The 288358-nt window shown below is 43.1% G+C and overlaps 2 protein-coding genes across 4 annotated transcripts; both read left to right on the top strand.

Moving 5' to 3' along the window:
* The first annotated feature begins 55991 nt into the window (after positions 1–55991).
* CCDC82 (coiled-coil domain containing 82) lies at positions 55992–72752 on the top strand. 3 transcript variants are annotated; one of them, XM_039563657.1, is made up of 8 exons: positions 55992–56290; positions 56494–57052; positions 57514–57748; positions 58915–59007; positions 60818–60942; positions 61540–61710; positions 67924–68109; positions 68659–72752. In XM_039563657.1, exons 1-8 carry the CDS (start codon positions 55995–55997, stop codon positions 68722–68724), a joined length of 1731 nt encoding a protein of 576 aa, XP_039419591.1. In that variant the 5' UTR covers positions 55992–55994; the 3' UTR covers positions 68725–72752. The 3 variants fall into 3 exon arrangements, with proteins under 3 accessions (XP_039419591.1, XP_020440295.1, XP_010398923.2); XM_020584706.2 differs by having other exon boundaries at positions 56198–56313; XM_010400621.4 differs by having other exon boundaries at positions 56198–56363.
* A 4469-nt stretch (positions 72753–77221) lies between these two features.
* Positions 77222–285764, top strand: MAML2 (mastermind like transcriptional coactivator 2). Its single transcript, XM_039563645.1, is given in 6 exon segments — positions 77222–77324; positions 77326–77674; positions 219952–221400; positions 273594–273797; positions 275833–275944; positions 280999–285764. Coding segments are annotated over 6 exon segments (3141 nt in total). The 5' UTR covers positions 77222–77280; the 3' UTR covers positions 281982–285764.
* Positions 285765–288358: the final 2594 nt, after the last annotated feature.

The following is a 288358-nucleotide window of genomic DNA, read 5'->3' as shown; positions in this document are numbered from 1 at the left end:
CAGTTATGCATGAAGTTTCAGCATGTTGTTTATAGACTAATCTGCTGGTATTAAAAAACGCCTTTCTTCTTGTAAGGAAATGAATTCATTATGAGTTGCAGACACAGCCCTTTAGCAAGCTCCAATTGAAGATTCCCAGTTTGATTTATTTAGGTATTAAAGCTTCAGTTTTCCATATATGGAAACTAAAAAGGAAAATCCCGCAAGCCATCACTCATATGAATATCACTTATTTTTTCTCTTTTCATTATTTGAATGACTCACAGGCAATTAGTAATCTGTGCCAGAGCAAGGATTCTATATAGCCAGATTGTGCATTATTAATTTATGCAGAGTACCATTTACTCACGTAACTAGTCATGCTGATTTCAGGAGGACTACTCACAGGAATAAAAGTTATTTTGCTTATGGAGTTCTAAATTTCTATCCCAGGAGTATCACGTTTCTGGAAGAAACTGTTAATCTTCATTTTTTTCCTTGCTTTAGGCAGAAAACTGAACTGAGAGTGTAAGCTATCTTAATTAAATCTGATCTGAAGCTTTGCTTTTCTAGTTAGCTCATGCATTCTGATGTGTAAGCTATACCCTAATCACTCCTCAACATAGTCTTCTGGGAGATGATATCTAAATATAACAATTAGTGCAGAAAGGAAAAAAAAAATTAGTTCAGACTAGACAATATAAGAGAAAGATAAACTCCAGGTGGCACAGTTATTTTTTGAAAGACAAAAAATGCATTCCTCGCTGGGAGTCAGTGCTCATAAATTAGAATTCTATTTAAAATGTGTCAGTGGCATTTTCATATCTATTTATTTTAATGTCTATCAGCATTTAAAAATTAGTTGAGGTTGTATTGCTATTACGAAGGTTAAATGAAGAGATTATGAGTTGCACAGATGTTTATGGTTTGGGTTGATAGCTCTGGGACATCCCATTCTGGAGGCATTGTGTTCCAGTTCATTTTAACAGTAATTAGAAATACCCCCGTAACGAGGTGCTTGCTGCTGAAAACAACTTCATTAGTTTGGGTGATTTTATTGGTTTCTTTTAGGGTGAGGAATGAGTGTTAATAGTTGTAATTTAATAAGAAAATTACCGAAGCAAGGAAGATTCCACTGAATCTTAAATGAGGCATTAGACAGACTTTTTTTTCTCAAATAATGAAATATAAAGGAAGAGCAGCAACCTTAAGAATTATCATATGAATGGATTCACCCTAGACCAGATGAGCAATTTTGTTTAAATATTCTAGATAACATTTGAAGTTGTTAGGAGTCTATACAGAAAACATCTATTAGCTTAACAAATTCTGAGGACATTTGGCTGCCTGCTAGAGCATTTGTACACATTTTGACTCTGAACCGAAAGCCTGCCTGTCAGAAAGGCTGTGTTCTCTTTCAGAGAGCGAGAAGGATTTTCTTCCCCTGGCAACGTGATATTACTCAGCAGGAGAATCTTCTTTAAGGTATCACCAGTTCCCACCAGGCAAAGCTGCCCTAGTCGTGCTGGATCCCATCCTCTTAGGGGGGTGATGGATTGATGGTAAACTTGCTAGGCTGCCTGAACTGAGCTGTGTAAAGTCACATCCTTGCTAGAGATTTCCTTTCTCTGGAATAGGAGGTATTGCCTACTCTCAGTCCGTGGAACATTTTCTTTCCTGGGTGGGCATGTATTACTGAACTGCGTCCGTCTGAGATGGAGTTCATTTTCCCCACAGCAGCCCCCACCGTGCTGTGCTTTGCACTGGTACCTGAAAGGAGCTGATAACACCCCACTGTTCTGGCTCCTGCTGAGCAGTGCTGGCAAAGCTTCAGGGCTGTGTCTCCAACATTCCCTCACCAGCAGGCTGGGTGTGGGCAAAATCTTAGGAGGGGACACATCCAGGACAGCTGACCCAAATGGACGAAAGGGACATTCCATTCCGTATGATGTCTGCTCAGCAATAGAGTTAAGAGAAAGGGGGAGGGTGTGGCATTCATTACTATGATGTTTGTCTCCTGGAGCAATCACTACATGTACCAAAGGCCTGCTCCCTGGGCAGGGCATCATCTGCTGATGGGAAGTAGAGAAAAAATACTCTGTTTATCTATTTGCTTCGGCATACAGTCTTTGCTTTTGCTTTATTAAACAGCTTTTATCTTGACCTGTAAGGTTTTTTTTAACATCTTATTTTCTCCCCGCCCCTGCCCTGCTAAGGAGGGGGGTGATAGAGCGGTTTGGTGGGTCCCCATAGCCCAGCCAGGTCAACCCACCACAGTCCTAAATCACACCTAACCTAATCTCTGTCCTCCAGCTCCTACTGAAAATCAGTATGATCTCCAACAGCTTGTCTGGAGGCCTTCTCTGACTCTCCTTTCTGCCTTCCCTCCCTCCTCTCTAGTCTCCGTCCTTCTGCAGCTCCTCAAAGATCTCTAAGGCCTCTCTGATGGAATGCTGGTCTCATTAAGAAGAGCTAGATAGAATGAGGGTGCTCTGTGAAGATGCTGTCTGTGACCTGCTGAGTAGTTAATTCAGGATTCTAGCCAGAGAAAAACGTTTTCCTTGATAAGGTAATCCAAAGTCACAAAAGCAAACACTCCCTCTGAAGAGATTATCCACTATATCAAAGCCAAGGTCAGGGCAGAGGATAAGCACATGCCCAGTAGGAAGCTGGCTACCAGAGGGCAATGGAAGCAACAGACTCTTGGCAACACAAGAGAGAGCAACTGCTCAGGTTTTACAACAGCTTTGCCTCTCTTTCTGCCTTCCTGCACTAAGTCCCTGGCAGAGCAGCTCCCTTGCCCAAAGCAAAGTTGTATTACCTTTACTAGAAATGGCAGCCCCTTATCTACTAAATTAAGCCACCTGTGTCTGCATTTCCGACCTTGAGAAATTAAAAAAGGTGTGGTCTGGAAGGAGGATGGGAAACATCATTGGAAGAAAGGTGTTATTAATATCTCCATCAGAGTTTAGAAGACTTTGAAGACCACTTACTTTCTGCATCTGAACACAAACTGTATCAAGGGAGGAGAAGGCAGGGCAGGGCAGGGCAGGGCAGGAGACGGGAGGAGAGGGAGGGGAGGAGAGGAGAGGAGACGAGTTTTATTTCTGACAAAAAAGGCATCTGTTGCAGCACTTGATGTTTTCAAGAGCTTTCCAATGATAGAAGATGTGACTGAAATTGTGTTAAAGGAGTGTACTTTGTATAAGATGACATATAAAAAAAAATATTTTTAAAAGAGAGGGTATAAAATGGTATAAATAGAAAAGGAAATCAGGTGGAAAACAGTCCCTGAGTAGAGATTATGAACACAAATTCAGATAAAACATTTACAGATACCAGAAAGAACTACCATGTGATGCAGTAAGAATTTGAGAAGGGACACATGAGGGGTCAAGAGGATCCTGACACTCAGAAAGACACCTGAGTCAGAAAGTCATAGAGCTCAACTCAGAGCTTTCCCTGCTATAAACAGCCAAAGACCAGCCCTGGAAAAGGGGGAAGTAGCATAGTGCTTAGAACAATTTTCAAGAGTTAATGAGTGAAAGATGTCCACAGAATGAACAAAGAGGATGATAACCAGTAAAAATGTATTGATAATGCCTTTTTGGTCTTTCTGATAGTTAAATTGGTTAAAAGCATGAAAGAAAAGACAAAGCCAAGAACTGTTACATCTTTGTCACAAACTAGATAACGGGAGAAAAAGCAGTTATCTTGATGGATATGATTCAAGGACTCATTGAGAAGATGGCTAAAACATATTGGCAAAATTTTCTCACACTACCTTTGCTAATATTTCCTTTCTGTAATAGATAAAAAGCAAGTAGCATAAAACTAGAAAATAAGTGAACAATAAAATATTTCTGTTGCTAATATTTAACCTTCTTCAAAGATCATAACGGAGCCACATTCAACTGTACTCATCGAATATTCTGTTTATTGCAAAGAAAATCTATCTAGTAAATACTTTCCTGACCGAGGAGTGATCCAGCCATATGTAATCATGTTTAAAATTAAGGTCTCTTGTTGTGATGATTGTAGTCTAATGGTGCTGCTTGTTCTGACAATATTATTAAATACTGGTAGAGTTCATACCTCTGGACTCCTGTTCATTAAACAGACTTTGAGAGCCTTTTTTCTGTGAAAGCAGGGAGGAAAGAATTAACTCAGTTTTCAACACTGAGAAATTACTTAAAGAAAGAAATCCAAGAAGTGGTCTCAAATTAAGCTTAATTAAAGTTTCCATAAAGGAGCTTTTTGCCACCTATAAATAACACAGCTAGGGAGGACAAAATATATGGATATTATCTTTGATCTTTGCTGAAATCAAGAAAGTAAAAGCAGACGTGTGCATTACTCTCCTCAGAAAATCCTTCCAGCTTAGACAAAGTAAATTCAGTAACTCATATCCAGCATCAAGAAAGGGAGAAAAGAAATTAGTCTTCTAATATTGAAATGCATACCAGCCTGATAAGCAGAGAACAAGAATTTACTGGACAGGTGCTTATTCTCCCAGCACAAGTGACCTCTGGAAGTCCTAGAGGGCCTGAAGAGACCAGAAAAGGAGACAGCATTCAGCTGAAGGTAAAGCTCTAAGAACAAAATACCTGGCAAAGCTTCCAGGTATGTAAAAATAAGAGCTTTCTCTGTTAGGTGGCTCTTAAGTGGGAAAGAAAAATACCTCTCACTTTCTTTGCTTTCCTCCTTCCCTGACTGAAGTACCTGGGCTTGGCAGCAGAACCTTTGGAGTTACACAGAAACAACTCAAACAGGGCCCAGAAAAAGGGCAGGGTGTCTCATATGGTACCCTCAGCACTGAGTAATCCCAATTTCTCTCGAGCCCACCATGTTCCATGTATGCTTTGCACCCAGGGATCAAGTTTCTGATCTCTGTTTTGAGGATTTATGGAAATATAAGGCAAAATATAAGGTCCCATCAAATCTCCAGCACAGATGAGAAAAAACTTTCTGACTGCATGTTCAACCAGCCACTTCAAAGTCCTCTCCACACCAAAAGCTACAGAAATAATCCTCTTCACAGCTCCTGATTTCTGAAGCAATGTGTCTGGGGATTTTCCCATCTTCAACAGTTTACAGAGATTTCCAGAAGCTACCTAAAAAACTGCTTTCCGCAAATTCTTTGAGTCTACAACATAAAGTGAAGAGATTTCAGATAGATGACTTTTAAATTACAAAGTACAGAGTTTACTAGCACTAGCAAGTTTACTTGACTTCTTCCTTATAGTCTCCTAGGTGGGTAAAAAAGAATGGTTCCCCAGAAATTGGTTTGCAGTCTCCATCCTTGGAGGCTATGAAGATACAATCAAATAAAGACCTGAGAAACCTGGTCTGACCTCACGGCTGACCCAGCTTGGAAAAGGAGGTCCTACTAGAGACTTCCTAGTCTCTTAAAAAGTAAATTAAGCTGTGTTTGCATTCTGGTGTATTACATAGGTCTAAAAACTGACAAAGCCTAGAAAGAAAAACAAATATATATTAGAGACCTTTGAATTAAATATTTTACTCCTCAAGTTCCAAAATGATGAAGGGTTGAGTTTATAGCAGAATAGATAAATTCTTGGCCTGTTTTAGCAGTTTTCCCTAGTCATTTGTCATTTTCCATGGTTAAAAACAAGACACTGGACAGACAGACCATTGGTCTGACATAGCAGGGCTTTCGAGATGGCTGACATAAGGGAAAATGAGGCACTGTTTATCTGTCAGACCAGGCAGTAATATGTTGTCAGAGGTTTCCATGGAAGCAGCACAGCATAGCTCAGTGTCAAGCGTGCTGTATAAATAATGCTTTTAGAATACTCAAGCTGCAGATTATTAGAAAGACAGAAGAAAGTTCACATCACAAATCATACTATACAGCAGAGGGGTAATCAAAAGACAAACTGCTGCCTCAATGCCAGCAAACTCACAAGGATTTCAAAATGTTAAATGTGAGTTTACAGCTGCAACTAAATTCATCTCCTCAGTGCACGAGCACAAGAACAGAAAATACTCTCAAAAATGCTTAAGAGCATTCCAATTTAACAGTTTCAAAGGTCACATATATTTAGTGTTTTAGTCTGGATGAAAATTCATGTTTGAAGCAATCACCTTCACCTCCAGGCTTCAGCAGGCATGGCAGAGTAGCTGGATTCCTTGCCAATGAAGCCGAGGAGGAGCTGCACCTCCTGTACGCTCACCATAGGTGACCACTGGGCTTCAGGGGTGGTCCAGTGTAAAACTTCCAAAATGCACATGGTGTGGACATCAGCACCTCTGCATCAACTCCACAGGTTGACCCCTGTTGCTTCGTGCTACTGCTCCACACTGTGGCTGATGCAAACACAGCCAGAGATGCTTGTTATAAATAAAGTATGTAATTCGTGCTATTATGTATGAAACTGGAATGTAATCAGACCATGTAGAGACAGTTTCAAAATCCCTCCACCAGCCCGGCTGAGAGAAAAATTTCACAACACTAAAAGAATTTGTCTCACAATAAGTGAGGATTCCACCTAGGTGGGGTTGGATCTTATCACCAGGACATTTACACCATGACGACTTGATTACCACCTTCTGGTATCTACATCTCATCTGATAAGGAATTGGACATTCTGGGAACTAAAAATAACTGTTCCAGGAACCAGAGATGGCCCATCCATCATCAGAGATGGCCCTTCCATCACTAGAAATGGCCCACTCATCACCCAGGATGGACAATTCATCGGACCCAGGAAAGGCTTTGTGCAGCCCAACTCCGGGACAAGAAAACTTCATGAATACGAGAAGAATAGAATTAATTCGGACTCTACCCAAAAACTGTATAAGAAGGGACCAGCCAAAGCAGCACTCGTGAACTTGGGAGGTCTGGCGCGATAGAGATCAGATCTCTGCCTGTTCACCCAGCTCCGACCCCCCGGGCTCAGGGCTGCTTTTCTCGATCGTGGCTCTCTGTGTGACCGATCTTTCGGCCGCGGAATAAAATCTATTTCTTTATTAAATTTAATTTGGATGAATTTCTTTACTTCATGTTGAACACTTAAAATCAAAGCTCAGAAGGAAACAGGGTCCCCAAAATGAGATTCAGGGATTAGTCTTTCTGGATCCTCAAAAATCTGGGGGACTTGGAGGACTCCCCTTTGGGCTGCTTGCTGATTATGAATAGTCTGGGAACTACTCCTCTGATGCCCATGCTCCTCACCCTGCTGCAAGTCTCTGTGTGGTGACCAGTGACAGCAAAGCCCCAAGCAGGAGCCCTCTCTGCGGGTAGCTTGCTGCCAACTCCTCTTTGCAAGGAAGGTGCTCATGATTCAGGGCACATCCCTGAAGCCACCCTATAATTGTCCTTTGTTGGCTTCCTCATACATACATATAAATGCAGTACTTGAGGGAACAAAGTGAAGTAAGAGAAGAGCTGTGATTAATATTAATACAATCACTATGAGTTTCATTCAAATCAGTAAATTGCAGATGCTGAATGTTTGGGAAATTCCTCACCTTTCAATCTCCAATCACTTCATCAGCTGATTGTATTTATCAAACTCCACAAAACGAAGTACAACAGATCCGATAAACTGACAGCACTGGGGAGCTGAAGGAGGAAAGCAGGAAGGGAGGAGGACAGTCAGGGAAGTAAGACCCATTTGCACATTCCTGGGAGCACTCAGATGTGGTGGTGTGGGGGCACCCTAGAGCAATCAGAAAAAGCCCAAAGCAAAGCCTGGGCCAGCTGATCCAGCCGACCCACAAAAAATCCTTTCTACCTCTACCCAAACTGCCAGTAAAAATGGAACAAGACTAATCAAGACAGGATTACACAAACTGTTTAAGTCAACTGAATTTATCATTTACCATCAACTCAAAGGTCCTCTTTCAATGTTCATTAACTCAGCAGTGGCTGGGGATGTTTACCACATCTGACAATACAGCAACCTTCATCATAAGTGAAGGTTTAAAGTGTGAAATGGTAATCTACAAATGTTCCAAACAAATACTCAGAGATCAGTCATTTCATTTCATCTTGATTTTACCATTCAGATTATTTTCACTTGTAATAACACCATGTGAAAAGTTACTCTGAGTAGTGTGGAGAAAAATCGTAGCCAAAACATACAGTTTCACATATAATTTTTAATTTTTGAAGGCGGTAAAGCTAAACAAAAAAAACATCAATTTCAGGAGACTATAATTATTTTCTTTTTCTAGGGCTATGACCATAAGCCTCATATACACCAAAATAGCAAAATATCCCTTAAAAATACTAGCTCAAGCTGCATCTAGGCTGCTTTATACTTACAGAAGCAATATAAAGTACTATACTATTTTACTGCAAGTACCAATATGAATGGTGACATTTTTTGTCACAGACCTCAGTATCTTTGAACAAAAGATAGTTGAAAAACCAAATATCATGTTAGAATGATAATTATTGACAAAAATATAATGGCTTTTGTTTCAGATCAAGAACACATGATCACATCAGAAATGTAAATCCCTGAACCAAGTTACAACAGGGACTTGAGCCTGAATCTGTTAGTCCATGCTTGAATTCTCAAATGATGAGTCTAGCAAGTACCCTCAGCTGATCTTCTTTAATGTGCTTGAGTTTTCAAGGATACTTGCAGAGCATCTTCATTTCATTCTGCAATGGAAGGATTGTTCTAAAATCCTTATTATTTCTAAAGAACTGGAAATGCTGTCTAACAGTCAGTTTCTTTTTTTCCCAAATAAATATCAGTGAGAGCTTGCTTTTAAGACAGCTCTGCAGTGTTAGGGATTCAGCCAGAAGTTTAAAAGAAATATCATTGGTAGTGAAGAACTTTTTTTATGCTGTCATAAAGCCAGGAGAAGTCAATTAGGTCTAGTACTTCATTAATGATGTTCACAAATCACGTTTATGGCAAGTCTCATATCTATTGCTCTGTTAGAGTGTGCCATTTGGAAAGACTGGTTTTGACACCCTTATATGATGGCACTGCAGCTACTGCTGGGGCAATTAATTTTTACTTGTGCTCTGGAGAAACCAAGCAAAACTTTCTAAGGCATTTGGCCAATTACACACTCTTTAGGGCAATGAAGCCTTTGCAGGAAGCTTGGCTTTATATTACCACTACGATCAAAGCTTTAATGAAATTTCTTCATGACAGAAGCCACTGGACTATTGAGAAAAAGCTACAAAAATAAATTAATGCACAATTGTGAATCTGCAAAAAGACATATCTTTCAGGTTTCTGACTTTTTATTAATGTGCTCCACCAAGCAGCCTCCCCCGTGTACAGTTCTAGCAGATATTACAAGAACACCTTTTCTTTTTGATAAATGATAAAGGCCATCCATGGGATCTTCATAATGGTAGTGTTGTATTCCCTTTGTTTTATTACAGTATTTCCAGAGGAAAGGTGTTACTCTGTTCTCATGGGGAAAACTTGGAAGATCTGGAGTTCCTTTATGGATGCACCAGCATAAAAATCTACAGAGGAACCTGGGGAATTGCAGGCTGTTCTGCAGCTCTGATACAGCACATCCCCACTAATATATGTTTCAGAGCATTGTAAAAAAAAATAGCAGTGAAGTTTAAACAGAGCAATAAAAACTGTAGTTCAGGAAGAGGCAAAACTTTGAGGATTCTTCCTGACTACGGCTCTGCTGTACACACAGCCCCGCACCAACGTGATCCCCTCATACACGTGCACAGCACACGAAGTAGGGTGCTGAGCTTGCACAATTTCTTGGCTGCAGCCTCATCTATGAAGTGTTTCTGAGTCACAGAGGTTGTTAATGAGTTTCTTTGAAATGCAAGTAGAGGGAGTAAGGCACCTGCAGCAGACAAACACACTGCAGCATCCTCCCCCAGAGGCTGGTGAGCCTCATGTGCCTCTCAGGGTAAAGGCTACCCCAGCACACTGTGAGGCTACCAATTCTCTTACAGTACCTTGCATGACCCTGATCAAGCCAAGACATGAGCCCAGCCACTGAGATACCTTGAGCTACCCACCACAGGTCAGGCGCCTCCCTAGGCAGGGGACTGTAGTAACCTTTCAAAGAGGGAGAACAGGGGGATAGACAAAGTCTGCGGGGACAAAACCCACAGGGAGGAGAAGGAAATTCTCTCAACAGAAAGCACATTTTCACTGTCGTTTTTAACCCTGTTTTTTTCTGAATTCACCCTTAATTTCTTTTTTTCCCTCAAAGACAGAATACAAGAGTAAAATCTTTGTGAAAATATTTCCTCAACAGCACAGAGAAGAACCAGGCTCCAGTGCAAAGCCTTCATCTGGATTAAGTCTCCTGTACTATGTACTGAGCAACATAGTTGTCTATGAAGGCACCCAGGTGTGGTATAACTCAGAAAACACCCCAGTGTCTACACAAGGAGCCCAGAGGCACCTTACCCCTTGTCTGACTTTCCTGAGGTCCTGATGGGAATACTGGAGAGGCAAGTTGCTGGTCTGGATCTTGATATGAATCTGCACTTTGGTGATAGCAAAAGCCACCTTGTCTGACTGTCAGCACAGATAACAAGTGGAGGAATTAATCATCTTAGAGACTGTAACCCCATGATAATTACATACAAATGCAAAAAAAAAATCACAGCTTGAGTCAATCTACACAGGCAGGTGACTGAGGGCAACCAAAAAACCACGGCTGAAATGCAAAGAGTAAATTCATCCCATTACTTCGCTGGCTGGAGGATCCCAATACGTTGGGCTGCAGAGATACACAACACAAGGACACAGGGGTACCATCAGGTTTCCACACTGCTTTTCTCCAGGTCCCGGCATTCCTAGCTGCAAGGTCACCCAAGCAATCTACCATCTAACCCTTTCCTCCCAAAATATCTCATGGTCAGTACCCTCCAACAGAGATTAGAAACTTCACTTTTTTTTTTTTTTTTTTGATGTTTCATACAGGATCCAAAATATCCATTTTCTCTTTCATAGTTTGTTTTTTTTTTTTTTTTTTTGTATTTGATTGCTTTGCCTTTACCAAGCAGGCTACAGAAAGGTGTATGCGAAGATTTTGAAATATTCTTTCTTTTGAAATATCATTTTATGGTAGTTTATTTAAAGAATGACTTATACATAAGTTCATATTTACTTGTTCCTGTTATGCTTTTCATTTGCAGGCCAGGAGAGGAGTGCAAGGAAGAAAGGGCAAGGTGGGATGGTGCAGAAATGGTCACCAGTGGCAGCTCCTGGGAACCTAGCATCTCATCAGGGTACCAAGGCTTGTTATAGAGTAGAAACAAGGAATCAGAAGTGCAGTCCTCATGATGGATTGTGTTAAAAGATAAAAAGGCTGATTCCTGTACAGCTGAGAGACACAGCAGCCCAGGGATCAGGGAAGAGCTTTTGAAGTCTAGACAGGAGCTCTTATCCCTGCTCTGCCACTCTTGGGTGACCCCAGTGAAGTGTTGATTTGCTAATCTTCAGCTGGGCAAGCTTGCTGCAGTATTTAAATGTTAAATATCTGCAGACAAGAAGAGCACAACAACTGTAGAGCACAACATGGCAATAATGGCCAAATTAAACCCTGAAGGGTTCACAGGGGTTCATCCGTCAGTTTTTCACTGATTTCCAGAGATGAGTCTGTCCCACACTAGAAAAGAGGTAGAATATGGAGCAAGACTCAGCAACATGTATAGCACAGCCTGAGGAATGCTCATCCTATTAGCTATGAGCTTTAGCCAAATGAGCCCCATTTGCACCAGGCACATTTGCTGGAAAAGCACAAGCCACTGCAGTAGCCAAGCAAGGTCACACATTGTGTTTCAGGGCAGCTACTGCAGTGTCTGGGCTTCCTGGAAGACTCATAAAAAACCACCATCCAGATACAGAAAATGATACTGTTTAACAGAGCAAAAGGTTATCAGTGGTCCTCAGTGTGCAGTTGATAGGGAGCATGGCTTGTTGCAGGCCAGGGAGACGCCCCTGAGAGTGGACCGCTGAGGCTTGGTGCAGGAGAGCTGCTGAAGTGACCACAGAGGTCACTTCAAGCTCACCAGCTCCATGGTACCCACCACCACTGGGAAAGTAAGAAATCCCTCCCCTTTTTGCAGCTGAATCCTCTCCTGATGGCAATGAGACACTCAGAAAGACAGCATTTACTTAGACAAACATCATCATCTGTCTAAGCCATGGCAATAATAAAACTTCTGTTGCCAGAATTCACTTACATTGAGTGATGACTCTTAACTAAATGCATTTTTCCCATGAATTCCCCTGGTACATTAATGTTACAGAGAGCAAATAGCTGTCCCATCTCTGAGGAAATCCATATTAATCCTACAAATCTGCAGGACAGAAGAGAGGCAACTTCTGCTGCCTCAGACACACACCATGGCCGCATTTCTGCAGACCTTTGCAGCTCCTGTAGACACTGCCACAAAACGCCCCCAGGGCAGGCAGCCACCCGCTTTGTGTTGGTGTATGTGCTCATCTAGACAAAGCCCCCGAGGCTGGCAGGCAGGCAAGCCAAGGCACTGACTCCAGGATGTGTGAAGCAGGCTGTCGATTCAACATGCTGTTGCCACCAGCTTAGTGATGGCAGTTTAAATGACAGGCTCTTCAATTATTTTCAATGAGGAATGTAAAATAAAAAAATTAAAAGGAAAATCCAGCCAGTGCATTTAATGTTCTTTTCAGGAGACCAAGACTGATGCAAGGCATGGGGAAACAAGCCACAGTGTGCCTTCTAGCTGGTCAGGCTGTCTGGGATGGCTGAGCTCACCAAGTGGTTAAAGGAGGAGCAACTTCTGGGGTCACAGACTGTGTGGTAGCTGCAGGTCTGCAAAGAAGAAACCTGGTCACCTGCTCCACTTCAGTGTGCCTGAACTAATCGGTAGGCACTGAGGAGCTACATAATTGTCCTCCTAACCCCAATACCCACTCAGGACAGGTCTGTGAGGAACCATCACGAGGGAAGGAAGCCCTGGTGACAAAAGCTAAAAAAGACCCTCTAGGAGGTGAAGTGCTTTACCTTTACTTGGAAATTCATATTTTACCACATTTCTAAGACATTTCCTGGGGATAAGAAATGTTATTATTTTGCAGCCAGCTCTACAGAATTAATGAAAACCTTCAACTTCCCAGGACCCTGGGGTCCCTTGGGTGCAATCGTCCCAATTAACATGTTCTTGATTGCTTGTCATTAGGCTTTTAGAGTGTGAAAAAGTGTTGCAGAGAAATCACAGTTCAGCCACCTAGCTAATCCAGTGGAACATTTTTATTGTTGCATCTGAGTGAAGAAGCCATAAAACTGAGAGAGAGAAACTGTGCTGAATCTTTCCAGCTCTTTGAGCAAGTACCCCCCAAAGATTTTGCACGATTTCACCTCTCCCAGCTGTAATTTAAATAGCCCAAAACCTATGGCTTGTGTAGGAGTTTGTTATATGCTTTATTCTCTCATAACTTACACTTGAGGTCGGGTGGTGCAGAAAGTGTTGGCGAATTAAAGGCTCAAGGCACACCAGGGAGGCTCTTCCAATAATTCCAGGGTGAATCACGAGCTGAACACAATTATTAACGGAGATAATAATTGTGAAGATGAGGCACAATCTCACTGCCTTTATCCCCTCCGCCTGTGGAGTCTGCACACACAAATCTTTGTCTGCCCAAGGGCTGCCTTAAGCATTCCTTAGCATGGATGTGATCATCAAACAGGCTCACAGGAATCTGCAGCACAACCTTCCCATTAAAAATCACAAGGTGTTTTGAACCTTCTGTTATGTGGGCATTGGCCCAGCCTCAGCTGTGACCAGCTCTCTCAGTTGAGGCAGACCAGGTGTACAGGCCAAAATAGCAGTTACCTGATGAATAAATGGGTACGTTCCCGGTTACTGGGAAGCCCAAAACCAGACACAGTGCTCCAGGCGCCACTCATAAATCCCAAATAGAAAAAAAGAATAACGGTCCTTAACCTGCTGCCTGTGTTTTCACCGAGGCAGCCCAGGATGCAGTTCTGAATTGTTCTTCACCACAAGGGCATGTTGCTGGCTCTTGTTCAACTTGTCCATCAGGACTCTCTGACTGTTGTACAAACACAGCTGTACACACCTCCCAGTCCACACGGTCTGCTTTGTTTTGTTGAAGTATGATGGCAGCTGCAGGACTTAATCCTGCCTGTTACTGTGTTAGATAACCCTCCAAATGCAGCACTTTTTGATATTGTATCCACATCTGGGGTCACCAACATAAGAAGGATGTGGACCTCTTAAGTGGGTCTAGAGGAGGGCCATCAATATGATAAAAGGACTGGCACACGTCTCCTATGAAGAGAGGCTGAGAGAGTTTGGGTAGTTCAGCACAGAGAAGGAAAGGCTCCAGGGACACCTTCTAGCACCTTCCAATACCTGAAGGGGTTACAAGAGAGCTGGTGACTTTTTACAAGGCATGTGGTAACAGGACAAGGGGGAATGGCTTTAATCAGAAAGAGGGCAAGTTTAGATAAGATGTTACTGTGGGGATGGTCAGACTGGCACAGATTGCTCAGAGAAGTGGTGGATGCACCATCCCTGGGAGTGTTCAAGGCCAGGGTGGATGGGGCTTTGAGCAGCCTGGTCTACTGGAATATGTCCGTACCCACTGCAAGGGGGTTGGAACTAGATGAACTTCGAGGTTCTTTCCAACCCGAAGCTCTCTGTGATTGTATGATTCTATTATAGATGCTGCTATCCACTGAAACAGTAAGGGCAGGGTGGAAAGTGTGCTCCAAGAGCAAGGTTAACCAGGCTGCTTGAGGATATACACTGGAGAGAACTCGTGTGACTGCATGGACAGGGAACTGCTACCATGCTGTTCCAGCTGCAGGACCCTCCTGCCATTCCCAATGATCAGAACTTATAAGGACCACTCTATAGACTGGATGAAAGCCAGAAAAGGAGCCAGAGGATTAATTATTTCTATTCCTCTCTCAGTAATTACAGAACATCCATATTGCATAATGTCAGTCCCTAATATTTCTAAAAATAAATAACTTGCAGTAAGGCTTATAAGGCAAAATTAAAAACCTGACATAAAGTATCCTGACTCTATCATGTGGATGCCTCAGCAGGGAAATAGACTCCAGATAATAATATATTTAATTTCCGGTCACTTGGATTAACAGGGATGAAAAAGAAGCAACCAACAACGCCAGACATGCTCCATGTTACACCTACCACACTGAGTGCAGCCAAGATTGCTATGTCTGGCACCTGCCCACAGTGAACAAAATGTCCAAACGGCAGTAGCCCCAGCTGTCCAATGACCCACCAATCCCATGCAGAAAGATGACTTCTCTGTGCAGCATGGAGCCAGGAAAAGCATGCTCTTGTTTCTTTCTTCAGCTCTTCAGCCCCAGCAGATGAAGGGCAACAAAGGCAATGACTTCTGATCCTTGCCTATTTTCAACTAAGTTTATCTAGACTGGGTAAAAACCATGGTTGAAATGATCCTAAACTATCCCAAACAGAATTAAGCATTTATGAACTGTTTCTTTGAGCTTTGCTTTTTTACACATTATTTACTAAGCAGGACACCCTCCAACTCCCAGGGAGTCATATTTACTCATTTGGACACTATGTGCAGACTTTTTCCCACAATTAAACCTCAGAAAGTATGGAGACATTCATTTGTATATTTAGATATGTTCCTAATATCAAACACTGAGGAATGTTCAATTACAAAGTGACCATTAACATTCAGCTAGAGCACAACAAGGTTTCAATGTTTAGGCCTCTCGCAAGGTTACATTTACTTTTACTAGTGTAAACATAGCCTCAGAGCTCCTTGACATGGCATTTCAAATCTAGCATCTGCCTTTAAAATTGCACCTGGGCCACAACAATCCTGTATAACAGAGCAGGCATAGTGAGGACTGGCTGGAAAGTAGTTTTGCAGAAAATTATTTGCAGAAAATTATTTGAAGGTCCTAGTGGACAACAGCATGAATCAGCAATAAAACATTGCAGCAACAAAGGTGAAAAATCTCCTGGTCAGATTGAAAAGGGTGATCCTTCTCCTCTATCAACACTTGTGAGATCATATCTAGAGTATTATGACCAGATTTGTACCAGAAATAATAAACTGGAGGATGTCTAATGAAGGGACGCAGCTCATTAGGTTCATTCAGTCTGGAGAAGAGAAGGCTCAGAGGAGATCTTGGTCTTGCCTTTAAAAGAAATATCTAATAGGAGGATGTGGAGAAGCCAGAGGCAGGCACTTCTCAGAGGCTGAGCCTGGCAGCAAAAGGGCTATGGGTAACAGTCATGAGACACAACCCAAGGAATTCCAATTAGACATCGGGGAAACATTTTTAACATGAAAGTAGTAAATCATCAGCACAGGCTGTACAGAGAGGTTGTAGAATCTCTGTGTTTGGAGATATTCACAACTTGACAAGATCCTGGACTTGCTATGAGGAGGGACTTGGACTAGAGCAGGTACCTCCCAGCCTGTATCATTCCGTTACTCTATGATTCTGTGACAAACCGTCCTAAAACTACCATAAACAAAACTGCTTTTTATCTAAATACAGATGCTTTAACTCTAAATACAACTAAATCATCTTTCATTAAGTATTTAGTGATTTAGAGATATAATCAGATTTTTTTCATCCTGTCAGATTCCTTACAGTATTTCATCTAGGAAGTTATTTCAATTACATGCTCCTTTTCCTTTCTGTGCATCTGAAAAAAATCTTGACTATACAGCTGGCTTCCACACAGCACATTTCAGAACAAAGCCCCCAGTTGAGACTGTGCAAGTTTTTTTATTTATTTTGGATATCTTTGCCTTGATTCACAGAGAGTGTGCAGTTACTTTTAGGAAAATAAAAGATGTTACCCAGCAATGGTGCATGACCCTTTCTTGTCACTTCTACTGGGATGCACAGCACTGTAGTAAAGAGCCCATTAACAGGTAGAAAGTCACATGGATGAAACATCAGTGCTTCCCTGCATTTTAATTTCTACAAAGGTAGCAAGAAGAGACTCAACTTGATGTAACAAAACTATATGTAGTGAGCTTTTCAGATTCAGACTTTCCAAACTCCTAGGATTGCTGCATGAATCTTTCCCCACCCTGTGAAGGCCCCACGTGTAAGGTTTTTCACAGGCTCTTCTGAACATAGGGACTAATAACATTTAAACCCATCAACTGTTATGGAGGAGTTTACTCATTCTATATTACATTATCTATATAATATACATGACAGTCCTATGGGAAAGGGGGGAGTTGTAAGTGGTCATCAGCTCCTCCAGCTTTCAGACAAGCTTAGCCAGCCTAAGACCATCTCTGAGAAACTAGATGTTTCTTAAAAACTGGCAGTGCCTGGGACCACACAGACTCCCGAGGCAATCTGTTCCAGTGCTTAACTATCTTTATAGTTAGAAAGTTTCTCCTAATATCTAACCTAATCTCCCTTGCTACAAATTAGGCTGATTACTTATCATCCTTCTCTCCACGGACATGGAGAACCATTGATCACCAGCCTCCTTAAACCTTCATTATGGTTAAAAACTCCAGTCCTGTTCTCCACTTTTCCTTCTCTTTTATAGAAGAGATGATTCCTCCAGCTTTTTTTCATAGGTCACATTTCTCCCTGTTGAGCCTCTTTTAAGTTATTCTGCATTTTCTTAAAATATAACATCCAAAACATTACTCAAACACAGATTTTGTAAATGTGAGGTAAACTAAATTAGCCAGTGTAATGTTTCACCTAGGATGTGGCTGTCAATGGATCCAGGAGAGATATAAGTACTGTCTAAGCCAACATTACATTGTTGACCCCTCTTCAGTTTATGATCTGGCACCACCGCCAAATTTTTTTGCACAGCATTGTGGAGTTACTACTTTCCCCTACACTTTACTGGAGCTTTATTTCCTAAAACATATTCTTCAGATTGGTCTTCATTAAATTCCCTTTTTGTGATTTTAAACTATATTTATTGTCTGAAGCGGTTTCATTCCGGTTTTAAGCCCTTCTTCCAAAATGCTTGAGGCCCCTGTCAGATTGTTGTTCTAATAGCTATATAGATTTTTTTCTTATATTCCTTGCTATCTGCACTGTATTTCACACTGTTCTCTTATTTTGACCATAATAATGGCAATATTTATCATCAGAAATATTTGTTGCAAATTTTTGTGCAGTTCTTTGCTCTTGGATCTTTAGGAAGTTCTAATACAGCCACAAGTTTCTTGTTATATATCTGCATGACAAAATGATTAGTGAGCTGCTTCTTTATCTTCTTTCCCTCAGGATTAGGAATTACAGGTTTTTGGGATAGCTTTCCCCAGATACTTTCTGACTTTGATTCAAGCTGTATTAATAATCCTGCCCATTTCAATCAAAAAAAAAAAAAAAAAAAAAGCATGAAAATTTGTTCCAGCAGATTTCCAAACCCACAACTGGGTTTTGTGTGTCCAGCTAGGCTGCTTTATCCAGAGGACTTTCATTCCCTGGCTGTCACCATTACCAGTCTTGCCCTTGGAGTGCTTCTCATGTGGTTAACACACTTCTCATACTTCACGACCTAATCAAGTCATTTCTAGTAAAGCTCTTCATGTGTTTATGCTTCCATTATGATTCCCTTCACCCAGATGTTCTCAAAACTCCTATCATGACTGCCTGGACATTCAAGTAAGTGTGGACAGGCCTCCTTTCTGTTCTATTGGTATAACTATGATGTAAAGCACAGATTTTACAGACTGCATCTCATGGTTGTATTTATGTAAGTAAACACACATATACCGAAAGGTGTGTGATTCTACCTCACTCAGAAGAATGAGCTATGAAAATCACCAGCAGATGATGACCCAGTTCTTAAAATAGTTTCCAGCAAACTACACCTCTCTTCCACTGCTAGCCTCCATCTCCTTCTCCACCCTGTCTAGCCATTATCCTCACGGAGAGAAATTAATTATTCTGGCTGAAAAACTACAGCCCAGCAATAGTCATCTTACAGTCTATATGTGGTTTGCAGTTTAAAGTGGAACAGCAGCCTTCATATACAGCAGCCTTCATATACAGACATGGACTATAGTTTCAATAAACTTTACTTTTACTATATTTCAACTATACAGTAACACACAAACAAAATGATTGTGATTTTTCTTCACTGCCATGGTGCTAAATATGTACTAATCACTGGTAACATAGAAGAAGGGAGGGCTGGCTCATGTTTAGTGCATGTCACTGCTGCTGAAGGAAGTTCTATGAGCTCAGCTGGGCTTTCCTGGGAAGTTACTGCTGCATGTGACAAAGGTACTACAGCCTTTCCTGAACAGCAAGAGTAAGCAGCTTGTACAGAGCTTTTATCCAAAGAATACCAAATTGGTTACCCAATGTTAATTAACTCTCAGGGTGTTCCTGTGTGATACATTGCTGTTGTTCACAAACAAAATAAACTTTACTAGTTTAAAACAAGCTGACTGAAGTAATTAACATCACCCATACATAAAACGCATGAATACACTCAAAGACTCAGCTTTCAAAAAAATCCAAGATAGTCACATATTTATGGATTTCTTTTTAGTGTTTGCTGATGACCCTGCCCCTCCATCCCAAGGTGTAAGACCACAGCCAGAGCTGTGACTTCTTGCGTTCAAAGAGTATTTTTCCCATCCTGCAGAGCAGATGCACATGATCCTTGCAGAGAAAGAGGGCTGTGCACTCCAGCTCTGCTGGGGCTGCAGCCACCACATACACACTCACAATGCCATAGGGACTAGCATGTCTCCCATGCTCCCAGCCTGCCGAGGCACTGGGAACAACCCAAGATCAGCAGACATAGGAACTTGGGGGTGTCCTGGCTCCCCATGGTTCACAGACGCCAGTTACTCCAGCAGGGTAATGGCAAAATGTGTGGCCATTTGAAACTCAACTAGTCCAGCAGAGGCCACACAGATATGCTGAAACAGAAGCCCTAAATAACGTTTTTTGTTTGAAGTATAAATTATGAGCCCCCAAGGAAGCTTGTCTCTACAACCGAAGATATGTAATAACTGCTGACAGTCTCACATGATGTATAGCTTTATTTTGACATCTAAAGGACTATTTTCAATTATTTCTTCCTGGACAATTATGCTTATTCTAGCCCCATAATGCATTGTGTCAGTCATCTCTGGACATAAAACACTTTAAATAGTGTACAGGAAGCATTTTCCTTCCACACAAAATATCTTTGGACCTATAATTACATTTCATAAAACTTCAGTACCATAATTTAGCAGTCCCTTTCCTAACGTTAGGTTTGCATTTGTACAAAATAAAAAAAGGCCGTATATATGTTTTATCTCTAAAGCTTTAATTTATTCCTTGTCTATACAAAGTGTCAAAAAACTGGTCAAAAAGGTGTGTTACAAGGCAAGAATTAAGCTAATATAATACCTTGACAAGGCCATTCCACAACTGGCAGCAGAGCAGGATTAGCTTGGGTTTGAAATTTCACCACATAACTTTCCTCATAGTAGGTCAATAATCTTGCCCTGTATTATCCCCCATTATCCAGGGCCAAACTATTTCACAGCATTTTAGAAGAGGAAAACCTGATGATTATGGCTATGCCAGGATTGTCTATTCTGATGCAGATGCCTTTTATAAAGCCCAGAAAATGACCAGGTGTCTCCAGGACTGGGATAACATGGGGTTAGTAAAGGCAGCTATAGCAAGGACTGGAGCAGGCTCAGATACCTCAGCAGGGTTCCTACACAGCAGTCAAAGAAGCAAAACTCAAGGCAAGGCCATACAGATAGGGAAGCAGACTTTTATTTTTGAAGAAACATATTTGCCTCACCCACCCCAATTCTCTCAAAATTCTCTCATTCCACTATGGTTATAAGAACTGAGACACGTGTGTGTTCACATACCTTGTCCTGGATGCCTTACGGTGGCATAGAGGGTGAGGGACACCAGCTAGAAAGTTCTTATCCAGTCTTCTGGATTCATCATGAGTGGTACTGAAATGCGTGAACCTCGGAGCCTTTGCAGCCTCTCTTGATGAAAAAGGCTCATATCCAGTGTGAGCTCTTTTGCACCAGCTTTGTATCTGTGATGAGGTCTGTGGTCATGGAGCAATCATCACTGCTTCCAACACTTGGAATTTTATTTACATCATTCCTCTACTTTATCTTTCTTTCCTCAGTCTTTTGACCTACCATCATTACTTTAAATACTACTTTGCCATTAATTCCAAAGCCTTACACATGCACACTCTCATTCACACTCTAGATATGATTTAAAAATTTATACACCTCAGAACGTCCTAGTGGCAGTAAGGGTCTCACCTTAACACGTAAGGCAAGAGCCCAATCTCACCCAAATGCCATCTTTCATAGCTTTTAGGTACAGGAACCGGAGACCCAGGATATGGAAACCATTCATTGTTAGAACAAGCAAAGCCATACAGGTACTGTGGAATGAGTTTGAGATATATTGCTCTATCCATCACCTCAAAGGAAAAATTTTCATTCAGCCGTGGCTCACACTGCTGAATAGGGGTTAAATCAGAGATATGAGCCTGGATTTTCTACCAACAGACAATTTCATAGGAAGACAAGTCACACTGGAATTATTGGTTGCACAGGTACATTGGATGTTGAAAAGGAACTTTCAGGATGTATGGCTGGGGACTTAAAATAAGCGTGGCTCAGTTGATCTTGGTTCTGTTCATTTATTCACCCCAGATTATACTTTGGGGTACTTGGAAAACAATATTTCTTCTCATACTCAGGAAATCAAGAGTACAATTATGATATGAGGTTTGTACAATCACTTTAGAACATTTCAAAGGCAAGCAATTTATAAGAAAAATGCTTCTTACTGTTTTAACAAGTGTTACTAAGCAGTTCAGTCCCCTCTGCTCCACAATTCTCAATTATTCCCATGCACATTGCTAATAAGATTTGAGATCATTAACCTGTAAATCATTGGTTCAAATCTTGAAGAGTTCATTAGTGACTAGAAGGCATTAGTATCTAATGACTGGTCTCATTCCAGTGGACAAATAGTTGCTGCCACAGCTGGCATTAGTCAATTATTGCAGTACAGACCTAGGAAAGGTACCAGGTCCAGATTTAACTTCACCAATCTGACATCCCTGCCAGTTCAAATCACTAAGGTTTGAAATAAATTATTTTCCTGTGTTTTCAAGAGAAGCTCTTGGAACATTGCTGGGAAATAACAGAACAGTCTAAAAAAATCCAAAAAACCCAAAATGAAACACAAAGGATCTTTTAATGTTTGAATATACTTTTCTAGAGACTTCTGTCCTATAACTCAAACACTGTGAAAAAAGTCACTGTCTGAAAAAATACAAAAGAACAAGAAATGCATTTTCCACCACTGGGATCTTTTACAATGTCTCTCTCTCCCCTGTGTGTATTTCTCTGCTTCATCAAAATTTGGAAATCACAGTGGTTCTGCTAATACCCAGAACCATTCTGCAGAGTGTTTACAGCAAGCCTCATCCATCCTGCAGCAAGCCTCTGATGATGGGGCCCAAGGGCTGCAAGGACTCCCGTATGCCACAGAGGTCTGCAATCCAGACTTGTCCAACACAAGTATTGCCAGACACTTAACACTTCCAACAGCATCCAAAAAACTTGCTTTGGAAGTTTAGACAGATTTCTGAGAAAAAATGCACCACTATTGCTCAGTTTCTTCTAATTCAAGCATTCACAACTGGGAACACAGCACTGTTTTAGAAGACCTTTGCTCATTTTCTTTAGCAAGACCAGAAAAACAAAGACCAAAAATAACGAAAGGTGCAATATGTCATACAAGCAAAGCAAGAGAAATCAAGTTTGTGATGAATGACCAAAGCACTACTAAGAGGGGGGTTTTCTACATGAAAACAGGCAGCAGACCCCAGGTGCCAGACCTTTATAGGCTGCCATCTGACTGCACATGTACAGCCACTCTCATGTATTTACAATAAATTATTGCATGAGTCGTAAGCCACATACTGACCTTTGCAGTCCATTAATTTTATTCTTTCCTCCTGTTCAATTAGTGCAAGACCTTGAGTCATTGTGAGTAACCCCAGAAGAATTGTAACTAAAAGTTAATATAAAGCCAACGTGTGGTGTGCAAAGCTCTGAACTACTTTTGTCACCACGTGTTTATGATAATGAAACTGTGATGAAGATTTTATCGCTGAGTAAAGTACTTTTGCATATACAGTCACTGACCTGCAAACTGTTCATCTGGTGAATGTATTAGGACATTTGCCTAAAGATCTCTCTCACAGCTGAGAAATAAGCCAGGCCAGTTTTGAATAGGATTTAACAGACTAATCACCACCTACAAGTTTTGCAAATTGCAATTCCTCACACCTCCTGCTGCAAACAAGGCTTAGATATTCAGCATGTAAAATCCAATTAATAAATACTTTTAGGACTCGTGTTTTAAGCTACTACATGGCAAAAGCATTCAATCAGGTCCTCATTCCTTCTGTTCTTGTAATATTGGTCTGGCTTAGCAGACATTGAAAGTACCACTCCAGCAAGGACTAGCTGTAGAAGTAACCAAATGAACTAAAGCAGCATTTGCATTTACTCCTCTTACCTGTCAGCCCATCAACCACATCAACCACATCAACCCTGTGCTGGTAAGAAGCATGTCATGCAGCAATGCAGCCAGAGAGAGGAAATATTTTAGTGTGGGCTCCATCCTGAAAATCCTCAGCACACTCAGTTACGAGAATGCATAATCAAGTCTCCCTTAACTTCTGTGCAAAGGTTAAAAACATCCAATAGAACAAAAATTTTGGAAATAATTTAGTTATTTATTATTTACCATATGGCTGCTCTGGCTCACCTGACAAAACAGCAGCAGACAAGAAGAGAGCCAGGGTAGAGTCAGAATGTGTTCCTCTCCTCCTCACCAGGTATCACCCCCAAGTGTGAATTTTACGCTGCTTGTGGGATTTATCAGCTGTCCTGGCAACCCTCCTGCCTGTGTGGTGGGCAAGAACAGGTTCGAGAAGGCCACATGCCCACTGCACAATGTTCCCTGAACCTACAGACAAGCCAAAGCTCTTTTCTGGACCTACTCCTATACCTGGCTTTGCTCCCTGACATCCTGGGCTCCACTGGTACCAGGCTCAGGCTTTGTGGGCTATATTGCTCTGAACATGACAGAATTAGGTCCTGAAGGACATAAAAGGCAAAAGCAGTTCCTGTCCATATTTTACCTCACCTGCACAAAAATAGATCACTCCGCTTTCCAAAGCAAGCAGTCTTCATAAGCATAACCTATATTTTCTGAAGGAGGAAGAAAGAATGCACTCTGCAAGTTTGTTATCTCTGGCATATTTTTCCTAAGCTGACTGATTGCATTAATAAGGCATAAGAAGACACATATATTAAAAATCCTGCATTTGAATCTTGCTTTGTTTGATCTACCACAAACTGACAAATCCAAAAATTTCAAAGTTATAGATGACTCTATTTCAGGAAAGGAATAGGAATCTAAGACAGAGACTGAGGGTAGCAGAACTGTCTCTAGATGAAATTCTTAACTTGCATTAAATCAGACAATTAATATTACAATCTGGAGGCATGAAGGCCAATACTCTTTGTTTTTTCTGAATTTGTTTCCTTGGGGCTTGACAGTGACACTCAGACACAGCTCTCAACAGAGGGTAACATTTAGCTATGCCACATTAGGAAGGAGCCTTGAGAGGCATTCACAGGTTCCTATTTTGTCTTGCTCAGAGAGGAAAGCATTTCACTGCATGACTGAAAAACACTCTTGCTTATTCCTTTCTTCTCCACTTCCATTTCTCCACTCCAGTTGTGTCTAATGTCAGACAGTTAAGCACTTGAGAAGAATGTTCATTCCCCCAGCACAACGAGGATGAATTTCCGGGAGGGACTTCTTATAGTTAGAAAATTATTTCCAGACTTTCTATTTCTGCTATGAAAATAAAACCAAAAAATGCATTCCCATATGCCCATCCTAGAGCAGGTACCACAGCCTCTACCTGAGCCACTAAAATAATCAGAGAAACAATAGGTCTAACAAATAAAAACACCAAACTGCTTTTAAAAAGCTACATAGCAATCTTCTGCGGGGTAAAGATGTGCCTGATCGCACGGAAAATAAAAATGGTACCTGATGCCAGTAGTGGCTTATCTGCAAAAGATGTTATCAAAGCAAACCAGACAGACTGTACAGAACAGCCAGTTCTTGCCTCTCTGACTTCAGACTCCCTGTGCAAGCTTATGAACCCTGTATAATGGGACCAGATTAGCTCCAATTCCCGTGCTTTCTCTGGCCATAAACCTTACAAGACACTACAAGAGAGGGAGAATTTGGGCATAACATATATCAAATTTAACAAGGCATTTTCCCATGCAGCTACCCAATTCTGTAATCTTTTAATATCATATATTACCTTACATTTCTTTTTTTGGTTAAAGCAAGAGCTTTAACCTTTACAGTGGTATTTATAAAGGAGAACAAAGGAACACTCCCCTCCCCAAATTTTTATTCAAGCACACATAGTCATACTGATGAAACTGCTTCCCCTGAAGTCACCAAGAACACTCACAGGTAAGAATTTGCAGAATGAGGTCAGAAGAGATGCTAAGTGATATAAAAATTGAGTGTATACACACCAAAAATGCCAATCTTGAAAGGGCACTCCATAAAGATCAAGAGAACAGAATTCTTTAGCATGTGCTGTGTCCAGGATCCCAACATGAACAACACAAATCATGCATACCAAGAAAAACCAACCATTCAACATCCCCTTTTCCAAAGAGGGTAAATGGCCCACTTGAACTCCTAGCAAACTTTACTGGGGGAAGAAAGGAATTAGTTTTTTTAAGAAAGCTATGAAATCATAAAATTTATGACCTGGAGGCCACAGTTCTTGAGTCAGGAGTCCAAAACAGATCTGTTGCTTTAACATTACATGTCCCAATCATATGGAAAACGCTCACTAAGAATATAAGGGGTCTCCATGCTAGCTCTTGCTATGTAATGAAGCCTCTCTAGTGAAGTGTTCACAGCCAGTAAAAGTAATAGCTGAATTTCACTTATTTCCCCTATGCATCAGCAGACTTCTATATTTTTATCTCTCTGGAATGTATGCATTATTGGATCCTTCTATGTACCCGTCACTGTGGTGTTCAAGTGCTGTTCATTTTGAACCAATGCACACTACCCAAAACTCCCAATATTCAGCTCTAATTTTGCAGTTTCAGTCCATTATTAATTGTTCCATATGCTTCAAAATTAGCCAGTGAAGCTTTCTTGGCTTTGCTCCCACTCCTCCCTATACTTGGACAAGTAGTTTAATTATTTTAAATACAATTCAAAAGTTTTTCTCAAGGTGGTGGGAAACCTTCTGTTCTTAAGACAGTAAAATTCATAGTAATAGGTCTTTCTCATCTCCTTTAGTTATTGGACTATGAATAACTTTGTAACCATTTAAAATTCATTTACACATCTCCCAACAAGGACACACAGCCAGCAACACTGCATGGATCTGTCTTGATACAGGCAATAAGGTGTGCTACCTGCACTGTGAATTGGGTACATTTTAAGATCTGACTGATTATTCTAAACTCATCCTCAAAGTCAATAGAAACTACACAGGATGTATGGAAGAGATTTGCCACAGGGATGGAACATTCACAGACCAGAAGCAGGTACAGAAGTTTGCCCAAAGTGTTTACAAGACTCAGTTTATCAGCCCCGTGCACTCAGCTGACAGCTGCTGCCCCTGTTTATATTCTCCAGCTTGTGCTTCTTCCTCTCCTCCTGAAACAGCTGTTTACTCCACAGATTGCACCAACCATTCATCCCTGCAGAGGCAGAAGCTTTTCAAATCTGCCCATGAGTCTGGCTTTGACCAGTTTCCCCCAAGGGGTCATTTCAAAACACAGCCCTGATTCTGTCTGGTGATTTTTTCTCCTAGGTTGTTAAAGAATTTTGTGCAAGCTCTCATCTGCTTTACCCTGAGTATTCTTCTTTTCCACACTGTGTGCCTATGGCAAGGCACCACAGCAGTGAAGTCCCTTTTCTGCAGAAAAGATGATTCAGGGAAACAGCAGGGAAAGCTTCCTCCTATTGCCTGAATTTTAATCCTGCCCTGGAGAGTTTGCTGCTGTTGTTGCACTCTTGTTAAAAACAGTGGTCAGCAGCTGACCACTTTCTAGCACAGGTGGACCCCAGGAATCTGTAGCCAAAAGTTGTTGCTGAAAGCATTCATTGGTATGTCTTCAGTTTGCAATTCATGCTCAAACTCTGCATTCCAGCAGCTTTTGCTCCATATCACTTACATCAGCTAGTACCAACATCTGGCCCAAAGTTCAAAGCTCAGATCCAGATGAATCAGTGCAGACTACAGCAATTTCTCTCCTACACACTGGAGTCTTGAACACTGTACTGAAATGAAACAGTTCATCAATTTGCTTCCAGCATGTAACAATGTGCATTTGGACATTATACCAAATTTCTTGCGTCCTTGCAGCAGCACTGCAGCCTGACAGGGAGCCTCTGTGGAAAGTGCATGGTCAGGGATAGACTGGGAAGGACCCTCACAAGTGAGCTGAATGCATGGAGAGAAGGTGGGTTTTCAGTTCCCTGGGGGTGGCAGGCAGCACAAGCTTTCTCCAAAACAGTGCTGGTGAACATGCTTAACTGCTGCTAGTACAGGAAAGAAACAGTCATCCATCCAAATGCTTTCTCACTTAAGATATTATTGTAAATTACTATGGAACAGTTTCTGCTCTGACAAAACAAGTCAGACATCCAACATCTCCTTCCACATTAGCTGTACCAACAAGTGAGCAGTAAGGAAGATGGTTCCTTGTTGGACTCGGGGTAGCCATTAGTGCTCCAGTGACTGATCAGAGTAGAAGGTCCTTTTGTTTATTCTACTTGGTTTACACAAGAAAAAAGGCAGGAAAGTCTGCTATGTTTCTTAAAGAACAGGTTTATCTGGATTTGTTTTACTTACACTGCTGTGCATCAGAAATAGTGCCATTTAGCTCTGTGGTGCTATCCCAGGGTAAAACTGCCATGAAATAAAAACCCCAGATATGTATCTAGAATAAAGGTATCAAAGATCCCTTCCTTCACAGGAAGCACTGCTGAAAGTGAGGTTTAGCACAATGTTATACCTGGAGTTCTATTCAAATTTCAACAGAAGTCTTAGGAGTATTTTTTTTTCTTTTTTTTCTTCTTGCATATTATGCATGTCATTCATCTATAACATCCCAAAATAATCTAAAAGTCTAAATACAGGACTAACTAGAATTCTGAATGAGAAGCAGTAATTAAAACCCAACAAAACCAGTACTTAGACTAAACTCTGAATCCCAGAAATTAGGATGCTCAGTTTAAGTTCCCTTGACAACCCCTTCACGCCTTCATTCATAATGTGTGCATGGAAAAGGTGGATATGGAGTTAAAGTTGTCATGACAACTTTGCTTCTAAATTATCTGTCTTTTGTAAATTGGCCACTTTGGGTTACATGTTGTTCAGCACAGATCTTGACAGAGAATTAGTTTTTAGAAGCAGCTTGACAGATCAATAACTTGGTTTTAATTTTAACAAGAATGCATTTAGGCATATATATAGCCAGAGAGAATAAAGACTAAACATATGATGAATCCAAGCATCAGCTAAAACAGAATATTTTGTGTCTTCAATCAATACAGTAATGCTAGCAAGATTTTTTATTTTACTTTTAGCATCGCTCAACCTTCTTATAGAAATAACATTCAGGTAATGCCTGTACCATCAAAAATTACATATTCATAATTTCCTATCTACAGTCACCAACATAGTCATTTGTTTTGTTAGGAGCATACTAAGAAACTGCCTCCTCCTGGAGGAAACAGGTTCTCAAACTCTACATGGAGACTTTGCTGCAGTGGGAACTGCATGTCAAATCTCCTTGCATAGTGTTAAACATTATTTCCTCAAATGTGTTTAGCCTCTGGACTTCGCAGCAGAAAGAGAGGCTTTCACAGATCACTCTGCTTGCCTCTTATCCTTACTGAGAGCACAGCATTCACTGCCACCATGATCTTTGTAAAGTTACAGAAACCAAAACACGACACAAAAAAGCCTTCGCTTTTTGTCCTGTGTTCTTGAAAGTTCCCACTGAAAAAGGAGTGTTCATTTGATCTTGTAAAAGATTTCTCCTGCAAATTATGATTTCAAGTGGTAAAGTGGTCTTTAAAAAAGGTATTTCCTGAAAAATACTTTCGCTATCATAACTCTGAGTCAGACAAGAGCTTAAATCCAGTATCTGTGCAGAGTGGAAAGCTCAAATTGCTTTCTAATTTGACTTTTCCTATCTGCTCCTGAAAATGTCACCAAGACCCGATGATAAAAGAAACTCAGAGGAGAGCTGCAAACCTACTACTCTTTTTCCCTCTCTTTCACTTCAAAAACACAATCTTCATCCAGGAGAGCCTTTCCCAGAATAGGAGCTCAGCTTTAAGGCCAGTATGTGTATCAAGTATAAGTCATAGCCCATGACAGTTATGTCTGGGCACTGCAGTAATGTACTTAACAGGGAAATAACAACCACAACAGCACAATAGTCACAAATATCAGCTAACTCTGCATCTAGTCCACATTTTCTCCTTTCATGGAGAGAGTTTATTCTTTTTAAGTAGATCCACAACTCAAGGTCTCCACCTGCTCCGCGTTAGACCTACCAAAGTCCCTTTTTTAACAGCTCCTTTTTGTTACTAAGCATATGCCGATTTCCATGGAATCAGAGTAAAGGAGATTTCCCAAGTGCTGCTAAAAGGCTGAATCGTTTCCCCCAGGGGGTCCCTGTCACTTGATTAATATGTGTAGTTGTTAAAAGCTGCTCAAATGACAGTGCTAAAAAACTGAACAAGTACCACAGAGAAAAGGCTGGCTAAAATAACCGAACCATGAAAATAAAATTAATAAAAGAATGGCAAAAAGAAAACCAAATAAAAGCAGGGGAAATATAAAGGGCAAGGATATAGGCAGAGCTGACAGTCATCTGAAATCAGCTTTCTCTGCGCTCCTTTCTTTCTCTTCCTCCTTCCCCCTCCCCATTTCCTAACTCCTCCACTCCATTTATGCAATTCTTTGGCCTCTACTGACAGTTTAGCATTACAAATCCTCATGCTGAATCTCATGAAGTCAAGCAGGCTCAGTGAAGATCACTGGGCTCAGTTTACTCCTGGTATAATGTCATCCAAATCCATGGAGTTACATGAGGGATGAGATGGAACCAGTGACGTTTTCTGAGTTTTCTGACATCCAGCTTTGCAGCTCTGTAACTCCAGACTGATGATACACAGTGAAGGGTTCTCTGAACACAGCAGAGGAGAAAGAAAAAATATGAGTTCCTTGAATGGTTTTCATCATAGTAGTTGCACTACATCTGTCATATATCAGAACCATTCCCATGTTTCCTGCACAAGATTCATAACAGCTCTAAAACCCTAACATACTTCACCAAGTTGGAAAACAAATTTCCCCATAGATGGAGAAATATATTTTTGAGGTAAAATGGCAAGGAACAGAGTGTCCTTTAGAGCAACTTAACAAAAGAAATTGTACTATTGCTGGAAAGCCTTTTGCAATCTCTGCTTTTTTATCTGAAATGTCCCCTACAGTTGTTTATTCATGAAGCGATAATCCTCTCTCTTTGTCTCAGTGAAAACTTCTTCCTGGGAGATAAAAAATAGTTTGTACGAACCCGCTGTATTGCTTTTGAATAGTAATAACCAACTCACACCAAGGCTGTATTTTTTTATTATTTGTACTGTAATAATGCTGGGAGCTCCTTGCTGGCACTGGATGTCACTGTGTTGAAATGGAGTCTACACGGGATAAGACACACCCATTGCTATGACCAATCAGATGCACTGCATTTTAAATGGAAGAAGCAGGGAAAAAGAAATCAGAAAATAAGACTGCTAAAGACCTCAAGAGGTCATCTGATCCTTATGGAGTGCATGGCAGACCCACTTACGGCTCAGCAGCCATTGCTCTTGGTGGCTTCATCCATTTTACAAATGGAAAATTAAAAGATTGTGTCGTGCCCATGAAGCCAATTGCCCGGTTGCAGCATTTAAGTCAAAGTTTAACCCAAAGCTCACAAGTCCTGGTCAATAGAGACAATGAAAATATTTTATCTTGCCTGAATTATGTCTAAGAAAAACAATCATAAACCTGTTATCTGTATCTGCTACTACGAAACAGTGAGTTAAAATAATGAAAATCTACCTACCAGCTACAATTTTTTATTTGCTCTTCTGCACTCAGGAATACCTAAATAAAAGCACAAAACCCACAAATAGCTGTATATCCACATATCCACAGCATTTTGCACACTGCATTAGATATTTACTTTTCCTTCACTATCAGTAAAACACACTATTCCATGCCATACATATGAAAGCCACACTATATAAAAATTCACACAAGATAAAATACCAAGATCAAAAGCACTCTATATCTGACAAAGACTCTTTACATACTGCAATGCGTCTCTCCCCATGTACTCTATGAAGCAGGATACACACATAACATCAGACAAGCTCATCCTTTCAGTCAGTTATTGAAGATACTGAGTTTTCTGTTTCAATGCAGAAGAGAAAAATAGTTCCAAGTTACAGACAGTTCCTTTTCTATCTCCATGTTATCATCGCTTCTCTAGGCTGAAGTGTAATCACCCTCTTTTGCAGGTTACTGTTTCTACCTTCTATTTCAAATAAGTTTCATACATTGGTGCAACCAAGGCAAGATTAATATGACTTTCCTTTTTAATAATAATCTTTTGATTTGTTGCTGAATGGACTGTTCTCAATATTGCTATCTAACTGCAAGGGACAATGTTGTTTATCATTTCCCCTCAAAAGCAGCCATCCAGATCTAGATATTACAGTACTTTGAATTTAGAAAACATGAAATATAAATATCTTCCTACCATAGGAATTAAATGAATGTTTATTTTACATCTGAAGCACCTGTTACATTTACTTCCCAGCTATGACACCTAGATAAAAATCCCCACTAAAATAGGCAGCTAAGGCTGAAGATTTCCTCTGAGTAAGATACATAGGAGCTCAAAATTAATTAAATGCAGATCATAAGAAATAAAAACATAAGTAATTACACCTAGTTACAAAACTAATGGAGCATTTCACCCCTTTGGAAATGCTGGGGCTTTTTAAGCACATCTTGGGACAACTCCCTGACAAAGTCTAAATCTTGCTTGGAAGAAAAAAAAAAAAAGGGGGAAGATTCTTTAAAATAATTTGAAGTATTGTTTGAAATTATTGCTTAAAAACATTTTTACAACACATAAAACGTAGTCTAAACTGTAAATCTGAAATGAACAAGCCAATGTGATAGCTTTACTCACATTAAATTTCAGTTTTCGACCATGTTTCTTTCCAGTTTGGAAATGAAAGGACATCCCATAACTTCTCAATTTTCTATCAGATAAGGAAAACTGGTGCCAGTTTTCAGAGAATACTTGGTTTTTTTCAGCTAAATGGTTCCTTCCACTAGCCATACTCTCCTCTAGGGACACACTCCTGCAGCAAAGCTGACTATTAAAACACTCAGTGTACTTAAACACAGCAGAAGTTAATGAAGGAATGTCCTTTGTTGCTGACAGCACACTGGGGCTGTGAAGAACATAAAATCTTCCCCACGCCACAGAATTGAATTATCCCATACTTTCTGCAGAGAGTGGTATCACCCTAATGACTAAACAGGCCAAGCCTATTTACATCAGCTGAGATGTTGATGCTGTGCACATACCTACTTTAGCTTGAACCAAGCTATACTGCAATGGTGCTCTACGATGGACTTTCCTCTGCCTTTTCCTTAAAGAGAGGAGACCCACAAGACTTGTAAGTATTCAAATCAGATTACATTAGAGCATGCCTCAGAATCCTAGAATTACTAAAGTGGAAGACAACATCCAGATTCACTGGGCAACAAAATAAATTAGTGACGAGACCTCCTCCTTATTGCTCAGGGAAATCCTTTCTTCAGTAGGTGTCCTTACGCTCTACCAGAGGTTCTCAAATGTCAGTCAAAGATGCGCCACCTTTGCTAAAGGACAGGACACATAAAAACTTCTATCTACAATCTAGAATCATCCTTACTATAGATCAGTGCCAAGTGCGTCCTGGGCTGCATCCCCAGCAGCCTGGCCAGCAGGTCAAGGGAGGGGGTGATTCTCCCCTTCTACTCAGCTCTGCTGAGAACCCATTTGTAGATCAAATGTTAGGAAAGGTTCAGCAAGGGACAGGAGGGAGAGGTTTAGCAAACGGATGAGGAAGGAAGGTTGGGATGGGATAAAAGTTATGGTTTGGGTGTCCTGGAGAAGACAGCCTGGGTCACACAAAAGATGTATGAAGCTGAGGCCTGTGCAGGTCAAAGAGAGGGAAGGACATGCTGGGCCAAGGGAGAAAAGGGGAGGTTGGGGTACACAGCACCTCAGCTCCGCCCTTGGTCCACCCCACTGAACAGCTGCTGCCCAGTGGTGGCCCCAGAGCTTGGGGCCACAGTGCTCCCCTTTCCAGGATGGCTACAAGACAATGCTGAGACTGTTGCTTATCTCAGCACCCAGGGCTCTTCACTCCATGGAGAGGAGTCTTCCACATGAATCCCTCCCTACCGTTAGACCAAATTATCCTCCATGCCACATCCTCCCTCAGCCTCTGATTATCACTACTGTGCAGTTCTAACTGAAATTACCTCTTCAGGGGTCTCATGTCCTCCCAAGCCCACCAATGAAACTACCAGCACCCTGAACTGCTACCACTGCTCCAGAGTGCCTAGCACCTCTGTCCCTGCTGGCCCAGGGCAGCGGGGTCCCACTTTCTCTTTGGGATGTGCTTGGACAGGAGCCCTGCATGGCCCCAGCCGGGGAAGGGAAAGCCATTCTGCACCACCACACAGCTCACCTCCATTGTCCCGGGCACCCCTGCACCCTGGCACTGCGCATCACTGGCAACAGCCGGGCTCGTCCCCTTGGCAGGCTCCCTGCAGGTGTTCCTCCCGCCCACCCAGGTCCCCGGGAGCCAGCACACCCGCCGGGACACCAGAGGCTCCCACACCCCACTTCTGGGGGTGCCAGTGGTGCCTGGTGCCAGCCCGTCCCCACTGTCAGGGGACACAGAGGCGAGGGGCTCAGGAGGGGCTGGAACATCACCGCGGAAATCAGGGCTGGCAGCTGATGGAGGCCCGCGGTGTGCGCGGGACGGGGAGACACTGAGGGTGCTACAGACTCGAGGGAAGAGAAAGAGGAGGAGGTGGAGGAGGAGGAAGAGGAGGAGGAGGCGGAGGAGGACCTTCATAAGCAGCCCCCAGCCAGCGGCAGCACTGCCGCGCATCAGAACCAGCGGGGCCGGCAGGACTAGCGGTGGGTCCCCATCTCGTCTGCATGGCGGCATCCTCTCAGCCACCCCCGTCTGTGCAGGCACCGGGATGCCCTGCAGGAGGCCGGGAGCCAGGCAGAGCCCCGTCCCGGTGGATGCCCGCCGCTGGGAGCAGCGCCCGCCGCTCTCTGCCCGTGGCGCCTGAGGCGGCACCGGCCCCGCGCCGCCGCCTCGCGCGCGCTTCTCCTCCTTCCTGACGGCGCCACCCAGCGGCTGCGGCACGCGCGGCCCCTCCGGCGGCGGCATCGCGGGGCGGGAGCCCTCGGTCCTCTTTTTAACTTCTTCCTCATTATTAAACTGCATTTAGCTCCAAGGGAATTGGTACGGCCTGACTGGCTTCCGAATCCTGAAGGTTTCAACAGGGTTGCTCGGGATGCCGGTCCTCGAAGCCTCTCAGCCTCCAGGAGTTCCCTCGCGCGGTGTCTCGACCCAAGGGGAGAGCCTCCGATCGATCCAAGAGGAGAGCCCTTGCCCCAAGGGGAGGGCCTTTGACCCAAGGGAAGAGCCCCCGACCCAAGGAAAGTGCCCTCGATCCAAGGGGAGAGCCACTGACCTAAGGGGAGAGCCCCCAGTCCAAGGAGAGCGCCCCAGACCCAAAAGGAGAGCCCCCAGCTGCCAACCCGCCACTCCAAGGAGGACCAACCTCACTGAGACACACAGACAAACAGGCACACAGACAAACAGGCACACAGACAAACACACAGACACACAAACAGGCACACAGACAAACACACAGACACACGCACCGTCCCCGGTGGGGCTCCACTTACTCCCTGGTCACACCCGGTTCACAAACATGATCACATTAGCCCTCACTGACTGAGAGGTTTTGCCTTTTGCCCAAGACTCAAGTATCTTGACTGGTTACTGATTTTTTTTTTTTTTTTTCAAGGTTTAGAATCACTATTTGGAAGTCTCATGGCTCTTGGAAAAGCTGGTACATAGGTGGACAGTACAGAGTTAAAAGTGACACTTTCGCTGTGGTAAAGGTCTTTTTTAAAAAGGGCCATTCAACGGCACTTTCAAAAAACACTGGTCTTGACAGCTGTCTAATTTTCCCAAGAAATTTGACCACCACCACCCCTCTCATCCCAACCAAATCAACTTAGCAAGTTTTTCATATTTAAAACATGAACTGTTCTGAGTAGACACGCTAGTCACATGAAAGCTGATTCTCCCAGATGAGAAGGATTGCACTGTTGTGCAACCATAGAACTACGAATAAGAATTGTACTTTTCAAAAGTTGTTTGCTATTTGATTTAAGTATTGTTTTGTCTCACACCACTTACTAGCTATGCATTTTTTGTTAGAGTACTGGAAGAAAGGTGTGATCAAAATCAAAGTGAACTTGCTAAGAATTTCTACTCTGTTGACTGAAAATATTTCTGCTGTCCTCACCAAAGCATTGTTTGACATATCTCCTTCTAGCAAAACAAATTATGTCTGTCAGCAAGAACATTGGGTGTGCTGGCCCAATTTTATATTCTTTATTTTCTTTTTAAGTGTGATGTCTTATTACTCAGTCTGAACGCGAATCTTCCAGTTGATTTAAAAATGTGTATAACTCTGGGAAATCTGTTCCAGCATTGATGAGAAATGGCACAATCTATTTATACGATGTTCAGTGTTGACATGGATACCTTCGTGAGTGCAAGGGAAAATGAAAAAGAAAGGGAAAATATCTTCTGATAGTCTTCCCTGCATCAATTATCCTAAGTTATTAGACATAAGTATTTTTCTTTTGGTTTGTGTATTAAGTGAGAAATTCATGTTGCAAAACCACCAGCAGCTAACAGAGGCCCGGTTTGATTAGCAAGAGAATTATGGTTTTGATCCCAGATGCTGTAGCTTATGCACATTACTGGCTCAAGTGTCAGCAGCTTTTGACCTCAAAGCCATATCCAGCAAGCCATCTGGATCAAACTCACAGCCCATTTAACATGAGCTAGGAACATTTATCAGGTCAATAAAGCTTTCAAAGTAGCAGCCATCTCAGAGTATGAAACTTATTATGGAACCAGCATCAGCACTGGAAAATGCCAGAACATGTTAGCCGCATTCTTCACGTATCATGTGAAAGGAGCTCTCCTTGGGGTGAAAGACATGTCAGACAGCACAAATAAGAGTTAAGCAGGTGACTAGGATCAATGAACAGAAATATGTCTGTGCCTGATAAGGTTTATTCCCTGTTCAAAATGGGGTCTGCCAGCACAGATCAGCACAGGAGACAAGCCAGATGGCAGATGTCATTGCTCAGGAATAAAAGCCCTTACAGAACAACCTTGGTTCCACCTTCATTGATACCATGCATTACCAAGCAGTAAAAATTTGATCTGGGTCAGACAAGAGCATATGACTGTATTTATGTCATGCTAGAAAAAAAAATGTAAGGTATTTACATCAACTCCTTGCCACTTGGAAAAGATAGTCAATACCCAGTCCACTGTAAAAGGAGAATGACATGAGAGTTTCTGCTCTGGAACAGAGTCCACTGGCACAAAGTCATCCCTTCAAAAGGGAAAAGCATTCCATTTGAATTGGCAGGATGAGCTTGCATAAGTTATGTACTTGTCCCATGTGTCTGTGTTGTTTTCATCTGATTTAGCCTCTTAAAATGAAGCTGCATGCCACAAATTCAGTGTCATGTGTGTCCAGCATTTTACAAAAGTCCATATTCACCACTGGAAACTCTAGCTAGGAGGCATTGCCTTTAGGATGCATATAGAATTTATCACATCTAGCTTCAGATGTCAATAAAGTGGGCATCTACATCAAAGCTAGCCATCAGAGCCTAACATGATAGCAAAGAGAAAAAAAAGGAACATGTGGAACATGACTCGCCAGGTTTAATTTAGAAGCCCTTTTCACAACATGATGACTCTAACCCTGGGAGCCACCATTCTTTACATTCACCTGAAAGAGAACCAGCTGAAAGGTAGTCATCTTTACGATATTTATATAGTCAAGTGAATCCCACAAAAGTAAATTAGAACAAAACTACCAATCCCTTTAACGTGTCTCTGGCTGTTTACTGTCAGGTGGCTGCTACTTTTCCATGGTTGTTGAGCTTGGCTGTATTTTATCCCTTAAATGAAAGTCAACCCTTCTTCCCAGAAGCTTATAATTCACCTTAAAGGATTACCAGAAATATTTTATCACCTGCTTTGGTGTTTAAACACTTCCTAAAACAAACTGCTAGACAGGAAGAAATAAGGGGGGGCGATCATTCAGGGAACTCTATCAGGAGACTAAGTGGACTGTGAAATGCTCAAATATATGGTAATTGTCAACTTAATAGAGTATGTATTCTGTTCTGATTCGTAGTGGGGAGCCATTTCAACAATTAGAAAGATTCCAGTTTGTCAGTACAGTAATCCCACAATTGCATTTAAAAAATACCATGCCAGGACGTTGGAATTATAATTACCAAAGAAGATGCCTAATTTTTGAATGGATCCTTGACTTTTGCTATTGAATAACTAGAAGCACAAATAAACTTTTTTAGGGGACTAGTGATCTGTGTTTCACCAGTTTGCCAATGCCTGCTGAAACCACTTTCAAGGTGGTCAGTGAGCGGGACGTTGGATGTTCCAAATGTGTTCCAAAAAGGTGTTCCAAAAACCCAGGCATTTAGAATTACTCAGATGGCTTTCCTAAACACTAAGCCATCACTACAGGAAACACTTCCAGAATCTTTGTTCTCTTACTTGCTTGCATTTTTACAAGAGGCAGACAGACTGTGGACATACCTCTAAAGACGGCTGGAGACAGATGGAAGCTCTCTCTGTCCATGTGCTGAGCTGGGCATACGCATGCTAAATGCTGCTCAGCGGTGGTGTAGCTGTATTAGCACAGCAGTGTCAACACAGCTACATGACTTCTGGAGCACAACAGATGAGGCACAGCACTGTGCAAACACAGCCAAACAGCTTCTGGATGGTGTTTGGTGTAGCCCAGTAAATACTCCTTCTTTTGCCATTCCTACTAAAAGGCCACATGTTTTTTATTGACCTGACAGGAAAGGGTGTCAGCGTATGTTTGGGCTTGTCCTGGCCTAAGCTGATAATGAGCTTGCTTTATTTAACTGGGGGAGGAAATGTCCAGTCTTAGGGTTTGCTTTGAGTTAGCTCTAGTTTATAGTGATAACAAGTAGATTTTCTGTGTAGATTAAACTAGCTGTGATCCTAGAATGAAATCTGGCTTGCAGAAATGCAAACACAGGGTGTACTGGAGGTCCTAGGCAGTAAACACAAATCCCAGTGGTCAGTCAGTGGTCACTGCAGGCAGGCAACTGTTTAAACCACTTTAGATATAACAAAGGGACTGCAAAATTGAATAACTGAGGACTAAGGAAAATAAAGTCCTTGTAATTCAGGCTGTATTAAGAAAATAGTGAAACATAAGCCCAAACTGACCCCAGAATAGATGAAGAAGGGATCTCCAATCATCAAACCCTGCTGGATAAGAACTGAGGACACTAGTGGCTGCTGACATTCCCTCCAGCCCCGCTGCTGTCAGCCCCAGGACTAAGAAGGACATGGTGCAAGGACTAAGAAGGACAAGGATGGTGCAACACCAGAGAAAAGAGGAAAGTACTCTAATTTTGCAGTTAATAAGATTAACATGGGGCTTCTTTGCAACTGCCCTACAACCTGAGAAGAAAGACAATGGCTTTTTTCCTCAAAACATATTCACCCTGAGATTCATTTAACTTCATTTTAGATATTTACAGTGGAAACGTCTACATTTGATCTAGCCATTCTGGGCTCATTTCATAGTCACTTGAGTAAACCCGGTACTTTTAGGGCATGAATTATCTAATCGGTTTTAGGCTGACAGGAATTGCACCCTAGAATAATTCATCTTTCTAAATTGACTATAAAAGGGTTGAAGGCAACTATTTCAGAGAGGGAGAGTTACCAGGACTTCTACTTGTAAGAATGTGATTCCTACCTTCTGTATTCATGCCAGTCTATTCATCCCTGTCTTCTTTATTTACAGATTATTTCAATGAGCAATTACTCATTGGACTGAAATCCCTTAGAAAGCATGGCCCCATTTAACTATAAAACAACACCGTTGGAAGTACGGATCACTCGTGGAAGAAACTTGCATTGTACCAATAATAACAACTACAGAACTAATAAACAAAGGCCATAATTTCAAAGGTATTGCTGGAAGAAATAGATGGGAACTATAGAAAAATCAGTGCCTTTCCAGGAGGCAATTCAGCATCTTCCTGAATAACGGTATTATTAGGAAAACAATATTTAAGTTAGGAGATGAGGAAGCTCAGCTACAAGCAAATGTTAAGGCACAGCTACGTAAGTAGAGGGAGAATTTTGGCAGCAAGTCCCATAGGAAATAAGGAGGATTTCACTAATCTCATTCCCATTTTATACTAACCAGCACATTATTAGGGCATCATAAAGGACAGGCCCACCCTGAGCTTGGGGCTTCCCAGCAGAGAGCTCTTTCCTGATCCCACAGCAGTGTGGCTGCCTCCACCCTGAGAGGAACCAACCATGTGAGGCACATGTTACCACGCCGGTCTCTGGAGGAGACAGCTCAGCTCTGTGCACTTTTATAGCCCCATAAACGACAATACTAACAATTTACTAACTTCTGATAAAAACCAGCTTCTTGGGAATTGCTGATACCTCTATTTCTATGGGAAATGAATCTCTCTGGAAGCTCTGCTCTGCTGCTTTCTGAGCAAATGAAAGTGCTGCTGAAATTCCTAATTGCAAATTAGACTTTTGACAGGGGAAGGCAGAGCAGACGGGTTGAAATAGCCTTAAAGTGCTTTTCTCTTCCTGATGGCAGAAGAGTTCATAATCCAGACAAATTAACTGATTGGAACAAACAGCATTAAGGCAACACTGTGCAGTGTTGTGGCTGGCAGCTGGTGGCCAGACACTAGAACATACTTAACCAATTAGCGCTGTCCCCTGCACCAGCCAAAATGAGCATTTAGAACAACTGAGATGTGATCTGGGACATTTTGTGGTCCACATACAGAAGCTTTACCAGGTGGGCCAGAAAAGTGAGATTCTTAGTGGATGAGTTAGCAGGGGCTGTAATAAACCTAAATCTGCTGGAAGTCAGTCTTTGCATATCTTATTGGCAGAACCACTCCAGATTTAGCTGAGCTGTCTTTTTTGGCTTTTTAACACTTCAAGGAGATTTTAGAGGCATTTTGTGATTACTGATGCCTTTCCATACTTAAAAAAAAGTAAAAAATAGGCTGAGGATCTTTCAGAATATTCTTTTTCTGACACTGTAACAGTTATACTTATAGAATAATTATTCTTGGTACTCATACAGTACCTTCCATCAGCTTTCATAACAAGTTCAAAGAATTAACAAGCTAGGGGTTTATTTTCAAACTCTGCTTCAGTGACCCAGCAGTCCTAAAGAAACACAGTCATTTGTCTGTGTTTTCTGCCTACAGCTTTAGGTACTTAAGTCACTCATATCCAAAAAAGTAAGCTGTAGAGACTTGAGAGAGAACTGGGAAGAGATCACAGATCTCATGACACTTAGTCATGTATCTTTGCCAAAAGAGTGTGTTTCATCTTAAGCCTCAATGATATGAGTGAAACTTTTTTTTTTTCTAATATAACATGGGAATTCTGTCTTGCTAACACCCTGGCAACACAGTGTGCACTACAGAGAATCCAGGGATCTGAGAGCAGCTTTTTCTCTCCCTAATGGCCCATGGCCTGGCAAAATGATTTGCCTTGGGTTTCTACCTGTCCTTAAGGAAGGAACACGGAGTGGCAATGACATTGTTAAAATTAATCTGTCTAATCACTGAGTACATTAGTTTAATTTCAGTTCTGAGATTAATGAACCTCATTTTTGATGCACAGACTCATGACTCATTCTGAATGTTTCTGCTGCCTAGATATCCCTATACTTACCTACCCAGTGCGACCCTACTATCCAAACACTTCAGGATTGTTAATGAATTATGCTTTCAACATAGAGCCATAAGGAAGCCATGCTCAAATATATTCCCTTTGTAGAAAGAAATCAAACTAGAATGCTGAAATCCTAATTTCACTGATTCTTAACACCTTGACGCTGGAACATTTCACGTTTCCTCTTAAACCAAAAGCACTCTACCTGGTTTGAGTTGTGTACATTACAGTAAGGTGACTTATGCCCTAGAAATGCCTTTCTCTTGTTTCCATTGACTAAGAAAGCCTGGACAGCTCATCGGAGGAAAAAAAATTATCTCTGCAGGGTAGGTGCTTGAAGTTAGGTTAAAAAAATACCAGTCAGGGAGTGGGAGAGAGGCTGTGGCACTGTGCTGCACATGCACTTGCAGACAGGAGGGAATCAAAAGTGTGAGACATCACAGGTTTCAGGAGAACTCCCAAAACAAACTCTCCAGGGTATTCTGGCCAATTTACATATTGTATGACCCGAAAAATTAAGGGGAAAAAAAAGGCGCTGGTAACTTCACACATTTTCACAAGGGTGAAATGAACACCCTTAGGAGTTTGGCTTGGCTTTTCAGCAGTGTGAAATCTTTTTTCACTTTCTAAACAAAATATTATAACAAAAATAGAAGTAAGGGAAGAAAAAGGTGAGGTTTGTGAGTTCTGAGCTATCCATCTAAATCAGAAGACTGTACTCAATAGGTTTGCTAAAAATATATTCATTAAATCTATTTAGCATTTTTGTTATTTTTGAAGTGTTTATCTACAAAGCAAAATATTTCAAGACTGTTTCTAATTTACCTTTTGAGCTAACTTTAAAGCAGTAGAAAACAATATGCAATAAATTGCTTTCCAATAATAAAATGAGTTTACTGAGGTTTACCAGGTGCCTGTCTCTGACTAAATTCAAGAGAATCCAATATAATCATAGAGTCTACTACTTGTGCTCCAAAGTCCCTTATCAGCACTACTAGGGTTATGTAACCCTTCTTGATACTCCTCAGACTGCTCCTGACTCTACCACATGAAACAACAGCAGTGGATAATAGTCAGTGTCCTGCACAAGACTTGGTGGTCTCTCAGTGACCTCCCTGATATGAGCCACCAGAAAGCAGCACACCTCTCTAAAGAGTGTGTCAGGTCTCCAGATGGGTGTTTCCACACCTCTTGTCTTTCTTGTATGAGCAGCCCAGAACTGAACACGGGATTTGAGGTGTGGTCTCACCGGTGCCAAGTACAGGGGGACAATCACTGCCCTGGTCCTGCTGGCCACACTACTGCTGATACAGGCCAGGATGCCTGGATCATGAACCAAGTATTGGCCTTTTTGGCCACCTGGGCACACGCTGGATCGTGTTCAGCTGCTGTCACCAGCACCCCCAGGGCCTTTTCTGCCAGATAGATTTCCAGCCCCTGCCCCCTGCCTGTAGCACTGCCTGGGGTTGTTGTGACCCAAGTGCAGGACTCAGCACTTGGCCTTGTTGGGCCTCATAAAAACGGCCTCAGTCCATCAATCCAGCCTGTCCAGATCCTTCTGCAGAACCTTTCTGTCCTCCAGCAGATCAACACTCCTGCCCAACTTGGTGTTATCTGTAAACTGACTGAGGTTATACTTGATCCCCTCCTCCAGATCCTTGGTACACATATTAAATAGGACAGGCTCCAGTACTGAGCCAAATAATGGGTAAATTCTATTTCATTTAGCCTCCATTTGACAGACTAGCCATTTGACTGGATTGAGTTAGATTGAGATGGGCATTACCTTACATATATAATGAAAATATTTTCAGTTATTACTGAAACTGCTAAGGTCCAAATAATAACTTAAAGTGACTGAGAAGGAACTTTAGCCTACCATGACTCACTGCTCCAACTGTCTAGCTGAGGACCTTCACATCTTGTCCACCTCTAAATGAAGGGGAAGCAGACACTACTTGCTCTTTCCCAGCCATCTGCCTTCCCACTGTATTCATTACTCTTATGTTTAAAACCATATGTAAAATTTACTGTTATCCCCTGCATATTGTGTGGCCTTATCAATGATTCCTTTCCTTTCATCTCCTTTCCTTTCCTCCTTCCCCCAAGTTTTGCTAATCCTGACATCTCATCAGGATTTGAGCATATGAACACCATACTTCAGGCTACTGCTTTGCAGAGCTGATGATGCAGCCTTCATGTAGGCAGTGGTTGTTTATCCAGAGTGGGCTCAGTGCACAGCTGGGTTTAGGTTTAGGCAAGACAAAGCCTGTGAGTGCCTCAGGAGTTAGTTTCACAGTGTGTTCCCTGCTGGTTTTTTTAGTTCTTTCATATGCAGAGGTCAATACTTTTGTAGAGATTATCCTTTTAAATCAATGTCAGCTGACTTAGATCAGCTTACACAAAGTCTGATGGTATTTGAAGCTGCAGGAGGAATGTGTGTAAGCAGGGAATTTCATGCTGAAAGTTGGCCATTAGTGTAGATCCAGGCTCTGTTAAAGCATTTTGTAGCTTCTTTAGTGTCTACATACGACATGACAGTGGATTTACAACATGCTGTGACAGCCCCTCCAGCAGGACAGTGCCATTAATCTTCAGGCAGACTACTGAGATCAGCACTGATTTTGTGTTTGGATCCCCACATCCAGGATCCTGTGCCCAGCAGGACCATGATGGAATAAGCTTGTTCCAGAGCCATGGGCCTTGATCTCAGCCTGGACTCCCCTAACTCATATTTAATCATAATACTTTTCACAGCTCCTCTGCAGGTTGTGGTGTGGTGACGGAAGACATAGTCAAGCATTTAAGCACATGATTAACCTAAAGTTCTTGAAGGGAATTGTTGACCTCAGGAGAGCTGCTTGTATAGCTGGAGTTAAAATGCACTCAAGTGCTTCACAGTTCAGTTAATTATCATTAAATACCTGCAACACAGAAACGTGGAGATGACACAGCCACAGATGTACTGCAGAATACATCTCCTGGAGCAGTAATAGCAAATCTTGGTTTCAGGTGCACCTCTAAAGTACATATTTCAACATTGAGCCGAGAGGCTATTTGACTGTTATAGAAGACCACGATAGACTCAACATGCAAAACAGGAATACCCTTAACCTGCTTCCAAGATGTGTCTGCTCCCCACAGAATAACTGTAAAATAAATAATCTAATTGAAATTAAACAGATGTTGGTAGTTGATTACAGAATATTGAAAACTTTGTAAGGGAAAGGGCCAGTCATGTGCAAACAACATAAAATAAAATAAAATAAAATAAAATAAAATAAAATAAAATAAAATAAAATAAAATAAAATAGTGTGCTGGGTTTGTTGGGTTTCTTTTTCCTGTGAAGTATGGGCAGGACCCATGCTGAGGTGCTACTCGCGGTGCTGAGGACACTCTCGCAGGCCCCCCTGCCGTTCGCGGGGAGGGGGATGCGGAGGATGCGCGGGGCAGCAGCGGCCCCTGCCGGCCTCGAGCCTCAGCGCGCCGACGGCCGCGGCTCCCGCCCCCGTCCCCGGGTCACAAACATTTTTTTTTGTCAGTAGAGGTCCCCAGATTGGCCGGGACTGTGCCAGGGTCCGGCCCTTCCTTCCCCCCGGTAATGCCGCGCGTGATGGCAGCGGTGCTTTTCTGTGCATTTGCCTCACTTATTCCCCTTTAAAAGTACCAAGAAAAAGCAAGTTTGGCTGATGGTTCCCTCACCAGCGCACTGACAACCGTGATTTCCAGGATGGGTTAAATTATGCAGGGAAAGGCAGGAAGGAAGGCTGAGAGATGTGAAATGCAAGACACTTGCGTGATTTGCATTTTAGTTTCTTGTATTGATTTCTGCGAGATCCAGGGGGTGAAAAAAAAGGAGAAAGCAAAAAGCAGTTGGCATGTTTCCGACTCCAAATATTTCCGAAATGATTATACGTTTTATTAATCGAGGTTAAAGTAACCTCATTTAGCCAGTATTAATGAAAACGTAAGGTGTATGTTAACTAAAAATCACTTCAGCATAGCAAATTGAGATGCTTTGGAATTCGGGGCAAGCAGGTGTCAGTGCGCGGGTTCCAGGTGCCATCTAGTGGGCACATCCCGTGCTGGAAAGGGACAGAGCTGCCCACCACAGTGTGTTGAAGGTTTAATGCGAAAATACACACACAAAGTTCTCTGTAGACACAAAAGAGAGAAAGGTGCTTTGGCACGTGAGTAAAGCTCACAGCACAAGCATGATTCGTGTCAGGAGCAACACTCCCAAGCACCTAAAAAACAAAGGTCACCTTGACAAAGGATGTACTGTGCAGAAATCCAAATAATTACTTGGGACTAGAAAAAAGATACAAACAAAAAACATCAACAGCCCCTGCCCCCCAAAAGTACAAACCAAAAGAAGCCTAAAGGAAACACGAATGCATCACAATTTTGGCTCACAGCATGAGCCATGCAATACAAGTGCACTGCAATCAGCAGAGTTTTCTATCTACTTCAGGTTTTGGGCTGGAGTCAGCCTGGCAATCCTACCTGGCTTTTCTGAGTAAGTATCCTTCACGATTGATGACTTGGAGTCTCTTTTTCAATGACTTTGTTTCAGCACTGCACCAGAACCAGAAGGGATCAACCCCTTAAATAAAGTGAGAGTCCCTACCTGGGGAGCTCACAGCACACAGCCTGAATTAGAGGAAGCAGATCCTTTTAGGACAGTGTTAGTAGAACTGGCTTTTTGGGTTTGGACTAATGAAACCCCAGATTATTCTGCAAATTAAGCAGTCTCTTGTGAGCTACAGTTCTGGTTTTCAGGCCCCTTCTAAGTTTCTTTGATCTGCTACAAAGCAAAGCTACCATGCAGTTTAAATTAATTTATCTTCCGTTGCATCAGATCAAGAGTACACATGTGGTAATTTCCTCTATTCTTCCCCTTCTCCATCTCTCTCTCTCTCTCTCCCCTCCACTCACATCTCCTAAGGCTGTAGATATATAGACAACCAGACTTTTTTGTTAGTTTCTTTTCAGTGTTGTTTCATTTTAATAGGACCAGTGGGAATTGGCCTACTTAATGAGAGAAGCTTTGAAACTTTTTGTTTAAATAAATCTTATTCTAAACTGTGAGGAATAGGCAGAACTGGGGAAAAAAATTACAAACTCCCTTAAATCTGAACAAAAAGGTTAACCAAAATGGCACACTGATGCAAGGTACTAATCATTTTATTTGGGTAAATTTGAATGTGTGGTTTCTAATATGAATATATGTATAATTTTAAAAAAGTTTTCAGTAATTTATAGTTTAAAACAAAATTATTTTGAAATATGAGACAGGGATTTCTCAATTTTGAAAATATTAATATATTCACAATTTTGAAAAATGCTCTGAGCAATTTTTAACTTCAGAGGGTAATTTCAACTAACCCATTTATATATTTTGTACAAAAAAAATTTCACTTTTTTGATAAACCAGTTTCTCAAATAGTTAACAAACCACTATAGCTTTTTAGCAACTACTGATTTTTCATCAGATCAGAATAAAAGCAAACCCAGCAAGAAAGCAGTTTCCTGAGATTTCTGGATAAATCCAGAAATCCATCTCTGTACCAAAATATAATCAGTGTTATATAATCTACAATCACCAAAAAATGATAAATCAGCACCTGTCAACTAATGAGGAAGGGTTATCATTACATTATCACATAGTAACAGCTCTTTCTCCTTTCCTCAAAAATCACTTTTAAAACACCTGCTTTAAATGCCTATTTGAAAAGACTGCTGCTATAAAATATAAATTCCCATGCTAAAAAATCTCTTAAGATTCTTTCTCTAGAACCACATTCTAACAAGAAAGCAATAAAATGGCATACATTATGAAAGTTAAAAAATACTTTATGTTGGCAGTTAAGAAAAGGGCTTGTTCTGGGTCATCTGTTTCTGTTGACACAGCAGAGGCAGCATAAGCAAAGATCTGCCAGATGCTTCTGAACCACTGTCACAGGAGAGGAGGACACTTTCCCAGATTTTGAAGTTCACAAGAGGTCTGGCCTCAGTCCATGGGTCAGGTGTTTACTAGAAGGGGACTTACCCTTACTCTTTTGCAACCTTGCTTCCAAGTCAGGCAGCATCGTCCTCTACCCTTGACCACACAGCCCTAATCTTAGATAAACATACAAGGGAACCACTGTATATTCTTCCTTACCATTCTCCATGATTTCTCCTCTGTTTCCTCCTCCACTGCTTCCCTTTGCACCCTGGTTTAGGTGTGAGCAAGTCAGCCCTGTGAGCCTTGCACCCAGAGCAGGCCAGAAGACCTGCAGCCCACAGCAATCTTACTATGCTGTATTGCTACAAAATATCCATCATTCCTGCTCCCACCACCACCATTGCTCACCATGATCCTTCTGGAGGGTGCTCCACAGAATTTTGCTGTTTGCTTAAATATAGCTTTGAGGTGCTATATATTTGACAACAGTGCTGTCAATTTTTACTAAGTAAAATACCCTAGGGGTCTAAATTAGGGCAGAAACTACAGCCAGTTTAGAGTGCAAATCTCTCCAGCTGCAAAAAAACTTCTCAGCACTAATCATTAATCATGCTCAAGTGGAGAAAGTGGTCACCCTGAGCTTGCCTGAATGTGTATGTGAACCAAGCTGGTTTTGCCTGAAATTTTCTTTATAAGAACAGTAGTGGTGTCCTGTCTGTATTAAGTTTTTAGGAGCTTCTCTCGACTTCTTTTACTTTCTTCATCTTCCCAGCTAAAATGCTGAGATAACTGCCCATGTTCCTACTTGCCTGGCACTGTCAGAGGAGGAACGGAATGATTTAATAACTTAAGGCTACAGAAATGTTTTCAGCCAAAACAATCAAATTCCAAAGTTCTCTGAGATTTGATTCATGGTGTTTACAAAATTGTGGTTCTGTGGCCTCCACTTGTCATTGAAATCATAAATAACTGGCTGTCTCCCTCTGTTCTTTTTTGTTTCTCATTATCCACCCTCTGTCTCTTACTTCATCCTTAAATCATACGTTCTAAGGAACAGAGACCGTCTTTTCACAATAATCAACAGTGCAGGACTATGTGTGAGCTGGTAGGTGCCTCTCTAATACAAGTAATGACTACTCAGAGCAGCAACAGTGAGTGGAAACTGAAGTAGCCCTTCTGTGCCTCCCCTGTGAGCAGCTGACATCAGGTCACTGCAGTCTGAGCTGCACAAGGTACGTGGGCAAAACAGAGATCCAGCAATCGTACAATTGCATTCTAGTGTTCTGCTCTACACTCTTCTGTCCACAAACAATATTAAGCAGTTTTCAAATGTGATGCTTGGAACTTAACATGTCATTTTAACCATCATTTTACCAACTTCAAGTGTGAGGCACTAAAGTTTAATGGAACAAAAAAAAATGAATACTGCAAGAAAAGCATCATCTCAAAATATGTTATGCTCTAGTATTGAAGGAGGCACCTTATGTGAAGGCAAAAATCCCTGTCATTGCATATCATTACATACAAATGGAAGAAATTCCAAAGTGTTTGGTATAACCAATCATAGAAAGCTCAAGTAAATTTTTCATTGTGACCAGTTTTGCTCACAATTAGTTATATAACCAATATATTGGTGGGACAGAGGGAGAGATTTCAGATAGAATTTGTTTAAATCTTTTATGGGGATATATAAAGAGTAATAATCAGATTTTTTTTTTAATAAGCCAAATTACACAAAAATCAAAAGGGAGAGGGGAATGCAAAAGCCTTTTAACAAATGAAAATTACAGTCAGCACTAGTTTTAAAGTTGAGCTACTGGCAAATGTCCACATCTAATAAAAGCAATTTTACCAACACTCCCCACCAAGAACTTTCCTTCCCTCCCCCAATATCCCCATGTGCTTAAAAAGTAGCCATGACAATTCTTAAGCATGTGGTATAGCTAAAATATAAGACACCAGAATGGGAAAGTATGTCACATATGCTTAGATAACATCAGAAATAGAAAAGTCATGGGAAAGGAACTGAGAAACTACATTAGCCTAAAAAATCTAAGATAAAAATCTAGCCCAGACCTCTAAGGGCATAGGTCTTTGAGGTCTTTCACATGACCAAATTATTTCATCATTCACAGCGTTCAGGGGCAATTCAGTCTGAGACTGCTTAGGTAGTAAACGGCTTTCTTTTTTTCAGGCCCATTTCACCTTGCTGAAAATGCTGCTATTCTGCACTAAATATTGTTTGGAGATGTGGTGAAAGGTGGCAGAGGTTTGAATATTTCTGATCTATATAATCTCAAAGGAAGTGGATGACCTCAGCAGCTGAGATCCTGTGCTGGCCTCTATCTACTTGTCTGTGGTTTTGATAATTTCTAGGCAGAATTTCAAGACAGGAGGTTTGTGTAACACTCTTTCATTTGGCTTTTCCTTGTGGCTTACCAGAGACCACATCCCAACCTCAATACCATGTAAGCTGGGCTCATATGAAGTCAAAGGCTATTTCTGGAGGAATGGAAGAAGCCTAGAGAAGAGGGGATGGTAAACTTTAAATACAGAGTTAGAGTGAGGAAAAACACCACTGCACCATTTGGTGTCTGCAAAGACCATACCTATGCTAAGGTATTGGATGAACATATACTGTTATTTTGTATATATATCCCTGAAGTAAAGAAATTCAGCCAAATTAAATTTAATAAAGAAATAGATTTTATTCCGCGGCTGAAAGATCGGTCACACAGAAAGCCAGGATCAGAAAAAGGTCAGCCCGAGCCCAGGATCAGTGCTGGGTGAACACGGATCTGACCTCTATCGCGTCAGATCCTCAAGTTCACGAATGTCACTTCAGCTGCTTCCTTCTTATACAGTTCTTGGGCAGAGTCCGAATTAATTCTATTCTATTCTTCTCGCAATTTAGCATATTCATGATGTTTTCTTGTCCCGAAGTTGGATTGCACAAAGCCTTCCCTGGGTCTGATGAATTGTCCGTCTTGGATGATGAATGGTCCATCTCTGATTCCTGGAACAATTATTCTTAGTTCCCGGAATGGGATACTCCTTTAACAACTCCGAGATGTTAATCGGTTTCATCATCATCGCCCAGGTGTGGTGTTAATAGCTCCAGATAAGGTCTACCTCCACCTGGAGATAGACTTTTTCGTATGCTGATTAGTTCCTGCCCTATTGTCTTCTCTGCTGCTGCCAAGGCTTGCGAAATTTTCTCCGTCCCCAGCCTGGGGTTTGGGCTTAGGCGTTTTTATTTGTACAATTAATATATACATTTATGTACACAAGCACGAATTACCAATTTCATTTATAACATCCCCAATTATGCTGAAAAAGTTACAGATTTTAACGATGAAAAATAAGCCCTCTAAATTCAGTATTGCCATGCAACAGGCCAGTGGTAAGAAGACACAAAAGAGTATATGGGGAGGCTGGGAGAATACTGAACCAGAGCGGATGTGGAAAAATTAAGGAATTTCAGAGATGAATATGTAAAGTGAAAATCCATCTTCTATTTTAATTATTTTAACAATGAAAGGACTCGCCATGTGATCTACTTTTTTCATATGGTTGAAACATGTAAATCTAGAATTAAAATTACATTTTAAAATATACTGTGTATCTCTTTCAAAGAACACCCAGGCAAACCTGCCTTCTCTTTTTCTCTCGTGCACCTTTTTACACATCTTTTTCCCGTGTTGATCTTCCAGGGTCTGAATCCGTGTTGCTGAAGTCAGTTGAACTTTTGCTGTTGGCTCCTCCGGAGCAGGTTAAGACTCAAAACTCCATCTGCCTGCAACTGTCCTGATACTTGTATCTCTTCTTTTTGCCAAGGAGCTGCATACAAGCAATTCCTTCACATGAAAGGTGCTTTACTCAAATAGTAAATCTTGGAGAACCACCATCAGCCCTGAGATGAAACAATCCTTTATTCTGACTTTGCTATTATGCAAATAATTTAATAGATTTCAAACCTTTACAGATAGAATATGTAAATTGTACCTCCTTACAAACAGGGTTACCTCACCTTCATTCTCTCAACTAAATAAGAAATAAATGGCACAATAAGAAATGTAGGGATGTCAGTTTGTTTACATATATTTTGGTATCCTCTTTGTAGTACATGCAGGTTAGGTTAACCGGTCAGGTGTTCTCTTTGTTATAGTTTAAATACTTATTTTATATATCTATAATGCAAGGAAAACATGAAAGAAGGCTTTTAATAGCCATTAATCAAGCCAGGACAAAAATGAAGGATAAGTTAAAGTTGAAAAGCTTTTGCAGGTACAGAGACTCTAGTATATAGCATGGTAAGAAGTTAGTGTAGATGCACTAACAAGCAGATAAATGCTTTTGCCACTACAGTTCATTCTAAGAGTCCCTTGTTTCTGCTGTCACAGATCGAATATATTCAAGTACCTAAGCACAGTTTTGTGGGTGGAACTCCATCTACTTTCGGCAATTTTAACAGCACAGCTATTCCGGTCACACATTATGACTCATCACGTTCCTCCTGGCAAAAGGCTGTACTCCAGCTAGAGAAATGCTGCCAAGAGGTTTTGTTTGATTTGCGACAAAGAGAAAAGAAACCACACAAAATTTAAAGCAAATTCTTCAGGAAATATTAAAATGAAGGTGAAAAACTCTGATAGTAGGAAGAAATACCCCTCCCCTCAATGCACGAAACTGCTGACCTTCATTACGCAGTTCTTGTGGATGCTAGTAAGTTATGCCTTGCTTTGCTCTTGCTCAACATTCAGCACATCGACATGGTCGAGTTATGGCCAGCATTATCTAAACCTCAACATCATTCAAAGAGAACCTCTCCAGGATTCTGTAGGAAAGCCTCACCCTTATACCAGCACCAGATAAATATCAAATCCTATTATCCTATTTATTCCCCAGTCTTTTACTTCAACACAGAATGATGTAATTCATACTCTATGTGACTTTGAAAGACCAAAGTATTTCTAAAATCTTAAGGCAGTGAAAATAGAATAAACTGAGTTTTACTAGAGTGGAACTGGATCAAAGGAGAGGTGATCTTCAAATATGATACTGTACCTTACTACATTCAGCCTTCTACCCTCCTACTATTAGACTGTATATACTTCAAGCACTGAAGATAAAAGATTTTAACTTACATACACAAATGGAAAGGTAAATTACACATTTTATCAACTATTAGGACTTTTAAATAGCAGGGATAAGAGCACCCAAAGGCACTGCTGACAACATCATGCAAGTCATCTAGTAATCGTGATCCAGCCTACAAGACACACAAAGAAAACTTTTGTATATGAAACATCATTTCAGAATCTCACAAGACCAGAAAGCTCTCAGTGTTTCAAAAAGAGATTAAATGCTAACTCCATTGGTCTATTTTGTCTGAAATTCACTCTTTCTATGAAATTCAACACCACACAAAGAGCCAGAATCAGGATTAAGGATCTCATAAACCCCATTTAATTCCTTAAAAAGGCTTCTGTGCAGAAATGAATTCCAGTCTCTGAGAAAAGTTGTACTATTCACAAAAGGGGGGGGGGGGGGGGGGGAAGCAGGGGGGGCTTTAGAATTACTATGAAAACCCTGTGCTCCAGGAAACTTTTTAAACTTTTTTTAGAAATATACTTCTTCTAAATGGAGATGTTAAGTTTTTTAAAATAGCCATTGAATGGAATCTTAAAATGTTTTCTCTTTAAAAATTGGAACAATTAAAGTCAATTTTTGTGTTGCTACTGACTACAGAGTGATAGCAACAAAATGACAAGAATCAGGTCAAAGTCAGCCAGCAGCTACAAGGGCTTTTGGGCAGGCTTACCATTTGCAGGGATTCTCCCTAAAATTAGGGAAATGGTCTTCCATTGACAAGAAATAGAAGGCATAGAAATGTAAGACAGTGAGTCCTCTGTAATATGCTCTTCATGTACCCTGCAGGAGGTTGAGTTCAAGGAAGACAGACAGAAAGACATAAAAAAACAAAAAAATGAAAAGAAGATGACCTTATATTCAATTTCTACACTTCAGGTATAGTCTTACTTGGGGACCTCCCTATTTCTGGTTTCTTTTTATCTTTCCTGATAAAACTGTTGTTGGGTAGTTAATTTGTGTCTCTATTTAATGCATGACATAAAAGGACTGAGGGGTGCGTTTGGTGAAGAGACAGGGAGTCCCTGGTGACGTAAGCTGGTCACCTTCTAAGTCCCTTCTAAGAAACTGCAATGCTGAAAAATTATTTCAAAAGCATTAAAGCTCATTGTCGTGGGTGCCACTGCCTAAACCTCTTGTCAAATTCACAGATGACTTGCCAGTTCTGCTCTGACACACAGTTGAGCTATTGCAATCTGCCAGAGAGCAAGAGCAACTTTGGTGGCTGTGCCAGTTCCAGCCAGGCTGAACCTCTCCATAAGTTTAAAAATTAAAAAGAGCTTTTAAAGTTGTTTTATTTGTTTTGTGTTTTTTTTTTTTCTTTTTTCTGGTAAATTCCAGCACTACTATTTGGGCATGAGCCAGCCTAATGCTCAGTATGCCTGGGAGTCATGGGGCATTTGCAACTGCTGCACTGCTGCAGGAAACAGTCCCTGGGAACTGCGGGCTCTGAGCTTCCCATTGCTTACCTTAGGGAAAGGAGAATACCCCAAGCAGGAAGGGTCTGTTTTGTGGAAGGAATGTTCATATAAACCTGTACACCACTGAACCCCAGAAGAGCTAAAGCTCCAGAGAAACTGCAGTGTGAACACAGCAGCAGCCAGACAACTAACAGACCAGTTGGAAAGCAGCAGAGCAACTACTCAGGGGCTAAAGCAGCCAGCAATAGAAGGGGCTACAACTTAAAATAAAGGTTTCAAAATAATAATTTCTCTGTTATCTAAAACCATATGGGACTGGAATACCCCAGTAAAATATAAAACTCTGTACTGGGGAGATGCTGTCGCCATCACACGGCATAGTAACTGCACAAGCTCAGGAAGAATGCTATGGTACACAAGGAAATCAACTGCATTTATTTTTTATGAGACAAATGAGTTTGCTTAGTGTGTACAGAACATATTAAGATATTTAGAGACGAGTTTTGAGGAAAATTGGTCTGTTTGGGAAACTTCTGTCTCTTGACTGAAATCTGCTACTAAAATCTAAGGACGGACATGACCACATGCTGTAGATTTCCCTGGGACTGGGGCTCACCTGAAAAAATCATCAGAAGAATCAGGATATAAGCACTGTGAATAGTAAAAATTTTTTGCTGTCCTTCAGAAGCCAGTGTTCATAACTGAAACTCTTCATGTCATTAAAGTAGGGGGAAAAAAGTATTTACTATATATTTACTTCAGTTACGTGCAATATTTTCATTGTAATTACGTTATTTCCGTCTGCCGTACTACAGGAGTAAAACTACCAGGATTCCTTCATGCCTTTTGTCACAAGGTGGCGACGTTGGAAGCAAGAAATGCCATGGCGACCAGGGACAGAGCAGCACTCTGAAATGTTAAGTTCCACCACACTTTGGAGGAAATGATAAATCATGAACAAACTCTGATCCGTTTATTTATGTGAAAATTCACGTACTGACTTTAAACTTAAAGTAATTAAAAGAAATGTCAGCCCAGGACTATAAATCACTTAATGCAACATAATCCTTTAATTATAACCATTATAATCCTTTCAATATAAACATTTTGGTGGGAATTCAACCCACCTGTGCACACTTCTTCACCATATCAAATTCATTATGTAAATAAGAGGAGAAATAACTGTCTTTCCTTTCCAGGATTTCCTCTCCTTGTGGTTTTGTTAGCAGCTATTTTTAAAGAAATATATGCAAGCAATTACAAGATCTTGTTAAAGCAGTACAAAAATATGTCAGCAGAATGAGTTCCAAGGTAACAGCAGCTTTCTGCCACAGACCAAGCAAAGCAGAGAAAATTTAAGACATGAATCTTGTTACTAAAATGCATCTATCTGTAAGTTTATTAGCTCTGAACAGAATCCAGCATCCTATTCAAAGACGCTTTATGCAGAAAACCAGCAGAAGCTCATTATTCACAGAGCCATAGAATCGTTAAGGCTGGAAAGACCTCTGAGATCATCAAGCCCCACCCCCGGCCCAGCACCAACACTGTGTTCACCGCTAAAACCTATCCTCAGGTGCTATATCCACACCGCTTCTGAATGTTTCCAGGGACGATAACTCCAGGACTTCCCTGAGCAGCCTGTTCCAGTGCTTGACTATCCTTTCTGGGAAGAAATTTTTTCCTGATGTACGACCTAAACCTCCCCTGCCGCAACTCGAGGCCATTTCCTCTCGTCCTGTCCTTGCTGCGCCCTCCTTTCAGGCAGTTGTCGAGAACGATAAGGCCCCCCCGAGCCTCCTTTTCTCCAGGTTAAACACCCCCAGCTCCCCCAGCCACGCCTCACAAGCCCGGGGTTTGCTCCCAGGGCTGCTGTGGAAGCTGCTGCGGCGGGGGCGCCTCAGACCAGCGGTGAGCCCTGCCAGCCCTCTGAGGAGGTGCCGTACCCCACAAGCCCACGCAGACTTTTTTCGGGAATGCACCTAGGACGGGCACAAAGAACTAAACTACCACACGACTGCGCTGCCCGAAACCTCCGAGTGAGGCGCCGGAGAGCGCCGAGGCGGGACTCGAACCTGCCACCATTCGCCACCCACTGCGCGCCAACTCAAACATAACCCTCCTCCCGACCCCTACCGCGCCGTGACAGCACTTCCGTAAACATCGCGGCGGGATGAGTGACAGGCACGGCGACCAATCGGAACGCGCGGGGCCGTGGCGGGGCGGGAGGCCGCGCTCGGCGGCTGAGGCGGCGCGGCGGGAAGCGGCGGGCGGTGACGGTGACAGTGGGGCGGGAAGCGGCGTGTCCCGGCACGGAACGGAACGGAACGGAACGGAACGGAACCGAACGGGCCCACAACGGCCCTGGAGCCGCGCGGTGCCGGGAGGCGGCGGTGGGAGCGGTAGCGGTGCCTCATTCCTTGAGTTCAGCCACGCTGGGCGCGGGCGCTTCTGCGTGTCTGGAGTAAGGTGTAGCCTCTCGAGAAGTTACTGTGCGTGCTGAGTTTTGTTTGGTGCTGGTTTCCGCCTCTGTCTCTTAACGGTACTGCTAAATCATAAGCTTGTGGAGCAAAATACGTATGCTCATGTATTCTTTTTTTTTCTCCCCTTTGAATGGCACGGTGTAATAAGTGCTTTGTTCTACCGGTTTATATTTTGGTGTGTTGCTGCAGCCTTCCGATGGGGATGAAACCAGCTGTCAAAAGATACGAAACAAGAAGTAAGACAGCAGAGACAGAGCTGCCGTCATCCAAATCCCGAGTCGATTGGAGACGCACTAGAAGGGAGCTCATACTGCTGGACAGCAATGACGAATCCTCAGCCACCTCTGAGGAGGTGGAAGAGTCTACCACATCAGAAAGTGAAACAGATGAAAAAGACCAAACGGCTGTGCAGATCAGCCTTTCAGACCAGGAGGAGAAAGGCCACAGTGGGGAAGTAACAGAAGATGGTGACGATGAGTGCGTTGTGCCTGGGAAGCGTAAGAGGTCGAGCACCTCTGTCATGTATGACAGCGATGAAAGTGAGGACAGTGACATACTTGTTAGAAAGGTTTCTGCCAAACGCCGCTGTATAATAGATGACGATGAGAGTTCTGAAAAACAGCAGCCTGATAAAACATGCCCTACAGAGAATGTTTCTACTAATAGGAAACAGCAAGTGCTTGCAAAATTGAAAGAACTTGCAAGACAAAGCGCAGCTCGGAGATCCTGCAGCAGTGCAAATTGTGAGGTCTGGGTTTTATCTTTAAAATTTAATTGGAGAAAATATTTAATGTGAGGAAGAGTTAAGCGATGCAAATCAGTGGGGGTTTTTGGGTTGGAATGCATGACATGAGTAGTTCTGTAATATTTTAATAGTCACATTAACTAGATAACAAGATTGACTTCTGAAAATCTATCAAATTATTTTTATCAGGAAGCACAATACCTGCTGAAGTATCTTGGAGATTTCATGTTAGCTTAATTCTTAGAAGTTGACTGAAGAGAGGTACATGGAAATAGCTAATTTAAAGCTGAAAGTAATTGTCATCCAGTACAGAATGATGTATTTTTTTGGAAATGCATGCTTTCTTGTTAATTGAACAAATGGTGTTATTAGATGGTCAAAAATCTTAGCTGGTGTGTGAGTATTTTGTCTGTGCAAATGCTGAAAATTCTTGTGTTTGAAGTACTTTTAAAAAATTTAATTAGGATTCTAATAGTGAAGCAGAAATGGAAGAGGAACCGCTCTGTCAGTTGCCCCCCACACCATCAGAAGGTAGTGAAACTGACAGTGGCAGCATGAAAGATTTTATAGTAGAGGAAGACGAAGACGACGATGACGATGATAATGACAACACAGAGCATGTGAAGAGTGAAAATCAGCCACATCAAAAGCAGCCAAATCCATCAAACAGTGAGCTGCTGGCACAGTACATCCCACAGTGTAAGATCAGAATTAGTGATGATTCTTTATGTATAACTTGTTCATAGTACTGTAATAAAAATTCACAGGCTGAATACAAATGCTAAGGAATAGGATATGATAGTTAAAAGCATATACCTAAAAGGCTTCAATTTATTGTGAAAGCTTTCTGATTTCCACAGTAAACTTTTACAGTCTTTTGGTATCTAACTAAAGAGAGGGTGTAAGCTGGGGGCGAGGAAGGGCAACCTTATTGCACAAATTTTTTTAAAGTTGGTCTGATTTAGGATGAAGTAGGCTGCCTATGATGCATTCATTCCTGTGGAGACCTGAAAGCATCATCCTCCATCCTACGATCTTGTGGTTTATGCTAAAAGCAGCTATGTTAATCTGTCCAAATTCTGTTCTTACCATGAGTTTGCGGCTTGGGATTTTGTTTTTTGGATTTTTTATTCGGTTGGTTTTTTGGGGGTTTTTTAATGTATTTTTGTTCTGTGGTGGTAAGACTTGGGACCAGAAGTCTGGAGGGGTTTCTGACTTCATTGGCCAATCTCGGCGAAATTACATAGAGCAAGAAAACTCTTCAAGTTGTTCTTTTACAAAAACCAGTTTCTGGATTGAGCAGAGAGACTTGAAACAGAACTTTATGCGAGTTATTCCATATTTTGTTGTTCAGAAGCAGGTATGTATGACTGCACAGTCAGTGCTAGTGTAGGTAGTCACAAGTATTTGTGGTATTTTTTCCCCAGTGAAGACCTCAGCAGAACTGTATTAGAAAGAAAGAAAAAAAATGAACAAAACAAACAAAATGCAAGCAAAAAACCCATGACCACAACATAAGCCTGGCCTTCTCTGATTTACCTTATTTTCTGCTGTTCATAGAACAAATTATTCACTTCTCTTAGTGTTTGTAGCTCTTACTGTGGACTCTTCTTGCTTTAAGCACGTGTCTTTAGGGTGCTAAAATTCTGTAGGATCATTGGGATGAGAAGCACAATTTAAAGGCAAAATCCTATGAGTGTGGATGTTGTACATTGAAATTATTTCTAATTCTATATTTAAATAACTTTAAAATTTTAAATTTACAATACTGGAGAAAAAGAATTCTTACAGGACTTCTAAAATGGCTTGCTTTTTTTTTCCCCCCCTTCTTTTGGTAAATTTTGGTTGTATTGCTTTCTTCCCAGTATCTCGCTGTGATCATTATGTACACTTCAAAAGAATAGTAAAGGCTTTCCTCATAAATGCAATTGATGACACTTTTCTGAGCTCATTATATGGTAAGTAAATTGCATGAAATAATGTAGTAATTCATTCAAAGTTGTACAAAGTCATTTATTCTAGGGAAAGGTGTTTCTCCTGATTAGGGTCCTGAAATCTGTGGTTTTCCTGCTATCTAACTTTGATGGGGGAGTGCAGAGGGGACTCTTATCTGAAAATGATACAGTAATCTTGGAAAAATGTGTAGACTTAAATCTTAAGCACAGAAGGCTTAAAATGCCTTCTTGAGATGTAGGAATGTGTTTCTGTGTTACTAATCAGTAGTAACCTTTCCAGCATGAAAACCAAATTCGTTTCGAAGCAGGTATCTCAATGAAAACATTGCAAGGTCAGCTGGTTTGTTAAAGTCTCTTGTGCTTCACAGCTTTTTTTCTCAGGAATTAAGGAGAGGACTCAGTGTCAGATTGTGGAAGGAGTCAGTAAAGTGCCAAAGAGTGGAGGTTTTGGTGTCATCTAACTGAGAGGGAATGGAGAAGCTGAAGTATCCCACAGACCTCAGAATAAAGGCTGTATACACTTAGAGCTGAAAATGTCTTTCTTCTACCACTGCTAGTTCTTTCAGGTGTTTGGTTTGGTTTGTTTCAACAAGTAAAAACAAGCTTATGGAAAGTAATAAGTAAACACTGTCAGATTGATGTTGTAATAGCTTCCTTCTATTTCAAACGGCATCTGCTCTATAAGATGTAACAACTTACCGCCAAGTTGCTGGAAGTAAATGAGCTCTGCGGGTGAGCTGGAGGTTGTACGTGAACCTTGTATGAACATAGCCTAGCATTACAAAATTGTATTTTTATAACGTAGAACGGATTGTTCCGAGTTAATGGAAGTGAATCTCTTCATTAGTTTTGATTCAAGAGCAGCTACTATAGTATTGGAGTTCACACTTGCTTTTTATTGGGAGGGATTTTGTTTTGTGGTCTAGCACAGCCTCTTCAATCTCATACTGCAGATGTGTGTGTAAAGTGAATATGGACAAACAGTTAATTGCAATTATGGTGGCTATAATGACAACTACTTTGATGTAGAAAGGTAGATAGCCAGTGGTCCTTCTCAGCTCTGCTTTTTTTTTGGATAACAGCTTTGCTAGAAGACATGGGAAGGTAGCTGAACTAAGTTTTATATCTGTACAGACTGAAGTTCCAGGACAGTGTGCATTTCCCTGCATCTAGGGAAGACCTGTTTAATTCCTGGAGTCCAGTATGTATTTGGGAAACAGTAGTGAAATAGTGGTAGTTTTACACATGCTTGTGCTTTTTTATTTATTTTGCTTGAGTAAGTATTTGGAAGTACTTATGCTGTCTAACTCAACGCATCTGACCGGTGCTGCTGAAGTAAAGGTCAGTTTCTCTGTGCTCTTTTATAAGTAACAAAGAGAGTTGTCAAAATTTCTGCTCTGAAGTAGCTCAGAGGAGTTTGTTTTCATGGATTCCAACCACTTCCGTTTTACATTATGAACAAATTAAACAGATTGGTCAAAAAGCAAGACATTCCCCCACATGCTTCCTCCTTTTCCATTATTTTAAATGTAACTGAATGAATGGATCTCGATTTGGGATGAGAGCTTTTGACTTGATTGTAGAGTTTATTTATGTACCGCTTTTAAAATGATAAAATAGATGCCTTTATCAAGATGCATGGATTGCATGGATCACTTTTATGGATAACAGTAACAAATGTATTGAATAATAGTTTAGTAAAATCATTCATAGTTCTTAGTATGAAGAAGCATAATGTTCTTGAAATTTTTTTCTAAAGAAACTTGTACAACATAGGGTGCTCAGCAAATTAGTAATGATTCTCACTGAACAGATGGAACAAGACAGAAGAAATATGCACAGGATATGCTGCTCTCACTTCATTATTTGGACGACCGCTTCATTCAGCCACGTCTTGAGAACTTAATCTGTAGAAGTCGCTGGAAAGATCGATACAAGGTATGTAGATTCCACTTGAAATGCTGAAATGGCCTCCAAATAATTTTAATGCTGTAAGTCTCTGTAAAGGTGCAACGATCACTATAATTATATATACTTTTTAATAGAAACTATTGTTCTTTAACTTACATAATTTGTTTTGATGCTTATATAAATATCAGAAATATTTTATGTGTTTATAACCAGAGAAGCATTCACCTAGCAGAACAGAATCTGTTCTCAGCTACCTGAATGTGTCTCCTGCTAACTTCAGCAGATGACTTTTGAGGATTTTTTTGTCACTTGCTAAATGTTGTAACAAAAATTTTCCCTCCTCCCACAAAACGGTAAACAGTACGTTCATTGTGAACCTTCTACTACTATTACTACTACAAAAAATTAAGTCAGTATAGAGTAATTAGTCACTGTATGTATATTACTAGAAGGGTATTAGTGTGATAGGTGTGATGATCTAATAATCACTGTAATAATGGAGATTTGAATCTCTCTCATTTCTCTTGGACTAATTGTGTGTGAGTACAGAGTACTCAGCAGCCTGTTGGAGGCACTGTTCAGTTGACAGAGATTCTTTAATGTTATTTGGAATCTGTTTTTCAGGAGCGTGTGGATTGTTACCCAGATGTTCGCATAAGCTTAAAAGATACAAAAAATATGTCTTGTCAGGCCTGTGAAATGAAGCGGTGTTGTAAGTTCAATGTGTTGCTCTCTGGAAGGCTTTATAATAGTAAAACTTTGGAAGTGGATGACTTCATGTCAGATGATAAACAGGTAATTTCAAACCAGCACTCTGATTTTTAAGCTTTATGTAGTATTACAGAAAATCACTTATCAACACATCTAGTCTATAATTCTAGATGCAAGTGTTAGGCTATTGTTTTTCCATGTCTAAGCCCTATTAATTTTTAAATACGAGGAATGATTTGGAGGAGTATAGACTTGGATTTAGCTTCATAATTATGAAGGAAGTTCCTATAAAACTTGAAAACATGAATGGAGGCATTCCCCTCTGCCTGCCTCTCCCCTTCCCACTTTCTTATATGTTGGGAAACAGGTAATGAAAATTATCCTCAAATAAATCCAACTTTTATCAAGAAAAGAAGTCAAATGTTTTTCTATGACCTTTGGTTTTGCTTGCATCACAATGACCCGTGTGCTGTTACCCCTTAGTGAAAAAGCCCTTTACCTTTGCGTGCCTATAGCGCCCTTAAGACTTTCCCAGCAGGAATCTTGCTTTGATTAGCTCTCAGAAACTTTGTAAAAGTAACTTCTGTATGATGGACAATCATCACCATTGAATGATTGTGTTTTCTATTTTGTTGCAAGTAAAGTTTGTTCTGCATTGGGTCGCTAGGTTTACTAATTCTGTGCCTGCTCTGCCTGTAGCACTTGGAGGGTCCACGTGCACTCCAACAGCTCTTGTTTGCTTTAGGTTCAAACACTGAGTGAAACAGTGCAATGGTCATCCTAACAGTCCAAGTGCAACCTAGTCAGAATTTACTGCTTCATTCTTCAGGTTTTTTCCCACGTCTGCTATTTGCCACGTAGCTATTCACTCAGGACAAAGTATCTTGGCACCTCAGATGCATTGACACTTGAAGTTGCTGATCTCCTTTCAAGAAGACTTGTTCCTACCTACATCAATGCATTTTGTTACAGCCTTTTCCCCATTACTGCATTATCAGAACTACTTGTCCAAACTAGAGAACACTTCCATTTAAGTAGTCTTGCATCTGTTTCTCCCTCAGTTGTCCCTTCTAGAACATTTTGGATTAAATTATTTTTTTTTTGAGTAAAAGGCATCTTTCATGTTGTTACATAACATTCCATTAGGCAGTCATTTTAGGTGACTTGAGCAGTCACCTAAAATAATTAATAATAGCCTAATATAATTTTATTTCACAGCTGAGCCTTTTGAAAACCTTGAGTCTTAAGAACCTGGGTGTTTCTAATATTTACAGATCTTCCCTTCAAATTTACAGCTACACATAATTGTTATGATTAGGTATGCATATGACCTTCAGTAATGCAATTCATGACTTCTTATGATAAATTCAAAGCACATGATTTGTCAAGACTAAAATATTGCTGCAGTTATTTACCAAGCTGAGATCCAAGTTCTGCCTTTCTTCCCTTTCAGGAGACACAGATGGTACTTTATTTGTGAGTGTAAAAGAATTTTTGAATACAGCTGAAGTGCCTCACAGTATTTGTTGAAAATAAAAAAAAGTTTCAGAACAAGGAGTTTTTTCAGTATATTTGGTAATGAGGTGTAATAGGATTTCTTAAGTAAAAATAAAGCGAAGCCCTTGTCAAACAGGGCGTATACCTTACTGAACCTCAAGCCTGTATTGCTTGGAGGTTTGCAAATTCTTTAGCTTACAGATTTGAGAAGTGTCGCTATGATTATCATTTTGTTATCATACATACATGTAATATACATACATCCATGTAATGCAGGAGCTTAAAAATCCGTGCCAGAGTTTTTCTTATGTTACAGACCCTTCTAAGCAGCAGTTGCTGATACTCTGTTTTGAAAAGTATGTATGTGCATGATAGTCAAGAAAGCTAGGCTTTTCCAGCAATGCTTTTCCCCTTTTAATCCTGTTTATTACAGGAAAACAGTTAAGTCCTCTGCAATCATCCCAGCACTGATGCTGCAGTCTGTCGTACAGTCATTCTTCCTTACGTACAGATCACCGATTTAAAAATACTCCATTTTTCATGGGAAGTGTGTGCCTTACCCAACCAGAAATAATTAGTGAACTAGCAGAGTTTAATCTTTACTTAACTTCCAACTTAACTGCGGAAATAACAGTAGCAATTCCCTCACTGCTGACCAAATGTTGTCCTGCATAAAGTATTGTTTATTTTTCACTTTGGAAAAAACTTGAAGTATTCTATAGAATATCGAACTCACTTGCTAGTTCAATTTTGTCCCCTTCAGTTTAGCAGTACAGAATGGGAGCTTTTTTTACCCTGTGTACACCAGCATCTGGGGACATGTCTGCTATGTGCCTGCTCAGTATAGCTCAGTGGCTGTTAAACAGACTTGGGAGAGAGAGTAATAGAGCACTTTCCAGTCATTTTTGATAGTGTCTTGTAATGCAACGTTTGTGTTCTTGTAGTGACCTGCAGTTTAGACTGCTAAAAGTACTATTCTCAAGTTGTCTTTAAAGCTCTGCTGGCAATGCATTGATCAACTTGTCCTGCCAATTTAGAAAAAAATATATAAAAGAAAAAGAGGCTCACAGAGCTACATAAAACTTCAATTTCACAAACTTAATTGACTGATAGAGAAGGCAGTTCAGCACTGACAGACCAAATTGAACGGAAAGACATAGTTGGACTACTTTCTATAGATTTGTTTGAAAATACATGAGAAAAGTAGATGTGAAGAGAACAAAACCAGACCTCCAACCTCCTTCTTCTGCATAAAACTTTCCTTTTCTCTCATCTCTGAAGTATTCTGCTTTGCCAGTAGAAAGAGAGGAGAAACAGCTGTTCCAGTTTTGCTTAGGCTTGCAGTGATTGTTCACTGTGTAGGTGCCAATTCTCATTTCCCCACGGTCAGGGAGAATTGCAAGGTTTAGAGATAGGTGTCCCCCACACTTCCTTGCTCCTTATGTAACCTGGATTATAAACTGTTTCCTACTCTCAGTCATGGTGTTCTGTTTATAAACATGCTTAGAGGACATGGATTCAGTCACTACGTGTTGTGCTATTGTCCAACCATGCTGCTACATTCCATACAAAGTGATTTAACACAACTTTGGCTGATAGGGCCAGTTTGAGTAGATAAGTTAAGCATTAACACAGAGGGACTGAGAACTGTGAGGGGAAAAAATTAGAGTAAGTACAGTACTGAGATTCTTTCCAAAGCTGCATTCTGAAATAGCATTGTATTTTTAGACTATCTTTCTTGCTTAAAAACACAATACATAGTTACATTTATACGGTATTTAGCTATTTGCCTTTGGCATTTCTCTACCTTGCACATAAATAAGCTATGAAACTCGCTGCCACAGGATATTTTGGAAGGGAAAAATAGTATTGGGTCCCAAAATGGATTAGACAGGTTCTTAGGGAAGGTTCTTTCACACTGTGGAACATGATAGTTGGGATGAGACAGACAAACTCTTGACCGCCAGAAAATGTGTGGTAATCTTCTGATCATTCTAATGTTTGTGCTGGATCTTATACTAACTTCCTAAACGTCTCCTGCTAGCTGTTGTCACAGGGGGAAAAAATGGGCCATCAGTTTGATGCAAGATGGTATCTCTTATTTTATATCACATAATGTTCCAAATGCCACACCTCATTGCTTGGGATTGCTTGGGATACTTGAAAAGTTGTGCAATGCTCTATGAAACATTGGAGCTCAGTTCTTCATTGCTGCAGTATTTGAAATGGTGCTTTTGGAAATGTGAATTAATCAAGGCTCAGCATTGGTTGGTAGGTCTTGCACTTCAGAAGCACCTGCACCACCAAACGCAAGCCTTAGTTTTTCAGTTTTGGGGATACTAGAAAATGGAGCTGTGTATAGGTACAACATGTACATGATCAGTAGAGAATTAAAATATAGGCATTTTTTATCTCAAAATGTTTTAACATTTCAGTTAATAACCATTTACTGTCGGTCAGATCAAAAGTTCTTTTAAGTTAAGTGTGTCTCTTTTGATTTAACTGATATTATGCCTGGTGATATCCACTGAGCTGCTGGTTAATATATTTAAGGAATTGAGATATATTCATATAGTTAAGAAAATACATAACTAATATGTATAAATTTTGTTTAATCTTTATAAGTACATTTTTCTGTTATTGTCAGCAGATAAGAGCTAGTGCTAGATTGCACAAGTAGGTCAGGTGTTTTGGGGAACTGTGGGGTATGCCCAGCCCCTGCCCTGGATGGAGGCCTGCTGATACGGAGATTGCACAACCTCCCAGCAGAATCCCCTTGGAGAAGGCAGCTCTCTTCAGTGAGGGTGAGAGAAAACAAGAACCATGATCCTCTGGGAGACCCTATGTAGATTCCTTGTAACCCATTGGCTTCTACCCTCTCACACCCACCCTTGTACCCCTATAAGATCTACCCTTCTCCCCTTGAGTTCTGAGAGCTCATCCCTGGCTTCCCCTTTGCAGGGTGGCAGGCTAATAAAGCTGCCTCATGTGGAACTGCTCTACGAGCCTCCCGTCTCTCCTCCGGTCCAGCCTGGGGTTTGCCTCGCAGAACAAGAGCTGAAATCACTCTTGCTGAATCACTAAAGGGCTGACAGCCTGCTGAGACAGGCAGCCTTTCTGCAGAGGCATCCCCGGCAGCTGAGGGAACAGCACAGACCTCTGGAAGACTGTCCCTTGTGGGGCGCTCTCTCTGGATCCGTCACAGCTTCCTGGGTCTGAGCCACAGACACCAACCCGGCCGCTATAGGGAACTGCTCACAGATGCAAACATTTGGTCATGCATTCAGAAAAGCTCCCTGAAAATGTGGGTTATAAGCATTAATTAAAACTTAACTTTATTGTAATTTGAGAGTATTCAGATTATTAGAAATAAAAGGTAGCACTGTTGTGGCTCAGAAGAAATAATTTTGCAACTTAAAATTTGGTTGATTCTTATACATATATATGTGTGTGTGTGTGTGTAATCTAAAACAGCAATACAGTTGCAGCTTGCATTACCAATGCAGAGAACTTCAGCCATTTACATACTTGATATGCAAAGGTGTGACAAGTCATCAGTCCAAAACAATGCTGTTCTTGGAGGATAAGTTGATGAGGGTTTTTTTTCAGAAAAACTAAATCAGTTACTTTACATGTGTATTAATTATGTTGCTTTTTAGAAAACCTGACTTCCAAAAGCCAGCCAGGTAGATTTCTTACCTGATAGGCTTTGTCTCCATGGGTTGGAGTAGCAATCAGTGCGCCTGTGGGTCATTTACAGAGGATAGAATCTTCTGACTTGCCATTGTATCTATTGGAAGTACTGTTCTGGTAGACGTGGAGCAAAATATACCCTTGTGAAATGCAGGATGTGCTTAAACACAGGTGAAAGTTGAGTCTTGCTCCCTCCTTGCACCTCCAATGTCACATACTCTTAGTGAACACTTAGGATAGCCAAAGGTTCTTCTAACCAATATATTACTCAGTATTTTCATGGTAGTGCTGATAGATTATAACAGATCTATTCTAATCCATGCTCTGATCATGTAGTAACAGGCACATTTACCATTTGTTTGTCTATAAATACTGTTGTAAAGAAAACTGTGAAGTAAGACAGTTCCATCTTTTCTGCCTGGAAATCGTGGAAGTAAAACTGGTAATAACTGGGAGATGCAGAGGCTTTATTTTCTGCAGCATTATGGTTTAGCTATTCCTTCCAGACAGTTGCAGATTAACATTTGTATTGTGTGAAACTTCAAGTTCAGACTTTATTTTTTTGAAATTCAACCTCTCCATTTATTAAGTAGATGCTTTGAAGCATATGTCTATATGTGTTTATATATCTTTCTTGAAGAAATATTGAATATTTTTCAGTCTACAAAATGTTAAAATTGGTATTTTATCTACCTAGGAAGTACTTAGATAGTAAGCAAAAATAAACAAATGATTCCTCTTCCTCTGCTTTCACAATATGATGGTTGTCTAAAGTGTTAGTGATTTTGTAGCAAAGTTCCACAATGAGATAGGAAAGGTACAATCAATTACAAACAAGACTGTGTTTGCAAGAAGACTGCACTGATAAGCTGCCATTGCTTGGACTTGCTGCCTGCCTGCTTGCTCAAAAATCCTTGTGCTGTAGCTGTGAAAACTACATGGGTGTGTGCTAATTTTATGCACGTAGTGTCATTCTGTTTATTTCATTATTCAAAAAAATTTCCTGGACTGACTGGTTAAATCTTACTAGATTAGCTCACCAATTCTGTGTATTGTAAAGATAACCATAGTTCTGTCAGAGAGAATGATTTGTTCGTTCTGGCCTAGGTTTTGAAGGTTGGCGTGGTGTGTGCAAATCGTACAAGAGTTTATCACAACTTGAAGCACTTCAAGTACAAATTGTACATGGGTTGCAGCTCTGTTGCTGAACTGGATGGTGTTGAGGATGAACCAGTCAAAGACACAGTAGAGCGGCTTTTCAGCCACTTAGAAGAGAGTGGGTGGATTCAGAAGGTATGACTTGGTTATTTCCTGTATCCTTTTCCAAGCAGATAAAAGTTCAGATAAAATGTCTGATTTAATGGATCAGTTCTGAATTACCAGCTATCAATAACACAGCTCAACCATTCCCCCATTTCTGCTGACCCAGCATTTCAAACAGTGCTGTGCTGCTGTGCTCACACAGAGTTTGCATCAGCTTTTGACATGAAGCTTTTTGACAGCTGCATGATCTCTGGGCTGTGGTGGGCAGGCCCCTGTTCCATTTGAAAGCAGCAACACAACAAACTTGAGCTGTAACTTAGAAAGATGGGAAAGATGTACATGAGGCACAGCAAGAATATTTTAGGATTCTGTTTACACTGAAGTACTTTGAATTATTCAGAACCACTTCATGAACTATTTTAAGACAGTTTGTAGTACAATTGCATGTAGTATGCTTTTAGATAGAGCTTCTAAATTGTTATTGACATGCTTGGTCATGTGTTGAACAAGAAAAAGCAGTCTGTACATAATACAGTTATTGAATATTGATAAATTATACAAATTTTGTTTCATTCACAGAGATACAATGATCTTGAAGATTACATGGAAGATGCAGACAATTTTCAAGAAGAGAAAATTGATTAAGAGGTCATATAGCTCTTTGTAAGACATCTTAAAAATGTGAATGGCCTACTTCATCTGCATGCACTTTATCTCTGCCTGGACTTTGAGATTTCTATGTAGGCTGTTGCATCTAAATTCATATGCCTTTAAACTACTGTTTGATAATGTGCTGTATCTTTTTTTTCTCATCTGTATCAATATAAACCCAAAGTTTTACCAAATCAGTCCTTCCAGTTTTACTGCATTAATCACTTTAGTTTCCTACTGTTGGAAGTATCAGTTCATTATCTATTTACTTGTGAAATAAAACTTCCACCTATTTATATTGAGCTGCATTGTAGGGAACGTAGGAGATGCTGAGATCTTTTGAAGTGGGTATATTTGGAAAGGTAAGGCTTTGTTACACAACAACTTAGGACTTGCATCTTACCTTCCTTATTGCTCATTATGTGCAAGTAAGTCCAGTCAGTTAGAATGATAGTTACAACAAACAGGACCCAAATGCAAAGATCTATTTCTCCTTTGAGGAATCAGTATAGACAGTTGCAAGGCAACAGAGGAAATATTCTGCAGTCCTGACTACATTTGCAGCACAGTAGTCATTCCTCTCTTGAGAAAGTAGGTGATGAGTCACAGTATAGGCGTCATACAGACTGAGTCTGGCTTAGCCATCTAAATGAGCACATGGGCCCACATTGCTGTCTCTGATAAGCAGCTGGGGCAATTTACTGAGATTTTAAACATCAAGTTACATTGTGCAAACATAATGGCAGCAACTTGGAGTAACTGCAGTCCTAAGAGAATGGATTAATATGCCCATGCAAGATAAGCAAGAATTCTTCCAGTGTAACTTAACAGAAAGTAGGAGTTAGTCAGAAACGGGATGCGTAGCTTACAAGAATTTCATGAAACCCAAATCAAGAGTAGATTTTCATGGATTTAAGAAGGGTTAAGTATGGTACTGTCCATTCTGGAAAATTGGACATGAACTGTAAATGTGCACTTGCAGCCCAGAAAGCCAACAGTGTCCTGGGCTGCATCCAAAGCAGTGTGGCCAGCAAGTTGAAGGAGGTGATTCTGCCCCTCTGCTCTTATGAAACCGTACCTGGAATGCTGCATCCAGCTCTAGGGTCCTGGGACAGGAAAGACTGGATCTGCTGGAGCAAGTCCAGAGGAGGGTCACTAAATTGATCAGAGGGCTGGCTGTAGATAGGCTGAGAGAGTTGGAGTTGTTCAGTCTGGAGAAGGGAAGGCTCTGGAGACCTTATTTCAGCCTTTAAGTAATTAAAGGGGACCTACAAGGAAGATGGAGAGGGACTTTCTACCAAGGCCTGTGGTGACAGGCCAACAAGTTTTAAACTCAAATAAGGTAGGTATAGATTGACATAGGGAAGAAATTCTTTACTGTGAGGTTGGTGAGGCACTAGCACAGGTTGCCCAGAGAAGGTGAAGATGCCCCATCCCTGGAAGGGTGTTAAGGTTAGGTCAGGCTGGGGCTCTGAGAAACTCTGGTCTACTGGAAGATATCCCTGGCCATTATGATCCTGTCCCTTCCAACCCAATTTTTTCAGTGTTTCTGTCCCTGTATTTTGGGCTGCATATAAAAAGAATCAGATATAGCCTAAGATAAAAGTGCAGGGCACAGGGTTTTGAATCCCATTAGGAACTGTTCCTACATCTTGCTGTATGCACATACTCTTATTAGTCTTTTGTGGCTGATCAACTTAGTAAAAGATACTGTTAACACTCTGAACCCTTTTAACAGGTTACTCTGTCAGCAGCAAAACTAATGAAACTTGATTTCTCAAAGATTTGTCCATAAGAAATCCCCACATTCATTTTGCCACTTTACTGGGAACAGATATGCTCATTGGGTAGGCAGCTGCTGCCAGGTGTATTGCTTAACAATGAACATCTGCTGGCTTTTTTACATAGAGACTGTACCTTAGATTTATCATTCACTACCCCTTTTCCCACATTCATTGCAAGAAATGAACTGCTTTTACTTTTTTAAGGACTTGAAATCCAGCAATGTTTCAAATGCTATTAGGGTGAGTTAGTAGCATCAGTACTCCTTTGTACCACATACAGATACAAGGTATACAAAACCAAGATGAAACTTCCCGGTAAACATATTGAGACTTTTCTGTCAAGAAAACTTATATTGAAGATTTGGACACATAAAATTCTGAGGTTTATATGTCTGGTATCTATCTCCCTGGTTACCAAAGCTGAAGGTTTTCTTCTCTATTTCTTTTCCTCCCTCATCTCTGTTATGAGAATATTGGTGGGAACACACCCATCAACTTAAAAGTACTCAGGAATCCATCTTGAATTTATCCCTTTTAGTTAAAATAATCCTCCTTGATACCTCACTTCTTTCTGTTAACAAAATCTCTATGGGTTGGTTTGCTTCTCTAGAACATAACATACATTTGGTGTAACTTTATTCTCACAAAGGAAAACGATTCTGAAATTAGTTCTGTACTATGTAATGGAGTATGGCCCCTTAGAGCCTTCCTGACTGGTCCTAGTTTTTGCTACCATACAAATTTTCTGAAAAGTCTCAAGACTATGATTGTTGCTTAAAAATTTTGTTGTCAAAATGAATGGTTGATCTCTCATTTTGCTGCATTTAAACTGTTCACTACCAAAGTAAAGAATAAGTTTGTGAAATTCTGGCTTGCTGATTACAAGTAATATTTCAATAATGCATGCAGTTTGATTGAAAATTGAAACGGTCACATTGTTGAATGATTAGTTTTACTCATTTTTTGATATCACAGACCTTGTTTCTCACCTCCTCTTCATAGACCTAAAAAGCGTGTGCTATCTACTTCTTGTTCCTGCAGGCATTATTTTTCCAGATCATTGTTTTTTCTGTTGCTAACAGGGATACAAAAGTATCCTGATGGAATTTCCTGGTAGAAGGTGCTTCCGTAGGTTTACTAATCTTGTCTGTGGTATTACCAGTGGGACTAAGAAAATGCCTTAAATTGACATCACTGATTTCTGTTTCAGTAAGAAGCAGCTATTTGATTTGGCAGCTGATGTGATGTTTTTGTGTGTATTGTGTCTCTTAAACTCTGATATTCCCCTCACTGAGATGGGAGGAAGTGATAATATTTTTTGTGGCTGTTGTTCTACCTGATGTGTTTCTACAAGACAGCAAATGTGAAGTGTCATTATATCACATTTACATTTGTCTTCACCACAGGAAGTTAAAAAATGGTTTAGAAGAGTAAATATGTAAAAATTTAGATCAAATTTTCCAGGTCTGTCTGCAAATGCTAGTACAGTATGAAGCACAAAGAAGACTTACCCCTGAGACTTTCTATATATAGAAATAATCAGTAAAAGTACTTATAGAAGAAAAAAAAGTGCAAAAATCTAACGATGGGAGTCGTTAGAAATCTGACCAGTCTTTCATGCTTTTTTTTCCAGATCAAAGAAGTTGAGTGAAGTTAGGAGGTGAGAGAATAAAATGTTTGTTCCAGTAGGATATTTTAAATTGGTTTTAGTGTTAATTTTTGAAGCAGTAGCTCTAATTAAGATAAAGTACCTGTCTTAATGGAACAATGAAGAGAGCTCGGTATGCGATTAGACTTTGCACGGGTGATTAATGATCATACTTGGGAATTACTTTAGTTCCTGTAATGTTTTGATAATCTGCTCTAGTTTAAGTTCTGTAACTGGAGACGGTGATAATGATGAAGTTCACACAAGGTATTTATGCACAGGATCAGGCTTACTAACACAATGTACTTGTGGGACAGGAGGTACTTTTTGCTCTATATTCTGTTCACATCTTGCAGTGAAGTATGAAAAGAAACGATTTTTCTCCCCGTGTCCTTCAGTTTTTGGAAAGAAAGTTGTTTGCTAATAGTAGATAGCTGTTACTGTCACTTTTTCAACAGTGAAGGCTTCTCCTGTTTCCAAAAAGCTATTTTTAGCACTTCAGCAGGCAATTACAGGCAATTCCCATGCTTAACTCCTCTAGTGTACATTTATTTGGATAAATAAAGACTTCTAGTTTTATCCTTTTTTAAGTCTGTCTGGATAAACAGAGTGGGCTAGTGTGCATGTGTGCTACACAAACACTTGTAAATACAATACCATTCCAAGAGAAATATCCAGCACGCACAAAGTAGACTTTAAAAAGTTGCCTCTCTGATTCTGCTTTGAGAACAATTTCTCAAATCTATTTCTAATCTGAATTTAGAGATTAGGCAAAAGAATGTAATAAAGTATGATCTACCAGCCAAGGAATAATATGAGAAATATGTGAAATTATGTTAAAAGAACCGGATTATACCAGTGGCTCCACTTCCCTGAATAGTTGATGTGAATTTTGGTAATTGTCTAGGCAGTAAGTGATGACATGGGGTTGTTCGGGGTTTCTTCCCCTATTGTTTATTAAATAAGATGTAAACACAGTTTCCTTGTATTAATTAGTCTTAGTTTAAAAAAATCCAGAAATGCTCTGTTCAAGATTGCTTACTTTACAGTTTAAACAGAGCAGCAATTACATGCACCTTGTGGCCAAAATTTAAGGATGAGAAAACTGACTCAGGTGCAGTCAGACTCTACTTCAAAGTTAAACAATTTGCCAGGTGAGCAGCATCATACGTGAGCCTGCCTAGCTGGGAGTACCCCAGGAAATAAAAACGGCAAAGAACCCTTACTGAAAAGCAAATAATGGAAATAGCTGAAAATTCAAAGCTCCGAGTTTGGAAAGTCCTCCGCAGGATTGATATTAAGCATATGCCATTCCAGTGGAGTTAATATAACTTAGAAGCAATTTGATACGTGATTTCTAAACACAGATGAACAAGGCATGTGCCGAGATTGAAGCGTGCACTCAAGATTTTAGGCGGCACAGGTTCAGCACAGTCTTTTTGTTCCATTTTTGGAAAGTTATTAGCACGATGGGATGTCTATGGTGAGAATTCCTGGCTGTGAACCCAGCACAAGTAAGTGCTTTGCTGATCTGGAGGGGGCTGCTGGTTTGGGAAACCCAGAGCTTCGACAGCGGTAGAGAATTCACACAGAAAAAATGTTCAAGCATGACAGTTCATGTGAGATTACAACGTCAGGTAAAAAGGTCACAAATCAGTGCCAACAGAAGGAAAAAAGTAATTAATTGTTCAGGATGTGTTATGTTAGTTGCTTTATCCTGAGTGTATTTACTAGAATGCCACTAATCACAAGGGATGTTACAACGTGTTAAGAACCATTTGCTTTTAAGAAAATTGACAACCAACCAGTCCAAAACTGATGGCAGTATCCAGGGGTTGGTGACATTCGCCAGGATCTTCTGAACAAAACTTGGAAAGCCGAGGTATGGCTGTGGGGTATTTTGTACTCGGCAACACCAGGGGCAGCATTTGCTGCGGATTGAGCGAGCGGGGCTCGCACCGCAGCTCCGCAGCCGGCTGCCTCTCGCCTCGAAAGGGAGAGATCAAACCACAAACCGAACTCTCGAGATGCTGCTTGGCAAAAAGCGAATCTTAAACGTCTCAAGTTAAAATTAAAAAAAATCTTTGTTTGAAAGGATCACTCAGTTCTACAAAATCTTGTAAGACGGCGAGAGAGAGAGAGAATTCCTCCAGCTGTCTCGGTAGCTTCCGGAGCAGCACCATGGATTTCATATTCCCACAGCCACTTTGAAAACCCCAGCCAAGCCGTCATTTAAAACTCTCTTGCTTACTCTCCATGAGATTTGTGTGTTACTGTTGCACGTGTGTTCTGTGACTGACCCCCTTAAACAGCAATGACATCTGAGCTGTAAAGAACAAATAAAAGCCTAAGGCCTGAAGCAAAGGTAACATTGTCTACTATTCTACAAACATTATAATTTCATTTTATTTTCCAGCTGTGCCAACCTATTGTTCTCAACAGATGCAAGCTACTGTTACGTATCAAATAATAACCCACTCTTCCTCAGTTGTTCAAGGTTAAACAACAACAACAACAAAAAAATCTCTTTTTCCTGCTAGCAATAATGCCTTCCTCTGAAAGCAGCACAACCCCAAACCCTCTCCCCGAGCCCTTATCCCTCAGCAAAGTTTCAAAGCATTTGCTGAGACAAACATGGGTCTGAACGTGCTCGAGGTTCTGGCTGGTGCTCACCAAGCCAGAACCTGGAAATGCATATGTTGCAACAAACCCTCATGTTTGTTGCCGCATGAAGGAGATGGGGGTCATGAAAGTGGGGGCTTTTATATTTCCCATATGTCTAATGCTCCATATCTTTTATATTCTGGGGGATTTCCCAGGAATGTGTCACTTCATCACTGGCATTCGAAGTATTTATTTGTGTGATCTTGGAAGAGGATAAAACCACCTGAGAGGGTTAATTATCAGCTCCTCCTCATCCTCAGCTTAATGCTCTCAGTATGCTGTGATGAAATTTGTGTATTTTTCTGACTGGCCCCATTGCAGAACAGAAAGAGATAATGCATCCATATACTCAGGGCTGTACAGTCCCCAAAGGCCTTAGAGGTTTTCCATCAGGGATGTGTCTCTGCGTACTTGGGGGCCATTTTTATTCCCAGAGGTATTTGGGAATTTGGCTAATGCAGCCACAGTAGTACAACAGCATATTGCTTTAATAAAGCCGGCGAGCTCCCAGCTATTTCTGCATCCTCCTTTACAGCTCACCTACAACAACACGCAGAACCTGACGGCTGCCAGTTGCAGCAAGGCCAGTTCCAGAGGCCAGATCTCGCAGTCTCTAATTGCCCTGCTCTAAATAGAGGAGCCGGGCGAGAGAAGCACTAAGCCTGCGGCTTTCCCGGGGAGGAACCACAGTGCAGGCGCTACGTGACTTGCCCGTGACACCCAAGACGCTCCTGTCAGCGCGCGGAGCTCCCACATCCCGAGCCTGACCTCGTGTCCTGCACTCGTCCCGTGCATGTGAGCGCCCTAGAACGCACTGCTTGTTTTTATGCCGTCTGTTCCAGAGAAATCCAGCTGGTAGAGGAGCGCAGCGCCGTGATTTATTTGAGAACTCCCTCGTACTCGCCTGAAGGTCTCGCCGCCGGGGGAGGAGGGAGAGCGCGGGAGGCTGCGCTCCTCGGCAGCTGCTCCGCGCCCGGCCCGGCACCCAGGTACAGGGCGAGGAGGGGAGCGGGGATTTCCTTGGCTTCCTCCCATGCACATACCTCCCGGGGAGCGGCAGCGGCCTGACTCCCCTCGGCGGCCGCTGGGAGGCTCCGCGCCTCGCCCCGGCCTCCCGGGCGCCGCGTCCCCGGCCGCGCTCTCTGTCGGTGACACCCGCCTCCCGCCCCCGCTCCGCTCCGCGCCGCGCCGCGCCGCACGGAGGGGCCGCGGGCAGCTCCGGCACCGGCAGCGCCGACAGCCCACCGGCAAACACCCGCCCGCCGGCGCGGGCATGGAATATGCAAAAACACAAAGAAAAAGTGGCTGCTGGACTGTTCTGGGGGCAAAATGCTGGAAGTTTGTAAGTGCAACTCTCCGTTTGTAATTACTGTCTGAAGAGGGGCTGGGTTGCTTGGGGGTTTTTTTCCCTCTTCCCCTTCTCCCCCCTCCTCCGTGCTATTCTTGAAACTGTACTTGAAACTGTTCAGTATCTGGGAGTAAAAGGGAAAGTACGCGAGAGGAGTTCTTTGCCTGGGTCCGTAGCTTGCTGCTTAATACTAAGGGGGGAGATGAGCACTGAAAGCAATACGGATTTATCCAGTGGCTGAATTAAGTGAAGGCGAAGCGTGGTCTGGAAGTCCACTGACTGACATTGTTCCGGACCGGGGGATCTGTCTCTCTGATTTTTAGAGGAACTACAGTTTAGCGGCAGCCAGCAGGACACAGTCGCACGCCGAAGAGTGGCCAGCAACGAGCGGGCGAGAGAAACGAGAAAGCACAAAGACTGAACTAACCCGACCCTCCTCCTCTTTCTCCTCCTTCCCCGGCTCTTTATTTGCACATTTACTAAAGACTTAAAGGAAAAAAAAAAAAAAAAAGAGAGAGAGAGAGAGAGAAACCCCAACAAACCCACTCCAGCTACCCTACAAGATTTTCGGTCCGCCGGGGGTTTCTCCGCGCCGCCGACCACGGCAATGCCTTAAATTTCCACTTCAAGGAATAACACCCCCCGCTCCCCCGAAATAAAATAAACCCAATAAACCTGCCAAGTCTCACTCATTCCCGAGGGAGAGCTCCTTCGCCCAGGGATTCATTTTGAAGGCAGCGGCTCGCTTTATTTCATTTTTTTTTTCCCATTCTCCTCCTTCGGCTGAGCCCCCCCGTCCCCCCTCACCGGGCGCCCCTCGGCCGGGGCTGCCCGGCCCCGACCCCCATCCCTCCCGCCGGCCGATGCTGGCGCAGCCCTAGCGACCCCCTCCCGCCCCCCGATCTGTCAACCCCCCGCGGGGCCGTCACCGCCCGGGGGCCGGGCGGGGGTGGGCTGGGGGCGCGGGGCTGACCGCCCTCCGCCCCGCCGCCAGCCCCCGGGCTCGGGCTCCCGCCGCTGCCCCCGCCTCCCCCCCCAACCCCCCGCCCTCCTCCATGCGGCAGTGAGGACCGACCCATCCGGAGGGCCAGGACCGGCAGCCAGCGATGGGCGACACGGCTCCCCCCAGGCCGCGGGGCTGGGGGCCGGGCTGCTGGGGGGGGCCCGGCGGCGCCCCGGGTGCACAGCGCCATCGTGGAGCGGCTGCGGGCCCGCATCGCCGTCTGCCGCCAGCACCACCTCAGCTGCGAGGGGCGCTACGAGCGGGGCCGCGCCGAGAGCTCCGACCGCGAGCGGGAGAGCACCTTGCAGCTCCTCCACCTCGTGCAGCAGGGGCAGGGCGCCCGCAAGGCCGGCAAGCACCCCAAGGCGGCCGCCGCCCCCACCGCCGCCGCCGCCGCCGGCGCGGCGCCCCCGGACTACCACCAGCACCTCCTCGGCAACGGCGGCATCAACGGGGAGCAGCCGGCGGGGGAGCAGCGCGCCTCGGCGCTCCTGGCGGTGAGTCACAGCGCCCGCTGCCGGCGGGGAGGCGCCGCGCCGACCCCCGGTCGCTCCTCGGGGTGCCCGCCCTGCCCGCGCCGTCCCGCGGGCCCGGGGGTGTCCGTGGGCTCGGCCCGCTGCGCCTCGCAGTGGTTCCTGCCAGGCGCTGGACCCCGCGGTGGCATCGAGTGTGTGAGGAGCGGTGGGCAGGCGCCGAGTTGGGGGGCTGAGGGTCGCGTGTGTGTTCCTCGAAGGGATTTTGGGACTGCTCGGGGTGTTGTTTTGGGTTTGGTTTGGCTTTTTTACATCACGCTGTGGACCTAAAAACGAGTCGCGCGCCTCTGCCATCGCCCTGCCAAGGCGGTGACAGCGGCATCCCTGAGGAGGGCACCGGCAGCCGACGCTGTCAGCGCAACCCCGAGCAGGGGTGAAAAGTAGCGCTAGAGTATCGCCTGCGTTCAGAATTGTCTCCCCTGCCCCACTCCATCCCGTTCGCCAGGGCTTCAGGCACGTATTCTCGCTCAGTTCTTGCCGTGCCCCTGGAACTCGGGCAGTGCCTACGCCCGGGTCAGCGGTCACTGCCCGGAGCGGAGCGCCCGTGCCTGCGGGGCAGCTCCGAGCGCCGGCCTCGCCAGCGATGCTCAGGTTGTTATTGTCACCCAGAGCGTTTCGCGGAGCAGAGTTACGAGAGTTTTCCAGGCACTGCCTCTCTGTAAATGATACGTTGACCTTTTTTCAACTGGAAATTGCTCTGAACATGTCAAGGAGGTGAAGCCTTTTCTCCTCTTTCTTTATTACGAGCAGTCAGTTCACCACGCTTTTGAAGGCGTATGCTGCGCTGTGCTGCCTCCCAACTCTTAATTCTCGGCACACATGCGAAACATAGAGAGGAGTGACTGCGTCCTGATAGGCCCGCGGCTGCTATTCGAACAGCTGAAAATAGATCGCTCCCTCTGCTCCAGACATCCAACTTATCTTTCTTAGTGCCTGACGAATGCTAAAACGGGACCTTTGTGGTCGTTTCTCCCTTCTTACCCGTGCGGTGCGTGGATCGACGTTTGGGGCCGCGTTACTCAGCATCAATCGTGAGGGTGATGATGTAAGCGTTAAACGCGATAACATTGTGTCCGAGGGGAGTATAGGCGCTTCCACCTGACTCAGTGTTCAGATTAAATCTCCCCACATTCCTCGTCACAATCAAGAAAGCCATTATCTTATTTTTCCAGTGTGTATTAATGTAATGCTTTGCACTTGCCTTATGGGAAAAAAAAAAAAAAAAAAAGGCTTTTGCCTAATAGTGTACGTCCCAGAAAAATTCACTTTCTGAAATCAGGCAACAGGCCCATGAGGAGTTTTTTGTTTTGTTTTGTTTGTTTGTTTTCAATTTTTTTTTTTTTTTTTTGCTAGTTGTTACTATTATTATGAAATAGCTGGAGACAGCTGTTTGGAAATGCTAAATGAAACAACTCCCAAGAAAATACTGAAAGATTTTCATTTTTTAAGTGCTGAGAGGTTGTCCTTGTTTCTGAAATACCACTAATGCTTATTAGCCTGCTGCTTGCTGGAGATACTGTGCACGGCCCTCGCTCTACGTTGCATGTTGCATTACATCCCAGAAAACTCCACACACATCTGTCCTTGAGAAGCAAAGAAGTCTGACAGAGTCCCCACCACTTTTGCATGCTAGCCTTCGGCAATCCTGCTGACAAGGTGTGTGACTTCAGTGAGCATGATGTTTGGGGCCCTGAACTGTGTTTTGACACTGAGGAAATGCTGGCTCATGAAGCAGAATTGTTGTAATGGTATCACTGCACATCCTCCCACTCTATGCTCGACACAGACATTCCTCATTTGCTACTCTGGTAGGGCTGCCTAATTAAGAAACAGAGAAAGGCATCGGTTCAAAGTCATGTCTCTGTGTCATGGAGACACACCTTCTCATTACCAAGAGCTCCTTAGAACGTTGTTACAAAAATTAGCAAGGAAAAGCAAAACACACAGTGTCTGAGTGGGATGAATTCAAGTGGCTGAGGGTCATACACCAGGTAGTACATCTTTGTGTTGCTGTTCTTGAAAATTCAGAGGGCAGGGATGAACCAGGAAAGAAGAGTCTTGCTTTTCCTCCAGCCATAGCTGGAAAAGGAATTTGCTTTGCCAGTAATTCCAAGGGTACTTGAAGAGGAAGGACAAAGTAGACTAAGCCTGTTGTCCTGTGCATTATAAATGCACAGGGAAGGGAACAATATCTGAGCAGAATTCATCCTCTGTGGGGTGATTCCCAAGAGGAAATCCAGTGGAAGCCTCATATGCACTATTCCTCTAATTCCAGAATTATTCCTAACAGCAGGTGTGAGGTGCACAGGGCCCTGGAACAAGGGGCAGCTCTGCGTTTCAGTTGTGGCAGGTACAGCTCTGGCACAGGGAAGCACAAGACAAGAGCATGGGTGCAAGTCTCACACTGAGCATGTGAGACTGGACGCATATCTGAGTCCAAGGGGAATGTAAAGCTCCACCTGTCTTGCTGTAGCTCCACCAGTTTAAAAAACTCCACAGCTCCACACAGATAAGTGCAAAGGCAGTCATAACTCTCGCTGGGGAGTTCTGGCTATCAGGAGGCTCTTTGTCTGCAAAACCCAGCTGGGTTGTTTCCTCTGCTTTGCAGGTCCCACTGCTCTTGTTACACGCGTGCCTGCCGTGTTTAGTGGCTTTGGATGGGTCATTTACACAGTTGGACTCAAGAGTAAATATTTGACACTTGGTAACATTTGAAACAATGTTTCCTTGAACATATCAAAGAGCTTGAAGTGATTATCTGTCATTGTTGATACTATTATTTGATAATTATCTTTTCCCAGTGGACAGTTTAAAACTGGCAGAAGAGAGAGTTTTTAGAGGAGTTTGGTTTGGCCTTAATTTAACAGTGTTACTTTGATTTTTGAGAAAGTATCTTTGGCAACAGCATTTTCTAATTGGAGACTGGGGATCAGATTTTTTTAGCTGGACCAATGGATGTGGGTGTGTGTGAATGAGAAATTTATTCTTCAGGACACAGCTAGGGAAGCTTTTGTACTTTCTGCCTTCCTGCATTTCCCAAGAGCTGACATTTGTTTATTTATATGGTGTTGTTACTCTTCATGGTGCAGAGAGGAACAGATAAAATATTCTGTCTTTCCTTTATACATACATCTATATGTATGTATATGCCCTCCAGCACTTAGCTGTTTATACTATTTGTGTTATATATAAACAGTTAGTTCTGGAGGGCATTCCTCAGTGGCTTAAGCACTGAACTGGTAATACCAAAGTTCTTGCACTTCAGTTTCAGGTCTCTGGCAGCCAATTCATTCCATTGTCCTTCCGACACAGGCTGAGCACTGCTCATTTTGGTCTGTGCAAGCTGGGAACTCTGTCTCATGGGCATTAGTGCATCATTCTAGTCAGGTTCTTTCATCGCAGCCATCACCCCGGTGGCTCTTGAGTGTGTTGTTCGTCACCAGTCACAGGTGACTTGTTCTACTTTCGCCCATCTCACGGTTGTGTTGAATTTATCATTATAAGAATTCATTTAGAATGACAATTAAGTGCATTAATATCTTCTGTACTTGGAAAAGTGACTGTGAAAGTGGTCCACTCCCCAGATGTAGCCTGCAAGCAGGTGAAAAAAGAAAAGGGAAAACAATCCCATGAAAGTGATGTATCCAAGGAACAGGGGAATGTATTAATTCCTCCTGCTCCCCTAAATTCTCATCAACAGCTGTACAAATCTAGAAGAGTCAATGGGTTGTCCCAGTTCCCAGAGGACCTCAGTGCAAAACAGGGTTGCTTGACTGGTACCAAGAGCCAAGATTGACTTGTAAAACCTCAATCTAGGCACTTATTTTATGTGGAGATCCTGAATTAATTTCCTTAGGACTTTTTTTTATGATCCACGCTGTGTTTGCTGAGGTTTGGCTTCCTCTGTGCTAGTGTTAAAGATCCTTGAGTATTTTAAAAGGAACGATTGTGCTCTGGTATCTTTGCCCAAGTTGACACTTACCCTATCTCCCAAGCTCTTTGTTTTGTTTGCTGGTTGGCTGCCAGGGTACCCTGCAGAAATACCTGCATTTTTTGGTTGTGGACATACATAACATTCGGAAGCACTCTCAAGCAAGCAGGATAAGGTGACCAGCTATGGGGTGAAGTGATGTTATGGTGTGGTGAGGACAGGTGGATTAAAGAACAAACCATTCTGCAAAGCTAGAGTGCAATCTTTTGACTGATACAAAGTTTGGTGCGAAAGCAATGGCAATGTTCTGTTTGTGAGGTGAAGGACTGCTGTCTGCTCCTTGGGCTTCTGCAGGAGCCAAGCTGCGTTCTGATAATGAAAATTTATGTATCTGAGTCAGGTAAAATAAGTCATACTGCCCATGTGGGTGGAAAACACTGATCTGCTGTTATGGGCCCTCTGGTCTGCTGCAAGCCATTTGGTTAGGATGGGCATGGGTGCTATTTTAAAATCTTTGTTCCCCTTAACCGTGAGAACATTTTCCAGACCAAAATCAAGAAACTCCCTGGAAGCTGAATAGAACCTGTATGTAATGAACATTTCAACAAGTGAATTTGTTAAATTTATGCTAGTATGTAGGAGCCTTTTCAGGCCTAGCTCTCCCATCAAATCACTTGCCCCCTTTAAAACTTTTTAAGCTTTGAATAAATTTAATGAAAGTCTTCTCCATTTTGCAACTGTTTAACAGACTGTTTCCACCACCAAAGTTTCTGTAGGCAGTGAGCAGAGGATCAATGCCTCTGCCTGGACTTGATGCGCTCTCCAAGGCCAACCCATGGGCTTATTAACGTCCGTGGCTGTTTTGTCATGTCCTCTGAGACAGTGCTTGCATCCCCTGCAGAACTCAAACTGAGTCTCTTGTCTATAGCACCACAACAAAGGAAAGTGATATTCAGCTTCTGTTGGTTCTGCTTTGAAAAGTGTGACTCCAGCAAAAATGTGAGCTGTTCTGTGGGGAAATCTGAACCTTAGAAATGTATGTCTGAGTCAGAGAAGCTGTTTTGCCGAAACTTTGATTCGCATCACTATTAGTACTTCTCCCCTTGCAAAGAACACTCCCTGCAGAAGGAGTATGTGGGGTTCAGTTAGGTTGCAGTGACCAAAAAAGCCTCAGCAGCTAGATTAGTCAGTTAGCAGGTTAAGAAAGCCCTCAGTGCCTCTCTTCCTCTTCCTAACTGCTGTCAACAGTCCCTTCTACCAAGATACTGCCTTCAGACGCCAGTTGTAGTTTACCTTTCTTATTAAGTCTGCTGCCTTATGAAACTGAAACTTCACCCATCTCATTACTGGAAAATAATTGCTCCATCCAGGTCCCTTTGACAACTTTGGGAAGGGTGGTATCTCCCCTGCTTCATTTATATTGCACTTTCTCTGTGGTGTAGGAGGAGCTGGAAGCTGGCAAGCTGCTCCAGCTAACACAGCACTGGCACAGAGGTGCCGGGTCTGCCAGAAAGTGTCTCTGTGGTCTTGCGAATGTCTCCTGCTGTGCCACTATTTCCCTTCTCTGCTTTAGCTTTTCTGGTGGCACAGTCTCACAAGCACATGGGACCTTGGGTTCTGCTGAAGGCTCAGCTCTCCATGACAATGACCTGACACCATCATGTCATGGAATTCAAGCGGGTGATTAAAGCAACCACTGTGTTACACCTTATAGAGCACACAATCAGCTACATGGTGCCTAGAAGAGCTTTGGCCACTTGGCTGCTCTGAAGAGAAGAAGAGGAAGGTCTTTGCTCTTTGACCTCTCTCCAGTGTCTGCATGTCAGCATTGCCCTGTATGAATTCCCAGTGGTGGTACTCCCAGCAGCAGTAGGATGAGACTGATGGGATTCTTGACAGGTCCATGGTTTCCACAAATCTTAATCAGCATCTGTCAACCCGAAAAGGGTCTTACCTATATCATGCTACTCCATTTTGGAACAGCTTTGAGCAGTGAAAGAGGCAGTGGTCTTGGCTGCAGAAAAGAAGGAGTTTGTGCTGAGTGCGATTTGGATCAAATTTTCAACTTAACAGTAGTAAGATACAGATCTTTTTCTGTGCTTTTTTTTTTTCTTTTAAATAAAAGCATAAACTATTTATGCCCTAGATTCCCATTGGAAAGCTTCTTATAACCACTTAAGACCCAACTTGTGAATTTGTTATGCCTTGTCAGGTTCTCCAAAGTATTTTTAGATATAGATACAGTCCCTAATTGTACTGTAGTGCCAACACCGATACCTCAACCAAAGTACCTGCAACTCTCAAGCAACAGTTTTTAGGTGAGCATGCTGTAAACTAAAATCTAAGTGTTTCTACTCTGACTCTAGGATCTATTCAACAGATTACTCCTGTTATTTCACTTCCATAAACCTCAGTTTCCTCTATGAAAGATACTATTTATCATTTCTGTAAAGTGAATTGAGATGCGATGGTGAGATTTATGGCTCAGAAGCCAAATTCATTACTGATGGAGCCTAAGACAGGAGTTTTGAATGTTTGCTTTGACAAAACCTTTGAGGTGCATTCAAATCACCTTTTCAGCCTTTGACCCAAAGATCTGAGTACTGGAGATACAAACCCGAATGAGTCTTTTACGTAATCACATGACTTCCAGACCTAGGCTTTCATGGCACCATGTTGCCAATATTCACAATAAAAGTGCAGGATGTGGCAGTGACCCTTCTTTTTAGGAGAGAAGAGCATTTTTAAACTTTCTGTTCATAATCATAAATGTGTATGCTTTATATTTTCTTGCTTTACTTGCTCTTGATTCTGCATCCGTTTGTGCTCAAATTAATCTCCCAATTAAGTCATCTGTGTCCAGGTTTCATGTGCTTGATGCTTCAGCAAACTGGGAGCAAAGTGGGACTGGAACTGAGAGTGGTTACACAAGTCATCAGCTCTCTGTGAGGCTGCAGCTGCTCCCCAGTGAAAGCAGGTGGAAGCTACCTTGCCCTGCATGTGTTGCCTCCCATCTGGTAGTAATGGAGGATGGTTCACATTTATGGCTCAGGGTGAGAAAAACACTGAGGAAATATTGCTTAATTGAATAATTTACACAAAATTCCAACACACTTACTGAAAAATTGTAATTTATTTTATTTTTAATTTGAAAACACCTCACACCTGTAGTTTCACCTACAGCTGTTGGCATTTCCCTGAAGAAATTCCTTTTGTTCAGAAATGGCTCCTGTAGCTATTTTTATCTGTGTCACTCAGTTATAATTCTGATGTGCTTGCAAACCCAGCTGAGTTAAGGTGGAGAGAAATTAGTAGCAATTAGGAATCGGTGTGAAAGTGCTTCTGACAAGTGAGGATGTAGATCTTGCAAACCCATTTACCTGCTTCCTGAGCCTGAAGCTGGCTGAAAGACTTGGTAAGATCCTGGACTAGCAGATGGAACCCCAAGAGGGTTCATCGTGGCCATTCTGTTTCAAAACAAAACATGCAATTGTGCAAGAGTCATCCCGGTGGTACCCTGGCTTTATTGTAGGTCTCTGCAGCCACCTCCCTAGAGGAGATGTTATACAAACACCCAGTGAGAACCATGCCCTTCCCTGCGTAGCTCAGGGCCTCAAGAGACAAGATAGACAAAGAATGGAAGGAGGAACAGAAGCACAGAAAGGTCAAGTGTCTTGCCCGAGGCCAAACAGCAGGTCAGTGGCAGAGCTGGGAATGGAGCCCAGATTTCCTGACTCCTAGTCCAGCACTCTATTAATCATCTCTTTGCTTTGTGTTCCATGGCCTGTTACTGATCATAGGAAATGTGAGGATGACTTTCCGACAGCTTCAGAATTGCTTCTTAGTTTTGGAAACTATTGATCATCAGCGCATTATTGAGATAAAGAGGTCACGTACTGGACTCTTGTATATGTATATGCACTAGAGGATTCAGAACTAAGTGTTCTAGGTATCGATTTCAATCCAGGAAACTGAAAAGCCATATTTCATAATCCCAAATATTTCTTCTAAGTCAAATTTTTAAAGTCTTTTTTCCCCCCTTACATTATGTACAAAGGAGTTTGTTTTTATAACATTACCCATCACAGTTGAACTCCTATATTGGTGCTTGCCCTGTAAATTATTTCTTCCTTGAAAATTAGTTACAACAGTCATTTAGCTAGCAGGGATTTTCTTCCCAATGGAATTTACCCATGAAACAGTCAGAAAACCAGTAAGTCAACAGTCCTGAGACACTAGTGATCCTTACTTATTTTCATTCCTCACTGTAGGATGTATTCAGTTTCCAAAGTCTTTCAATGGATTATCTTGATCACAAAGTTAATTATACCTGTGAGATTTTTTTTTCTTCCCAAAAATTTTGGCTTGAGGCAAAACTCTGGCTACTGTGGTAATGACTTACTGAGAGTCTCTTGTAAACAATAGTATAATCACTTTCTTATAGTCATGGCAACAGTGTTTAAGCAATGAGCTTACTGAACATAAAATGTGCACTGTCTCCACTGAATAGTTATTGCAGCACTGAAGTGTATGCTGCTCATTTTCAGAAGACTCCGAGACATAAATTATTCAGCAAAACAACACTGCTCCAGAGAGCATCTTTGAAATCATTGCATTCTGTACTAGCCAAAGAAGGACATTCATTGGTGCTGACAGGGCTGTGTTTAGTTACTGCACAACAGTGTAGTCTTTGGTCCAGGTTTGTTCCCACAGAGTTTAAGGGTGTCTGTCTCAAACCACCTGAGGACTGTGCTACCTGTTGGCAGGGTCATGCTTCCACTGGTAATGTTTGCTGCTGTGGAGGGCAGAATGGCTCAGGAGAATGCATCCTGCACGTATCATGGTGTGAGAGGTGGTGACTAGGTGCAGAAGGAAGAATTTGGTTTAACAAACAGGGGGTTTACTCCAGCAGAGACAATCTCTTCCTTGGGCCAGAGGATCACATGGATCCCTACTCAGTAGGTTGGGGAGGCACCTTGGAGAGTGGGCGACTTCACAGGAAGCTTCAGAGCTGAACTCCAAGACAAGAAGCTGTCCCTGATTCTTCTGTTTATTTTGGTTTAGTACCTCCTTATTTAAATATCTAGACCTGAAGGAAGGACCTTGTTGGCAACAGTTGTTGTTCTGGGATGAGTCATTCCACCAGATTTTAGAAATACCACCTCAGTGACAGCTGGGAAAAATGCTGCATTGGGCTGTTCAGTTTATGTTTTTCACTTTGGAAAATCAGACCATTTATTTAGGGTTCTGTTGCTTTAGAAACCATCTCCAGACACTCCAGGTTCCTTTCCTTTCCTTTCCTTTCCTTTCCTTTCCTTTCCTTTCCTTTCCTTTCCTTGCCTTGCCTTGCCTTGCCTTGCCTTGCCTTGCCTTGCCTTGCCTTGCCTTCCCTTCCCTTCCCTTCCCTTCCCTTCCCTTCCCTTCCCTTCCCTTTCCTTTTTCTCTCCCCTTTTCCTCACTGTTATGGTATCTCAACATCTGAGCTTTTCAGTCTTGATTATGATCTAATTTGCCCCTCCTGAAGCCACCTATGGGAAATACTGTGGACGTGGCACTGTGGAACATCGGCCTAATGTAGGATCAGGCTTTTTATTTCTGATCATTATGCTAGTTTGTAGTCAATTATTTTGTTTTCCAAAGAAATGCATTCTCTCTGCTTCTCTGAGAGCTTTTGGTTCAACATCCTTCCAAGCTAGATAGACTTGGTGATCAACATGCGGCCGCTTACCTCCATGGCCCAGTTCCCGGAAACACTTATGCGTGTGCTTAATTGTGCACACATGGGTAATCGCACTGAAATCAAGATGTGTCGAATTAAGCAAGTCAAGAAATATTTGCAGGGTTTGGTCTTTGTTCAACAAACAGGCCTCAGCCTGGCTGAAGTCCACAACATGCTACAAAAAGAATCCTAATTCAGAAGTAGTGTATTAATTATCAATTGACTTATTTCCTTAAACCAGTTAATTCTGTACTTCTAGAAACTACTTTCCATTTTTCCTGCAAATCCAATTGCCCTTCCTTTCACTCTCATTTTTCCTCCTCACTGCTCAACTCCCAGCAGACCTGAGCTGCCAGCCACATGATCCCCTTTTATAATGGTTTGAGTTCTGACATTTCGTTTTTCCTACCAACTTTGTGTATTACCATAATGGTTCCTAGGACATATTTTGGCCAGCTTTTAGGGAGAGAGAGAGTGTCACAGTGTTTCAGACATTCATTTCCAAGTGCAGTATTAAATATAATCCTTATAATTATAGCACTGCCACTTGGACCACTGTAGTTCGGGCTATGTCAATATGTCGTCAAAAGCTCTCTTTTTCAGGAGCTGGAACTCAGTCATGTTGATTGAATTGAAATTTGATGTCCAGCAGCTGCAAATACAGTCTTCCCTGCCCCCCTCCCACTCCCCCCCCCCCCCCCATCTCCCTGCTTTTTTTTCCCCCTTTACCACAAAATCTTCTTGCTTTCTGTCAAAGTCATAGTTTAGAGAACAGCTAATGGCTGATTCTAGGCTCAGTTATTCTGAGCCATCCCTTTGGGTAAGTCTAGACTGTCCTTCAAGGGCTGTCCTGAGGGAACCTGAAGGCACAATCTGCTGTCTGTATGTGGATGGTGAATCTGAGAACACAGCCCCAGGTGCAGTGTGACGGCCATCCTCAGACTAGGCATGACCACCCTTCATGTAGGAGCTCCAAGGATGCCATCAGTGTCACTCTCAGCAGCTAAGGAAGCTGTAGATGTGCCTGGTCTGAAGTCTGTGAAGCTCCTGTGTAAGCACGCTTGGGAGCACCACAGTCCTCTCTCCTCTTGTCCCCTTGGTCAATCCCATACAGACCTCACTATTCATCTAAGCAAGGGCATTGGGATGAGGGCAATTGCCAGCAGCAGTTTATACTGCAAGTTTAACTCACAACTGGTTTAGCCCTAGGGGACTTGGGGGGGAAAAAGCCAGCTTCGAACTGGGGAAAAAAAAATTGTATCCAGTAGTTGTATAGCAGGATCCTGTCATTTTTGGTACTTAGAAACCAAAACAAACCCCCAACATTCATAACACAAGATATCCAGGTTTTAAAAGGCGCCGTAAAAGGTGCCACTTGGAAATACACAGTAACTACTTTTCATAAGGCCCTTTAGTCCATGTGTTTACAGGTGGACCAGAATAGCTCTGCAGAAGTTAATCCAGTCTCTTGAGTAAACAGCATGTACTTCTAAAACTTTCTATATAAACTTTCTGTGTATGTAACGCCTTTGACATACATTTGTACCGCTCACAATACATCAGAGGGACCCTGCTAGAGCCAGGATGGCTAGTGAGGTTGGTAACCCCCTTGCTAGTGTACTGGATGTGTGTTCATTCTGTCATGCCTCTGAAGGGTAGCAGCCTTTGGATGACCAGTGTGCCAAAAGGGCTTTTTACTGCAACACTTTGTTATGTGGTTCTTGCAGCCCTCTCCCAGGAGGTACTGCCTGTGCTTGGGTCTCCCAGGCTGCCATCAAAGCACAGGCTCTTTGACACACGTAAGAAGGACTCCTCACGCCAGCTTTGCATTGCCACTTTTGGTCACTGAAGTCACACTCACCCCCTTCCCCAGTAAAGTTCTTGTCTGTCATCCCCCTCCTCCACTTCCTAAAGCTATAAGCTGTTTCTCCTCCTCCATATTCACCTCCTCTCACCTGGGTTATTGCCCTCCCATCTCTCCTTTCATGCTTCTGACGCTGCTGCTTCGTAATGTTGTTTTTCTAGTTTGGAAAGGCCAGAGGGCCAGGCTAAGAGCGACATGCTGAACACGTGTTTTCCACATGTTCTCCTCATCTTCCCTCATACTGCTTCTCTAGCTGTCTCTAGCTTTTTGCTTAAACGGGAAATCTAATGACCGTGAGATTATTCTCTTCTCTTGTTAGTTTTGTAAAGGATTAGCTCAAAGGTCCTGTGTCATTGTCATAAGAAACTTTGAGCAAAAACTTCTGTGAGTTATCAAGGCACTTGTAGGTTCTTTGGCCCCTCACCACAGGCCATGAGCACTCACAGACTGGGCATACAGTTGTGAATGCTTAGGCTCCAGTTCAGAAAAATACTAAAAGAATATGTGTGACATTAAACATATGATTAAACCTCTTTTTGTTTGAGTGCTGCTTCCTTGAAGTGGACCCCATTCTGGAGGAGGCATCTTTATTGGTCTGATTCAGAAAATACTTAAGAGTATACCAAAGTTTTAAGAATAGTAGTACATCCACTATCTTGTATTTTTAATGACTCTTAAATAGGGCTGGGTGATGCAGGCAAGGCAGAAAATGTGGAGGTTCTCCTGGTCACCTTTTACATTTTCACTCACTCTAGAATCTGAGTGTCTCTGAACTCTAAACACATTTTGGTAGTGCTGCTGCCTGCTTGCCACTTGAATGTTTGATAACGGAAGTGTGTTTCCTACCCAGGTGCAGATTATTTAAAGCAACTGCCATTAAATGAAGAGCAATTACATCTTAGAAAGGAAATCTTCGTACACAGTTAGCATTATTTCTATGACTCTGTTTGACAGGGAGTTGGACCCTTGGACTCTTGGATTCCTCTTCTGCATCCACAACCAATCTGGGAACAGCTAGGAGTCCAAATCTTTTTGACTTGAAATATGTAGGCATCAAATCTTCTCTGTACTGAACAGAAACCAAGGGGATCTGGACATCTAATTGTATTTTTGAATCTCAGCCTAAAATCTCTGGAGGCTTTTGGAACATTTATCCCTAGGAGATTTTGCTTGAGTCAAAAATACAGACTGGAGCCATGACTGAAAAAAACATGCCTACATGTGACATCAGTGCATCAGTCAATGAGTCATCCACCAGTGCCAGAGGACAAAGTATTCTTTGTATTTACCTAAGAAGTAGTTACCTATTTACTTTCTGAAATTATGCTTGTAGTACTAACTTGACATTTTGGTTTGCTGTACAGTGAAAACACTATTTTAAATGCCTTGTATAAAGACAGGCCTTCTTGTTTCTTGAACAGTTAGAAATACTAGAGAACAAATGTAAAAGGCCCATTTCCTTCCTTGCTAGTACGTGTGGTCTAGGAAAAATCCTGAATTGTGCTAGTAAGAGACAGTCCAGTCTCTTTTCTTGCCAGTGATGTAAATGTTGGGCTTTCAGAGAAGGCTGAGTTATTATCATTGCCTTCTGGTCTGTCACTCTTTCTGCTTTCCCTCTGTTTTGGCTTTTCATTCTATAGATATATTACTGAAAATGTATTTTTAAAAATTAAAGGCAATAATTTATTGAAAAGGGCTTTCCCTGTAAAGGACTCTGGGCATACCACACACAGGCAGGTCCCAGCTGGGAAATCCAGAGTTAAGGCTGGAACTCTGAGGCTCACCGTTTCTCACGGTCCTTGCAGGGTGGTGGGATGCCTGGACTTCCCAGCACACGTGGTAACCATCGATTCAGTGTGGTGTTAGAGGCCAGTGCTAGGAGCTGAAGGCAGAAGAAGAGCTGAAGGGCAAAGGAATAGAGTGAAATTTTGCTGTCAGGGCTCAAGTGTTTAGCTTTATATGACCCTGTGACATGTAAGCAAAGGCAGCTTTAAAAAATTACCCTGGGACTAGGAAAGCAAATTGATGCAGAGCAGGGTAGCCATTCTTTCAAGGAGTAGTAAAATTATTTTTTGTCATTTTCCGAGGAAAAAACCCCACTGATCCAATTTGACCAACTCCACTCCAGCAGTGCAACAGAAGCCAATGGCCAGATCTCCTGTTTTACGAGGCCTAGTACAAAACATTTGCACATCTAAAATTTGTGCTTTTCTGTCTCTTGATACGCTTTGTCTCCTCAGAACAGGTTTTCTCTGCCAGCACTTAATCCCTCTTTAGCTATCACCTTTTCCTACCTTACAAACCTCTGCATGTGTGTACTTTGAAGGTTGTGTGGGCACCAACTTAATGTGAGTGCTTTGTAGGGGAGGTGAGAGCCATGGCTTCTCATAGGGGTGATGAGCTGCCTGTCAGGACCTGACTTCTTCTGAAATGGTCTGTAAAGGTACAATATTACAGGAGCAATGGAATTGAAAGCAAAACAAAGGTGCTTACAGCCAGAGACATTTAAGTTCTGCAGTAATAACTCTGCTGGTCTCTTGTAACCATCTCTTACCTAATCCAATCTAATCTGATCTAATCTAATCTAACACATTAGTATCTTTTCTGCATTTATTACCCTGCTATCAAGGAATGACAGGAAGGAGATTGGGGCCTTGGTAAAAGCATGAGGCAGAGAGGCATGACACATAGTGCTGAGCAAAGGTTAAAAAAGCTGTACAAGCTCTTTTGTTAGGCAATGAGCATTGCAAGCAGCAGACCTTCTTGTCCTTCTCCCATGCCACTGACTTTGAGGTGGTGAGGACCTGGTGGCAGAGACTTGGTGTGGCTGACTGAGACACTGTAGCAGAGAAACGGATTGTTCAAAGGTTTCCTGTGACTTAAGAGAGTTTCTCCAGCAAAATTCAAATGTAAGGTGATGGATATCTCTGATCACCACTCAGAAACATTATTATATATTCAGACCATTTTTCTGAAGAAGTAGTTTCTACATCATGAGATTTCATTTGGTTTCCTTGATGGGAAGGAGCTACAGCTACTGTCAGTGTTTATTTTCAGTTAGTTTTACTGGTGGCACTGCTCAGTAATGCATGGTTAGAATGGTCCAGTTAATCAACCCTCCTCCTCACTGCCTCCCCCTTTCATTTTTTCTGTCTGCTCTTGCATCACAGAAACATTTTCAGCAGTTCCCTTTACATAACAGTTACTGAGGCAAAGGGCTGTCTAGTTATGCTCCAGCAGAAACTCAGAATCCCAAAATGGGTAAGGTTAAAAGGGACCACATTGGGTCATCTGATCCAACCTCCCTGCTCAAGCAGGATTGTCCTAGACACAGGATTGTGTGTCCTATGGCACAGGATTGCATCCAGATGGTTCTTGAATATCTCCAGTGGGAGAGACTCCCACAACCTCTCTGGGCAACCTGTTCCAGTGAGGAACTCAGGTGATAAGAAAGACGCACCCTTCACGCAAGTAATTCCCAAACCAAGCAGGGCAGGGAGGCACCCAGAGGTGCTTATGAGGGGCCACTAAGACCCTTAGGCTCTTTCAGATAGAGGACTGTATTTCTAGGACTCAGCATGAGAAATAAAGAATGACCCTACGTGAACCAGTATGCAAAGCTTCCTCCCTCTCAGACAGCTTAGGGATGTGGTGGTGCCAAGTCTTTCTGCAGTAGCCAGGATGGGCTGCTTAGCAGGAGACACAGTGAGTGCCCTTCCCACTCACAGCAGACAGAAGAAGGTCTGCTTATTCATGAAAACAGTCCTGAAAAAGATAAAGCAAAATTAAGCTGCAGCATTTGGTTCCTACTGGAACACTTGCAGCTTGCACTGGTGATGGTGCCCACTGGTGTGTCTAAAGGCTGTCAGCCAGCAGAAGAGAGCACACAGATGTGGTGGGGCGTGCAGGCATGCAAACCAGAGCAACTGGTACCTGGGGCTGCTGTGGCTAATGGCAACTTCTGACTGGGCAGGGATGAACCATAGTGTAGGATGATGATATGAAGGGCTTCACATTTTCTTTCCCAGTGTGGGCTAAGTGATTCCTTGGCTTGCAAGGAACACTAGGCAGATGGCTGAGAGCTTTCACCCCATCTGTCTATGAGGGGAATGAGTACCTGGTGTTGCAGATAGAAAAGGTCTGATCTACTGACAGAGAATGGCTTTGCATGCAGAAAGGCACTTGAGCGGCTGGGTACAAAGCAAAAAGTGAACATGCAGACCCTTGGCTAGGGCAGGACCCTTCAGTTTTATATCCAATCTCATTACTTTCTTCTGATTAACACCAGTGAGAGAAAGAAGAGAATCAGTACCGATAGCAACAAGGCTGTAATTTTACCTCTGGTTAATAAGCCATTTGATCTTTGCTTTCCTGGTCTCGCTGGAAACCAGTCTGACCTCCTCCCATGGGGCTCACATCCTGACACACATCTGCAGCCATCACCAGTGGCACATGAGGGAGTGACAGAGGGAATGTCATATTCATCCTAAGGCTCCACAGCCTATTGAAGGGAATCTTATCACAGCTGAGGTAGACTAATGCAAAGCTCTAGATTGCTTTTCTGGGTCTGTAGGTTTTGAGACTGCTGTAGCAGTGCATCACAGAGTCCCAGGAGGAAGATTTGTTGCTGTGTCTCAGTAGGAGGCATTAGGCTAGTGAGCCTGTTCATACAGAAGACAAGTCTTCATGTTGCCACTGAAGAGAAAAGGACTGGGCCCAACCTTAAAGTGGAATGCTGTGTCCTTAAGATAAGGAAAAATCAAATTAAAAATCATTTTCATGTAAGAACTCAGTTTGGGTTGACTGACTTTATTCACGTCATCAGTACATAATCATAGGGTAACCTCTGTTTTTGTGTCCTAGTTCATGTTAACACACAGAGACTTGCATGCTAACCACTGTTTTCACCACCACCACATTCTAGAGGTCAGGGACCTCTAGAATTAAACTTACGAGCTATCATAGTGTGGGCTGATGAACCAGCTCTTTTAGGGTAGTAGCTGAGAGACTCATTTCCTCTGTGGATGAGCCACAGAACTGGATGCATAACACACACTGACCAGTGGGTTACATTTTGGCCTGTATTGTGCAGATGTAACCCAGCAGCCTGGGTGAAGCAATCTTAAAATGACATGGAACATACCATCATTAGGACCTCATCACACTGTGGGTATCAAGTGAAGTGCTTCTCTTGCCAATGAGAGTATCTTGATACTTAGGGTATCAAGATTTGTGTTAGTTGCACCAAATCCTGCCTGAGCTATGTGTATGTCTATCATGTAGAAATATCACCCCCTTTCTTAAGCTATGCACACCAAAATCTCTCTAATGTAAATTTGAACAAATTATTCTGGCTGGGGGTATGGTTCAGAGCAGTTCTGCACTAGCTTGGACTGAAACACATGTAACTGAGGTGCTGTTAGTCCACCAGCATCCTTGTTTCTACCATCCACCCCAAAGGAAGGATGAAGTCTCCCACAGATTCTACTGGAACAAGACAAACTGCAGAGCTCTGTACAAGGGACTGTGGCTCCGCAGTCCCTCAGTCACATGTGTGTCAGTGGAGAAAGACTAATGGTGGCAGGATTTTGCAGTGGGGACTCACACCCTCAGGTCACTTGTCCTGCAGCAGAGGTTCACACCTTCACACAGGCTTATTCCAACGCCAGGCACACTGAAAGCACAGGGCTACCTCAGCCTGCATTTAAGCTTGAATACTGGGAGTATTATTTCTATTTTGAATTTTGTCCAAATAAATAATTTTTCAAATGTTATAAAAATAATTAAATAATTTTGTAAAGCCTGAAGAACATTCTTTTGTATCAGGATTTGAATTGGAAATGGCTGTTTTGGGGCCAATTTACTTTAAAAATTACTTTGTCCACAAGGAGCTAGTCAGCCTATGGTATTTCCAGCCTACAAAGCTTTTTTTACTTTAATGAGGGTCTTAAAGCTAAACAAGAAAAATCTTAGTCCAAAGAAATTACAATATTGCTTATGCCAGGAAAACTACATCCATTCTTGAGTTTACACTGCTGAGGTTTAGTGGCAGAGAGCTGCCCATATGCTTACCCATGCTGTCACACATACCCTCAAATTATCCAAAAACAGGGTAGCTTTTCTTGCACAGGTTAGGTTCTTACCATGTCTAGAGGGGAGTATAAAGTCTGTGGACATACCTGTCAATCTTTTATAAACTACAGATCCTCTAAAAGTATACCAATACATATGAAGGTTCATTTACAACTAATTTAAGCCTCGTGACAACTGACTTGCTTTTCTTACTTAGCTTTCACAGACCCTTCAGAAGTAGTCCTCAGACCCTCATGGGTCTGCAGACCACAGCTTGAAAACCACTAGCTCTTAGTTTAAATAAGATACTTTGGGGTCTTTTGGGCCTAATTTTCTATGGCCTTGCAGCTTGTGAGGTCTTATATACCTATGTGAAGTGTGAGTAAAATGCTACCAGATGAGGATGGTGGTGTTCAGTCCTGGTGCTGGCTTTTATTTGGACAGGTGTGAAGGATGCCAGTGCAAAGCAGTGAGAGATCAGGGCCCCAGCACTGTAATTGCTCCCTGCTCCGTGGAGATCTTGAGCAGCACTACTCACAGCAGAGCTGGGGAACAATCCTATTTGCAGAACCATCATTCTTCTGTTATTCCCTGAAAGCCAGGCACCAGCCTGACACATCAATAACCATGGCAAGGATCAGGCCATTAGACACCTTGGAGTGACAGGTGGTTCTCTCAGGCTAAGGGGCTCTACTCAAGGTTAGACTCTTGCTTTGTAGTGCTGTTTGCACCCCTGTTCAGTCTCAGTGTGATTACTCTTTTTGGTGTTTCATGTCTTGAACATGGAGCAACAATCTTTTCATTTAAGCAAAGTACAGTGAGAAGTGTTAAGTGTTTCAGTGCCTTTTCTTTCCTTTGATCTCACATAAAGCTCCATGCAGAGGGTTACATGATCTCCATCACTGTCTCCTTTCATGCCCGATAATTAGCACAGGTCCATGGGCTGGGTGCAATGCTATCCTTCCCTGTGCTAAGAGGGGAGAAGTAGAAGGGGTTGGAGCAATTGTTTGCTGTGTTGATGACTGTGGTGTTGCCATGGAAAAGCTGGAGACTTCAGGGGAGTTTGTGTTTTGTTGGGCAGGGAGCCAGCCTGCTCTGACTTATTACAACTGTGAGAGTGAGTGAGCCATGCAGAACTTTATCCCTCTGTAGCAATTCCAAGGCAGGGAGAAAAAGAAAAGGACAGGACTGCTTTAACAAGGAGGTGCGCAGTGCACTTTGCTAAGGCTGATTGCATTAAATACAGGGATGCAGAAAAAATCCTTCGGTATTTTCCACTTTTTTTTCTTTTTTTTCTTTTTTTTGGCAGAATGTGTCCACTCTCTTCTGAGGACTGAATTCAGATCAGCACGAATAATAAAATCACAAGTAATCCTCCTGGAAGCGAACAGAGCCATTTAATTGGCTGTATCTGTACAGAAAGGAGCATTTGGAGTTCTGCTGAGTCTGAGTCCATTAAAGTCTTTGATCTGTTCCAGAAACAAAAGTGGAAGCAGACTATACTGTTTTCATTATCTATTCTGAATGAAGTGCAAAAAGTAAATACGTAGTGTAAACAGGGAAAAAAATTAATCAAGGCCTAGGTCCAGCAAAAAGCTATCTTCATACTGAGCTTCCCGTACACTGAGTAGTGCCATTATTCCCTGGAGGTGGAATTAAAAGCTATTCATGCTTTCTACAAATCACTTTCTATGGGCAGATCTCAAAGCAATTTACAAAAGCAGCCAGTTCCATTACTCCCATGTTAGAGAATTAATAACTAGGGCCACAGGGCTCATCCAGGAAACTAGACCCTGCCTGAATCCCTGGTTAGCCACTGCCTTCTCACCATGCTCCCTCTGAGTGTACAGAAACTAGGTGTGGGATGTCAGGGTTATTCCAAAACATTAAAACACTGCTGCATAGCATAGTTTGTTGAAACTGCCTCTTCCCTACAACCCTGGCTGCCATGTCATGTTCTCCTGTTGTATTTAACTGAGATAGAGGCAACTGCCTCTTCCTGAAATGTATTTGAGAAGGTGGGAAGTAACATGATTTTGTTTTGGCCTCTTCTTGCTTTCAGGACTTCTGGATGTTTAAAAAAAACATTTTCTATAAGAAAGAACTGTTGCAGGGGTAATGTTCTGATTTTCTTTTTTGAATTAGAATTTCCTGCCTGACTGTTCAATGTTACAATAGATGCATCTAGGAGTCCTATTTTAAAATAAACTTCTCAGGGAAAGGTGTTCTAAATGTTCATCCCAATTTTTCATCTAGCAAAGCTCTGATTTCTAGAAGAACAGAAGAAAGCAAAATTACTTCCTATAGGAGTTGGCCAAGGGTGACACAGGGAAATCTTGACTCTGCATGAGTCAGTGACAAATTTCTGGAGCTTGCAGTCATCCTGTGATCATACTCAGGAGGTGAATCCTGTGAAACCTCTCACCATGTGAGACTCCCATGAACTGCAGCCAACAGCATCACCACCTGTTTGCTTCCAAAGGTAAAAAACTGCCTAGGTACCATCACACTCTCTGATGTTACGCTGGCTTGCCTGTGATTGAGCTGGGAGCTCCAGCTGAGAAGCTGGGGACAGATCTTGCCAACATGGGAGGTGACAGAAAGTTCTTTTGGTTTCACTGTGATCTAGGTAAGCTCTAAAGGTTAGGTATTACCACAGGATCCACCCACAGTTTGTCAGTGAAGCCATTGCCTCTTTTCTGTATCTCATTGCATTTAACAGGATTTGTCTTGGGAGATGATTCTCCAGTTACTTGGTGGCTGTGATATCTCAAGAAGTTACAACACAAAGTAGACTAACTTTGTGTTCCAAATAAAGCAGGACAAATCAACTAGTGTAAATAATATGGCTTGATGAAGCTGTGGCAGCTTACACCAGCAGAGGACTTACCCAGGGAGACGAAGGGTTGCTGCTTTAAAGCTAAATGTCTGCTCAAAAGAATTGCTTTTATCCTGCCATTTCTTACTTATTTCTGTGACATTACTGATTCAGTACAGAAATTTCTGTCCTCCCTACAGAGTTGTAGTAGTACACGTTCAGGGACACTCCAGATTAATGAGATCTGCAATATCTTTAATCTTTCCTCACAGCATGCTGTGCTTGGGATTGCAGTGTGTGAGAAAGACCAAAAGTGAGGGATGCGAGAAAAGCAGTCACACAGGAAACTGAAACTGCGCTGTCATTCATTCCTGTAGTACAAAAAACCCTTTCTGTAACCTCAGTTTCCTGATTCTCGTGTGGCTGGGGCCAGATTTGCCATTGGTGCAAACTGGTGCAGCACTACTGACATCAGCTGACAACACACGAGTTTACTCCAGGAGATAATTTGTTCCAAGTCTTTTCGGCAACAAAACCAAGAGGACAACAGATGCAGATGAATACAAAAGCAGCAAGGTCTTATGAAATGAAGGGATTGTTTTTAATGGTTGATGAGCACACAGGCTGAGCTTCTCAATGACACTTGGACCCAGTTCTGCCACTGTTTTTCCAAAGGAAAAGCTACTGCTGAGTGCACAGCGAATGTATCCACAAAGTTGTTTATCATTCAGGGAGTCATCCTTAACCTGAACCATATCTGGAAAATGCATGTTATTTTGTATGCTGCTCCATCTGAGGAACTACTGAAGTTTCCTTCTCTAAGGATCCTAATGTTTCTCAGCTTTTTCTCCACTAGAGAGAGAGGAGCTGGCTGGTGTAAACTGCAGCAACAATTTTCTGGGGTCATGCATGCTGTGGTGTCAGAGAAATCTGGGAAGTCAGCTTCCAGAGTTCCTGTTTTATTTTCCTCCCCTGAGGCAAAAATGGTCTTAATGGTATTGAGTGAGACCCAGCTAAGGATATGTCCTACAGCAGGTTTTGCTATGTTAGTTTATAACATTTTCAGGCCCCCAGATATGGGTGTCTATGGTGCTTATGTTCTTCTACAAGTATCAGGGAAGTTAAACTGGCAGAACTGGGGTGAGGTGGGAAGAAAAGGGAAGGAAACCTCTGCACACTCCTTCCTCTGGCCCCAGGGGATTCTTACTGTTTGCATTGGCCTTGTCTGAGCTTCAGGGAGAAGTGGGCAGAGAGTAAGCTGGAGTGAAGCTGTAAACTCACCTCAAATCTAACTGCATCCTCCTCCTGATGCCTTTTTATATTAGGCAGTGGTGCACAAAGCCTCCCTGCACACAGTGAAGTACCCCCACTTGGCTTAGTGGGGTCTTCTCACTAAAGTCATAACTTTTACCAGCTAGCAGCATTTCAGGCTAGCCAAATGAGAAGGAAACACCATGGTTAGGCAGAGATTAATTAGAGGGACTAATCAAGGGCGCTGGCAATAGTGTGGACAGAATGTGGACAACGTGTGGAAAAGAAGGATGAGGAGACAACCATGTTCCCCAGCCTCCCACTAACAGAGCCTTGCTGCTTCACATGGCTACTACAAATTTATGCACGGGCTGTGAATTCCTATGGTGTTTCTTTACCTCTGTCTCAGCCGGGTACAAGCTCTGTGGATGTAGAATAGCTCATGCTACACATCAACACAGCTGCAAGAGGGCACCTTCCTTCTACACATCTCATCAAGCTGACCAAGGCAGATTTTTGGCCTACTTGATAACACCTAAATCACTCTAATGAGGAGGAGATAGTAAAGATAAGCTTGTGAAGTGGATGTTATGAAGTTTGTGGATGCCTGGGAACTTCCTTGTGCTATTTGGAAGTGCTTCTTCTTAGAGCTTGACCCCTATGTAAACCGAAGCTCTTTGGATCCTGCCAAATTCTTCACTCAGGGTATTGCAGAGACTGCTGAATTCAGGGACAGCAAGAGCAGTCCTGCATTTCTTCATGTCATTTTAAAATAGGCCATCAACCCAAAAGCATAATCTTAAATTTAAACCAGAAAGGATTTTGAGCTGTGCTGAAAGCTCAGCTCAGTTAGGATAGCTCAGGGCCATGCTCGTTTACCCCAAATGGGTAACTTTTTGTTAAGGGCTGGGTGCAGCAGCTGGCTGAGGGGGAAGGGGCAAGAGATGCTGTGTAGGACTGCAGCCACATGACACACAGTGTGAGTGTGCATGGCACACACAGATACATGTGAGTGGGAGGGGAGAGGGGAAGGAAAAAAGATCAGACTACTACAGCGCCCTGGGCTTCCTTGGCAAAATTGTAGAGGACTTAAAAGGAGTGATAGACTAGGTGGAAGCAGCATTAAAAATAATTGCAGTCTGCTGCTTTGGTTATAACGTGACCCTTGTTCATAACTCCATCCGTGACTCAAGTGCCCTGCAGAAGTCTGGACATGTGACAGCTAATAAATTCATTTATTGCGAGGGCTGTTTGTTTCAAATTCAGAACTGAAAGTTCATCTGCAGGTGCAGCAGGGCTGTGCAGGGAAGCAAGCGCAGATTTACAGCTGTTGTGACTTACTCCACTCTGCTACAACAAATCATTTTGTTCAGGAAAGAGGCTCTGCTGTTGGCCAACCAAGACGTGGTCAGAAATTTGAAACGCTGCTTTGTTAGTTTAAATGAAAACATGGCTGGACATGTTAGGGTGGGCTTTTTTTTTTTTTTTTTTTTTTTTAACATTTAGTGAAATCTGTCATAAATCAAAGTGATTGAAACTGGTCAGAATTTGCCTTGCTTTCCATTGTCATTTGCTATCTTCCTCCTTTGCCATTGTGAGGGTGAATCAAGATCAGGATTTTAAAGTGTGCAGCTCCAAAGGCCAGTTATTACTTTCTCCTGTGACCCTGTTTGATTTTCTGAAAATGAGTCAATCATTTTCTGCTAGAACTTGGTGCAGGCTGAGCCTTTTCTCTGAGCTCCACTCTGCAAGACAAAAAAACATATTGCTTCACAGGCAAAGCAAGTCTGCACAATAGAAGACTTCCTTACAACCGGGCTCTGCCAAGTCTGCTCTTAGCCTGCAAGGAGTCATGTTACTCCTCAGCAAGGTCATACAGGCCTAAAATAATCACTGATGTTTATCTTTCCCAGAGGATATTAAGCACCCCCAAACACCACCACAAGAACATCTATTTAAAAAAAAGAGAAAAGGATTAAAAATAGTTTGCACCTCAGCTATCAGTAGAAAAGCATTATGGCTTTGCCTTTTCCCATTAATATTTTGCAATCTCACATCTGAAGTGCTGAATTACGCCAACAGTGGGGGAGGAACAGCTTTGCTGTTTTTCATTGATGTTATATCTCCCTATTTACTTAGAAGCAGGCTGTGTACTTTTCTCATCGTTTTATTGCTGTACCTTGGCTGTGTGCTGTTTTTACACTACTTTTGCCATAGGGAGAACTGGAGGGTGGCTTAGTTAGGGCAGTGCTGAGGCTATGTTACAGCCTAGATGCTTGCCTGGAGGTGCACTAGCTGAATGCTTCATGGATCTAGATCTTTGCAACGCCCTTACAAAGAAGAAAAGTCATGTCAGCCTGTTTCCGCAGACACAGCAGGAGGAGGCTTGGGAGGAGTGTGAACTGGCAGCTGAACTCTGATCTCTGCCCAGTGCCGGCAGCTGTTACACCACAGCTCCATCGCCTTGCCACAGCCTTGTGTGCTCCCAAGCGGTCTGGAGCAGCTCCAGAGGAGCAGAAAGGCTGCAGGACGAGCTGGTGATGAAGAAGGGAAGGGTGAGCAGGCCATGCCTTGGACACAGGCTCTAAGCCTGTATCACTGAGGCCCCCAGTGATATCCCAGTCAAGGGTGATATCCCAGTCAAGGGTGTCCAGCACTGCTGTTAATGATTTGCAGTGCAGGAAAGAAAATATACAAATGCTTTGCAGGCCATATTCCCCTGCTTTTCATGTCTGCACCTCTGAACACCCATTTACTTCAGTCTTCCCTTCAACACTGTGTATTTGGCACATCCTCTTATGCCTACATCTCCAAATTCACAAGCCTCCTCTGGCTGGCTGGAGCGAGAGACATTTCCTCGCCGCAGTGGTGTTCGTGGGAAGATGTGTGCTCAGGGGGTATGCAAAAATCTTCAAGCAAGTTCTTTGTGTTTTGACAGACTTTGCTGAAGGATTTTGCTCTGACTTGAGCCAGACATGGTACTGGCAGATGCTGTGCAAGCTTCCCACGCAGCTCTGGCAGTGCCTCTTGGATCTGACCCGCGACCACCGCCCCTCCCTGAGCCCCCTTCCCTCCCCCCTCTCAGCCCAGGCCAGCGTTTATCTTGAGCAGAGAGAGCTCTCCCTGCCAGATTGCGTGGTGGTTCTCTGATGTGAACAGATGGGACTAGGGGGGCAGGCTACATCTGTTCCCTGAATTCTTCCACCTTCGCAATTGTTTGCAAATGGGTGAGAGCTCTGGGAGGCTGGGAAACTATGGGTTTGGGTTCAAAATGTTCTTTTCCTGTAACATGCTCAAAAGTGAACCTGTGCAATTAAGTTTGACGCTGACGAGGAAAACACCTGCTGGTGCAGGCAGCTTGCCTCTTTATCCACAGAAGCACGGACTCTTTGCAGGACTAGTGCTAATGCTTTCTTCAGTCCAGTTTGGAAAGGCCCAAGTGAAGAAACATGCCTCGTGATACCATTCCACAGCTTCACAGCACCAGGGTGTCTTTTTTTGAGATTCAGCATGGATGTTTCAATTTCTCATTTTGTTTATGTAACTGATTTTCAGGAGGCCTCAGCTCTCATTTCTTTGCAAGTACTAGTCACAGACAGATGTAAATAGCAAAAGAAGGCTGAATCCTTTATGGAAAATGGGCCATAAACTCTTACCTTTCAGATTTTTACATCCTTTATGCATTTTCAGGTTGTTATCATCCATGTTTGCTTCTCTTATTTCTTGCCAGATTCTCCATACAGTGCATGAGTTTTCCTCATAAACCATACTATCTTGCCTCCTGGACACAACCGCCTCTGTCCATACTGTTCATGCCAGGGAATGAACTGCCCCCATCTCCCTCACTCTGTCTTCTGTCCAACACAGCATCACCTTATGGGCCACCCAAAGCCCTAAGGGCTGGAGCCAAACATGCTGAACCCTAGCAAACCTACCGACACCAGCTCTGGGCAGGGCAGCCCTGTTGGCTCGCTGTCAGCTGAGAATGCCCTCCCAGACACCTGACATGGGGGAGACTCGACCACTTGAGACCATACTGTGTGTCCATGCTCAGTCCCCTTATGGCTGTCTCCTCCCAGCACAGCAATGCCAGGATGTGGAAGCCTGTTTTCCGTGTGTTGGGCTCACACACCTGCGGGCTCCTGCCCTCTGCTCAGTGATGCTGTGCTGTAGGACTGATTTCTCAGGAGGGCAGCAGTACCTCCTTCCTGTACAAAGAAGCGTGAAATGAGAGCTTGGGTACCGCTGAGGCTCAGGTTGCGCGTGTTTATGGCACTCATCTGCTCTTCCTCTGTACTCTCATCTGCACTTGGACTCCACCTTGCTGCATGTGTGTGAGCCAAGTAAGTATTTTCCACAGGCAACAAGTTGCCATTTTTTGCCTGAATTAAACATCAGCTTCTTACACTTTTAAACTGCAGGTTTCTTTCCATTTGCGATATTCTGCTGTTTTCATTGTTTCTTGATGTTTCTCCAGTTCTGTTAGCAGTTGGTGATTTCATTCCTGAACTGTTTATTTCTTCTTTCAGATTATTTGTAAGTACTAAAAAAAAATTCCACTTTAATACACTGATTCATGCATTGCCTCACAGGGCAGAACTCATTACATTTACATGAGAATTAGCCTTTGGTTATGAACCTTCAGCCAGTTTTCAAACCACATCACAGGGGCGCTATTCTGGCATACTGAATTATTTCTCTTTTAAGATTTTATCCATTGGTAATAGTGTGTGTTTTAAAATAAAAGGAAACACTAATTTTAAATCTATGGTGCCTATTATTTGGGTTTCCTTTTCCCTCTGGATGTTTAGCAAATTATTACATCTTGATATAGTTTTCATTATTTTACTGTGAAGAGCGGCTGGATATAAAAGACTACAATTACTATAATCACTCCAGGATCAAAAAGCACTACTATGCTTGCTTTTCTTTGGTCTTTCACTTCCTTCCCACTGAGCAGGGCTGTTGGCACTGCGGTAGAGCCCAGTGTTAGGGGATTCAGAACAACTGCCTTTCATTCAAAGGCTTAATGTTCCTGGCTTAACGTTCTCCATGAGTATTGTGTTAGCTCCCTCTCTCAGGAAAACAGGAGTATCCGTATTTTGATCTTCCTGGTGATACAGATTCCAGTTTTGGGCCCATGAGAATAATTACTTATTCTTCACATCAGAGTTAACCATTATATTTGTTCCTAGACCTGAAGGGGACTGAGGTGCAAAGGAAGGCAAGATATTCTTGAGTGAAATGGGTTCACTAACTTCCAAGTGTATCTTCAAAAACATTATTCCTAGTGAGTATCCACAACCTTTCACTGAGCTCAGTGCTGTTACATGTGACCAGATTGGACAGGAGTCACTTTTGGGAAGTGTAGTCAGAAATGTCCTCCCAGGTATGACACACATTGTTGATTTCTGTAGAGAACTCCTATAAACCTTTACAAAATGCCAAGAACAGCAAGAAGCAGATGCTATGATCAAGCACGTTTTTGTCGTTTCATTAGGAAACAAAATATGGGCCCATAATTCACACAGCTGTGGCCAAATTCTCACTGGTTTTAGTCAAATCTGACTAAAAACTGGCTGGTGACAGTGGTTTTCATGTTGTCCAAAGAGTCCAGTAAGAAACATACAATGCTATAAATGACACTTTAGGCATAGTGTTGGTTTTTTGAGCACAGAAACAGTCTATATCTGAGCTGGATGCAAAACATGCTTTGTTGGTGGTTACAGGCTTGGTTTTCCCTGTGGTTAGGGAGGGACTGTGGGGTTTGAATGGCAATGTGGGAAATGCTCATCCCTTCTCGTTTCTTAATAAGGCAGATGCCTGTCCTGTCATAAAACCGTGCAGGAGCTGTGGCTTTAATAAAGAAATCTTACTTTGCATGTGTCTATTGAGTTCTCCAGTGCCCTCCTCCAAAACAAATCTTAGACATCTATAGATCAGTGCCGATCTTCCTGGATCCTGTTGTGTCCGTGGAGTGAAATAAGAACACCTTGGGTAGTATTTGATCTATGAACATCCAAAATAGGTCAGAAAAATAATACCTTAAAAATACTCTTTTCCAATGAATAAAACCAAAAACATTTAGCGTGAATGACTCCTTCTTAGAGCTCTACAGACTGGTGAAATATGCCTTGCCTGTTAGTGTGTGCTGCAGGAGGAGAAAGATAAACATGACCATTTAAGATAGAGGTGAGAGCTTTCAGAGTAGTTCTATAATATAAGTCAAACAGGCCCTGGAGGCAGCCCTTGAGGGCTCACGTGTAAGGCCTACTATCAAAGCTTCTGAGCTGTCCCCTGCCTGTGCTTGCCCTGTGGCTCAGCAAGCCACCATGCGTGGCCAGACAAGCTCTGTGCCAGCCGAAGGGTCAGAAGGCGGTCGTGGGGCACGGCACAGAGCTCTTGGCTCTACAAAGAGTGGTGCCAAAATCCGAGACTGCGTTGGAAGCACAGCCTGGAGCTACTGGTCTGAGCTGCTGTTGGCCATCGGGAGAGGAGGCCTCTGTAGGGACTGATTTGCCTGGTGCAAGGATACATATCTGCCTTTTTCTTTGGCGACGTGGCATGTCTTGCACTGGGGATTTATCCCAGTGCCTTGGTCTCGGGTCTTGAATGCCCTCATGTCCCAGTGACACCTCTATAAGGACACTGAAGATTTCACAAACAGAGGTCTCCAGTGCAGCTCTTGCTGTAGATGACTATGCTAGTCAGGAGTGATGGCTTGATAAAAAGAATTTGATCCCTATCAAATTTAATGCACCGAGCAGAAATTGAAGAAAATGTACTTTTTGATATGCAAAAGCAGAGTTTGTTTAGAACCTCTCTCTGTTTTTCCCTTCCTTGCCAGGCTTTTAATGGTAGGAGAAAAGTATCACACTAGCAGCACTGCCAGCTTTATGATTTTGTCATGAGACAGTGTTTTCTATTTTGCTTAAAACCCCAGCTCTTAGAAACAATAGATTATGTGAGAATCTCTCAGCTCTGCTTTGAAAAGCAAAGAAAATTTCTAGTGCTTTTTTTGTCAGAAAAATTATTGAAACATGACCCCAATTATATACTAAGAAATCCAAAACCATGTTTGGAATTGATTACACTTTTTATGTGCATGGTTTGAAGTCAATCGTGTGATTTTGATTTTGGAGGGAGACATCTGACTCATGATTTCTGAATGCTTGGGGAGTGGTGCTATTACATTGGGGATACCACTGATGTTTCCAAATCTGTTGAATGATTTCTGACACAAAATGCTAAAGCTCATTAGAGCAAAGAAATGTTTTTATTTGGTAAGATGCTTAGGACAGATCCTGCTTTAAAAATATATGGAACACACTTTTGTTTTGTTTTTGCTGAGCAGCAGAAACATTGAGCAGATCCCATGCAAATCCCTAAAGATGAATTGTAATGCTTTTTGGTATGCACAGAGAGTATCCGAGTTCGCCACAAGATAGACTTGACCAAAAGGTCCAATCCTGTTTGTATTCAGTTCCTTTAGGGATACAGAGCTCGTGGGACTTTGGTACTTCCTAAAAAGCCCCCTCTGCCCCTTTCAGAGTTAGAGCACCTCATAAAGACTGTGTAAATGCTCCTTTTGGGCAGCATAATTCACTGTAATGGTTAGGCAGCAGTGCTGCCTGGGAAAGCAGCTACAGTGTGAATTGCCACGATAGGATGCGCTGGCTCGCATGTCTGTAGCTTAGTTCTAACCGAGGCTGTGAGCCAAGCCTTTCCCCTTGGACCCCTGTCTCTAAAAGTCTGTGGCCAGCCCAGAGGAGGCTCCGTGAGCACACAGTTTGTGTGGGACCTGGGCAGGGCTGAGCATGTTGTGGGGGGTCGGGTGTTAGAAAGCAAAGGCTGGTGCCTTTGAGGGCAGTAGTAACTATTCTTTGTTCGGGAATCATTTTTCAGTTTCTGGGTTTAAACAAAGGCAGACGATAGCAATAGAAGACATGGCTAATGAACCTGCTCCCTCTGGGAGCCCTGTTACACCCAGTGTCAGCACCTGGTAGATGATGCCATTCACTGCGATGCCAGTGTTTGTCCAGAACACATGGTAGGTCTGGCATTGCTACCATGCATGCAAGAACTACTAAAATACCTTCTGGCTTTTATTTATTGTTAGCATATTTTTACTTGAGCAAACCTCCTTCAGAATTATGTGTAAAATGGGATTAAGGAGCATTTTTTCTTGCTGGGGGCTCCACAAGCCTTTCAGATCTTTTTGATGAACCGTGCATTTGCAAAAACACATCCTGCCTGCTTGCCAGTAATAAGGTGAAAAATGACACACAGGCTTTAGCCGTTCCAAAGGCCTAATGTTCTTTCCCCAGTGCGATTGAAAGACACTGCCTGAGTCCATGAGCCAAACTATGACCCTGATTACTTAATTTGATGGGGTTGTGTATAGGGTCCCATAATCAAATGAAACTGCCAAGACTGGTGCTTGGTATAAAATTCTTTGCACTGTTGGAACGATTATATCTAGGGGGAGTTTGAACTATGTTTTCCAGTCTCACTCCCTTCTTCATGTTACTCCTTTTTAGCTTCGTTGTTTTGGATCAAAATTATCAGAAGTTAATAAGAGCCACAAATTAGGAGCAAGATTGCATAATCCAAGATTGTGAGATTTGGGATGTTTAAATTTTGTCGTGTTGCTAACAGTTGAGGTGCTAGTTGCTTAGCACACAGCAAAAGCAGATCTGCTGAGATCTGCAGGAAATGAGTGCCTGAAGATAGTAAGAGATGGATGAGGGTCCCAGCATGGTGTGAGGTACCTCCTCCTCCTCTACAGGAGGATCAGGAGAGAGGTGTGAGAGGGACTGAGGCAAGAAGCCCCTGCCCTCAGCTGATGTAGTAGGCTCACATGTGTCACCTTTTAGGGCCAGATTAACACTGAAACAATAGATTCAGGGGAAGCATCCCCTTGGAACATATCTAGTTTTTCTGTGGACTGTGAGTCCTGGCTACCTTGAGTGGATTCACTGATGTCTACTGAGGAGTAAATCATCTCACACCTTTGCTTCAGTGAGATCATGAATACACTCCTGTTTTCTCTGTCTATTGTCAACAGTCATGCAGTTACCTAAAATGTTTTCATATTCTTTTACATGTTCTTTTATATCTCAATGTTTGATTAAAATTGGCCAGCAAATATAAGAATTAGTGGTTAAAGCCAGGCAAATGCAAGTATTCTTGACTAACCTGATCTCCTTTCATGACAAGGAGACTCACTTAGTTGATGAGGGAAAGGCTGTGGATGTTATCTACCTGGACTTAGTAAAGCTTTTGACACCATTTCTCACAATATTCTCTTGGAGAAACTGGCTGCTCATACTTGGATGGGTGCTGGGTGGAAAACTGGATGAATAGGTGGGTCCAGAGAGTGGTGCTGAATGGAGTGGTGAACTGGAGTGAACTCCAGCTGATGGCTGGTCACAAATGGTGTTCCCCAAGGCTTAGTGTTGGGACCAGTTTTGTTTAGTATCTCTATCCATAATCTGGGAGAGGGGATCGAGTGCAGCCTCGGTCAGTTTGCAGACAATACCAATTTGGGCAGGAGTGTCAATCTGCTAGAGGGTAGAAAGGCTCTGCAGAGGGATGGACAGGCTGGATCAGAGAGCCAAGGCCAATTGTATGAGGTTCAGTGATTCCAAGTGCTAGGTCCTGCACTCCTGGGAAACACCCCCAGGCAGTGCTGCAGGCTGGGGTCAGGGTCTAGAAAACTGCCTGGTGGAAAAGGCCCTGGGGGTGCTGGTCTATAGCAGCTGACCATGATTCAGCATGTGCCCAAGGGGCCAAGGCGGCCAATGGCATCCTGGCCTGGATCAGCAATAGTGTGGCCAGCAGGACCAGGGCAGTGACTGTCCCCCTGTACTTGGCACTCTCGAATCCTGTGTTCAGTTTGGGCCCCTCACTACAAGAAAGACAATGAGGGACTGGAGTGTGTCCAGAGAAGGGCAACAGAGCTGGGGAAGGGTCTGGAGCACAAGTCTGATGAGGAGCATCTTAGAGAGCTGGAGTTGTTTAGCCACAGAAAAAGAGGCTTGCGGGGACCTTATCACTCTCTACAACTGCCTGAAAGGAGGGTGTAACCAGGTGGGTTTCGGTCTCTTCACCCAAAGAACAAGGATGAAGGACAAGAAGAAACTGCCTCAAATTGCACCAGGGGAGGCTTAGACCATACAATAGGAAAAATTTCTTCCATGAAAGGATCATCAGGCATTGGAACAGACTGCCCAGGGAAGTGGTGGAGTCATCGTCCCTGGAGGCATTTAAAAGACATGTAGATGTGGCACTCAATGACATGGTTTAAGTGGTAAACTTGGCAGTGTAGGTTAATGGTAGGCTTGATGATCTTAGAGGCTTTTTCCAACCTAAACAATTCTATGATTCTGTGATTCTGTGATTCACATATGAGTACACATAGGACCACATGTACTTCTTTTCCTTAGAAAAACCAAGCAAAAAAAAAGAACACCACCCTAGTAAGAGAGGAGGCTACAATGTTAAGGAGAGCTTTGTGGTAGGTCTTTCTAGTTCCAGGGTACATGAGGGCCTCATCCTGACTTCCTCCACACAATGTAATCCCACAGAGGACTAGCAGTGACTCAGCTCCTTTACTGCTCACTGTGGGTACTACCTGTGGTAAATCCTCCCCACCCTTGGGCTTTTTAAAATTATGTTTTTCTTCCTTAGTATTTGGTATAATGGAGTACAGCAGGCACTTTGGTATAGTGTCCATTTTGAAACATGCCCAAGACCTCTTGAACACCACAATTACTCAGTGGGAACCACTAATACAGTTTTCATTCATTTAATAACCCAAAATCACATTTTTACCTGATATATCTTGAATAGTTCTTTAGCAAGCATGCTGCTTCCACATTATTGCTGATGGCTGATATTGGTAGTATAACTTCTTTCGTTTCAGCACCCGAGAAGGAAATTGTACACGTGTTTAGGAATGCAGTTAGCCTTTTTGGAGGTAGCAATGCAAAGCGGTTTTTTCAATTGCTAAATCTGAGCCAATATTTAAGAAGACAAGCTATTGTAAAGGACTTAGTGCAGCAAAAGTTATGGTCCTCAGTTTGCAAGTGAGTGCCAGCACTAATGAAAAGACCATGTTGTTTGTCTTCACTGATTTCTGTCTTGAGAAAGACAAAAAATATTGAATAGTGATCCTGCAATAAGATCAGGTAGGTAGAGTAGATTGGCATCCCATCTAAAGCAGAACATCCCTTCTGGTTAACAAAGTTTTAAGTATATATTTAAGTCAGTGTTAAAGATTTTTCTGCTTAAGAGTGTTTTTTTTGAATCAGAGACTGGATCCTTTTAGACTGCTGTCTTTTGTGTGAGGGGCATATTCAAAACTGTAAATGAGAAAACTCTTTCTCTTGCTACTGGTTTTTGTCCTGCTCTGACAATTTTTTCTAATTAACTGACAATTAGCAGCCCTAGAGTTTATTGTTTATTATTTTGCCTTATTTCCCCCTTTGTTAAATAAATGACCCAAAGTTAAGCTTTATGGATCACACCTCTTTGTTTGCCATTGTTGACGGATCGTTTTCCACTCAGAATGGAAATGATTAAACCATATAAGAAAGGATCATGCTTGCCGCTTATTCTCTGGCATCATATATGGAAAAATATTGCAGCTGGTTGAATTGTCTAGTTGAAATTAGCCTTTAAAGGAAAACAAAACAGAAGGGAATTGTGCAAGTGGGCTCATTAGGGCTTTATCATAACAAGGAGTGAGTGTTGAAGAGGGAAAAAAGATGACAGAGTTCATGTTCCTGCAGATTAATTTATCAGTCTTTATGGGCACATGAAAAGAAAATTATGGCTACCTATAAAGGTCTAATTAGAGCATCTAGTGTAAATTCTCTGCAGCTAATCTGGTACAGTTCATAAAAAGCTAACAATAAAAACATAATGATGTGTTGCATTAAATGGGCAATCTTCAACAAATGGGGCTAAATTTAAAAAGGTCTATTGGAAAAGTAGGCTCTTTATAGGCCTTAAATTGAGGATAACTCATTAAATACACAGCGTGTTTTGCTGTTTAGTCCAATAGTGACTAATGTACCCTGGACGTGTACTCCCAGGAATGATTCTGGTCTTGGGAGCAAGTCAGAACTTCTGGTAAAATCCTTGTAAATCTCACCTTGAGCACTTGGGGAATACTTGCATTTTTTAATGCTTCTTCATAGTTCTGACCTTCATTATATATAGCCCAGTCCTGCTGGTGAGCATTTCTTGGTGTAAGCAATCAAAATTGGGACAACTTCCCTGACCCAGCCTTCATAGCCACGCCTGAAATGTGGACGTTTGAGAACTTGGCAAAGGCACAAGTTAAAAATCTCATGTAAAACCTCAGTTCTGTCTGAAAGGAGTAATTCATAATTACTGTAATTTGAGAGTGCTCAGAGTGCACTCTGAAAACTCATCTGTAGAAAGCCACCAAATGGAAAGACAGTGAGAACAGAAAGGCAAATGAACTTATTCAAAATTGTGTCAAAAAGAGGATTTTCCTCAAGCATTGCTTTGACTACACCATTGTCTTTCTGCCTCATGACTGATTTCCCCTTCTCACCCACTCCAGACACAAGCTACTTGTGTTGCTTTGTGGACTCTCTGGTCAGTTCCTATGTGCTCTGCTTCTGCTGCCACTAACTGATTTTTGTAGTGGCCCCTTGGCCACTAATTGAATTTTTGAGAAAGTCTTTCTGCACATTTGAGGAGGAATTTTTCAAATGAACCAAACGTCAAGGAAATTTTCTCTTTGTCTTCAAGCTCTCTGGAAAACTGTCATGGATAGATCCTTAAACACAGTCCAGCATCCACAAAGGAGCCAAGACAGCTTTCCATTTTTCTGGCCATGTTGGTCTCCTTGTCTGATGACTTCCTCTGCTGTCCTTTGTAGACAGTTCACTTTCAAGAGAGAGGAACAATTTTTGGGAGGCTGCTGCTTTCCCATCATCTTTCTTATATGGTACCAGAACATAAAAAATTATTAAAAAAACCATAAAGAAAGGCAGGAGTTATGAGGGTTGGCCATCTTTGCAGGATGAGTAGGAACTGTGAATTCTGGGGTCTTATCAAAATACTCTGCAGAAAGTGGAGCTCCAGTGACCACTTCCTAGAAGTGCCTTTGAGACAAGCAGCTCTGTTCCTACGTGCCTGAGCAACAGAGAAAGAAAATAAAAAACTGCAGGGGCCAAGCAGACCATATAGGTGGTAGTTTCCTCCCCAAACCTTTCACTGCATACACAAATACAGCAATCAGATGGCTGTGTGGTATAAAAATCGATGTGAGAATACTTAAGGGGGGAAAAAGAGAAAGTAACAGAGTTTTGTGCATAAATCATCTTTTTTTATGTAAAAGAAACAGACTTAGCAATTATGTTTACCTCCACATCATTGGAGGCCATTTTAGCAGAGGTCTCTGCTTCCCTGGTGGGACCGCCAACTTTGAGAATTTTTAGGTTGTGGATGATTGGACTAATTGGTTGTAAAATAAACTGTTTCAAAGAACTGGCACTTCTCACATCTGCCACTCTTGGCCTAGTGTGTTTGTGATGTATTTGCTGGTAGAGAAAGATGTTGCTGGATGTGTGTGCACTGGAAAGCTGCAAATTGTTTTGCCTTCTTTTGTTTCTGTTTATCTTCGTTTGCAAATATTAAGCAGACATAGTTCTCAATATGGACAAATGTGCTGCAAAATGCCACTCAGCTGAGGAGATCATAGCTGGTTTTCAATTATTAAAAGCACATGCAGAAGAATAAACTCACAGCTAATTTCAGAATGAAGGTTTGCAGGAGATGTGTAACCCTAGTGAGGAAAGTTTAGGTAACAGAAACACTGATGTGTTTTAATTTATGTAGCAAAATCCCCAGAGACAAGGAGGGTTGTACTTTGGCACAATCACCACATACAGGTTATGCCTGCATGTCTGAGAGAGTGCCTGTTGAATGCCACATGACCCAGTTCTTCCAGTTGCACTGGTGACAAGTGGTACATCCACCAAAACAAAGTTCTGGAAGAGGGGAAGAGATAAGGGAGTAAGGAAGGATGAGGAAAGATGTGCCTGCATTACCGCCTTCCATCCCTACAATTTCTATTTAACAGCCTTCCTGTGAGAAGGGACTGGGATAAACCTTGATAAACCATCTGACTCAAACCCTGCATATCCAGGAGGCCTTACCAAGGGGTTGTATCTTAGGACAAAATTTTAGCTATCAGTTGGGATTATGTTCAGAGCAGCCTTAGGGGGTAGAGTGATATACCCTGCTCCTTCTGCTCCATGTGAAAATCCTGGCCTCAAGCCCAGAAGAGTCTCACAGGTTCCATTGTGTAATGAGAGCCCGTGCGACACTTACCCATCCTACTCCCAGATCCTGAACAGTAGAAGATGGCCAGGCTGTTCTTCCCACCGCAAGGAACAGCTGGACCACACACTTGGATGGAAAACCTGCCCCATCTGTGTACATGCAGGCACTCCACGGTTTGCTCATCAGCAGGCACTGGGAGTCTGAGGGCAGGGAATTTGGGATGTTTTGTTGTTTTGGGAATCAAAGTATGCAAGTGACCCTTCAGCTGCGTGTCACAGAGGACATGTTTGGGTTGGCTTTATGGTGCAGCAATATCTATAAATTTTCTTTCTTTTGTCAGTTTGTGTCGCAACCTTCATGTTGTTTGAACATGCAGGAGAAACCACTGGTGTCTACCAGGGACATTTGTAAGCATTTTTTTTTCCTCTGTCCTATCAAAAGTAAAGCAGTTTAAGTATGGCCAGATATCCAAAACCCCTGACACCATGCATTCTGAATCGTCTTCACCAAAGACCTTTCTTTCACAGACCAAAGTTATTCCAGTAAAGCTGAGTTTTATTGTCTCACTTGCAGATTTTGTGGACAATTATTCACAGGGAAAATATTTATCTTGTTTTTCCCAATCTCATTTCTACACCTGCCAAATCGCCTCACCCTTTCCAACTCCTTCTAATGCCCGTGAAGATCCCATTGTATCATTTTGGTCCATTTCATAAGCTAAAGAATGTATTGGATTGGGCAGGTCTGGATTTACTGCCAACTATGACAGCTAATTTGAATGTCTGCTAGTATCTCTGGGACAATATAATATTCTAATCTTAACCAAAATGGCATCAGACTTCTGGCATGGCTCTGTCATAGTTAGTGTCATTATTGGGAAAAAGATTTACTCCATAATGACCAACTTAATTTGTTTTTCGCAGTGAATTCATACATTTATGACGGCAAGTTCTAATAATACTATTTCTCTGTTAAACCAGCAGCCCTGAAAATGAGAGAGTAGAAATCTCAAGTTTGTTCAAAAATATTTGACTCCATCATGTCTGAAGGGAAAAAATATTGTGAACATTTAGTCCATGTGTAGTATGGCTTCAGAAACGTGGTAGTGAATGAATGTTGAATTCTTTTCTTTATTTTCTTTCTTAAATCTCCTAGATTGTTTGGGATTTTTTAAGCCAGTCTTATGATTTTTCTGGTCAAACACTTGCATTTTAAACTCTGGATATTTACAGTAATATATGTAACAAATTTTATGGCTTATTTTAAAACAAGTTTTATAAACTATGGATCTTAGGCCAGCTGCCAGATCCTAGGAATATATGGTTCTTCTTGATAAAATCTTGCTGTCACTGAAAAAGATATATGGTTGCAACAAGATATGAACTGATAGGGGTTTAAGTCCAGCCTCTGCAATAACAGAATTTATGTGCAGTTTCCTCCTCTTTAATCAGTGATTACAGTAGGAATGTGATGTGTTTGAGCCAGTTGGTGCAAACTGTGCTTGTGGGAGTTATGTATTTGACATGACTAGGACTAGTTATGACCTTCACCTAAAGATTTCAGCTGATTCCCCTGTGAATTGAATGAGGCCCTATGGTCTAATCTGTCCCCCCGGTTGGGGTGCTGCTGTTTCCCACATGCCTGGCTGTAATACCTAGGGATGCTGAACTTCTTGTTACCCACTGACTTTGACATGAGTTTCTAGCATTCTGAGAAGTCAGGCCACCCAGAGATGAAAGCACCTAAGCTAGGGCATACTTTGGTTGTCCTAAGGGCACAAAGCAGTTTGGGTCATTGCCTGTGGTGCTCTGAAATAGCTGCTCTTCCCAGAACAGCTGGTAGGCTGGGAGGGAAAGGAGCTGAGCCAACACGAGTGGAAAAGCCAAGAGAGCTCTAGAGGGAAGGGTCCAGTTTCCAAGCCCCTGCACTGGGACAGTGGTATGAAAAGTCTGGGGCTTCTGCCCAGGGAGGCTGGTCTGAAGGAAAGACTGGCATAAATGAAACATGATCCAGCATTATAATACATGGGGTGAATTCACAGGAGAAGCTCACAAAGCAAAAACGGTGAATGGATAGAAGTGAAGCCTTGCCTTATTTACAGAAAACAGAGTTGATGAGTATGTTGAAAACACATGAAGGTGAGATTAAAATCAGCCAAAAAAGGGGGAGAAGTGCTGGCCCAGCAGCCTGTCCCTGAGTCTAGTTGTGCCTTGTGGTTTGAGCAAAGCAAGGCAGCCAGGGAGAGAGGAAAAGAAAGTTGCAAGAAGGACATCTCTGGAGGAACGTACATGAGCGAAAGGATGTAGTGACCTTTCTTCTCAGCTGACTCCCAAACTGTGTTGGTGAGAAGGCAGGGATTGCCATCATTACTCCATATTCTAGATTACAGTTTGGTGTACAGCTATACACCAACTGTGCAAACTAGAGACTTACCAGGCAGTGTTCTGAAAGCCAAATTATCCTTTTGCTATCTTTAGTTTTTTCCCTTCTCTTACACTTGCCTATTTCTTTGTATCCTGTTACTGATTCTGCAAGAAGGAAAGACTGAGTGCATTATTCCCAGCTGGGTAAATCTGGTGGCTCCCTGCTCCTATTGTCCCGTCCAGGCAAGCAAGAAGGATTTCGATGGCAAGGAGAGCAAGTGGAAGGGAGGGGCAGAACAGAAAACTGCATCTGGACGGTGGGAAAGGTCCAGGAAAGCACAGTCATGTAAAGAGAATATTTTGTCTTTAGCACAGTATGCATTTGCTCAGAGTATAATGGAAAGGAAATCTCTGAGCAACATTATAAACATATCTTCCAGTCCTGGTTATGCACACACACATAAATGGCTCAAGTTTCACTCCTGTGGATTATTATTGTATCAGCACAACCTTGAACTATATTTATAGTCTTGTAAGCTGCCGAGTTGCAACCTGCTTCTTGTTTTTTTTCCTGGTGGCAGGCAGCATGGCCTAAAGGGGCAATTGCAGCTGAGAGTGTCAGTGGAAAAGATTGAAGTCTGGCCACTCACTCTCTGTGTGGCCATGAGCAATTCCCTGCTTCTCCATACCTCAGTTTCCCCACTGACAAAAGCAGGAAGTGTTGTTATCCCCAAGGTAATTGTAAGCACTTTGTTAGAGCTTCTTCTACCTTTGCTGTTGAACACCTGGTTGAAACCTGGTGGTTACAGTAGCTGACTATGTGTGATAGCAACAGCTTCTTGGGAGAACCCCTTTTCAGCCCCTGGTGACTGTGAGATAGAGCTGCAGAGAACTCTGGTGTAGGTGCTCCATGTGCCTGTGTCTCCATGAAGCCACCAGGGCCCTGTGTCCACTGGGATTTTTGCAGGGCACACACATTGGCTTTAAAGGCTCCACCATTTACAGAATGGCAGATAGGATGCCGTATCTGCATACTTGAGGAAAACTTTCTTTCAGAGACAGGCACTAGGGAAGACTAATTACATTAACCTTCTCTTTTCTAACACAGGTGTTTATGTATCATTAGGAAAGGCAAGTAGGTACTCAAGAGGAGTGCAAAGGTCTCTCAGTGCTTGCCAGAGCTGTGGGTACTGACAAACCGGAGAGCAGGTCTGAGGAGGTGGTGGAAGATGCCAGAGCTCACCCTGTGGTGGGAAGCTGTGCTGATGAGGCCAGCTGCAGAGTGCACTGAATTTATTTGTCCTATACAGAGTTTTCTCACATCTCATGTGACATGACCCTGTTGCCATTGTGCCTGGCCCTCTGGACAGAGTCTTGTTTTGCCAGGGTTCACTTGAAGTCTAAGGCCTGAAAGGTCACAACATCGCGTAGTTATAACTTCCAGCTCCCAGACTGTCTTTTCTATTGCTAACTCCTCACTCTCGTTTCTAGATTTCCTCCCTCCAAATGTGAAGCCTACAGAAACTCACTCTTCCTATTTCCTGTAACAATTTTTATCAGGCTTGTGATGTGCAGTAGTGTCCACTTTGCAACTTCTATCTGAATGCAACAGAAAAGTGTTCACAAAATTAGTTGATTATATGTGGGTCTATTAATTTTCTTTTCTTCTTTTTTTTTTTCTTTGAAACAAATAGCCAGCTCTTTTTTGATTTTCATTCCCATTAAAGCTTCTGTCATATCCCTAACCTTAGGGACTACTCAGACATAGAGAAGGCTTTCCTTTTTCAGCACATTCCTATCCTCCACTGTTTAAGTCCACTAGCCAAAAGATGATGTGATCCTGGCAGCCCAGTTTTTGTGTTGAAAGTGTGCTTTGTGCTAAGACTCTTCCCCCTGGAGTCTTCTTTGTGCACTCCTCAAAACTATGAAATCAGGGATCATAACTCAGCAGCTAATTAGAATGATGATAACACCTTATTCTTGGCAGCTTGCCAGCTTGCCTGACTGCAGCAGTGGTCTTGCCTTGGAGTTTGGTCTCACTTCAATCTCCAGACCCTTGAGTGCTGTGATTACTCCAACAGTGTAGGTCTCCCGTCATGGTCCATTCCGACCCCACAGCTGGGTCCTGTGGCCTCCCTCCCTCTCTGAGATCCCAACATCAAGTTCAGGTCATCTCTGCTCCATGGCACACTGAGGGATCACAGACAAGGAGGGAAGCTGTGAAGTTGCATTGCTGTAAGAGGGAGTGCTTTAGGAGTCCAATAAAATACTTCCCTTCTCCATTACTCCTTGTTAAAAAAAAAAAAAACAAGGCACTATTTGAGCCAGTTCCGATTGTAGTTTTTTTGGGGTGGGACAGGAGAGAGGAAAGGCTGAGTCACAATTACTGAGCACTCAGCTCTTCCATAATGCTTCATCACCAAGGATCTTAAAGTGGTTTTGACATATGAATGAGTTAAATTTCACCACTTCCTAATCAGGCCAGGAAAACCTTTGCTGAGTTCATTCACAGATGAAATGGAGAAAATCTTTAGGTCAGAGTTTTCCAGCCTGGATACTTCGTGTTAGATACCAAAGCTAGAAATAACTTAAAAATATAGTGGGTTTAAAGTGCATTTATCCATGCTTCTACTGTCACAGTAACAAAGAAGTACCTGGATTTATTTTGGATTTAATCAGACTGTGGAATTCAGTAGCCTACTTTTGATCTGGTAGCACCAGATACCTCCTCCAGAATTATCTGTGAAAGGCTGAAGAGGAGGCAGATTTGCTATTTTCTGCTGAAGGGAGGGTTTCTCACTCTACAAAGTAGTAGCATCCTCCCTTCTTCCCTCTCTCCTTCCCTCCCTCTGGTTTTCTGTGTCCAGGACCTTGGTAGAAGCATTAGAGATATTGGCGCCTTCAGCACCTTCAGCTCCAGAGACTCCTCCCATCAGGTTTTCACTCCTTCTGCTTCTCTGAGCTCTTGCATTGAAGAAGCTGGCCCCCTCCAGTCACCATCTGCAGACAGACGATAAGAAAATTGCCATGAACCTGCTCAACAAAACAATGGCTTGGACACAGCTGAACTGAACTGTTGAGGCTGCTCACCTGGACTGGAGTTCTCCAGAGAGCTGCCCCCTTTTATCCACCTCCAGCTTCCTTGCCTGGACCTGTCCCAGCTTGTCCTGGCACAAGCTAAGGTACCCCCATCAAAATCTGTACTCAGTAGCTTCCGAGGAGTCACTGTGGGGTATACAGGACCTGGCACAAACCTTTGGCAGAGTACAAGACCTCCTGAGTGTCTGTGTTCTCTTCTTCTAGAGCGTGTCTTGCAGGCAGTGCTGCATTAAGGGGACTTTTGTGACGGTAGCATATTACAAGGCACTATGAGTATCCTCAAGGCTCTGGGCTAAAGTTTGTTTTGCCTCTGTATCCTGACTGTCTGAGCAGAAAGGCTGGCTTAGCTTGTAAATGTGACTTCACAGAAACATGGCAAAAGACAGAGATACCTTAAGCCAGTAAATGCTTCCAGATGGGGGCATTTCTGGTGAACTTTTTACTTCTGCCTCTAAATGAGGCACTGTTAGCTTTTTACAAAGATTGAAAAGATTTGAGCCTTAGGTAGGGTTAAGTGTGGTGGGACTTTATTTCTTTCTTTTGTTCTTTCGTTCTTTCGTTCTTTCTTTCTCTGTTTCTCTATTTCTCTAGTTTTCTTTCCTTTTTTTGCTTTCTGAGTACTTTAATTTTTTCTCCTTTCTCTTTTTTTTTTTTTTGGTGCAAAATAAAGCAGCTAAGAAGAAGGAAACACTGCTGTTTTAAAAAATTCAGCTTAATATATTCCTAGAAGCCTGTAAATAGAGAAAAAACAGGCAAAAGAGGGAAAGCAAGCAAGTTTTGACAGCAATAGCAGTGAGCCAGTGGAACATCTTGAAAGGAACTAGCCTTGTCTTAGGAAATTAAAAAGACATGTGTGTAGCTGTTAAAAAGCCTGAGAAAAGTGTCTGTGATTCTCAAGCAAGGCAGTCCTGCAGGAGGAAGTTTACAAGAGCTAGGAGTAGTAGTATCCGTGACTTTAATCTGGTCTTGGAAATTATTAGTTCTAAGCATGCTGGAAGGAATTAAGACCAAACAAGGGGTTTCAGAATCTGAGTCTTTGATGCTTTAGGAAAGTAATTTGATTGCATCAAATGGGTCCCAGGGATAGGAACCTTAGTCCATAAATATCACAGATCTACATCATTAAAAAAAACTCAATCTGCACTTTTTTTTTCCTTCTTCTTTTTGCAGTGCTAATATTCTTTGGACATAAGAGGCCCACAGCTGAATCAGCAGGGAGATTGATTTCTCTCTCTCCCTTTAAAAGAGGGAAAGAAGGTCCCTTTGGGTCAGGGTTAAGGGCTTGGAAGGGGCCTAATGGGAAAGTTCATCTCACAGCTGCCAGCAGTATATAGTACCAGGCCCATGGATAACAACAGGATGTGGGTTTTGAGCACTGTCAGCTCCTTCATGATATATTTCTTTTTAATTTTCTTCTTTTAAAATAATACACCAGCAAAGAACATTCTTTATTATCATAACAAAATCTCTGCTCCAGTGACTCTGAGACGTTCCTAATTGTTTTCAATCTGTCAGGAGTGCTTTCTGTTTGCATTTCTGCAACCACTCAAGAGATTGCTGTAAAGAAAACAAACAAAAAAAATGGCCTGGGCTGACTGAGGCGTTGAGTAATGGGTTACAGCACTTTCACCTCGCTCAGCGCCTCTGAGCAGGAACCAAAAGCTGAATTGGTCGGTAATAACTTGAGCTTCAGCTTTGCAACAGCCAATTTCGAGCTGTTGTTAGCACTTCAAGTCACCAAACAGGCACAGTGACAGTCAGTGAGTTAAAAATAAACTTTGGTTATGGTGGAAGGCACAGGGAAAACACCCCATTCACCCAAGTGGAGATGGAAAGTGAAGGGGAAGAGCGCATGCAGCTCTTCGCACTGTCATCCTGTGAATGACAAATAGCAGTGCATTTCCCACGGTGAAAAACACATCTGATCGAACTTTTCACGCTGCTTTGTAAAAAGTGATCTCATTAACGTGAGAGCAGAGTGATTTCTGGGAACAGCCATATTCTGAGTAGTTGCTGCTGATCCTACAAGAGCCAGTGGTGCGGGGCAGCCTTATACCACCGTACATGCATCCTCACCAGCAGGCGGTACTGGTCTTGCTGTGTGATGGAGGGAGGGGTGAGAGCACAGGGGCTGCAGGGAGGGTGGTGCACAGGCAGCCCAGGGCCCCCTGCAGATATCTGCTGGCAGAGCTGGGACACATGGGCCGTGGGAGGAGCACCGAGGAATTTTCCCAGCGTCGTTCCCTGCGTGTGTGGGTGTTGCCTCCCACCACGGAGCCAGCGTCCTGTTTGAGTCTCAGTATCACAGCACAAATAAGGGGCCCCCAGCCCAGAGAGAGTTTCTGCTGTACCACAGGCTGTAGGAGAGAGGTGCTACCTTGAAGAGCTGCAGAACTAAGATGGAAGAAAGCTGCCCCATTGAGCAAGCGAGCTGAGAACGGAAGGCAGCATTCATGTTGCCTTCTAGAAATGCTCGTGAGTTGTCAAGCCTGTCCCTCTTCATCAGTGGTATAGGGACCAGTGGACTATCTGCAGACAGTTTGGATCTCTTCTTGGGCTTGGTGATAGGATGTTATGGTCATGATGACAGTAGCCCATAGCCTTAGAGAAAACCTGAATTCACACCTGGTAGACTTTGAAGGCAACCAAAGAAAACAGAGGAGCTGTCTATCAAGTCCATTGAGGTTTATTCAGGATAACCCACAAAGATGAAGACAGAGTTCTTCGATCTGTGAGCTCCTCGATCACAGCTCGGTGTTGTAACCACACATTCCACGAGAACTGTCCTCCTGTGGCTCTTCCTGGCCATCAGGGTTCCATATGTCTCTCAGTGCAGAAGTAGCTGAAGAAGAGTCAGGGCTGGTTTTGCATGCATAAACAAAAATGCAGAACCACAGGAACTGTCAGTCGGTACGCTTGGAAGGAACTCACCACCCTGGCATCTGGTGTGCCCTGAGCTGCTCTCAACTACCAGCACTGAGAAGTGCACACCAAAACCTAGGAGCTTCGACCACCCCTGGAGAAAGGTCTGGATGAAGAGTGGGTCAGTGCAGAGCCATGGGCCAGAGTCAGGCTTTTGTTAAGAAGGATGGGAAGAAGGGCCTATGTCAGAAAGGACTTTTCCTGCTGGTTTGGAAGTCATGACTCCTTTTGCTCTGCCACAGACTTCCCACATGTGCTCTAAGCACACCCTTCAGCTCTCTTTGGCTGCCTGTGTAAAATGGAAGGTGTTGCCTTACTCTGTCTGACCAGAGAGCTGTAAAACATGGTCTATTCCAATTTTCAGGGGCTCTAATAATCACTTATCCAAGTAACTTAAAAAACTTCAGCTTAAAGCAAACCGTCTTTGGGACCCCTACTTGGTCTCAGTACTTGGGAGGAGCCCACAGTAAGAAAAAGGCATGAGGTTCCTGTTCCCCACTGCTACACAGATGTGGCTGAGAAGTGTTTTAGTGGGATATGGTTTCCCACCTGTTTTGCAGCAGCATAAAGAGTCCTGCTAAATGCAAGGCAGCAGTTGGGTTCATGCTTTTCCACAGGAAATGCTGGACACAGAGATAAGCTCGTCCAAGTTAACACTGGGATAACAGCAAGTCTTTAGCAAGTAGGAATGTGAAGCATGGCAGCCACAGTAGCCATGGGGCATGTAAGGGCTCTGTCATATTTTTTATGGAGAAGCAAAATTGCTTTTCCTCTCACCTTCCTGGGAAAGAGGACACAAATCCGTGGTTAGCTGGACTTGTCAGGAGTGTTGTTGCTACTGCTTCTTGTCCCCCCTGTGCCCTTTGGCTGCCTTTGCTCTCTGCAGCAGCGTACAGAGATACACAGAATGGCTGTGGGCAGGCAAGGAGAAAACAAGCTCTAGAACAAAACATGAAGTATGTTCTCATGCAAACCTCATTAATAATGGAGAGCAAGTGAAAAGATAAAAAATAAAGATATTTCTTGCTGGAAAGAAAGGGAATGTACTGCACCACTGCAAAGAGGGAATGTGAAAGGTGAAGCCTTTCAGAGTTTACATCACTCTCCATGAAAAAAAATTCAGGCTATTTCACAGTTACTGTAAGATTTAGCCAGGCGGTGGAATGACAAACATCACTTAAAAATAAACAAAGAAATCATTTTATGTCGAGATTTTTACTATCTCATATTCTTTCTTTTTTTTTTTCCTATTTCAGTTCAACATCTCAAATTTTCTTTATTACTCCTGGCTCACCAGAGAATTCAAATTCATGCTGAAATGATAAGCCCTTTTCTCAGGTAAAGCAAGTAAGGCTCTGCTTAGCAAATGCATGTCTCTTGGAGACGTACTGCCAGCAGGGACTGTGGCTTAGCAAGTCATTCATTATTCAGGGCCATCAGGCTACTTTCTGGCCCGGTGGTCCAGGTAGATGTTTTAAAGATGCAGTACCTGTGGCTCTGCTCAAAAGTCTCTGCTACAGTATGACATAAAGTCCTCCTAAGATTGTGGCCCTTGACTTCTTTCTCTTTTATGCTGGTCATTAATTTCAGAAATGCATATGAAATTGATTTCCTTTTCATGACATTGTTTTCAAATGACTCTTCTGTTTTCTTCTGCTTGGTTTTTGGCAATCTCAGTGGCATGGGAGCTACATGAAATAAAATTCAGAGTGTCTCCAAATGTTTCACTGATGAAGTTGTCAGTGCTTGCTCCCCCCTGTGTTTTACTGGTTGTGGGTGTAGCAAGGAAGCTACAAAGAATGGGGGCATCAGGCTGGTAAATTTCAAATGGAAGAATATAGTAATCAGAAGAAATTAGATCCTTTTGAGCTTACAGAAGTAGAACCAAGAGTAGAACCTGGATGCTAAATCTGGTAGTCATCTGGTATGTTGGTTTTTTTTTACTTCAAAGTCCAGAAAGAGAACACAGAAGAGTCATTTGCTTTAATATGCATTACACTCCTGAACAGCAAAGTTCCCAAATAATAAAACTCTCCCAATAGCTCTGCCCTTGCCTGCAAACAGTGAGCTGACATGCAGGGAGGGGGAAAAATGCAGTCACATTCCTTTCGCACTCCCACTCGCCTCTGAGGTTCTTCCACTTCCTTCCTATGGCTTTTTTTAGAACTGTAGTGTTTTTCTCACGTCCGGCAACAAAGGATGTTTTGTGCTGCTCCTGAGGTTGTTGGTTTCTTTTTTTCTTATTTTTTTTCTTTTTTACTTTAGATACATGTTTGAAAATATTACTCTTGTTTGTGTGGAAGCAAATTTTTTTTTTCTCTGGTACTTTACAGATTTGGTCAATTGCTGGGGATTTGTTTAGTAGGTTAAATTCTCCCACCAGAGTCAACATTTGTGTTTTCCTGCAACCTTCTTATTTAATTGTGAAAACCATCATGCTGCAACCCTAAAGGTAGAACAATATTGGGGAGTCAGTGATATTGCAGTGATTTCTCTGCCCTGTTAATGAATGAGAAATGGAATAACTCCAGAATTACCATGGTACAGATGAGAGAAGAGCATGGTACACCAATTGGTTCAGAAAATGCATAGCTTACAAAATCCACAAAAGTCTTGTGTTGTTCCCGGTAAAAAATCCAGTGAGGAGACAAGGAGGAGCAGATCAGTAATGGAATCACAGTCGCCAGCCTGTAGAGCCAGCTCTCCCATTTTACAGTAGTGTAACATCATGAAATAAGAGTGGAGATATGCCTCCAGGATTAAATCTTTGGGGTTTGTTATATTCTTATCCCCAGTCACTATAGCTGGGTCTTGGTCCTGGTGATAAACTGACTGTGGTCACACACATTGACATTATTCACTTTGAGAAGTAAAACTCCAAACATCAGACAGGGACCCTGGATATTGGATATTCAGGCATTCAGTGTTTCCACTTTATTATAATTTGTAGGCAACTAGACGAGGTGGGGGGAAAGCCCTTAGACAGCCTGGAATTATATCATAAATCTCAAAAAGCCCTAACATAATCTTTAAGACTACCTTCAGTTCCTCAGACAGGGAGCATGAGTGATGCAGTGAACCTGATTTTGACCTTTTGCTCAGCAGTGCTGCACAGGTATTACACTGTTGGCTTTGGCTTCTGTGGGACTCAGTGCATAAGTGTCTCGGAAAGGAAGTATTCAGCGAAAAGCCTAAGGACTGCTATCTCAGTGCCTGCTTCATCTCTATAGTCAGGGTGAAGAAAAGAGAAAATGAGAGGCTGTGAGCCTGCACTGCCTGGTGTGGGAATTGCTCCTGGGTTGTGCAGATGGGGCTAGAGAGAGGTACCACACTGTCACTGCAGACATCCTTTGTACTGCACATAAATTAGGAAATACCCATACCCCTGTTACTTGCTGGATGTTTTCTCCAGATTCCCGAGAAATAACAATACCAGCTCCCCAAAACAGTCAGAAAAATGCAGGAACCTGCTGGAGCTCTTACAAAGTGAGCCCTGATTAAGAAAACTATTTGATTGCTGCTTTTGTGGCATGTCTGGCTTCCTATGCCTGCTGCCAAGTTTTCCAGAGCGGAAGGAGGAATTTTCCTCCATTATATTGCCAAAGCCTTGCAATAGCCTTGGAGCCTGCTTTGGTTGGTGTGAGCCATTGGGCGTGTGCTGGGGAATCAGAATGCCACACACACAAAGTGGGGAACCCGTGCAGACCATGGATGTCCCTGTGACTTCCTGATAGCTCAGCTGGCTCTGTTCCCTGTCTTCTCCCCTAACACTAGGCTGAATGGAGGGAGAAATGTCAGATCTGAGTGACTTGAGTTGCCCCTCGAGTACCACCCTCACTCTGAAAGTCTGGCTCCAGGAATTTGTGCTGTAGTGCCATCAATCCCCACTTTTCTGCTAGATTATTTCTCCCCAGCCTTCCAGAAAGCAACACATACCTGAGCCACAGGCACCCCAGCAGCCCAGGGCTGAGACAGACACGTGAAGGCTGCTTCACACTAAGATGCCAGGCAGTGAACTAGGATGCCTGAGGCATGTTTGCTTGTTTTATCCCCTGGTTTGGATAAGGGCTGTGATTCCGACAGTCAAACACCCAGGGTGGTAATATCTCGAACAAACACATCTGTTTACCAAAAGTGAGTCTGTCTTCCATTTGGTTTGGCTAACATGAGCTAGCAAACCTGATATAACCTCAGCCTTTTCCTTGGGGTAGGCACAGCAATTTGCCACTGCTTCTGGAGAGGAATTTTCTCTTAATGGTTGGGCGAGGATATCTCTGGTGAAAGGTGGTGTTGTATGGCTGTCCATGGAAAGACCTGGCTGGCACTATGAAACCTTGCCAGGAGAAGCTAGTTTTGTCACTGCAGTGGGACATGCCCTATGAAAAGTCCCAGCTGGCTTTTCTGTGACCCAAACAGATCGCCAAGCCATCAGCTGACGGTTTCTAACCCAGCAAGCACCATGGCTCATGGCAGCCCCACGCCTCAGCAGGAGCAGGTGGTACCCTGTGGCCGTAGCCAGTGTGCTGCAGTGCAGCAGTGCAGCAAGATCAGTGCTTCTCCAGACAGAGAAAGAGCATTGTCAATGTAGCCTGGGTAAACAGCCTGCTAGTCTATGGCAAACTCACTTTATAAGTCAAGATTAATAAAAAAAAATTAATAAAGTTCCCTATTTTTTTGTTTATACAGCAGGAATGCCCTTAACTACTTGCCCAAGCAACACTTTCAATAAACAGCAACAGGGAGGGAGATGCTGTAAAGGCTTTATCTTGCTCCTACACTGTCCTACTCATCCCTGTTGCAACCTCTAGTCAGCCCAGGTCACACTGCCAGCCTGCTCTTGTTGTTCCTGTTACTTTAATGTTGCTGGCTTGTGTTTGTTTGGATCCCATTAGAAAAAAATATAAAGCTACAGTTTAAACCTCCGTTCCTAGAGGCAACTGCAATCCTGCTTCAGTAAAGACAAGCAGGTGTTGCTGTGACACCAGCTGACACCTGTGCTGCTTCTCCACCACTGGGACATTTTCCAGATCAGGATGGTGATGCTTTCATGGCCCTCAAGTGTAGTCTGGCACAAAGAGATGAAATACACCTCCTTTGCCTTTTCCAGAAAATGAGATTTATGGCCAGGAAGGATCCACCTTTCAAGGTGGGCAAGAGCTGCAGGACAGAGCTCCAGTAAGCTCAGCCAAGACAGCACCCAGGGCTGTGGTGCTCCATCCCAGCCCTAATGCTGCAGGGGAAGAGAGGGTGAAACTGTGTGAGACTTGGCAAATCTTTAAGAAGCCATGGAGGAACTGTACTGGGGAGAGAAATGCAGCCCCTAGATCTGCTCTACAAATCCCAACCAACCTCTGGATAAATTTCAGCTGAAAACTGGCTCTTTCATTCCTGTGATAACTGCACTTGACAGCCAAACAGAGACCCTTTCATATTTAAAAATAGAAAAAGCAATTAATTATTGGAGTCAGTATAAGTCGGGAGCTGGCACAGTAGCGGAGCAGTGTCTGCAGTGATCTGGCTGCAGCAGAGGCCTAGTGGCTTTAGAGCTCATGAGCCCATCACCCCAGGGGGACATGCTGGCATTCGGGATGCAAAGCTGCCCAAACACACACACGAAACAGAGTCATGCCCTACAGCACAAGGGTTGGTAGGCAGCAAAAAGGGAAGGCAGCCTCTGAACCCCCCAAAGAGCACTGGAGTCAGTGCTGCTTTGTCAAACCCAAAGCCTGGCTCAGATTTGGGCAACTTGAGCTGAAATGCTTGCCTGTCTGGTTTACTGTTCTCCAGTGGCTTTGTGCAGTGAGTGCCAGTGTGTCAGCAGCAAGCCTTGGAGGTTAGTGGGCAAGCCCTGAGAGCCAGAGCCACTGATTTCTCTTTCTCGTAGCTGGATAGTCTGGTTCAGTGAGGAATGAAGAACTATGCACCAAAGCCAGGCTCAGTTTTTTTCTGTCTTGGTGTTTACCTGGGATAGACCATGATGTGAGGTGGTGATGGAACTTAGGGACTGCTGGCTTTGTTGCCGGGGACTTGATAGCATTTGACCTTCCATTGACTCTGAGTCCTTTGGACATTGGTGAATTCCCCAGGAAGGAGCTTTCCTTATCCTCCAGGAAAATTCTACTGGTTTTTTTTTTTTACTATGAAGCCCAGTTCTTGACACTTGCTAGCTACAACCCCTCCTCGTGGATTAGCAACCCAGTGAGGTAATGAAATTCAGCTGCCTTAGACACTTCATTTTCTGCTGCAAGACACTTACACATGACTGAGGTGACTGATGTTTGGTTACCCCAAACTGTGTGGGGAATTTCAAGGAGAAGCAGGTCCCAAGCTGGAGGAGACTCTGGCTAGGAAACCGATGCGAGTCAGGGAGAGGCCTTTGAAGTGCAGTCTTTGGGCAGCTGCCTGGGCCAAAAGCAAACACTGCACAGGACTTCCACTTTGCTAACAATAATGAAATCAGTTCCTGGTATGATTTGCTTGTCCTGACAGCAGCACAGTTGGTTGAAATATGTACAAATTAAAATTAAAAAAAGAAGAATAAAAGAGGAATTTGTAAGAGAGGCCCTTCCCTCGGCTGGTTGTTCTCACAGCCTCCTTTCCCTGTTCAAATTGGTAACTCCCAGCAAAGCCACGGTTCAAGTGCATGGTGACTGCTCTTTTAACATGATCAAAGGAATAATTATATGCAGTGGAATTCTCCAAACACAAAAATTGCGTGTGATCCTCCCGGCATGAGGAACCGGCTGCCTGTCTGCAGAAAGCTCCCGTTTGCTCTGCAGACAGGCAGCCCCAGGTTGCAGCCAGGGACCGTCCCTGCCTGCCCCCACGGAGCTCTTCCTCAGCTGCCTTCCACTGTGTAAGCTCACTCCCTGCTTTTGGGCTGCCTGAGTGGCAGGGGGATGTGGAGGTCCTTTGTTTCTCTGTGTATTCAGGGGATGAAGGGGATATTTTCCTAAAAATTGACTACTGCTTACTTAGTTTATCCTGGAATGGAAACTTTATTTATAGAAGCAACAGCACCCTGGGCCCTAGCAACAGCAAAGTGAGCTCTACAGGTCCTGATGGGAAATACTGCAAGGTGCTTGTGCTTCAGCAGCAGATTTTGCTCATGGTTTCCCATTTTGCACCTGTACCATCTCTTCTAGGAGCTGCAAGTCAGAAATCAGCCTTTTCTTCATCCACTGAAGATGGAGAATGGATTTTTTCCTCCCCCTCCACAGTCAGCATAGTGTGGTGTGTCCAGGGAAGGGGGGGCTCATGGGGACCCATGGAAGTGGGACCTCTCCTGGGGTGGAAAAGGTTTCCCTGGTGGCCTGAAGTGGGTCAGCACCAGACCACCAGCGCATTTGAGCAATATGGGTTGAGCTGAAAGTCATTGAGCCCCTTGACTCCAACACTCTTCTGCCACATCCCTGGCTGTTTTTCAAGCCCAAAGCTTCCACTTTGCAGGATTATTGCTGGGGCATCTAGCCACTGCATTGCAGTCTACCTGCATCTGCTTTACCCAGCCCACATAAGCTCTGTAGAAAATCCCTGGAGCTGCTCACGCTCGCCCCATTGATAAAGCTCACCTGAAATGCCTGCTGGAGTGCATGCCTGGGAGGCAACAGTGCAGATGCTGGTCCAGTCTGCATTTCATAGTGTGTGTGTGTGTCCTGTCTCATCCAAACTATTCCTGGCATGGTCTTGTCTCTTTTTATTGAGGCACTTAAGATGAGCTTCTGAAGCCAAGATCGCCCATGTAATTGATGCCTGGACATGGAGTTTTGGAGTGGTCTTAAACAAATCACCCTCTACACCTTGCTGAATGGAGTCTCACTTTGTCAATGTACAGAGATGGCCTCATCTAGTCATTTAATCGCCTCTTCATTCAATTATTCCTTAAACTAGCCACCAGATTAGATGGGTACCGTTAAGATGCTGTTGAATGCATGGTGGTCTACACTGTATCACCTTCATCAGTTTTTCATATCTCTTTCCACATGAGACTGTAGATTATCTAGGTTGTTTTTGTTAATAGGAGACAGATGGGAATTGGGTGTCAAGTTGCGATTCTGAAGCGTAGGAGCTTCATAGCCTTTTTAAAAATGCATGGTATTAAAGATAATTTAAAACAAAATTAGTTTCTGGCATTTAACAATTAGTGAGGCAAAATAGATGCTTAATAGAGAGGCCAAAAGAGGGTAATTCTTTAGTCTGAATAGTCACCTCTGAACTCTAGGCTGACATACTCACATCTGGTACAAAAAGCCAGACTCTTAGATGCTCTAAATCTCCTATGTTTGCCCTGGCACTGCACAGCTCTCATTCCAGTGGATTGAATTGCCTCTCTCGCTCAGGTGATACACAGCACAAGAACAATGTGGGAGGAGAAATACTGGCATCACTGATATATCTAGGACCTTGTGCATTAGACAAATCCGATTTTGGAGGGCTTACTTTGCCTGGGTCTGTTAGTCGAACCTTTAAAATTAAAAGCAAGAGGCATTTTTTAGAGCACACACAATTGTAAAATGAGGACTTTTACACATGGCTGAAGAATAACTATACTGGGTCTGAAACGGGTATGCCCATCTCCGGGATCCTGTCCTAGTTCTAGCCAGGAGTGGATGCTGAAGGAAAAATGTATGAAAACAGGCAAACGTGGCGCAGTCCTTTTCCTGATGCAGTTGAAGGGCTGGGAGTTCCTCAGCTGTAGGGAGTATCTTTCTGTTTAGTAATTCCAATGGACTTTCTTTCCCTCCACAAGTTTGTTTTAATGTCTGGCCTCAGCAACAGCTGATGACAATGAGTTCCACAGCTTAACTTGCACTGGATGGAATCCTGCTTACTTTGGTTTGCTTGAAACCTCATGCCTGCTAATTGCATTTAATGTCCTCTTTAAAAAAAAAAAAAAAAGAAGAGGAGGGATGGGAGGCTCCAAACGCACCAGGTGACAGGTGCCTGGTACGAGGCATCCTCAAACTGGCTCATGCTTCACCTCATGCAGTCACTGTGTGGCTCAGCCTCACTGTCTGGTGAGCTGTGACCTTCTCACCAGCAGCTTCCAGCAGGCAAAGCCCCTGTGCAAGCCTGCTTGTTGCAGTTCAGCTGGTGAATGGGCAGTGACCTGGGCTCCCCTCTTGCTCCATTATGTCTTTTATCATTTCTAGCTTAAAGTCAAGTTGATATTGTCTGGGATTTCTTCATATGCAAGCTTTGAATTCAGTCAGCTATCCCACACCCCTTGGATGCCAAATAGTGCAGAGGGCAGGAAAATGGGATGCTCAAGAAGTGCCCCACTTGGGTCAGCTGGAACAAAAAGATACTGCAGATCTGAAGTAGCCAGTTTTCAGATGCCATCCAAGTACCATCACAGAAAACTAGTGTGGCCATGTGGGGATGTGCAGCAGAAGCTCTGACAGCAACTTATTTACTTACAGAAAATAATTCGTGCTCCAAAGTTTTCTGTCAGCTTCATTTTTTTCTTTCTTAATTTATACCCCTGGAGGAGCTCTTTTCCCACTGACTAGTAGAAACTGCCCTGATTTAAACCCCAAGCCACGGTTAAATATCACAAGTTATGCAGTACCTTGATATCTCCCTATTTTAACTGCTCTCCTCCTTTGGGAGGGATGCACTTCAGCCCCAGGTTTCATACTGTGTCTGACAGATGCTTGTAAACCATAAGAGAGGATTTTTTTTTCTTTTTATTGGTACAAAAATATCGTCAGCTTTATCTGGCAAAGTATTCCCAGTGGACACATCTGGCAAAGCTGTACTGGTAGTGGAAAACCTCTTTCCACAAGCAAAACAAGTTCTACCAGTACAAGTGTGGGTTTGTCACTGTAACTGGGATGAGGGGAGAAATGGCTCAGGGCAGGATTGAAGATCTTATCTCCCATGATCTGGAAAAGTGGGTAGATAGTGAGGTGGCAATGTTTGCTAGTGATAGTAAGTTATTAAGGGTAATAAAAATGAAAGTTGACTGTAAAGACTTGCAGAAGGCACTCACTGTAGTGAGGCAATAAAAAAGCAGATAATTTAGATAAGCACGGGGTGTTGTGCTTGGGAAAAACTCCTAACTGTAGATGCCAGTTGTGATAGACTGAGTTAGCTGTGTCTGTTCAGGAATGAGATCCCCAGAGTTGTCGTAGGTCTGTGAAAACAGCCTCTTGTTCCTTGACAGCAGTGCAAAACAAATCAAACATCAGGAGTTATTAGGGAAAAAGAGAAAAACCAGAGCTATACAAATTTGCTAGTTCTTCCCTTCCGTCTCAGAAAGGGTATATTAGAAATAAAAAGGCACCAAAGCTGCGAGGATAACCCAAAATATAGGACAATTTCTACATGTTTGGGACTCCCTTGTCGGAAAAGGGAGTGAAAGAACAGTATAGAGGTGCTGACAACCACGAATGCCCTCCAGCGAGTCTGCTGGAAATTATTATGCTGTTTCTTTTCATACCAGATCTATGGGACATCCAGTATGATGATGGTGGTGCTGGGCTTTAGACAAACAGAAGGAACAGTTGCAGTTAAACTGTAGAACTCACTCCCACATGATTCTGTGTTGCTAAAAATTTGCAAGGTAAAAAGCACTTAAATGCATCTCAGGAAGAAAAAAAAAATGACAGCCATGAAGTGTAAACACCCCAGCTCTGTCTCAGGAGATCCCTAAACTAGAAACATCTGGCAATGGACAAAAATACAAAGGATTTATTCCTATGTGTTTACCTCCTTCCATTTCCTCTTCCCCATGTACCTTCTGTCAGTCCGAGATGGAGATAGGACATTGAGACAGATTGACCTTTGGGCTGACTCATGACTGAAATTCTTAAGTTTGGCATAACACTAATTTATACCACTTTTATTCAGATATAATGCTGGGATCATGAGATGAATAGTAAAGAATCAGAGTGAAAGTGAGGTTCTCCTGCAAGAAAAGTAATCTATGCTTCAAAAATGATTACATTAAAATAACTTCTTTGAAGAAGAATCCGGTGGGAAATTGGAAATTTAAAAAGTAGTCATTTGAACATTAGAAAAACATCAAGCAAGTCACCCTAATAATTTTCTGCTCCTATCTGTCGTCAGCCTATTTCACATACAATCTTAGCTTTCAGTCACTTGCAAGCCATGTCTCGCATTTTGAAAATTCACATGATGCAAAAAAACAATGAAAATACGTTAGCTGGAGTGGCTTGGTTTTTCCAGCTCCCGAGAATGGGGAAGAACACTTCAACTCCACTTCCCACAGACAGCCCTACCCTCACCACTGCAGTCACTCAGGGCATCCTTCCTTGGATAGCTTTAGGAAGAGGCACAGGGTCGGCACAAAGGGTGAGCGATCTTGCAAGCTGACGTTTGTAGATACTGGTTCTTTCTAATACAGCTGCTTCTTCTCCGAACTTAAACTTTCCAGCCTGATGCCTGCACTGACGGGTTTTCTGGCTGCTGTTAATGTTTGTTAGGCATCTCTTAGGCTTCACCACAGATTTAGCTTCATTTTGGTGCTGGGCAATTGATCATCAAGTTTAGAAGTGAACACCCAGAGTGCTTTCAGAAGGGCTGCAGGAAGTAGGTAATTAATTATTAAGAAGTAATTCACACAGAAAGAGGTTTGCGTCAAAGTAGGGATTTACAACTTATCTGGAAGACTAGTTCTTCCCTGTAGATGCTTGTAAAGAAATGTGGAGCTGCTGATAGTGCCAAACATGCACATAAACCCCAGTGTGTTGATTGTGGGTTTGTGAGACACTTAAGGCCAGCACAGCTGATACCATCCCTTGCACAAATAGCTCACTAAAGAGCCGTGGCCCAAGCAGTCACTGCAATGACTGGAAATGGAAAGTTAAGGAAGGAGTTGCTCAGTGTTTCTCTTCTAGCCTGACCCTCTGGCCAGGAGGGGCTGTGGTGCTCGGGTGCTGCTGAGAAAGGACTGGTGACACTTTCCACAGGTGTGTGCTCATCCCCGCTGCAGCTTCACGTGCACGGGACAGGAGGCACCTTGGAGAAATACTTCTCCCTGGGACACTAGATGGCTGCTTGTCCTTCTCAGGGAGGAAGTAACTTCCATTTAAGGAGCTGGAGAGGTTCTTGGCAGGGATTGCAGCAAAACCTCCCAGGCTCTGGATCCCATTGGCAGAAAGGCCAGGGGGAGCTTGAGCTCACACTTTGGAAGTGCCATCTTTTGTCAGCTTGAGATTTTCCAGAATTTCAAAGCAGAAAGAAAGAGAGGGGTGTGAGGAAGCTATTAAAGATATATAAAATAAACTTGAAGTGGGAGGAAAGCACGTTGCTTTGAGGAGCCGTGCACTTTATTCGAGGGAAGGATCGGTAAACGCTTATTATTTTAACAAAGACTTTTTCTGTCGTGAACAAGATGGACAGGAAGCAGCTGTGACAAATGAAAGGATTTTTGATTGAATTCATGAGCTGTGTTTCCTGCCAGTAATTCATTCAGCTGTAGGCTAGATCAAAACATAATATTATGGTTTAATCAGCACGCTTTTTAACACGAAGCCAGGATATACAAGCCCTTGGTGCTACAGGTAAAAAGCCATTAGTACACTTGGCTCAGAAGCTTCTTTTTAAAGCGTTGTTCATTCTTTTTCTTTTAAGCAAATACTTTGTCTATCAGCAAACACCTGAGAACTCCTAGAGAGCCGTGTTTTGGAGTATGCACAAGCAGGTGTAGAAAGGGTAAAGCACTTTCAGGGCATGGCAGATGAAATAAGCTGCCTGAAAGTACAATCCTACTTGTATTGCAGCCAGAGAAAATTCAGTTTCCTACCAGTTGCAGGAAGCATTAGATCAAGCTGGTGTGTGTGCTTGTGTGTATGTGTAAGTGTATGCATGCTGCAAGTGTTAATTTTGATGTTTTCTGCTTCTCTCCCGTCCTCCTAATGAATTCTATTTGTTTACAGCCTCAAGGAAAGCTTGTCACTAGAAATTTCCTTTTGAGTTTTTAGCTCAAGATTTCACAACCACAGAACCATTGCAACACAGTGATAAACAAGCTGAGGGAGGCAACTCTGGAGAATTGAGGCTTCTCTTTTTCACCATTTAGTTAAGTAAATAGTTACCAAATGTGCTGAGAGATAGAGAACTTTATCCCTAGCTGTAATGAATATTAGCAAAAGTGGATTTTTTTCCTATGCAAAAAATTAGAGTAGGCACAGGAACTGCTTATCCTTACACCACTCCTTGTCAGAAAGGGTCAGATGCTGGGATGTACTTCTGGGACACAGCACTGGGCTGTAGGCTGTAGGAGAGCAGGGAAAATGGACAAGAGGAGGTGCAAAAGCTGCCTAAAGCTTAGGGTCACAAAATGGATTTACATTTCTCAGGGCAAACACAGGACCTGGCTGAAGCTGGGAAAAAATAAACAGGATGTGCCCCATGCACGGATACCAGCTGCCCTCCATCCCCCTTGGGCAGGCCCTTGGAGGAGGGATGAGGACATTAAAGCAGCCTCTGCCAGGTTTCCTCCCCTGCAGGGTTGGCTGCTGGGTGGGTCAGGGCCTCATCCTGCACCAAGTGTCTCCTGTGCAGGCCTTAGTCCTTGGCTGATAAGCACAATATCCATAGATCTGCTGTGATTACCAGGCAGGCTTTCTCTACCCCATTTAATCCTCTGTAAAGTTCCTACAGGTGACCCTCTCATTGTATCAATGTATTGGGGGAAGCCCTGCAGCCACCATTTCCAGGGTGTTCTGGGATAATGTGGATAAAGGCTGCTTTCTGGAGGTTGGGAAGAAATTACACAGCACAGATTTTCCTTGCTGAAAAACAAAAAATCCACTGCTTTGGATCAACCAAAACTTTTTAACAATACTTGTGAAATTTAGCAAGTGGTTTTAGTGACGGCAGAACAGGCACATCTTGACATTTTTTAAATAACTAGTTTGTTTTTTTGCTGGGAAACAAAGTTTTGTTTTCCAGTTTGTCTCAGCTTTGTAATAATAAAGTACAGTAAGAAAGAAAAATCATTCCAGGGAAACTAAATTCAATTTCAAAATTTCAATTTAAGTTGAATGTATATTTTTCTGTCCAACCCAAGTTAAATAGATCTTTTCACTTCTTTGAGTACTAACAAATGTGGATTTTTCCACTGCCCAAGGAGTAGTATTTTTTAAAATATTTCCCTATTTCTGTCTATTTCAATGTGCAGCTTAATTACTGATATGAGAAAGCAGATCAGATGTGGAGGACCAGATCCCTTACTCATGCGAAGAAGACACAACATACATTTAAGGTTTAGACACTGAACCAGTTGAGCTAAAGAATAAAGATAAGAGAATTAAATTTACCTTTCCTCTCTTCCAGCAGCAGAAAACAGAGGAGCTGCCTCATCTTTCAGTGCACAGCCTGATCCCACGTCACAGGAGCTAAAGAAGGTGTGGTGGGATCTGCTCCCAGCCAGCTGTTTGAAGCCACTCAAATCCTAGAATCATAGAATGATATTGGTTGGAAGGGACTTTTGAAGGTCATATAGTTCCAAACCGATTGCAAACAGCAGGGACACATTGCACTTAACCAGGTTGTTCAGAGCCCTGTCCTACCTGGCTTTGAATGTTTCCAGGGATGGGGGGGCAGTCCAAAACTTCTCTGGGCAACCTGTGCCAGTGTTTCACTACTCTCATCATAACAAATTTCTTCTTTGTAGCTAGAGGTTTGAGAATGGTTTGAGTTTTTCAGTATGCCAGCAGAGGCACAGCATGCACTAATCCTCTCTGTGGTGTAACTGGGGAGAAGGGTCCCCAGGTCCTTTTGTACCATAAAACATCTTTGCTGCCAGAATTACACCCAGTAAGTGGTGGCTCCTTGGCAAACAGTACAATTGTTAAATGTCAGCTACTGCTTACGGTTTAATTGCTTTTGAATTTTAGCAAGCAGCTCCTCATTCATAGCAAATTGGCATTTTGTACATTCAGGATTGTGCTATTAGCTGCACAATAGAGAGGCTGGTTTTCTGTAAATATTGAGATTTGGTAATTATAACCCGACAGTTATTAACACTCCATGGCAGATAAATGCTTCAGCTGCTGAATCTGCTGTGGGCAAACCTCCTTCCGGGAGGAGCATCTTATCAGTGAGTGGAGGAAGGATCTAGCTGCCATACTCCATTAACACCATGTTAATGAGCCAAGAGCCCACGCACCACAATGAAAACATACCCTGAAGTGTAGCAGATGGGCTCAGAAGCCAAAGCCACACAATGGGGAAACCTAGAAAATCATAGCTAAATTCAATAGAAAACAAAAGCTGGGCAGCTTGGCCCTCGTTGTAGTAAATACCCCGTAGTAACAGACATTCCTGGATCTTACTGGGTAAAATTATAGCCATGCCAGACCTTCCTATGATTTCAGGAGGACCTGGGTCTCAGCTGGTTACAGGCAGTATGTCAAAACCCATTGAGAAACCACTGCTGATTGCCTGAGCTCTGCACCCGTGTCTCCAGTGAAATCCTCCAGCGATGCTCACAGAGGACTTGTGATTCAGTCCTTTGGATAACTGTGCTGTTTCACACATCTTGTTGCTAGAGCTGCTTAAAATAAAATAAACAAAAGCAAGTTGACAAATGTGACTGAATCAGTGTGGGGGGAAGCACTAACACGTTAATCATCTAAATGATTAACAACTGTCTATTAGTCATATGTGATTGACACTTCCCCACATACTAGTAAAAGTGCTACAGCATCATTTGTAATCTTAATGAAGTCATAGCAGAAAAAGCCCTCACACTTTGCTGGGAGACAACGGCTGTTGTTTATGGTTTTAAAGAATTTATTCTTTTACTGACTAGTGTAAGTCTGTTTGCCTCTCCACCAGCACTCCATCACTGTACTTCATTGTCATTAGGGAGGGTGTTATGTACATGAAGCACAAAATTAAAATTAAGTAGCTTTCAGCTGTATATCCCAGACAGAGCAAATGCATCCTTGAAGCCCTTTGATGAAGCTGTGTGTGACTACTGTTCTTCCAGTGCTGTGGTTTGTAGGCAGCAGTGCTAGTACCAATACGAGTGTTCTGCATGTCAGCCTGGCAAAATTTCCCCTATTGCTGCTTGCAAATGCAGAATGATCTCAAGTGGAGGAAGCCACTGCCTGTTTTCCAGGAGCTTTGATATGGTCTGGAATTTTTGGACAAAATTGCGTACCTAAAATGTTGTGATACAGTTGTCGGTGGGAAGGACTTTTTGGTCAAAAATGCCATTTCCAGTCATCCAGAGGGATGCTATTTGCATCTTACATCTCTGCCCTGGTCTCTGGTGTCAGATTGCCCAGGGAAGAGGCAACTGAGGCCCTCCGGCTTTCACTGGTCGGTGATCTTTGCAACATGGAGATCCTCAACTCCATGTGTGCATGCTCAGAAAAAGAGCAAGAACCAGGGAGCAATCATACGAAAGGTCTTACTAGAAGCAGAGTAGGGAAGGGGGAAGGTCTCCAGTGTACACCTGACCCTCCACAGAGGCCTCTTGCTCAGGGTCAGTCTGGAAAGTGAGGTGCTTGGTAGATCAGAACTTGGCCAGAGTTCATGGTGCCAGGTCTGGCGAGATGGGAGCACAGCCTCAAACATATGCTTCCAGTTTCCAGTGGCCAAAAAGAAATTTTGGTTAAGAATGCAGATGCCTGTATTAAAGTAGTAACTAACTCTGTGATCTTCCACATCAGATCTGCAGAGAGCAAAGACTTTAGGGCAGCTTCACCATGCTGTTCGGATACAGGATTCTTATCAGGGCCATTTTTTCGTTAGTAAAAACTTTCTTTCCCTTCCTCTGCTAGAAACAGGGCTTGTCACCTGTTTCCCATCTATTTTCATTATAGAGGAGAAGTAATTGGTACATGTGGGCATTATTGGAGAAATGGCTTGGCTGAAGCCATAATGTGGTAATTATAGACTGAGCTGAGCCATGCCAATGTATTGTGAATACATTTGCCTCTGCGTGTGTGATATTGTTGTGTGTCCGTTCAGACGGCTTTTGGGGGAAGAGGGAGGAGAGAGAGGGGCAGTGTGGAAAGCTTGACCACGTCTGACCTATCTTGTGCAAGTGCGGTAAGCCTCGGAGATACAAAACCACTGCCGTCCACAGCAGAAAAACGACAGTGTGACCCACTGTAAAATGGACCAGTGGCTTCTGATCCAAGTGGCTTGTTTTCCTGGGGAATCAATTGTCCTGTGCATGGCACTTGCTTCTGGTCTTTTGTAACTGCTAGGAGACACCAAACCAAAATAGCTCATTTTCACTGTTTTGGTGGTGCTTTCTGCTAAATAGCAACACGTGACTGCTGGTCCACCACTGAAGCCACGAATATAATGCAAAATGGGACAGCAGGCTCTGGCAGCAGCCTGCACTGCCTGAGGGCAGGGAACCAGAAACCTCCAATGGCCCTGTCTGTGTGTGTGCTTTCAGTGGGGCTCCTAGACACATCTCCACAAACTCCCAGCACTCCTTCCCACCCGCGACCCTTTCAGTGCAGGAGAAAGTGTTGGGAGCCTCGGTGGTGTTTTACACCATTGGTACATGGCACATCACAGAGCCACATAATCACAGAGTAGCTGAGGTCAGCAGGGATCTCTGGAGGTCACTCGGTCCAACCCTCCTGCTCAAGCAGGGCACCGTGGAGCCAGCTGCCCAGGATAATGTCCAGGGGAATGGACTGTGTCCCGTTGCACCAAGCTGGTAGCATCTGCTTTGAGCCTTGGGGTTTGGGTACAATTCTGCAGAGTCCAGGTGGATGCTAAAGTTCAGAGGGGTTTGCCTTGAGGGAGATACCAGTGTAAGATACTGCTGCAGTAACTGAGCCAGCCCCATGCAAAACTGGATGGGTAATGAGGTTTGGATCTTTGGGAGTCTCTTGGCATGTCGTTGGTATGCTATGGGGAGAGGTATAGGATTTCAGAATATAGGGATAAGATAAGCCTTCTGGAGTCAGGCATGTTTCTGTGGTCACTCTGGCCTCCCACCTGTGTCATTCCCATAGTTCAGTGTATGGCATTCACAGGGGGATACCACCATGAAGGGAGTTTTTCCATAGGGAGGCTCATTCTCTGCATCCCATGGGGTGCTATGCCCTGCAACTTTTCCAAATATAAGAAACTTAACGTGCATGTTTTGGGGTAGTGACAGCTTGTGTTTATACTCTTTCCTGTTTTCATTTCTCGCATGAAATTGTCATACCTCTGATCTATAGTGAGCAAAATATTATCAAAAATATCAAAATAGATGTGTTTAATCTTATCCTGTACATACAGAACAATACAGAATGAGAATGGGTAGAGCCAGCTGTGTCCCAGGTGAAAGTGGCATTTGCAGAAGGCAGATGACAGAGAAGAGCACAGTGGCATTGGTGCTGGACCACTGCAAGCTCCACACCAGTTGACTATCCAGCCAGAGACTGGATAGAACATTTATATTTCTTTCTCTTACCTTTTTTCTTTGATCAGGGAAAAATCACGTCCTTTTGGGCTAGGCTAAAATGGAGCAATCTGTTCATTTAGCTGCTGAGAAGGGAAATTAACTTCATTCTTATCCGTCTAGCTTATTAGCACAAATATTGCAGCTGCAATATCCTATCCCACATAAAACCCTGTACAGTAGAGCCTTTTAATTGTCTGGCTAATTGTTTGGCCTCAGAGCTGTCTATTTCCAATTGTCTAATTCTCATTAGAATGCCAGCTGACACTGAGTCCTCCAAAGCTGCCTTTAGCTGCTTTTAACCACTTCTGGACTAATTTGGTTGTGTTGAAAGCACTTACAGAAAAGCAACCAACAATAAGAAACACAGTGCAAACGTTTCTCTTCTCTAATGCATTCAACATTTTAAATCCTGCCCATAAAGGAGTTTTGATGCTGGTTTAAATGCATGTATCCCAACAGAGTCACAGCATTGTTGGTAGTGTTCAAAAGTGTGTAAAATACGTGGACTGAAAATCTAGGCACAAATGCTTCAGTCCTTGATCTGAAACATCTTCTGAAACCAATGGGTGTTTTTCACCCTATGAATAAGAAATAAATCAGGATGGCAGGGTGCAGGCCTGCAGTAAGAGAAAGGATTGGTCTGTATTTCGATGCTCTTTGTTAACCCTACGCTATGCATTTCTGAGGACAGTCTACAAAACCTGAATGAGACAACATCTTGGGTTCACACTCTGAATTTACTGTCATATTTTATTGCTGCATAGCCCTTTTTTCACGCTGTGGTACTTCAGCACCCATTTCAGAATCTAAGTCCATTGCCGTAGTTAGAAAATGTTCATGTTGTCTGTTCCTTCAGTTGCCTTCTTTGAACAGCTCTCAGCAATCTAGTTTTAGTGACATGAGGCCAAATCTTCGTCCCTGTTGCCACGAAACTGAACAAACGCTGGCAGATAGGAAAACTCAGTGAGGCAGGACTCCCTCGGAGTCATGTTCCCTACCACCTCACTGCCCTGAGAGAACATGAGGAAGAAAATGTATTCTTGACAGGTTTCACATGAAATTTGCTAACCTAAAACCTAGAGAGGAATTAAAATGTGTCCAGCTACTGAAACTGGAGCCTAGAGGTCTCCTGTTGGTTTATTGACAGATTTAGCACTAGATTTCTCGATCAGAAACATGGGAGAAGGGTAGCAAAGCAGTGCTTCACTGCGGATGGATTTGCTGGCTTCCTGCAGATGGGACACCTCTTGCCTGACTACAGAGCCTTGGCTACTGGGAGCCCCAAGGCTGCTTTTTGCTGCATCCTACCAGTTTGTTGGGCAGAATGAAAAGTTTCAGGGAGCCTTAAAGCTTGGGAAGCTGTCCACAAGCTTTCCCAGCTTCTCCCTCCAATGCAGAGAGCAGGTGGGAAGAAACGAGGGAAGCCCCAGCAGCCTCCTCTGGCTGGCTCCTCTCAGCCAGGGCACCCGGGACACCCATCCCCAGCAGCCACGCTGTGTGCTTTGGAGGCATTGCATTTGACAGCTTTCAAAAGGAAATGCTGCAAGATGGCTGCTTTGTAAAAACGTGTTCTTTGGGGAATTTCTTCCACAGTTCTTGTAGAAAAGAGTTTGGAAGGGTCACGTATGAAGCTGATGAAATCCCTGCATGTTGTTCCAGCCTGTCCCAAGACTTGCCCTGTGTTCCTCCCCTGACCATCTGAGCACTGCCAGCTGTGTTAACCTCCCTACTGCATCACTGTCTGCAGCCAAAGGGGTTAATGATATTTCCTGCCAGAAAGGGAGCGGAGCCCTTATGTCTGGCATATATAACTTCTGTTTGTACCTTGTTACAAAGATGTAGTAGCAAAATTTTACAACCAATTTCTTCTTATGTGAAAGATTAAAGGGGAAGGAGAGTAAAATTTCTCCCATCTTGCAGCTTGGTGGTGTCTGTTCCAAAAGCAGGTCCTGGAGACTACTTCCAGAGTTGTTATGGTTTAAACAGCAATACTAGGCCATGATTCAGCCTCGTAGCTCTTCCTCCCTTCCTGCCATGGGGCATTTCCTACATTTTTCAATACAGTTCCACTACGCTGACAGGCTTCATTTCCCAAACATCCTTTTAAAAAAATATTTGAACTACTCCTGACATGTATTTCTCTTCCTCATTTTATTGCTTTCTAGAAAATCACAGTGTTCTTTTCTCTGACATCTTCTCCTGACTTATGGAAGAGGAGACGGAGTTACTGGTGTCTCCTTCAGCTGTGAACACAGATGGAATTTATGGCTTTTGGGGTTGTATTTATAACTGTTTTAAAAGCACAGCAAATGCAATCTACAAAAACTCCTGTTAGGCTGTTTCTTCCCCAGGCACCACACGCTTCGCGACTACTGCAGCATCCAAGGCAGGGATCCTCGAGTTGGTGTGAATTGCTGCTTTTGTAGCTACTTCTGCATGTTGCTCAGAGATCGACCTGCATGTGATGCTTTCTTGAATTGTACACTTCACGTGAGCCATGTGCTTTCCATTCATACACACCACCACTCTCACCTATCTCACACAGAGACAGGTTAAAGTGGAAGAAAACGCCACATATTGTCTATTTTATGCTTCTTTTCAGGTTTGTGCCTGCATTTAGACTTCTAATTGCCATCAGGTCTCACGGCCTTATAAACTTTTTGGCTCTGTCTTTTGTAGTTTTTTTTTCTTTTTTATTGTCTATAACTCATTTCTCTAGTCTGAATTTTTCAGATATCCACAAGTATCGGATTAATTTTTCCTTTAAGCCTATGTTCCTAAGGAAACAAATCTCATCCAGTTGTGTTTCTTGTCCATAATAAGTTCTGGGCGATTTTTCAACCAAATTTGATAGAAGGTTAAAGGTCTGCAACAAGCAAGTTCCTGCAGTTTCCATGAAAATTAGCCTGGTTAGAAGAAAGAGGAAGAAATTAAGCTGGCACTGGAGGAAAGGCAGCTGTCACTCAGTTTTCAGTGGCAGCATCCAACTGCGCAGCCAGCCACCAGGATCTGGCCGTGGGAGTTTGTCCCACTAAATGGGCTGGCAATATTAGAGGGAATTGAGCAGACTGCTTTTTGGTGGTGGGATTTTGAGGACACTGGGCACCATCCCTCAAGAAACTGGAGTTTACCAGATCCATTACTCATGAAACGGCTTTATTAAATAGGAAGGCTAAACAAACATTTTCCTTCCTCCTGATTGTGTGTCATTTCTTTTCAAGCCAATGCTTTTGAAAACAAGAGTCTAATGTTAGCACAGCTTCCCTAGACGAGTTTTCCAAGACTCTCTGCTCCCAGCAGCTCTTACTGAAATTAATGGGAGCTGCTGGGGCTCAGTGCTTCCAAAAATAAAAACACTTTGCCAGTGGTACAGATGCAGATGTCTAAATTTAAGCTGTAGTTTTTGAGCATCTGGGGCCTAAATCCATGTCTGAGCACTTCGAAACAAGTGGCCTGATTTTTTTATAGGTACTGAACAGCCTTACTGAAATCAAAACTTATGGGCTGTATAGTTCAACCTATTTTTGGAAGTCAAGAGGTAGATATAGGTAGCTGAAATTTAGGCACACAAATTGGAGCACATGGACCCTGCACCTGAGAGTGGGGGTTTTCAAAGTGCTCAGCCTTGGCATGAGTGATCTTATTGAAGTCGCTGGAGGCCAGAGGGAAAGAGTTAAATCAACACAGAGCACTTCTGAAGGCTCCTGGCTCAGCATGTACATCTGTGTTTAAGAAAGATGGTGGAATAAAAAATACTTTGCAGGTGCAACACAGCCAAATTAGCGCGGTAGAAGAAACCATAGGTTTTTTAAATCCTTGGACTGGAGCAGCCACTCTTGCAGCTTAATGTATGCACATACTGGGGGCTTTTTGTATTTATTTTCCCTGTGTGCCTTGTTGTTTTAAGAAAAAGGAACAAACAGGGAACAGTTGGCTGGCAGAGCCTGCAAACTCGGCGGGAGCTGCCAATGGGGCTTGCTGGGTCTTTGCAGTGAAAAGAAGGGGTTTGTGGAGTTACAACTGCTCTGCACACCCCTCCTGCCCCATCCTGCCCCGGCTCAATGGGGCTTTGTGTAGAGGCAGGGGCTGCCCGGCAGAGCAGCCTCCTTTTTCCCTGCCTGAGATGTAGACAGGCTGCTTTTAACCCTTTCCTAACTCTGTGGCAGGATTTTGATCCAAGAATGCCTCTTAGGATTCTTTTCCTTCTTGCAGCTTATGAAAACAACAAAAACAACAACAACAAACCCAACCAAGAACCTCGAAACCACTCAAAAACCCCTCCAAAAAACCCAGAGAAACCAAACAAAGAAAATCTCCATTTCTTCAGGCCACAATTCAGCACAGATTAAGCTAACAGGGTTTAGATGTTGCTGATGAGGGAGATAATTTTTAAGTTGAAAAGTTCAGTCCGTAGCTATCAGAGCCTAATCCAACACTCCATCCTCAGTAATGTGGGAGAAGTTTAATGGTTGAATGAGAAGAGGCAGGATTTATTTGATCAGAGGAAGATGATTTATCACCTTCTGTTTGACAGCTGCAGGATTAAATGTACTATCGAGTCAGAGGTGGCTGCCTATAAGGAGATTTACCTGTGAATGTGCCCCCTGAGTGAAACAGTCTGGATTTACTAAAGATCCCAGATTTACCATAAGCAAATGAGAGGTTATAGAGGACCACATGGTTAAGTGACAAAATGGAGGTAGAAACTCAGAGGAAATGAGATGAAACACAAGGGAATGACAGTTCGAAAATATGGACTGAAAAGCAGAAGAGGATAAAGCATTTGGACAGGAGGCTTGAGAGGCTCTTAGGTGCAAAGAGGTAGAAGAAACGTTGTTCAGATACCCTTATATAGCACTGGCCTTGAGTCTTTGCCTGTCCTCCACTGGAAAAATGTGGCAAAACATTGCCAAAGGTTCCTAGTGCTATTTATGGAAATGAGATAAAATTGAAGCCAGGTTTGGGGTAAGCAAAACCTCCTTATTCCATAGCTGTAAAACAAAAACCCTGGTTTGGATTAAGGACCTGCTGGATCTGCATCTTCTGAGCTGGTGAGAGGGGAGCTGGTGAGCTGCTGGGAGCTGGCTGTCACGGTAATGCGATACTGCAGAGTTCTGGTGCCCTACGTATTTGTTTAAACTTGACAAAAACTCAGGACTGTAATCTGCAATAGTTTATTTGGACAGGCTGGGAAGACAAGGTTATTGTTGTTGTTTGAAAGCCCTGTAATTTAAAAGTTTGTACTGACGATTTGTGGATGTATGCCCACCGAAGTACGTAAGGATCTGTGTGTGGAGTATCCAATGGTGGGAAGCAAAAACTGTGTCCATACAGGGAGGAGATGGTGCTAAAGTCAGAGTTCCAGAGACAGGCCCTGAGAAGTCACCTGGAAGGGCTGTAAATGAGCAGGCCAAACAAATGAGCAAGCCCATGGGATATGCCCATCCCCATGTCCTGCATGTAGGTGTCCATTTACCCTGCCTCTTTGCAGGTTGGGAGTGACCGGTCCCTTTATTTGAGTTCACATGCATGTGTGCTGAAGGGACACATCTTCAGGGCTGCATTCTAAAATCTGGCTCTGATTTCAGACCAATTTACTATTCCAATGAAATGAACCTGCAAAACATATGGCCCAAATAGTGTTTGCCTAAGTGGCCTGCACGGTTCAGGTTTGATTTGTGACTTCTCTTTACATTCCCATTCACATGGGAGTCCAGGTTAGCTCTTTGAACAGAATATACCAAAACCCGTCCACAGCTGCCTCTCATCAGGGTGAGGGCTGCAGACAGGCTCCAGGGTCCAGCCTTCATCTGGGGCAATTGCTGCTACTGCTGAGGAGGATGGTGCACACACACCGTGGGTCACAGAGGAGGCAGGCGCTTGTTCAGCTTGTGCCTGTTTGTCCTCCAGACATTGCAGCCACTTACAGAAATCCAGTCTGGGGGCAGGGGGAAAGATGGGAGAGAGAGCAGAAAGAAAGAAATCATTAAAAAAACCCCACCGTGATGGAGATTTGGTAGTGGTTTTTAAATCACATTTAGACATAAATCCTTTGAGTTCACAATTTCCATAGATTAGTGGCATCTGTGGACCCCAGATAGACTGTAATCACTAAGATTGTTCTAATCTTCCTTTGGGAGGTTTCTCAAAGGAAGTATTGAATTACACCAATTCTTAGCAGAGCTGGGCTTTAACTTGCAAGAAAGTGCTTTAAATCCAAATGCATACATTAGTGCCAGACCTATAAAGTCAGGGTATAATGCTTGTGACTTTCATACATCCTGATGTGTAATTTGTTATCTGGACAATAAAACTTCACAAGACACACACATGCTCAGCTGCACCCACTGGTAAGTATATTACAAACCATCAGGCCCATGTTGTCACCTTTGGACCTTCTGTGTGAGTCTTTTGAAGCACATCTCTGCCCTTTGAAGAGGGCAGTGCTTGACTCGGGGAGCAAGGTTGCCCTAATTGAATCTTGCTGCAGCGTAGTGTTTCATGTCATTGTCTTGTACACTTACTCTTAACCCTGCTCCCATCACACTATGGAAGTAAGCAGAGTTGAAAGTGATGTGGTTGAAAAGAGATCTATTTGGTATGTAAAACTGTGTACAGAGACAGCAAAGCTGTGGTCCCTGCTCGTGAGCAGAGCATGCAGGGGAATATCAGAGAACATCAGTAGAATAAACCTAATTCTGCTCACACACATGTAAATGCAAGATGGAATCGCTTGTACTGAACACACTAGAGGGGTGTGGGAAGCTGGTGTGAGATGGAAATACTGATTGCTGCATCAGATTCATCATTGGTACATGAAAATGAAGTGGAATTACACCAGAGATTATATTGTCCCCATATGGGTTTTTATGCCTGGTAAATTCTGAGTTTCAATGGGTATCAAATTTGTGCCTGCTGTCCCGGGTTGCACAGCTGAATGCTTTTGCCCCAGTGCTAAGGGATTAAATAGACAATTGAGGTTTCTCAGAAAGGATGCAGAAAATGTAAATCAAAAAGAGTGCCCCTGGAACTGGTTGCAGTGCTGACAGCCCTTACAATGCATGCTGCCTCCGACCACTCGCGGTGACCGGCTGCAGCAGCACCCACGCTGATGCAGAGCAGAGTTGGGGCCGTACTTGGGGTGAATGGGACGTGGCACTGAGAGCCCCCAAGTTCCCAGCAGCCTGCTCCAAGGAGTGCCATCTGCAAGCTGGAAAGCTGAATTTGGTCTTTCCATGTGGCCAGGAGAGCTGGAGTGTAGCTGGTGTGGGGAGCTGCCAGGGGATGGCTGTGCTCTGGAGATGGGGCTGTGTTCTGCAGGACTGTGCCCCTCAGCTCAGTGGCTGCTTTGTTTACCATGCCAGACACCAGTGTGGGGAAGTGTTTGCCTTTGTATTACATTCAGATAACTGAAATATTAGGAGCCCATCAGGAAAGTCTGGAGGAGTCTAAGGCAATGCTGTGCCTGCCCTGAGCAGAAATATGCTGGAGGGAAGGATCTGACCTTGAGAACAAGTTCATGCTGTGCTGTGTTTCTCTACGATCAAAACGATTTGCTTTACCAGAGGGTAAACATTTTTGTTACCTTCTTGGGAACCAGTCAGCACTTCTTTTATGACAATGCAAGTTTCCAGTTTGGGGTTTACTTAGGGGGAAAAAACATCTTTTTGGTTTCATTTGGTTTGAGGTTTTTGTTTGTTTTGGAAGAGCGCTGCTTCCTTACAAGGGACCACAGAAATTCATTCTCCACAGCTGTGTGAAAGCCAAGCTGTGCAAAGAAAACCTGTTCCAAGCACTTGTTGATGTTCATGCAGGCTCCACTTTGTGTGATGGGACAAGCAGTGACCATGACAGAAGACTGCAATGACAAGTCCATGCATCAGTGTGATGTTTTCATCACTGTGAGGTTGAGCTGGTTGCCTTAAGTAGATGAAAAGCAGGTAAGGAGTTTGGGAAAGGCAATGCCAAGTATCACCACAGTGTGCTTAGGGTTAGTAACCCTTTGCTGTCTACCATGCCATGATGGTGTGAAATGAATCCCTGAATACAGCTGTGGAGTGCAGAGGGTGGGTTTAATCCACACAATCTCAGTGATGTTGAGAATGTTAAGAGGAAGATGGTCACACTGTGGTGTGGTTTCATGAGCCAAAGCTGCAATTGTACAGTTTTGGCAGCCACACTTTGTTATTTCACTTTCCTGTGTGATGTTAATAAGGTTACAATCCAACTGTGCCCCTATGCCAGATTCCCCAAGGTACTCCAGAGTTTGGTGTGGGCTTCCTGTACACCCCCCTGCCCAAGAGTCTGAGTATTGGTGTGTGTCTGAACAGGGAAAGGCAGCTGTTGATTGCATTGTGGATGTTGTGCTTGTCAGTGTGCTGTCCCCCTCTGTCTCCCAAGGGAAGTTTGTCCTGATTTGGTGCGCAGAGCTTATCTTGGTTTCAGTGAGACATTTCCCAGGGTCCCTTAAAGTGCTTTGGCTCTGAGTGGGCTTTCTGCAATGTTCAACCTCTTGTTCATCATAGATGTCAGCTTGCACATCCATCCTGGCTTAAGCAACTTGCCATGGTATAGCCCTTGCTGTAATGCATATTTGGAATGGTTATCTGTGCTCCCTCCTAGTTGAAGCAGTGCAGCTTCTGTCCACAGGTCAGCCCTCTTGGCAGCTGCTGAAGTGACCTTTTGGGAGTAATGGTGAACACAGGGCTTCTTAAAAAATAATCAAACATTTGATGAGACAGTGCACATCCTGGTTGCCTTTGGGTGGTACCAGCCTGGAGGGCTGGTGGTGAGCTCCATGCCTCTGATAGCTGGATCTCCACGGCTGTGCTATGGAAAAGCAATGTGCTGCTTTTTCTGCACTAACACTTGGCATGTGGCTGCTTCACTCCCATCTGTTATCAGCCTATCTGACAGCACTGGACTAGCCTAAGTGTGTAGGAACAGACAAGCTCTGTCCAGGTGTTTTATGTGGCTTGAGGAGAGACTCAGTGCTCCATGCATGTGTAACCAGTCTCAGAGGTTGAAGTCCTTCTCCAAGGCCTCCTTGCTCTGTGGGTCTTCTCTTTGTCACCTCTTGTTTATTTCCTCCTTGCTGTCAGCAGATCAGCAGGACACATTAACTGAAGCATAATTCTGGACTAGAGCTGGCTCCTATCCACTCGGTTTGACTGGCCTCACTTCACACAGCCATATACACATGTCCAAAATATTCTTCAGCAAAGACATGGAAGAGCAAAATATATTCACACAGTAAGAGTAGCAGTAAGACTGACTGGGTTGTCTGACTTGTCACAGGCTTTGTACAGACCTCTGTCTCTCAGGTGGAACTACGTTCACCACTTACATGGATGCTTTGCCTTGATTTACTGGAGGTTCATTTACATATACAATATGATTATGAAATACAGGTATCCTCAAGAGGATTCTTTTTCACAGAGGGGTTATTTTCTCTGCCTCTTACCTTTCTGAGTCTAATACCAATTTATTAGTATCTGAGAACTATCAGGGAAGACAGCGCTCCTGATTTTTCTCTGACATATGCTGTGGTGAATTAATAATAATTCTGTGGAAGGCAATGAAGTGGTAATAAGTACAATAAATCTTGGCCAGTAAGAGACATGTGATTGCAAGTCCCTTTTATATCTTATAGCACTTAGACACAAACTTTAACCCTTGCAGTTGCTACTTGGATCTAGTCAAAAGATGCTATGGTCAGATTTAGGCCCAAAGTAGCATGATTGAAGCCACAATGCCTTAGCTGAGCTGTGAAGTTTTCCACGTGCATACAAGCTCTTAGCCTGGAGCCATAGGAATAGACTAATTTCAACCCCAGCTTATTACAGGCTAATATATGACAAATTACCTTGCTTCAGTCTTGCAGTAAGTGCAAGGTGAATTGCCATGGCTTGACTGACCCATGCAGTAGGATCCAGCTCCAGACTGTAAACACATCATTGCAGTATAGAAACTCCTTCTTTACTCAGTGGAGACTGAGACAATGCAATCAGAAGAGTCAGGAGCATTTCAGCTGATGTAACGTCACCTTTTCCTAAATGTGAATAGGCCTGTGTTCATCTGTCTTAGCATGTTGTGCATGTTAGAGCCTCTCCAATCTCTGAGATGTCAGTTCATATCACTTGACTACGACTGGGACCGTTTTTGGAACCAGGCGCTATAGATCCTGGATAAGGGTATGAAATGCCCTGAAACAGTGAGATGCAAAGTACTCTTGCAGGGTACATTCATACTGGATCTGTTTCCAAATGGCTGCATTATCAGTGCTTTGCATCACTGGGGTCAAAACTGCAAGCAGCCTTTGCTGACTCACTGGATAGAATAAATCAGAGGCATATTGAAAGAATGCAGCTTTTCATAAGACTATGCTCACACTGATCTTTCTGTGATCATTTCTGTTACAGAGAGATGATGTATTATCGCATTTTAACTCCATATCATAGGGACAGAACTGATGTGATCCTTCATTGATAGATGGACTGCAGAGAGCCAGAGACCAAGTGCCACAAAAAGTGAGGCAAGCTAGTGGGATATGATTGCCTGTACAAATGGGATCACCTGTTTAAATGGCCCATGGTTGATTTCTGTCTCAAACCAGCTCAAATGTTTCACTGGCACAGCTCACCATCCCCAACAGACAATTTGAACATATTCAGACCCTACTTTGGAAGTTAGAAGAGTGTAATGATTCAAAGGTGGTTTGTGGTGTGTTGGTGGTGGTGAACAATGGAGAATGACCCCAGTGGTATTCAATTTCCTAGTAGAGACACAAGTATATTGGTTCTCCATAAAGTTACACATGAATTAGCACAGAGCAAGAAAATGAACTCAGATCTTGTACCTTCTAAATCCGTGCTTTAACAGCAGTTTGACATACCTGGTGACCAGATGAGAAGAAAGCAAAGCATGGCTTGTAAGGAGATGGAAGAAGCTACAGCACCTTCTCCTCTTGGATAAGATTGCAGTGGTGGTACCCAGGTTGGTGGTCATCTGTGCTGGTGAGTCAGCACAGCACAGCATGGAACAATGATGGGAGCCATCTGGGAGCCATGAGAGTGTCAGGGGAAGCTAGTATGGAAAATGTGGTGGTTGAACCTTTCCAGATATTATTTTCTAATTGAGCATTACCACTTTGTTTGCTGTCATACAGCCTTGATGGCCACAGACTTTTCCCTGGGACTTAGTGATGGGGAATCATTCTCTGAGCTTGTCATTTGTTTCCCCACAGACAATTTACAACATTTCCCCATTTAATCTGGAGAAATTCAGCTAATGTGTACATCACTGAAGAACTCTGTTGCTTCCTCACATTTGATGACTATGAGTAGAGTTCTTTAAATCTTATCCCTTAGAATAATTTGGCTGTTTGACAACTCCACTCTCTCATGGGATGAGTAAATATCAGTCTGTTCCCAGGAAGATTAACCAGTAAAATGATTGAGGGGAAAGAAAAAAAGCAACACAACAAACAACTTTTCAGCATGTTGCACTTTGACTGCCCTCCAGACTTCCCTTAGACTCTGTAGCCTTTATTTTTAAGGTGCTTTAATTCACCTACATTCATAAAATCCTGGTGTTTCTAAAAAAAGTTGAGGTATTTTTCTCACCAAAGCAGCTCATTTGAGGAAGGATTTAGCACTTTGAATAAAAATCCTTGGTCTTCTAAGGAAAGAAATGGGTAAAAATACAGGCAGTCTTTGCCTCCAACAACATAGAATGTATCTTGCTTGATTAAAGTCAAGCTCACTGCACTTGAACAGTAATGAAGTGTGGACCACCAGATAGGGATGAAAGCAATTCCTGTCCATCCACCGCAACACTGTGAACTTCGGTGAAGTCAGATTTCCCCTCAGCATTCCTGGAAGGAGGGATTTACTTCATTTCAGTGATCAGAAACTTGTGTCATTTGTCTCAGCTGCTTTTCTAGACTATCTCAGCAGTCAGAGAGACTGTGTGTTCAGAAAGTGCTTGGCCTGGGTAGGTTGAATTGCCCTTGGGAGGTGATTCTCTCCCCACTGGCTGAAGGACTGTAGTGTAGGGCAAGGATGGAGGTTCAGTCCCATGCTAGATGTTGGCACAATCAGCAGGGCTGTTTAGGTATGGAAAGAGAGCTGGGAAGCAGCAAAGGCAGGGTGCCAAGGTGGCAGAGTTAAGCACAAGCCTAACCATTGCTCCTCTTTTTGTAGCCTTTTCAAGGGTTCTTTGGAACATGTCTCCACCCCACTGAATGTTGCTTCTCTCTGTGTCACAGCGAGGCCCGTATTGTCCACTTCTGCTGAGGGCACACTGGCCTTTCTCTTCCTCCATGATCCGCTTTTCAAAACCTTGGGCAACACTGGTCCTTGGGCAGGGAAAGACTGTGACCAGTCTCAGGGATCTCTTGCACACAGAAACTTTTCAGTGACTTGGTCAACTTGATGTTGTCTCACCAGCCAGGCTTCTGCTCATATGGCCCATCCGAACTCTCCTATGTGTTTAGAAGTGTGAGTCTTGGGCAGCCACTTCACTTGGCTTTAAAACCCAGCTCACTGTTGCTGGTACTAAGGAAACATGAAGCACTAGCAAAGTGGAGGGCTTCATTTTACAGACACTTGGCTTTCCTTTTGCACTTGCAGCAAAGACTCAGGATCCAGCCTTTTAAATTGAGTTTCTTAACTGCATTTCATTGTACATGGATTAAAATAGATATCTCAAATACAGTGAAGTGATCAATAGCCTCTGACTCTATAGGCTTCTGAGATCCAGTTTACATAAAAATTGCTCTACATACACCAGCTAATTCCTCCCACCAGCTGAGGACTCTTTACTTCATTACCTAAACGTGCTAATGGCATGCTCCCACTTCCCCAGTCATTTTATCCAAGGAATACAAAGATGTCTCCTTATGTTAGTGAGTTTATCAGCATGACACCCTCAGAACAAGTTTGTCAAAACAGTAAATGAGGCATGGAAAACCTAAAAGATCTACCCATATTCACCCTGTGCAAACTGGGACTGAACTGGAAATGCCACCTACCTTGTCTCTGGTTATTAGGAACTGCCTCACCTGAAGTAGCACAACTACACACAAAAGTATAGCTCTTCTGGGTTTTTTGTTTGTTTGCATTTGGTTGGTTGGTTTGGGGGGGGGGGGTTGGTGTTGGTTGGTTGGTTGGTTGGTTGGTTTTATGACAGTGCTACTAATTTTTAGAAGGATCATCTTTCATCTACTAGGTCATGTCTTTTGCAGTTGCAGCTAGCAAGGAGCTGGCACACTGGAACACCAAACTGAGTCATTTCTTCTTAGGTTTCTTCTCAGGATGACACATGTAGTTTTGCTCCTGAAATCCATAAACCAACCTGGGACTCAAGGCAGTGCCGGGCTTTGAAATTAGAGGACAGAGAGGACTTGGGCTTTCCCTCGGGATGTAAGCTTTGTGTCAGGTAGGAAATAATTTGTATGACTTCAGGAAATGCCCCAGTTTGTGAAGGAGAGGTTCAGGAGTTAAATCTGTACTTTTTGTCAATTAAATGGAGTGTGCACATCTGGCTTATTTCGAGAGGGTCAGGATCATGGATGCTACCTCTCTAGTGCAACTGATGGTTAAAACTGTACAGTCTAAACAAAACCACTCATTAACCCAGGTGATTTCTTTCTGGTCACAGCAAAGGTTTCCAGCTCAGACTGGGAGAAAGACCTGTACAACAGACATAAACCTCTCTCTGCTCATTGCCTCTCCAGCAGGGGAAAGCCCTGTCTTATCTCAAGGCAAGATCGTCAACTTCTGAATCAGATACTTGTATAGCCTGCAAACCTGCAACAAGATTCCTAATCTTCTGAAGGCAACCTGTCCTACGGTACTTAACTGTGTTTCAGTTTCCTTTGGTGGCTAGGGACCAGATTAAAAGAAATTATAGGATATTACATTTCAGAGAGCAGGTTTATGAGAGGTTTTACTCATTCACTTATTTCACATGGAAACAAGGCTCTAAGTATTGGTGATTCCAAACCATTGAGGTGTAAGGGTGCTTTTTCTGGGTACATGCATTTACCTTTATCTGAACATTAGGAAAAGTAGCATTGATATCCAAAGTGATTATGATAAATATCGGTGTAAAGTTTGTAAGGAGGTCTCTCTATGTCTGGTAATTTTCCACCAGCAGCTTCCTTGTCTGTACTGTGAAATTAAGTAAATTTGAGGTAATTTACAAAATGGGTGTGTTTAGTAAGAGGATATCTAATGGTTTCTAATAAGTCTTTCATGCAATATATATATTAATTTTGAAATGAAACAGTTATGGGGAGAAGGTAGCAAATGCCGTTTAAGGAGAAAGGGGTGTTATTTACTTCAAGTGAATTACTTTTCACGTTATTCTGCTGCATTACACAGTCACTGTTAGGCACCCAAAAAATAGCAATTATTTGCAAGAAAACTTTGCATTGAGTTAGACTGGGAGTTAATTATTGTTTAGAAATACAGGAGGGAGACTGTGACTCCTCCAGGCAGGACACATGCACCTGCAGGTCTGTATCTGTCATCAGGGATCCCCTCTGGCATGTGATGGTGGAGAACCAAAGGAAAGTCTCTGCCCTGTCTCCTCCCTTCAGTAGGACAGTGAGGCCTGAGGAACACAGATGACCTGTGGCTGTGCCACCTAAAAATGCACAAACTCTCACCTGTGAAGATGAGATGGCAGACCCTTGGTGCCATCACAGTGATGGGACCAGTGCCTTTTTTATGGGATTTAGCCCTTCCTGAAATGGTTTAGGGTTACATCTACCCCTCTCTCAGGCTGAGCAAGGACATGAAGCAATTGGTTTCACTTCAGCTTTGAGTCACTCTCTAGCCTGGGTGGCCTGGATTTGGCTTTGACTGTAGACTCACGGGATGCAAATTTAACTCTTGCACATTCAAGGATGGAGTGTTCATTTAAATGAAGAGCTGTGCTCTCTTTCCTTAACATTTTGGAGCAAACTTTCTGTTAGGAGGTGCGGGATACCAGTGCAGAAGGACCTGGAAAGGGCACTGACAGGGTGGTACCAGGATGCTGTCCCACACAGGTGTTGTCTTGCTGGTGAGGACCACCCCAGTCCTGGTCCTCCTGACCACAGGAGCAGGTCTGGCATGTGAGGTATAGTGAGCACAGCTGGTTGGGCTTATTGACTTCATTTAGGTTGTGGTGAGGCACAGGAATGCACCACAGGGACCTCCAGACAGCATTGCTCATGCAGCTTGCATGCCTTATGAAACCTTTTCCCATTTCTTGACCCTCTTTTTTATCACTGTTTCTCATGCCTGTTCTTCTCCCAAGTAAATGACCCAACCCTAGTCACTTTTGACCTTGTTGGTTGCATCCCACAGGGGCAGATGGGCTTTTCAGGAAGCATAAATCTGGAAATGGTTTCAAGCTGCCGGCTGAGGAGTAAAGCATCACCATTTTTTGATGCATGAAGCCAGACTTTGCTCACTTCAGTATTTGTCAAAGCATCTAGAAAATGACTCATTTTTTTTTTCCACTCCCTACAGAAGCCACTGTTGGACTACATCCCTGTATCTTGTGTTGGCCAGATCTTTCACAAGATTGTTTACAGCTCATTTTTAGTCTTGTTTCATGCAGTGAATCCTTGTGTTATTTCAGACAGCAGCAGGTGAAGTACAGAACAGAGGAAAAGATTAAAACTTCAGGAGGAGCACTCTGCTGCGTTGTTGCTTAGCCATGCATGTGGTACAGCTAAAAATAACAGCTAATGGAATGGGAAGCCAAGAAGATCTGTTGATTTATAATGGGTTTTTTCCTGGTTTATTGCTTGAGTGCCTTGCCCACTGAAATTTGACATTGCAGCCCAACTGCCATTAGATAATCAAACAATACTCTTCTCTTTCTTACTGTACAGGCCTCTGAATTTTCTTTGCAAGACCCATTCTTTTCTAGTATCATTCAGGCAAATTAGACAGATGACTTCTAAACGAATCAAAGCATTTCATTCTCTTCCAGTGATAGTTACAACACAATATGTATAGGCTAAGGATATGTATAGTGTAAGGGATACACATTCTAATCTGACCTGGATCTAAGAAATTTGCTTTGTATGGATTTACAGCTCTTTTTTGATTTGAGGTTGTATCACTGGCCTGCATCAAGAAACTTTGAGATAATAAATGTAGGTGTTCAGGCTTTCTTTCTTTCCAGATTCAGAATTAATCCTTAAGTCTGCTTTAGAAAAGGATTTGGTACTAGTAAAAGAAAAAAAAAATGTAAGACTATTTATCTCTTTGCATATTTTTTACTTTTAAAGACACAGTAGACTGTACACTGAGAAAGTAATATTTTATACGGTTTGTGGAAAATAAATCTGTTTTATCACTGCAATAAAAAAGGAGCCAGATGTTTAGAGGAACATGTTCCATATGGAAGAGGCTTAAAATTGTGGAACTTGCTAAAACCATGCAAAGCTGCAATTATGGAGAAAACAGGAAGGCAGTTTCCTCCCTGAATGTACACCATTTCCCAAGGAGGAAGCAAGCCTTTTTTCTCTGCTCTTTGTTGATTTTGAAGCAGAGAGACAACTACTAAGCCATGACCATAAAAGGCTTATGCTGGCAGTGACATCAGTGGTAAAACCACCCTTCTTCTCTCCCCACAACAACTCTAACTACACTTTTGAGAGACTTCTGCTTCCCCTATAAAAGGGTGGAGGATGCATGGATTTCTTTGTTTTGTGGCCAGGACGCTATCTAATGTAGGGGTATTGGCACTTTCACTTTTATGAACATATGTCCAGCTTTGTAGAAAGATGTGGTGCCTCTTAAATTTCCATGAAATGGAACAAAGAATCTCCTTAATTAGCTAATTTGATTTCACTTTATGACCCAAACCCACTGTGCTGAGGTGTGGCCCGCTACATTCCCAAGCATGCCTTGCTGCCTGCTCATCTAGGTGGAAGTCTGCTAGCTGACTTTAACTCACAGAGCACCCAGCACAGGTTTATTGCTTAAAATGTTGTTTAAAACAAGGAGGAACAGCGTGGCACTATACTATGAAGTGCCTATGATAGCATTTACTTTTTAAGGGGGGATGAAAGCAGCCTACATGCTCCTAGAGGATCCCTTGCTTTCAGAGGACCTGCAGGCTGCTCTGCTGAGCACTCCTGAGTGAGGCAGGATGCTGATGTTGTCAGCAGTTAGTGTTTTATCCAAAAGCCCACAGCATTTTGCTCCAGGCCCTCGGCTAATTCCATGAGAAATTGAGGCTTTGAATTCCCAAAGTGCACTGAACTCGTCATCATGCTGCACTGAGTGCTGTAAAATGGGCAGTGCTGCATCTTTACCTTACCAGGTGAATCAGGCTCTTCTTAGCATAATCTGCTGTTATCTAATTTGGAAATGCCATAGGTAGGTGTGAGGAGAAGAGGAAACCCACTGAATCCTGACTCTATAAACTGGAGTTGAATCTTGCATTTAAGAGCATGCCATGAAGCATTTGATTCCATTGTAGTTATATATTTTGAGCAAAGGAGGCAAAATATGACCTAAAGTTGTTTTTTGTGCTAATATATCCCAGGCGGCCAGTAAAAAAAATCCCAAGTTGGTTGTGCTGCAGCTGCCTTTGGTCTTTGGTTTTCTCTCTATCTTTCTAACTTTGGGGACTTTACCCTTTGCCTTGTGAATACTTGAATTACCCCTGCGTTTCCTCTATGACATTCTTGCTGGGCAGTTCAGAGTACTGTGTTTGGAAGAGGGAATATTTTCCCACTTTTAACCTATGCAGTGGATATTTTCCCTTGTGGTGGGTTCTCTCATCTTAGTTCTAGGCACTGCTTTTTCTTGATTACATGTTTTATTTCTAACCTTGAGTTTTACCTGAGTCCTTGATGGGTGTGTTTCTGTGTGCTATAGGGACCACCTTGCAAGCTGGTGACCATAAAGTGTATGTGACATTATAGCAGAGATGGGGAGATGGATGAAAGTAAGACTTGATGCTCACGCTTGAGAAGGTTTAAGTGGCTTTTTGAATCATGCAGTCACGAGGCAAGATGTCATTTCATTAGTCACCACCAGCAGCATCTGACTTTCTTCTGTCCTCCACCTGGGCCACCTGCTGGTCTCTCCTGAGGACACCAGTGAACTGAAATCTTTGGGCTCCGTGTAGGAGGACTTGGTCAATGATAAACCAGAAGACCAAATTAGGTGATTCAAGAGTCATCTTTATAATCACCAGTGCTTTCAGGAAAGGGTGGTGTGGTTGTGGAAAGGGAACAATGTGAAGCATTGTAAACCTCAGCTCAATTTAACTAAGAGCATTTCTGTTTCTAGCTTGTTTTATCACACCAAACCAGCTACGTTCATGGGATTTGGAGTATGTGCTGCTGCACTGCACTGGAAGTTTTGACAGTTCTTTTAGTACCCATTAACAGGCTTAAGAGACAGGCCAGCCAGGAATCAGGATGACATCCTCAGGAGCACAGGGCTTCAAAGCAAATGGATTCCCCCTCCCTCCTCCCCCTCTCCCCTCAAAGGGCAGCACCTCGGTGATTTTGGAGTTATAGATTTTGCAGCTGCAGTGAAAAAAAAAGTGCTGCAAGTTGTAAGGAAGCAAGAAGTATTTGTGAGATCAGAGCAGAGTGATTTATGAAACAGTGAAAGCAAAAGATGTAGCAGCTTGAAATTCTCATGTACACATTTCTAGATGATAAAGCTTTTCAGTGGGGAAATAGTTTTTTAAATCCCCACCTTTTCTTCTTCCTCTGTGAGCTGACTCTCTATACTATGCAACAGAAGCAAAGGCCATGTAAACCCATTTTCCCCTTACCCCATCATCTCTGCCTTTCCCAAATGCATATGAAAACATTATTTTTCCCTCTTCAGTATTTTAATTTTTTAATCTTTAATATAGAATTAACTATATAATTTTTATTCTTCATGTTATTTTCCAGTATTAACTTTCAGTATTCATTCCTTCAAGGATTCCTTTCATAGCCAGTGGTGGAAAAAAAGGCACAACAACTTTGACTTCATGTTGTTGAGGTTTTTTATAAAGTCCATCTTATGTATCTACTGGCTGTACTAGAAATTTGGCCTCTTTTATAAGATAAAGGCTTGCCAATATTAATGTATACATGTAATACAGAATGAGTTAAAGTACCGGTCACAATTGTTATTTAAATCAGCAAGTAAAAACTTTTAATTTAAATAATCTTTTTTAGGTCTTGGTTTGCTTTGGATAATTTAGGTATTTCCCAAATGAAAAATTGAAGTCATTGTTTCACAACAGCTAAAATACATTGCAGCTAAAAATGGATTTTACACTAAAACTGAGGGGGTTTTAACAATTTAGAGGATATATAATACATACACATTGAAGCCATAGAATACCACATATATATTCAGATTTCAATACTACCTATAAGAGACAACACTGTGAAATAAGTCCATTTTTATTATTGACATTTTTTGGTAATTTTTATCAAATGTCACATGCACAGAGTCAGAATACAAAAAAACATTTAAAACACCATAATAGGTTTCATGTTATTAAGGGAATATGATAGGTAATTCAAGAATAAGTATGTCAAAACTAATCTATTAAAAAAAAAAACTGATTTAGTGTATTAAATGATAGAAAACATTTATTTAGGGATGGGATTGGACAGATTATTTAAGGACATCTTGTCCTTCAGTTTTGAACTTGTGGGTGAAAATATCTTGTACATAGTTTTTACTCCTAAACTAGAGAGGGAAAATTGGTTTTCTGGGTTTTTTTATTTCTCAAGTGGTGTCTTAGCACTGAGTGAAGTAATTACTGAACTGAACTACGCTGAAGGAACTGAGAGGAAGAAGTGCTTTCTGCACCTGCAGAACAAGTTGCAGCTGTCAAGTGCTGGTTTATCACTTCAGCAAATTCTTGTTCCAGGTGCTCAGCAAGCGACTTCCCCGAAGCCTGTTGTTTTACTTTCTTAAAACTTCAGTAACAGCATGCACTGCCTGAATGCTATTTGTGTTTAATTTAAATTATAGAAATAGATTGCTTCGGTCTCACATAAAAGATTTCAAGATTTTAAATGTAACATAAATATGTTTATTCTTAAAGAAAAACACACTGTATTTAAATTGGATTAAAAAAGCAACACTGTCTGAATAAAGTGACTGATAAAGGTACAAAAATCCCCAATAACCCACACATTCCCTTTAAAAAACAGAACGAAATAACGTTTTTCTTAAAAATATTTTTTAGAATGTAGTCCTTTTCAGCTTAAGTCAATAGAAGGAATGTGTGAGTTACTGAATAATTTTGTATGTCCTTTATTCAGTTTATTAATACATTATTAAAATTTAAAATCCATTTTTTAAATACCCAGAGGCCTCTTGGCTATGGTTTATAGAAAAAAATGGAAAAAAAATTAAAATATTCTTATTTTGAGGAAATATATTGAGGAAATTCAGATGATAGTTTGAAGAATGTTACCCTCACTACATGTGCTGAAAGTGAGCCCTAATTTGAGATTTTTCTTTGAGTTTTTTTTCTTGTAAGAAGTCATGAACTCATCTGACTACAACAAGATCCTGCACACATGGAAGCTTGCTACCCCAGGAGGTAGCAAGCAAAGTCCGTCTAACTGGGTCCCAATATCTCATAAAGACCAGGAGTGAATCTTTAGACCAGAGTGCAGGAAATGAGATGATCATTCCCTTGAGAACATTGCCAGTTTGCAGTAGTCACCAAGGTAGTGAGACCACCTGTGAGCACCACCAAGTCAGTCCTCTGTGAACCTGTCTATTTGCTTTTTGAACTCACTTCTTCTTTTGGTGGTAAGTTCCCACTCGGCTCTGCACACAATTCAGCTTGTGAATGAGATGGTTTAAGTGGTGTAAAATAAACACTATAAATTTCTGCTTTTCACAATGTCACTGAGAGCTTTTTGGATGCCACTGAAAAATTTGCATTAATTTTGATGGAAATCATAATACACAATCTGAGAAGGGCTTTTGACTGGGAAGACAGGTATGTAACTACTTCAACAAGCTTTGGTCACTTTGAGATTGCTGTATAGGCGATGCCTTTCTCTGAGTCTGGCTGGCAATTTTCCAGCATTATAGCAGCCTTCAGAAGCACTAATTGGCATGTGGAGCACAGAGTGCACTTTCAGAAGGACTGAAGGGTGAATTTCCCACTTTGTCATGTATGAAAGAACTATGGTGAATGAACTCTTATTCCTCAGTGCTGTGAAACACACAGACTACAGAGCAGCTCAAAGCTGAGTTTTGGACTGCAGTCTGTAATTTCCTAAAATCTGAACCTTAACCAGAGCTTTTGGTTTAGTTTTACACTCAAAGTGTGGGTCTCTTGCTCCAAGTACTGTCAACACCCAACCCAGTAAGCAAAGGCAGCAAGGAATTAGGAATCACCCAGCATTTGTAGCACAGTTAATTACTTGTATAACATACAGCGACTTCCTGAGATCTAGTGAGAAGGCCAAGTGTAGTGATGATGGCAAGGCTCCCTGTAAATCCAGCTGAGTGGAGGAATGCATTCTCTCCCTCAGATTGCTGGAGCAAGCAGAATTTTATCTGAACTGACAGACGAGACAAAACCAAAGCAACTGGAGATGCAAAAGATATATATGATCAGATTTTCTAAAGCACCTGAGGAGGCAACCTGCAGTCCTGGCTCTCCAGCCATCTCATGGGGGACCTCTCTGGGAACAGGCTATGGCCCTTGCAGTGAAACCAGGGGATGAGCAGTAGCGTGGGGACTGATGTGTGCCTAGGCTTTATCTCTGTGCGTTGTCAGGAGGGACCATGATGGTCATTCACGAGGGCTTGGAAGCCCTCCTAGAACCTCAGCTGTGACCTCTGAGACTCCGGCCTCTCACTAAAGGGAAATTATCCAAGTGTTCTAGAACTCCTGGAAAGAGTTCTGGAACATCCTGGAAGGGATGAGAAGGCAATTGGTCAGGCAGGTGAGCACACAGTCATATAAACATCATTGCACTGGAAGACCAGGTCCAAGTTGGTTTTGGATGTCCTTATCTTAGATGCACCAACTCCATGTGCATGAAGACTAGCAGGAATAAATTTAAACAAAAAACAGAAAACAAAAAACAAAACAAAAATTACGAGCTAATATAAGAGTGAAAGGTAAGACTAATTATCCTTGTACCAAAAAGTCCCAGGTACTCACCGGAAACAACAGAGCACAAAGGAACAAAGGAAGATCAGTCTCAGAAAAAGGGAGTACATCTGTTCTTTCTGCTGAAAGGTAGAATGTGTTTTTCCAAAGGGGCCAGTAATTTGCTTTTGCTGTTATATAGCAGTGAACATTGGGAATAGCTATGGAATGGGAGTTGGTGTTGGCCAGCTGAAGTCTGAAGGCCATTTTTTTTTAGCAGCTAAGGAAAATAAGTTTTACAGTCCAGGAACAGCTCAACAGTTCCTTCTCTGAAGCATAAAACATTCACAGGAATCAGTGGGGGTCCTGGCTGAGAAGGGAGTGGAATTTGTGGTTGAGCTTGTAGCCCCATGCAACACTCTGGCATGTAATGTGCTGCAGATCTGTGGTTGGGCAGGCAAGGCCATGGATGGACTTCGTGGATCACATACAGAGCCTGAACCATGGGATGTGGTGGTCTGTACAGACTGATGCTGCTGCACTTGGTCTGGACATGCGTTCCCACGCTGCTGCCCCATAGATCTGTCCACTGAAGAGCACTGACTGATGGAAGAGCTAAGAGGTGGCCTGTAGACTCAAAAATTGTTTACCATCCATGCCTGCTTGTGGAGGGATGCCCAGATTTCAGGCACAGCCACAGGAGCTTGCACACTGACCTTACAGAGCCTGAAGAGCAAACCCACCCACTGCCTGCACGGGGAGGGGATGGAGTCCAACTCACGTCTGCTCTTGGCATCAAGCCTGCTTTTGGGGAGCAATGAGAACTCCGTCCACCTTCAACATCAGACAACCAATAAAAGACAGTGAATGTTGATTTGGAAAGGAGAAAGGAAACTAAAGACAGACTGACGGTGAACACTGAGGGGGCTCACTGGTGCTTATGGAGAGGAATGGCCCCAGCTTTTAGAGAGATGGAGGGAATTTCATGGTACCAAAAGGCACCATGGGAACCCCTGCACAGTGCATGCTGTAGGATGCAAGGATGTGGCTGGATTTCAAAAGGAGTTTGCTTTGCGGCTGTTGATGCAGTCCCTTGATTCACGATTCAGTTTTGTTTCTCTCTTGACTTGTTGTTTGAAACACATGTGCAAACTGGCCAGAGTTTTGCTTTTCATACTGTTCGAGGATGATAGGAACACAAAGTGCTGTCTCATGAGTTTTGTCGACCCGATTCCCTTCCAGAAATTTGCTCACATCTGATTTTGTTTCCTCTGCCCACTCTCTGTAGACACTGAATTTCCAGTGTCATTTGCCTCCTACACATGCTCATTAACCCATTTCCCTCCACCTCCAATCCTACAATGCCCATTTTATCCAATTAATGGTAGGAAATAAGTGGGGGTTTTATGACAAGGGTGTGAAGTTCCGTCTGACACTTTGCATCTTTCCAAAGAACAATGCTTTCTCAATAATTATGTTCAGATGACCATTAAGCTGGTGCTGCCACAGTTCTTCCTTCAGTTTTAATGAATATAATAAACAGGAATGAACTTCTGCTATCTGCAGCTGCTGCCATTGTCTCTGAACTGCACGTTGCTTCAGAGGAGTTTGTTTTAGCTTTAAACCTCTTTCAAACAATGTGCAAGAGAGTGAAAAAAAAAAAAAAAGTTGGTGCATTTTTGTCAGCTCTCGCCTTTCCCAGATGTTTTTGGCATGAGAAATGCTGTAGGACAATTAAAAAGAAGCTTCATTTTCAGAAGTATTTGGGAAGCGAGACTCCAGTGAAGTCCCAGGGCTCTGAGAGTGCTCAGAAATTCGTCAGCTCTGGGGTGCGAAGTCTCTCCTGGATGCAAATCCCAGAATGGGAGGGTATTGAGGTAATGGAGGGCAGGCTTTTCAGTCATATTCAGATAAGGAGAAAATCCTGGCCTGACAATCTCCTTGTTTGGGAAAAATCTCTTAAGCTTTTTTTGAAATATCAGTCTACCCCAGTATTGCTTTCACCTAGGACCCTTCAAGCAGGAGTTTCAGAGAATTTTTAATAATTACCAGCACTAAGAACAGACCTGTGAGACAAAGACCTCCAGAGTCATGGTACACGATCCTTGCTCTGAGCACTAAAATTTAACTGTTTTCATCTGTATTTGTTTTCATCTCATCAGAACTTAACCCTTAGGCTGTGTATTTTGACCTTTGGGGGATTTTTATTCAATATTTATACAGAACCATTGCTGCATATACTACCTTTAGTCACCATAGCCAAGTTAAATTGTTCTTCCCTAAATATTTTATTTCAGATGCTGGTATCTGTTGGAGTTCTGAAAAGTTCTGAACACTGGAAACATTTAGTTTAAAATTATTATTATTATTATGTACATAGAGCTTTTGCAGCGTTGTGATTAAGGTTGTGTCAGCAAGAAACATTTAAAAGCCATGTTTAGGGACTTATAACTTGCTGAAGAAATTCACTTGGGGATAAAAGTTGGCTTTGCAAGCAGTTCTGTGGGAGTTAGCCAATATCTTTGAATTTTTTGGCTTCTCTTGGCTTTGAGTCACAATGTGACTGAAACATGAGTTTCTTATTTTCTCTGCTTAAAAACTGATCTGTTGTCTTCCCATCCTAATATAAGGTAGCCCCAATTGTTAATGCTTGACCTAAAAATAGTTATATGCTTCTTATTCAGGGGCAGAAAGTTGGTGAATTGCAGCCAGATTAACTGAATAACCAAATCCACATTGTGCACTGCTTCTCAGTCTCGTTTCTCATGAAGGTGGCTGACACATCTCTTTGCCTGACAGTTTGTAATACCATTTCTGCAGGACTGACCATGAACATGGTGAGGTGCTTCGAGGTTTAATAATTCCCTGAAGGGGCAGCATACATGCATAGTGTTATTTGTCTTGCACATGCATGTCAGATAAAAATCCAAATGGTTTCAACTCCAAATGGAAAGCTTAGGTGATGACTGTTACTTTGTTGATTTGCACAATTGGTGGTTTTGGGGTTTTTTCCCCACTTTTATGTCTAATGGCTTAAAAACACTCTGAAGCCTCTTTCCTCTGAGACTTCTCAAGGGTTATATTAAGGCTTGCACAGCCTGGGAGGCAGATTCTCAAATCATGGGGTTTTGTGAAATACACGTCAATATTATACCTTGAGCAGGTAGCTGGTCACTGTTGTGCTACGCACGCTATTGTAGGGCTGTACTTACAGCCAAGTTACCACTGCGGTGTTGTCATTTGGAAACCTCACACCTTTTTTGTTTAGCACTATCATGAAAGCAAGTACTGATTAGGAATATATAAAGTTACTTAATTTCCCTTCGTGGAGGCATTTGAAATATCTTCGTATTTTGATGAGCAGGTGTTCAGAGGAGTATGCAGTCCTCTTGTGGTAACAAGGAGATTTCAGATTTACCCAAAAAACCCTGCAGCATCCTCTGCCAGCTTATACAGTTCTTTTTCTTACAGCTCAGACTCAGCCCCAGCCCTGCTATGGCAGCAAGCTTGGGATTGAACAGTCACCTTTTCAGGAAACCACCAGCTGTGTGCTCAGGAAACTGAGCTCACATCATCGGTTGTGGCTGTTCTTCGATAGGATCCCATGAAAATTGCTTTTGGGTTATGTAAGTTCTGTGATAGTTATTTGAAGGACTCCTGCTCCTACTTATCATAGGCCAAGGTTTTAGTGATCCAAAGTGGAAGTCTGGAATTGGGAAGAAGTCTCTTGAGGGGAGAACTTGTCTTTAGGGAACAACTTGTCTTTTCTTCATGAGAACCAGTAGAGATGGGAAGGAGATTTGGAGGATATGGCTGGAGGAGGAGTTAGGAAGGCTACACTTCCCAAAGAGGAAGATGCCAGGGAAGCTGCTGCAGAAGGAGGTGCTCACTTGAGCCTTCACAAACAGCTCCAGAAGTTTTAGCCTGTAGTGAGATTGGATGAGGCTTCAGCAGTTGCCAAGCCCCAGAGAGAACACTTTCTGCTGCTTTTAGATTTTGCTTAAATGAAAATACATCTTTAAAGACTAACAGCCTTTATGCTCTAGCACTATCTATGATATCAAAACCCAGCATTCTAGAAATAATGACCTGTCCTGCCTTCCCCAGCTCCATTTGCTGACGTTGTTGGTAGACAGTCCTCTCTTCCCAAGCTGAAGAACACCAGTCTCCTTCCCTTCTATCCACTCCATTGCCCTTTGTGTATATTCATGTCTGTTCACTTCTCCTGTCCTGCCTGCAGCTTCCTCCACATGTGGGGTAACAAAATGGCTTCACGGGTTAGAGAAATGTCACCTTTCAAAAGTAATCCATGACCCTGTGCTGGCTGTTCAGCTGGGGTTTCACGCAACACCACTCCTTGTGCTTGTGGGAGGGACTTAACACGGGCAGCATAAGGGCTTAGCGTTGCTCTCAGCTCCACCAAGCTTCAGGTCACCATAATCATTTGCTGGCATTTTGCAGGCCACAGGCATACTCCCAGTTTAACATGGACAGGTTCCCATGGGAGGTTGGAGATATGTGGGGGTTTCAAGGCAGCACATGGTGTCTGTGAAAAGAGGGGAACATAAAACACATGGAGGTTGCCACCGCAACTTCTTCCTTCTCTGACACTGGGGCGGAGGAAGAGGTGCCTCTCAGAGCTAGGAAAGACAAAACTGTGGAGTGACCTGGCAGGCTCATGCCCATCACTTTCAGCCTGGCCACCACAGCTCTTACCTCAGCACCAGGGAAGGGTGTGGAGCTGGCCCAGATGTTGGTGCAGAGGGTTGAGAGGGACCAGCTGAGGTAGCTCATGAAAACTTAAACTCATCCTGTGCTGTTTGGTGAAATGTTTCCCCATGGCTGTTTCCTGGGCTTTTAAGAGAAGGCAGGCAACAGTATTCGGTACCCACTAATTAAATGCAGTTTGAACTGTGTTGTTTGTGGTAATGTAGTGAAAATATGGCCCCTGCTGTGACATCTGCAGCCAGACAAGTGACACCACCCAGCCTCTGGTCAAAGCCTATGTTTTCAATTCAGCAAGTAACAGCTAAAACACTGTAAAGACCTCAGAAAGACAGAGACGAATGAAAGATGAATGCCTATTATTTCCATAAGATATTAAACAGGGCTGAAAAATGCATTTTTTCTTTTTTCCAGAAAGGTGCTTTATGGACATTAAATATTCTTTGGGATTTCTTAATATTATGTGTTTTGAGAGAAAGGATTTTGCTATTCTGTTGAGTAGTTCCAGTGTTTACAAAGAGGAAAGAAGCTTCCTCATAGAAATTAGAAGATCTAAAGATTTGGAAGTCATTTGTTTTGTGGTATATGAGGTCTTCTTCCTAATGCACATGTTGCTTAATTTAAAAAAGCCAGCATAAGCCTTGCACATAACTCACTAAGATGTTAGAAAATGTAATTGAGGCTCACAAGTTAATTTTTTATTTTTTCTAGAGGCAATGGTGCCACCTCCAAAAGCACAGCTGAGAGGATCTCAGGTTCCTACACTCCCAAAATGGAGGTCAATGCTGAAAAGAATGGAGATTTCATGAGTGTTGCAAAAATATCAGAGGAAGTGGAATGACCTTCCCCACTGCTCAAGCTTAGATGAGTTTCTCCATGAGCTTTTAGAACTGTAAAACAGCTGTAGATGTCTGGCTGAGAATGGTAATGCAACCAAATGGAAGGCATGCCATGTAGTGAAATCATACACTCGGTAAATGGGAGATCTATAAATAGTTTTTTTAAGACCTAAGAATTATTAAAGGAGAACGTATACCTGGATATGTGCTCCTTCAAGAGCTCCAGCTGCTCAATAGCTTGTTTTGGACTATAGCACAGAACCAGAGGCAGTACATTTTACAGATGTGCCTTCACCCTTTGCAAACACACTGCTAGAGGTCACTGAAGAATGTTGCCAGCATACAGCCAGGATGCTGTGTGTTGTAGGTTTCCATATGAGGCTGCTGCCAAGACAAGACACTCAGTCTGTTGGCTTAGAGCATAGCTACCTCCCAGGTTCATCCACGGAGGTCTGTGCTTCTCAGTGTGCTGGCAAGGTGGCAGCTGCCACAGAAATGCCTGTCACCCACTCAGGTAACAGGCTGACCACTTTTCCTAACATTAATGTTAATGTCCCTCTCTCCCACCCGGAGTATGATGTGGGGCAGAGCAGTGGCGCTGTCTCGCAGCCGCTGTGGTGGAGCGCGTTCCAGCATTGTTCGGTGCTGAAAGCTGCCTCCAATTAGCCCAGCTGCACCTCCTTATTAGGAGCGAAGAGCCAGCTGCCAGTCAACGTGATGCTAACCACAGCATCCCGCCTGCCACCAGCCAGAGAATTTGGTGTGTCCTGGCCACATCAGCTCCACAGCCAATTGGAACCCCCTTCCACCAGATTTAACCTCCTCCAGTCTACATCTGCAATGAGGTTTAATTTCCTAAAGGTGTAGAGAGCTGCTAGGATTAAGAGGTCTTTAGTCAAATGTTGTTGAAGGGGTTCTAGGTGCCAGCTGGCACGGAGCTTTTGTAAAGACCCAGTCTGAAGGAGCCAATGCAGTCCAGACTAGAAGAGTAAAGCACCTCTTAGGGTGCAGTTGCCTATTTACATTGCAGATTCCCAGACCTTTTTGAAGCCTGATCCTATATGCCTGAGGGATATCATTCATTACACCTGTCTGACCTACCAGAAATGGGTGGAGAGCAGCAAAACTGGGCACTGTCACCCATTGAGCCACTCAGGTTAAATCCAAGCTGGGCTGTGCACCAGCACCACCAGCTCCCTGCCCTTACATTAGTGTCAGATGAAGTCCAGGGTAGCTGAACACCCTGTGCTGAGCAGGGGGAAGGGCCTGGTTGTAGGGCAGGCACACCAGTGCTGCTCCAGAGCCTCAGCCCTTGACGCGGGGGCTCTGCACACAGACGGCTGTGTTCTATTACCCCTGCACAAATTATCAGAGTTATGAGTCAAAGCTGAAAGGTCCTTTCGCAAATGGAACCTCAGCCCCTACAGCACTCCATAGCTTTTGTAATGTTAAACTCAGGCCGATTGGCTGGCTCTCACAAAAGGGGCCTTGCTCCCCTTGCACATGAGCTGGCTTCCTCACAGAGCACAGCGAGCAGGGATGCTCCCATCACAGCATGCACCAACAGCTCCCTCACTGGAAAACTCATCTGAAAGCAGGAGCAAAATGCTGCTGGCGGGTACTACTGGAGAAATAGCTCAGTTGTGCACCTCCACTAGGCATTGGCTGGACCCTTTCAAGGAAATAAATGTTAGCAGCAGCATTCAACCTATGGGTTCCTTACCTAGAAAGGTCCTGCCACAAGACTGTCCCACAGCCTGGCTTTATCTTCTGCAAGAGCCATGCTAAGTCCCTGGAGAGGTACTCGGGAGTTCAGCATTCAGGCAGGGCTCGGCATCCAAATCTACAGCAAGCTGGAAAGCACATGAAACCAAATTACTCAGATTTTCCCATCTGTGCACATGTGCTTAGCTGGTTTTAAATTATCAGTGTAAAGGCCTAGTAGCTTCGTAATGTACACACAGAAAGATTCCCACAGATTTTTCCTTTCTTTTTCCTTTTTTTTAACCTTTTTTTTTTTTTTTTTTATTGAAGCCAGCTGAGTAAATTCATAGGAAGTTGTAACAGGACAAGTGAAATGTATACCCACATTCCCTGGGAATCCAAATGCCTTTAACACATACTGTATTTAATGTGAAATTTATTTTAGAAGATACCAGAACAGCATAACTTTTCCATCAGTGTGTTTTAAAGCTATCACTTTTGAATGAAATAAGGTAACAAGGAAAAAAAGAAAACGTGGAAATCCCAGAACTTGATACCCCTCTCCCACATTCTAAGAGAAGAGATTAACTTCTCCATTTTTCCGGGTCACTTTCAAATTTTTAACTAATTACAGAATAGCTTTAAAATGCAGCCCCAATTTAAACTACCGTGAGTGAGAAGCAGCTGGAATGACATTTAACTGTGGAGTTGTTGAGTGTTGTCTTGCACTTATTCTCTATTTTGTCTCAGAAGTTTTTGCAATCCCATATAAGTTAAATGAAAACTATTTCTGGCTGTGGCAGGAAAGTGATATCTGAGCAGCACATGAGCAGGGGCCATGCAGGTTGCTGGGGGAGCCCTCTGATAACCTGTGGAGTGATGAAGCCACTGAAGAACAATGTCCATGCTGATTCCTTGGGCTGAGCAGACCTGCTGTCGGTCCCAGCAGACACATCCATCTGCGTGGTCACACTGCTGAGCAGCCTGGTGGTCAGCAGCAGCTTGCCACTCCCAGCGTTGGAGAGGCAATGGTACCAGGGCATCCTTCACCCAATTCCTACCCTGGTTCCACTGCCTTTTATATTTACTGTGAGCTAGACCTCCAGCTCACTTGAGTCAGGGGCTGATTTATGCTATCTGAGAGATCTGAAGGTCTCCACAGCCAGTTCCTCGTTTGTAAAATAAACTGAGCTGAGCTTAATGAGATTTTGTGCAATGACTTTAGTGAGCTCTGTATTGGATGCAGTAACATTTAGACTGCAGCAGTGAGGGCTGATGCAACTGGGCAGGCCACCCATACATGTAGAGGTGGGGAGGTGGTCCCTGATTGGAGAAACAACCAGAAAAAAGAGCATCTCCTTGGGGCTGGCCCTGCCTGCTCATACAGCTTGTGGTGCAGGATAAATGGTCAAAAGGGCATGATCCTTCTTCTCTTTAAGTCAATGTGATATCCTGCACCTGGAAATGAGTCTGGGTTTTCCAGGAGCAAATAGTTTTGGCATCCATTCTGAAATTAAATGACTTGTAACTCAGCAACATGATAGCTGTGTAAATGTAGATGCCACTTAATACTGCATGAGCTGCTTCTGCAATGTTTTGCCCATGAATTTGCTTGCTGCTGAGCTGTAAGGAATTCCATGCCTGAATAAAGTCTACAGGGCTGGGCTTCAGGTGTTTGTTTGGTGGGATGACACATTCCCAAAAGTGCATGTACAACAGAGGTACTTGTCCCAGTTCATGCAGGCAGCTAGACAGGATCTTGCTCGGCTCCCAACTCCTTCCTCCACTAACTGGAGCAGGAATGAACTTTAGCAGAGCTGAGTTCAGGCTTCGAGCCCTGGATCTCTTCAGCAAACATAGCTTTAGTTGGCATGTTCAGCAAACACAGATCTGACCCCTTCTCCCACACCTTGTCCTTCATCAATGCTGTTGCTTGTTGTGAAGCCTGATTTTGAAATCACCCCTGATTTCCAAATGAACTCAGTCCCAGCATGCTGACCATCAGACATATCTAGCAAGGATACCCTGCTGCCTTCTGAAAACAAATACCCTTAAATGAAGAGGAGACAAGGCAATGACACAAAGGCTTTAACTTAAAAACTGTTTCTTTGCAGTAGTTGAGGTTCATTTCTGGAGGCTAAGATACTTTGTTCGTGATTGCAGTTAAGAGTCCAGGTTATGGGGATCTGTCCCACAGATATATGCTCTGGTGTTGTATGGCTGTGAGTTTCCTCAGAGGCTCGGAGAATTGGTCCTTCTGCTTCCACAGAGGCTCCCATGCTTTGGTTGTTCAGCAGAGTGTGAGGTCTCCCTGCACAGCCACACTGATGGCCGTGCACAGAATAACACTGCTGTTCATTTAATTATGAGTTTTGTTCACTTGGGCAACTTGTGATGGGCGTTGGCATTGGCTGTGTTCTGTGTGTAAGGAAGGGATGAAGATGTGAACCAGTAGCAAGGCTTGCAGTAATGTGATTTTCCAGCAGTACCAATCATCTGTTCTCTTTGGCTTTACCCCTATGACAACTCTTTGCACAATGCCCATGCCCTCTTCTTTCCACACTCACTACTGGTTGGGTTTGCTACACTATATTCCTGGCTCCAAGATCCATGTGGGACTTTCATCTTGGGTGAGGGAGCTCAGCATCAGGCTGGGTCAGAGGAAAACACAGGAAATGGTGCTTTTCTGTTGGAATTTGCTGGCTCAGCAAAGCTGAGCAGCCTCAAAGAGACACTTTGATTTCGACATGGTTCTGCTGGAATGTGGTGGGCTCACTGCCTTCTCCCCTTTCATTCCCCCACTTTACCAGCAGAACTGACAGAACCAGCTCTCCTAGGCTATCTGAGTCCACGAATCCCAGCTGGTCCCACAGCCCACCTTCATCTCCTGGAGCATTTTGAAAAGTGTGTACTTTGCTTCTAAATCCCTTATGAAAGTCCAAAGAGTGAAATCCTGCCCAAGGCTGCCCAGCTCCTCTCCGCACTACGCGGGGTGGGGCCCTTCCCCTCTGACGCGTGGGCTCAGCCCAGCTTTCAGAGGCTTTGTGCCCCGGAGGGGCTGAGGTTTGGCAGGACTCAAATGCTGCTCAGCGCCTCCGGCTCTCACACAGCCAACATGACAGCCCTAATCACGCTGAGAGTCTGACAGGGGCCTAGACCTCCCCAAAGGGGGGCAGCTGTAGGTACAATCAGGGAATGCTGGCTCCTTCCTTCCCCCACATCTTCTCTTGCTGATTCCTCAGCCACTCTTGCAAACACTGCTCCAGAGGGTTTTTTCTTCTCCTCATGGAAATTATGGTGGCTACAGCCTCTCCCTTTTGGAAATAAGAAAAATTTGGGTGTTGGGAGCATGTGCCTCTCCTGTCCTCTGCAAGGGAGCCCTGAATCTTGGAAAAAGTTCTTCTCCCCACTCTCTCCCTAAACAAGGGGAGACGATCAGGATCTTTCAGGAGTGGTAAAGTGGTCTAAATGACCTCAGTTTGGTGGCTATTGTCCCCTTTTATTTTTCCTCTTTTAAAGAGGTCACCCATCACCCCAGTGTCTGAGTGTGCATCCTTGAGAGAAACCATCTGGGGTGCCTGCTATCCCACCAAATAGAAGCACCTGGTCATGTTCATCCCAGGAACAGAGTACTGGATTTTGCTTTTAGAGATTTGCTTTTCATGCAGTATTTTCATCCCCTTGTCAAATGCTCAGAACTAAGAAGGTCACAGGGCTTATTATATTGGCTATATGCAGGCAGCATTCCGGCTTCCCAGCAGAGCTCTGTCAGTGTGGTTCAGGCCTGACCATAACTCCCCTGAGCTAAATCTGTCATTTACGCTTAGTTTTCTATCCATGAAAAATATTTATTGGGGCTTGAGTTAAAGTTGCCAGATGAAGCCTTTGTCTGGTAGTTAAGGGAGCTTCCTAGGATGCAAACAGAGGTATTCATCCCAATACACTCACAGCATTCAATAAAATAAAATCTCTCCTAATACTTCAGAGGAGCTGAAATCCTCAGGTGCTCCTTGTCTAGTTTAATAATGTTATCACTGAGTTTCCTTGGCTTGTCTTCTTGAAGTGAAACATGCCAAAATGCTAATGACAAGGGATTTTTAAAGAGTCAGTGATTTGTTATGCTGGAAAATGGATGAGTGTGGAAGACAACGGTTTTGGAAAGCTCACACAGATTGCCAACCTCCCTCAAAGTTTTAGCTGAGACCTTGTAAAAATGGACTGTCAAGGTTATCAGCTCACGGACAATAAACAGTTGAGGAATGCAAGGTTTTGTGGGGAAGATACAGCTCTAAAATATTTGCTGGGAAGACACTGGAGGAGGTTAGGTTTGGAACCTTCCAAAGATAAGCAGCCATAGCAATATTTATTGTTTACATGTAACTACCATCCTTCTGTCTTTTACAAGGGAAGAATCATTTTGCAAGAATTTGAAACAAAAAGCTCATACATAGATGGTTCTGATTAGGGACTTGGAGAAAATGCTGCACATTTAAGGTTGCAACCAAAATCTGGCCCAAACCAAGATAGTCCAGTGTGTTTGTTTCTCTAAGGGTGTTAATCTTTGATGAACCTTGCTTGGGTGGTAAATTGTTGCCTCAGCCATCCACCCCACTTCTCTGGGGAGGTTGTCCTGCCTGGGAGACAAGTCTGCAGAAGGGAAGGTCTTCTCCCACTCCTGTCCCCAGTACCCTGACAAGGGTGAGCTCAGCCCACAGTAGCAGACAGTGAGGTAGGTGGCCAAGGCACTGACCCACATTCCCCTCCATCAGCTGGTAGAGGGAAGGGATGGGCTGCCAGCAAGATGCCTCTCTTGCACCACCCCAGCAAGATTCTCCAGAGCTCATCTGCCAAAGCCCTTGGTGCCTGAGGTTCACTGTATAAAAAGGATTCCAGAGATTTCTACCTTAAAACGATTTTATTTCAACCCTTGTAAAGCTATACTTTGTCTATCAAAACCCCTTTAAGAACATGCAGAGATATGGGGTGTTTTTTCTCCTTTCTGTCTTTTGCTTTGTGACATGTTTGTTCTGAGATCACCTCCTAGGCATCTTCTATTAAAATACATGTGACAAGCACCAGATCCACTTTCACGCAGCTGTGCAGTATGTTATTTTTCATGCTAATGCACTGTAACAATTCTACTGAGTGCAGTTATCTAGAGATCAAATTCGCCACATGTGCTCTGTGTTTTTTGGCTACCAGGTCAAGAGCAACAGGGAGAAGGAAATGATGCTTGTGTGTTAACTGTTCGTGTTGCCTTCATGAAACATGGGCTTAATTTTCAGGCAGTCAGAGGAACTTTTGCTTTGCCCCACTTGCCCTCTAAGTTTTTTGGTTTTTTCTGTCAGCACAGCTGACTGCTTCATTGAGATTTAAGGCCAAACAGACTGTTATTACATGAGACAGAGTCACTGTCTGCCACCAGGAGATGATTTAATGTTATGTGATACACAACCTTACTCTACACCCCCCTACTGTTTTCCACACAAAAATCATTCTCCAACTTGCTTTGCTGTCAGGTTTCACCTAGGAGAAAATTTGAGTCACTAACTACAGCAATGACAGCAACCAGAAGTAATGATTAAAGACCTCCTTGTCATTGTTGTGCCAGATACTTGTGGGTGAAAGGGGCTTATGAAGACACATTCAAACCTTATTTACCCCCAGCCCAGCAGCCGAATTCTGCCTTAGATAAGATGCATGCAGTACACAGCAGGACTGCACACAGAAGTTGCTAACGTAGCCCAAATCTCAAGCTATGCTATTAAAACAAGGAGGAAAGACTAGCTTTGGTGAAATGCTAGATATCAGCATGGTTAGAGTTATGCTTCCAAATTGCTCCTAAAAATGAGGAGCTTTTAGGGTTTCAAAAAGGACTCAAAGCAACAACATACAAGCAGTGCAGCCTATCTCATACAAAATCTCTCTAACATCCATTGCTTTCTTTGTTGCTAAAACCTTTGAGCTAAAACCTACCACCATGTCTGATGTCCTTGCTCCGTTGCTCCATAGCTCACCTGGATAGGAACCAAAGTTGCACTTCCTTAGGGTGAGAGGTTTGAAGTGTTATTCACCAGTTTTGGCCTTTAAAGTGGAATCATTTCTTCCCAGAGCCTGTTCCATTGCCTTCTTCGAGGACAAGGGCATCTGCAAACCATCTCCACCTTCTGGAGAGTAATTTATCTTTTGCAGCTACCATTGCTCTGTTATCTCTTCAGGTACCAGAAGAGACCTTATTTCTTTCTGTTTCTTCATTTTCTTGTGGTCTCAGATTGATACACCAAAGCAGTGGTAACAATTTCCCAGACTTCTCTATGACTACGGATTGCTGAGTGTACAAGAAGGTGCCTTTTCAGTTTACACTTGATAAAAAATCATGTCTCATCCATAAGTTAATTATTAGAGAATGTCACAATAATAAACTTTGACTTCTTAACCTTTTCCAGAAATGATGCCAAGACTAAATCCTGAGGCTGCTTTCTAGCTACTGATTAGTAGCTAGAAATCTGACCTTTTCTGTCTGTGTAGAAAACAGAGGAAGTGATGCAGTTCTCCATGCTGCTAAAGTCAGCTTGATTACAGCTCCATCTTTCTTTCCAAGCAACATTAGCCCTTGGGTCTTTTGGTCTGTCTCCCTTTTTTGTTCTGAAGAAAGACACGGACCTGAGCTAGACTTGGAAAAACTTCAGAACATCACTACTGCTCACAAATTAGTTAAACTTCATCTTTGCCTCTGCTCAGTTCTTACCAACTGCCTGCTCATTGCTGTTATGTCTGACCACCTTTGAGTAGTGTGTTGTGCAATACATGTCCCTTGGACACATGTTGTTTGTTCTGCCAGCCTCTTCCAGGAGAGCAACATCAGTGCTTGAGAGCTCAGAAGGGAGTTTAATTACATGTTTGTTAAATGAACATGCCAATACGTACCCTAATCATCCTTTCAAGGTAAGGTTGAAGAGTGGCATTCTGCCTGTGGAGCAGACAGTGGTGGGGTCTTTGATATTCAGTGATTGTTGGGGAGATTTGTACCACCCTATGGACCTGGAGTACATGCTGTCTCCTGCCCAGATGTGAAAGGAACCATGCCTTGCAGAGGAATAAAGTTGTCAGAAGGACTCAGTTTCACCCCAAGACTCACACTCCATGTAAAACTGCTCTGCAGTGCAGAGCTGGCAGCAGCAACTGCGCTGAAGACCTTTGTTTATCACATTGTTGTGCTCTCATGATTACTCAGCCTCAAAATTATGTGTTCTTCAGGAGTGATGGGGTTTGGGACTGTCAGTCAAAATTTATAATAAGTGATGTTGTTTTTATCCCACTTCAGCTAATGCTAGTGAGGATGTTCCAAAAATTGTTGTTTGTCACCTATGTTTTACAGTTTAAAGGTGATCTCGTTAAGCTATTATCCCCCTGCCACTGTTGCAGAAATAGTGTCTTCTTTTTAAGATGTTCAGAGTCATCTGCTTAGCATTGAGCTGATGACAGCCTTGTATTTGTGGCTGGAGGTTGCCTGGAACTTAACCCCTCCCTTTTTAGCTTGTAGTGTGCCTTGTCAAAGCCTCTTCTGGGAGGTGGTGAGGTGATACAGTGGTGCTTGGTGGGCCTCTGCCGGGGAGGATGAAAGATCAGGGCTGTCTTGCCCAACATCAGTTTCTGTAGGCTGAGGTTTGCAAAAATCAAGGTGCTGACAGAAAAAGTCCTGGTGAAATTCACTGCAAAAATGAAAGCATCTTCCCCTTGCAGCTCTCTGCTGACTCTTGTCTCAGGATTACCAGCCTTGGCTCAGCACTGGCAGGAGCCAACCCTGGAGCCTCTGCCTCATGGCTTCCTCCATGCACTATTCATCTTTGCTCTGTCGTTTAGGCTGAACACTCCTCCTGTGGTCCTGTCTGCAGCTTTGGGGCAGACACAGTAGTTTGTGGCTGAGGACTAAGGAAAGCTGGTGGCAACGTCTTGAAACTCCTGCTGCCACGTGCTGAGTGGCTGTGAGTCAAAGCCTCTTGGCTCTGGAATTGCACTCAACTGCACCTTGGGGAGCAGTGTGATCTCACAGAGTGCTGAGCAGCAACCCCCAACATCCATGGAAACTTGTGGGGTTAGCGTTTATCTGCAGCAAAGCAAAAGGGAACAGAGGCCGCTCTCTGAGTGCCACAAATGTGAAACTACTCACCAATTTTCAGAATGTAATTACTTCTCAGTTAATCAAGACCCTTGAAAAGGCTCTGCACACGTTTTACAGGCATATCTGATGAAGTGATTTTTGTGTTAACAACATTTATTTTTGGTCCTTAACATGTTTAGATTGTAAGCAAACCCTTAGATGCTATACAAAATGATAGCAATTTATGGTAAACCTTTGGAATTAAGACCCAAACCAGTTTTGCACTAGAGGCATGATGGATTAATCACCATTTGGTTCTGCATATAAGCAAAAAGTCTTTTAAGTCAGTTCTGTGCAGCAGAGGAAGTCAGTGGAGCTTTGCCTGTAACGTGAGTAATGAATCTTGGCTGGGATGAGCATTTTGGAGTCACAGTTCTGCACAGATTCAAATCCCAGAAGGAAGTACGGTAGCATGAAGACCTGCAAATAATGGATTACAGTAATCCCACCAGGAAGTGATAATGGCATGTATAAATATTTGCCTTAGTTGATTGCAAATTATATCCTCCTAAAAGATGTTTGTCACTGTCGTTAGTCGTTAGTATTTTCTAAGTGCTTTACCAGCTGTTGGGTCATGCTTAATGAGGACTCCATCTCTACCAAGCATGACCAAGTGTCTGGATGGGATGGGATTCGTTTTCCTATGTGTTTTTATTCTACTGATTACCATATAATTATATAACAGTTTGGGTTGGAAGGGTCCTTAAAGATCATCTGGTTCCAACCCCTCTGCCGTGGGCAGCACCACCTTCTACTAGACCAGGTTGCTCAAAGGCCCATCCAACAAACCAAAAGCCTGTGGTGTCAATCTGGAGTATTTTTCTGAACATCACAGAGTGTGCAAACCACGTGACCATGGAGTGAAATTGTGGCCATACAGAAGTCTACATCTAACCAGAAGGTGAAATGAGATTGGATTCATATACAAAAGAAAGGAATTCTGTTGCCCCATGCACTACCACCCCATTTTTAGTGGCCTTAGCTTTGCAGAGGCCTGGCTGAAGGTGGGGATGGCTCTGATGAGTGGGAACAACTGTACCAGCAAAAAGCACTGGCAATTTCCCAATCAGACTCCTATCAAGCCTGCTAACTCACAGCCTTTTATATCTTGCAGATTCCAAGAGGAGTTAAGTCTTCATTGTCAGTCTAGTGAAGAAAGTTGAAACTCAGCTGAAGTTTTAAATCAAAAAAGAAATATCCAAGAGTCTTCAACAGAGGCAGCAGACTAGGAGAGAAAGGGATTTAGAAGCACAGCCAGAAATCAATGAAGCTTTTATGCCATCCCTCCTCATTTATCTATAAATCCCATTCTTTCAGCTATTTAGATGTTATCTCCACACAGAAGCTGAATTAGGTTAATTTTGTAAACCAATTTAGGAAAGCTAGTGCAAAGCCCTGTAGAGATACCCATATTTTGGTTTAAGAGTGTCTGCAGAGGGTAAGCTGGCACCTGAGATGAAACCTCAGTTAAAGTGGTACTGCTTGGGCTTGTCTGCATAGAAGATAGAGTGAAATAACTAAAATGTGAATTTAAAGTGTTTGAGGTAAAACCTATTAAACTCATGTGCAGATGCTTTTATTCATGCATAAAGGAGCTTTTAGTTTGCTTGATTCAGTGTTAAAACAAGTTAGTTACTTTATTTCAGAATTAAACCTTCCATATTAGTATTTAATGTCCTTTAACTAATCTACTTGAAATCCATGTCTGTAATTTCGCTTTGTTTCCAGTGTATACAAACCCTTTGTGTGTAGTCCAGTTCAGGTTTGCTGGAAGAGGAAGGCAGAAAAATAACCTCACTAAGCTATGTGAAAATTAGTTATAAATTTTTCAGTAAAAGGAAGTATAAGCCCCAGGTAGCCTCAAAGCATCAGTCAGCTGGGTTCTCTCAACCTATCAGTTTATACCACTTGCAGATCAATCCCTTTGCCTGTAGTTTACAATGCTGTTTTTGCATTAGTCCCTGCTGGGGATGAGTTCCAAGCATCAGAAAAGCATTTCTGTTGTGCTAAGTATACAGCATTTCTTGTCTTCTCCCACATTCAGGGGAAGTTGAGGGCAGATTTGCTGTCAAGGTAGCAACTTGTAACCTGCCTCATGCTCCTGAGAGGGCTGTATTTTTTCCTGCTCCCTCTCAGGCAGGAGTTGTGTCTGATTCCTGCTCAGAGCTGTTAATGGTTGCACAGGGGCTCTTCTGCTCGGCAAACTTTTGCTTTCACCAGGTTCTCAATGACAGGATGTGGTTTGCTGTGTAAATGTAAAGGAGAGAGGAGGATCTGGCCCTGTAGGCTTTGAACTCAATTCTAAAATACTCCAGGGTCTTTGGCTGTGCAGTTTATCTGGCTTTTTTTGCTACTGTCATTTCTTAGTGTGGTGATGACTGAATGCTCATCAGAACATTTCCTACTGCCTAGAAATTAACTTGCTAATTCAGGGGAACATACAGTTACCGAAACATCCTCTCCATGACAGTGACTACTGGAGGTATTACAGGAAAAGGTGCAAACAAACAAACTGAATAACCTTCAGAGGAGACAGTTGTGAATGAGCCTGCCAGAGGTCCTCGTTTTGAGTGCTTAAACACATACCCACATTTATTCACATTGTAGTGCCACAGCAGAATTAGACCACTGAATCAGTAGCTATAGAAGATGCCACATTCAGAGATACAAGACTCTGATTCTCTTCTTCTTTAGAATTCAGAGGAGCAAGAATTAAAAGATAAGAAATAAAAGCTGGTTGAGAGGGGATTCAGGTCAGCATTTGGTGTTCTTGTTCTTGTGACAGGCACCAAACTTGTTTGAAGACCACAAATGAAAACTGATGCTCATATTCCTGATTTATTTTCCCTCCTGTGGGCTGCAATTGTATGCCTGCATTTGTCTCAAGATTATCAGCACAAAAATGGGTATAATTTTAAAATCTCCAAAGCATGTAAAAATAGCCAGGTTTTGGCTTTCCTTACCTCTCTCGTTCACTGTTTCCTTTTCTCTGGTTTCTGGTTTTCATGCTCTACTGTCTTCGTGGTACTCTGAGCACCTTAAGCCATGGCATTAGCCTGCCTTCCTTCCTTCCTTCCTTCCTTCCTTCCTTCCTTCCTTCCTTCCTTCCTTCCTTCCTTCCTTCCTTCCTTTCTATTTCTTTCTCATTCCTGACTCCCACTGTGTCTGTCCATATGACATCTCTGACAACTTCTTGCTGTAGCAAATGTAGTCAGTCCTCTAAATTTTTTCAAATAATGTAAAGGCAGTCTGAATTTGACTGCCAGTGCAGTGTAGATGGGTGCTGCAGAAAGTGTGAGCCCAATCTCTGTAGTGATCGGCACAAGTCTGATCTGGGGGAATGGATCTAGGCTCTTTTAAAGGCTACAGTGAAGTTGTCATATAACATTGCAAGATACTTTCCTGACAAATGTTGCTGTTTGTATATGAACACATCAGAAGAATCCATCAAATCAAAGTTTATGCCCAAACTTTTGGCAGGTGGGTATTGTCTCAGGGAAAAGCAGTGATAAAAGGTGTGTCTGATCTTCAACAAAGCCCACAGCAGGAACATGCTGATTTGTCACCATCTGTCCTGGTCTGTACTGTACAGGTAATCTAGACATCTCCTTCCCGCTGCCTGTCTTGTGCATCGCTCTTCAGGCACTGGGACAGATACCTTGTTTCACCTCTTAGTAAAAAATGGGTGAAACTCTTGTTCTCCACTCTCCGGTTCACTCGTGTGGAGAGGAGGGGCTGAGGTACAGGATCTGCAAAGTGGATTTCATTTTCAGAGAGAAATTTCCCAGTTTCCCTTGTCCACCTGGACCCAGGAAGGGGGGAACTCCCATTGAGATCTGGGGAGGGATCAAAGAGCAGGGGTTTTACCTGAGGGGAGCCATGGGGCAGCCCTGCCGTGGGTGATCCAACACCTGCGCATTCCCAGAGCTGGCAATCAAAGGCTGCATGGCCCCGAGCTGAGAGTGTCTACTTTTTGTTCTCAAACTTACAAGTTCAATTAGAATTATGGGGTTTTGGCTTTTCTCAGATTCTTCTATTGATAATTTTTGTGTTTGTCTCAGTCACATGGATCATGACTTTTTCATCCACTAATTAAATTCAAGTGATACACAGTTTATTGGGCAGGATTTGCAGGTGGTCTGCATCAGGATAAACCCAAGAGACAAGGAGCAGATCAGCCCCATCACATTTCTAAAAAGTCAGATGCTTTCGTATCAGGAAGTAAAACCTAAAATAAAGCCTTATTTCCCATTCCCCTAGCTTTAAACCAGTACACTTACACTGGGATCCCTTATAACTAAATCACCACACTGTCCTGAAGTTAGTAACATGGATGTAAAACAGCTTTCTTCCCCATTGTTCTAAGTTTAATGGTATCTTGGGCATTGTGGTTTGAGCCAAAAAAAGCACTCTTTTCATATATTCTTTAGTCAATGCATGTTTTCAACATCCTAGTCTTTATATTGAAATATTTTAATTATTGTTTACTTTATTTAATTGGTCTTTTCCTAAATATACATCTTTTCTCTCCACTTCAAGGCTTTTGGACTTTTTCCAATCAGTCCAGTATCAAAGAACACTTACAGTCTTGTATTTAAACTTCTCATGCTTGTAAACTAAAACCTGTGCAAGCCCCAAGGCCAAGGCTTTGGCTGTATGTTGTTCATAGCTGATTTTTTTAATGTATATGCTAATTTTTTAGGAAAAAGGTCTCTTGCAAAAGTAGGAATGTTATCAGAAAGTTGATGTTTACATTTTCAGATTGGGATGGAAAGATAAAAAGTGAAAAATCTGAAGCTGATAAATGAAATTTCTTCATCCTCTATTTTTCCCCTTTTTTCCCCCCTCTTTGTTCTTTTTTTTCCTCATGTCATCTCTATGAAAGGGATGTGAGAAAAAATACTGTGAAGACCAAAAGCCTTTCTATTTCATGTTGAACAAAAAAAGGGCTTTGTTATTTTACTGAACATAAGAACATTTGGGAGATCATAGTTTCCTTTTGGATATATATATATATATATATATATATATATATATATATATATCCATGAATGAGAAAAACCATGATGGTGAGACACCCCCAAGCACTGAGGCACTTTAGTACTAACTGAAGCCTTTCTGTAATATTTTGCATGATGTCTTTGTTTGAAGAACTCAAGGCACTTTCCAGGAAGGTGATCTTTAAGACTGTATCTGGTGGGGACACACTACACTCAGTGAAGTCCATGAAGTAAGACAGAGAGGGGTGGCATCACCAAGATGCTTGCACAAGTAGAAATGCAATTGATCAGGTTATTAGCGAGGATTAGCAAGCAATGTGGTGGGACAGAGGGTTCTGTGGGTGCCAGGGACCCCAGCCTTCACCTGTATGTGTTATGCATTGTTTTGCTTTGGACCAAGTCCTCGCAGTTCTTGCAATTGCTCAGTCCTGTGCCATGTGCTCTGGGATGACCCTGCTTGAGCAGGGAGGTTGGACCAGATGACCCACTCTGATCCCCTCCAACCTGACCTATTCTGTGATCCCATGAAATCTCCTGCGATTGCACGGGCTAAACCAAGGTCTTCCATGCTGGGAAGGCAGAGCAGGACTGAGGGGGTCTTCCGACCTGCCTGCTCCCTGCACTGAGCTCTGCACTGCCTCCCAGGAAGGAGCTCCCCCATCCCATACCCACATTGACACTGCCCATCAGCCTCAATTCTTGCACTTACACCTAATTGCAATATACCTACCTGTATTCTTGGTAGTTATACCTAAAATGGCAGTGGTCAGCGACAGACAGCTTTCAGGAGAAGCAAAGCTTAGAGTCAGTTTTGGCAACAGTGGAGAACTGAGCAGAGCTTTGAAAGATGGGGTTGGTAATCTCTTGATAATAAACTTTCTCACGAGATTTTTGGCAACCTTTGTGTCTTGTCCCAGCTGGAAATGCTATGAGAACATTTTTTCTTGAGGTATTTTGTCACTCTCAATTTCAGATAGCAACTGGGAAAACATTATTCTGACATCAGAGAGGTTGAAAAAACGATCTAGTAAACGGAATTCTGGAACAAAAGGGAAATTGAGGGGCTTTGGTTCTATTTAGACTCTTTCCCTCAGTACTCCACAGGAAGAAATCTGACAGTTGCAGAAGTAAGAGGTGAAGAAAGCTGCCCAGACTTTTGGGACATCCAACTATTCTCATTGCTGGTTCAGTTATTCCTTGTAGTACACTGTCTTTTGTTTTGTCAGTCTACTTTTAAGCAACCCAAGTAATAAGTCTTCCACTTCTTCCCAGAGACACAAGAATAAAGCCAGTAGATCTCAGAGTTAACAGTTTTTTTCCTGATATCTAGAATATTTATTTTTCTTTTTTCCATAGGACTTGACCTCATGAACAAGTTATCCCAGCTGAGCTCAGCTCTGATGGTAGCTTTGTGCTCCCTGGTAGCATGCAAAAACTTCAGCCTGCTCCAACCTATTTCAGGGCAGTTTAGTGCAAATGAGCTTTTGGGCTAAAAGTGCACAGGTAAAGAGTTACCATGGCTCTGCTTGCACACAGTAACTTGTCAAGTGATGTATATCTTATACGTGTCCAAGTTTTTAAATCCATTCCTGATGTTCCCTGGTTTAACTGGTTGGCCCAGTTCTCTTCAACATCTTCAATAACAACTTGGATGCAAGACTCAAGGGAACTCTTAAGTTTGCTGACAACACTAAAATGGGAGGAACTGTTGACTCCCTTGAGGGCAGAGAGACCCTGCAGAGAGACCTCAAAAAATCAGAGGGCTGGGCAAGCACTAACCACATTAACTTTAACAAGGGCAAATGCTGGAGTCTGCACCTGGGACAGGGCAATCCTAGTTGTGTACATAGACTAGGGAATGAGAGGCTGGAAAGCAGCACCACAGACAGGGACCTGGGGATCCTGGTCGATGGCAAGTTGTACATGAGTCAGCAGTGCCCTGGCAGCCAGGAGGGCCAAGAGTGTCCTGGGGGCACCAGGCACAGCATCACCAGCCGGGCAAGGGAGGGGATTGTCCCGCTCTGCTCTGCACTGGGGCGGCCTCACCTCGAGTGAGGGGCAGTTTTGGGTGCCACAGTGTAAGAAAGTTATAAAACTGTTAGAAAACACCCAAAGGAGGGCCACAAGGATGGCGAAGGGCCTTGAGGCGAAGATGAATGAGGAGTGGCTGAGGTCACTTGGTCTGTTCAGCCTGGAGGAGACTGAGGGGAGACCTCATTGCAGTTACAGCTTCCTCGTGAGAGGCAGTGGAGGGGCAGGCACTGATCTCTTAACTCTTGTGACCGGTGACAGGACCCAAGGAAACAGTATGATGCTGAGTCAGGGGAGGTTTAGGCTGGATATCAGGAAAAAGTTTTTCACTCAGAGGGTGGTTGGGCACTGGAACAGGCTCCCCAGGGAAGTGGCCACAGCTCCAGCCTGACAGAGTTCAAGAAGTGTTTGGACAATGCTCTCAGGCACACGGTGTGACTCTTGGAGATGGTATCCTGCAGGTCTCTTGCAGGGCTTGATGACCCTGTTTGGTCGCTTCCAAATCATCATATTCTGTGATACTATGATTAAAACATCCCTGTAAATAATAACTCTGTTCCCAAGGCATTTATATTAGCTGGGCACTTTAATTCAGCACTCAGGCAGGCTGTGTATAGCTAACTCTTAATCCTTTTTCATACCTTGGTCCTTCTATCTTCTGCATCTCTTTTGCTGCTGTCTTCTGAATTCCCTGCAGTTTCCCTGCTCCTCTGGCTCTGGGGAGGACAGCACACTACTCCACGTGCTCACATCACAGCCCTTTCTGAGCACATCGTAAACAGCAGTTTAGTTTTAGGTATGAGCATAGCTTTCAGTGAACTGAACAGTGCACTTTCCATATGCCTCACACCAATTCTGCTGAGGGCAGCTGTTGATTTACGGACTGATATACTGTGTATTGTTCTCCTAAGTTTTCCCCTTATCCTTTTAACAACTGTTCTTTTCAGAAAGATACACATCTAGAGCTCTGTTGTTGTGTCTCAGTTATCTACAGATCACATATGATCAATGAAAAGCTCCTCTTTGCCCTGCCAGCTCTGCAAGCCTAACCTGGGACCTCACAATGAAACTAGGATCTTTCTCTGGTTATACATGATTCCCAGGAATCCTGTTTCAGCCTGAGCCTGAGCTCTATTATCAATACAATTAAGATGAATTTGAGCTGCCGTGTAAAGTTTTCAAACGGGCTTACATGACCTTAGAGGCTGGGGCTTATTTTCAAAAGTAACCTGGTGCACTCAGAAGCCTAAGTGAATTAATTCTCTATTAAATTGGTCCTCTCTTACAATTTAAATGCTTTTGAAAATATAATTTAGGGTTCCTTCTGCATTTCAGGCATTTCTGACAAGATTCCTAATGTTATTTAGGTACAAATGTATCAGACCTCAGCTAGCACAGAAAAACTGAGAAGTACCAAGTTTAATTTTCAAACTAAAATTTGAGTTTAGGTATGTAATGCCCAGAAAACTTATGCTGGAAACTAAGACAATTCGATCCTGAAAGTAGTGAGAATAAACATAAAACCCTTCATCCCTGGCTTAAATGTAGTTACAGACTAAGCAACTGGACACACTGTGGTGGCTGCTGTAAATCCCCATTCAGGGACACTCAGTGCAGCTGAAGGAAGTGACAGGACACAGCAACAAATGAGACACTCCATTATATTAGGGGACATTTTATTTGACGCTCTGGCATTTTTACTCTGTACTTGCCTTCGCTGTAATGGGTTACTTCTCTTTGTGGTTCTTAATGTTTTATAAATATTTCTGGTAAATACGAAACATTTAAAATAGGCACATATTTTAAAATATTCAAAATATGCAAAAAATGCAAGATAGACATGAAACAGCAATATTGCTTATGGTTGTACTGATTTATTCCTGTTTGTCTGAGTTTTGCCTGAGAATATTATTAAATGTCCTGAAACTGAGGTCAAGAGAATTTTCTGCTCAAAGGTTTTATACTATGTCAACTAAATGGACTATGTTCCTCAATCAAAATGTAATTTTTAATAATTTTCTGTTTGTCAGTCGCACTCACTGTGGTCCTTCATTGCTTATATTCTCTTGTCAGAGAATGTTGCTCACAAATAGCTACTGAAATGCTGATGGATGAAAGGTACATTAATAAAAAGGTACATTAGAAACAACCTTTAGCCCAGGTGGGCAAATAATATCCCACAGAACAGTTCTAATTCCACTGGAATTAGAATAGAGTTCATCAGTGCTACATATAGCAGTCATGGAATGAGATTCACATCTGAACTCAAAGTGCACACTATCCTACACTGTTAGAGAAAAGAAACAGGTCTGTCAGCAACCCAGTCTTATGCTGGAGAAAGATATAAAGAGCTGCTCCACTTTAAACAGATTTATCTTTCAATTTAGTTTCAAGGTTTTTACTGTGCCCTCAACTCTGCATCAGTTCATACCAGTGGAGAGAAAGTAGCAGAGATACTGAAGAAGGAGCACTGCCATATTTTTGTAGGCAAACTGTCAGTTCACTGAACTTGTGGTTCAGGATGAGAAATTTATTTTCAGATTTGTCCCTCTGTGTGCTTAAACTTGCTTCTGATCTTACAGTATGCTCATCTTGGCATGATTAGATGGCTCCTAAGGCCAGTGTGACTGCAGGAGCAGAAGCAGGCTGTCTTATGGCAGTGGATCACTGCACTCTGAGGAAGGGCTTCACGGGGTCTGTTGGGTGTGATGGGATTGCATAAGGAATAAACCAGGCAGGATCTTGTCTTTAGATCTTTTGTGTTTATATATTTTTACCCCATGAGTTTAGATGGCATTGGGATGCCAGCCCCTCAGTTGTGATGAAGAGATCATTTGATTTTTCAGCGATGTACATACTTCGCAGTGGTTCTCGGTGTGTTTTTGTAATTAGGCATATTTAACTGTGCCTTATTTTACTGCTGGAGGAAGAATCTCATTTGTCAGCAGTTTTAAGCTTTGCCAAATAAAGGCTTATTGGCAAACTGCATTGAGCGCTCTGATAATAACCCAACTTTAGAAAACACACACCCTGCTGTGTTGTATTCAAGCCATGGTGCTGTTGAAATTAAAAGGGGAGACAATGCCTGCTTTCAAAAACTGCAGGTTCTTTGTATTCTAATAAAAGCCTAAATTAATGTTTTAAAAGGTTATTGCTATTTTTTACCAGCTAGCTGGCACTGTGTATAAATCTTATTTAGGCAAGGTCCTACATTATTTCACTGTTTTTAACACGTCAGCCAGTATCATACTGCCATGGATAATCAGTTCCTGAAATTCATTAGTCCAACCCATTAAATCCCTTTTGTTTAGCTTTAATAGCAGGGTATTTCTGTGTATTCGGGAATCTAATATATGATGTACATTCTGACAACACCAGCAGGGACCACAAATATTTCTTACATAATCTAAAGGACATATGTTTGGCTTATGGCAAAAATAACCTCATCATTCCTGTGTTTTAGGTTGAGGTGTCCATGTGAGGTCCTTTTATGAGAGCAAAGTAATAGGAACTATGTATAATTTAATCTTGTTGGCTTTTAATACATTTCCTTCAGCTTTTAAAGAGTGCTCTAGGAAATGGAAAAACACACAGTCAGCTATGAAATTCTATGACACTGATGCAGTCAGGCTATAAAATATTCTTTGCATCTTAATTGCATTTTATATAGCTGTATAACCTTGTGTAATTCTTAACTCTATAAATCCTAGCTCTGCATCCCGCTCTGGCAGCTTGGCGAGAGCGGCAGAGGAATGTTTCCCACAGTTCATTGTTCAGTTCGGTTGTGTGGGCAGCACACAAACGTCAGGACTAAGCAGGAAACTTGCACTGAACTTTGCAAATTGCTTTTTGCAGACAAAGGATTCTCCTCATCTGTGTGGATGAACCTGATCTCGCACGATGAGATCCATATCTGAGCTCTTTCTAAAACCAGCCGTGATTCGACAGCCAGGTGAATGACAGAGCCTGTTTTATGTAGCTGGTTTACTTAAGGGTTTGGAGGACAGTTTAGAGGAGAGGAGAAGGTAGTTTTATTGGTGTATGACTGTGAGAACAAAGCAGGGCATGACAGAAGCTAAATACCTATCAGGTGAGAGATCAAGCCAAAAATCTTTCAGGCACCACCAACCATGTGAAACACTGACATAATGCAAGTGTGCCCGCAGTGATGCTGGACCCAGCAACACAGCAGATGCACTTACCAGTGCTTTCTGCCCTCTGATCGTCCTCTTCCAGTACGAGCTGCATCCACAGCCTGTGCCACACTCACAGCCTTGCACTTGCTTCCCCACTGTAAAACAGAAGCAGAAAAAAGAACACCCCTATGCAGAGACAGGAGACTGTGGTTTAAAAGTGAGGAAAACAGTGGGAGGATCATAAAGCGGTGATGGATGTGATCTGTTCAACTCTGTAGCATATTTCTAATAATAGAAGGTTTTTAGAATGGATAGAGAGAGGCATAACAGAATCCAGTGGCTGAAAACTGAAGCTGGATAAATTTAGATGAGAAATAATGCTGTCTACACTGCAGATTACAGTGCAGTGTTGAGATACATGAACATTAAATGAGCTAATTCAGAGAGCAAAAGCCATCCAACAGCAGTGGCAGGGAGATCCCAGATTGGATATTACTCAAGGGCATAAAAGAGCCTGCCCAGAAGTCTGTCCTACTGCAGCCCAGCCATTCCCAGGTATCCAGAGAGCATTTAAACTCACCAAGTACCACAGAGCTTGTCCCGTGATCTGCACTGGAGGCATAGCCCATATCACAGAATCACAGAATGGTTTGGATTGGAAGGAACTTTAAAGATCATCTAGTTCCAATCCCCCTGTCATGGGCTGGGACACCTTTCACTGGACCAGGTTGCTCAGATCTCCATCCAGCCTGGCCTTGTCAAGAGCAAGTGTAGCTAATATTGCACCATCTCATCAAGGAATGCTGAAATTAGTGAGTGGCATGCTGTGTCTTGCTTTGCACATAAGATGTAGACAGATTTTAGATGAAGATCTCTTTCTGGTTTTGGGAATTCTGTATGGTTGCATAAAATGGATGCTGTTGTGGACCTATTGAGAAGGTACTCAACAGTTGGAGGTCAAGCTGTTTGCATAGTTGAAAATTTCTGCTACACCAGCTGAAAATCAGGATTTCCATGTCATGGTGAATTTTGATATTTTAGCATTTGGCTTCATTTTACTTTGGAGGATTTTTTTTGTTTCCTGTAGTGCCAAAGTTCTGTAATTTTTTTTGCTTTGGAAATACTTCCCACAAAATATTTTGCTTTTGATAAACCAGCATTTCTGCAATGGAAAATCCTTTCTAGCTGAAAATTTCAAACTCCCCACCACACAGTTGAAACTCATGGGTTAATCTCCATGAAGTTCCACAGGACCACCGTCTGCAGGAGGGACTTTTACAGCCACTTTTGGAGAACAAAAATAAAGAGGAACTGACTTTAGCCCAAAGGGATTAATTGATACCCTTATTTCATTAGGTTATTTAAAGCAAAGATCTCATTAAACTTTCATTGGAATAACGTTAGAAAACGTCTGTAAGCTGCAGCTGTTGGGAAGAAATGAGAGGTCAGCAAATTACCAGTTGATAACAAAAAATAGTATTACAGTCTGAGAGAGGGAGAATAAAGGTGCAGAGTAGAGATTTGGGACCTTTTAATTCTCTGGTTTTATATTTGTTGGCTATGCAGATGCTGATGTGCTGCTTGCTCCGTGTAAAGTCTGTTGAGCTAAGAAAGCTCAACAGGAGCTGAGGAGACCTCACAAGCCTGGAGTGTCAAAATAAGACGAAGCTGTTCATGTGGTTCTTCACTGAGGTGGTTTGGCTCTCTCTGGCCTAATTAGCTGCTCTATTAGGGATGATTTATGTTCTCTTAGTTCGCCCTGTTGAAACCGCTCCATTTGCACCATGCAGCACCAACGGAGTAGTCCTGGCACCCCCAAAGTGACCGCGTGCACGTTGGGGTGAGACCAGGACAGCACGGCAGCATGGGGATGAGAGCAGCATTAAACCTCAGCTCCAGATGCCTTACATCACTTACAGCCTTTATGTTTCTGAAGCTGGAGTTTTGTATTTATTTTGTATTAGACATATGAAAATTCAATTGGAAAGCCTCTCCACTGGGTTAGCTTGAGAAAGGCATGAGCGATGGTTGCTGCCTGGTTGGGTTTGGTTAGTTTTGGCCCACTTTCTGTGCTGTTTGGACCTGTGTAAAGCAGTGTTTGAACTGAGGAGGCCAGACCCCATACAAACAGCTTTCTAGGGTCACTGTGAGATGACAGATCCACAGCACAGCTCCTTTGCATTTGAGGGAATGCACAGTCTGCACTGAAGCCATTGGACACCTTGGCCAGGCCGTGTTGCCAGCAGTCAGGATGCTTGAGTTCCCATCTCAGTCCTGTGACCTTATCCCTTCCCTTCCTGTGTCCTCCCGCCCCACCTTGTCCTTCTCTGTGGCAGTTTGGGCTATGCAGATTATCTCAGAGGGTCAACAAAGCCCTGGGCCCACCTGCCCGGGATCAAGGCACCCACATGGACCCACATGTGCATGCACGGCTGGTCTCTTCCCTATAACACTGTTCCCAGAGGGCTTACACAAATGTGACAGGAACAGTTTGCATTTCTGAGGATTTGGGGAAAAGAAAGGTTCAAAATGCTGTCCTGTTGCAGCATCATCTACCAGCTCTACTTGCAGTAAGCAATGGGAAGTAGCTTACAGTCAAGCAAACTATTTGCTAGAAAAATCAGATTTGAAGCCCTAAGAAGTGGAGTTGAATTGGTTGTTCTTCTTTTATGGACAGGAATGCTAATGGTGTCATACTTTGATGCCGCTAAATAGACTTAATGCTCAACTGCTGCAGCCAAGGAGGGCTCTGCTTCTCTCCCTTCCCCTGCCTGTCCCCCCACCACTCCCCTTCTGCTGGCACTGACAGTGTTCTGCCCCCACCAGCAAACGTGTTCAGAAAGCTGGATCAGCAGAAAACTAGCCCTACGGAAAGGAGCAGAGAGCCGTCAGCTGGCTCAAATCTCCAACCCAGCTCATCTGAGGCCAGAAAAATGCCAGTGCACAAGGAAAAGTGAGAGGAGAGGAGCAGGGACCATTTTCAGTGGTGATTATTGTTCAAAACGGATTAGTTTCCCCACAGAGCCACAACCTAAGATTTGAAAATGCCAGAATAGGTACCCTGCTTCTATTAAGCCTCCCAGGCTGGCTGGCTGTTCCCACCCTAAGAGGTCAGACATTCTACATGCTCTTCTGCAAGCCCCTCGCCTGCAAGCCTCTGCAGCTGCCGGCACATCAGCAGATCCAGCCTGGAAGAATTCTTGGCTTTTGGAATATTCCTATTTCTGCTTGCTTTTTTGTATACTTACATTGCATTGCAAATGCTGATTATGTTTTACCCTTGGGATTACAAATCCTAACAAAGTACTCTGAAATCATTGAGCTATTTCAGTTAGCAGTTCCTGGCCAGAAGAATGTTGGTGGATATTTTTCTGTAAGTGAGGTTACAATCAGTGCTTGAAATTTGGCAACTGCTGAAGACCTGTGTAGTATCACTGAAAAACGAATAAAGTAATCATCAAGACAGAGAAAATTGACTTATATCATCAAACACCTCTTCCATGGCCTGTACCTATTGAGAATTTAGGCTCTCAAGTAGTACAACTTCAGTAATTGTGCTCTTCTGGTTGCTACAGGTAACAGTCCATGTGCACACTCCCAGTTCCTGACAGATACGTGGAAATGTGACTTACCATAACCCACTGTCGCTGAAGTATAACTTAGTTTATGATTACTTGAGTTACAGCCCATTGGTGAGGGACTGCGAACACGTGCAGACATGCAAACACACGTGCAGAGTTGCCGTGACACGCTGCAAGAGCTGTTATAAACCTGAACTCCTATGGGTATGTTCTACTGGAGGAGAACCAGCATATCCATGCTGGGTCTAAGAAAACTGAAGTAACTGCTCCTGAATTGAATTTCGGTATCTCATTGTGTTTCTGTTATGAAAGAGAAGGGTGAGCGCTGACTTCGTTAGTCCTCTGTGTTCCTGCACGAGGTACCACAGATGGGTAGAAAACCCTGCAGCCACACAGACAGAATTAGAATGGTCTGTAATGGATGGAAGCTGCATTGAGACACATCCATCTCCAGGCTGTGTGATGTATACGTACACATATATTGATCTTTATGAATCTGCCATTGAACTTGTATTGGCAGGGGGTCAAGTTCTTAGTTGAATTATAATGAAGTGTGTTTCCATTAATTTCAGCTGCTCCCTGGCATATCTGCATTTCTCTTACAGTTGTTAATATCTTGGTCCCTCAGGAGCAGACTTGCTTGCTCTATTGCCTTTGAAAAACAATCCTTGTCCTTGATGTTAGCTCTGTTTCACCTTGAGTGAAACTGTGGGATTTGCAGGCTAATACACAGTGTGTTCCCAGAAATGCCTATGCACAGTGAATGTGTGTTTAGGGCTCACACAGCGCTCCTAAAAAACTTCTACCAGTGAATCTCACATGATCAATACTTTCCTCTCTTCTAGGTTTTCACATTATGCTGAGTGGTAGTAAGGGATATTTTTAGTCTGTTTGAATAAATAGAGCTTATTTCTGTTTCATGGTTTGGGTTTTATCTCAAAAGACTTGTGCATGAGACTTGAGATTGTCCAGCAGATAAGTGAGAATTCCTTTCTCCAGAGTTCCTTCATGTTTGCTCCACCAGTGGTTGCACAGCCAGAGTTAAGGCACGTGCACAGACTTCGGTTTCCACGTAGACAGTGAATTGGCACTTCTTTAAGGCCACGCGTGTGCTGTGGCACCGGTGACCTCCCAGGGCTGCTCACTCCTGGTCCCCTATGCACCCCACAGCGCGGTGGCAGGGGGCTCTGCCCACTGTGGGGAAGATAGCCAAAGGGCAGCTCTGACATTTCCCTCTGCTTCTTTTTTCCTTGATGGAGAAAGCAGAGCATTCATGAATCAGTTTCTTAGTGTTGCCAACCTCTGTCACTCAAAAATCGCTAATTGGGCATGCAAATTGATGCCATTTGGGGCTTTCAGGGCTGCTGTGTGTATTAACTCTGTGTCTTTTGCCTCCTAGGTTGCAGGAACTTTGGGTGTCTTTCTTTCTAACCTCCTTTTGTAATTCCCAGTTTAAACAGGCAGCAGTTCCATGTTCAGCAGCAGTCTCAGCTGGACTGCATTTTCAAATATAAAGCAACAAATTGGGATATATTCGTAGGCTGGACTATGGGGTTTCCTCAGCCACTATTTGATCTCCTGACTATATTTCAGCACCCAAGTCTGGCCTTTGAAATGGCTGGGTTTATAAGAAACCAATACACATTATAGAAAGACATCCTGAGCAGAGTTTATGTGGTCTCTTGCATATTACAGTAAGCCAGAATTTCAAATACACCAGAAAACCCTATTCACTGTGGTCATAAATAGCATTAGAATTGCCATTTTGCCATTCTGCTACTATGAATCATTAGGCTCCAGCAATGTAAGTCCCATTAGATCATCCAGTTCAGCTCCCAGTCCCTGTCAGATTGTTCTCTACAAATATTTTCCTCATACGAGGTCTTGCATTCAGTTTACTATGTCGTAGACTTTCCACTGCTTCCCTTGGAAAAGAGTCTATCAAGAATACTAGGAAACATCAAATCACGTTGAATATGTCATTCCAGACTGTAAACAAACAAAGCTAAAAATAATTTCAGGACCATGTACAGTGGAAACCTTCCACTTCCAAAAAAACTACCAAACAGCTCCTCTAAGGGAGCTCTTGCATATTAGTCGTAGGCTTTCCTTTGTCAGATATTTTTATTTAAAATATAAGATAAGAAAGAATATTCTAGATGCTCAGAACAGTGGTCTCTCTTGGAGAGCTAGAAAATGAAACAGACTTGTGGTTCTGCTGCTTGTTTATGTGTCATCCTCCCTTAATGGTAAATAATTATAAGCAGAATCAAATGATAGATACCTGCTGTGCTGAATTCCACTGTTCTGATTTAGTTACACTAAGCATGGAGGTTTTGAGTCTGATTTTTAAAACTGTCAGGCGCCAAATGGCATGCTTCACATTAGCCTGCAGTTCTGTACCTAATTTGCATTCGGTTATGCAAATTAAACATTTGACTTGAGTAATCACACACAAATCAGCATGTCTGATCATTTGCACACATGCTTATTCACTTCATTTGCTCAAATAAAATATATACTCAAACTAAGTAGACAGCTTAGTCTGTAACCATTTTAGTAAACAGCTTCAGAATTTCTGAGGCTGATAATGTCATTTCTTAATAGGGCAGCTGCAAGCAGTTAATAGTGGAGGCATCTTTTCATAAAATTTCCCTTGTTCATTTTTGCATGCCTTTAGAATCTGTTACTGATGGACACAGGGCTGCCTGAATGCATGAAAAGTCAAATGCATGGAAGTTTTGCTAAAGCTGACCTTCAGTTGTATTCTTGTCTGTTGGTATGCTAAAAGCAAGTAGGAAAAAATAACCCTGAGGACTAGTTAGAACACAACCTGGTTTGGGCAGCTTAAGCAAGAAGTGCATCTACACATATGCTAGATAGAAATGTGCAAATTTAGCCTTTTCCTGCAGTGAAAGAAGCAAAAAATAAAATTACTTCTGTACCCAAATATTCATTCTGTCAGTAGCATTCCACTGTTCCAGGAAGTTGCAATAATATGGATTGCTATCTGATGACAGAATATCAGCTTTTGGAAGAAATATGAAATTATTTAGCAAATGAAGCAGAAAGTGGGGGTTCAAAATATTTCAAATACATTCAGTTCTTGAGGGAAAAGTGGCTGTTGGCACAGGCACAGAAAACTGCCTTGATACACTAATGCTCAACAAATCTATGAAAAATGCATTTGATAAGCAAGGTCTCTTGAAATTAAGACGGTTTTATTATTTCTTTGTGTACAAAATTGGAATGCAACCAGTTCTTGTAAATTAGATAAATAAGCAGTTTAGGAATTAATCCTAAAAAAAGATTCAAAGAAAATAATATTATTCCTCTGAGGTTGCTGTAGGACACCCTGCAGGGCAGTGCAGTACCAAAGCTGCCTGCCTGCATGGTGAACTCTGAAGGCTCTTTGCCATAGGTAAACCATGCCTTGTATCGCATTCAAAACTGTTCAGGTGGGTGAGGAAGGCTGGGACACATGAAGGGAACTCTGTAGTGAATTACAGAGAGTGGAAGTCCCTCTGAAGTCATGATGGTGCTGAGATCTCTGCTTCTCTGTATACACTAGGATTCTTTGGGGCATATTCACTGAGCCTTTGGTACCCAAGGAAATGCACTCTCGGAAGCATCAGCTGCTGTTTTCAGGCATCATCATGAGTTAGATGTCACTTTAGTTAACCCATCCACATCTCTCTTGGTCAGGTACATTACGTCCATGGTGGTCAAGCTGGCCTGATTCCTGCCAGAATAACTCATGGTCGGGAGAGGAGCTGCTGATGCCTATGTAAGGCATCTTTAATTAAAAATGGACTCTGGCTCAAAAGGTCCAAGGTGGTCCTGGCAGTGATAGTCCAAGAAACAGCGCTATCTCCCCACCATCCATCCATGCCCTGCCACAAACCTGCACAGACAGCTGCAGGGAGTATTTAGAAGACCTCAAGTGATGATAAAAAATGTAATGTCTAAAGCAAACCTGCAAGGCAGTTTTGGTTGGCAGAGTCATGCAGGCCCTGAGCATGGCTTGACTTTGGGGGAGGCTGGGAAGCTGCCTGGCCAGAGGCAGGCCCCGTGACCTCAGACTAAACAGCCACCTTACGAACAATGGGAGTGAGAGATAAGTTTTGCTTTGTTTTGGTCTCTGTATTAACTGTGATTAAAAATAGACCCCTCAGCAGTGGCAGAGAGCAAAACAAGTATGGCATTGTTAGCTTTATCAGGAGAAACAGGGAGCATGAAGGATGAAAACATGAGGCAAGAAGAGAGACCAAGGACTGTGTCAGTCCAGACCACCAGTTCCCTCTGGCTCAATCTACCTGCTCATTTTCAGTGCAGAGCAGTTACACATTTTTCTCCATGCTTTGTGCTTAAATGGAAGTTTTAACTTGTCAGTAGTTAGTGCCTGGAGATGACAATCCTGTTCTGAGATCATCCATTCCCTGCCTCCAGTTCAGGATTACAACTAAGTAATTTGGTGTTCTCAAGACTTTAGCACTGGAACTAAAATCTCAGCCCTACTGGGATTTCCAATAACGACATATCCATCAGTTTCAACAGATTTCACCCAAGGGAACTAACATTCCAGCTTATTCTGGAAGTCTTGGCTGAGTTGATCTCTGGAAGGTGAAGACTGCAACACTGTAGACTCAGCCTCAGAGCTGTGTAGGGAGATGCTTCTGACAGATCAGTGCTTACATAACTCCTAGTGGTCATTATTATGACCAGATAAGCAAACACTAGCCTTCCCCACAATGCTCTCCCAGCCTCCAACCATCTTTGGCTAAGCATCAATAAATGGAGTATTTGTATTCAATAACTTGAATGGATTTTTTGTCAATTAATTTATCCAGTTGCTTTTGAACCCATTTAAACTTACAGCATGAATGACATCCTGCTAAAAATAGTTCTGTAGTCGTGTCTCACATCAGGACCTCCTTGTCTGCTTTTACCTCGCCGTGTGCTCATTTGACATGACGTCCTCCAACTCCTGAGTTGGAAGATTCATTGATTTCTGCTCATATTTCTCCCTCAAGTTTTCCTTTCCTGGCCTGAAAAAGTCTTGGTCTATTTAACTTGTTTCTCTATGGAAGGTGTTATTTTTTCCCTTTGATAGTCCTTTTTGCCCTTCTCTGTATATTTTTCTTTCTACTATGTTTTTTTTTGTGATGGGGGTTGATTTAGACACTGCCAGCACTATGTGTCTTTGCTTTGCTCTCTGTTCTTTTGCTGGCATTCAGCTTGCTCTCTGAGCACTTGCAATTCTGAGCACTGAGATGGTGTTATAGCACATTCTATTCTGACCTTGGGACCTTCATTCCAAGGAGCAAGACTGAGTTTTGGTGCCATCACTGTAGGTAGAGTAAGGACTGTTTCGTATGTGCTGAATTTTATATTTGTCTGTACTGAACTTCATCTGCTCTTCTGTCACCTAGATACTGGTAATCTTCCTTCCTTGTGAGTTTTCACTCATCATTTGCTCTTACCCTTCTGTTCTGCCTTTTAATCAATGTGAAGAGCTTCCCTCTTACCCACAACAGCTTAATTTCTTTAAGCATCTCTAGCAAGTGATCTTGTTGAGCGCCTTTGGGCACAAGCTTTCCAGTTAAGCTATGTCAGTTGAATACCTCTTGTTCACATGCTTGTTATCTACTTCAAAATCCTTACCAGAGTTGGGAAGTACAATTTTCCTTTGCAAAAGCTGATCTGGAACTCTCCAGTAAATCCTATTTGTCCCAGTGTCACCTGAAGCTATTCTTTAAAGTTTTTTCTATATCTGCATTTTGCCTGGTATAAGCATTTTCCCTAGAACCTTTTTAAAAATGGTGCCATATTTGCCACTTTCCAGTGTTTTGATGCCAAGATCATTTTCAGCCAACAGCTGCACATTATAGTTAGCAGTTCAGCTAAATAAAGATGGAAGCAGAAAAAATACAGATTTTTTTTTTTTTTTAATTTATTTTTAGTTTCCTGGAAAACAGTTTAGTTTTGCAAGTTTCTGAATGACCTGGCATTTTAGTTTGCTGCTAATGTCAACCCGTAACATTTAGTGATTATCTCCTAGTTCATCTTTTCACTATTTCACAAATATTGTGATAAAGGACACTCAGCCAGTCAGAGAGTAGAGAAGCTGACCTGTGCTGCAAGCACTGGGAAACCAAAAATGAAATGACAAACACAAAAAACTAACAGTTATCTGGAAACAAAGCTAAATAAAACTCACATACAATAGAAAACTTGAAAAGAGGCAAAATAAAGCAGTCAATTTTATATTGAGTTGTTCTCAATACTTTTCCATTTCGAAGGGGTTCCTATTCTCACTGAAAACCCAACTTTGCTGTAAATGTTTCTACCACTGTTAGAACTGAGCTTGGAGGAAAGCAGCTTGTTCAGCAGTATCTGTTACTCATCAGGGACGTTGTATATTTAAACTGACGTAGGACTGCGCTACAGAGGCTGGAAACATTAAATAACGTGCAAGTTTATGTTTCCTTGTGAACATAATTGCCTGACCTCTACAGCAGATGCAATTTGCCAAGATTTTCTTAACAAAGGCAGTGACCTTAGTTTACTATATCATATGAATGTGTTCAAGCTTTGGCACTGGCGTATACCACATTCCCTTTCTTTCCTCTGTAGTTTTCCCTATTGTTTAACTCACTCTATTTACTTGAGGCCCAAAAGAACCGGCACAAACTACCTGCTCCACCACACGTATTGATTAGGCTGATATTGAATTACAGTTCCTTATTTTAAGAAGTTTTGTCAATGTGCAGTCCTGCGGAGCATTGTTTATGAAATAAGGCTGTTACAAGGTCAGAGGACTAGCAACCCCGTGGGATGGTAAATGGCATTGCAAACTCTACACTGTTAATTATTTAACATGTCTTCAGACGAGTGATTTGAACTGAACTGTCTCATCTTTCACAGCTAAATACTGAAGATGACTCAAAAGCTTTTATGGCCTAAATCGTCCAGGGTAATTTACCTCTGAAAATTGAGATGGCAAAGAAACAGAAAAAGAAAGCTGGGTTTCTTGCAAATTTGAATCATTGTCCCTTTGCATTCCATTTTTTTTTACCAACCACAACACACCCAGTTCCTTCTCCTGTGTTCTATAACATCCTCACCAGGCAAAAGACATTAGATGCCCTCTGGGTCACTTTGCCCCTGTGCCAGCCTCTGGTGCACAAATATGTGAGTTCAACCAGCACCTCCCTTATCTGCTGGATATTCTCTTCCCAGCCACTAATTTGCATGAAATCTGTAAGAGTTTTGCTTTGCTGAGACTCCTGCCAGTCTGTCAAATCTGACTGGAATGCACTCACTGTTGGCAGAGAGAGGAGGAAAATGCGAGGACCCTCAGTAACCAAAATTCCCATGGCGTAGTGCTCTTTTATGCTTATTGTCTCTGGAAATCAAATGTCCCTTGTGTCAATCATCCAACCAAGAACATGCTATTTGAATATAACCATCTATTTAAAAGTAGATTATATTATGGGTGTATCTGGCAAAAGTTCACTAATGACAAGCTACTTCACATATAAGCTGCCCTTTAAAGCTCCACAATGGAGAGAAAAAAACATCCTTTACTCCTTTGCTTCATTTTCTCTTTCTTCTTTAGTTCACCAGCATCTTGCTGGTGAAGGACAGATTGAGTTCTCTCCTCCACTATTCTTTGGACTAAATCATACAGTGTCAGTCTTCCCTTCCTCTTTTCCTGAGATGTGTCATACCCTTCTTTTTTCTATGTCCTTTATATTGTTCTTTTTCCTTCCAGGTCCAGCTTTGCCATCATCTCCTCTTTTCACTCTGCTCTTTTACCCCTGTCATGTTTCCTTCTCATCCTTATCTCCCTGCCTCATAATTTACTCTTTTATTCTCTGTCCCCTGATCCTCTTTGCTATCTTCTACTTGAATTGCACCATGCCTCCATGAACTCATGCCTTCTAAAATGCATTTCATCCATTTTGGCCAGAAAGGGGAGTTGAGGCCAGCAGGAGCGCTTGAGTGGGCACCATATTAACTCAGGCTCAAGTTTTCCAGTGGAGTTTAAACAGCTGCTCAGCTTTGACACTTAATCCCCATTAATTTTGAGTAGGATTTAGGGGTCTAAATCCCTCTGAGCCTCTGGTCCCAGGTCAGCAACATTATCCATCCCACATGGCAGCACCTTAGCAAGACCCTCACAAAACTTACACTGTAAATGACAGAAGTGGCCAATATATGTGGCCACTTTTTGCTGTGCTTATATCATCTCATCTGCTTCCTAATTAAATTGCAGTTGTGCTGATTGGTGAGGATGTACTTGGGGATGTACTTGTGCCTGAAACCATGATAAAAAGCTGCTGGGGGAAGAAGCTGAGAGGGGAAAAGGTCAGAGAAATATGGAAACCTGGGCACTGAGGGGGATGAAAGACTGCCAGTTTGTGGATTGCCTGATTTCATCAGGTTCTCAGGAGAATTATGTCTCTATGCACATTCTTCTCCCTTTTGCTCTCTCCAATGCTACAACAAGGAGAACTGAAGGAAACTGTGAGTAGGAAGGCAGATTTTCCAGTTCCCTTTGTAGGAATGACCCACTTAACAGATGATACAATCGGTATTTGCTCCGTTTTGCTGCTTCCAGTAAGGGATGTTCAAAAGCAAAATGCCCATTCATTGGGATGCCCAGTGTCCAAATTAGCTTGCACAAAGGAGCTAATCTTGTCTTCAGCAATCCTATTTGTTCAGGTGCAAAACAAGTGTCTGGAGTAGCTACCAATCTAAATATAGATACTGGCGCCTAAAAAAAAAAAGAAAGAAAATAAAAGGAAAAAAAATTAAAGAGAAAGAAAGAAGACCATTTCAGGCAAGCCATAGTGAGCCCAAGCAAAATTTCAAGTAAATTAATTGTGGAACAACACAGTGTATGATTTTGGCCTCCTAAAATGGAACATATTCCTTATAAAATGGGCACACTGTGCGGCTCTCTGACATTTCCAAATGAAACAATAGGACCACTAGAACGGAAAGTCTGCAGGAACGGCAGACAAGGAAAGGAAGTTTAGGTTGAACAAAGGTTTTGTTCATTTTTACAGCCCCTAGAGGAAGAGTAGTGCTGTACAGAAGCTGTTAATGATGGGCCGGATTGGATGGCCAAAACCAGTGCCAAGATCTAAATGTGTTTTTACTCCAAACTCCTCCCCAGCTGTCCAGATACCCTGCAGAATTTCCAGCTGGTGTGAACCCCATGGGCTTCTGGATCAGCACAAAAAGAAAGGGGGGGAGGGGGGCAATCCTATCCGTGGTTTGCATGTCACCTTCTTGCTTGATAAATGCAATTCACTTGCATGAAATAGCAAATCATTAAGCTTTGTCTGACAAACTTGCAAGTTGACCTGAAGTCTTGGGTTATAGGAAGGAACTGTGCTGTGCTGAGGGCTTGCTCAGGTAACTATGGCAACTCTGCTTCTCCATTAGGCTTTGAAAGAATTGTCCTTAAGTGAAAACAGCTCCAGCCTACCATCGCTGTTTAATAAATAATCTGCCAGTGGAGGAGGATTCAGGTTCGGAGAAGCTGTGCTTCCTTTCAACTAGGCTGGAAAATAGAAAAGTAAAATTCAGCAAAGCCTTTTTCAGAATTTCCATGACAGGACTTTGTTCTCCAGGCATGTAAACAAATCCCTCGTGCACTCCCAGGGCTCATCGGAGGGGTGCGGGCTCTGGGACCTGCTCCTCATGGCAGGTAAATGCAGGATTAGAGCTCATGGACTGCTTTTGCTCATAGTCTCCCTGCTGTACTTGAGGTAATTTCTAAGCTGTATGTCACCATTTCAGATCTACATGAGCAAAACGAGATGTTTCTTTGTATCTGCAGTGAGGGAAAGAAAAGGAGAGAAACCTTTTGAAATTTTTCATTCAAGACCGTCAGGGGGAGATTCAACCTGTTTAGTTCTGCAATATGTCAAAGTGCATCAGGGTCAGAAAATAACACTGCACCATTCCTGAGTGGGAATGATGTTTACAGGCTTTTCTTTTACAAGTTTGGATTCTGCCAGGGACATTACATGGGAACTTACAATTTGTTCTTTATAACTAAGAGCCATTTTGAATAGTAGCCAGGCAGTCCAGGCCAGGTTCTTTTAGGCTCTGATGCAGCAAGGATGGGCCTTAGGGCCTCTTACAAGTTTTCTGCTGGCTTCAGTCAGGGTTGGGTCACTTGGGCATCTCAGAGGCATAAAGGTGAGACACCTTGGTCAGCAGCAGACTCACTTCTCCTGCCTCTCCCTGCAGTAGAGTGAAGGAGGAATGGCCAAAGCAGAGCAGCTTCGCCCTGCTGCTCAAGCATGTCCATGTATTTTGAAGCCTGAGGCGTCTCTTTTCCAGCACACATTTTGTACTTGGCTGTATGACCTCTTCTTCACAAGATGGGGTGGGCAACACGATGTATTCAGAGGCATTGTCAGATAAATAGATGAAAGCTTCTGGGGCCAGCTGAGTGACTTCCACAGAGGGGGTCTTAAAGGTCTTACAGATGCCTGACAGGATCTATGGTATCTTTCAGACCTAAGCATTTTCAAACCTGTCCAGTCTCCTGACCAGCTAGGAGAGCTCTCACCCCACCCATGACTTCCCTTCCCTCTGTCCATGGGCATGCTCTCTGCAAGGAAGGCAAAGGCACTGAGGGCCATAGTGTGCCCTTTCCTTCCTCCCTGCCCTCTCACTCTGTGAATCCCATCCAAGATTGCCTGCCAATATCTACTGGTCTTTGCCAGCATAAACAGTGGCAGAGGGCCACAGGGGCTGCAATTCCACTTATGAGGAGAGGAACAATAAGAGATCAGTTTGGTCCAGAAAACATATGGAAGTGGACAAAATGGAGGCATGACAAAAGCAAAGAGAAGATCTACAGAAATGGTACCTGTATGATCTCTCCAAAATACTGCAGAACCATGGTAGTGTCACCTCTGCCTTCTCCAGGTCCATAGCCTGAGGGGAAGACAGCAGTTCAGACCCTTTGAACATGGTCCCACAAGGATGCAGGATCCAGTGTCATCAAGGGGAGGCACCTGCCTCAGCTTTGTCCAGTGGGCATCAAGATAATGAAGCCAGTGGCAGCACCAGGCAGGAACAGGACCTGGTCACCACCCCAGGACAAGGCAGAGGAAATGCCATGGGCAATGCCAGGATGAGTGGGATGACTGAGGAAATTAATGGAAATGTGTTCCCTGCTGAAACCTCGAAATTTGGAAGATGCCTTCCATGCTGTCATATCTCTGGGTTTTTGGGATCTGTTGGTTCCTGAGCTGAAGATTAAGGCTTGCAGGCTGATAGACACTCTCTGGTCTATGAGACTAAGACATGAAGTCATTAAAAATAACTCCTCTTGCTGCTACCCAAATAACTCAGTAGGGTTGAGTGACTGTAACCCAATTTGACCTTTTGTCATTCCGAGTGCTGCTATTGTGAGGCTGCAGTTTCATCATTTGTGGCGAGCAAATTCCCCTCCAAACAAAGGCCAAACCAGAGCCAGGGCATTGTGCACATCTCTGGGAGAGCAGGGTGGAGTGGCCATGCCCAAGTTCTCTGTGAGCTGAGGCAGCCCCAAAATCACTGCATTTCTGGGGAGGGCCTGTCACAGGGGATGCCTGAGAACCCTCTGTACTCATCTGGAGTGAAGGTTTATCACTACAATCTATCACTACAAAGATTGGGACAAAGTGCGCCTTTGTAAATGAGAGAAAGTTTCCACTCCTGACTGAAGAAAGGAGGGGGAAGAAAGGGAGAGAGGCTCAGAGCCTTAGAATCCTAACACTTAGATGTCTTAATTAAAGGTAAACTTTTCCTTTGGGGTGGCTGTGGTTAGAGCAGCAGGCAGAGAGACCTGACAGCACAGGCTAAATAGAGAGAAAAAAAGACGTTCTTTTTTTTCTTTTTTTTTTCCCCCAAACATTCACTTTGGCCTCAGTTTGAAATGGCTTTGAAACTGCAGACACCTTCATGTAAATGTTCTTAATAAAGGAAAAAGAAAGTCCTCTGCAGGACATTTGTAATCCTTCTGATTTAGCTGTTTTAATAATGTGCGAGTTTATCTTGGAAGATGGTGGCTGACCTGAAATTGATGTCTCTGCCAATGTAAGGCTAAAAGCTCAGACAGAAGACTTAAATATAATAATATAGTATGTGTCTGTGTGTGTGTGTATATATATACATACATATATATAGACATAAATATGCATGTGCTATATAAACACATCTTTAAATAATCATAAACTCCCTTTAAAAATTATTTCAGCACAAATTAAGGTATAGACAGCATCTGATTGGCTCAGTCCATACAGAGTGGTGCCCCATGATATATTCATTTCCTATTCTGGTGTGGTTAATAGGGTATTTCAATTTAATTACTGCAGTCAATAGCACTTTCGGTTGAGTGTCTTAAGTGTTCATTTAATTTACTGTAGATTTAATAAGGCAGTGGTTGTATGTAAAGCTGTTAACCATCTGGATGGGCTGCAAAGCCCATCTTTTCTCTTGGGTAGCTGAAGCCTGATCCAAGACACACTGCTGTCTACAGCAGTCTTTCTTTAACTTCAGGAGCTCAAAACCTAGGCTCCTTGGGGAGCAAGGAGGTGGGCAAATGCCCCTGGCTGTGGGCTTCCTGGCTGGCCTTCCTGAGGGAGGGTTTTTAATGTGCCGTTTCTTGTCTGTAGGCAATTTCATATAACAGTAATGGTAGGAAGAACAACCCATGACTCGGGGTTTGGTAATTGTGAGCTACAAGACTGAGCCTTGGAGTTTTAAGCAAAATTTAAATTTTTAAGCAAAATTTACCAGCCTGGGTAGGGAGGTGATGAGTTGGGTTACACCTAGGAAAATTTAAAATAAACACACCAATTTGACAAACCTCATGCAACTGAATGATCTAGTTTACCCCTGTCACAAGGTGTGGCAGAGCTGTTCATCCTCTCTCCACCTCCTATGACTGAGTCACTAGCTCACACTGAGGGTCAGGAAATATGCAGGTCTGCAGATTTTCAGATCACTAACCTTCTGGGGAGAAAAAAAAGGCAACCACTAGACACAAGCATTGCCTCTCGTGAATTCAGGGCCTCTCTTAAATGGGAACATGATTTGTTTAGGCAAAGGATGATATAGCAAAGGGCTATGATTATAGGGCCTGGACTTAATGGCCTGGAGACCTGGCCATCCTATTTACCTGCACAGCTCTACCTAAAAATCAGGCTTTGGTAAAATTGTAAAATGTCACAGTATTAGAGATATACTGGTGCCTAATGATGCTAGCAAGTACCTGAGGGAATTTCCAGGAACACCTGGGTTAGGAGTGGCCAGACATGCACCAGTGTTCCCTCCACACAGACCACATAACTTAGATGAGAAGAGGAAAGAAGAGGGAGTTCTAGGCGGAGGATAAGTAGCCAGATTCCACATCTCTGCAATGGGACAAGCAGAAGGAGGGTGTTTTGGTGTATCCTGGAGTAGCCCATCAGTGGAGGCCATGGTGACCCCATTGGTTGCCTCTCCCTCCAGCCAGCGACTGGGTTTAGCCAGCAACCTCCAGTCACATACTGCCAGTTTTGTGATGTTGCCCTGGCCCAGAGCCATAGCTGGCTGGCTGGCAAGCTGCACGTGACACAGGAGCCCCAGGTTCTCCAGGGCTGCGGGCTCCCATGCTCCCCAGGCTTGTAGCCAGACTGGGTTTAAAACAAACAAGCATCAGGAACGTCGGCAGGAACAGGACTCCAGCACATGAAATCCAGTGAAGAGAAATTCTTCTGCTGCAGAAAGTAGGCAAAAGGCAACTGGAGATGAATAGGCTGCCTGACAGCTGGCAGACACGCAGCCTGTCTGCCATAGATGGTAATATAGGCACTGCAACTATTACGGCATCCAAAGGCAAAAAAAGCAATAAAAAGCTTTAACCTCTGCTACCCGGGAAAACAAGCAGTGGTTTCAGATGCCGTCAGTGGAGAGGAGCCTTTGTGATGCTTGTGACAGGCAAATGGTCTAGAAAGCTCTACTAAGCTGTGTTTGGGATTGAGGGCCAGGAGCGCCTGGGTTCGTGCTCTACTTATACTGGTTACACAGCCAGTTTTTAAAATTGTGTTACTGATGTTATTATAATGATATTGCTATCACTACTGTTATTTTCTTTACACATCAATGGAGCCTGGACAGCCAGTCTTAATTTCTTACGTGAATGCAAACGGCATTTAGATTTTTGTGGAGATCAGACTCCAGACACATTCCTACATTCTTGTCCAATGTTCAATATTTTTCCATGAGTCAAAGAGAACAAGAATGGGCATATTGTGTAAATGCAAAACTCTGCCTTTTTAAACTGACACGATGAATTTCAGCCCTGCCTCTTTGTCTCTCTCCTCCGATCAGGGGCTTTTCAGCCTGACAGATTTTGTTAGTTACTATCCTTGAAAACAGAGGGAGGGAAAAGTCAGTCCTTGTTAATTCATTGTCCCAGTTACCTAGCAGTGCTGTATCCTTAAGGACTGCTGGACTTCTTCCTTTTTTTTTTTGCTTTTCTGAGATGGTGAAGAGCTATGACTTTCCTGCCAGCTCCATTGTGTTCCCTCAGTAAAAGCCTGTAAAACTAGAGGCACTTTAAAAAGATGTGAGGAGTCTGTTGCAATAGGCATCCAACAAAAGTTCTTGCTGCAATCCGCGCTTCCAGTAAATGCTGGTTTGTAATCCAGATTTCAGGCTTCAGGGCTGGTTCTTAATAGAACACTGATACAGGTCAGCATAGCTGCATCTGTTTACAGCAACAGAAAATGTGGCTCACTGTTGTATTGGGCTTCAGTACAGACTCACAAACAAGGCCATGTATGCAGACAAATATCAGCATATAAGGGGTCCCTGGAATTTGAATTTCACTTGGGGAATGTACCTCTGTGTTTTACAGAAATGTGTGAAATGTGCCTGACTGATGACCTAAAGACTGAACTCATCCATGCCTGCCAGAGCAAGAGCTGTCCTGGAGACTGCTCTGATTTGGTCCATATCCCAAGCATGACTACATGGCCTTTCCAAAGGCTTCACCCTAGTACAGACCACCACAGACAGAAGTCTGCATGAGAACAAAGACTACATTTCTAGACAGAAATACCTTTGATTATTTTTTCAGATATTTTAATAGGCTATAAAATGCTTATTTCCATGCCGTAAATGAGAATAAATATGTATCTACCAAAGCCAGCCTAGTCTAAGTAATATGCAAGGAAAGTTTCACTGAAGGGCTTTGATAACCCTGAGTTTTTGGTTGCTCTTTCTGAGAGTGGAAAGTTGGTGAGTGCCCTCTGAGCTCATTTGACCCAGAGCTTCCTAGCTAAGGCTTATGAAGGAAAGAAAAGCATACAAACAGCAAAAGGAACTAATTAGCTCCAAGAATGATATGGCCACTTGTCCACTAGGAACCAGTCTGCTACCTTCAGAGTTTCAAATATAGTACAGCTTTTCACCTGTAATGATTTCTAGTCACCATTAAATGGTACCATAAAGGTGAAAGGTTTCACATTAGTTGTAAAGTGGAAAATTATATTTATCCTGGCTAGTATTTTCAAAAGTATGCTGGGATCCATCTTTTGACACCTAAAGAGATGTCTGCTTTTCAGAGGCGCTGAATGTGCATCAGTGTCTTTTGGAATTTAGCTGGAAAATAGGGCTCGTTATTAATGTGTTTGACAGTGTCTAAATGCATGAAGAGTATTTTTCAAAAAAATATATAGTGATAAAGTCCTTGTCATGGAACCTTATAATCAAGAACAGAGAAACAAAGTCCAGTAAAGTCCATTTAAAGACCCGCATATCTCAGTGAACTTTAGAACGGGCTTAAGCAAAAGCATTATTTAGCAACTCAGATTCATCTGATGGAGCATCAGTTTGCCCAGTCAGCCCTTTGATTGTTTATGTCATTTAAAAACTACTGATCTGATGCCTTCCCTGAAGGAATCTGTGTAGAAATAGAGACTGACATTTCTCACGTACATTGTCATTTTTTGCTTTCATCTCCTCCTCCTCCCTCATCATATATGTCGTTAACTTGGAGACAAGTCAAATTCATACATTCCCTCCATTTGCTCTATGTTCAAAATTTTCCAGTTAGATACCAGATCTCTCCTAGAAGTGAACAACAAAAGGATGAGAGGGAAGGAACACAAATTGCTGACTATACATTAAAAAAAGCAGGGGAGCTGGAAGGGGGCCCAGATAGGTTGTAGAGTCTTCATCCTTTGGAGTGTTCAACACTTGCCTGGACAATGTCCCGAGCAACCTGATGTAACTTTGTTGGTAGCTCTGCTGAAAGCAGAGCATGCAGTGACAGGACAAGGGGGAAAGGCTTCAAGTTGAAAAAGAGTGGGTTTAGATTAGAAAGTAGGAAAAAATTCTTTTCTGCAAGGGTTGTGAGGCACTGGAACAGGTTGATGAGAGAAGTTGTGGGTGCCCCATCCCTGCAAGTGTTTAAGGCCAGGTTGGGTGGAGCTCTGAGCAAGATGCTCTAGTGGAAGGTGTCCCTGCCCATGGCAGGGAAGTTAGAATTAGATGCTCTTTAAGGTCCTTTCCAACCCAAGCCATTCTATGATTCTCTGATTCTGTGTCCAGAGGTCCCTTCACGGCTCCATCATTTTATGATCCCAGAGGTCTAAGAAACTCTCCACTAAGGCCTCTGCCACAATACTTTTATTTTCTTTCTGTGAGTAACGTGGTAAATGGACAAGTAGCTAGTGAACTCTTTGCTGTGTTAGTGGCCTGCAGAGGTGGAGTTTAAGAGATGCAGCGTTGGAGCTGTGCAGCTGCAGAGGGTTTCCACTGTGTGACTCTTGGTGGGGACTTATTCCCTTATCCAGGCCAGCAGAGCAGGTGAACAGTTTGGCTTCTGGCCACACCTGATGCATCACTGGTGTGTAGGCTACAAAAGTAATGCAGCGCTGACACAACAAATCTTAGCTGTAGTTTAGAGATCCTTAGAGTCCTTGGCTGAGACATTTTCACTGCATAGCCAAAGGAATGCTGTTTCTTGGGATGATTGTGGTACCTGTGTCCATTCTTGTAGGAGTGTGTCCCCTTTCCCCTTGCCACAGTGTGTTGTTTCAGGAAGAAGATGCTATTCCACTCAGTCATTGCCAAACAAGGGATTTTTTCTCATTTTGAATTTTCAAAGTCAGCAATCACAATCACTCTAGAAACAGATGCAAGGCTGCTGTGGAAGAAAATATGACTTCAAGGTAGGCTGTTATATTTGAGAGGCCTAGAATGACTAATTTTTCAGTGCTGTTTCTATTTGCAGGAGTTCACTCAGCTGGTGATTGGTGCACATAGGAAAATAAGGCATATAGGAAACACCAATTGTAACGAATCCACTTATGTCCCTTTCACCACAAACTATTATAGCAGCCAAAAATCCATTAAAGTTTTGTGGTGACCCTTTGTCATTGACTCCCACAGCTGGTGGGGATGGGCTGCTGACTGTGGCTACCCAGAGCATCTTCATCAGCTGCTTAGCACCCCACTGTGTCTCATGGGATTCAGCAACCATCTCCTTGCTGAAAGCTGTAGGCAGGATAAAGGCATTCGGTACAAAGGCTCTCAGCAGCTGGATGGCTGCAGAGGCATAGCACCAGGGGATTGCACCAACAGTCACTGGCATTGCTGCTCCAAGCCACAGTGTGCTCAGCAGCTGGGTTTTGCCTTGGAGGGGCAGCACAAAGGAGCTGAGAGCTGCAGTGTACAAACAGCATCACCCCATCCCTGTGAAGGTTTGAAAGTCCTGCCTAGATGTGGTCTCATTGAACCTCTTTTGCCAAAGCAAATCTTTTTGCAAAAGCCAGGCTTTTGCTAGATGCTCTGTACTGTAAATTATTCTCTTTGCTAACCAGAGAGAAAACTAGAAAACTTATTTTCACTTTCTTCAGAGATGTCTCCATGCATTTGACTTGTCTACTTGTGCAATTATCCTCTCATCCTCCTGTGCAAATTTATCCTCTCCTCTCTGCTAGTCATTTCTCACATTCCTTTTAAGCATAATCTTGTAAGCTTTTCAGTACCTGAATTGCTGGGTTTCCTTTTAGCTTATAGGTACCTTTTTCTTACCCTGGACTGCTCCTGGTCCCCTCTATTCACATTGACCTTTTCCAGCTTCTGAAGCATTCCTTCCTGGGTGATTGCTTGTTTCCAAACCTTTCCATTCAGCCTCTCTGGCCATTTTCATGGGTTTGGATTTTTTTCGACCTTCTCATCAAGATGGTACTCAGAGAAAGACCAAATAACAGAAATTCACCTGAACAGGTGTCAGTCCAAGAGAACAAAGTATTTGGGCTTCCTGTAACCTGCTAATGATCTTCCATAATGATCATAATTCCATATCGATCTTCATATTCTGGAATTACCTAGACACTGGTCAGATGAATCCCATTTTTACAGTTTTCCTTCAGACTCCTAAAGTGTTGGAAATACAGGAACTGTGAAACACGTCCAGACTTGTGTCCTTTCTAAACCTGGAGGCATCTCATCAATGAAAGTGACAAATATGTCAGGGGAAGATACACAATCACCTTGACAGGCCTGCAAAAACCACCACTCTGCCCCCTGCCCACAGACAAGCACCACCAGTCCCTGTGAATCATGGACTAGTTTGAACCTCAGTGTTTAATATTTTTCATCCCTTTCTAGATATTCTATCGTCACCTTTCATAAGTCAACATCTTCCCATTTCCAAACAAATGCTCAGTCCCTCTTTAGATCTTGATGAGCTCTGAATCTCTCATGCAGTTCCTCAGATTCTATCTGCTTTGGATGAAAAGTATCATCTCACTGGGATTGAATTTACTGCTGCTCAAATTTGCTGAACAACCTCTTGATCTGCAGTTAATCAGTTAGATTCTTAATATATAAACTTTCATAATTTTCCCTTTTATTTGTCCTTTCCATTGTCCATTCTCTTCATAGGAGTATCTTTAAAGCTCTTTAATTGTTGTTTCAAAACCCTCCAATGCCCTCAAAATTTTTGCCTGTTTTGCTCAGATAGGTCGAACTCTTGGTGGTGTGCACTTTATGTTTAAGCTGAAGATTTTGAAAATGGCTCTTAAGTACTGCTCTTACTTTATGTCCTTAATGAGGTGAATGTGCATGATGGGTGAGAGCCAGGGGGAAGATGCTAATACAGGTCAAACCCAATCAATCAAACAAGTGCAGCAACCTTGTAGGAGACCTTCTCTTACCACAGGCCTGGATTTGATCCTAAATATCACCTCTCCACTGAAGTTTTTGGCAGAGGGTCAGGACTCCTTCCTTCTAACAAGAAGCCATTTTTACAGCTGCTCATTAAGTGTATTAGTTGATGCATGATGGAAGGCAGCTCTCATTGACGTGGGCCCTCCTTGTCCTGGCTGAGAGAGTCTGATGCTGGAAGCATGACTGGGTAATAAGCTGAAGGGATCTTTCTTTTCCAAATGACAAGTGGTGACTGTATCTCCTGTAAACTGCAATGTACCCTGCAGAAGACCTCAAGGCCAAGCAGTTGACTTGAGTGTCCTGTGTGGCCCTCTGATTTGCAGGAAGAGAGAAATAGTCTAAATATTTTCTTATTTTCCAAGTCTGGATGGAGGGCTACTGTCTTCCTCCAGTGACTGAACTTTTGATAACAGGCTGTTGCAGAGGAGATAGGTGCTTGGACAGGTAACAAAAGCCCACATGTGGGCATGGATGTGTGCTCTAATGAGCCTACAAAGTGACAATCTGGAAGCAGCACTGAGCAGAATACCAGGACCAAACGGCTCTCAGCAGCCTTTCCTTAGGTGAAATCTGCTGTGCTATTGATCTCTAAAAGGCAAATCAAATAACAGCAGCCACATTTTTAAGGATTAGGAGCTTCCTGTGCAAGACAGTATGTGTTTTTAATACCTTAAGCTGACTTATGAAACTGGTAAACAATGTGGAGGGTGGTGTTGGATGACCTCTTTTACATGCCTGATCATCCTGTCAGCATTTATAATGCATTTGATATTTCCTTCTCATCAAGATAGGATCAGTTAAGCAGTTGTATTTCCCAAAGCTCAGGTTGCATTATGCTTTGTTCCACATTTCATGGTAATAAACGTTGACATAAATTTCTGTAGATTTCACACAAAGTGATTGTTAATTTATTCATGGTTGAAAAGGATCATTAAAAAAAAAAAGAAAGAAAAAAAAAGAAAAAACAGAAAAGACTCCTCCAGAACACAAATACACAGCTTGCAAGATAAAAACTACAGATCTTTCATGCCTATTTGTTTTGCACACAGTAATGACTGCTACACTCTGATTAGCAATCTTGACCTAGTTAAAATGCTATTGTTTTTCTGTGTTCCTATTCTTCTAAAAGACTGTGACTAGACATGATATTTTATAATCCATCCGATGTAAAATCTGCATAAAAAATATAATTATTGTGCTTCAGCAACCTGGATCAAAGCCCTGACATTATGTTTCTAGGCAGTACACTGTGAATAATATAGATGCATTTTTAGGTTGGTATGTTCAGTTGGCAAGATACATAATTTTTCCATAAGCAAAGGTAAATTGTGGGATTTCTAACATCATAATTGCTATTCCAGCCTTGTCCCAGCTAATGAAAATTAAGTGGATACTTGTCAGCCAAGAAACATCCTTATTTGTTGCTATAAATTCAGTTTAAGTGGCACTAAATATTACAGTAAACAGGGAGGAAAATTTGTGTTGCCTCGCAGTCAGCTTTATTACTGCCAGTGGTGCTTATGCCTAAGGATCACCCAGAGCCAGGACACCACTGCGAGAGGCCTGTATAGACACCCAGATCAGCAGAACAGGCATGGGCAGGGGGGAGGTTTGGGGTGCGTAGAGCAAAATTCTCATGGCCATAAACCTTGGTCATCCAAGGGCTCCTGGTCATCCAGGTGGTCTCTGGAGATGCTTAGTTTACAGGAGGGGAGTGAGGCAGAGTGGAGGTGTGCTGTCTCAAACTGATGTGCTCACCGACAGTGTGGGGCTGAAGGCACCTGTGCCTCCTCCTCCTCAGGCTCAGAGAGAGCAGTTGGTCCCCTTCCTGTGAACACAGGGTGGGCAGCAGAGGACACGTGGAGTTGAGTCTCTGCAAACCTGACTGGAGCAAGAAACATCATCTGCTACTCCTGCACAGCTCTTTGCACCTATGGAGGAATCACCTTGTCCTAGCCATGGTGCCGTGAGGACACGCCAGCTCTCAGGGCTGCTCCCCATTGTGCGCTCTGCCCAGGGCCTCCACTCTGTGACTCAGTCCTGCATGAAAAATTAATGTTGCTTACCAGATCATCATCATCCAGCAGGCTGGCCTTTGTGAACTCAGAGTGCTAAAATGTCTCTGAAGACTCTCAACTTGTATCCTCAGCCATGTCAGGTAGATGCTGCGGTTGAAGACAAAAGATTAAAAATAAATATACTTGTGCGGTGCAGAGAAAGTGCAGAGCAGAAGGGCTGGGGAGAGGTTCTCAGAAGAGAATCACACTACTGAGATCTTCAGGAGAGACATCAGGGTGAATCTGATGCTCCTGGGTGTGGGAAAGAGGGGGAACAACCAGAGCAAACAGATTTCAGATGTGTAGAAATAGTGGTAATGGGAGCCCTCAAAACTGAGTCTGTAGTCAGAAACGGGCCGTGAGGGTACCTGTGTGATTGTGGCATTAGGACCTCTGATGGCCCCAGAGATGGCATCTCAGGGCAATGGCCCCTTGTCATACCTGTGTCAGCCCCAGGGTGCCTCTGGGTCTTTGAAGCTCGCCATGGTGTGGGTCACCACGACCATCCTGTCTGGCTACAGGGGTAAGGAAACAAGGAGAGAGGCATCTGATCTTCCTGCATGCTGGGGAGATGCCTGCAACAGGGAGCCTCTGCACTGGTGAGCCAGGTCCCTGCCTGGAAAGGTGCTCCTCAGCTTAGCACAGCTCCCAACACCACAGGAGGTGATGCTGCTGGCAGCAAACACTGTGAACCACTATTTTGATACTGAGTGTTGCTGTCATTCAGAATCGGGCTCTAAACCTCAAGGGTGGCTTGCTGGGTCCAGCCCTGCAATGCAAAGGCGCTTTCACAGCATAAATAAGTATCATTCATCATCTTTTCCTCCTTTGGAAGGAATTTTTTTTTCAACTTTTCATTGTTTGAATATTTTTCATATTTTTCCTGTAATTCCTTTGCCCTTTTGCTTCCCCAGCTACATGGAGCATTTTGTTTACAGTGCAGCCATAGATACAGTCAACAGATATTCTGAGAAAGTCTAGGTAGTCCAAAATGGACCTTTAAGGTGGATTCATTTGCTGCTTCTATATTAAAAGCATAAAATCCAAAGCTGCTTTTTCTATCATCAGAAGTATTGCTCCACAGGAACTGCTAACACTGCAGCACTGCCTGCTTCACAGTGTGGGGTTTCAGTCTGTACCGCCTTGGGAGTTTTGTCCCTGTTGTTCCACCACACAATGTAAGAAAGCTGCAAACCTTTGTAGGAAATTGTGAGGGCTGGGAGAACAAAGGTGGGAAGAATCTTCCTTTTATGTCTTCCTGTAAAAGGCTTAGTGGGGACTTAAGACTATCACACTGCAGTGTTTTCTCTGTAGTTTCCTTGGGGCATTGTGGTGTTTTGGCCCAGTCTTAAGTGTCCAGCTGTAAACATTTCAAAATGACAGTCAGATACAGTACTAACATCTCTGTGCAAGGCCTTGATCTGCAGGCACTGTGGAGTTACTTGGCCAACTCAGAGGCACAGCTTGTGTTTCACTTGTCCTGAGAGCTGTGAAACTCAAGGTGCTGGATGGTTAGCTTAGAAGTTCTGTCGAGCACTGTGCTTCTTACTACACAGTGTTAAATGAAATAAAGAGCAATTTCTAAAGGAAGTCCAACTGCAGAAGCTGTATGAAATGCACAAAAAATTAGACTTTCATTGAAAGTGAAACCTGATAGACTGTATTATTTCCTGCTGACACAGACAATTCTTTTCTTGGCCATATTGGACAGACCCTGTAGAAAGGAATATAAGGTGAATACGCATGAGTAATGTCAGAAATGCATCAATGATGTGATAAAAATATTGTTTGATGTGGATATTTTTTGGGAGAAAACAATCTCTAAAATTTCTCATTGACAAGTGTGCTTTTGCACCAAAAATGTTTTTGTTTTCATTTTCTGGAAAAAAAAAAATTGAGCCAGAAAAAAAAATTCAGCAAAATCCTCTAGTTTTACATTTAGTAAAAAATTTCAACCAAAAGAAAGGTGAAGCAAAAACCTTTCTGTTTTTCCAAAAGAGAAATTTTTTGATACCAGGATTTGACGAGCTCTAATTATTAGCTTGGTGGATCTCCTGCTGATTTGGTTTGGTGTCAGAGAGCATTAGAGAAAAAGCTGCCTCTCCTAAATTCCTTTAAGACTCAGAATAAGTTTTAAATACAAAACCTATAAATATGATATATGTCCCTCTGCACAGGACATGGTATCACACTGGGTCATTTAGATCAAGTCATCTCTAGATTTTTTCTCTCCGCTGTCCCCAAGCATTTTGTCCAGGAGCAGCACTGGGCTGTCTCACAGACATGATCTCCAGAGGCTCAGTTTTAACTTCAGAAGATCAATCATCCAGCACTGCTGCTGTAAGTGCGTGAACTCACACTGACTCACCAGAGCCTGCTCAGCAAAAGGTCTCGCAACAACACAGGCTGCCAGGAAATGCCTGTATTCTGTGATGGTTCATCCAGTGCTGCCCACCTACCTGTGGGATGGAGCTGGGCATGGAGGGCTTCTTCCTCTCCCACTTACTGTCATGTCACTAGTTTCCCATCACAGGGCCTTTCAGTATTACGCAGTTCAAGCAGTTTGAGATGTGTAATCGCAAGGCTGTTTGATCTGAGGAATGTGCCTGTGTGTGTTATAGGAACTTTTGCATTATGTTTACTGACCCAAATCAATCCTAGCTTGCAAATTGAAAGAGATGGAGCCTGAAATCTGGCAAGTTGGGGGTTTTTTTTTCCTTCTGAAGAATCTGTGCTTTGCTTGGGGAAAAAGGGCTTGAGTACTGACTTTTAGTCAGTAATTGAAAAACGTGATTGCACAAAAACAGCAAAGATTTCAGTGGTGGAACCCTGGTCCTTTCCTTTCTGAAAACAAAAGAGGCATAATGCTGGGGCAGCAGTGCCCCACAAAAGGCAGTGTTCAGGGAGGCTTGTGATGGATGCTGCTCGTCTTCCTGAACAAACACAGACCAGCTCCCCCAACATATAATTGGTAGCAGCTCAGTGCAAGGAGATAGAAGGGGCTTCATCCCTGTGGGCTGTTCACATCCTTCCCATGCCCTCTCCCTCCATATCCTGAACTCATGGGGGATGTGAAATCAGGACCTTTGTAGCAGCCTCAGTGAAGTCCCCTGAGTTCCCTGCACCTTTGCAGCCCCACTTGCTTTTTTTCTGCTTTAAGGTGTGGACATCTATTGACTGATGGTGTTGTCAGCATTCCAAGAGCTATATTTGCAAGGTTTTTTGGAGACGTGATAAGTTACTGCTTGCTATTCTTTAGAAATGTACAGTGCCCTTTTTGATGGGCAGTTGGGCAGATGTCCTGAAACCAGGAGTCCTCCAGCCCATGTTAAGGGAGGGAGCGCTTGGTTAAGGGATGTGTTGGGAGATCATGGCGCTGTGCCTGGCTCTGCTGCTGACTTGTGTGTGGCAAACCACTTCCCAGCTCACCCCTGTCTGCTCACCCACCTCATCCTGCTCTCTGCTAGAAGCTACTTCAAATGCAGGCAAAAAGCAGATACTACACACAGCACAATGTCACACCTGCATTTTCATATGTGTCAGAAAGCTTGGTGCAGGTGCCCTGAAAATGTGGAGTTTTTTAAACAGCTTCTTCTGCTTCAAAATGTCAAGCAAACCCAAATGAACTCAGAAAGTCATATTAACCACATAAAACAAATACATATGCAGGGGGTATATTCTTCATTATCTGTTCAGCCTTTCTGTCAGCAGTACATCTGAAAGCAAAATGTGCTGCCAAGTCACGTATTCTAGTGACCTGGGGACTTCCCCATTTCCCAGGAAGATGAATTGGGGTGTACAAAAATGGTTTCTAATAAACACATTGACAACAAAGATGATGGTAAAAGGAAGTGCAACTTACCTTTTTTTTTGTTTCAAAGGAAAGTACAGTGAGTCATGTGTCAGAAAGAACATGCTAACCCAAGACAGTCTGTGCTCTTTGCAGTGACCACTCAAAATGCTCCCCAGTGAGGGACACCTAATGACAATTAATTACTCTTGCAGGCACACAGTCTGTGGACTTATATAACTAGGCATCAACATGTCTGTCCTTATGAAAACATGAATCTGTGATTTAAAAGCTATGCCAGAAGTGTAACTTGAGTTATGAGATGGAATTTTCAGTGCCAGGGAGAGAAATTACAAACTTTATTTTTAAGGGCTAAACTCAGTGACCTGATGATGCAATAGAAGAATAGGTGGGTTTGGAGGAAATATGCATTTCTCAGTTAAACTCTTTTCAAGCAATTCATTGATATTCACACCAGAATAAAATTTTTCACACCTGGAGTTATCTGGGAAGAGCTTTTGCCTATAAGTAAGCCTGAAGCTGAGGGGCTTAGAGGCCACAACAGAGTATTACATGCCCATGGACTTCTGTACATGAAACAGCATGATGAAAATAATGCGACTGGAAGATCTCATACATCATCCTTCCTCACTTAACTGGAAAATTAGAGTTCTCAGTTCTCTCTGCTCTCCGCAGCCTCCCAAGGTATCATGGTTTCTACAGGCATTATTTTCTCACTGGCACACACAGGTATTTCTCAGAGGGCATTGTCCTGATGCCTCTGGGGCCATTGCACTTCTGCCCAGGTACAGAAAGGCAGAAGATGAGCCGTGTTTCACTGCTTAGTTTCCTGGCATTGCTCATGGCTGAAACAGGGACAGTGTGTGCTGGCTCAGCAAGGGCTGCACGTGCACGTGTCCGCTCCTTGCTGCACGCCCCTTTGGTCATGGAATCATAGAATCATTAAGGCTGGAAAAGACCTCTAAGATCAAAATGTACAGGGCCAAATATAGGACAACTGCCCTTGTTTTTTTTTAAAAAAACAGTGATCTGTTCTTTTATGAACTGTGTTCAAAACAACTCTTCTTGAGGGCATCTGCGTCTGACTTGAGGGCATATGTACCAAGTCCAAGCTTTTCAGCTCATGGGAGCGACATCTCTGTTTTCTGTGCATGGGGTGGGAATTTGTGTGTACAACCACAGCAGATGAGTGTAGATCAGACAAACAGAGCCATGAAACTCTTTTCCTTTGGTAGGCCCACAGGGCTGGCAAGCAAATGGAAGTATCACTGTAAATATTCAAGGGAAAGGAAATAGAGTTACAAGTCTCAGAGCAGTGTTGAGTGGACTGTGTGTTTTATAAGAGATGTTTCAGAACATAAACAACTAGGGCTTAATGTATTAATATGCACCTTTGGGAAATAATCTGGCAGTACATCATGGGACAGACCCTTGGCTGATGTAACCTGTCACAGCTCTAGTGGATTCATTCTCAGTTTTCAACAAGTTAACATCTAACATTTTTAATTATACACATCTCTGGCCAGTATAAGCCTACATGAGCTTAGGATGCCTTGATCTTGTGAGTGCCATTATAATGTGTTCAAGGACTTTTGGACTTAATGGGTGTCAAAAATGTTCTTTTAGATCATATACCAAAATCAGGAGAATGAAAACCTGCAGCACCAGATAGGCACAAGGGCAGATTTCATTACTTCATTTGTCTCTGCTGTCTAAAACTACTTTAAATCTGTCTGGCACAGCTAGATTGGAGAAGATACGGAGCAGAGAGGCTTTACCAGCTAGAGCTCTGGCTACCTCCCTCTCTCATCCCACCCATGAGGGGAACAGGGCTTGTGATCAACAGGAATCAGCAGTGCTCAAAAAATGCTGGTGGCAAGGGTGGCGATGGAAGGGAGATTCACCCCGTAAAGCACATTTTCCTACAGTTCTGCACAACTTCAGTGACTAAAAAAAGCCCAGAGGAGCTTTCTGGACTAAGCAATATTTACTTGCCTGATGCCTCTGCCATTCAAGCAATTAAATTATTTCTTCGGTATCATCTAATGATTTTTTTTTTTGTCTCTTCTTCTTTCAGCTCCAAGGCTCCTTGAAGAGAAAGTTGGTGGTAAATCTGTCGCCTGTTAACAAGAGGCCCAATGGTGTTTCAGAGAGCTCCTTCCTTGACATTAAGAGGATAAGAGTGGGTGACAATATCTCAGTGGGACAAGGTGGACAACACGTTAACAATTGCCAAAGCCAGTCAATGTCAGGAGGTATGACTGTGGGGCAAGGATCACAAAGAAAGGCCAGCAGCCTAGCAAACAATACCCATGCTAGTGGGAATGACATGTTTAATATGACTTTGAAAGAGGTCAAGAAAGAACCAGGAGAAACAATGTCTTGCAGCAAACACTTAGACGGCCAGACATCCCATGAGAACATGTTCCCTAACAGATATGGGGAAGACTCATGGGACCAAATGATGGATCTTGAGCTTCAGGAGCTGTTTAATGAACTGACTAACATATCAGTGCCACCAATGAGTGATGTTGAGCTAGAGAATATGATAAATGCCACGATAAAACAAGATGAGCCATTCAACATTGACCTTGGGCAGCAGAACCAGAGGGGCCCTGTGAGATCTCTGCAGATGGATAAGATGGTGATAAAAAGTGAGTATGCACCAGGCATGAATCAGGCTCCTGTGGGCTCCCCACAGATGAGGCCTTCTTCTACAGGTCCAGCCTTCACTATGGCTACCACTGCCATGTCTGCCTCTTCACCCATCCCCTCGGTGCCTCAAACACAGGTGTCACAGGTTTCTTCTGCGTCCAGTCGGCCATTGCCTAACTGGCAGGAGGTGTCTCATGCACAGCAGCTCAAACAGATCGCAGCCAATCGGCAGCAGCATGCCTTGATTCAGCAGCAACAGCAGCAGCAGAACCAGACAGCCAACTGGTCTACTCTGTCTCCATCAGGACCTTCCCCTGGACCCTTTGTGCAAGAGAAAATCCCCAGTCCTTCTTTTCGCCAGCAGCAGTTCAGCCCGCAAAGCTCAGCAATGCTTGGGGTGCCAGTGAATGGAAACCAGTCAAAAGGGATGAACAACTACGTTTATAAACCAACCACTCCCCAGAGCAATCCCATGGACATAATCATGCAGCAGAAGCCTCAGGACCTCAACAGAAACTTTATCAACAGCGCTCAGCCACCTCTAGAGCAGCATCATGGCAACACAAAGCCTTTGTTTCACTTTAACTCAGAGCAAACAAACCAGCAGATGCCTTCAGTTTTGGGTTCCCAAAACAAGCCCGCCCTTCTGCACTACACCCAGCAGGCACAGGGTTCAGCTCCCGTGCAGCAGCCACAGCAACAGCAGCAACAGCAGCCGCAGCCGCAAACTGCTCAGCCTCTCCCAAACCAGTCTCTTCAGAGGCCACCTAATGTAACCCTAGCAATGCAGCAAAAAATGATGCTTCAGAAAATGCAGCAAAGCCAGCCAATCTCAGGTTTGCAGTATCCAGTCTCTCAGCAGCACAGACAGGTAAGACAAATTCCTCCTTCTTTGTTACAGAATCGCTCTGGTCCAAGTAATAAAAAGCTCTTCCAGCCTGGCCTCGTTCCTGCAGGAGATGTGTCCTGATGGCAGTTAATGACCCTCTCAGCATGCACTTCCGCAGAGCTGGTGATGGCGTGTTTAGCACCTATTCAGGTGTATCATGGGTGCACATTTAGAAGAATTTAAAGAAACCCATGCTCATAACACTTTTGATGCAATGGAATGAATATGTCATTGCTATATGTTATGTAGATACTTGTCAGAAAGGTGAGATAGTAGGGCAGATGCAAGCTTATTTTGGACTCCTATCTAAGTTTTCTAGCTTACAAAAATTAGGCTCTTTTGAAAGTCAAAATTTTAACGAATTCCTATGTTATCTTAGATAATATGTTTTACAATGTTAATTTTTGTGCCATCATTTTTCTCAGGGAGGCAGGGTTAGGAAATTCTGGTTTTAGATATCTTTTGACTGATATGACAAAAAATACTGTTTGCACATTTGCTATCGCTTTGGCAAAGAAGAACTAAGATTTATCTCTGAGCTTTACAAACACCCATCGCACTTCTGGGAATATTCTGTGGATAAAATACATGCTTAGATATGAAGGAGAAGGTTGCCACAGATATGTCTACAATTATATTCCATGTGGCTAGCTCCCACTGTGTTATCATGAGACAGTGCTCTGACAAGATCTGGTGTTGTAGCTCAGTTGTGCTATGCCAAGTCCCTGTGCACCCAAGTCTCAGATCCCAAGTTTCAGACCTGCCAATCAAAGTGAGGATGTGCAACTTCCCTGTACCCCAGAGTCTGGAAACCAAGTGCAAAACAAGTAAAACATATTTGACTTTGGGATGTTTAAGCAACTCTGAGTAGTATAGGTGGGACTTTGTCTCAACATATTTGAAGATATGGAATTGCAGTACAGGTGTGGAGATCATCTGTAGGTATGAAAACAGTTATGAGAAGCTACTTAAAAATGAAAGCCTAAGTTTTCCATGGAGTCTCGGACAGTAGCACTATGAACAAACCATTCGGAGATGGAGTTTCTTCACCAAACTGGGTGGACAGTCTGATGCTTTAAAAAGAGTAGATACAGTTGTATGCCTGCACACCTTTCTCCTTTTAACTCTTTTAAATTTCCTGACCAACTAACCATGACTTTCTCCAGCAACTAGTCCCATAGCAAGAGGTACCAGGTGAAACCTATGGGCAGGTGTGATAAATTGCTTTGTTGAAAGATGCTGTAGAATGAGTGTTGGCAGGATGCAAGCACAGTTTTGCTGTTTTACAGAAGGTCTCTGCAAGCTGTTCGTCTTCTTCTTGAGCCACTGTGTGCCCTCTTCTTAGGTGCATTTCCCCATTCTCTTAATAGACTGGCAGGCAGATGAATTTTAACAGTTCCTTCATTCAGCCATGATGAACCTTCCAGCAATCTGTCATCACAGGGGAGACAGGCAAGATTTCTGCAAAAACTACTGTTTTTCTGAAAAAATGTGCAAGGTCACATTCTGGAAAGGCATAAAGAACAACTCTGCTGGAAGTAACATTAACTCCTTGCTCTGTGTCCTCTTGGGCTGCTGCTCAGGGAGGCCAGCCAACAAGATGGGACTTGGCACCTTGGCCCTAGTAGTACTTGCAAGATTTACCATGAGTGTAGCGGGATTTCTCACCTGTGCAGCCACAAGATCTGTGGCTTAGGAAACTTGTCCTCAGTGAACTTTGCTGAGTGCCAAACTTTAGATATTACACCAAGGAAGGGGTTTTGCCTATCATCACAGACTTCTTTCTGCAAACTAATTTTCCAAAGTTTCTTGTCATCTGACCACTTTCCACAGCTCTTTCTGTTAGATATGGCTACCTGACCCACAGCACAGTTGAGAAGCTTGGAAGCTTTTTAGACACAAATTACAGGGCTTTTGCAGTAAGGATGCTGGTTTTTCTATGCTCTAGAGAGATAACTGGATTTTTTTAGAGATCCTTAGTGGTTGTTCCAAAGTGCTGACGAAGTTCAGAAAATCAGTTAGGTCTCTCTCAAGCAGAGTATTTTGTAGCTGCAGGAACAATACTCAGAAATACAACTGGTCCATAAATTGCAAGGTTTTTAAAAGGTTTGAACATAACTGTTTATGTGGCAGTATTCATGAGTTCTGTGGACCCTTTAGCACCTGCCTGCACTGCTGCAAGAGCCCACCAACCCCTTGGTCAGGGCCTGCTTGCCACGTAAGTCTGAGTATTAAATCAGAGGGGGAGGAGACAGCGCTAGTATTATCTTCCAGTAAAGACAACAAAGGTCAAAGCGACCTTGTGGGTCGACTGCTGCTGATTTTAGCAATGGGGACATCACCTCATTTAGGCTGCACAATCTGCTTTCCTGAAGGATCATCTCCCACCTCTGAGGATTTCTACACATCATTAAAAGTAATGCATGATTAATTACCAGCATTTACTAATTAACTTCATGATTAATATTTATTTTACTCATGCTCTATTTCTGCATGAGGAATCAAGATTTGATTCTGCTTGGTATCATTCAACTCCTCCTCAGATCATTATAGGACCATCTCACAACTGGCTGGAATGGCTTTGTAGCTGGTAATGTGAGGGCACATTCATAAAGGACTGCTGTGACATTGCCATCAGAAATCACTGACTGGAACACTCTAAGTTCACATTTTTAGCAGAACTAGCTCACCCTCTGGATTTTTGATCCCCAAGCTTTAAGATCCCCAAAACCCATCTGAGCTTGGTTTTATCAGTTCAAACTGGCTAACTGGAAATGTAAGGCTTATAATTTCTCTGCTTGTCATATTCCCTTTGTGTCAAACAAACTTACAGAGGGATTTGCTAATTAGATGTCTTTTGCCTCTAGGGAAAAGTCATAAAAATGATGGAAATCATCTCGGTTTCCTGGAAGGTTGATCTGAATGAAGGGTTTGTTTGCCTCTCTCCTTTATTCTCCATTGTTCTGGGAAAGATTCCTTTTCTATTGTCTATTGGAATGCAACATACACATAGTCATGAAAAAACTCATAGAAATTCAACACTCTCTTTGTTTAGGAAATAATTAGAAGCTCCAAATTCTATACAGGTTTAATCAGGTTTGTGATACTTCTACAGAACCTTGGCTGAAAATCTGTAACTGGGCCTGGGCAGAAGCCTAACTTTTCACTTTTGAAGGAATAGAGTCCAGTCAGTGAAAGATGCTTCTGAAGAAAGACTTAAGGTTTTTGAACAGAAGAATTGATGTTTTCAACAAGTCCAAGAAATTCCACACACGTTTTCAAAGTTTTTGATCAGCCATTATACTTGTTCAATAACATCCATTAGTTTTCTGTGAAGAAGTAAAAGAAAAAAAACAAAGAAAAGAAAAGAAAAAAGAAAAGAAAAGAAAAGAAAAGAAAAGAAAAGAAAAGAAAAGAAAAGAAAAGAAAAGAAAAGAAAAGAAAAGAAAAGAAAAGAAAAGAAAAGAAAAGAAAGAAAGAAAAGAAAGAAAAGAAAAGAAAAGAAAAGAAAAGAAAAAGAAAAGAAAAGAAAAGAAAAGAAAAGAAAAGAAAAGAAAAGAAAAGAAAAGAAAAGAAAAGAAAAAAGAAAAGAAAAGAAAAGAAAAGAAAAGAAAAGAAAAGAAAAGAAAAGAAAAGAAAAGAAAAGAAAAGAAAAGAAAAGAAAAGAAAAGAAAAGGAGAAAAAGCCTGTATCTACTAAATAAATAAAATATTATTCATCCCCTTCTGGTTTTGACTTAAAGCCAAATTAAACTCAAGGACTTCAAGCTGAATTTTTCTCCAATTGTTTTTATTCAACTTCATTTGCTCAAGGGAAGGGAGAATAGGAGGCTGAGCTCATGAGAACAGGAACCCTAAAGGAGCAAGGCTACTCCATCTGCTACATGTGGGCATGTGTCCTATTTAGTCTTGGCTTTGGAGGCAAGGATAACACAAGGGATCGTGAGAGCTTCACCCCCCACTTTACATGAACAACCAGTAGTCCATATTTTTAAGGCTCTGGAAACATCAGTGTAGATACAAGCCACAACAGTGTTTGCTTGTGGAAAGCTCAGAGCCTTGTTAGTCCTTGTTCCTTCAGAATTGCTTTGAGGATGGAATCATCTTCTCCTTTTTCAAGTCTCTATTTTCTCTTTCAGTAACCCAAGAATTGTGATTAGTCGCACTTTAAGGGGTGGTGATGGTGGTATTTGCCCTTGCTTGCCCTAATTGGAGCATGCCTTAGATCATTTTCTTTACCAGACTTAACAGGCTCCTTTTATGTCCAACCAGTCTTCCTTCCTGCTGAATACCGAGCAGTCCCTTCTCCAGTACCGGCTCCTAGCACGTATTCCCAGTACGTGACTCCTGCCTCACGCTCTCTCCAGGAGGACTTTCTGTTTTGCAGCTTGTGTCCAAAGGCCATCCAGGTGCTCCATGATCCAGGAACACAGCATGGATGCATCTGGCTGGAGAAAGGCCACTGAGCAGCACTGCACCAGGGGATGTGCCACCACAGAGGAGCTCCAGGTGCTGATGTGACCCCCCCTTGCAAACCATTCCATTACACCAGCCCTTCCAATGCCCAGGGCTTAACATGTATTCATCATCTTAAATATCTCCAAGGGACAGAGATGGTATTTCAATTAATCTGGCAGCTCTGCAGAGATCCTGAGAAAGATTCTCCTCTCATTTTGTCCAGTGTAAACCCAGGGAAATTTCATTTATTTTCAGGAGAGAGTAATTGAACTTACAGCAGCATAGTAGAAAGCAGGATATAACCCTCTACTTTTTTTTTTTTAAGTATACATTAAACTGTCAGATACTTAGGGTGCTATGTGAGGAAGAAGGACCAGGACCAAAAGAACTAATGTCTTTTTTGAAAGTGCAGATATAAAAAACTCTTGTTACCATTCACTGCTGAGTAGTAACTTACATTTCTAATTTAGCCCCTGAAATTTCTCAAAGAAAATGTGTCTTCTTTAAATGATTCATATAAAAAGAGTATTTTCCTAAACCTCTGTGTTTACCACTACAGAAGAAAAGAAGAAAACATTTTGGTGAGGCAAACTCTCTGTTTTCAAGTGTGAAGGAATTATTTTACAAATATTTGTGAAATGAAGAGAGAAAACCTAGAGTAGCTTTTGGTAATTGGTACAAACCAGGACTTGAATTTGACTTAGATCATAAATAACAACGATTCCAGGCTTCTGGAATCTGTAATAATAGAAAATGTTCCACAGTGTAAGAAAATAACAATGTGACCTTTCTCTCAATGCTCTCTATAAAAATAATATTTGGATGACAGCTTTTCTTGATAGCTCCATTTTGGTCACATTCCCTCGTACAAGGACTTCTGAATTAAATATTCTGGATAAAAACTTGAGTATGTCCCAATAGCCACCATCAATTGCACGGTCATAGCTGATTTATGAGAATGAAACCAGAGAGAATATGTCATAAGTTCCTGTATTGTCATTATGGACAGTTTTCTTGGTGGTACCCTATATCATTCATGCTCAGTTTGCTGAACAAAACACATACACAGTCACGCTGTGGACAGTCAGTCCCTGAGGATATTGTAATTCAAAGTCTCAGAGACATTCCAGGTTCCATAAGGTTTCGTGAACTCTCCATAAAGCATTTACACTGGAAGAATAGTAGATTATTAGCCATGGTCAAATGCTTCTTGATTTGGGGATTTGGGAGGTAGATGAGATAGTTCCTGAGGTCTCTTTTGAACTGCCTTTTGAAGGTACTTCCATGAAGGTACCAATGAAAACCATCACTGAGCTTCCCTGGATGAGTTCTTCACTAATGTCAGCACACTTGAGGTCTCATTCATTATATATTAACATTGTGAAAGTGCCTGGGAAGTCCACTGAGAGGGCAAAATGTCATTCTGTGGAGAACTGTATAAACTCGGATTAAAAATGGCACCTGTTTCAAAGCATTGATCTGACTACTGTGAGATCAAAGATAAGATGTGTGTTATGGAAAGAATTTGATAGATATGAACTTCTCCCTACCTGCAGGTCTCAAGATGTGGATTTGAGAACTGCAGTGATCCAAGAGACCCTTCATAACTCAGTCAGTTGTCTCAGATGTGGGGGGGGAAAAATGCTGTTGGAGACAGAGGGTACAGTAAGGTTGTAAGGTTGTTAGCTGCTTCAGCCCACCTGGAAGACATGGGCTAGGGAAGGAAAGCAGAGGGGACAGCCAAGGCACTGGGTGTGTACATAGGAGAAGATGATGATGGCTGCAAGGAGTAAATGGCAACTGAGAAGATGCACAGTGCTGGTGGCTGAGATTACAGTTTACAGGCCCGGGGTGATAGGGCAAAGTGAGGAATCATCACCAAAGACAGGACATGAGTTTGTGCTTACTAGATTAACTGGAAAGGAAGTGTAACAGGACAAGTCTGAGATAAGGAACTGTGAAGATGTCATGCTGACCAGAAAAAAAGGGGCTAAGGATGTTTCAGGTCTGGTTCTCTGCTAAGGAGCAAGTTAGTCTATCTTGACCTGTGAACTTGTCCATAAAGCTATGATGTCGACAAGGGCTTCTTACCTGGTTGAAGTGAGGATTCCTGCTATTGCTGTGTGTGCATCTGAGGCCAGAGTCAAGCCCTGAGTCAACTTCCTGCAGGGATTTTGGAAAGGCAGCCTGGAAAAACAATATAATTCCACAGCCATTTGGAGCTGGCATGGTGAAAAACCCTTTCCTGTAAGTTCTTACTTGTTTGTAGGCAATTTATGAATACCTCAAAAAGTCAAGGAACAAAAAAAATTTAACAAGCCCCAGTTCTCCCTAGAGTCTTCCTATTATTCTAATTCCCCAAAGTGCTCAAGAGTGCTTAGTCCCAGTAATTTGTCTCTCTAGGGGTTCAAAATGAAGGAATATTTTAATGGCAAATATTTATTCCTCCACTCAGCCACTTTTAGTGCTGGTGTTTTTATGGTGGAGACCTGCCCCAGGCCACAGATGACTGTTGTTAAGACAGCTACAGACCTAGTAATGTTCCTTTAATGTGAGTTTTCACGGGTGAATTTACCATTTGAATGCAATGCTGTTCCAGAAAATCAGCCAGATGCTCCAACAGAACTATTCCAGAACCATCTGCCTGCTTCATTTGCTGCATGCCTGTTTCTGGTAATGTACACATACAGTGTAAGAGACAGTTTTTGCCCTGAAGAATTTACAATCTAAATAAGCAAGCCAGCCAAATCTTGAGATGAAGAAAATGTTACTGTATATTTTATATATTCTTGTGTATTTGAGGAAAGAGAGAAGGAAGATGTCGTTCAAAGCCGTTATAATCAATCCACTGGAGTTGTTGGATATGCTTACCATTGCAGAAAAATCCTCTGAAGTCTGGAGTTGAACCAGACCCAGTGAATCAGTAGAAAACACAGGAGTTGAATAAAAGGAGGGATATTTAACCCTCTCTTTCACACCAGATATCTGTATTTAATGTTAACCCCCTAAGCCTCCTATGTAACCAGTGAGGAAGGCGTACTCAGAGTACCCAAGCGAGGCACACAGTGGAGGATCACCTCTCTGCAGAAGACTCTGAGCACCCATGAGCCCAGCTCTGCTGCTCTTCCTGAAAGATATGTGCAGACTTGTTTTCTCACACTGAGCTGTGTGGCAATATGTCAAAAGAAGGGGAGGACAGAGTCTTTCGACTCTCTTAGGTGAGGTTTCACAGGGTGGAAGAGCTGATCTAAAAACTGGAAGCTTCAGAAAGGGGCACAAAGTTCTTCCCCACCCCAGCCTAGTGTCCACTTCTTCTTCTGGCACCAGCTCTGGCACTTGTCTGAGCTCTCACAAGACCAGCAGAGAACTATCTTTTTTCTCTCTGTGTAGGTTCTCTTCAGCTTATGGGGTCAGGCAAAGCCAATGCCGGCACGAGGGAAGTGGCAGGAGCTCATAGCTGGAGGCCAGAAGCAGAGATGGGATTGCTTCTGCCAGCAACAGTGCGCTGTTAAACTCACCTCAGGTGGCTGGTGGTGGGGAACCTCAGCTTAGAGAGTGTCTGGAGAAGAAGTGGAAGGTGGATGCTGGCTGCAAGAGGGAGACTGGGCATGGAAGCAGTCAGGGAGCAGAGAGTTTAGTACAAGGGAAAGAAACAGCCAGATGGAACTGGATCCAGAGTAGGGCAACTGGATGGAATGGACAGAGACTGTGAGAGGAGTGAAGGAGTGAAGCACAGGAAGAATGAGGGTCTGAGGGTAGGAAGAAGCCTGGAAGGCAGTAATACAGAGTGCAAATAGGGCTTGGATGAGAGGGAATGAGTGAGAAGGATTGGGAGCTTGGGAGGAGAAAGCTGAGAGTGAGACTGCGTGCAGGCAGAGGAGGACAAGGGATCAAAGGGTGGGATATAGTGTGGGAGAAAGTGGGGCAGAATAGGAGCTACTGATGCTCAGGGGACAAGAACCTACAGTCTTTGCAATGGGGAAATGGAAGGCTGGTAACACTTAAAAACTGTTTCTGTATCCTATGCTAGGAAAAAGTGGAGGAGCGTAAGGGCTTTGTTTCCAGGAGTTCCCAAAGCATCTGCAGGAAGTCTTCAGGACAGGGCAGGAAATGCAGCCCTGAGCCCTTCAAATTGCCAGCTTTAAGGACACACTACACATTTTAGGCTGTGCTATTCATCCTGTCAGTCTCCATCAGTCAGGGAGACAGCATAAGCAGCATGTTTGCCCCACTGGGAAGCAACTAGTACAACCCATTCACTGGTTTTCTTCCTTCAGGGGACCCTACAGCTCCTCCATCATCTCCAGCTGCAAGTGCAGCCATTGCATAACCAACTTATAGAACAGAACAGAACAGAATAGAACATATAGAACAGTTTAGTTGGAAGGGAGCTACCGTGATCATGTAGTCTAATTGCCTCACCAAATCAGGACTGACCAAAATTTTTATCAGCTTCTAATGCCTCTTAAACATTGACAAGCTTGGGGCATCAATCAGCTCTCTAAGATGGCTGTTTCAGGGTTTCAAGTTTCTTCCTACCTTGCCAAAGATATACACGAGGAAGAACGATGGAGACTGGTCTTCTCAGGCCTTCATAAGAAGCTGTGTAATCCACCTTGGTTGAAAAGTTCCCCATGATTGACTGCTGCCAAAATATTTGCAATAACCAAGGTGTGAAAACAAGGAAAGATGGTATTTTTGAGGATCCAATCTGTTATGTAACTTGTAAGAGCGAGAGGGACTGTGAGGGCTTTCTGTAATTCTGCAAAGATGGGTTAGATCCTCACAGACTTCTCTTTTTCCAGTCTTTTCTGTAATTTGCAGTGGTTGCAAGCCGGGCCACAGCCCTGCTCCAACTGAGTGATGAATGACTAAAGGATTTAATGCTTTGGTTCTGGTTAGAAAAGCATCCAACTTTATCCATTTCAGAACTAGATTTCTCCGAAGGACTGTTAACTGCAATCCCAGCTAAAGCAGGTTTTGCTGGGGTGACTCCAGTCTTGTCTGGTTTCAGCTAGAATAAGGAAAAAAAAGGAATTGCTTTTTCTTTTTCCTACTGGAACTGGTAAAAGGCATGGGAAGACAGAGCAATTAGCAGAAGTATTGGGAGCTTCACAGCCTAAGTGCAAAACAGAGTGGGAGGAGGGAGGGTGGGAGCAAATTCTGGCTATCCATCCTTTATCCAAAGCTGCCTGCTCCTTCCCAGGCTGTACTTCACTGTCATACACTTGCAAATTCTCTCCAGGAATGAAAACAGACTAACTTTAAGCTTGTTCCCAAAGCTGCAAATTTGTCCCTGCTGGGTGTTAATTTAACTGCTTCCAGGGCACCAGGATGTCTACTGGTGTTCACTGGGCTTGCTTTCTTCTTTTTTTTTTCACACATCTGGTGTTGTGAAAACTTCCAAGGCACCACACAGAAGAGTGGTGAACTGACCACTTTTAACCCTTTCTGCAGCATGCTAAGTATGAACCTACCTGTCTCTCTTCACGGTTTTCTCCCTGTGGCAGACCCCATGAGCTCCATGGGATCCACAAACACTAAAGTGGGTCTTATGAGTATTTCACAGGCTGAGAATTGAGACTTTCTTCAGCTCCATCATTCTCTGTTTTTCCTGTGAACAAACCTGGCTTAACAGTAATAACTGGACTTCAAAAATTTCCAGCAGGAAGAAATGTAGTTGGGGCAGGGAGAGGTTTTTTTCCAAAATACTTCTTTTTTCCGTTTGCTTTTATCTAGTGCCACTTCCCAGCAGGGAGGGCATTCAGTGCAATAGTTTTGCTCACATTATGGCAAATGGTGGCCTTTTCCTGTTGGTTTTTGATCGCTGCCATTTGTTCACTAATGGCATTAACTGTTTATCTGCTGAATCAACTGAACCAGAGCAAATCCAAACAATCTGGGTGTCTCATTTCCAGTCCTAGCTGTTGTACTCTACCTGGCTTTCGCTGCTTGGTTTGCTTTCTGTCGAACAAGTTGTTTGCATGACCAGCTCACTTGTTTCACTAACATATTCCTAGCAACAGCATACAAACTGGCTTTTTTTATCTCTGGCAAGGGCTTCCTAAAAAAAAAAGCCAAAGGTACTCTTCCGTTTTGGCCTGTTGTGCAATGCCAGCCTCATGGCACAAGGAGCATGCAAAGCCCTTTTGCTGTCTTCCTCTCAGCCCTATCATTACTTTGAATCCTGCAGCTCTCATCCTGTGTTTCCAGCCCACTGACTGTCCCTTCTCAGCCCTGCTTCCTCTTCAGCACCCAACTCTGAGGAGCTGAAACAGCATCGAGAAGTATCCCACAGCCATGTGGGCTGCTGAACACAGTGAGAAAGCAGCAGCATCCGTCATGTCTATGCAGGGGACCCAAGTGAGCCACAGTCCTTGATTTTGGCATCTTCTCTTCTTCATGTAGGGCTTTCACTGCTGAGTTTATTTTTAAAAGAAGTAAATAACTCTCGGTCCACAAATTACAGGTTTCCTTGGTAAACATGAAAGCTAGTTCGTGGGTCAGTACAGCTGTGCTGTCAAAATCTTGTTTCATATTTGAAGTGCTATCAAGGCCGCCCGTCCTTTTCAGAAGCAGCACTTCTCAGTGGGCCAAGCTCCAGGGCCCCAGGCAGCATTGGAGCCATTCTCATAAAGGTTTTCTATAGACATATATATACACTGTATTTAAAAAAAAAATCAGATTTTTAATCCTCCTGAAATGCTACCTGGAGTGTTGGACTCACCATCTGAAAATACTAAGGTTACTGGGTTTGTGGAGGAACAAACATTCATCTCTTCATTAAAGCCTGAGATTTTTAAAGCTGCAAAGTAGGACTTACGTGTCCATAGCCAAATTATTTATGCAGATCTAGAGAATGTTCATCCAAAAACTATATAGCTTTAACATATCCACCTCTGTTTTTTTTCTGACGAGTTTTCCAAGCAATGCACCTAGTAACCACCTTTGATATTGGCCATAAGTAAATTTATGCTGGAAATAACCAGCACATTCCCAATTGTTTGGCTTTCCTGAGAAGAGCGCTGGTGGCCAAAAACCTGACTGCTTTTAAGATAAAATTCAGAATAAATGTTAGATATGTGACAGCAAGGCACTCAGTTTCAAAATGGGATCCTTTCCTACTCCTCTGCTTTCACAGCAAAATACAAACTAGTCCTCTCTCTGACTGGCACCTCATATGTCCCTTTCTCTGTAGGAACCAAGTGGGGATCTGTGGATCTCCACTACCTCCAAGTGGAGTAGATGTCCCATGGCTAGGGACACCAGATAGACTTACAGGCATTTATTTGTACTATTCATTTACATATATGGTCTATTGTGAGGATATCTTCCCTCTCCTCCTCCAAAAGAGTCCAAATCAAAATCCAAAGCTAGTCAGTTAGTACAGTAATTGTATATAAATTTGCACATGAAGCATTAATTAAAGTCAAGCTGTGGAAAAATTACAAAAGCTAAAAGACCTTTGGACATCTGTGTGAAGATCACTGCGCTTGATACCAGGGAATATAGAAATGCTTGGACTGTTTGCTCAGATGGGCACAATGTTAATGAATCATTTTAATCACCTTCATTCTTTCAAACAGAGGAGACTACTAAGCAAAACCAATCCTGACAAAAACAACATATAAAACCCAGAGGCAGTTGTGAGGCTGCTAATTAGATAACTTTGTCTTGATATTTGCATTTGAGCCTATGGATCTGGACAACACAGTGTGTTACTCTCAGGGCAAGAAGCAAACGAGTGGCTGCTGCCCCATGTCCTCTCGAACAATGTTTCCAAGGTGCCTTTTGGTCTCTCTGTCCCCCAGGGTAAATATTTGAGATAGTCTTTATTGAGCTTTTCCCAAATTTTTCTTACATCTCTGATCTTTGTCACAACAAAACAATGCAGAAGCTGGAATTATTCTATAAATGTTACCTAACAAAAAAAAAGACAGAATGCCCAGATTTTGTGTTATTTTAGCCATGCAAATGCTACAAGCAAAAACTAAACCAAATTGAGTTCATGCACAAATATCAGTAAGAACAGAGATAGCAGTGATAGCAGAAGTAATGACATTATGTAATATATGCTAATTGTTTTCTACACACTAATTCATCCATAAAGCTTCTGTGAAGTGAATAACTATTAACTGTTCTTTAAAGGTTAAAAATTGAGATTGTGAGATCAACACTTTTTTCTAACACAGCTGGTGAAGTGAAAGCATTTGCTATACATGTGGTTGTTCTAAATAGGTATCTTGAAAAGGTGGCTGAGTTGAGAAGAGATGAAGTAGATCAGTATTTGTGAAAACAGGTCATCAATTTAAATGCATATGTATGGCTTTAATTTTTGTCTTCAAAATAGGGTTTGATTCATAATTAGCATAAAATTTGCAGGTTTTGTATAAATTTTTCAAATTAAAATGTTTTGACCAAGCACTCCCCTGTTAAAACTTCAGACAGGTAAAGATTTCTACAAATGTCAGTGTTTTGAGGGAACTTCCTTTTAAAGATTTAGAGATTTCAGCAGCCAAACTGGCCAGAATTTAATTTCATTAATATTTAAATATATATGGCTTAAAGCATTTAAAAAATTCATAGGTTTACATTCTATGCTGAAGGAGGCTGTATGTGTTGATACTCGAGTGTGATGGAAATGAGCTTATGTACACCACAGTAGCATCTTAGTGGTTCACAAAATGGCAAATAGATGCAAGGTAAGAGCTACACTTCAAACGTAGATCACAGGAGAAATTAATTTCACACCAAGGCTTCTGAATTTGCATCTCAACTACTTCAAATTTCTCTATTTACGAAAGGTGAATATATTTTCATGTGTGATGATGAAGAGGGCAACTCTGTCCTTATTGAAATGTTAATCAAAATATTGTTCATAATTGCTATATTCCATAAGCAACAGTTTAAAACAAAAGGTACTTTTAAATATTTTAACTTTCAAGCCAATGCTCTCAAATAATGGGAGGAAATCAGGTTTTTGTTCCTTGTTCAGACACAGGTCTGCCTTTTTGTCATCAGTTCAGGGTGTTACTGAGTTCCTGTGAGAAACGTCCTGTCGTGAATGAGAAGGAAACAAAGTCTGTACTCACCTCAAATTCCCTCACCAATTTTGCTCAAAACAGCAATGTGAAGGGCAGGAGTCAGTGTGGTGGAAGTGGGGAGTGTGTACACACACAGAGGTACGTACATATACATGTGGGATAATGCTGCTGCTCCTCTAGGTGTTAGCATCCCAACCAACCTGTGTGTCCATCTCGGGTAACACACAGAAGGGAAGAAACATCTTCCTGCAATTAATCTGAGACTCTTCAGACAATGAGAGAGTATGAGAGACAACATATGGACAGAGATCATGAGTGATATGGGGAAGACAAACTGGGAAGGCATAGTCACTGTCTCCCAGAAGGAAAGTTGTAGGCACCTATTGATATCATCAGGCAGCAAAACAAGCAGGAGGAAGGCACCTTATCCCTAATACCAGGGAGCACTTCCTGTAGGCATCTTTGCTACACAACATCGTGAATACCAAAAGTCAGCATGGATTCAAACCTGGAGTTGGGCAAATTCAGAAGAAATATTTGCAGAGGGCAATCAGAGAGTATGACGTAGAGGCAAAGCTGCACTCAAAATGCCTAAATGGCAGAATCTGAAAGATACACTGGGCACAGTCCCATCATATAGTGGCTCTGTTCCTATATTCCATCTTTGAACATCTCTTGATCACTCTGAGGGTGACCACTATAACACACAGTTCTGTTTGGAGCCACAGAAGTAAGGCTGCTTGATCACAGCAGAAAGGTTACTGATACAAAGTATGCCAGAAATAGTGCCTGGCTTGGGGGAATTCATCTTAGCCATGTCTCCCCCAAAGAACCTTACGATCACCTAACCCACAGCCCCTCATTGTGGCAGTATTTTTTTCACTTGGTTGGTCTCAAGTTGACCTGGCCCCTTTTGGCCCATCAGCCCCAGGCCTTGTGAAAGTGGGTGTACTGTTTGTTTTTCAGCTCTGGAGCAGGCACAGCAATGTGATCGGGAACTGCACTTCTTGGAAAGTTTTTTCAAAGACAGCAGCTCTAGGAGAGATTAGCACCCCCAGAAGTTTCTACTGCCATATGTGCTCTTTTTGCTGCTGTCTTCAGGGCAAGTTTAATGACTATTTTCACAGGCTGACACAAATATCCTGAGGAGCACAAGCAGCAGAAAGGAAACGGTGATTTTCAGCCATTTGTATCTTATCCAAACTGGAATGGCATTCATGGAGAAGCCAAAAGCAATAGTGTCAAGGTACTAGCCTTGCTTGCTTACAAATGTTTCTTGCAAAAAATGAAGGAAATTAGATTTATAAACTAATTATTGCAGGATCCCATTCAAGGAGAGTATGTAAAGCCACCATAATACTAATGTCTGCTCTTCACATTATGTTCAAAAGGCTTCTGTTGATCACTAGGGTGATCTGGGGAAACAGTGACAACAAAACTGTTTACTCCTCCCTGCCATTGCAAGTTCCTAAGCAAAAATTTTGTCTCTGATTCCGATTCAGTTGGAGATCCCCTTTATATCATTATGACCATAGGAAAGAATTTTTAATAGAAGAAAACTTTAATTACATCTTCAGACCACTTTGGTGTAACAAGGACTTAGTGTTAATAAGAATCAGGCTTTAGGTGTTCCAAATGTTCTTTAAAAATAACATAACAATGTGTAAAGTAAGCTCTGAGTTATTAATTCAAGAGTAGTATGAGCAGCAGCAGCAGTAAAGAAACCCAGTATATCCATCAATCAACACTGTGGAAGCCTGTTTGTTTGCTCTAGTTAGAGAGTGATGAATAGGTCCTCTGTGCAAAACATTCAGCTACAGTGTGAGAGGGCAATAAATTATGTTTGTTAATTTTATATGCCATACATATAAAAATCACTAAAAATTGTCACTACACTGTGATGGTGACAGAAAGCTTTGGTGCTGTAGAACCTTTACACAGTGCTTTATCATCTCCTCAAGTGAAGGTCTCTTTGGCATTTCCTACATTTCAGGGAATATGATATAATAGGCTTGGAGGAAGAATTTTACCTACTAATCACTCAGGTTCCCAGCTGCCTCACTGAACTATGCTTTTCTGAATACAACGCTTCTCACTTACACTTACAATCCCCATTGTCTCAGCAGTCATAGGAGAGACAGGGACCTCCAGGGAATGAGTGACTCTGTCCCCCAGGAGGTGCCAAGAGGGGTGGTGAGATGTGTGGTGATGGCAGAGGCGTGAGAGAAATGATGCCATGGCTCACCCCACTCTAGAGAGACGAGGCAGATGAGGTGGATGCTCCATCAGGGTGGTGAACAGGGAGGCATGAGCTCAGCTGTGGGGCCAGCCTTTGAGCAACCAGAAAGGAGCATCGAGAGCTTGGTCCCTGGCTAAGCTAGAGAAGAAATTTAGACCTGGGCAGCCAGCATAGGCTATGCAACCACATTTGCCTGGTATTTCACAGGCCGCTTTTCAAACTGCTTTCAAACCCATGGTCAGTGGGCACAGTCTTTTAAGCCCAGGGTAGACTCTTACAGTTTGGTTTGTCTTGATCCGTGTGAGCTCTTTCCACTTTTGGCTGTGTGCTTTGACCAGGACAAAGCTTTGCACACACATGGCCTCCCTTCTGTCCAATGGCTGCACTTTTGTGCAGCTCTGTTCACGTTTTCACGCCCAATTCTGCAGCAGCCGAGGCTAAGTGCGCCTGCATTCAACCTCAGCCCTGCTCTCATACACCAAAGCTGCTTCCCAGAAATCTTTCCTCTCTAGTTAAGCTGATTGGCATTGTGTAGTGTATATTGAAGAGAGGTACAAAGTCTGCAATAGCACCAAATAGTGCAGACAAAAGAATGTTTGAGTATTTTTTAAACCATTGTCACACAGGAGAAGGCAAGTTTGACAAACCACTCCACTTTTTGGAAGCTTGCTTTGCAGCAGTGTGTATTTCTCAAATCATGGCAGCAAGAAAATGAGTCTAATGCGTGAGCTTGTTGCCATGTTATTAAATCGTGGTGTAAAAACTGTGCTTACTTTCATGGGAATGAGCTTCTTTGCCAAAAATGAGATGCCTTAGCTCCCCCATGGGACTTTATCTTAGTTTGGAAGGAATGGAGGAAGCTGCTGTGAGCAGTCAGAGCAGATAGCAGGAATGATCGTGCGCATTTGTGGCAGCCTGTTTGTAAGGATGGAGGAGCATCTCCGCTCTTGGCAGCAGATGCAGCGAGCTTGGCACAAGGTGAGGCTGACAGATATGCCTGGTGTCCCTGCCCTCACATGCCAGCAAATATTCCCCAAACCGCTGCTTGCTCTTTCCAGCACTTGGGTGCTGCTCCCACTTATACCTGGGTGCAAATCTGGAGTAATTGCACTGAAACTCACTTGCACTTTGCAGGCTGCTGTGACAGGGCAGAGTTCAACCTGCACACACAAGGCAGCACAGCACGGCATGGCAAACTGGATGGTCCCCACAGGGGAAAATCAGGAAGGCTTCACTGATGGCAGCACTGAACTTCATCCCCCAAGCTGTACAGTAGAAACAAATGTAAAAATAAAACTAGTTTTGTTTGATTTGTTAAACACAATTAATTTCAACCCCCCTGTCAGCAAAAAGTAATTTTTTCCCTAGCTATTTTTATTTTATCAGAAATGGGGAGAACTCATTAACACTGGTGTTTTGAACTATAGTTTAATAGAAGCCCGACTAACACAGTTCATTAAAATATGCGTGTCTGATGTTTGAGGCAATGCTTGCAGAAATCCTTGGGGAAAGGATAGTGTGGAGCTGAAATGATGTTTTTCATAGCCAAATGGCATAATCTCATTCCCAAAGTTTTGTGATGAAGATGAAAGGTACGCTTAGTAATTGCAAGGGATAAACAGTTTTCTCTCCGTAACTGCCCTTATTACTCACGGATAACAGATCCAGTGCAGACTGTTACATTTCCTTCTCTTCTCTTTCTTCTTCTCTTTACCACCCACTTCGCTTATGATTCACCAGCAGTTTCTATGGACTGGATGTAAGGAATGAGGGAAATTTCTGTTCCCCTATTTCATGGCAAAGGAACATCCTGAAGAGATACATTTGCAAACATTTAGACTGGTGATGCAGATGTTGCTCAGGGGGGATAAAATTTTAAAAACAGAAATTCTTTTCCATGACTTTTCTCTTATAGCTTTCTGTCAGGCTGCTCAGCACACTGCTCTGCAAGCTCTTCCAGCTGGTGAGCCCACATTATTTCACGGAAATCCACCAACCCAGTAGAGCAAATAGAAACCTTGTTTTCCTTAGTTACCTTTTGACCCTCAGAAGTAATCTGTGGACCCCTGGGCATCTGATCTTATGCTGAAAACGGGATTTAGGAGATCTGAAGGTGAAAGGGTACATCTGCCAGAAAAATTTAGCTCTTCTAAAAATTCCTCTGACCACATTGTCTTTGGAGAGGAAAAAAAGTCCTTACCTTGCTTGCAGGATATGGGAAAAATCCATTTTTTGCCCTTAGTTCAGTGCTGCTATAGCAGCAGTTGGAGTGTCCTTTGGGCTGTGTTCTTACACAGAACTGAAATGAAACCGCACAGTCAAAGCACTAGACCCGAGTGTGATCTGGCAGACATTAGTTTTACATGTTCTGGTGGACATTTTGTTGGGTACCTACTGGCAGCTTTGGTTCAGAAAGAAAGATAGATTGCACCGTGGGGTTTTTTTCCACTACTTTACAGCTAGCTTGTCATATCTGTAACTGAGGCCCTTAAATCAGGAACTGACACCGTTCCCATGTCCTAAATGATTATATAAACCTGTAGGATTGAGTGATGTGTTAATCTTTTCTAATTATACTGTAGTGTATCTCTTGTGCTCAAACACGGTCACAAACAGGGCTGCTTCTGCTCCCATGGATGTAGTTGGCAGAAAGCCAGCTGGAGCTGCACCAGGTCCCCTTTGCAGCCCGATGACCACATGTTTGGGGGAAAATTGAAGAGCTTAGGTTCATAGAAGATGCAAGAAAAAAGATGCTGGAGCAGGATGAGATCTAAAATGATGTTTTGAATGTTCTGTCTCTCTTGCAATATGACTCCTCATTCATCATGCAAATTTATAATTTTCATGCAATTAAAAAATAATTTTTGTTATGAAAGTGCGTTTGATTAGCTTGTACAGTTGACAGCTAGTAAAGCTGTGTGAAGTACTCACACACATAAAAACTCTCCTCCTAGTGGGAAATTTCACTTTTTATTGGAGAAAAGGCATATTTCCCTTATCATAAGCAGAGAGGGAGGATGAGAATTTGTTCTTGTTCATCTCGTTACTGGCTGTAACCCAATAACTTTACACAGGTTATCCAAACGAGTTGTGTCATGACATAAAGCCATGACTCAGAAATGTGCCCAGCTGTATCCTCACTGATGCTGCCACAGTGACCACGTACAAGGGCATTAAATTAGTTGTAGAAATCACAGTCACTCCTCCTTTTAAAGCTCATGGTATTCCCAGGGTGATATGAGAGTGCCACAGGGTAAACAAAAACCCAGACCCATGACATCCAAATACACAGTGGCCTGTCCCACAGTTTCACGTGGGCCAGCACAGCAGTCCCAGCTGCAGGAGTGAGTGGTTGCTGCCATTCCTTCTCCATTTTGCTGGTCAAAGAGCTGGCTAAAGCCCTGGGGTGGACACATCTGTGCTGTCAGACAAGCACTGTTATCAGCTTAATTTCTGTCATTCAGCAGCAATGATGCTGCCATTGCAACGATTCCTGTCAGCATGTAGTGAGTCTCCACTGGAGATGGTGCTAGAGTGTCTGCTGTGAGAGAAACATCCTGCTATGGGCAAGCCTGGGTCTCCTTCTGCCATCCTGAAGTAGCTTTGGGGCATCCCCTGGTTGTATCACCCCCTCCTTTACACAAGAGAGGGATATGAAGGTATCTCAACATGTGTCCAAGTCAGCAAAAGTGCAGCTAGTCTTCCCAAGCCCTCAGCACGCATGGTGGTAGTCAGATATCCAGAAGTGATTAGCAGCTTCTGAGGCTGTGCAGTGGAACTGACAGATGCCTGCCTAGGACCTAATCCTGCTCAGATTCCCAGGATCCTCACTGAAACAATGCAGGCTACTGGGTCACAGCACCTACAGCATCTCATCAGTGTCATCCCATCAGAGATGCCCAAATTTAGTCCTCACTAGTCTCATAAATGTCTGTGTCATGAATTCCTGGAGGCAGACTTCCATTTCAGGGGCTGTGGTGGCCTCTACTGTATCTCAGAAGAGCCCATGCCTGGCAGAGTTTCTTGGATGGATTTGTGATCCCTCAAGGCCTGTATGCACAGTGGGCCAGAGGGTCTGGGATGGAAAAGAAGCCACAGGGAAGCTGTGCTGCTGGGGATGCACCACACGGTGTGCTTGCCTGCTCCAGCAGCCTGGTCAGAGGCCACACCATGGCCTGGGTTTGTGCTGTGAGCCATCTCTGTGACCTGGGTCACTGCTTTGAGCCACCTCCCTCCATGTGACTCAGGCACATGACCAATACACCGGATGAGTGCTGCGTGATTCAGCTCGGTAGAGCTGCTAATGATGGAAGGGGCACAACGTGAGAGCTGTTGCCTGTTAAAAGGTTACAAAAATGAGAACTCAGACAGTACAATTTTTTCGTGAAGATGCTTAGACAAGCTGCAGGTCAGGTATTCTAGAGCTCTTCACTTGACAGCTGTCTGTCAGATGCATGGAAGTTGACTTTAGCAATCAGCATGCACCTGTCATCTCCACCTTTTCCAAAGACATTGGTGCCAAATGTCAAAAATGGGGGATTTTGATAAGCTGATCCAGAGCTGCTGGTGGCTGTCATCCCAGGTTTGATGTTGAGTAGCTAGAGTTTGAAAGGGTGGATGAATGATTGGTTCATGTAACTGAGGACTGCTACAGAGGCGTTAGCTACAGACTACTTGCTGCTGCCTAAGCACCCAGTTTAAACTGCACTGGAGTCCCTTCAGAGGGGGTTTTGGACACTGACTGATTCCTTCAGCTAGAAAAGTTCTGTGATCCAAGCTGACAGGAATCTTAAGGTTGAAACATAAATCAATTCCAGTCCTTGGCAGCAGGTCTCTATCAAAACATGATACAGTCACCTCTGGAAGGAAGGGTGACTCTATCCCTTCTAGTTAGACTGAGATCTATCAGAAGCATAGGAGGAAAAAAGTAGGTAAAATAATGGAGCAGGAGAATAAAATTAATATCTGTTTTGTCTAAATTTCCATTTTCTTTCCAGCTTCTAATGTTTTTGGAGAAAAATATCAAAGATAAACCTTTGACTCTATGTAGCATTATTGTGATACTCATTTTGAGGCCAGAGTGTCACCGGTTATGGAGAGAAAAGAAGGGAAAGAAAAAGATACCTTCTTACTCAACCGATCAGTCCCTGGTGTGCATTGAGTCATAGCTGCTTATTTCACTAACAGAAACAAGTTTTTACTCTTTTTTCCCCTTCCTATTAGCAACACATAGCACTGACAGCTAAGGGAGGACTGGCTGGCTCACACTCTGGCTCTCAGGTCACTAACAGCAGAGTTAACTACGTTTTTATTGCTGTGATGATGCACAGGCTAGAAGAATACAGCCTGACTTTCAGGCTACAGGTAGTGTTCACATTCCTGGCAGCTGGAAGAAACAAATGAGGGATCTTGCAATGGAAAGAGAATGTGAGCCCAGCCCTCTGAGTGTCCATGTTCACAGCAAATACTATACAAAAGCATGGCTCTAAAAAACCCCATGGACAGATCAACAGACTGTTTGGAAAAAGAAAACTGTGGAACAAGTCTGACCCTTAGTGAGCCCTAAGCCAGCCCAAGCCCTTTTTGAGAACAGAAATGTGGTCTTGGGGGACAGAAATAAAGCTGAAAAGGAAGGCAGTGGGGCACAGCGAGAGGCCATATAGAAAACAGGGAGTTTTACTGCCCCAAGGCCAGATGTTCATTCACCACACCAGGCATCACTATCTGGGGCATGCTGTGGGAGGATGCCCTATGCTCCATTCCCAAGAAAATCTCCGTGGCTGGATTTGGGCTGTGTAAATGATTTTGTTAATGGTAAAATAACTGGTTGGTTGATTTGTCAGCTGAGGAAGTTCATGCCAAGGAAATCCTGTTCAGTCTCCTACATGTGCCATGGCTCTGCATTAAAAGCCTAAGGACCAAATACTCCAGTCTGTTTCCAGTGTCAGAAAACAAGATTTAACCCAACAGGCTTGCTAAACTGGGATTATGGCAATGCATTTTACACTGTTGTATCTGTCTCTTGTATTTGTTGCTAACCAAAACAGATTTCATTTAACCAGGGAATTAAGCTGGGCTAGTAGGTGCCAATTTTTCATGAACCTTATACTCATATGCTCCTATACTCATTTTCCTACTTCTATCATTTCAGCTTTCTGTAAGTTTATTACATGTGGATGGATACTGGTGCCAGCAGTCTTTTTTCCCTTCAGTTTCTGCAGAGCTTTTCACGTGCATGCTATGTACACTTACTCACACACACACACAAGGAATCACTCCCAGTGGAGTTGCTCTGAGTGTGCTGCCAGCACATAGCAGAGGTGAAACCACCAGGCTGCAATAAAAAGTTTTGCCCTTGAGGCAAAAAGAGGGATGGAGACAAAAAGCATTTATCATTTCCTGTCACTGTTATTGTCTCATGGTTCCTCCTCAGCTAATGCCAGACCTCTGGCAGTGGAGAGGGGAGGGATGGGAGAACTCATGCTGTGCATCCATTGAATTAACAGTTTGAGGGAAGAGGCTTCCAGTAGCTCCTTGAAGAATCAGTTAGAAGTGAAGCTCAGGCAAATCTACTCTTTAGGTAGGTCCCTTTGCAGGATAGGATTTGACTTGTGAATTATTCAATTTAGTTTAACAAAAAGGTTTTAATTCATTCAATTAAATGCTCTTAAATCTGCATTATAATCCTACAGACCCATTGGAGTCAATGGGAACCCTTACAATGACCTCAATGATTTTGGTTCTATAAAATACATTTTCTAATTATGTTTATTTAATTTATTTAGTTGTACTAAAGATTTCTGGCACAAGAAAAAAAATCTCATGCTTTCTGAATTTAAATCTAATGCTAACTCTACTCCTAAAAGTCATGTTTCAATGAAAGACTTCGTTCTATCATCAAACCATGAAACATCCATGATGTCTGAGCACTGCTAATGCTTCTCAAATGTGGATGCAGCTCGAATATGCAATAGAAATAAAATTAAAATTCCTTTCTATAAGGACTAGAATTTAAAATTTCTCTCCGCAGTTTTTCTGCATTTCAATGTTAAGCATTTAATTCAGTCCCGCCAAAACCACTAAAGAAAAACCCCCAACAAAAAAACATTTCGAAATATCAGCGTCTCCACAAAACATTGATAATTTGAAAACAATATGCTTGACCCTTTCAATATGTGCAACCTCACTCCTATGCCAGTAGTGCTTTTATTTTTGTAGCAGCCCAAAATCTGGCAAGGCACTTATCTCTCCCATTGACATCACTGAATCATGCATCAGTGCACATAGGCTGGAAGCTTGTGATTAATATCTCCATGCTAGTATTTATACACTTAGCTAACTTTCCCCTAAGAATAATCCAACTACTATCAGAATTTTTTGGTTCACAGTATAGCTTGAAGTAATTACTGCAGGTTATTTCACACTTCCGTTGTAAAAGCAGATAAAGGCAAGCCAGATCATAGATGTGTTGTCCTCAGTGCACTCAATGACAAACTAAATGGCAGTCTGTGCCTAAAAATGGTACAGGTTCTTTTCTCATTTGTAAACTGTGATATGCTGTTGGGGTATTTCATATGTATGGAATAACCAGAACTAATCATGCATATATTGCTTTAGTGGAAAGTGCCTCAAAAACACTTGTTTTGGGCAAAAAAATTGATGTTACTTTTTACCTGTAGAAAGCTACAAGACAAGTCAGAACAGTTCCAAAGATTACTCTTCATCAACTTTAAATTAGTTGTTCTTCAACCAAATTTCAAGGCCGCTATCTTTTCCATTTTGAAATAGCACTGTTGCACCTTCAGCCTGACCTCCTGGCTAGTATTTAATAACCACAGGAGTCCAGGATCTCTGCTGGGAGTCCACGATGCCAGATAGAATCACCTTGTTAAAACCAACATTGAGGTGGCATCAAGTTGAGGGGACAATAATTTCTTAAATAGAACCAAGTTGATCTCTTGCTACCTGTGGTCTGCCTGTGTCCTGACCAGATGCTCTTGTAGGGCACTGCTCTGCTATTGCCGTGCCCTCTCTGGCATCTGTGTGTTTCACAAGCTCTGGGAAACAGCTTAAATTACTTGATTTTTCTTACCCTTATTTTGCACTCCTGCTTTTAGTAGCAGAAGTGGTCCCAGGCACTCTGCAGCTCTCAGTGTTTTGCATTTTTTTACTTCTGTTCTTTCATATTCTTGCTGTGATGAGGGAGCAGGGTCTACCTGCCAGCCATGTATGCCTAAGCAAAACTATTTTGGGCTTTGAAGGTTGAGCCAAAGACAAAGCATTGCCAGTAAGATCTGTTTCATATATATAATCTCTTAAGTATCCTTTAAATGCTTCATTAATTGTGAGGCATTAGTACAGGGAGGAATAACTTTTCACTTAATCATTCATGACCAAGAGGTTTCTTGTAAACTGGATTCACCCTCTCATATCCAGACTTTTTATTCTTCTATCTCTCTCCTCATTTGAAGTAGCAATCTGCTACTTATCCTGAAAACAGTTCTTTCCAGGCCAAAGGAAATGGTATGAAGCTGCTTTTTCCTTCTCCCCGGCCTGCAGCCAGGACAAGCAAGTCCAGAAACTCACTACTGAGTGTCAGACACAGAGTCCTAGCAGGGACAGATGTGTTCAAGCCCATGACCAGAACTGAGGAGCTGAAGTCTTTCCCAGGCTGCAAATGTCTTGTGGCTTAAGAAGAAGATCTGGTCTCCCCTTTTACTGTCAAAACAGAAGAGAAATCTGGTGAATTATTTTCCATAAAGTTTGTTTTATTACTTAGCTTGCTGGCTGGGTGAAAATTCCTGTGAAGCTCACAATTTTTATTCTTTTCAGTTGCTTTTTGGGGTGATGGGACCCCACTGAGTCAGTAGATCTCCTTCATCACCCTTGAGCTAGAAATGCAAGGAAGAAAAGAAAGAATTAAAATTCTGTACAAAGGTCAGAGAAAGCTTAAAGCCTGCAACTTGAAACCACTGGCACGAAGCTGCGGCACTTCATATTTCTGCTGGGAAGGGATCCTGCTCGTGGAATCAGAATAAAAGAAGTTCTTGTGAATCTCACCAGTGAATGTAGTGATATATACAGGCAAAAATATACATGTATGTGTATGTGTTATGCATGCATATCTGTTACATATATGTACAAGTATATAAAGAGGGAAATCTTATGGGGCAGTTTTCATTTGAAATCCTTGCTTACTCCTGGATGATTAGAAAGGATAATAATAACAATAAAAAAAAACCTCAAATGGGGATTAAATCCGCAAGAGAAGAAGTGTTCCATTTATTGGAGCCTTGCTTATCTCGCACAGAGTAAGGGGATTATGCGATTGCTTTTGTGTTCTGAACGATTGTGGCTAGACAGTTTCTGACATAATAGACTTGCCTACTGAAATAGAAACATTACTGTGACATGGATTTGCAGCTGGCTGCAGAAATGCATTTGTCTGAACAGAAATGTCCCTTGTAACTTACTGAAACACTTGCTCTGAGAGTGGAAGTCAGGCCTTTTGGGGAAGACGTACACTGACATACTTGTGTTAGAATCACAAGATGCCGAAGACTCCGGAGACACTGGGGTGGTGTACTTAGAGAAGGGACCTGTGTTCGTGAGCCCTTTTGAATTGACAATGCAACCCCACTCTCACAGACTAGAGGCAGGGTGTATGAGGAAAGCTGGATTTTGGGACATGTTGCTAACTGATGTAATGGGCACCAAGCAAGGAACTGCATTTGCAGGAGCTCAGTGGAGTTATGTGGTCAGCTGTCCCCAAGAGTAGGCTTTGGAAATATTTCTATGCCAGGGCTCCATCTCTCTGGACACACAGAGTACAGACTCCTTTCTGATAACCATCATTAGTTTCAAATATTGCTCGGGACACTTAGGTCTCCCTGAAGACCATACAGCTTTGCTCTGCTAATTCAGACTGGCTGGCGTGCTGTCCTTCAGGGCTGCCATCTGCATTTTTGGGATGGTAACATGTTCCTTGGAAGTGTTTAGGCCTGCTTTGCTCTGGTGTTATGATCACAAAGGGCCTCTGAGTGTTAGACACAATTTTTAGCACAGCAGAAGAGAGCCTTTGAATCCTTTTCCAGCCAAGGACAGAACTTCCCTACTAAAGGTGATACTGGATCAAGCAGAGCAGGGGTCAGTTCCTCTTCCTCTATGCCCCTGCATTTCCTTGGGCCGCCGCTTTCCCCACTTTGGTAGCTCAGCAGATCCCATGTGACAGAGGAGGTGCTCCCATCCAGCATGGCTGGGCAACAAGAGAACCGAAAGCCCAAGCTGGGGCTTTTGAAGCTCTCAGTGTGGGGTGAGGGCAGTTGGCTTCCGAGGAGCAGCACAAAGCCAGTGCAGAGCACATGGGAAAAATCCTCCCCCTCCAAATCTGAAACACTGCACCCAGGCACAGTGCCAAGCCAGATCTTTGGGCTGTGCTCTGCTATCCCTCCCGCCAAATCTCAGTATGTCCTTTCTAGACGTTTCATGAAAATAAAGCACCATCCCAGGGCCTCCTGTGTGCTCACGGCTGGCAGTCCCCAAGAAAGGGACAGCTTTGGAGGGATGTGCCCCAGGATGTAGCATCTGGGGGGATGACTGAGTCTGTCTATCCATTTCAGAGATGGGGCACACTCATGGGTCAGGCCATTTTGTGAGGCAAGGCAGCCCAAGCCATAGGAGTGTCAGAAAGGGACAACAAAGGGTTAAGGTTTTCAGGCCATCACAGCCACATCAGAGCTACTCTCCTTTCCTGTTTTCATTCATCTCTGGCCACTTCCACCAACACACCCACTCCCACCCCTTCCCATAACCTGGTCACTTTATTTGGGGAAGACAGTAACTTTCTGTAGTGTTGCTCTTAGTGTGGGGTGGGGATTTTTCTCCCTTTAAGATTATGTCACTTTAAAATCATTTCACTTCTAAAAATGACAATAAACTTTACACTTTCCTGCTGTAAAACAGGCCAGTGCTGTCACTAGTTTGCCTGTTCTGGGGGATTTATGGCCCCATGTCTGATGTGATGCAATCCTCTCAAATGAAAAATCATCACGACTGAGCCTGTAGCACAAAGAGACGATTTAAGAGGAATGAGAATAATTAAGGCTGTCCCTTACAAGGCCAGCACAAAGGCATTTCTCAGAGCAGCCTGTACTCTTAGTGAATAGGCAGAAGAGGATCTTAGTTGTCCAAGACTGAAATCCCCCATGGTCTCCACCACATCTGCAAATGAAGGCGAACCTGTGTCTTTGGATTTTAGCAGTGCCTGGGGAAAAAGGAGACTGAGATTCTGGTGGGTTTCTTCCTCTTAGAGCCCTCCAGACCTTGCCAAGCCTGCCGTGGTGAGGAGAGGATGCTGAGCCTGTGCCGGTAGCAGCACACACACACCCACCCCCCCACACATAGCTCTGTATCACCCTGCTTTCAGTTGTTTCTCAGTAAAGAACTGAGAGCCCCACATATTTGCATAAATAGCAGATAGGACTTCAGTTCGGCCAGGGCTGTCATCCCTTGCTCAGCAACTGCTGTCTCATGTGAGCCCCTAGCTTGAGTTTGGCATCCCTTGGATTTAGAGTCTCCTGCTACCATGTCTCCTGCATGAGCCCCTCAGCTTTGTGCCAGTGTAGGGCAGGATTCTTCTCGATGTCACAGAAAAGCCCAAACCAAGGGCTGTTTAAAACCTGTGATTGTTTCCCAGGCTCCTGGGGACTGAAGCCTTCTGTGTTAAACCTCCCAGACATCTCTCTTCCCGAAGGTCCCTGTTGCAGCCTGCCTTTCTCTCAGGGACCCAGGCGCCAGGTCACAACCTCCTGCTGTGCTGCTGGGGGATGAAAAAGGGTCCTGTGGTGCTCTAATCTTCCCCTCTGTCTTTTGCCTAAGGCACAAAACTGCCTATGGGAGAGAAAATTGCCCGGCAAATGAATGTCCTCCTGCCCATTTACTGCGAGCTTGAAATCTGAAATTTGAGACCAATTAGAATTCAAACAGGGCATTTAAGGAAGAGAAAAAGCCATGTTTTAGCGAAAATTATAATTTAAGTTATGTTTAAAAATTCCCCACCAAGACAGTTTCCCCAGAAATTCAGGGGATTTTAGACTACTACTTTAAATGAGCCACTGAGGGTGCTTTGAAACTGGCACATGTTGCATTAGCAGCCCTTGCCGCTGGGCTGCTCTATCTTTGAGAAAGTAATTCACCTCCAAAGTGTTAAAGGAAATTGCCACTCCAGCTAAATGACAAGGTGGTAGTTTCAAAAGTACCCAACTTCAGTTTATCTGCCCCTCTTCAACTAAGAAATGATCTGTGATTGCAACAGGAACAGGTTCCGTCTGTTTCAAGCTTTTATTAAAGTTCACTTGTTACCTAGGAATGTGACTGAATAGAAAATCAACAAGCGTGATATAGAGACCCAGTTTTTATTTTTAACTAAACTATTTTTTGAACTAAATGATACATATAGTTTGCATCTTCAGTTTCTAGTTTGTCTCTGTCTGCCTTTCCAAGAAGGAGAGTTCTGATTATAAAAGCCTTAGGTCAACTTGCAGCTGTAAGCACTCTAAGATCACCATCTTTGCAGCATTGTGCACACAAATGGTGCAGTTTAATAACAATAATAAATATAAAAAATACAAGAAGTGTGCCAGTGCTAATCACATTTCATATGAGCAGGCTTCTTAAGCCTTAGTTCAAGAAAAAAAAGTATATCTTTGATTCAGCTACTCATTTACTATAATTTCTGTGTTTGTTGTTTTATGTACTTCTTAAATCCAGTTCTGAATATGACTCACTGGTACTCTCAGCAGACTGCATTCAGGGAGACCATCTTGTCAAAAGTTAGATTTGAAAAAGTGGCTCATTTGTTCTACATACTTATCTCATTTTCTGCTTGCAGGGCACCAATGCGAATCCTGATATCAGATAATTGCATGGCTTTATTTTACCTGGAGGGGTGTTTTTGAGCTTTGGACTATTCATGTAGAATTCCCAGTGTTTCACAGCCAAGTCATGATAGTTAATTCAACTGTGGTCACATGAGCCCAGTAGCATCATTTCTGTTTGTTCATTTGGTAGCCATTTCAGCATGCTGGTTTTCACTGGTCAGTGAAGCAGTGCCAACTGGAGATGGAATAGAGCTGGACTTAGCCAGCATGGTGTCCCAAAAAGAGGTGTTTTCCTAAATTGTTCCCGCAGTGCATTCCATCAATACGTCCTTCACATTTTTCCTGAAAGCCTCTCCCACCATCCTCCTCCAAACTTCTCCTCCTCAACTTCCTGTCACCTGTCCCTCCCTGTTTATTTCATGACCTACAAAGGAATTGGGCTCTGAGGAGCATTTGGAGCTGGACCTGCAGATGTGCAGAGGTGACAGTGCTGCTGTGGCTATGCCAGTCAAAGCTTTCTCCGAATCCTGCCTATCTAAACTTACCAAACCATTGAGACAAAGGTCTTGGTGTCACTCAGTCATGTTCACATTGTCCTCAGAGGTGAAATGGAAAGCCACTATGCAGCTATATAGGGAAGGACAAGGAATTGTTCTCCTACTGCATGTGTTCATGCTGAGGGCTGAGGGTTGCAACCATTCCAGTTTTCCAGCAGCTGCTTAAGAAGGGAAGGTCTTGTACATCAGCCTCATTGCCCTTGTTATTGTAGCTTTCATTTGGCTTTGCCAAGTAATAGATCATACTCCATTTTAGAGTTCCTGTTGTAATAGATGCAAATTATTTGCACTCTTTGGTTGCTTTTTAGAGCTGGTCTACAAATAAACATTGGGTCTTCTCCAGAGGTGAAAAGTCCATAATTGTCTGAACGTTGAGAGAAACATAAGTAGCTCGAGCTGCAAAATAAACCTGTAATGGTGTAGATTCATTCCTGGTTGCACTTGGGCATGTTTCCTGCACAGATAGAATGTAAACCTGGTTGTTTCAAAATAAAGTGGGTGCAGGCTATGTCTTTGGGCACATGGTGAGCTCAGGTAGAAGTTGGGAGGAGATGCCATCTGCTGGGAAGTTCGGACATTGTCAGAAGGGAAAGCCGCGTTGGAAGCAGCTGTGAGCAAATGATACGGAAGATTAAATTAATGCTCTATGTCTAGCCACTAGCTAGGGGTGAATCCCACATCCCACTTTCTCCGCAGCTTGGAGCTCTGAAGAGGCTGCTTTCCTCCCAGTGGGATGGTTGTCCAGCCCTTGTGGGCCAAGCAGCTGCTGAATCACAGCAACCACTGCTGTTTGTGGCTGTACGAGGCTGGGAAGGAGCATGTAGGGGGGAGAGAGAAAGAGGTCAAGCAGGACGATTCAAGGCAATCAGTAGGAGTTGATATAAAGGAAAATAGAAGGTTAAAAATCTAGAAATTCAAGTAAGTGGAAAGATAAATGAGCCTAAAGAAGCTTTGGAAGGGAAAGCTTTTAATAGCAGGAACCAAAATAACAATAATTGTCATCATTGGGGACTGAAAAATGCACATCTCTAATCCAGCAAAATGCTGAACTTCCCTGAGTAATGCTACTAACACCTTAGTTAAACAGTTATGCAAATGCTTGAATGATAAAGATAAATTTAAACCAAAAGCAGGAAACAGCATGTCAAGAATAAAGCTGTTAATTGTTTTTTGATTTAATCCTCTGATTCTCATTACTGCTTCGCTCTATAACCTACTGCGTTTTCACTGTAACTTTCAAACTTTCAAGGTGGTTGTAGAGAAGAAGGTAGAGCTTCAGTGCTTTTTTCATTTCCCCCCAGTGCATGATTGCACTAAATGTGTTTTTAATATTGCTTTTTACCACTTTGATTTTTTATTTTGTTGTTGTTGTTGTTCACATCAGAAAACCACAAGACAGACATTAGATATGATTTATCAGGAAGTATCTGGGGCTATGCCAGATGATTAAAAAAGAAAAAGAAAATAAGCACAACACACAAGAGAGCCCATCTAAGTAAGAGTCATTGAGCTGCAGTCATGAGAGAAGTTCTCTGTAAACTGCAGCTGGACGAGCTGACAGTAAGAAAGATATCTGTATCATTCTGTCATAGGAAAGGAGAAATATCCACATTGATGGGGATTTCTTCCAGTATCTGAAGGGGGCCTACAAGGAAGCCAGAGAGGGACTTAGTAATGACTTGCAAAACCACGAATCATTAGAGACTTCTACAGTTTAGGTTCTTCAAAGCTCATCTCTCAAAGATCATGGGGAGATAAGGTGATGAAAAATAATAGGCCATCACAGAGGTGGCTGGGTAGATGAGTGCATAGGTGGCTAACCAGGCAGCCAACTGGCCAGGGATTGAAGAAAGTGACCTCTGGATGACCTATGTTTCATTTGCTTGAAAGTTCAGATCTATTCTCCCTTACCTGGGTTCTGAAACTGGCCACTGCAGGATTTGCAGTTTGCTGGGGCTCTTATGCTGGTCTCCATGAGGGGTCACTCCATGAAGCACCTCACCCTCTGGCATGGGCACACCTACTCCGTTGCTTGAGGTGAGGGGATGGACCTGCTCCTGCAGAGGGAATGCATGCTATCAGAAGCATCAATGCCAGCTCCTCTCAAAAACAAGGAAACATTGTTTGGGTGATTTCTTCCAAAAATATGAAGATGGGAAAATAAGATCATTTATGCCGTCCTTGCCACCATGAATTTCACATGAGCTCCAGACAGCAGAACCCTGGGAAACTTAGGGATTGTTCCAGTTCAGAAAAAGGAAGTGGATTGCTGGGAAGAAGAGGGAGGGCAAACTTGTGTCTCTTGAGATTTAACTACTACTGAAATTCAAAGCTCTCCAAGCTTCCTGCATTTAGTTTTCATATCTATAAAGTTTCCTTTATGCTTGTCCCAACACTTTAGCACCATAGAAGACAGTAACACCAAAGGACTTCTTTGTCAGAATGCAATAATACACACAGTGTAATTAAATTAAACTATTAAAATATGAATTACAACTCAAATAATAATAGTAGCCAGAAGAAGAAGTAAGGCTTTAAATCCTACTGTTGGAAGAATTCTGCGTGTACTCAGAGCCCATGATCAATATTGCTGTTTTCAGTGCTGCAACACTTCATCGCCCTTCCAGTGAAAAATAAGGTACCCTCTACAAAATGTGCTAAGTGACATGTGAGTCAGTCCAAGAGCTCTGAAATCCTGTCTGGAATGCCAGGGGAGTAGTTAAGCAGCTGCCTTCTTATTGTCATAAAACTTGATCGCTTTTTGCAAATAGGTACAAATACTGTTTTGTTTACTTTCACTGTGAACACACATCCTGCCAAAAAGCTTCAACAAAGTTTGGTGCTAATTCTTTCCCATCTTCATTTCATTGCTTATCAATTTGGCAGGAGAAGGAATAGACAGGATTTAGGACAAAACAAAAGTAGTCACAATCTCATTGTCAAACTCGACAGTTTTTAAATATCTGAATATCTGAAAGTAAAAAAAAAAGGCGATTTTGTGGGACTGGAATAAAAAAGGGGGAAGGGCACTGAAATACCTTCATTCACTGTTTAAAACAATTGCTCCAAGCAGGAAACTTGGCACTAGAAGCTTTTATTAAATCAATTCAGAGGGATCTGTTTTCAACAAATGAGATAAATGTCAAGTAGAAGTCTTTAGGCACTCGAAGTGCATCACATTTTCCTTCCCCAAGAAAACAGAACAAAAATGTGCACAAATAAAATTACTTACATATGTAAAAATCGCGTTCAGTTTAAATAATCTTTTCTTCCTGCCTGAATGTATCAAGTGTATCAGAGCTTAATGTAATCTTTTAAGAGTGTAATTATTTGAGAATGTTTTGATCCCCTCTACTCCTTATTGTTAACCTACATCAAAACAAACATGTAAACATGTATTTATCTGTATAACTTCTTTATTTTGGTCACTGTAGTTCTGGGTGCTTCCCATGTGTATGTGCACAGGGATATTCAGGGAAATCAATAGTGATTCTTTAATTTTTTTTTTTTGTGTCCATTTAGCAATATCTCTCTTTTTGCTCAGTCTCTCATCTCCCATTATATTCTTTTCCACCTCCTGGATATCTGTTTTTCTGCTGCTTACTCTCTGTTAGTGCAGCGTAATGCTGCCATGTGCATTCATTGTGGTGGGCAGGAGGGAGGACCTGGCATGGAAACAAGGGCATGCTGCTCTCATCCAAAGCTTTCAAACTTCCATTGATGGTTAGTCCAGGGGCTGTCTGGCAATTCAGTCCTTTTGCATTTTAGTAGAAATATGGCAACAATTTTAGGAGCATATATTCTCTTTTCTTGGAGAAAAGACTGAGGAGGTGAAGTTTTAGAAAATGCTAAAACACTTCTGAGTTTTGTGAGGTCAGAAACTGCGGGATAACATCGATCTTTTCATGCTGACTTGGTTCCCTGAGGATCCCAAAGTGATGCCTAAGCAGCCACAGGAAATTAGAAAGTTTTTATTTCCACTGTTTTTATTGGTGTACTACCTGATTATGGCTTTGCAAGACGAGGGAGGGAGGGTACAAACAACTTAAAGAGGTGGAAGGGTGCTGAGGGAATTTTTCAATCCCAAAGCACTGAGATTTGTAATCCTTACTCAAGCTAGGAAAGGCTATTGTCAACAGTCCCTTGATATTTAAGCTCTCCAAGCCACTGAGTCACTGGGCCTACTCGTCTGAGTCATTACAGGGTGGAGGGGGGGGTGGGGAAGTGCTGCTGTTGCACAGAGGACTTTAGCAAAGGCCAGTATTCAGGGAATATCCCACTGAGCAAATCCTCTCCCATCTAAATGAGAAGAATGTTCAAAACTGAACAGGGTAGAGCAAGAGAGAATTGGGGAGGGGATGGCAGATGGGTGATGGAAAGCAGGGGTGAGCACAGTGGGTCAGATGGCTTCTGTCTCCTCCAAGGGACGCTCAGCCAGTTTTCCATTCTTGCTTCATATGAGTCACACTTTGCTCTCCCAGCATTACTGATGGGAATCTCAAAATATCAGAAAAGGGATAAAAAGAAAGATTGATCCTTGCCAGGTCAAAACATCTAGGGACAGCACAACTCCAGGAAAAGCCATGGAAAAGAATAGTTCTGGTGGCTCACATTCCTGATTACAGAATTTGATGGAGCCATTTAGCAAATATTCCTAAATGAGCTGTGTGGTAACCAGTAGAAAAGGCCAATGGTCCTGCACACTTCCATGCTGGGAATGTGTGGCATGGGTGTTTGTTAGGTTGACCTTGCCCTCTGGCACAACAATGCTGTTTGGTCTTGTGATGGCCTTGAAATATGGAACTCTTGTCTTTTGAGGAAAAGCTCATAGAGACCTTAGAAAGCAAACCAAGGAGTTTTCCCTTCTATTACTGTCACTGAATGCTTTCTTTGAAAGATTATTTCTCCAAGAGGCAGAAGCTTGCCTTCCAGATCTTTCAGTATCTCCTATAAATCTGTAATCTCTTTTTTCACCTCTTCCTCTGAATGTAATGATGCTCCAGCCTGACATATCTAGAGAGGGGGAAAAGCCCATATCCTTTCAGAGCTTATGAGAGTGACCCTGCTCCAGTCTCCAGTCCATATCTTCCCTGCAGAGATACCAGCTGAATGCTTGGTTTGATCCCCAGAAGATTGCAGGAGAGGTCATGGTGACGAGAATTTCTCTATGTTCCTTTTCTTTTTCTCACTTCTCAAAGCATGCCTGTGATAATAAGGAACCTTAAGGTATTAATCTAAACCTTAAGGAAGCAATCCAAGTGTGATAGCTTTGTTTGTCCCCAAGATACGAACATTAGGAGTGTGTCCATTGTGTCAGCACCTCGCGTGTTGGCCTCCAAGTAGAAGATGAGGATAGAGAGTATTAAATGTCTTGCTCCAATCCTATGAAAGCTATGGACATTTGTCCTCAAAGGGCAACTGAGATTTTTCAAGGACAGGCATCCCCAAGCAGGCAGAAATCCAGCATAACCAGGTTTATACTTTCCACTGTTGTGTACGTACAGGCCTGGTTCATGGACAGGGTCACTCAAGGAGGGTCTTGGAAAGAGCCAGTAGGTCCCTGCAGGACCATTCTGGCTGGTGTAGGATTGTTTTGGCATTTCTAAATACCAGAACATAGGATATTGGGATCCTTGAGTCTTTTTCCTGTGTTTTGGATGTGGTCTACTGGTTGGTTAGAGAATGTACAGCCAGGAATGTTAGTTGGAAGTGTCAGTGGGGATGGATTTTGGGTCTGTTTTAGCATACACCTGTTTTCTGTTCCCTGTCTCACTTAAAAGGAACTTCCATTTCCTTTTGGTTGCTATATAAATATGGAAATGTGGAGACTCTTATCTAATAAAGTTCAGACTATCAATGGGCTAAGAGACAGCCAAATCAAGTTAGGAAAAAAACTGTGTGAATAAATGGTCAGGTTCTTAATAAAGGAATTTTATCATGGGGATTAAAGCCAGGATCTTTGATGTGCAACAGATAAATACATCTATAAAAAGGGGTAACAAAGTGAAAAAGTTTGCTCATGAGAGAAATTACTCAGTATAAAAGTAAAAGCCAAAAAAAAAGAAAGAAAAAGGGCAAAAATGTTCCTGACAAATAAATTACTATCAAATGCTGAATGTCTATAAATACAGAGTAACAGACATGGTTAAAAGAAACAGTCCTCTGTCTATGTACAAAATCATGAGCTCTGACTTAACTGCCACTGCTCAGGAGAGATATATTGAGTTGTTATGAGTAGTTCTCTGAAAATATCGGGGTCAACAGTTAGTGGAAAGGAAAATAGCAGGTATAAAATATTGGCAAGGGAATAGAGAGCAGATTACAAAACATCATTACCCCTATGTTTCAATCCATGATTCACGATTCACTCCCATTTTGACTGCTGCAGTGCAGTTTCATTCTCCCTAGAAGAGGATCAGAGAAAGGCAGCAAAGGTGATCAAGAGAAATCTGGGATGGCCTGATGAGGGCATGCAGGTATGATTGACATGAAGAAGTTATATGAGGGGGTAAAGCACTATCTTTGCACTCTGTTTCCTGTACTCCAGGTATTTTTTACCAGTTGCCATTAGAAACACGTAACTGGAGCTGTTTGCTAGTTCTTATGCTCTTCTGTTTAGAATAGAATAGAATAGAATAGAATAGAATAGAATAGAATCTGGGATAGGAGAAAGCTGTTGCAACCAACTATAACTCATATGGGGAAACTTGTACTCGATCTTGCTGTGTTGTAGATGTATCACTGATTTTTGCACAGAATTAAGGGCAGCAGAGTAGGTCAGACCAGGGTTTCTGCTGAGGCATCAGTTACAATGAAGAGAAACAAGATGTAGTTTAGCTTGTGGGCAGAAATTTCCCAGAATACATTGGCAACTGGGCAGAATTAGTGCTTTGGCTTGGCTCCCAAGCACACTGGCTCTCCATTCCAGCAAAGGAACAAACCTACACTGTGTTTCATAAGATGGGTCAAATTCCTCAAAATCGACCTGGTTCAAAAGTATCTGCTAGTTCATGACTGTGCCACATCTAAGGATTGTAGCACCTCTCCTAGACAGGAGTACAGGGAATCACATTGTGATGTTTAGTGAAGGCAATTCAGTTTTGTAAAATTGTCAGCTACCTCTCAGTAATTCAGAGAAATGCAGAATTTACAGCACTGTTGCTGTAATTATTGGTATGCACTATCACTGTCAGTGATAACACTCAAGCAGAGTTAAGGAGCATCATGAGTAACTGTTTTATCACACTGATGTTACTAATAAAAACCAACAGATTTTGTGTGATTATAAGTGCTGTCGAACCGTGCCCTCAGCTGAGTATTTCAGGTGTCTTATCTATAGTTGTTGTGATCACCAGTGATATGTGACCATGGGGGACATCAGTCAGACGAGGATCCCACTTTGTTATCCCAGTACCAACACTGAAAGGCCTCACCGTACTGGGGCATCACAGTTGCCATGTAAGGGATGGGAAGTGGTAGGATGAGACATGATGTGCAAAGCAAGGCTTTCATTGGTGCTGGTCTTGGATTTGGGGCAGATCGGTTCACTCACAGCACAAGAACACTGCAGGAGTGGCTCTGAGGCTGGTGGGTGTGGCTAAGCAGGGAGGCTCACCTCTGGGCACCTTAGGGTTAACTTGTGGCACCACTTGAAGCTGGCAGCAGAGGAACTCAAACAGAAGCTGAGAAGCTAATCTACATGCTGGAAATGCTGTTCTGGGAACATTATCTCTACCCAAACTAATTTTCCTTGTTTCTGAGCTTGCTCAGAGGTACCACAGCATCTCTTTAAGAGCATTGTGTAGCTCTCTGATAGTACCTCCAGAAATCACATGGATGTTCCCTGTAAAAAATGGGAAGGAACTAAAGGTCCTTGCCAACACACTTTAGAACTGACTATGTCTTAATTTATCTGTGACAGAGTGTCTTACTCAGTAGGTGAGAATTTAGCTATGAGTATATTGAGTGGCAGCCAGCTTGGAGCATGAGTCTAATTTACTGTAACTCTTGCTACATTCTGTCTGATCATTATCATGCTGAACAAAATGTTTTTAAAGTGCTTTTATAGGGTTGAGTGACTTGTTCAATAATTTATACCATTTTGGAGAGATTAGAGGATGAATTTAAGTCATCACATAATGCCATTATGGCTCAATGACTACATTCTTTATCAGGAAAAAAAAAATCAGTTGTAATTATGTTCAAAAAGACAGAGACCCTTTATTCAGCAGTTCCCCCAAGAACAATGATATCAAAGATGCTGATAGGTCTCTCAGCTGTAAAGAGGGCTGTCCTTCTTTTTTAGGAAGGAATAGATCAGCTGCTGTCTGCTTATCTGTGTATCCATTGTGCCATTTATGCCACAGATTTTTAACATGCCTTTAAATGTCTGCTCCTTGCAGAAGCCAGGTATCCTTTTGCCTGCAGAGCTGTGCAAACTCTTAGGGAGCTCATGGCCCCACTTAAGTTGCTGGGAGTTTTGCCCCTAATTTCAGCAGAGAACTTCTATCAGAGTTCATGGAGCAAAGAAAAGGCAAAGTTCTTTTGGTGGCTCTCTGGGGACCTTTACTTACACCAGATTGCAAGGTCTCTGCCTGACCCTTACGATTAATATAATGTTTCTTTTCCCTTTTGTTTGTTTTTATTTATTTAAACTAATAGCTGCCCTGGCTAGGGGACCACTGGTATCTCAAGAAGTTGTGCTTTCCACCAGTGGAGTGAGCATTGCAAGATTTCATTGGACCCAGCTTATGTCTAACGCTGTCAGACTAGCAGTGTAACACAAAGTTTTCATTTTCTCCTTAAAGATATCCAGTGAAATCATGAAATCCTGCTCACTTGACCTGTGAGCTGGCTTTTCAGACAAGCTTTTAGCAGCTTAGGAAGACTTACCTCAGAGAGGAAAATCAGGTCAGGCAGTGTGTGTGGACAAAGACTGGATAACTGATTTGAGCAAGGGAGGAGAATACATTAAATCATCCCTTATCCTTGCAAAATGACTGTATGTACAAGGTGAACTCTGGTTGGAGTAATTCCCCCAGAGGAGCTTGAGAGGTGCAGGCCAGCAGTAAATATGTCTGACTGTGAGGGTGTTTGGATTTGTAGTTCTCTGCACATTGCTCTCCGTGTCCCACACTTATTAACTTGTCTGTATGACAGAGCCTGGTCCAAAGCCCAGCAGGATCTTTCCAATGCATTTGCATTTGGCTTCTAAACATGTTACTAGGCACTTGGTGCCCGTGTAATTTCTTAGTCAGATTTCTTACCATCAGAGGAGAATTGTCTCATTTCAGTGCATAGTCTCATGTCCAAGTTAGCGCGCCATGCTCCTCCAGTCAGCAGGAGAAGAGAGGCACCTCCAGACTCATCCCATTCCTTTCAGAGGCCAGACTTGGCCAGTAATCCTCTGGAGACAATGATTTGCCTTCTCTCCATGAACAGCCAGGAGAGCCTGGGTGACTGGATTAAGTACTGAACTTTCTGATGGCATGAAACAAGCCTTTTCCTGGCTCCTAGATGGGATAATATAGTGAGTCCTGTCCGCTGCATGTCTAGGAAAGCAGGGACTGGTGGGCTCAGCTGCAAAGATGGCTGTCTGAATCACTCAGCACTCTCCTGAATTCAGATGCCATAGTAGTTTCGACACCTAATTATCCATGCATAGTAGGTGGTCCAAACAGGAGCAAACAGCAGAGCAGCAGATGGGGGTTGCTGCTGTCAGATTAGATTGAGATTAGATAAAGCTTAATTAACACTTTATTGTTGTTAGATTCAACTCTGATTAGTCACACAAAAAATATTACAGAGAAGCAGGGCAGAAATTGAGAGGCATAACTAATATTATTAAAAATTGAGGAAGCATTTTTACAGAGCAAGACCTTGCTCATAAGGGGTTATTCCCTGAATTTGACACCTCTTTGGTCTGGAGAACAAGATGTTCATGGAAAGAGTTCTTTAACACGCCAACCAGCTACTTTGTAAACCTGCCCTTTCTAGCCCAAGAAATCTAATTTACATTATCATACATATTCCAAGACCCATTTGAGGTACTTTATGGCTTTGGTTAAAACTCATTATTTTCCATCACTTCTAGATTTGTAATAGCAAGAGGGACACAGTATTTTAGAGATGTTTTATCAAGACTCCTAGTAACCTCAGTACAATTTATCAAGCGTTTTGGTGTCAAACCGCACAAATGTCATATCACAACTCTTTGCTATCCTGTATCAAACTTCTGTCATGTTATTTTGCATATTATGAACACATGGTTTGATCCATCAAAAGGTTTTTGCCCTTCTCCTAATTAACAAAGTTATGTGAATCTTCTGTGTCAGAGTCTTCTTCTATTGCTTGAATCCACATCTCGCCTGTGAGTTCTAAAAACTTACCAGAAACTTCTGTGTGACCCACAGGGAAGGTCATTTGCAGGAGTAGCCTGCAAAGCAGTCTTTGGATAAAATGCTTTACTGTGCCAGATAGTACAAACCAGTGAGCCAAGTAAATCCCATTTAAACCTTACTTTTAAGTTAAAGGAGACATGTGCTCTCTATGGCCCAAGAATGAATCCAACTTTTGCTTTTTAGGATAGGAAAAAGACGTCACAGATTAAGATAATTTTTCTGTAGAGCAAATATGCAGGTTTAGAACATCTAAAATCCAAAATAATCCAAGCTTGCAATAAATGAATGCTTCTCCCTTGCCCTCTATTGTTGTCCAACTGCCAGGGCTGCAAAGGGATGACCTCTACAGGGAATTCAAATCAAACTAAGGCAATTCCTTTTTTTTTTTTTTACCTCTGTGGTGTCTAACCAGCTATTTACAGAATGTAGTATAACTCATGTAGTTCATTTAGTTCAGCTGGTTTTTCCTTTTGCTTTCTCTCCTTGTAAGCACAGTTAAGTGGTCAGCTGGGTGTTTCTACTTCACCATTTTATCTGAGCTGTCTGGTCCAACACAGCTCAATGGGCATTGCAGATGCCAGTGAAAGCTCCTTCCTGTACTTTTTATCACCTCAGCTGTGCCATCAGACAGTGAGAAGGTTATACTCTGGCCCCTAAAAAGTCTGATACCAATAAACAGGGTCTTTTCTTAGTTAATGTGCTTATTAAACTGTGTGTCTGTGGCCAACCATGTGAACATGGGGGCAGAAATTGCATCTCCCCCATGTCTCTTCAAAGGCATTGTCAGAAGACAGCACTGTGTCCCCCCCAGCAAAGCCCATGGCTTGTCTGGCAGGGCAAACAGTGTGAGTATAACAGGCTATCCAGAGCCCCCTGTTCCTTGCTCTGTGGGGTATTTACCTTTGCTATATCCCAAATGTGGGAAATACCACAGCAAAATATGAGAGTGATTTGACAAAGGCATTTGCGCTTTCCCTTGCTCAGGGAAAGAAAACAGGACAGTCATACCCTGCCCACCTGTTCTTTTTCATGAGAGAGTAGGTCTATTTAAAAACAGGGATGCAAAACAGGTTTTCACTCCTCTTGCACAAGAATAATACAAAATGAGCAGAAGTCGTCCAAGAAAGTTTTCGTTGGCACCAGCTTTCCCATTCTCCAGAGTCACACGTTATCTGATAGCTGGCATACAGCAGGCTCTGGATAGTCTGTTATTCTTTCCCACGCTACAAGATTTGGGCAGTAAATAGCTTAAATAAATGCCAGAAGTATAATTCATTTTTTTACTTCATCTGATTGAAGGAAGACTTTCCTCAGATAATTCCTCCCAGGCATGCTGTCCAAAGCAGGACTGGTCCCTGGTGGATCGAGCTATTCTGACCTCTCTAGTTGGCTCCATTGCAGCTTTTTAAAGGTTGGAGATAAAGAACAGAAGAAACAACCCACTGCATCCAAGCACTCTTGCACCTTTCTTTGAGCTCAGTGAGATGCCAGGTGCTCCTTGAAGGGCCTGTGCCATTATACAGTATTAGTGGCCCTATGTCACCTTTGATTTACCTTTTACTCCTGAAGCAGATAACCGCCATGCCTGGTAACGCTTCCAGAGGGGCAGTGAGGCAGCAGATCAACTTCCACAATGGGAATCCTGGCCAGGCAAAGAGTTAGACTCTGCAGGGCTGAAAGCAGAAGTGGATGAGCTCTGTCTAACCCTGTTACCCCTCCAAGAAAAAGAGTCTTAGTACCATAAAATTGTTTGAGTTGGAAGGTACCTTTAAAGATCATCTAGTCCAACTCTCCTGCAATGGGCAGGGACACCTTCCACTAGACCATGTTGCTCAGAACCTTGTCCAACCTGACTGTGGACATTTCCAGGGCTGGGGCATTCACAACTTCTCTGGGGAACCTGTTCCAGTGATTCACCAACCTTGTAAAATTTTTTCTTCATTATATCTAGTCTGAATCTGCACTCTTTTAGTTTAAAACTATAAATGGGAATAGAGATTGCTAGTGAAGACTGAGGCAAAAGGTTGTTGAGTATCTCATCATCCATTCTTACCAGTTTGACAGTCATGTTCATCGAGGGAGTAAAGCTTTCCTTATCCTTCCTTTTCTGGCTGGCACACCTGTACAAACCCTCCTTGTTACTCTTTGCATCCCTTGCCAAGTTCAGGTCCAGCCACATGTTGGCCTTCCTGACCCCATCCCTACACAGCTGGGAAGCATTCCTGTATTTTTCCTGGGATACCTGTTCTTGTTCCTTGTGCATTTCTTTCTTGCCCTTTAATTTGACCAGCAGATCCCAGCTCATCCATGTCGGTCTCTTGCCTCCCTTTCCTGATTTCTTACATCTGGGGATTGAGAGCTCTTGCACTCTATGGAAAGCATTCTTTAAGATTTGCCAGCTCTGTTGCGCTCCCTTGTCCTTGAGGGCAGTTTCTCAGGAGGTCCTATTGACTAACTCCTTGAATGGCAGGAATTTTGCTTTCCTAAAATTCAGGGTCTTGACTTTACTCTTTGCCTGACCCAGAGAAGTATTTGGAGCTGTTGGGATACCTGAGAAAACTGCATTGCTTCCTACATCTTGAGATCATAATGAAAAATTATTCAAATCCCAGGAGGGCTTTTCAGGAAACCTAGTGTTTTCACATTTTAATGAAACTGCTGTTGGCACAGACAGATGAGGGATAGGTAGATTTGTCAAACCCTCAGGCTGCTGCAGCCACTGGCACCATTTTATCACACTCATCAAAACAGTGCAAGGGGATGGCAGGATCTTAGGTTTATGACAATTCCTGCAAATTAACTCCCATCAAATAAAGTTGTTTTATAACAAAGACAGTGATTGTTATAAAGGAAGGAGAGGGAAGACCACAGTTGGGGTTGTGTGATAAGGACTCATTTAAAACTGCATAGATGGGCAGCCGAAGCTGCTCTGTTGAACCCTGCATTGTGCACTTGCACCAGTGCCATGGGCTGTCCCTTTTGGAAACCATTTGTTTTTGTCCCACTCCCTGCTTCTGCACCCAGTGACACTTGGCCACCAGCACCAGATGCTGATTTTGGTTAGCACCAGTCGTTGTCCCAGGGCAGGTAACTGGGAACAAAGAGATCCAGTCCCACCTGAGGCATGTCCCATTTGCATGTCCCATGAATGCAGGGAGACGAAGGGCAGAGCCATTCTTCACACATTGCTTTTCAGTGTTGGCCATTGTTTGCCATCAGAGTTCAGAGCTGTTGGTGTTAGAAAGTTGATCCCAGGAGGCTACAGTTTAAGGATGCTCATGTTCTTGCTGTGTATTCTCAGCAGGAGAGCTTTGATCTTAATATGTGTTTCTGACAGTTATGCAACCCATGTTGTGCTCATTTGAATTCAAGTGTTTGGCTCCAGTGATGTGGTTTTTCTGCTGTTCTTATTATTCTGTGTGTTTAATTATTTTTTGTCTTCATTAAATATTTTTACATCCAGGTTGCCTACTCCCTCCTCCTGCAGAAAAATTGGCATTTATGGTATTTGCTTTGCTTTTTTTATTGTTTGAGGAAAATTTCCATATTATGTCATCTTTTCTTTTCTTTTTTTTTTTGCTGCTTGTTAATTAGAAGTGACACAAATTTGTTTAAACTACAGACAATTAATAGAGAGGGTGAATCATATATAGGGATGGATATGGAAGGTGCAAAGAAAACCTAGATAAATGCTAGTGGAAAAAAAAAGCTGAGGAAACTAGAGACTAGCCTAGAAATCAAGAGCATAAAAAATTACAGTAATTTCCTATAGAATTTTGCATTAGTGTTTGTGATCAAAAGGCACAGACTAGCCTAGAAATCAAGAGCATAAAAAATTACAGTAATTTCCTATAGAATTTTGCATTAGTGTTTGTGATCAAAAGGCACAGACTTATTCTCTTTCCATTAGTTCTGTTAGAATGTTCTGTTTAGAGCTGCTTTGTAAACTGAACATTGAAATATAAACGTGTGTATGAGAGTCACCTATTACTGAATTACCTGGCGCTTCCTCTTGCAAGACTCTTATTTTGATTGATTGTAGCTTTTCTAAGTGGGCTGAAATTTTCTCTATCGACCTCAGGCTAGAAAATTTTTGTGAAAGATAATAAACATATGGCAGTGAGACAAGAACATTTATTAGATGAGTAAGGTATACATATACACAGATAATATATGCCCATACTAAAGATACAGACAGATAATCACAAGCGTCTAATTCAACCAGTTTAGGAAGTTTTCACTGTCTCAGCTGGAAATTACCACTCCTTAGTGGAAGCACAGAACCTGCAAGTATGCACGTACCTTGTCCTGTAGTACCAGGCAAAACAGGACCCCTCACACCAGCTCTTGTTCCAGCTAGAGGAGGGGCAGTTTCTTAAACCTCCCTCATTTGGTTTCCTGCAAATGTGTGATAATAAACTAAAGGGCTTGGCTTGTTGTAGTGTAGATATTGCATATTGCTGCCATTGCAAATGGTAATGCTGAAGTAGAACAAATCATTATGTGTTTGGTTTTGTCCAAAACCAGATGGGAGCCTTCATCATTCATGCTTATTGGCAAACTTATTTCAGAATAAGAGTTCATGAGGCATTTAAAAATAGAGCTCCATACAGAGCACAGGATAGTCTTTGCCCAAGTACATCAGTGAAGGCTCTCTGCTGGCATCTCTCTGAACCAGGTATTTTGTCCAGAAAGTGTAAGATGAGGTCACTCCAAGCCAAGAGTGCCACCGTGCCCCTGTGGCTGGATGGAGATCTGGGAGGAAATTCTAGCCCCGTTGAAGTCAGCTGGAGTTTTGCCATTGACTTCGATGGAGCCAACATTCCTCTGATGCAGACATTTCACAATAACCTCCTCTGTTGAACTTTCAACACGTGCATGTTATTTTCATTACAAATAAACAAAATATTTCTAAAATGGACACCTTCATGTATACATTATGCCAGAAGATGACATTAAAAGTTCATCACGGTGCACATGGTAAAATACTAATAATCCATCCTTGATGTCTCTGGGAAAAATTCTGACATGAACAAATCTCCTTTAGGTCATTTTGCCTGAATATACAGCAATCAAATTTACAGCTGAAGGTTTATTATTTTTGCAGAATGCACATGCATTCCGAATTTGCCGTGCTCAGAAATGGAGACAAGACATTCATCTGTGTGCTTGGTTTTGGGAAAAGACGTCCCTGTGTGTCCGGACACGGGCCCTGGTATAGAGCAGACAGGAAATGTGCCAGACTACCCCGGCAGGAGGCTGCCTTCAACACGTGCAGCAAGGAACAAGAAATGTCTTAATGATTAATCACTGTCAACCTTTGTTCTCATTAAAGACTTGATTGTCAGACAAGGCTGGTAATGAGGCGCTGTTCCTGGGTCTGTTGCTATGTGATTGTGCAAGGGCTGCATCTGAGCCTTGCACCCTGCAAGATGCAGCTCCCACTTTGCCCAAGTTTAAGGAGTTGGGGTTGGGAACATTGTTCTAAGAGTGCCTGCTAGTGGCTGCGGGGCTGTGCAGCTCTCTGGCAAGGGATTATGGCAGGGCTACAAATAAATCTGAAAATCCGTTCACAAGGATCTTGGGCGTGAGCAGCTTCCTTGTTGGTGTTGAACAGGCAAAGTGCTAGAATAGCTTTCTATGAAGAATTGCACAAATAACTAACTATCTGTCAAAGTGAGGATTGGCTCCTTTCAGGGATTTGCTCACCCATTTTTATGTTTGAGATTGTGCACAGTGTTACCTATTTCTGAAAATAGTTACAGGGTACATTTAAATTTCAGTGTGTCCAAACAATTGTCTTTCTAAAAAGCCTCAACTCCCTGGATCTTCCAGTGAGAGCTGCAGCAGCTGGGTTTGCTGAAATACTTATCCCTCTGCATGAGTACCTGCTGCATCACTTGCTGTCCAAGCATATCACTCCGATGGGTGACTTACACCATGAGGATGCAGAAATCAGGTGTGTGCTCCCTACTGTCAGGAGCGTTTCCAGTTTCAGTGTTTGAAGGGATTAGTCTGCATTTCCTCTTTGGGCTCTACCACTCAGTTTATTGAAGGAGTGACACAGCATTTGCTTCTTTTCCCTGGTTGGACAAAGGCACAAGTATTTCTGGCAGATAGCCTGTGCTTGTGAAATTGCAATGCTAGCGTCCATGTTTCCTTGTGTATGTGCCTTGGAAACATAGTTGGTCCTGAAATTTTTATCCTGAGAGCTCAGATGTTCTCAGGAGAAAAACACAGACGATAGTCCCATATGGCTGAGCCAACTTCTTATAAACACTCCACAAAATTACTGAAAGGAAATCTTTTGCAGCCTTCACCCAGGTGTGTCTCTGGATATTAGACATAGCAAAGCCAGCTCTTGGGATCTTGTAGTGTTCAGGTTTTTCAAATGCTGTTTATACATATAAAAGCAATCTTCCTGGAATGCATAAAAATATTCTCTGGAAGGTATTAGGGGAAATTCAACCTATAACAGTATCTATTGCCTGGTTAATTTGGGAGACTTTTAGGTCACTCTATACAACATAGAAAGTCATTCACTAGTGCTTGACAAATCAAAGGGTGTTCACACTCTTACAGGCATCTTACTCAAGTATGACTATAAGCATCCAAAATGAGGCATGTAAGGGAATGTTCCTATCATCTAATCTAGGTTCCCAAATCAGTCATCTATATTAAACATCTGAAGCCTAATTATACAGCCCCATCTCCCTGTATAGGGAAGGGAGAGCTGCAGCAGGCAGTTTAGAGAGAATCTGCTCCAAGTTTTTTGTTAGAGACCTAAACTTAGAGGAGACTAACGTTTATGCTGCGTATTCAAAATATGATAAAAGGTTGAATGAGTTTGCGTTGCTCAGGAAGATAATGTTTTCCACCCTCACAGGGCTGATCAAGCAGTAAGGCAAGGGAGATCTGCCTGGCTGTCCTTCTCCCCTGTCTGTCTTATTTCCTTATACACAGATGAGATCCTCAGCTGTTGCAGATGAGTTTAACCTCAGGAACTTCTTGGTGCTCTCACAGTATACACTGGCACAGAAAGCAGCCCTCTGCACTCCAGTCAAGAGTGGGAGTTATTCCCAAAAATATGAAAACTCTTTAGCTTTTTTACTGGAGCTGAAAGAGTTCTTACTTGACAGGCACTCTGTCATGGTCCTGCTGGAGTTTGGTTTTCTTGTCTGAGGCAAGGACACAAGCATTCAGTGCTTGGAGTTCAGATGACCATGAAAACCCCAGTATTTAGCACTCCTATTAAATGCAGCAAAAAAGAGGTGGCTCAGAAGAGGGCTGGCAGATACTAAGACTGGCCATTCAGCAAAGCACCCTGTGCTCAGCTTCCTAAAGTTGCATGGGTCAGACCAGCTCTTCTCGGTAAGCCTAAGTGCATGGCCCAGCAGCTGCAGGAGAGCCTCAGCTTGTGGCCGTGGAAAGCAGCATGCCAGCTGAGGCTGTGGAGGCTCACACCAGGGGCTCACGGGGGTCTGGGCTTTGCTACCAGCCTTGCACTACTCTGAAACAGTCCAGGACTTGGTTGAACCATTCCCCTTTTTCCTTCTCCTTTTCTTTCTCCTCCTCCTCATTCTTCTCCTCTTCCTCCTTCTCCTTTTTGAATTGGTCAGTTGTCCAGGGTGGCTTGCAGTCAAAGCAGAAAGTCCCCAAGAAGCTCACACAGTTGGGACAGCCACTGGTCCCTTGAAGAAATCCACAGAGGTGCCTTTTCCTTCACCATCCTCACTCTAAGTAGCCCACAATGCCAATTAACACAACTGACTCAAACTGCTTATGAGTGAGGACATCATGCATAAGTTTGGTCACCAGATGAACATGACTTTGCACATCCTTTCCCCTGGGAGCAGCTTTTTGTAAGGCAGGCATTTGTCACTGAGCAGGCTTCCATAAATGGATCTGAAGACTTTTCCTTTCTTCTTTTAATTCTTTGTTTCTTTGAGCCAGAACTGATGCAAAAGAAGAGCAAAAGTCAGAGCTGTCACTCCTGATCTGATGCAGGGTGCAAAATAAGTTGCCCCACAGAGGAACAGAAAGGTGGAAAAATTCCCCATCTCCTTTTGAGGGAAAATCTGCAAGAAGTAGAAGCTCTGCTTGTGGCACAGATGTCAGGGCTTCTGGCTGGGAAGCAAACAGCCTCTGCAAGTATTGTGGTTTAGTACAAAATCGACCATTGTTTCCCTTCTGTCCCATCAAAATTATTCATAAATTCAAAGCATTTCCAGGAGAAAGGGGAAAGGTTTTTCCCCTTTCCAGCCAACTGTCCTTATACCACTTCTGAACTAAGAATGCAGAGACATAAGCTTGCAAAAAGCTTTCAGAGCTCCTGACAAGCTTTGTAGGGAAAGGGAGAGGAGAAGAAAGGGGAAAGGTGCACTTTGCCCCAGTGGCACGGGGCCCTCACAGCTTTCCACTTTGCTGAAATCCCTCTCCAGTCGCACAGTGCTCTTACTGCTCAGTATAAAAGCAGCAATAAGGAAAATCCCATCTTTCCCTGGTAAAGGCAGTAATGTCTTGCTTTTCTTTCATTGACCTTTTTGAGCTCCACAGAGGAGCCTCTTCAGAGTGGCATGGAAGGAGCTTGCAGTGCTGTGAGGTCATGAAGGGAGGGATGCCCACAGCTCCTTGCCATGAGCTCAGCCCAGAGAGCACCATTTTTTGTCAAAGGTTTGAGCAACAGCATGAGGGGTCCTGGCACAGGAGAAAGCCTGCAGTGAAGAGCTGCAGGAGCACAGGCCCAGGAGGAACTGGGCAGGGGCTCACTGGTGGGAGCTGCCACACCTGGCAGGGCACAGGCAGGGCAGAGGCTGGCCAAGCTGGCCAGGTCAGGAGACAAAGGTAAGGCAACCTGCAGCAGCTTGGTGAAAGCATCAGGAATGGCCCCAAACAGGACAACAGAAATTATATCCATCCAGACCCAAACTGGAGGAGAGGAGAGGAGAGGAGAGGAGAGGAGAGGAGAGGAGAGGAGAGGAGAGGAGAGGAGAGGAGAGGAGAGGAGAGGAGAGGAGAGGAGAGGAGAGGAGAGGAGAGGAGAGGAGAGGAGAGGAGAGGAGAGGAGAGGAGAGGAGAGGAGAGGAGAGGAGAGGAGAGGAGAGGAGAGGAGAGGAGAGGAGAGGAGAGGAGAGGAGAGGAGAGGAGAGGAGAGGAGAGGAGAGGAGAGGAGAGGAGAGGAGAGGAGAGGAGAGGAGAGGAGAGGAGAGGAGAGGAAAAAAAAAGAAAAGTCTATTTTAGAAAGTTCATATATGTCTTAGAAGCCAAAACATCCCTTCATTTGTATGAACACAAATCAGCTGCAGCAGTGATAGCAAAAGGCAAACTCGGTCTCAAATGCTTTTTTTACTGCTAATTTAAACATTTGAACATAATGTTCTTGGAGATGCTTATGAACAAAACCGCTGTTGTGCTACCAGCTCTGAGGAGCTCTCCCTGTCTATCTTTCTGCATCTCACAGGTTTTATATATCACTGTAACATCAGATAATGTGGTGCCACACATCTGCTTTGTATGTCGAGCATTGCCATGCTGAAGCTTCAGCACCAGCAGGCCAGATGGAGTTTTGTGGTGGTTGGTGAACACTAACCCGGCTCCAGCTGGCACCAGGGATGGCCCTGAAAGGGTGGTAGGTCATTTGCAGCGCTGGAGGAATGTGGCATGCATTCCAGGAACTGGGGGTAAACCCAGGTGGATATTTCTACCTGTTGGAGGTGTGATGCTCCCAGCCCATCCCTGACACCTGGCTGGCTACAGGGATGTGCTTCTCATCATGTCACCTCCTTGGGGGCAAAGTGGACAAGTTACCTTCCTTGTGCATGGAAACAATGAGGTGTCAGGCAAGCACTCGGGGCTCCCCAGCTGGAGGGATGCTGGGCTGCCTCGGCAGCCTGCTGGGCAGAGGTGCCCGTGGGCAAGGGGACATGCACGTCCCACTCCAGACTTTCTTTGGTCAGGGCTTTCTAAAGTTAAACCACATGAACTGCAGCATGGGAACCCAGGAATGACATTAAAAACCTGCAGCTCTAGATGTGTGGAGTTGTAGTAAAGCTGCTGCAGTAAAGCTGGGCTTAGAACAGGATGAAACAGTTCAACAAAAGCAGGGTAACTCCAACCCAAACCTGCCCTTCCTCTCAGGGATGCCAGAAGGCACACTTTGTCCTAGTGCAGGGGCAAAGCCCCACGTCCCTGGCAGCAGTGTAGCCCTTCTGCTGTCTGATTTGCAGTGATGGAAGCACAGGGTGAGAGCAAGGCTCGATAGCACTGGTTCGTGAAGGGTCAAACTGCTGTGCAGCTAGTCCCCTGATTTATTAGGAAACTGTTCTTCCTTCTCCCATTGCAACGGGAAGATCAGCAGGCAGGAGAAGTAACACATCGTAGATTCATAGGCTCACACTGACATTTCATGAACAGCAGAGAAAGGACCAAATGCAAAAAAACCCCAACCTGGCTCCAAGTTGATGATTTACACTGTTTTCTCAGGGTCTGTTTGCCAAGCAGCTGGTGTTTTGTGCCAATGGCTATTACAGAAGAGCTTTCTTTGATAGATTGAATGAACACTACACAGTTTATCTTAAAACAAAATCCCCCCACTGCTTATATGGGCTGGTAGGGAATGAGGGAAAGAAAAAGTTAGGCTTTGTTGTTTTTTTTACGTAGCACTGAAAGCACATTTGGGGGAGCCTTCACTATCTGTGCAAAAACGCAACAGATGAATTCTATTAATGGATGGAACATGTGGCTGGGTTCAAGCTAGAGTTGTCATTTGAATATAGAAGTCAAAGCCAATTTATTGTAACATATTTTTCTTTTCAAAATATTTTAGGAAAGACAAAAAAGTTTGCGCAACAACTTGGCAAGCAGGTCTGTTGAGAGGAGGTATTTTCTATCTTGCAGCTAACATAAGGGCTGAAAAATGTGGCAGTGCCGAGCAATCCTAGATTCCTTCTGGAACTGAAAGAAAGTGTGCAGGATATAATTGTGTAAGAGCCCAATAAATTTGAAGGGTGGGTTTGTAACACTGCCTTGGGGGCTGCAGGTGGCTCCAGAAGAAAGTCATGGTTTTTATTTCAGTAACAGTCTTCAAATACTTTATCTAACTAGCTACATGCTCATGTGGCCCCATGTAGAAGCCACAGAGTTATTTTAAAATAGAAATACCCATAACAATCATTGTGGTTCTTCCATGCCAGATGGTAGAAAGATAAGTGGAATTAGTCTGTGGTGTGTGTGTGTGTTACTGGGGAGGGGAGGGATGCAAAAGCTAAGGCGCAGGAATGAGCTTCCCTGGAGTTCGCAAAGCACTAAACATCAGTGCTCCGCGGCCTTCAGGGCATGGGTAGGCTACATATGACCAATCCTTGTTTCAGTGTCTGTCAGTCCATATTTCCATGGGGGACAATGGCCATGGCACAGAGCTTTACTAGGATAGGAGCCCAGATCCTGGCTCTACACCTCGGTATTGAGAGAACCACTGCTTAACAGGGAGCGTCGGACTCCCGCTGTGGAGTCTTGTGTTGCAAGGCAAAAATGCTTCTGCCTCTTAGGTTATAGAGAGTTATGTGGTTGGCTCTTATGGTGAATTGCAGCCAAGTGGGATCAGAGAATGGATGTGTCTCATGACTGGTGTGACCTCTTCAGTGTATTCCATTTTCTTTGTAGCTGTGTGGCGAAGAAATACCTGGGTATTGAGTGATCTAACTGAGTATTTTTGTGTATGTACTGAGAAAGCTGTTTCCTATATTTGGTAAATACCCAAGTACCAAACACTGCTGGAGCAAGTAGGCAGAAAACATATTTCTGCCAAGGGAAATAATGGCCAAGAGAAATGGAGCAGCATACTGTCATTCCATGTACATTGTCATCTTGTATAAGCATGGTTTGAGTCCTCGTGTACCTTCCCCATTGCCCTCTAAATGACTTTTTGCCATCCCTTCCTTATGTTGCTGCACATGGGGAAGAGGAAGCAGATCTAGATCCCTTGCAAAGACCAGAGAGACCCTAAAATACTCTTCAAGGTCCTTCTTAGTTACGCATTTATTTTACCAAGGAAGTTGATACACTCTAAGCCAATTTAATCCTGTTGCTAATGGGAATCAATTAGCAGTCTCTCAGAGATTTCTCTTGTCAGGGAGATGACGGGACGAATGAAAGCAGCACCATTCACCCCACTGTGAAGTATTAACTTACCACCTCTGTATTTTCTAAGAATAGATGCCACTTCTAGCAATAAGTCTGCAGCTTCTTGCTGCTGTTCACCAGATGGTAGGAACCAGCAGACGCCGAGTTTGTTCCCTTGTGGTCAAACAAACTGCTGTACAGCCCAATGCACGTTTCCCGAAAGATCCCCAGGACAGCTCCGTTACTTCTGTTAGTGTTTCCCAAGCTCCTGGTACAATATTGAGGTTTTCCACTGGAACCACCTGGCACATTTTCAGAGTCTTTCCTAAGGGCTGAAGTTACTCAATCCCCTTCTTTGTCAAAGCCTTTGTATCAGTCACTTGTCCTGAGAGTCTGTGGGCTGTGTTCTGAAAGGATTATTTCCTTTTCTTGATGCTTGTTATTATTTTCATCCTTCACGAGCCATTTCTTCTGTTTCAGGAACAACACTCTGTGGTAGGCCAGGGAGCTGGCCCCACTCCAAGCTCCAGTTCTTGCTCAAATCCAAACACTGGAAGTGGTTACATGAACTCATCCCAGCAATCATTGTTGAATCAGCAGCTGATGGAAAAGAAACAGGCTCTGCAACGGCAAATGATGGAGCAAAAACAACTCCTTCTACAGCAGCAGATGTTGGCAGAAGCTGTAAGTTTACTAATTCCTTATTTTACATGGAAAATATTGTCACAAAAACAATAGAAAAGAAAGCTAAGACAGGGACAAGAAAGCCCCCCAAAACTTCAAGGTCATTTTGGCAATGCCTAGAACTTCAGAGTGCACCTTGTATTTGTCAGCACTTTTCTAAGCCTTTTTGAAACCCTCTTCAGTCTATGTGAAACAACTCAAGTGTCCAAGCTACTGCAGTTTCATTACAAGAACAGACCAAGCATATGCTCAGTTTTGAGGCATATGAATGTTATCCATGGTTTTCTTTGCAAGGTAGACCAAGGTGCACTGCTATGCTACTTTGGCCTCAGAGGAAAGCTGACTTCCAGGCTCTGTGACCCAGGCAGCATGGTGTAAAATGCCTGTGTGTGAACAAGGATCAGGTACCTTGATTTTGGGGTTCAACACAAGTTTGTGTGCTTGGCTGGGATTGTATATGAGTCCTACTTTCTCTGTTTTTATTTTTGCATTTCTAGATATCTGTAGCCAGTTCTTCTCTCTCCTTTGGTATCTGAGAGATTGGTTGGGAGTTTCTGGTCATTTTAGGAGTCATGGGGGATTCTATAAGGGAAATACTTCTTGACTTTTCAATTTATGCAGAGGAAAAAAGAAGTTTCAAGTCAGCTCTCTGTGCTGCAGTTTTCTGTCAGAATTTTTAGCAGAACAAAAACTTAATTGCTCAAATAGCTTCTCTTAAATAAAATGGAAATTTGATCATCTTGGCTTTGCTTTTGTATTGTGTACATAGAAACATACATAAAGCTTGCCTACAGTTCTTACATGGATTGCAGGGATTTCCTGGGAGTCACTCTTCTTCACGAGGATTCAGGTTGAGCAAGATATAAAAAAAAGCCTTACAAATCTTAATCAGACCCCTCATCCCCGTCATGAATTGTGGAAATGCCTAAAAAACACAAGACAGGCTCTTCTCCCAGTGTTTTTAAGTGCTCCTGGGAGAAGAAAATACAGATTTTTCACTAGAAGGTCCATTTGCATGCTGTTTTCAGGCAGATTATCCCCAAATTTCTCCAATGGACTTGCATCCCCAGCCAGGGCCTGACTCTTTCACATTGACACGCTGGTTTGCCATTCTGGCAGCTGAGCACAAGAGCTGTGCGTGTTGCAGAGGAGGTGTGAAGCTGTCCCAGCAGCTGCCCACCGAAAGTGTGCACCAAACTCACAGTTTCCTGCCATGGGGGCACATATCCCGAGGATCCATTGCTCATGGGTGAGCAGCAGCACTCTGGAGGCATCAAATCACATTGATGCTGATGAGAGATTTGGCAGTGACTCTGGTGCCCGCTCTTTCCAGATCTTTATGAGCACAGGGCAGTTAGTCAGATTTCAGTTCAAGGACCTGGATTTTTATCTTACTCTCACTAGAGACACATCCCTGTAAGCTCAAAATGAAAAAAAATCTCCCCAACTAATATTTTTTTTCTGCAATCTTTCCTTGCTGTCCTTGCCCCAGTTCTTGTACTCCCAATGTAAGAGAAAAGACAGCACCACGTACACGTACAGGGAAGCACAGGGCAATGTTGAGTGGCATGAAAACAGCCAGCCCAGCACCATCCTTGCTAAACCATGTGTCCTGCTGGTATCCCTACGGAGGAGAGCTGGGGGGAGCACAAAGCAAAGATTTTGCTGGGTTTTGTGGTTGCCCCTCCAGTGTAGGAAGACAGAGTGAGGGAGGGATGGGCATGGCTGGGGATGGGGATCACAGGTTGAAATTGGAAGACACTTCGTACTGCAGTGCAGATATGGCCATTGTTCTCAGAGGCTGAGAGGAAAGTTGAACCAGACTCAAACACAATGCAAACAGCAAAAAGATTTCCATATAGATGTCAGTAGGTGATGGCACGGTTTCACAGGTGGCTGTCCTGTGGACCAGACAGGGTGAACAGAAGAAATATCAGTTTTGTACATACTGAGAAAAAGAAAGAGATGGGCAAAACACAGAGCCAGGAAAGCATAAAGAAAAGCAAATTAATGTACTTCTACTCTATTCCTCTAGGAGAAAGTAACTCCACAAGACCAGCTGAACAGACACTTGACAAGACCACCACCAGATTATAAAGACCAAAGAAGGAATGTGGTCAACATGCAACAAGCAAACCAATATTCTGGTAAGTGCCCATGGGCTCGATTAAACTCTTTCCTTTCTTCCTTCCTTCCAGCTGGAAGACCACCCATAAGAGCCGTGCATGCATGGGGCATGATTTTCTGGGGCATGATTTTCTGGACATCTATTTCCATCACTGCAGAGGCAGTAGGTGGTGGCTGCTGCTCTCCTGTGCTCTTTACCTTACTGTCCTGCACCACTGAGAAGTGCTGGTGTATGATCTGGTGCTTCATCCAGGCTGATACTGCCCCTCTCAGATAGGGGCAAGGAGAGCTTGGTACCCCTCCTGTTAGCACTATCTGGAGCAGATGTGCACCCAAATACGTGATGCAGAGATGTCTTCTTGACTATGCAACCTCACTGTGTTCAGATGCTTCTCTCATGTGTGTGGTGCATCTTGGTTCAGAGACTGAGGTAAGGACCAGCCCTCCCTTCAAACAGCAGTTCACATACAGTGTGAGGACACTCATACAGATGTTGAAGTACCTTGCATGGCACCATCATGGGTGGCACTTTTGGTCTGTTTAATATGCTGTGGTTGTGGCCTTAGTGCTGCTCTACAAGCAGCATTTCAACAGATCAGTCAAACAGTAGAGTAAAAGCTCTTGCTTTCTGCCAGAACTGCCCAGGGCAGGAAATGCCCAATACTTCAGGACTAGTCCTTTGCTTCAGCTCTTGTGCCCTGGTCTCCTTGGTGAGTCTAGTTTTTGAAGCATAGGATTGCTTGTTTGGCTTTTCATACTGTTCACCTTGCTGATTTGCTGAAGGCCACTCAGAGAACAAAGGCAGAGTAAGGAAGAGATGCTGAGGAGAGAGAGGAGGTAGGGAAAATGCAGCAGATGGGACCAAAGGATGTTCTTTATGCTGCAAAAGTGTCTGTGCATGTAAGTATAAAAAGGATCCTTTGCCTTCTAGCATATTTTTGTATGCAACATTCTAAGGAAAAAAATATGGGTTTTTTTTTTTCCTTCCATAACTGTTGGCTCTGCAGATTCAGCCAGTGATCTGAGTCTTTCCTTCTTACCAGTCCTTTGTAGCAAAACTTTTTCAGCTTCTATCACAATTTTAATGAGCTCTGAAGTTCAGCATACCCACATACCACCCCTCCACCCAGTCTGCTGGCTCTGCAGGGCCCCCAGCTCAGCTCTGAGGGACGGGCCAGGTTGAGCTGCCCAGGCAGCATTCATGCACTCCTTTGCTCTGCTTACAAGTTCTAGCAGTGATAAGCTTGCTGCAACCTGGAAACTGCTGCTGGAAACTGCTGCTTTCTAATGCACCTGGGTGTTAATCTTCTCCAGTAAGTTGGCTCTAACATCCCAGTGTAATAGCCCGTGGTGAGGGCCCTGCTCACTGGCTTGGTACCTCCTGTACTCCCAAAAAAAATGCTTTGGCAACCCCAGGAGTTTGCTGGAGAATCTTGTGATTTGGTGTGTTTTTTAAAGGTTTGTTCCTGGAATCAAATGATTAACTGAGACTCTTGGCTTTTACTTAAAAACAATCCATTTCTAGTCTGAGAGAGAAAATGGAAGTGAGTGCAGCCACATCTGTGAAAGGCTCCAAAGTGAATGGATCACCACTGTTATGTGGCAGCTCATGTTGTTAATCTGATGGACTCTTTGCCAGTCTTGTGGTATTTGGAGTCCCATCTCCTGGGTTTGAAACATGTGGGAATGGAAGCACTTGTCCATTCCAATCTCAAGTCCCTGCTGAGTGAGCCCCAGGAGGACAGCGGCCTTTCAGGCAAGCCTGGGAGAAAGGGCTGTTCTGGGAGCTTCCAGCAAAGCTACCAGATGGAGTGATTAGGAAACTCTTGCATAAGGGAGTTACAGTAGGGAAACTGTTCCCTTTTTCTGGGAATAGCTTTGCTCAGATCAGGGAAGAAGAAACAAAAAGCTAAATAAAATCACACAGGCTGGAGAAACTTGGTTAAGTATTTTATTTCTCTATACTTTTCCCCAAAGTGCCATGCCGTGGCAGGAAACCCCCAAGAAAAGAGCAAGTGAATCAGGTAGGGAAGCTGTTTCTCCAAATTGCTGTAGCCTGGGGTGCCCAGCTGCTGTACACAGTGCTTCTGGGGAAGGCATTTCTTCCCATCTGGAAGAAATAAGAATGGAAAATACTTGCATTAAAAATAATAGCATAAAAATAGCTATACAAAGAAAGAGGAAGCTTCGTCTTTTGGCAACAAGTACAACCCCTTACCAAACAGTTGTGTTCTTTAAAAAGTGTAGCATTCGCAGGAGCAGTGTGATGGTAGCCCTGGGGTCTGCTCAACAGCTGGCAGGATCACCCCAGGAGGGGCTTCATCCCAGTGGCAATGAAGTGACTCGACAAACCTGTAGTTCAGCTGGAGGCTGAGAACCATCTCTCCCCAGCTTGCTGTTCCAGATCTTTTGAAATGCCACTGAATTCTGTACTGTTCCTCCTCTTTGATATGGGCATAAGGGAGCAAACAATCAGGGCCCCATCCCTGTTACCCCTGCAAAAAGATCGCAAAATCACAGAAAGGTTTGGGTTAGAAGGGACCTTAAAGATCATCTAGTTCCAAACCTTCTGCCATGGGAAGGGACACCTGTCACTAGACCAGGTTGCTCAGAGCCCCATCCAACCTGGTCTTGAACACCTGCAGGGATGGGATATTCACAACTTCTTCACTAGTCCAGTGTCTCACCATCCCTGAGTAAATTTCTTCCCTATATCTAATATAAAACTATTCTCTGTCAATTTAAAGTCATTCCCCCTTGTCCTGTCGCTGCATATCCTTGTAAAAAGTCCCTCTCTATCTCTCTTGTAGCCTCCTTCAGGTACTGGAAAGTACTAGGTCACCTCAGAGCCTTCTCTCCTCCTGACTTAACAACGCCAACTCTGTCAGCCTGTCTTCATAGGAGACGTTACAGTAGTTCCAAAAACGCACAGCCCACCAGCAAAGCCAAAGATGGGGCTAATCATGTGGTTGCCAGCTGAGCACTGATTGTGGGAATTTGATTGTCCCTGTTGGGATAAAACCAGGTGGACTCCCCATAGCATATCCTGTCCCAGGGGCTGCCCAGCACAGGGACTGAATCTAGGTGCTTAAGTTAGGACAACACAGTTAGGCTAATTAGATCCTCTACAGTCAAGTGTCTCCCACTTAGAGCCTGTTTGTGGAACAGGCTTCCTTCCAGGATAGGGGGAGCTTCTTAATTTAGATATCTATGTTTATATTGATTTGGAACAAGCACTCTGGTTGTGGAGTCACACTCAGTGTTAATAATGATTTGGGAAGAGTTATTTTTTAACTCCTTAAGGAAAAAAATTAATTCTTTGCATCCATTACTAAATGGAAGTTGCATATGTATAAAAATAATGCAGAAAACGCAGAAATATATAATTTTTTCTTTGGTTCCAGTCTGTGGGAGCTGAACATCATTATGGTGAAATTTCAACAGGAACAGTATATTAAACAGCTGTTCCTAAACATAGACTTTTTAAATATGTATGCACATGATTTGTCTTAAAGAGTTTTAAAAGAGCTGGATGAGAGGTTCTCCAGATTCTTAGTGTCACTTTTTATTTAGTATTGAAACGCCAAGGGAGACTGCTAATGCCATGATAAAAATTAAAAGACTAAGTAGGTAATTGCAGCCATACTAGCCTAATGCAGAGCTCAGCAAAACTACTGGGGAGCAGATGCAGCCCAAATAATAAAGAATTTAGGAAGGGGAAGATGTAATTAATTTCAAGCAACATGGGCTGATGTTAGAAGAATCTTTTCAAACTTGCATGGTGTCTGTTTCAATGAAACCACAACTTAAAAGGCAATACTTGTTCAGATTATGTCCTTTAAAGCATCTGACTTCTCATTGCCTAATTTGGTTAAGAAACCTGAGTGACACAAAATGAACATAGCTCAAAAGGAAATGGCTGACAGGTCTCCACGTATCACCATGAGCAGGCCGTGTGATTGAAACCAGACATATAACATTGTCTGAGATGATGCTGAACTGGAAAAATAGAGCTTACTTTACATCCATATTGGAGATGTTCAAAAGTTATTACTGTGACCAGCTATGATGTACAGCTCTGAAACTGAATGTCAAAAACTGTCACGTTCTGAAAGGAGCTCCAAAGGACCAAAGGACTGGAAAACAGGCCACACAGTGAGACTCAAGTATTTGGAGAATGCTGCAAGCATGACACAATCTTGAAGCACCTGTGTAGTAGGAAGGAACTGATGATGGACCAACTAATAAAATTAATCACACAGACCCATATATAATAAGATTTGATGATTAAGTCAAAGTAAGTCAAATTCCACCTGGTTTTGCCATATGTACAAAGGATCAAACCAAGGCAGTGTCTCATGCCCAACAATTGCTATTAGTTGCACCCTATGATATAGCAAATCTCCTCGTTCCTCTTCTGGGAAAGGCTCAGGGAATTCCTGAAATGCAGTGATATCTTGGTAGCAAGCTCATTTGACAGCTTTTCTCACACTTTGGGGGCCACCCAAAGAGGTATGAGAATTTAGCTTGTACTGTGCCATGTGGCACAGATTTCCTTGGCTGACCCACACATTGTGTGAAGAAACATCTCCTTTCATTTGCCTTCACCTGGCTTCTTCGGGCCGTGCTTCTTGTAGGGTTTGTACTGGAACCAACAGTAGCAAAGGGAATTAAGCTTTGGAGCAGCTGATTGTGTGCAGAGAGGGTTTTCCACAGTGCCATCTACATTGGCTGTGTTTAAAAAATGATTGGTGTTTTTCAACCAGTCTCTCAGGGATTAATTCAGTATTGCCTTGCTCCAATATTTCTCTTACAATGAGCACCACTTTTGGCTCATAGTGCCCTCCTCTGAATGGATGAAAAGATCACAAGTGGCTTAGGATAGGCCAAACCACCTTTTGGATGATAGGCATCTTCAAGGCCTTTAGCAAGTTCTTCTAAGTCCTCTTAAGAGCAAAGTGTCTTCTTCAAGAAACTCTGCTCATAGAAAACTGCATTTTTGAGCCGTATTTGAATGGCACCACACATTGATGCACTCGTGCTTGTTGTAACACTTCTGTTTTCTCCTTTCCAGGTGGTTCACCAGCTGTGAGCATGAGCTCTAGCAACATGTCCTTATCCAACCCAATTTCAACTCATAGCATCATGCCCCAGAGCTCCAGCCTCATGTCCACCCCTGCTGGAACCCGGATGCCTTCTGTTCCTGCTGCTCGGAGTATGGGCTGCTATGGGAACCTTCCTTGCAACCAACCAAGCACATACAATGTGACTTCAGGAATGAACCAAATGCAGCCACACAGAAACCAAAATCAAGTTCTGCCCAGTCAGAATAACCCCATGGTGTCCCGGCAGCAAACCATGACACAGGGAAACAATGGGGCGGCTTTTGGGACGGGGTCAGTGGTCAACTCTCAGCAAATAAGGCCAAGCTTGACCCATGGAGTGACAGGTATCCCTGCTCAACGGCCGGCCAATGTGATGATCACAGCTTCTGCCAGTGCCCAGAACTGGGCCCCACAAGAGGCTGCAGTGAAGCAGCAGGAAGCACTGAAACCTGCAGGGGTCCGTTTCCCCACGGGCACTCCATACCCTAACCAGTCTTTGCAACGCAATGTAGGCAACCAGCATTTTCCTCAGCGTGCATTGGCACCTCCTAACCAGTTAACAGCGGGAGTCCAAATGAGGCCCCCTCTAAACCAAATGCACCAGACTCTAAATGGACAATCTGCTGGCTCACTACGAGGGCTCAGCATAAGACCCAACCAGCTGAGAGGACAGACTGTGCCTACCTTGAATCAGCCAGGAACAAGCATGACACCACCATCATCTCTGCCATCAACCGGTTTCACAACTACCAACCAAACCTCCCGGGCTTACCAAGGAAGTGACCATGGTAATGACCTAGCGTTTGACTTTCTGAACCAGCAAGGTGACAGTATAGGACCTGCGCTCAACAGTGACTCGGATTTTATAGATTCTTTACTGAAAACAGAACCTGGTAACGATGACTGGATGAAAGACATCAACCTCGATGAAATTTTAGGGAACCACTCATAAGTGACAGTACCAAGGGGGAGCCAGATGAAGAGGCAGCAAGGACATTAGCTTTCTCTTTCAATGCCAACAACCTGCTTTATTAATTTACACTCCAGTAACTGGGCTGTCCTCTAAAATACAACATAGGGCAACTGCCCTGTTTGAAGACTAGCTCTAGGAACAAAACTGAAGTGACAGCATAAGTCATATTCCTGCCTGCCACAAAGGAGTGAAAACATGTGAAGGGTCTGTTCCCCACACCTGTGCCTGGCCCATTGCAAACTCATCAGTTCTTCTCACAGGGTCTGCAGGAAAAAACGTGTTCAGCTTTCCACACATGGAAGCACCAGACAGTGGTATGGGCTGTGGATCATTTCTCTGAATGCAAGTAAGACCCCAAGTGGTCCAGAGCTCTTCAGTCATCGTGTTCACAGCCCTTAACTTCCTTGGGACTGCTCAGCCCTGACAGCATCAAGCCCTGTGTAAATCTCATGGCATTACAAAAACTGTTTACTTCTGCACAGTACAAACTTACATTTGCTTTCCCAATGATTTTGTTACAAACCCTGTACCTTTTGTAGCACACAGCAGGGTAAGTGGTCTCATCCAAGGGAAGAAGGAAACAGATCATCCAGCATGTTATTCAGTGTGCTCTAGCATTGGTGTGCTCCCTTTCATCAGAGCTTGCAGTGAGTATTAGAGGATGCTGCTGTCCTGCCAGCAGCACCATCATTCTGGGTATTGAGGGAAACATGAGATGAACTACTACCAAAGCTCAGGATCCTCACTTTGCCACCTTTCCCTACCCCAGGGACTCCAGCGACTTAATAGAAACTTGAGTGAGAAGGGTGCTCATGATTTGCCCCTCACTGACTTTCCCAGTCCGGCTTAGAGGAGGGCAAATACCTAAAGTGGCTCAGCTAAGCCACTGTCCTCATTTTCATCTCAAGTCATGGTGAATATCAATCAGGCAGTTCAGTCTGATCTTCTTCTCTCAAACAGGTTTAGCCCAGACAAAATGCCATCATCTGCCTGGGGAGAAGCTGCCATTTTGATTGCACAGCATTTTGGTTCCATCCTGTTTTCTCCTTTGCCATATGGGGGGAGTTGAAAGAGTTCTGGTGATGGCCCAGGTCCCCATAGCCTCTGTCAGGAGTACGAGAGGCTCTGCCACTGAAACTAGCATGCACATCAATTATAACTCTCAGTAGAAGGCTCCACTCAGCCACATCTGTGCTTGTACATGACACAGTTCTGGGGATTATTTCTGGGCACTGGACTCGATCATCTGTTCTGGGTTTGGGAATGGCCCAGCTAATATTGCCCTGAGCAATTTCTGTGCATCACTAGGCTAGAAAGATATCCTGGGGCAAGGACCATTCCCATAGGCAGTTTGCAGCCACCTTGCCTTGAAGGCTAACAGAGCAGAGCAGTAAGGATACAGGCTGTCCCACACCTGCCAGGGAATAGTCTTGACTATATTAAATTTTTTGCTATAGACTTGGTCAGTAAGGGCATCAGAAAGGTAGGCTATGTCACTATAATGCAGTTCCACAGTGATTCAGACAGGATTCATGGATAGGAACAGATCTTGCAATTCAAATGAAAATGCTGTTCTTTAAAATTATGTGGTGCGATGTGTTTCACAGCCTCCTCTGAATTAGCTAAAAGTAGATGTGGCAAAGGAATACAATGCCTACATTCACATGCCTTGGTGCCAAGAGGCATTGCTCTGCCCCTGCAAGTGCTTTATTCATCCTTGTTAGTGGCAGTGGGATGAGTAGACTATTTGACAATAGCCTCTGCACGTATCTGACCTACTTCTTGCAAGAGGTTTTAATAAGGCTTTTCCAGTCATTTCACCCTGTCATTTCAAATGGGCGCAATTTTTCAAGATGTTTCAAGAAGCATCGTCACACAAATGAGCACCAGCACCTCCACAAAAGGTGTAACATGGGCATTTAGTTAGATATGCCAGTTGAGGCTGTTCAATCCCAGAGAAAGAAGAGGGACAAGAAAGCCTGCTGAAGAGTCCCTTCTGCCAACCCAGCTAGTGATCACTGCACACCCCTGCATTGTGTAACGTGGTGACTCAGCTGCCCAGAAAGCTTCCTTTTCTCCCCAGTTTTGGCTGGGGTGTATGCAGTCCCTTTGATATGTCAGTAGAAGTTTTTCCAAGTCTTTGAAGAGCTTTTCAGCTCAGGCCACTGGGGTCCCACCTAAGTTTGGAGAGATACAGATGCGATCTAACAAGTTTGTCCGCATAAATCGTGCAAAACTAGACTGAAGTAGTAGCTGCATGAGTTTCAAGTGGAAGGAGGATTGGCTCATCTGCCTCACACACCCCCTGTCCACGAGCACGTCAGCAGTGACTGCCAGCGCTCTAGTAGGAACAGATGGCTGCGATGGATGCCACTGAGGCCAAGGCTGAGTTAGTACCACCATGAGCAATGGGCACTGAAGTCTGGTAACTTCATCTACTTTCACATGCCATTGAAAAAGCCACCACTGCTTTCTGTATTGAGACCAGACTGATTTCCAGATCCTCAAATGATGTAAAAAAATTGTTCAGCTGAGGAGCTGGTCCCAAGGAGTCAGGAGTCGGACTCAATGATTCTTGCAGGTCCCTTCCAACTCAGGATATTCTATGATTCTATGGTTCTTTGATATCATGCAGTGGTGGACTCAATGCTGTGTTGTCCTGTCGGCCTCAGCCAGGAGTGCAAAAGACACTGGGCTGTGATTGCCATCCCTGGGAGCAAAATTACATCCTGTCTGAAGTAAATTCAAAAAAGGTAGAGGCCATTTCCAGTCCTGTAAATATATGCCTGATGCATTTGAAATGCAAGCTTGTGAAAGACTCTTGCAACCAAAACTTGAATCCAGTATCATTTCTTCAGAACATTTGTATCTGAATGGAGCTAGTGTCTTTTTTTTCTTTCTTTGCAATGGCTAAGTGCACTACCCTTAAAGTCTATTTTTCATCATTGACTGGGCACTCTTCACAGTATTGGGTTGTAAATATAAAGAATTATTTGTTTGTAAACTTTTGTAAAAACAACAACAAAAAGTAATAATATTTTGGTAGGAATAATAAAAATCATATTATTTGGGTTATATTTATACATATGTGAAATAAATATGCTATCAAAAAGTTGTATTTTATACAAAAAGTCAACTGTTACCTTTTGTATTCTATATACAAAGTTTTGTATGATATGATTGTTTATTTTTATCTGCAGATTTCAATTTTGGGTTTTGGGGGAGGGCAGAATGGAATCACGGTAAAATAGCTGGGTCTGACCCCAAGCTCACTGAAACCAATGGAATCTTTCCATTGCCTTCACAGGGCTTTGAATCAAGCCTTTAAATCACCTTCAGATATGTTTCACATCTGAAGCTCTCTGGAAACCTCAATATGAAAACATTCCAGGTTTCAAGTTTTTTCCCCAAAAAAGGCTTTTATTATTATTATTATTATTATTATTATTATTGTTATTATTGTTATTATTGTTATTTCAGCTGTTGGGAGGCAGGTGGGACCTATGTAACTGTCATGTCCTTGTTGCATGTATGTCTGCTTTATATTTTCCCCATATTATAAACCAGTGTTTCTCTATACAGACTGAAAAGAAAAGTTGCTGTACAGAAATGTTTGTGTTTATGCATTTTTACATGTGGCTGTATATACCTCCTAGTACTATGCAGTGACACTTATTTGACTCCATTTATTTTTCACCTAAACATGAATAGTATGTTTTTCAGTAGCTATCAAAACTCTGCCAAGTAAATCAATCAAAATTATCCCAAGTGTCTCTTTTCTTACTATGAATTTTATATTGAATGTCTGTTTAGTCAACTGCTCATTCATCTGAGTAAACTAAAATTATGGTGATATTTTAGGAGGGGGGGTTGAGAAAAATGAACATCTGGCAGCTTCCAGGAGCTCAGTCTGCCTCTTTGCCAGAGAGCTGTGATGTTTTCCTACTGACTGAAGACATGACTTCATTACCAGCAAGGGTTAACAAATAATGGTCCACAAAAAATGCTATTTTAGCTCCTGGTGAATGGGTTGATGTAATCTTGCAGCAGAGCAATTTGCTCTGGCATCCTGCAAAAGTTAAAGCCGAGAACTGTGCACTGCCAAGAGTTAGTTACCCCAAGAGGCCTGGCCAGGTTCCCAAGCCCATGCCCCAGCCTGGATCATACCCTGGAGATATCTGCCCCACTCCCCTCACTATCAGAGACCCCTAATGAGAAACCAGACATCAGACAACTGGCTTCTCCCTTCCTCCTTGCCTCCTCCACATTACACCTCATTCCAGCCTAAAGAGATTCCGGCCTGAAGAGATTCCAGCGTGTACCACATGGCGTTGGGTTGCGGGCTGTTTTACACAAGTATTCATCCCTACCAGGCTATTTTTAGAAGGTCAGCCCTGAGGAAGTGTCCCGTTCCTCGAGAGGCTTTCCGGGCTCCATCTCCAAGTGGGCGGCTCTTCCTGCCCCATGAACTGAGCAGAAGGGGTGGTGGAGGGGATGTTCCAAAGGGACAAATGTCAGCACATCACCGCCTGTGCTCAAAGGCTGCCTTGTGCTATTTTCAGATAGGAAAAAAAAAGGGCACCCCACATCTTAACTGCTTCGCTGCTGGTGGAGATGATGAGGGACTGCCATCCAGCACATCCACCCTTTTAGTCCCTCTCTACTCACCTTCCCCTACAGGGTAAGCAGGAAGGCATCTCCCTCGGTGCCCCTCACAACACCACTTCTGGCTGGCTGCTGCCTTCCCAGGGTTTTTTTGCTAATGTTGCTCGGTCCGTCCATTGTATCTGACTCCTATCCACAAATGGCTCATTTGTCCTTCCCTGGCATCTGGTGCTTTCACAAGAGGGATGGGGGAGGATGTTGGCAGATGCCCACTGTCCCACTGCACTGGCTGTGCCCGTACTCCCCATCCTGGGTGGACATGCTGAAGTGAGGAGGTGCCCAGGAGGTGTGTGGCTCTCTCCTCACTTCAACATTTCCAGCACAGGTGGTAAAAAGTGCTTCCTTTGCACTCAAGGGGGAAAATAAGGCACAGTCCCACTCACCCAAAGGTAAATCCGAAACAGATCAAGAAACTCATGCCCTAAAGGTGTCACTTTGTCTATCTCAGCTGTAAAGGCAAAAGGCAAGGCAGGCAGGATGTGGGAGCCTCAGGCAGGGCTGCTGCCCACCTGCAGAAGGTACCTCTGCAGCCTGGGACCTGTCCCTGGAGCGTGGCTGTCCGTGCAACCAGGCTCTGAGTCCCTGGTAGTGCTTGGGTGCCATGACCACCCTCCTAGAGGTCCCACGATCAAAAGCCATTCCTACTGTGGATGCAGGACAAGAGGGATAAGACAGTATAAAACACAAGTCACCCTGCACCACATGGCATCCACACCAGAAAATGTCCCCAGACCTGTCTCCTATGCCCAGGGAGATGTAGCCAGCGAGACCACATGGAGGGGGTGTGAGATATGAGTGGCACTGAATATTTTCCCTGCCTGGCCAGATGCAGCACAGCAGGAATTGCACCAGGCCCAGGCGAGGTCTGACCTTTCCCACTGCATCCAAATCACTTGGTGGGAACCACTACCAGCTCAGGCAGGACAGCCAGGAGCGCTGCTCCCTCCCACGGCAGCATGGAGGCCTGGCAGCTGCAGGAACAGGGATGACATGGACAGGATTCCTCCTCCCACAATAAAAGTTTCAACCACGGTAAAATCTTACTTCATCCTAATTTTTAAATTAGGCATTCTGGGTCATGCAAACCACATTAACAGACCCTCTTTACTAGAATTCCGAATCATAGCCCAAGTATATTTATAAATAAAATACAAAAATTATTTCAACCATTCCTTGTTCACAAAATTGTTACAAACTAGCTCAGCCACAAGTTACTGTCATACTGAAGGACTTGCATGTTGAAGTCCCAATCCATATGCTCCAGAAAAGGTCAGGCCAGCTGAAAAAGCAGGTTGATTAGGACTTAGAAATCTAGGCTTTAGAAAACCAAAAACAAAGCCAAACCAAATTAACCCAACAACAACAACATAACTAACAAACAAACAAACAACAACAAAACCCACAAGACCAAAGCAAACAGAAGAAACTCAGCCTGAAGTAGCATTTGGCAAACTGGCATTTTCATTGCAAGGAGCTCCTTTAAAAAAGCTGAAGCTTAAATGATTGTTTTTCCTGTAATGAGTCAGCCGCCTGTGTGCTGAAGAGCGAGCACCGAGCAAGCGACGGCCTTTGACGGCCTTTGTGGGTGGAGACATGGATCTTCGTGTTGCTGGAGTGCTGTGTGCCTGGGTACCAAGGTCAGATGAGCTGCTCCAGCATCCTCAGGACGAGCAGTGGCAGAGGCAGCCTGA

The sequence above is a fragment of the Corvus cornix genome, chromosome 1, assembly GCF_000738735.6.
Source record: "Corvus cornix cornix isolate S_Up_H32 chromosome 1, ASM73873v5, whole genome shotgun sequence".
NCBI classification, from domain to species: Eukaryota; Metazoa; Chordata; class Aves; order Passeriformes; family Corvidae; genus Corvus; species Corvus cornix.
This window is presented reverse-complemented; position numbering and strand designations above follow the sequence as displayed.

What these genes read in the sequence shown, in the direction of transcription:
- CCDC82 (XM_039563657.1), top strand. Translation starts at nt 55,995, where the DNA reads ATGAGTGACAGGCACGGCGACCAATCGGAACGCGCGGGGCCGTGGCGG. An exon ending in GCTGGAAAGATCGATACAAG is followed by an intron (nt 60,943 to 61,539) that starts GTATGTAGATTC and finishes TCTGTTTTTCAG; the next exon opens with GAGCGTGTGGATTGTTACCC. An exon ending in TCATGTCAGATGATAAACAG is followed by an intron (nt 61,711 to 67,923) that starts GTAATTTCAAAC and finishes GTTCTGGCCTAG; the next exon opens with GTTTTGAAGGTTGGCGTGGT.